The 233,604-nt window shown below is 39.1% G+C and overlaps 16 protein-coding genes and 2 long non-coding RNA genes across 22 annotated transcripts; 9 read left to right on the forward strand and 9 right to left on the reverse strand.

The window, feature by feature from the left end:
• Nucleotides 1–3,211: 3,211 nt before the first annotated feature.
• Nucleotides 3,212–11,984, reverse strand: LOC112570935. 2 transcript variants are annotated; one of them, XR_003100721.1, is made up of 6 exons: nt 11,689–11,984; nt 10,965–11,174; nt 10,343–10,535; nt 9,616–9,816; nt 5,677–5,889; nt 3,212–5,480 (listed from the first exon to the last, which is right to left on the reverse strand). It is a non-coding gene; the product is annotated as an uncharacterized LOC112570935 (long non-coding RNA). The 2 variants fall into 2 exon arrangements; XR_003100720.1 differs by having other exon boundaries at nt 10,983–11,174; nt 11,689–11,975.
• A 3,077-nt stretch (nt 11,985–15,061) lies between these two features.
• On the reverse strand, nt 15,062–22,076 carry LOC112571255. The gene is made up of 3 exons (XM_025250129.1): nt 21,694–22,076; nt 18,114–18,486; nt 15,062–16,896 (listed from the first exon to the last, which is right to left on the reverse strand). Exons 2-3 carry the CDS (start codon nt 18,478–18,480, stop codon nt 16,553–16,555), a joined length of 711 nt encoding a protein of 236 aa, XP_025105914.1. The 5' UTR covers nt 18,481–18,486; nt 21,694–22,076; the 3' UTR covers nt 15,062–16,552.
• Nucleotides 22,077–39,850: 17,774 nt separating this feature from the next.
• Nucleotides 39,851–42,345, forward strand: LOC112571078. The gene is made up of 4 exons (XM_025249888.1): nt 39,851–40,006; nt 40,672–40,878; nt 41,055–41,224; nt 41,549–42,345. The coding sequence occupies exons 2-4, from the start codon at nt 40,763–40,765 to the stop codon at nt 41,917–41,919; spliced, it is 657 nt and encodes a 218-aa protein (XP_025105673.1). The 5' UTR covers nt 39,851–40,006; nt 40,672–40,762; the 3' UTR covers nt 41,920–42,345.
• A 4,291-nt stretch (nt 42,346–46,636) lies between these two features.
• LOC112570809 lies at nt 46,637–55,136 on the reverse strand. 2 transcript variants are annotated; one of them, XM_025249439.1, is made up of 12 exons: nt 55,085–55,136; nt 54,257–54,366; nt 53,601–53,924; nt 53,113–53,181; nt 52,767–52,858; nt 51,918–52,068; nt 51,250–51,398; nt 50,787–50,888; nt 50,101–50,148; nt 49,817–49,983; nt 49,535–49,637; nt 46,637–48,284 (listed from the first exon to the last, which is right to left on the reverse strand). In XM_025249439.1, exons 3-12 carry the CDS (start codon nt 53,848–53,850, stop codon nt 48,183–48,185), a joined length of 1,233 nt encoding a protein of 410 aa, XP_025105224.1. In that variant the 5' UTR covers nt 53,851–53,924; nt 54,257–54,366; nt 55,085–55,136; the 3' UTR covers nt 46,637–48,182. The 2 variants fall into 2 exon arrangements, with proteins under 2 accessions (XP_025105224.1, XP_025105225.1); XM_025249440.1 differs by lacking the exon at nt 55,085–55,136 and adding an exon at nt 54,701–55,040.
• A 153-nt stretch (nt 55,137–55,289) lies between these two features.
• Nucleotides 55,290–74,408, forward strand: LOC112569848. Of its 3 annotated transcripts, none has more exons than XM_025247875.1 (17): nt 55,290–55,510; nt 56,183–57,974; nt 58,569–58,625; nt 59,142–59,242; nt 62,926–62,953; nt 63,519–64,188; nt 64,517–64,700; nt 65,493–66,569; nt 66,997–67,478; nt 67,863–67,914; nt 68,836–68,922; nt 69,204–69,415; nt 70,017–70,170; nt 70,599–70,706; nt 72,018–72,124; nt 72,335–72,452; nt 72,668–74,408. In XM_025247875.1, exons 2-17 carry the CDS (start codon nt 57,758–57,760, stop codon nt 73,010–73,012), a joined length of 3,999 nt encoding a protein of 1,332 aa, XP_025103660.1. In that variant the 5' UTR covers nt 55,290–55,510; nt 56,183–57,757; the 3' UTR covers nt 73,013–74,408. The 3 variants fall into 3 exon arrangements, with proteins under 3 accessions (XP_025103660.1, XP_025103662.1, XP_025103663.1); XM_025247877.1 differs by having other exon boundaries at nt 55,290–55,409; XM_025247878.1 differs by lacking the exons at nt 55,290–55,510; nt 56,183–57,974; nt 58,569–58,625; nt 62,926–62,953 and having other exon boundaries at nt 59,160–59,242.
• A 520-nt stretch (nt 74,409–74,928) lies between these two features.
• LOC112569850 (isoaspartyl peptidase/L-asparaginase-like) lies at nt 74,929–80,384 on the reverse strand. Its single transcript, XM_025247880.1, is given in 7 exon segments — nt 74,929–75,305; nt 76,042–76,152; nt 76,559–76,689; nt 77,478–77,638; nt 77,995–78,055; nt 78,057–78,135; nt 78,386–80,384. Coding segments are annotated over 7 exon segments (945 nt in total). The 5' UTR covers nt 78,585–80,384; the 3' UTR covers nt 74,929–75,102.
• Nucleotides 80,385–84,048: 3,664 nt separating this feature from the next.
• LOC112569852 lies at nt 84,049–85,563 on the forward strand. Its single transcript, XR_003100539.1, has 2 exons — nt 84,049–84,347; nt 85,390–85,563. It is a non-coding gene; the product is annotated as an uncharacterized LOC112569852 (long non-coding RNA).
• Nucleotides 85,564–86,050: 487 nt separating this feature from the next.
• On the forward strand, nt 86,051–90,151 carry LOC112569851 (probable protein S-acyltransferase 13). The gene is made up of 2 exons (XM_025247881.1): nt 86,051–86,836; nt 87,089–90,151. Exons 1-2 carry the CDS (start codon nt 86,470–86,472, stop codon nt 87,667–87,669), a joined length of 948 nt encoding a protein of 315 aa, XP_025103666.1. The 5' UTR covers nt 86,051–86,469; the 3' UTR covers nt 87,670–90,151.
• A 162-nt stretch (nt 90,152–90,313) lies between these two features.
• On the reverse strand, nt 90,314–101,653 carry LOC112569849 (UBX domain-containing protein 1-B-like). The gene is made up of 10 exons (XM_025247879.1): nt 101,498–101,653; nt 100,298–100,351; nt 99,959–100,032; nt 99,652–99,754; nt 95,522–95,653; nt 95,027–95,146; nt 94,098–94,221; nt 92,877–92,999; nt 92,244–92,424; nt 90,314–91,528 (listed from the first exon to the last, which is right to left on the reverse strand). The coding sequence occupies exons 1-10, from the start codon at nt 101,560–101,562 to the stop codon at nt 91,485–91,487; spliced, it is 1,020 nt and encodes a 339-aa protein (XP_025103664.1). The 5' UTR covers nt 101,563–101,653; the 3' UTR covers nt 90,314–91,484.
• A 1,532-nt stretch (nt 101,654–103,185) lies between these two features.
• Nucleotides 103,186–140,058, forward strand: LOC112570974 (calcium-independent protein kinase C-like). The gene is made up of 16 exons (XM_025249735.1): nt 103,186–103,722; nt 104,035–104,098; nt 110,554–110,589; nt 116,168–116,321; nt 118,884–118,915; nt 121,449–121,531; nt 123,047–123,176; nt 123,554–123,693; nt 123,819–123,900; nt 124,825–125,030; nt 125,464–125,637; nt 126,620–126,771; nt 126,947–127,088; nt 127,884–128,072; nt 128,623–128,772; nt 129,775–140,058. Exons 1-16 carry the CDS (start codon nt 103,384–103,386, stop codon nt 129,946–129,948), a joined length of 2,247 nt encoding a protein of 748 aa, XP_025105520.1. The 5' UTR covers nt 103,186–103,383; the 3' UTR covers nt 129,949–140,058.
• A 1,239-nt stretch (nt 140,059–141,297) lies between these two features.
• Nucleotides 141,298–154,903, forward strand: LOC112570976 (epoxide hydrolase 4-like). The gene is made up of 7 exons (XM_025249737.1): nt 141,298–141,342; nt 147,481–147,837; nt 149,341–149,465; nt 150,353–150,465; nt 152,423–152,591; nt 152,800–152,957; nt 153,631–154,903. The coding sequence occupies exons 2-7, from the start codon at nt 147,679–147,681 to the stop codon at nt 153,918–153,920; spliced, it is 1,014 nt and encodes a 337-aa protein (XP_025105522.1). The 5' UTR covers nt 141,298–141,342; nt 147,481–147,678; the 3' UTR covers nt 153,921–154,903.
• A 2,103-nt stretch (nt 154,904–157,006) lies between these two features.
• LOC112570977 (epoxide hydrolase 4-like) lies at nt 157,007–167,334 on the forward strand. The gene is made up of 6 exons (XM_025249738.1): nt 157,007–157,303; nt 162,832–162,956; nt 164,060–164,172; nt 164,760–164,928; nt 165,135–165,292; nt 166,189–167,334. The coding sequence occupies exons 1-6, from the start codon at nt 157,100–157,102 to the stop codon at nt 166,380–166,382; spliced, it is 963 nt and encodes a 320-aa protein (XP_025105523.1). The 5' UTR covers nt 157,007–157,099; the 3' UTR covers nt 166,383–167,334.
• LOC112570978 lies at nt 167,333–173,327 on the reverse strand. Its single transcript, XM_025249739.1, has 4 exons — nt 170,983–173,327; nt 170,226–170,262; nt 169,205–169,585; nt 167,333–168,322 (listed from the first exon to the last, which is right to left on the reverse strand). Exons 1-4 carry the CDS (start codon nt 171,082–171,084, stop codon nt 168,000–168,002), a joined length of 843 nt encoding a protein of 280 aa, XP_025105524.1. The 5' UTR covers nt 171,085–173,327; the 3' UTR covers nt 167,333–167,999.
• Nucleotides 173,328–173,483: 156 nt separating this feature from the next.
• On the reverse strand, nt 173,484–182,009 carry LOC112570975 (BRISC and BRCA1-A complex member 2-like). Its single transcript, XM_025249736.1, has 11 exons — nt 181,851–182,009; nt 181,413–181,489; nt 180,553–180,650; nt 179,769–179,960; nt 179,312–179,386; nt 176,154–176,254; nt 175,584–175,683; nt 175,169–175,239; nt 174,653–174,735; nt 174,314–174,464; nt 173,484–174,119 (listed from the first exon to the last, which is right to left on the reverse strand). Exons 1-11 carry the CDS (start codon nt 181,976–181,978, stop codon nt 174,056–174,058), a joined length of 1,140 nt encoding a protein of 379 aa, XP_025105521.1. The 5' UTR covers nt 181,979–182,009; the 3' UTR covers nt 173,484–174,055.
• Nucleotides 182,010–182,036: 27 nt separating this feature from the next.
• On the forward strand, nt 182,037–199,882 carry LOC112571129 (exportin-5-like). The gene is given in 33 exon segments (XM_025249942.1): nt 182,037–182,214; nt 183,696–183,817; nt 184,067–184,139; nt 184,384–184,521; nt 184,795–184,977; nt 185,441–185,546; nt 185,549–185,628; nt 185,850–185,926; nt 186,224–186,323; nt 186,535–186,618; nt 186,844–186,969; nt 187,285–187,375; nt 187,945–188,058; nt 188,347–188,513; nt 189,000–189,095; nt 189,837–189,968; nt 190,542–190,648; nt 191,101–191,193; nt 191,477–191,576; nt 191,691–191,756; nt 192,202–192,317; nt 192,860–192,960; nt 193,409–193,505; nt 193,899–194,035; nt 194,829–194,926; nt 195,353–195,399; nt 195,937–196,028; nt 196,662–196,801; nt 196,954–197,058; nt 197,241–197,381; nt 197,724–197,792; nt 198,171–198,272; nt 198,802–199,882. Coding segments are annotated over 33 exon segments (3,588 nt in total). The 5' UTR covers nt 182,037–182,073; the 3' UTR covers nt 198,949–199,882.
• Nucleotides 199,883–200,033: 151 nt separating this feature from the next.
• Nucleotides 200,034–213,534, reverse strand: LOC112571130 (integrator complex subunit 7-like). Its single transcript, XM_025249943.1, has 18 exons — nt 213,310–213,534; nt 212,783–212,912; nt 212,261–212,407; nt 211,797–211,934; nt 211,101–211,230; nt 210,547–210,786; nt 208,689–208,785; nt 208,027–208,125; nt 206,967–207,106; nt 206,465–206,650; nt 206,071–206,226; nt 204,959–205,153; nt 204,449–204,552; nt 203,609–203,674; nt 202,494–202,650; nt 201,630–201,728; nt 200,853–201,053; nt 200,034–200,431 (listed from the first exon to the last, which is right to left on the reverse strand). Exons 1-18 carry the CDS (start codon nt 213,401–213,403, stop codon nt 200,144–200,146), a joined length of 2,667 nt encoding a protein of 888 aa, XP_025105728.1. The 5' UTR covers nt 213,404–213,534; the 3' UTR covers nt 200,034–200,143.
• Nucleotides 213,535–213,566: 32 nt separating this feature from the next.
• Nucleotides 213,567–215,346, forward strand: LOC112570979 (COMM domain-containing protein 1-like). Its single transcript, XM_025249741.1, has 3 exons — nt 213,567–213,768; nt 213,975–214,268; nt 214,882–215,346. Exons 1-3 carry the CDS (start codon nt 213,601–213,603, stop codon nt 214,984–214,986), a joined length of 567 nt encoding a protein of 188 aa, XP_025105526.1. The 5' UTR covers nt 213,567–213,600; the 3' UTR covers nt 214,987–215,346.
• A 7,875-nt stretch (nt 215,347–223,221) lies between these two features.
• On the reverse strand, nt 223,222–229,574 carry LOC112570452. Its single transcript, XM_025248871.1, has 2 exons — nt 229,413–229,574; nt 223,222–226,522 (listed from the first exon to the last, which is right to left on the reverse strand). Exon 2 carries the CDS (start codon nt 226,349–226,351, stop codon nt 224,639–224,641), a length of 1,713 nt encoding a protein of 570 aa, XP_025104656.1. The 5' UTR covers nt 226,352–226,522; nt 229,413–229,574; the 3' UTR covers nt 223,222–224,638.
• Between the last annotated feature and the right edge of the window lie 4,030 nt (nt 229,575–233,604).

Here is a 233,604-nt window from a genome sequence, read left to right on the forward strand (position 1 = left end):
GCCCCTCCGTTTCAGTCAGTTTCTGGTGCTCTTTTGAACCTGGCGATGGGGAGTGCATGCCAGATCCCACCCTGCCTTTCAGTCAGTATGGCTGCTCTGGACCTGGCGATGGGGGAAGGCCATCCAAGAAATCCCAGCCCTGCCTCAGTCAGGTTGGTGCTCTGACTGTCGATGGGGGAGGTGCATTCAGAATCCCAGCCCTGCCTTTACTCAGGTTGGTGCTGGCCTGGCGATGGAGGGATGCAGAATCCCCACCCTGCCTTTCAGTCAGGTTGGTCTTCGACCTGCGATGGGAGGGCATGCCAGAATCCCCTCCCTGCCTTGCAGTCAGGTGTCGGTGCCTTGACCTGGCGGATGGAGGAGGTGCATGCCAAATCCAGCCGCCTTTCAGTCATAAAGTGGTGGTGTCTGGATGGCGATGGGGAGGTTGCCATGCAGAATACCCACCTGCCTTTCAGTCAGGTATGGTGCTCCGTGGACTTCGGGTGGTGGGAGGTCGGTCTTGCCATCGCAGAAATCCCCAGCCTGCCTTTCAGTCAGGTGTGTCTGGACCTGGTTGAGACGTCCTTCACAGGACGAACCAGTTATTCCTTTGGCGGTTGTTAAGACTACCTTAGTGATGCCTGGGTATGAATACCACTCTATACTTTCAATTTTGCAATAGCATGATGTAATTCAATTTTTGCGAATTGTGCTGGAATATCGAGCAATCTCATACCAAGTTTAAATTCACTTTTGCGAATCTGGTGGAATTCCATCTCTAAGTTTGAAATGATGTTTGGACTAACAAATTTATGAGTAAATTATGATTGAAGCAACATCATCAATAGCAACTTTGAGTAGAAAAAGAGCTAAAGATGAAAGGTGGGCGTTGTGATAGTTGTGTATAGCAGGAACATTTTAATTACTTTATTCAGTTTACTCTGTGTATTTTAGTTCTTCAAATATACTGTGCATTTATTACATATTTCATTATTGTGTATAATGCAGCTACATGGCCTCTGAAGGTTCTGAGTAAACTTTTTTTTGTTTTTGGACTTTGATTCTACATGTTTCAATATGGTTTTAAGCATGTCTGACAAAATAATCTGCGACGACAACTGCGACTGCTTGGCGCTCACTCTCACCGCTTATATACAATGTCCAAAAGTTATCTTTAAACATCCAGCATCTACGCATGCACTCTCTCGCATCGAACATTCCAGACACCAAGGCTTGTGTCAGTCACACCTGTACGAAAGGTCTCGGCGGCTGTAGTCAAAGTCGGGTGGCCTTACCGGCGGGTCACGCGGGGTCAGATAGCCGAGCTGCCGGAGCCAGGTGATACCTCGCACAAAACCGCTACCACCTTTAATTCATAACAGCCACCGATACAGCAGCCAGCAACACTTTTCTCAGTGACCCACCCGCCATTCACCCCACCTTTGTTCCTCTGTTTCCGCTCTGGGTGACTGCCTTCATGAGAGCACCCGTCCTGCATGGTTTAGCCTTAAAATTAGAAACCATGACGAAACGGAAATCAAAGCAGTAACAACGGTCACTGTGTCTGTCTGTGATGCGTACCCGATGAGGAAGAGTTACACAGTTACAATTGACATAAACTCTCAATTTTGTGTATTGAAACATATTTTAAATGAATGTTCAAACATGGACTGCTGGCAGACGATTTTTTTCCAGTTTACTGCTAAAACGAGGCAGGAGACGACAAAGCTTCCGGCTTATTCACATTCTTTGTTTAGGCTCGCCGAGACTGACAGCGGATCACTTCGCAAGAGGCTAAACGTTGATCTTGGCAAACAAACAGACAGCAGTCCAGTTCGTGGTTGAATGACATCTCAGGTTTGCTTTTATTCTCACTATCAGTACTTTGAATTGCTTTTTGCCTGAAGTCAAACTGAAGTGTAATTATATGTTGGATAAAGATAAAGTGTCAGTGATAAGGCCTGGCATTTCTTAAATCTGCTATACAACTGAACTCAGCAACTTTGTATTTCTTTTCAGACGAAAGATTTGGTGTCTATGACTCAGGTGTTTATCCTTCGGTTGGTATACCTGGTTTCGCATTGCATGAATGATCTACCACTCTACTCTCCTCCCTTCCCCACCTGCTATATAGCACGATGTGACAAAATATCTCAGGCGCGTGCTACTACCCACATATTGTCCCCTCCCACCTCTCTGTTTTCCTTCTCATATTTGTTCTCCCTCCCCTCACCTCTTTGTCCCTTTTCCAGTCTATCTATCCATTGTCAAATGCTGTTTGTAGTTGTCGGATGTCCTCCAGCCCTTCACCTTGTCATGACCGACTTTCGACTGAGACGAGGCAGTCATGAAAACAACTGAGTTGCACGAGACGCCCTGTACCGAGGACCCCAAGTATCTGGGTCACGAGCTGTGAATGAAGGCCGGCGGCGCGTGGGAGGAGATAAACATATCATCGCTAAAGTTAGACGGCGGGATCGTGACACGGATACTTCCTGCATGGCACGCAAAACTCAAATACAGATACAGCGCCATCTTTTCCTCCCACCTCACTTCCACTCACAGATGCCGCCACACAGCGCGCATGCCCAAGCGTGCAAGCGCGCGCACGCACGTACAGACACAAATCTAGCATACACAGACATTATCTCATTCATCATGAAGATGGTCTTATGCTAACCCGCGCAAAACAGGCACTCACACACGAACGAGCGCTTGATATATATATTATCACGTAGATATATATGCACGTGGGTTGCCAGATGACGTCGATCGGTGCGTCGGTACGTTCGTGGGAACAAGTTTTGCGGTCTGCGCTGAGGAAGGAGGTCGTCTGCTGTTTTTGTTTTCTGTGAATGGTTTTCCCTTCCAGTCCAAATATTGACTCGGTACTCACCTCCAAGGAATCTAACACCTGTACAAGGCTGTACCTGTGGTTTGAGGTCAGGTCACAGACTGTCGCTGGTAATTTGAGATCCACGCACTAATTCCGGCCTTCTCTCCCCACTCTGCTATGTGCAGGCACACACACTCACACAAACACAGGCACACACACACAACACAGGCACACACACACACAAACACAGGCACACACACACAACACAGGCACACACACACAACACAGGCACACACACACAACACAGACACACACACACACAACACAGGCACACATACACACGCACGTGCGCCCGCCCCCACAAACACTGGGGCAGAAGAAGTATTTGAGGTGTTTGACCTTGTATGCCTTTAATATGGAACAGAAAATTACAACAACAACACTTAAATATTTTCACATAGCAAGAAGAGCTTTTCTCCGCTTACGAAAATAAAAAAGACAAATAAACAATTTGTTCCTAAAGACGATGGTCCCAAGATCCAAAAGGAAACCGGATGTCTGAAAATACTTTGATATCGTCGTGCACAAACACGCGGATGGAGTGCAAACGATAAAAATATCTTAAATTCAACATTCGTATCCTTTACTTCTTTTCACAAACATTGTTGTCTTTTATTTGAAAGTCGCTATATCATAAGGATGAAGTAGCCATATGCTCTGATAATTCCTGTCCTGCTGGACTCAGTCTCTGCAAAAACGCAAATGTGGTTTCTCACGGAATTCAAATTAACTGCAATGCCAGTCGGGAATATTACCCGGATGTATATTTTCACTCCTGGTTGAACTCAATCCATCATTGCCCCCACAACAGTAGCCTATATGTACATTAGTATACTGTATACCACCTTACTTTATATTATAGCTAGGTGTGACAACAGCGGCTAAGCAAGCATAGGTAAAGAAATCAGTACAGAGAGTAGTAGACATAAATATTAAATCATACACTAAGTAAATATTAAAATATACAAGTAAATGTGCTAATTGTTTAACAGTATAAACAGCAGTTTACACTGATACTGCACACATTTGTCAGGAAAGATATACATGTATACTTAGTGGTTTTCTTAAAAAAGGATACTTACAAAAATATTCGCAGGAACAACGGAGTGTAGCAACATGTTCATAACAACATTTTGACGCTTTTTTGATATTTAAAATGGATATACCGACATGCATTATTTTTAATTCTAAACATGCTGAAATATGTACAGCTTGGGTCTACTGGCAGTTTGAGGCAGGCTGTCTATAAAACCTCATTTTCATTTTCAAAAGGTGAAAAGAAGCCATCAAATGGTGTGATCTTGTGTGGTGTGGGAGGGTGGACTCTACAGACGTGGTTGGCACCGAGCTCTGGTGTGATGCTGCTCTCTACAGGAGGAACAGAGCATCTACCTGTGATTGTGCTGAGTTGCCGCATGGTATATGCAAGATATATGAATGATGTGTAGAACAAAGAGTAGTCACGTGACGGGCCTTGACGTAAACTTGACGTGACAGAGGGCAGTCACGTAAGAAAACGCTGTGAAAGCCAGGAGCAGTGACGTACAAATGGTGTGTGAGACAAGGGGCAGTGACGTACAAATGGTGTGTGAGACAAGGGGCAGTGACGTAACAATGGTGCGTGAGACAAGGGGCAGTGACGTAACAATGGTGTGTGAGACAAGGGGCAGTGACGTAACAATGGTGCGTGAGACAAGGGGCAGTGACGTAACAATGGTGTGTGAGACAAGGGGCAGTGACGTAACAATGGTGTGTGAGACAAGGAGCAGTCACACAGAAGTCGACCACCTGGGCGGATTTTTCCCGAGACTACCCCATGAGGAAGTTCTACAACGTAATGTGCATAAAACAAGTTTTGTCTCTGTAAATAACAGACACGTCACAGTCATCTCACACCAGTCAAGCTTCGAGAGAGGAAAGAATAAATAAACAAATGATGTCACCTCTTATCCAATTATCCACAATGCATGTAACAACAACAGACTTAGGGAAACCCGTTTGCCCTTCTTTTCTCGCCCCTCTACCAAACGTGTCATGGAGTGAGCTCGGCTTAAAATAAGATTTATCTGCGGTGCTCGAGCTTTTCTAGATATATTGAAAGGTATTTTGAATTCGTCAGTATCGTGCATATCTTTCTCTCATTCGTTCTCTCACTCTTCCTCTCCCACTTGCTTTTCACTCTCCTCTCTCACCTCCCTTCCCTCCTCATACATATTCATGCTTCATCTACCCTCAGAATGTCTGCCTGGGTCCCTAAGTCACCGCTTTGAGTAGAAAACGCGCTGAGACACCATCATCCAATAATGTTCACTTTCGAATGGGATTTGGAACCCACTCCTCTTGGGCCTGCAGTGTTTCAACGACTGGAAGTCCGTCCAGATGTCAAGGGTCTTGTCGTACAAGTACTCTTGTATCTCATCCAGGGGCTGGCACCACCGTTTAGGGTGTAGCATCACCCTGACTTGCAAACGGCCGCGATCTTCACGGAAGCAGGGAGAATGTTTTGTGGCAGTGTTGAATCGGAAGGGTACAAGGTCTATGATCAAGTAGTTGGCGCCGATGTCCACGCGAACCTTCTCCACTCGGCCTTCAATGTGAATTTCTGTTTAAAAGAAACAAAAGAAAAAAGAATGAGGTCTGTCGTGAAATGTATGTGAAAGAGAATGTGTAGTTTATCATATGTTTTGACAAATACAATATAAAACAGCATTCGACATTCAACGGATTTTTCCAGATGTAGAGTGCATTAGTGTCAACATCCGGGGCAACACAGGTAAGCCCGCTCGTCAGTCTTTTACCTTTGTTGCTAAGTGCCGGAGCAGGTGCGCTGTCCAGAGCGCGAGGAAGCTTCTTTCTGCACAATTTCAAACTGGCAAATTTGGCGTGGGACTTTAGAGTGACTTCCCCTGATGATAAGTCACATGACATGACGTCAGGCATGTACGCCGTGTTATTCCGGCAACACTGGTAGCCAGACCGTCGATTCTTGGTAGAAGAAAGTCCGAGGCAAGCTGTGTAAGGAAGGAGATGAAATTAAAGTTAAAAAGTAAAACAAACAAACTGATCTCTCTTGTTTCTAACGACTCTCAAGCTTTGGCTTTATGAAGTGGAGGAACGGGAATTTTTAACGATAACAATTTTCATGTTGACAGGCGAATGACTTCCTCCTGCACAAAGACTAAGTACATAAAGCGAACACTCCTGCCATCCCAATACATCATCATGTGTATATTTATGTATCTATATATCCTTAAACTAATACAGGTCTGTATGTTTAAAAAAAATCCACGTTTCGTAACCTTTTGGTGGATGGAAGCGAGGTGTTAGAGGCCAGACTTATTACGGGATTAAAGGATGTGTTCTCCCCTCCCACTGCGCTACTTGGGTACAAGGTTCGGATCCCAGTGTTCCACCCACTTGACTGTTCGCACTTCCCGCGATTCTTATTTTGCTTGACTGGTCTAGTGCATGATGGGATGTGAGTTCTGCGCGACTTTGTAGACAGCTTTGATTCCAGGTATTCCCACCCGTCGCTGTTGTGAGATTCGCCTCGCTGGGCGCGCGTGCGTCATCCGTCAGTTGAGACGGAAATAAGTTTATCTCGTCTTTGTCGAGCCGATCATCCAGTTCCCACAGAATATTTTAAGACTTAGATAGTCGCTCAAACAACGGAAAATACTTTCGGTTTCGTAATGCCTCGCTTTTCGTGAGACTTTGTGTGAAGTCTACTTGCAGTGACGACTTGCTGTAGTTTGCGGATGTAATGTTATCTAATATCAAGGGTTTGAATCACGTGAACAGTGCTAACCATTATCTTTTACCCAACCGGGTATCTTTGACAACGTGATCCATGTAATTAGTGAAATAGTTTATTTGTACAGTCACTGTACCCTTTAGATTGCCTAACTAGTGAATCAGTTGGTCGCAACTTGGATCATCACATGAGCCATTTAGTTTTTAGTCCTAACTCCTTCATTATCAAACTAAAATAACCTAAATTAAAGGTAACATAGCTAAGACTATAGAAACAGATGATAAATGCAGAAAAAAAGCAATGTGCCCGAGACGGGATCTGAACCAAGGACATTCAGTTCTCACTATACTGGTGACAGGCGCTAACCGTATCGCCACATGGAGGAAATAAATAGATTGCGGAAGGTGTTCCTTGATTAAGGCGATGATGTGAAGACTTCCACTAGAGAGGACTATGAAAGGTGTTGATGAAAACATTCTCAATTTTTAAATCTCGGCTTGTGTTCGCCTCCCGCGAGGCCATTGTCCTGCCTGCGACTTGCGGAGTAATTAGCTCTGAGCTGCGTGGAGGGTTTTCCCACATGGCATTTGTTAACTTGCATTTCATGAGTGCTCCTGGTCTATCTCTGATGTACAGCACAGTACGCGAGGACGGACAAAAAAAAAAGGACAAGTCAAACAACAACTGAGACTTATGAGATATTTCGCCCTCCGGGTAGATAAGAAGATCGTTTACAGGTACATAAGCATGTAAGTTTGCCTGTGGGATTTTTGTGCTCATTCGAGGATGTGGAGTGCGTTGGTGTGTGTGTGCGTGCTTGCGTTGGAGATAAAGATATAGACTCTGTGTGTGTGTGTGTGTGTGTGTGTGTGTGTGTGTGTGTGTGTGTGTGTGTGTGTGTGTGTGTGTGTGTGTGTGTGTGTGTGTGTGTGTGTGTGAGACAGAGAAAGTTGGGGAACAGAGACAAAAGCTTCAATATGAAAGGATGTGTGAGGAAGCGCACGTGAGACAGCGAACATCCAGCGCCGGAGTTTGTGCGCCAAGGGTTTTTCTTTGCTGAAGTGTTTTTCCCCTCACCGCCTCCCCCTCTACCTCCCACAAAAAAACCCATCAGCCAAAAATAAAGAAATTTTTCAAGTTTGTTTAGACGGAAACTAGGCACGAAGTCCATCATCAACTCTCTTTACTTCATCAGATGTACTTCACCGATATTTCTGACCGACAGAATTACCCGGGTATGAAGTCGTGACCCCCCACCACCATCCCCACATTTAGCCACATTCACTGCGTACACACCCGGCGATGGGTTTCTCAGTATCTCGTATATATGGGGAAGCTGAGTGCTTAGAGCGCTGAGGTCTGAACTGAGAACACGCTGGTTCAATACCCACTTAGCGCAGAAAATTTCCCCCACTCGACCCAGCTGGCGGGAACGGGTACCTGACTCCAAAGAGGGTTGGGGGGAGGTAAAGCAGTGGATGTAAAGTAAACAGAAGATGTGCCCCGAGAAAAGTGTGGTCTCTAACAATCACTTATCCCTCCAACGACCTGAAAAAGTTAGGGGATGATCTTCACCTTACCCACACATAAAATAACGGTTAAGTACCCTTATAACGTGAAAATAATGGAAAGGGGTGTACAGGATTCTGTTTATGTTTATGCTTGTTAGCGGGTAGGTCACAACCCGTGTGCATGTCTAACAACTGTAACAGGATAGTCTGAGCTGTGACACCATCGAGACTGATATCAGTGTCCGCCTACACCCTGCCGCCTCTTCCACCACAACCTATTAGCAGATAATCAGCATTTACCTGTTAAAACACAAGGCGGTTACCGCAGTCTTATCACAGCGCATCCACGCACTGGGTTTTGTTTTTGTTATTTTCCCCCTTCTTCAGACAAGAATATTCCACCCAACGTGACATCTCTCCTTTTATCAAATGTTGTTTCAAAGGGAGTGACTACTTTTAATCATCACCTGCACATCACGAGCCGACAACTCCCATCTTCCCAACTTCCGGGTCAAGCGAAGTTTTGAAACATGGGAAAAAAAAAATGCTGAAGTTGTGTGTGTCCGTGTCCGTGTCCTCAAATATCCCTCTATCTGTATCTGACATGCGCTGTATTCACCCACCCTTTTAAGATTTATGTATTTCTTTTCAGATTTTTTCACTAATTCTTGTTATAGTCGTTAGTTCGCTTCTAGTACATTATGGACGAGAGTGACTGACCTAACAGTAGGACCAGTTACCACAAAACACTTCAGCCCGTATTTTTGTCGGATGAAACTTTTTACCGGCCGGAGATAAGTCAGAATGTTTATTTTTATTCTGTCAAGCTGCTCTGTCTTTTATCTTGCGAGCTGCCCTCGTTGGTAGCCAATAAACTGCTCAGCCCCAGTTTCCCCAACAAGCGGACATCCGTGGTTCCCGACGACCGTCTCACGAGGGCGAGCTTGCTGACATCTCGACCTGCAGTCGGAACCCAATCTCGACCCTGTGTGAGCCAAAGGGTGGATCGTGGAACGGAGCCAAAAGGGCGCGGGACGATTTGGACTACCGTGGTGCTTTATTTAGTCACCCTCGAGCGCGAGAAGGTCGAACAATGATATAATTTACCGCCTATGACATATGCGAAACCTTTGTATTCACAACATGGAGTAAAATGTCTGTGAGAACAGTTTTAGCGGGGTTGGGGCGGGGGGGCTGAGAGCTGGAGGATACATAATGTTGCCAAGAATTCGTAATTCTGGGGAGTTCCGATCCCAGTTTTAAAAAAAAATTACTTATGACGACTGGAAAATACAGTGTGCTTGCGTACTTGCCCTTTGCTCGGTGGACTACAGTGTATTTTTTTTTTAAACTCTGCAGTGAGTTGGCAAGCGCGTATGCGCGTGCGTTTGCTCAGAAACCCGACTTTCTCACCGAACGAGACAAAAACAAAATGAGTACAAAAATATTCACAAAATATACCAAATACTCACTTGTGCCCAAGGGTTCAAAGGCTGACCCAGGGGTCTAATTTCCTCAGTTTTGGAGTCACAATAGTGTGTGGTAGAAGATAAGTCGGCATTCTCCGAGCTCGTACAGCAACACCTGTCGTGTGAACGATGCATTTTTGTTGTAGGTATATCAATGTCCAAAGGAGCAGTTGATACTTAGGTCGCTGTTTGTAGTTACTTTCTCTGCAAATCAGATTAGCTCTACATCAGTTTGACACCATAATTTTGACTTTTTAAAAATTCCTTATTTTATATTATTGATAGGAAAGTATAGCCCCGTGTGTAAGGACTGTAAAGTTAGAAAAAATGTTCATGGCATTTGGTTCAGAACAAATGATGGCATAGGGGAAGATAAAGATGTTAAGAAAACTATGGATTTAACATAAAAGAGAGACAGCAGTTGAAAAATGTTATAGGCAAAGGGATGTATGTCCACCACCCGGACACACACACGAGGGTCACGATTTAGCGCGAGACACTGATATCTTGTTAGTCTTGGGTGTGCCTTGGTGATGGAAAGATAGGTCAGATATCTTCTTAACTTTACCAGTACTGTCAATACAGGGATAGACAATATCCGCGAATTACACCAAAATAATCACCTGGCGATGGTGCAAAGTCGGTGTCTGATTCAGCAGCATGACTTTTCACCGAAAGTCAGGTAAATAAAGTAAATAGAAAATACCCACGAAATCAGCAAAAAACTCACTTCTGATGGAAGGGAGTGGTCTAAGTTCGCCAGTGCTGTGGTTACAGTTGTGTGTGGTAGAAAGATAATGTCGTGCATTCTCCTGAGTTCGTACAGCAACACCTGTCGTGTGAAGGATCACTTTTTGTTGTAGGTTTATCATTTGTCCCAAAGGAGCAGTTGATACTCAGGTCGCTGTTTGTAGTTATGTTCCCTGCAAATCAGATCAGCTTTGCACTAAATGACACCATGATTTTAATTTTTTTAAACCTAACGTAAACCGTTCGTATTTTATATTATTTGTCTTGATAGGAAGGTAGAGCCCCGAGTGTAAGGATTGTACGTTAGAAAAAAATGGCCATGGCATTTGGCTCACAACAAATGATGGCACAGGGGAAGATAAAAAATGTTAAGAAAACTTAGGATTTAAAATAAAAGAGAGACGGTTAAAAAAAAAATGTAGGCAAAGGCATGTATGACCACAACCCCGACACACATGGTCACGATTTAGTGTGAGATACTGTCTGACATCCTGCTTGCCTTGGGTGTGAATAGGCCGATGCTAAGAAAGGACAAATATTTTCTTAACTTCACCCATTCTGTAAGTAAAAGGAAATATCCGTGAAATATACAAAATACTTACTTGAGGCAAAGAATTTACCTTGGTGATGGAAGGGTCGAATGTCGCCAGTGCTGGGGTCACATTTATGTGTGGCGAAAAGATATGTCGTGCACGTTCCTGAGTTCGTACAGCAACATGTGTCATGCGAGGAATCCTTTTTTAGTGTAGGTATATCATTTGTAGGAAAAGAGCAGTTGATATATTGGGATCTGTCTGGGATCGCTGTCGAGTCTGGAAATCAGATGTGTGTGAAAATGATTCGGTTTACAGCATCCAGCACGAGTGTCACACGCTATGTGTGAGATAACTAAATAATTCATCAGAAATAATTAGACACATGGATTGGCCATTAGGGCCTCATAAGCAACTTTCGTTATCTCTCACGGTTTCCCATCATTATAAAAGATAACAATTATAATAAAATGTGGATATGGTAGATGACAAAAAGAGAACGAAAAAGACCAGAAGACAGGCTTTGAAAAGGCTAAACCTAAGGTAGTGTATCGAGTGAGACAAAACAATAATGTAAAACATTGAAAAATCTTCCAACTGTTGTAAAATGTTTGAGACACTGCAGTCAAAAGGAAAAGGTAACGAATAAATATAAGGACTAGGAGGAGCAAAAAGAGTAACATAAAGAAAGAAACAAACAAAAGCGCACTGATAGACATGACCTACCAAATATACAACTTAGCAAAACAAGTCACAAACACATGAGAACACACACACATACACAACTACTCACCACTCAACCCTCCGAATGTTAAGGCGAAGACAAGAGGGATGAAGTTTACGAAGAGATCCATCGTGACAGAGGTCCACTGTCTCCTGGATGCTGCTCTGGTCGACTGGGTCCCTGAGCCCCGAACTCGCAGCTTTTATCACAGCCTGCCCCTCCCCCTCCTCTCAACTCCTTCCCGTCTTTTGTCTAAGTTGGACGAGAGTAATTACACACAGTGTTCACACCACCACCAGCGCACACACACACACAGAATTGCGTTTTTTCAACTGTCGACACGCCAGGTGACCAACCGTTACTCGACGCACTTACACGTAATCCCACGTGTTCACATTTATCAACGTTTCGACGTTTACTAGATCGACAGTTCGGAAATCCCTACCCCTCCCCCCTCACCTCTTTTATCTATGTAGATAGCTCTCTCTCATTTTTCTATCTCGTTCTCTCTCTCTCCCTCCTTCCCTCCCTCGCTCTCTCTTGCTTTCCTTTGCACGACTCTGTCTGATACTCTCATCCGGGTCGTTGCCCTGGACCTTCTGAACAGAAGCAGAGTACGTCATTGAAAACCCAGTGCGTGGCTGAAGTGCCGAGGCTCTTGTCGGACTGGGACAAAGCGAAAGTAGGAACGATGTGAGGATCGCTTCTTGTTGTGGTCATACGTATGTACTTACATGTTACCTACCTCCATACACGACTTTACAAGAGAATCAGGAAAGCATACACATATACACAGACAAATACAGTCATGCGAGGAAACAAGTCAAGAAAATAGATATAATAAAAGCCACAAAAAAAACAGGAATATATATATATAGAGCGAGAGTCATAAACAAACACATGCACGCACGTGCGCACACACGCATCTACACACAAACACTGAACATCTGTATACATGTAGACCTTTACTATCAACATTGCAATAATATCCTTTGGCTGGTGTCAAGAGGAGACTAGGACCGGAAAAAACAATTTGCTGAATCTGTAAACAAGTACCGGAAATGGCTATGTGATGACGTCATCATGACGTCACGGGAAGTCTTTCTGTGGATGTGCACATCGTCTCGTGCTTCGATTTAAGACTAACATAACGTCTTCAAAATGTCGCCTGTAGTCGCAAAACAAGAAGACATGTTTTGTGTCGAATCTGACGTCCGCAGAACAAAAACATGGGAACAGAGCTATGGTTGCTGGATGTTGAGGGAAACCCATGCAGCTACCCGGCCTCTAGCTTAAATTCTTCCACGGGTACCTGGGGTGTCGTGGGGACGTCAAGCCGGCTCGGTGGGGGGGAAGGGTTCACGGACAGGGTCTTTGCCGCACCCTTCATCCAGCGTCAGCTCGCCCTGTGGACGGAGGATCGTGTGAGTGTCGGCTCCTAGTGCTGGGCCCCTGTCTGTTACTTTTATCTCCGCGCATCAGGAAAGCGTTTAGTTGATACTGGAGTAAACAGATTAAATATTTAGCTTGACAGAGCCTGTTAGCGGGTGTAAGTTTGCCTCTAATTATTGGGTAGCAGGAGGAGTGCATGGAGGGGGAACCACGAGCTAGAGACAATGTCTGACAAACTTCTGATTGACAAACTGCTATTTTAGTCGATGACTCGCACCCACCTCAGGAATTTGACATTCAAGACGCATACAGGTAGGCTTCAAGTACCTACATATACAACTACACTTTATCTGCATTCATTTAATCCCGGCTGCGATCCAGATATACAATCAACTCATCAAATCATACACTAAATACAGATTTTCATACCGCTGGCTCTTATTCTGGTTCGTCCTTCATGCATATATTTTTTTAATGTAGCTTTGCTTTCCGTTTTAATTCCGACAATTTGAATATATACAGAGTTTTAATACTTGTGAGAGTGACTTTAAGTTCCAGCGTAAATGATTACGAATAGAGAGCTAGAATGAGATGGAGACAAAGTTTGTATATATACAAAGTGGAAGCGGATAGCCCAGTGATTAGAATGCTGGCGTCCAGGAGAGCGCTGGTTCAATACCCGACTAGCGCAGCGAACTTGCTCCACTCGACCCAGCTGAAGAACGGGTATCTGAGTCTATAAAGGTTTTAATGAAGGTAAAGCAAGGAGGGAGAGGAGATGGGCACCGCCCTCACATTTACAGTGTGAAATATTTTTAAAAGTCGACTTCTCTAGCTATTTCGTTGAAAAGAGTTCTACAGGATGCAAGTATGTCGGTCTCGCTCGAAATCTCGGCCTCGTTTTCGTCCTCGTAAAGCAGACACGGATGTTCGATTTCTATATTTATTTGTGTGTCAAGTCGGTCATATGGGGTCATATGGGGTCATTACCTCCCATTCCCTGATCTCCATTCCAGACAAAGATCTATGACCGCTTGCTCCTACCCCGAGCGTAGTGATCCACTTCGCAAAGGTTTCTGTGAATTCTTACCCGCAGTGATCAAGGTCGGGTAAACAACTGGGTAGCTGGTCCTGTGCGCTGTCTGCCACTCCCGGAGTCGACTGAAAAACATGGCGGGGATGTAAGCACGCCCAATCATGAGTGGACACATATTTTCTTCACCGACTTTTCTGAGGCAGACAGAAAAACAAGTTTTTAAACTCACCTGCTTTGTCGACTAATCACAGTTTATTCACACTGCTCGCTGTCTCTACGCAAGCACTTGCTTCTTTAGTTTCACTTATTTATTTATTTATTTATTTATTTATTTTAGTTTGTGGCAGATTTAATTTCATCCTACTTTTACAACCTGCCTTCCTAGGACCGTTGTCGAGGGAAACAACTGCGTGTAATGTCTTTTAATCTTTAACTGAAATAAGAAACTTGCTAAAGAAATCGCAGATGACATTTGACCTCGTGACTTAAGGTGTGCTAATTAAGTGCTCATTTAGCTTTCAGAAGCCCTTGCCGATCATGAAACACTATTCAAACAGTTTGTTTGTTTGTTACAGTTTTAACTCTGTTCTTTAGCTTTTGTTCCTTTGGGGTTTTTTGTTTGTTTGTCGACCTCAGTGACCTGTGCGTCACACAGGTAAATAAATACCACCGACAGGTTTCACCATCAGTGTCTACTGTAATGTGCGGTCGTCAGAAGAGATCACTCTAGCGTGAAATTCTTGACACCGAGATGAATGGAAACACCGGCTCTCACCCCCACAGGAGTGAGCAAAGCAGACACGAGGTCTTAAAAAAACCCGAACCAATAAAAAAGACAAATATTTTACAGGTGGAAACTGTGACAGTCAATGCACACAAGGACTGTGTTAAATTAACGGACATAAAGCCCGTGAACTTTTGGTGGTTGAGAGTGAATGTTTACTTAACTTTCAATTCACACTTCTGACTCGCTACAAACATACTTCCTCTCCCAGACAAAGGTAAACAAGAAGGTTTGTATTTAAACACTTTACTACAGCTGCAATAAATTACAGTCTAAACAGCATGAGGCAGTTGACATAAAACAAGATGCTGTCAACTCTGGCCTCCAATAACATTTACAAACCAATGTAAACAAACAAGAAAAAAAATTCTCGTTAAGAAATGCGTACCAATGGCAATTAGTGGTTTAACGACTTAAAGATCTGGCGGCGAAATTTGTCTAATGACTGGGTAAATTCGGACTAGTATTTGGGTGAATAGCCCCTTAGATTATTGAGATATAAACCTATCAATTTGTATTCATAATTCACTTGAATATGGAAAAATATTTTTCAATAATCATTAGAAGAAAATTTGCACCTTAGTAGGTCTTTAAACCAGAGTCGTGCGCTGCTCCATCCAATGTTTGTCGTCCCCGACCTCTTACCTTTGACCCGTGCACAGCACCACGGCGCTGCTAGAAATATAGTTCCTCTTACATTTGCCCTGACTTCCTCAAACCTTGTCGAAAAATACTGCGACTGATTTTTCTTATCCGTTGGTTGTTCATGTTACTGATATTATGACATAAATGGACTGCGCTCCGTGGTGTGTGAAATATGAAGATGAGCTCATGTCTATAAAACACAATAAATTACTATTTGGACACAAGTGAGCAATTTGTACACATTATTCTGACAGATGTGTATCCTGAGAATATTCACACATGCCTAATTACCATTTAATAATAATGATAATTAGTAATCATGTCTTTGAGAACATTTTTACATTCCAATCTTGTTCATTTCGGTATCATTTAAAGATAACAAATTTTTGATGGACTATCTTGCAGGTGTAAAAGTTGAGAGAATAGGAAGTCACCAATGGTCGATAGGCAGGATGACAAAAAGCATTAATAAAGTAATACATAATTCCTTAAAATTTTGCAGGTGAAGCCCATCATTGTTGTCGCCGTCGTCGTCTTCGTATTCTATTTTTTCTTCTTGATTTATAAAGCGCAGAATCTATGTTGGGAAGTGACTGGTGAAGGATTAGATATGGCAATAATACAGCAATTAATGCGGGACCATAGAAACCAGTTTTAAAGATATGTAAATTGTGCAAAAATATACAAAAATATCTGCCCATAATCGTCATGGCTTTGCATCAAAATAATGAATTTATCAGGGTGCTTGAAAAGACAAATGTTTATATTAAAGCTTAGTAAAACGGGGGATGGGTGGCTGCCAGGAACAAGACAGTTCATATAAATGCACGTTTTGGTGTTAAAATGAGCAAAATAAATATTCATCCAGACAAACGACATTCATCTCATATCTCTAAAAGACTATTTTTAGAAAGTATATTTACAATTCGTCCTGGTCATAGTACACATATGAAATAATATTTAGGAAAAGTACATTAACAAGCTGTAACACAACTGGTCATGATAACAGACAGAAAAATAGAATATGTAGTGGTTCATGGTCATGGTCATGGTCATGTAAAGGTGGTGATGATGTGTTACTGAAATGCACGCTGGGAAATCATCATCCAGTGATGAGAGCTTTCCTCTGGAATCGTCAAGATCCAATGCTTTTTTGCTTTGAAGAAACGGGCATGTGGGGTGCTTACCCAGATGTCCAGAGTCTTGTCCTGCATGTAATTCTTCACATCATGTAAAGTCATACAGTCTCCAGCAGCGGGAAGATGCACCTTGACCTGCAAACCCATCTGGCCTGTGAGTTGAGAGGATGGAGGTAGCCCTCCCGTCAGGTTCGTGATGCTGAAAGGCAGCAGGTCGATGAAGAGAAATGTAGCCGACATGTCCACCCGCATCAAGTTCACCCGGCCTTGAATGTGCACCTCTGCCAGGAAGGAAAAAAACGGGTTTTCACATTTATTTGTGACGATTTCTGCCAATAAAACGCCAAGCTTTGCGGTACTATCACTACCCAGTTTCCCTCAAACTTAACATTTTTTTTTAAACTGTCGTTTGACCTGATTGGTTCTTTAGTAATGATAGTATCTTTTGGTTCAATTGTAATTACTAGTAATTCAGTAATTACTGCTAGATGAGTACTACTACTGGCCGGACTGATGCGCATGCAGACTGAGACCAAGATAATTATGGCTGCGCCCAATCTGGATAAGGGTTTATTTTATTTCTATTTCGCCAACTGCGATAGCTAGATACAAAAAGAAATTGCCTTATATATGTCCATAACACTGTTAAATAAACTGGGCTGTGCATGTGTATGAGGCTAGAGGGGGGATGCACACGCAACATTTCAAATGTTTGTGAGAGAGACTGAGCAAAGATTTACGTGGATTCTGGGGTTACTGTAAGAAAATGCTTATCGTGGACAAATCTTGGCAATTGTTGGGTGGACGGTGTCCCAAACCTACTGCATATTTGTTGTTGTTGAATGAGAACGGAAGTTGTGGGTGGATGGCGGATGGTGGGTGGCGAATGGCGGTTGGTGTGCGTTGGAGTGCGTGGGTGTGTGCGTGGGCGTGAGCGGGGTGCCTGCATCTCGTGATCTAACGGGCGTCAATGAGATACTCCAATCGTACAAATGTTAAAAATAAGAATGATAAAATAAGCGAATTTTTTTAGGGGTAAGGGTAGGCTGCTTGCTGCGTGTTCTTGACTGGGATGGGGGAATATAACCTGACCGTTATCTCCAGTTCAGTTTTTTAAGTCCTGACCAGACTTAAGGTTGTGAAGTCTTAACCCGACTGATAAATTGTGGACATTATTCACATGAAACCTTTTGAATGTTTTTTCTTTCAGTTTTCTTGTATTCTGTTATCTTTCTGTCGTGGCTGGTGCACCGGATCTAACAGAATTTCAAGAGGGGCGGCAACTGAGGAAAGACTGTGTTACTAGAGTGCTTATTAATTTAAATCGTTCCAATTGTAATTTTATCTCATTTCTTTGGTAAATCATGCTAGCTGCCTTTAGATTTCTTCTACTGACTTTTATTGAGGGTTCACGGCATTTCAAAAGCTGCACACACTTCACGTGCTTGTGGTTAACAAATAGCTAAGCTCTCCTATTTCGCTCTTACTGTAGCCTCACCTTTGTTGTGAAGTCTGATGGCAGGACCTGTGTCAGGACCTCTTGGCAACTGGTTCTTACACAGCTTTTGGCTTCGAAATTCTGGGTCCTTAAACAGAACGACCTCCCCTGTCGACGAGTTGCAGAACATGTAATTCCGCAGGAAGGTTCGGCTTCCACAAACCCCAAAGCGATTTTCCTCCTGCTTTCTGTTTTTCTTTGTATTCAGGGCTTTGATGTTCCCGAACATACAGACGTGAGTGCTTTTTCTATACGATTTGCATGATGTGTCGTCGTCTTGGCAACAGCAGTCGTCGTCTGAAGGGTCCTCTTTCTTTACATGTACTCTCCGTAATGGTTCGATTACATGTGATGTAACCATCAACATCAGCGACTGTAAGGAAAAAAGTAATGTTATGATATTGAAAACATAACACTTGTCTCTGTTTTCACCAACAATTAACCTAACAGACCGATCACAAAGATGAGGGGATGAGTGGGCGATGTTTCCTGCATCGTCGGACCTCGACCGGAATGAGAGGATGTGTTTGTGCGCCGGCATGTCAGTCTGCTTTTCCTTTGTTAGTTCTCTCTCACTCCACAGATTATATACTTCCCGTAACTCCTCCTTGATAGTTCACAGTTTTTTTTAAAAGAAGCTTTGCACACTAGATCACAAGTGAGACATTGTAAGAGACCTTGCCCTCGTCGCCATGACGGACAGAAACTGATGAGTGTCATTATTAATGCCTCCACTTCCCTCCCCAGTTGAGGTGGAGGAGTTTACTGACTGTCGTTGTTAACAATTGTCATCATCTTCTCCTTTCACAAGCTTACTTTTCCTTTGTTTGTTCTTCAGCTGGACTGGACGAACATCAGTTTCTGTCCGTCCTCGCGGCGAGGACAACCGGCGCTGGAGCATCACATCACAAAAAAGTGACAGAGACAGATCTCCCTCTTGTTTATTGTCCTCGCCGTTTTTAAAAAGCCTTCATATAAATCTTTCCCTTAGTGTAGTGGCGCGCAAACACACAAGTGAAAATCAAAAGTTGAATAACAAAAAAATAAATGTATCCGAGACAAGAATCGAATCTGCAATCTTCGTATTCAAAGCCTTGCCTACTTCATCATAGCAGCTTCACAGTTACCAGTTAATCTTTCGAAATACGACATTTTGACAAAAAACGACAAACTCGTGTCTACAAAGAAATTCTTTTCGCAACATTCTTTATCTGTTATCACTAGAGGAAGACAAGAGAGAACGAAGGAGGTGTGGAAGAGACCGAGTGAGCCAGGTGGCAGGTGTGCTGTCAGGCTGTCAAATTAGGGAAGAAACATCGATAGTTCAAAATAATATTTCACTGATTCAGGACACTGTCGTCACGCATAAATAAGTTTGACTTGAGTGACTCAAAGATTCACAAAATCACAGCTGGAAAAAGTTCATACCAGGTGGCTGGGTTAGTAGAGAAATAAATGGGAAATATGGCAAATTGTAAGTGGAAATCATAAACAGCCTGTTTGTATATTTGTACAAGATGATAACTTATAAAGAAAAGAAAGAAAATCATGGTCAGCATAGGTACATGATGCTTACTGTGTGGGGCGGCCCTGCTCCCCTTGAAGTCCAGACAAACGACAAAACAAAGAAACAACAACGTGGATCTCATTGTTGCTGGCTCTCAGTCAACAAACATGATGGCGAGTTCGAATCTCTACTCCTCCTTTTATTGCTACTGCCCTTCCTTGACACGTGACTAGCATATGAGCTGATGTCTACTTAAAAAAAAAAGGATTCAAAGACTTTCTTTGCATCAATATATTCTTAAGTGTCTTGTAATTTTGGAGGTAATCGGAAAGACCTGTCTGATTAACTCAGAACTAATGAAAGTGAAGATCATTCAGTCAACTGAGGGCCATCTCGCGAACTGAATAATTTCGACACGTCAGCGCTTGTAGGATGCTCATGACAACCGTTGTGAGTAGAAGTCAAGAAATGGTCGAGTAAGCGTGGACAGGTAAATGAGGTGTTAACACGTTTTTCCGATCACACGATAGAATCATTGCTCGACCGTTACCTGGGTAAACGGAATGACACGTCATCGGTACGTGCAGGGCCCTCTGACACCAGGATGGTCAGTCTCAAGACACGTCATGGGTACGTGCAGGACCAGGGTGGTCCAGTCAACAGCGCACTTCGCGGCCCATCCCTCGCTCGACTGGTTGAGTAGACGCAGCAACCATCGTCTCTCCTACTTTCGTTCTTAACTAGAAAGAACTCATTGCAAACCCCATAAGTCGAGAAGGGAGGAAAAAAAGTTGGCATCACGTGCGGTTCCCACCACCTGCCATTTGCAAGTCGATTGTATCTCATTGAGCTCTCTCTTCCGAAGAGAGAAAAAAAGTAGAAGCAGTTCTTGAAGAGAGTGCAAAAAGGGACAAAAATGTTGCTTAGTACGTAAACAAAATAATGAAATGCGTCAAAATAATAAATATTTCACACACGTGTAGACTAAGATATAAATAATGATACGAAATAAATGAACAGAACAAAATTTATTTTTTTTTGAAAAAAAAACCTACTGTGCCAGGCCATAAATGAACATATTGCAAAGCCCCATGCTCGTGTTTACAACGGAATTTCCCTTTTCACAACATTCCTTTATCTGTTATCACCAAAGCAACAAAAAAGCAGTTGTCTTCAGCATCAGCTGTGTGCAGCTGTCACTCACAGAGTCGCTTACTCAGCTCTTGGGTTCAGAGAGTGCACGGTGAGAGAATGGGATTTGAAAGCGAGCGGTTTTGATGAAACAGAACAAGAAATCTTGAGTAGAATGGAAAATTTCCTCTGCGAATGAGAGAGAAAGTGATGAGAGAGAAGGAGGTCTGTACAAATAGTAGTGAATATGAGAGTCATCTGCGTCGGTGTGTGTTCTGGAATGTATGACTTCGTTATGACAATGACCAGCTTTGGGAATCCCCGCGAGAAATTAAACTCTGGAAGTGTGTTTCCGATACAAAAATAAATAAAACAAGTGATAGTTGCAAGATAAAGATGAGAATAAATAAGGACAAGGTTGTGCATAATAGAAAATGTCTGTTACTTTATGACTGCATACCACAACTGCATTGTTTGCACCTTCTCTTATCTCTTCAGCATGTACACCCGTCAAAACTACTGGGGTGGCCACACCTGACACTGGTGTGCCGGGGTTTCGAACCCTTTTGAACCCCTTCACAATCCTCAGGTTCATCCATTTAAAGTTTAATACCTTCAAGGCTAGAGAACAGCGTTTCACACAAGTCTTCGCTACTAAAGCAAGATAAATGAAGATCATCTGATGAACCTGATGTATTTCCCACCTTCTGGCCATCATGTCCTTACCGAGACAGTGTGGACCCCACCGGATGTGATGTCACACGTCCATTCGCGCGCGGGAGCGATATTTTGCAGGACTTGCTGACTATAGGTGCAAATAGTCAACATTAAAATTAAACAATAAGATGGCGATGCTTTGGGGAAACATCAAAGCGGGAAAGAAAAAAAAACTGATCTTTAGTCATTATCGGCGATCGACAGAAGAACAAGTTTGATGCTTACCAGACGGCGCAGAGTGACTTCCCCTCGTGGCCAAGACAGCCAAGAGTGCGCAACAGGAAAACACTGTGAACATGTTCATTTGTGGTCAGAGTTGATCCCCCTGCGATGAGTGGTCTGCAACACCTGACTGCAGGCCATCTGGACTGCTTGCTATTTATGTGCCAAGCAGCTCACCGGAGGGAAGGGCAGGTGGGAAAGGGGAGGAGAGAGAATTCCTGGAAGACTCGGGAGGAGACAATGATGTCATCACATTCTGTCATGTTGTCGTCGTATTAGCCAATGAAAAGCAAGCTTACATCTTGCTGCACTGCCCCCTCACCATGTTGGAAATATACCGCTTAACACCCTCCAACCTACCATGTGTCCCCCTCCCAATAAAAATAAACCCAACAAACAAACACGAAACGGTTTTAACCTGTCTTTGTACATCCATACATCTACCATAAATTGAATTTCTACACTCTCTCTCTCTCTCTCTCTCTCTCTCTCTCTCTTCTACTTTTTTTCCTCTCTCTCTCTCACACACACACTTCTCTTCCCCCACTTCCCCCCACCCAACACATTTCATTCCAATGACATTCCTGGTTGTAGTGCTGGTCATCTAGTACACTGGAAGAAAAGCTAACCTAAAAGGCGTCATGTAAGCAAAACCGTTCTCAACGACTTGGTATATTATACTGCCGAACTAGGTCCAGGGTTTTTCCTAAATTCGGGTACAAAATATTATCATCTCAGAACGGAGGGCGGCGACTGTTTAACGTCACCCAAAACATCTTTGGCTTTTTAGAAAAATTCTTTACTGAACACAATATGCTTTGGTACAGTGGATTCCTGTTTTGTATTTTTGCAGAATAAGCAGGTATTTGAGGGATAGTGATGATAGGAAGTTGTGGGGTAGAGTTACCTCTGAATTAAAACGCCTGTGGTGTGCCTGTGCATTCATGTGAAAACAAACCGTGAATCGCTGTCAAGATGGGGGAGTCAGGTGTCGACTGTTGACGCTATCAACCTTTATTGTAAGAAACACGACACCTGATGTTGATGAAAGTGTTGCTTATGCTGTACGAGGAAACATTTTATGGCGCACGCGCCTTCAAGAACTCATGCGCACGCGCACTCGGGTATCAAACCACGTGACACAAATATGTCCGCCATGAAGCTGTAAAAAACCCGACTCTGTTCGCGGGCTCTTTCTGGATTTTTTAATTTTTTTTTTCTTGCCTTTGACAGAAGCCCTTATATTTGCATAAATGTTATGTTTGTTGTTTGTTATCGTGAAGCACTTGAAAAAAAAATTACTTTTGGCGTTTTCTGATAATTCGCTTCACTGTCGTTTTTGTAGAAGACCATGGCAATATCAGACAATGAGATGTGTGACGAGAGGCGGTGTAGAATGAAATCCAGGTCACATGTACAGAAAGCCTGTTCGTCAGCGGATGTGAAGGGAAGAATAAAGATAAAAAGTTACTGTAAAGTAGAGTATCAAGTTTTTACTCTAGAGTTACAGACAACTCTGAATATCTTGCGGCATAAACTGCGATGACTCATTAAAAACTGTATGTCGCAATGATTTCTTTCCGAACTGATAAGGGTTTTTTTACCCCTTCCTTTATCATCATTCTCTCTGTTAATCTCTATTTACCCTTTCCTTTATCCTCACCCTCTCTATTAATCTCTATTTACCCTTTCCTTTATCCTCACCCTCTCTATTAATCTCTATTTACCCTTTCCTTTATCCTCACCCTCTCTATTAATCTCTATTTACCCTTTCCTTTATCCTCACCCTCTCTATTAATCTCTATTTACCCTTTCCTTTATCCTCACCCTCTCTATTAATCTCTATTTACCCTTTCCTTTATCCTCACCCTCTCTATTAATCTCTATTTACCCTTTCCTTTATCCTCACCCTCTCTATTAATCTCTATTTACCCTTTCCTTTATCCTCACCCTCTCTATTAATCTCTATTTACCCTTTCCTTTATCCTCACCCTCTCTATTAATCTCTATTTACCCTTTCCTTTATCCTCACCCTCTCTATTAATCTCTATTTACCCTTTCCTTTATCCTCACCCTCTCTATTAATCTCTATTTACCCTTTCCTTTATCCTCACCCTCTCTATTAATCTCTATTTACCCTTTCCTTTATCCTCACCCTCTCTATTAATCTCTATTTATCCTTTCCTTTATCCTCACCCTTTCTATTAATCTCTATTTATCCTTTCCTTTATCCTCACCCTCTCTATTAATCTCTATTTATCCTTTCCTTTATCCTCACCCTCTCTATTACTCTACTGTTCCCTAATCTGCATTGTCCAATGTTTTCAAACATGCTTTCCATGTAAGAACGCAGCAGTCCGGAAGTTGATTATTTGTGGCAAACGGCTTCTCTTTGTTACTATTTAGATTCGCGATCGTTAATATTAAAGACACCACAGGAAGTAGGCAGCTAATTTTTTTTTCAATAATTATTTTACTTTAATTCTTATTGTACTTGATTTCCTAAAAGGAGAGGATGCGTGACCCACAAAACAAGACACCTTCACTTCCGGACCTCCATTCTTCCGTCACTCGCTCTTATCAGTTGTTCGCGGAAAGCACTGAAACACTCGGAGGTGAGGCTTTCGGCAGGAAACCACGCATCATTTAGTCTCGAATTAACTACAATTTTTTTTTATCAGCTGCATGCTGTGCTTCTACAAAAACTTTACTTTTTTGTAATGATATTTCAGCGAAACGCACAGAAGGATCCTTCGCGGTTTGGCATCGCATCCAGAATCTTCCACAACTCAGTTCGCTTGTTTGTCTATCATTTTCTGGTGGGATTGGCACCTTAACCTTGAGCTATGTTGCGTCACAGAGGGTCGCCGAGTTTGGGTTGTAGCCAGCCTGAATGTATCAGTGGAAAATACGCTCTGCCCACAAGAAATAATAATAAAAAAAAAAAGGCGACGGAATGAGAGGGTTGTTCTTTGCCCTGCGCATGAATGTCTATCTTCCCATATACCAGCTTCTTGCCAACCTCCGAGGAACGACTCAGAACAACGAATTAACGAGTGCCAACCATAACAGTTCCACAACAAAGTCTTGAAAAAAAATACATAGAGCGTTGCTTGAAAATCCACAGCACGTGCGTCTGTGAGTAGGGCAAAAAGGCAAAAAGGCAAAAAGGCAAAAGGCAAAAGGCAAAAGGCAAAAAGATAAAAAGGCAAAAAGATAAAAAGGCAAAAAGGCAAGGTGTTTAGCGCAGGCAATCAGTAGTTGCGAGAGAAGGGTTCCCAGTACTTAATCCCCAGAACACTTCATCCCCGACACTTCATCCCCTAGACTTTTAATCCCCAGACACTTCATCCAGACACTTAATCCCTAAACTAAATCCTTAACTATAAAAATTATGAAGTCAGCGAAAAATTTAATTGAAATTCAAATAATTCAAATTCAAATCATGCTTTTAACTTCAACGTCATTTGAAACATCTATAACATTAGTTAAAGGTTCTTCAACGTTCTTGAGTGTCCTGGGATGAAGTGTCGGGATGAAGTGTCTTGGAAGGGCAATGCCGACAAGGTGTTCACCGTGTCATCCTAAGTCAGAACCTCCTTCCACTGCCTTTACCTCCCGTGATAAGTCAGGTACCCATTCCTTCTGTGCAGGTACTGAATGGGGAAGGAGGGGAGAGAAAATTCGAGTTTCCAACCGCAGACCGAAGCAGGCATCGAACTACCAACCTTTCCGCTTCACATGCAGTCAAGCGCACTGTCCACAATCCTCTCCCAGGATGTAGTGCAACACGCATGCGCACACTACCTGTACAATGATCTCTGTTTACGTTTTCAAGAACCTTGGTTTGCTTTTTTCCCAGGGTTTGGGGTAGTAGGTGAGTTGAGATAACATGAACATAAAAGTTTCTATTGAGAGTTAGCAGACCGAGGCGCTCTATCGCAGTTTCTAGAACAATGAGACTCTCAAGGACTAGACCAGCCGTTCTCAACCTGTGGGACGTGCTTACAAGGGGGGCGCGAAGGTGGTCATTTTTTAAAAGTTTCTTATACCGGTATTAGTGAAATTAGCTTACATTGCTGGCTAAGGGGGGCGCGTGGACCTACCTTTGTTCGTCAGGGGGGCGTCACAAGTAAAAGGTTGAGAACCGCTGGACTAGACTAAGGTTAGACTTTTTTATACAGCAGTCGTTTGGGGTTCAGTTCGTTTTCTAAAAGCCCATCCTCCAAAGCAAAAAAAAAAACTCAACTTTTTCTGAGATCTAAATTTGATATTTATAAGCAATGTATTATTTATTTATTATTTATAATGAGATGTCAGCTGCTGCGTTTATCCTTCTGTTCCACCATTTCAAAGACCAGCTGTAACGGACAAGCATAACCGTTCGTCTGTTGATAACAGTCAAGAGATGCATGTATGCATTGATGTATTTACTATATATGTATTGTGTAATATGTATATGTATGTCTTGGTGTATGTACTGTATGTATATATGTGTGTGTGTAATGTGTGTATTGATATATTACTTATGTACGTTGTGTAATGTATGTATTGATGTATGTATTGTATGTGTAATGTGTTTATTGATATATGTAACATACGTGTATTATGTAATGCGTGTATTATTGCATTGTACTGTGTAATGTGCAATTTGTGTACATATGTATGTATGATGACCTCCTTTCTATAATAACTATTTTTTCTCGCTTTGCAGTGAACTTAGCACCAGATGGCGGGAGACACTCCCTGCTCTCCTAGTTCCCTACCTCAACCAGCACGTCCTTGACACATCATGTTAGTCAGCGCCCAAACTTTCGAAATATTCGATTAGTGAGTGTGAAAAAAATATCAGGTTCCTTTCATTATTCTTATCTCTTTTCCTCCATCTTGAAGGTCATTTAAGTGCGTCTGAACAAGGAAGGGAACAGATGAGGCTCTGTGAACACCTTTAAAAAATCCTGTAGCACGCGGTGAAATTGTTGTCTTTATGGTACAATCAGTCAATCATTCATTCAATCTCTCGATTTGTCTCTTGCGCCAGCAGCAATGGTTTTGAAGCTCTAGAATGCTAGTTAAACACTTATACAGCAAAACTATCAAGGTGTCGACAAAATGTAGTTCCCAGGCCTTTTTACACAGAAAACTCAGTGCATGTATCAAAGTTATTTGTTGCTTTATCTTTTCTCTCTCACACACACCCACCCACATCCACCCACACACACACCCATACACCCACACACACACCCACATCCACCCACATCCACCCACACACACACATACCTACACACACCTACCTGCCCCACACTAGTCCCGCCCCACACCGGACATCCCACATCATCCCAAGGCTGCTGCAGCCTCCCAACAAGATAACATTCAGGACCGTGCATGAGGCCGCCCATGTCAACACTATCACATGCAATCCCGGCCACAGAGGCTCCTGGAAGGCTGAATGCCATCACATTTACGAAATTGTTTGTCCTAAAGTCTAGATAATAAAAGGAAAATATGATTTAAATGAGTTTTCCAGTTATGGTTCTCACCCTTTCCTAGTATTGGTGTTACAACGTCGGCGGCAAACTTCCTGTAAAATATTTTCTTCAATGTCTTTTTTTCTTCCCCTCCTCCTCCTCCTACCCATCCTCATCCTTGCATCTTCAATTCTCAGAATATACGAGAACGGAAAAAACCCAAGAATTTTTCAGTCGTTTCCTTCAGCTTAAATGTACAATAAAATGGTGGTTTCTTGATTTGTAGAAAGGTTAGGTGTGTTAAACCTGTTTTTCAAACTTTTTAAATTCTGGAATATTCCTCCATAGTGCGTTTTTCATCTTAATTTGCATTTGATATTTTCCTGTTATCAAAGTAAGTGTCCTGCGACTTGTTTCTCTGGTCCATGTTGAGTTTTGTTAACTCTTCCTAGGTCTGACTTCTCCCTGTCCAAGCAATTTTTGGACAATGTATATTCCAGTGAACTGCAAATAGTACTTGTCTTACTTACACAAGTGCTAAAAACAAGCAGTTTACCGACTGCTTTTCTTTTCTTCTCTTCTGGCTTTGTTTTTGTTTTTGTTTTCTTTTTTAGGGGAGAGGTGTTTCTCTGAGTTAGGTTTTGCGGGAAGTGGGGATTGACTTTAAACAAATACTGACTTAAATGTTCTTTATATTTCTGAAATTATAATAGTAAGGTGACAAGCTGAGTTCACTTTTTCACACACTCATTCACTCATACTTTCTCAGCTCCCCTCCCTCAGGCTGACTTCTTCTTCCTCCCCTTCGTCGCCGCCGCCGTCGTCGTCGTTGTCATCGTCAGCTGGTTGTCTATGCTCTTAGTGATGTTTATGTTATGCAATAGAAAGTAAATTGAGGCAGTACCGCAAAAAGGCGGACACAGGACTGTTTGGTTTGTTTTCTGTTGTCTTGAAAAAAATCATTGCCAGTCTACCTATTTTTCTGTTCTGTCTTCTCAATGTTAAAGTCAGTCTGACTTTTTCTGCTTTGTCTTGTCTATACGAGGTCCAATCTGTCTATTTGCTCTTCTCTCTGCCTCTTTTTTTCGCTCTTTTTGACTCTGTCTTTCCCCATTTTTTTTTCCCTGACCGAACCACGATCTTTCCCCATTTTGTGTTCCGTCCTCCAATCATTATCATTCATCATAAGTTGTCTGCTAGATTCGACAAGCAAGCTTGACTCTCCCCTCCCGTACTTTCCATCTACTTGGACTCAACCTGTTCTGGCCATCTTTGCATGGTCATCGCCCCGACCTTCACCCAAGCCGCCAAACCCGCTTTTTTTTTTTCTTCTTTCTGTTTCTGAGCAATCCCCCTAGTGACGTCATCGTGGCAGGTGGTGTGTGTCGGCGGCGATGAAGCACAACGACGGTTTGTTTACACCTGAATGTCATCTCTAGAGTTTTTTCGTGAGAAAAGTGTCAGGTTATCGCTGGCTATCATATCTTTTATAAACTTCCACGTTCGTAATATTAAAGCGTTATTTTGTTTGTGTGTGAAGTACAGGGATGTCTCTGTGCGCTCCGTGGTGAGGATTGGAAACAGTAATTACAGTAACAACATGTGTGAATGCATGCTAGTGCGTATGTGTGCGTGCGTGTGGAGATTGGGGGAGGTCTGCGGGTTTTGTGTTCGTGGATGTGTCTGAGTGTTTGTCCTTCCAGCAACGTGCTTGATGTCGGACTGTACAACACCCAAGTCAATTTTTAAAGTAAAATTTCCCACTCACTTCAGGCCCAGAGGCCAGGGAACCTTATTCTCACATCACCAACAACAGTGATGTCATCACTAAGAGATTTCAGTACACACTTGTTTGGTCTTACCTACATTTAAGTAAACCTGTCAGTTGTAAACAAAGAGAAATCTGTTGTCACTTTGTTTTTACTTGTATTTGCCATTGGCTGAAAATAAAAGTTTTAAAAAAGCAATATAATGCATTATATAAATTATTGTTTTTATGATGTATAAAGTGCTGTGGACTGTTTTATAACATGTGTTGATGTACGTGTACATGCGAGCGCCCGTTCGTGCGTGTTTGTGTATTAAAGGAATTGTAAAGGCAAAATAAAGCTGCTTAGAATCTTGTAAAGAGTAGAATCAGTTTGAATCTCGTCCATTTGCGTTTCTGTTCATGTGAAAAAAATTCGAATGTTTTATATCATTGGATTTTATAGGGATATTATTTTCTCTTACGGGGAGATCGTAGACTATATTTGTTTGGAACGTGTTGCTCCACAGCATTTACTTATTTTACTTATTATCCTGGTTCTATTATGTTTCCTGTAGCTACAACTGAAGAAAATACTATACAAAGCGAAAGATTCTTACACAAGGTGGTAATAGGTGAAGGTTCTCTATGCAAAGACTTGAAGGCGCTGTAGTTATGAAGGAGTGTAAAATATTGTCCCAGGACATGGGAAAATCAAGGGCAAACAACTCGTCTCGGTAATTATAAAGCAGAACTTGTTTTTCCCCTGGGTAGTAGTTATAAAGAAGAGGCAAAGATACCCTGGAGTACCGGGGTAACGTAATCAAAGCAGTATCTTCTTCCTAACTACTGAAACCAGAGAAAGGAGGACAAGGGATGGTCGGTCTAGTCAAATGTTGTGATGAAGTGGTCGTGGTGGTGGCTACGGCAACTGCGGTTTAATTCAGACTCGTGTCAGAGGTCACGGATGTGCCACGCTGTTGTTGCGTCAGTTCTTCACAGGTGACACAAAACCGTCAGTTCAAAGGTCAGGCCAGTGCGGGGGAACTAAGGGGAATCTCCAGCCTCTCTCCTCCTCCTCCTCCTACTCGAGTTCGTGACGTCTTCCGGTGGGTGACCATGTTCGGGACCAGCATCCGTCTGTAGGTACTGTCACTTGTGTAGCGCCTCTCTTCTAACAACAAAGCAGACAAAGCGCTTTACATACATTTACATACACACAACAAACACACCATTCTCTTCTCCGATCTGTGACCGCAATGTTGTGTGATGCACCCCGAGAAAACCATGAACTGTTTCAAACGTGTGTCATCTCAGTTGAAAAAAAATCCTCTGAGCTAAGGCGATGACCTATAATCCTAAAGTAAACGTACGAGCACGAACCTAGAAACAGATCCTTGAGCCATAAATCCCGAGACCGCGAAACTTGTTTCCACAAGTAACGAAACCCTCTTATCACTGACTCTTGGCTTAGAGCCGTCTGTGGAGGTCAAAACGACACTCTGCAAAGTGAATTAAGTATTTACCTCCTGTTTGTGGGGCAGAAAAAATACATTTATGAGTCAACAATGTTCTTGCCGGCGGTGTTCACTGGATGACTCCAGCAACCCTGCGCACGTTCATGCACGCACACAAAAATTCCAGTCCAAGATTTTCTCGACTCCATGAACCGACATCGTCCCCTCTCCCGGTGATATGAGAGGTCGGGTGTCGGGGGGCACTGAGTGTAGGTAACAGAGTGCACCTCTGATGTACTCCCCTAAGTTTATAACACTAGCTGGCTAAGACATCTTTGTATGCGGGTTGTTTGAGTTCCTAAACTAAAAAATATATTGGACCCCTTCTCCATTCCAAAATGCATGACGGAAATATTGAGATCATCTCTGGACGCCCGTTGACCAGTTGCTCTCATTCCCCATCCAATGACTCTACATGATGAATGGGAGGAGTCTTTAGTCGCTAAAGGGGACTCCCTACCTGGTGATTCTTCACATGGCCACCACCATTTCTGTCGATTGTGTCTCTAAGTGTCAGCGGCTGTTGTGGTTAATAAGAGTGTGTCATGTGGCCCAACACCTCCGTCTTCAACACTCCGGATGTACATCCTGCCTTGTGAACACGGAGACGGGGGATTGTTTGTTGGAATTTGACCCCAGGACAGAGCTCATAACATGGTTCTTTATATAGTGGTGAACCTGTCACTGGACACAAGGGTTACCACTGTGGGCAACAATCCCACCTCTTGCTGCCCTGAAATAAGAACTAGTATATGTCTGACAGTCTTAAATACTGCAAGAATGTGACATCTGAAATAAGTTTAAAAATGTGTGTAACGTGCTTGAAATATTTTAACAGCTTAAAGTTACAAATACAGTGCCAGAGCTAATGTCCAGAGGTATTCGGAAGACTTTACAATATGATGACGGGACGTGAAGCCAGTTTCTGTTGTCAAGTAGTCAAACCCCAATAATGAGTGAGTGTGAGAGGGAAGCTGTAAACAGAAGTCAACAAGGAAGCAAAAGCTGCAGGATGCTGTATTTAGAGCTGACTACGATGGGAGGATGCCGTGAGCTTTAGTCTTGCAACTGTTTTGCAATCAGTTGTGCGAACGTTTCTTGGCTTTCTTCGGCTTCTCCTCTTTGACCTTTGACCTTTTCGTCATCTCATTTCTGTCTTCGGCTATATTTCCATAATTTGAATAAGAACTCTGTCTGTTCCTATCCATTCATGTATATAAATATATGTGTGCTACGTTATCTAGGTATTAATGTTACGTCATATGTGATTTCTTGTTGCGTCTTTTTTATTTTTGTCTTATTAGTCACCAGTCCTGCTGCTTCTTCTTCCGTATTTTCGCATGCTGTTCAGCGTTCGTGTCTTGTTCTTGTCTCCAGTGCAGATCATGCGCTATAAAAAGTCAGGAGTTGACGACGACGACGACGACGACGACGATAATGATGACGACGACGATGATGATCTGGTTATCACGCCACACAAATGTTGGGCGAGTGATCAAAACTAAAGGCAACACCAGAAGGAGAATGTGTTCTATCACAAAGAGAGACATGAGGCGAGATAGTGAGATACGACTGTATATCATGGTAACTGTCGTCACAGATCTTCTCTTGATGTTTGTTGATGCGACCTTGCTCTGGTTACTGCCGTTGTACAGCGATAATTTAAAGGGATTTATTTTTCAAGGAATGCTAAATTATTTTCCGCAACATTAACTGCGAACAAAAAAATCTTAGCCAAGTGTACTATACTTTTTCAGGGTTCAATGAACAGGCTGTGTCCCCTTGTCGTCCTTGAAAAATAATTCCGCAGACTATGACAAAATACCCAGGGTAGGCAAAAGCGTGGGCGGCTTATGTTTTAGTGTCGCGTGACGATATTCATTTCAAGGTCGTGGCGGTTATTTTCTAGGTTGTTTATCTGTTGCACCGTAAGGCGGTTTGTCTTTGTGCGGTTTGTAAGTCCTTATTTCTTTTTATTTTCGTGCAGAATTTCAATGAGACACCTGCTGACGTCGACACTAGCATTTCTTAACTGTTTTATTCCAACTACTTGCAGGCCCATCTTCCTGCGAATCTATTCTCATTTTATCTTTCCGAATTTTAATTGAATGTCGCTTCGGAACAGTTAACAGTTAACAGTGGTACAGTTAAATTCACTGATCTAACTGAAAGGTGAGAAAACGCTTTAAAAAAATAATATGATGATAAAGAAGTAACATTTTTTTCTCCAGGGACTGTAGTTATGAAGAGAGGGGCAAGTCATTACCCTGGCCCAACAGGGGGGACGCAAGGAAAAGCGTCTTGTTTCCAAAGTTATAAAGCGGTGTCCAGACTCCGCAGATGTTTTGCCCTTAGGACCGTTTTTATAAAGAGGTGGCAAAGATGTCCTGGTGTAAACAAACATGAAGTAGTTTCTGGGCATGTGAGGGTCTGGGCGTCGCATTGTAACTGCGGAAACTAGACACTTTTCCTTCAGTTCCCCATCTGCATCCGGGGAAGAGACTTACTACGGCCTCTGGTCTTTTAATTAATTTTTGTGCACTTGTAACGAGCAGCATTACACCCGAGGTAAGTCGCACTCTCTGTGGTGGCAGTCATTGTAAGCTGAGCAACCTGGAGATACCTGATGTCAGTCATGTCAGACTTGCCTGTACTGCACGAAAAGCTTGCTGTGACAGCTCGACATCAACACTTTCTGAAGCACTGCCATGTGTAGATCTAAAATCTAAGTAATGGCAAGATGGCGCAGATGTGACAGTAGAAATAAAGTGGACCAGGAAAATACGAAGCAACTATCGTAACAAATGACACAAAACTTCACGCAAATCAACGGGCAAATATGAAAGTGAGGGAGAGAAGTCATCTTGTAGCCTGTTGGGAAGGGACATCACTCTCCCCTTTGTCCCTTTATTGCAGGCGAATCGAATAGCAATGTGCTTGATGTGAATTTGGCTTTAGATTCTGACTTCCCAAGCCTTCTCACTTTCTCTCCACCATCCACTGCCACCCGCCCCAGGTAACCAGAGCCAACTATCGCCCTTGACACCTGAAAGACGTCGGGACCACTCCTACTGTCGAATCCTGTTTTCATCAATGTTGCTATACGTACTGGTGTGAGAAACTGGATGTTTACCAAACATGTTCCTTCGGCTGGGACTTTGATGTTGATAACGCCAGTGACACTTGAAACTGGTGCAGCATCCTTGTGTGCAGCTGTCAGAAGCAACTTCTCGTGAGCACCAGGCTGCTGACTTGTTCTGATGGAAAGCGGATCTTCAGTCCTTTGTTTTCATGAAGCAACAGGACATTTTCCACCAAAAGTACAGTCAGCCCTCTAACCCCTTTATGAAGACCAATCCCGTTGAATGATAGTTCCCGCACCACCTCTTGCGACGGAAATCGAGTGGTAGGTTGGATCAACGACCGGGACAACCACGACTTTCATACAGTCTATGAGGTGTCTCTAAGTATTGCAGCACGTGACCTGGCCTGATGGCGAGCCCTCGTGCTGCGTCCTTAGGTCACCATGACGACAGGTACTAGCTGGGTTGGTTGGCTTGCTCTGTGTCCGGCTACTGCCAGTTAAGGGAATGATGATTGATTGATGATTATTATTTAAGGAGTCTATGACGTGTTGCTATGTAGGTTTAAAAATGTTCGCTGCTCCGATCCAGGACGTAGGATTAATCATGAATGTACGCACACGCTCTCTAAAGTTACTCATGCTTTACAATTTTGCTGAGTTTTTTTTTTTAATTAAACACTTGTTTACCTTTCTTATTGATTTGTACAGTTAATTTGATCCTTTTCCTCTCTCCAACACTGACAAGCTCAACTGCACCCATACCAGCAATAATAATGTTATAGCACTGTATCCCACCCAAATGAAGGCACGCCACGCCTTACAAAATGTATACCTATACAAACCATCTAAAAAAATGTTCCATGACCCCCTCCTTTCCACCACTCTACCCTCACCCTCCACACACAGGTTGCTGTCACGATTACAAACACGCAGTCGAAGCGACAAACTCTTGCTGCTACCTCCCTCTGCTGTGGCCGTGTGCATGGCAGGACACGTAGCAATCATGCTGACGTCATATTTTCCAGTTGATCACGTGATATGCAAAGCTACCATTATGAGTTTATAGCTTGCAGGGTTGCATATTACGTGGCGCCGAGGTCCGTCTTCGTCGTTTGCTGAATAATTAGTCATGGATCTCGAAAGAGACAAGAATAAAAATTGACCTCTCCTCCATTGACATTTTCTTAACGAACCCTCCTTATTGCGTCACAAGCATTTCAGTAAGAGGTGGCACATTCTAATTTGCTTCCTTGCTCTGTTTGCTTTGATGCTTATTTCATCCTTGTTTGCCTCTGCTCTAATTTAGTCGTTTCACACATCCGTTACTCAGGTCCGAGCTCCCTGTGTTACTAACGGTGGTCACTTCAATATGGCGTCACCGGTCAGTTGGTGTGTCAAGTGTCGTCGGCACAATGCAGTCCAATATCTATGCATATAAGTGTGGAGAGGTCATAATTTAAGATTTTCCCGTTTGCTGGTCATCGTGAATTACGAATGTATTTTAAATATTCGTTTGCTCTGGGCGTGTACTTTTATTGTGTTTTGATGTCTTGACTATAAATACATCTTAGTCTCACCGATAGATCACCAGTTCCAAAGTAACCCATCTGGCTTTTTTTTGTAGCTGATGCAGCTCGGGAGATATAGTATGTGGCTATCAAAATCGTCGACTTTAAGTTTTATATGAGCTTGCAATGATGTGTACATTGACCGAACCAGAGATCTGTTGACATGCGCACTTGCTGGTGTTAATGGAATAATAAGAACGAGAATATCCACACTCAAGGCAATGATGTATTATTAGTAGTAGCATAATATGAGGATGTAGGTGTTTTTGTAACTGTGGATAGATATGTGTGCGGGGGTGGGGTTGGGGGGGGGTTGTTCCTTGATAGGTGTTTGTGCGGATGTGTGTCTGTTTGTTGGTGTGTGTGTGTGTAGGTAGGTGTGCACATGAATGTGCATTCCTTGTGCTTTGTGTCTCCGTATGTGTGTGTGTACGCGCGCCTGTTGGGTGTTTGAGAGTCGTAGGAGTGTGTGGGTGGAGTGGTAAATGAGTACGTCAGTGTGGGCAGGTATACATATGATTTTGTATGGTTTGGGATCGGAGTGAGACTGTGGGACGTTGTCTTGATGACTTTGTAAATGCCATGCGGTGCGACCACGACTCTACACTCTTGCACGAACTCTCTGGATGTGATTTTTTTTAAGTCAAACAAAACAAAAAAAAATTCCTCCCTCCCCTCGTGAACCGTGAACCATCGTCTGTTTCTTCTCTTCAGTTTTTCCACATTTCCTGAAATGTCGCCGGCTGAAAAACCGCGAGCTCTATAATTAATTCCTTCGACGTTCCTGCCCACGTACCTGCCAACAATCTTATTGTCTCTCTTCTTATGCCCTTGAATACATCTCACAACGAGCACCCTACATGCAGCACTTGAAGGACTAAAGCTGGGTCTTTTTTTTTTTCATTTGTTTTGAGAAGACTTGAAAAGACGCATTACCAAATACCCGCCAGCGCGTGGGTAGGTGATGATGCCATGTCTTCTGGATGCCTGTCATGCCGATCTACTGAACGAACCTCTTGTGTCCGGACGCCTTTGACACACAAAAGACAGTTAATGACGGTAAGATAATACTTCAGAGATATCGCTGATTAAGAAGACCCGTATAACATGACGGCGACAATATCAGACTTAAAAAGCAAAATTAGTCTTTGAAGTTTGAAAGGTACGATACGACAAGGGCGATTGTGCCATATAGACAGATTTAAAAACCTAAACACTGATTAATTTTTTCGTTAATGACGGTAAGACAACACTTAAGAGATATCGCTGATTAAGAAGACCTGTATAACATGACTCAGCTAACATTATCTGATTTCAACAAACAAAATTAGTCTTTGATGTTTGAAAGGTACGATACGACAAGGGCGATTGTGTCATTTAGACAGATTTAAAAGCCTAAACACTGATTAATTTTTTGCGTTCATTCAGTGAGCCTCAGCTTTTCTTTGCTATCTCGTTGGTATCATCTCTTTGATATTCGGTTCTACAGAGGTGGCGAGTATGTGAACAATGTGTCTGATAAATAAATCAAATGTCTAACGAAATCCGGGCTCCCTTCACACCCGCGAACCCGGGTACACCTCCCACCCCACCTATCCCACCCTGTCTACCCGCCTCGTCAGGTCTGCGAGTAAGGGTAAGGGGTCCCTCTCATCTCTAAGCCCTCTACAACCCCTCCCGGCCACGTCTCACCCTTACTCCCACCGACCCTCTTCAAAGTGAATTCCAAAATCTGTGTCTCATCTACACCAAGGATAAACTTCCTGTTGTAAGTGATTAGTGGTATATGTCCTCGTTGTTTATTTATTGGTTTCGGTTTTGGAACAATTATCAATCCACCCACATGTGAGGGGAAGCCACCGCAAAGTATTTTTATAATTTTTTTATTGTTTATCCCTTCTCGCGAAAAGGTTCCAGGTCTTCGGTTTCAAATGTTCACTCTCGTGTCATTTATTATACATACTCCTGTGATTAAAGCCAGCCATGTGGAACCGCGGTCATGCTTGAGTACGCAGCGGCAGAATCTAGAGCATCGCTCATTCATGTTTGTACTTGCTGTTTGCATGACTAGTCACTCATGAATGGACAGAAAAAATCCTTGTTATTTACTATGTGTGGCTGGACAGCGAAGCTCGTTTTTAAAGTTTTAGCAGCACCACCTCTAATAAGCAAACAGAAAAAACGACTGCATAGAAGTCTAAAACACATCAAACTTTGAATCACTTTAATTGTCTTTTATCTGTCATTCTTTATTTCATTTATTCATGTGTGTGTGCGTGTGCGCGCTCGTGAGTGCGTGGTTCTGCCTTTCCTTCTCTCTTTTTTTCTCTGCTTCTTTCCTCTTTCTTCCTCTCTTTTTCTATATCCCCCTCTCCTTCTCACACCTTTATCTCTTCAATGAATAAAAAAAAAGAATGACAGATAAAGACACGGACCCAGTCGTGGAATCAGGTTCACAAAAAAGTCGCTGAGTGTTAAGTGGGTGGATGGGAAGTTGAACTCGAAGCTAATCATTAAACTGTAAAAACGTTTGTCGTGCAGAGCACCTGACTGCAGGTAAACCTGCTTCACGAAGGCTTTTGTGGTTGATAACAGATATCAATGACGAAGGCTATAACCTGATGAGCTCGCACAAACAAGTAAAATGCGTGCGGGGGTGGGTGACATACCCGAACCGTGAATAACGGGCCGCTTGGTGACAAGAGTGTACGCAGCTCGTTAAAGTAAGCGCGAGTTGGAATGCAAGTGTAAAGGTCACTGGAAAATCCCGCTTGGAGTTTCGGTCCGCAAATAGAGTGAGGCTGGGGTATACTCAGTTATAATGTACATACCACCACCTGCCGGACATAGACCCTATCCATCCTCCATCACCTCCTTCCTTCCTCTAGTTCTGCTATCCAAAATATTCTTCCACCCACACTTCTTAATCTTAAAATATCTCCTAAAATAGGGGCTGTAAAAACACAAGCATTAACGTTCGTGTTATTGTAAGTAAATTCCCTCCAAAATGTTAATCAGTAGATGCAGGTTTTCCGAAAGAATGTGAGGAGGTGGGTATAGTCTTGTGTCTACGAACGTTTGCGGTCTTCTGAGAGAATTGTCCATTCTTTGCGTTGTATGACATCGAGATTAAAAATAAAATATGGCTAATACTGACAGTGTTTTCCCGATTTTCTTTCGTGCCTATAAAACCGAGCTTCGGACTTCATCAATCGCCATTCGCTGAACCTGCACATCTGTTGCTACCCGAGTGTTGCAGCCCGCAAGGTTCGGTAGTCCAGCAGATAATAGAGGGAAATAACAACATAATATCAGCCTCTACTTAACGGTGGTCTCTACGGCCTGAAACCAGTAAATCTGCGAGCCACCTTCTTTGTTAATACTGTCTGCTGAGCATCGCTTTCTGCAGCATACAATCAACAAGTGCGAGGTGGAAAAGAATTTTTTTAAAAAGAGTTTCAGTCGCACTTTTACTCGTTTATTCTTTGTTTTCGCGTTTAATTTTCTTGAAGTGTAAACGAGTGTAGAATCAAGTTTCGCAAGTTCCACGAATCACTCCGACTCTCGTTCGACCTCCGTTCTTCGAGGATGTTTGCATCTGCAGCTGCTCTTTGCCTGCTTCTGGCTCTGGCTGCCTACGTTACAGCGCATGCGCGCCAACCGGTAAGTATTTGTATTTCCCTTTAATGTTACCGCTGCTTTTTTTTTTTTTTAAACAAGCTTTTGGACATAAGCGTGAAGTGTATGTGCAAGAAAGAAATTAGTATTGAAGGGCATGCGTTTGGAAAGAAAAATATGATTATGGAGAAGAAAGGGGAATTAACGTGGATAAAGCTTTATGTAGGGGACTTAAATGAGAATGCTACTTACTACTGCATCGAGAGGGTGGGCATCACATTAATTTTTTTATGGAGGGAGTTGTTTGAGAAAAGGATATTAAAGCGGTTAAATAAGATCCGTAAATTTCTAGGTGGCATAAACAAGAGAAAAAGGAAAGTGTGGACGTTTGCGGCAGAACATGTTGATGTCAGTCATGCATCGTCTCTGTACTCCATGTTGTTTTAGTAATGAGTGGGTGGAAAGTTGTTTATTTTACACTTTTGATGTCAGATACCAGAATACTTATTACACTACGCATTGAACTCCTTTATATACAATGCACTGGAAATAAGGAAAAGCTATAGCAACATTACTTGAAGTCTTTTTATCGCGGGATGCATTATATTCAATATAAAAATGCTGGTTATTATAAGTTGATTACAAGTTGTGTGGAGACTAATGATTTGATAAATATAAGTATTTGTGCCTCTGCATATACATGATTATATGGTGTCTAATAGCTTGATGCCTATGTGTTAGCACTTGCTTGTATACATAGTCGCATGAGTGAAAGACTAGCAGTGAGCGTGCTAAATATGCATTATATATAGTATGTATTATTATGGTGCATCCTCTGTGAAACTTGGTCAGGGGCCTACATCATCAAAGAATGTCGTATCGTATCGCATCTCTCCCCTATTTCTCTCTAAGTCTCTCCCTCATTCGTCCCTGTGTCTCCTCTTTCCTGTCTCTCACCCAGAATCAAGTAAGTATTGTTTGAGTTTAACACCTTCACAGTCTTGTGATCATCACCCTACCTCTTTTACAGGTAACCCAGAAAACGTGCGGTGGCGTTGTCTTGAGCGAAAACCAGATCTGCTGTCAGAAAAGGTTTTGAACATCCCAGACGGAAACTACAGATGCTGCGTTTTGAATAAACGGCAACGAAATCACCGTCTACAATCGCAAACAGCAGTACTGCAGCCCTGATGGGAAATTAAAAACTTGCCTTCCAGAATTTATTTACCCACAAAGGAAGTCAAGGAACAGCCAAGGAATGCGATTGTCTGCCGAGGCATTATTTATCACAATGTGTCCACAAGTGACTTCGAGTAAGTGGTTGTTTTACATCAAAACAGTTTCACAGTCCAAGGCTTTATGTTTAACCTCTTTACTACAAAATATTTTTTGCTTGTAGTATTTTTCATTAGCTGTTAAAACACCTTTACTTCATTTGAAGCAGGGTGACATGACCTTCTGAAAGTGCGTAATGTTAGGAGGAGGAGGAGGAGAGGAGGAGGAGGAGGAGGATCAATGAATAGTTTTGAAAAAGCGTTTCCCCCGTTTGAAGCACAGTGTAAGAAGAACTAGACATTTCACCTAAAATAAATATTTTTCATTGAAGCACAAGCTATCACTTCTAAAACTGTGTTTTTGATTTTTTCTTTCAATTAGCGCAAATCGTTTCAGGGGTTAGCTGTTTGACATGCTCTCAATCACGGAGCTAATTAACTGTCAAAACACTCTTTTGCTTACCTACAAATTTTCACCATTTTAGATCAGTCTGTAGAAGTCATATTCTTTCTCTGTTTTCTATCTGCTAAAAAGGCGAGGTTTTGCTCGGAAAAGAAATAGGCGCGCTCTCTTAGACTGGATATGGTATTGAAGTGGTTCCTTTGTTGTCCCCTAACCGACAGCTCAACTATCAACAGAGTGGCCCACTGTTCTTTCACTTGTCCACAGCAGTAAGATAGCAGTTTTTTCTCCTTCTTTTCAGATGTTGTGGTGAATTACTTTTCCACAAAAACGACGAGAACAATCATTGTAAAGGGTTCTGTGGTAACAAGACCTACAACACTGACAATCAGATGTGCTGTGAAGATAAGATTTCCGACAGCCCTGATCCAGACATGAAATGCTGCAAGGATGTCCTCATTAACACAGATACACATGACTGCTGCAACAGCAGTGTACCAGTCCACAAGTAAGCATCTTCTTGTTTGTGAAGATCACCTGTCGTGTACACCTTAAATTAAATAAGCTTGCTTCTGAAAAGGTAGGCCGAACGCTCTAAATTTTGTTGGGAAAATGTAATACCTGAGATTGATTATGGGCCATTAAAACTTGCATAATGTAACAACTGTGTTCATTTTCTGTCAGGAAGGATGGCTTTTTCTGCTGCGCAGAAGTCAATGTCTACCACAATGCCACTATGACCTGCGACGAGATCTCAGGAAAGGTCCATCTCAGGCCGTCGTTTTTCAACATGTTTTTCAACCCCGCTGACTTATGCACGCTGGAAGCAGGATGGCGACCACTCACTTTTAATGGTGAGCATGTCCTTAAAGACTTAGTAGGGTGCATTTATTTTTCTAATGCCAGTGCGGATACTGTTTCGCAAAGTCTCGGTAAATACAATCCTTCTGTTCGCGAGATACAAACATCCATCTAGACCTTTAACATGGCTTCTGAGGAGTTTAATATGCTCAGCAGTTTTCTTTTATAACATTGAGTATGTTTGTTATCTGTCATTTCATTAAAAAGAAAAATCTTGTTTGTGACTCTTTCTGGTTTTGTTTAGGGTTTTTTTAATTAAGGTTTTTATTTACAGTTACATTTATTGCTGTCACTGCAGCCGTCTTTGATCGTTTCAGATTTTCTTGGCATCACCATCACAGGTATGGTAGATTCGTGTAACATCAAGAGCAGGAGAAGGGAACTTATCATACCCCTGTCGCCGTTCTCAGTCACTTCAAATGGCCTGCCGGTGAACCTGGAAGGTGACGAGAACGTTTTTAAGGTTCGTGTGCGCTTTAACAAAAAATGCCACGATCGTATATCCGCTCTCATGAGCTCCCTGAAGAAAAAAGCCCTCGTCGTCCATACAACAAACACATCGTTTCTATCAAAGAGAAAACCTGAACTACTCATCCAGCGAGGGGAAAAAAGCTTTGTATCTCTGCGCGAAGCAAAGCTGGACATCGTTCAGGCACAGTCAATCTTGTTATCTATGAAGAGGAGCTAATTTAGAGACAGTTTAAAGGAATGGTTGTTTATTTATTTCTAAAAGATCACTTACTATCAGTGTCAATGGGCCTCTTCACTTTACTCGGCACACGGATTAGCTTTGTATCAAGCATGCAAGTTAATTTATTTTAAAAATTTAACAACGCTTCAACGGAAATGTTCGCCGAGACACTTGTTTTATAATCAAAGGAAGTGCATGCACTTGTTTTTTTTTACCTGCCAAAGTCGTGCATGTTGATTATATTTCTAGAAAGATCTATTTTCCTCCTCCAACTTCCTCACTTATTTTTCTTACTTTCTTTCCTTTTTGAATTTGTTTGCTGTAAGTATAAACAGCGTGGACCTGTGGAAATAACTTACAGCTCGACCAGGTCACAGGCGAGTGTGTAAAATACACACATCCGGGTAACACACGTTGTTCATCACGAACCTGTCACGTAAACTGTTAATCACAAACACTTTATCATACCTATTGCTCACAAACACTATAGATGTTACAAGAATGTTTGAACACCACAGTATTACACATATCAAAACAGCCAGATGATCACGTGGTACAAATCACAAGCTGCACGGATCACAGGAATGCAGCAATTATTTCTCCACATCATGTGCTGAGCTTTGTTGTACAAAGACTTTTTGTGAACAACACGTTTGTAGCAGCAAAACTGGTAGCAAGCGGATCACGTACTGCGAGTCACGTAAGCTGCGCCAAGGACGTAAACTTTTCAGGACGTAGGAGACTACGTCTCTTTTCACATTTTGATGATTTTGTGATGTGAAATGTTGCTAATGTTTAATTACTTATTTCTTTGTGTTGTTTTAACTATTTTTATTGTTTATTGGTTTGAAATGCTCCTTACATTTCGATTACTTTGTCGCGGATTGGTTTGATTATTGTTTGCTGAAACATAACTGCATCAGACACACTGAAGAAACTTTCTTTCACTCACAAAACTGCGTGTTAAGAAAACTACCCCCCATGTCCCTCGGAGAAGGGTTTCCACTGAACTGTACTCATGGACAGACCCTGCCTGGCTTTACTTGGAAACTCCTAAGATGATGCTGTCTCCGTATTTGTGCTGCCATTGTAATTTCGTACTTTCGTAATCCCTTAATTCACTGTAATTTCGTAAAGTGTCATCGTTTCATGATTGATTTATTTCAACCGCTTTAAGTCTCTCAAAGCCAAGGACGTAGGTGTCAGTATGTTCATGTTATTTGCTCATTTCTATGTCATAATGGAGAGGTAAGATGGCTGCATGGTAGCTTCAGCAAATTCTCTGTCAAACAATTTGAGAGCAGTGTTTCTCTAGGCTCTGACACATCACACTCTGAGCACTTTTCACGTTCGGGATTGCTATTTTCATCCAAATGCAGGTTTCATCTGTTTGTTTATCTGTAACATGCAGTATATACGTGCGATCCTCTCAGGAAATATTTCGACTGCAACGCAGATGTGCCTTGTTGTTAATTTTCTGTGTAGTGGAGTGAAATGCTTATGTACTTCGTTCACTGGGTTATTGTTACTCACACCACATACCGCGCTTGACCATTGCCATGGCTGAAGATGAGAGTGAAGCAGGAAGTGGCAACACGGAAGATGACAGCCAGGCTGTAGGGCTAAGGTTAGATCTTCATTGCATCATCCTAATGCTATCTCTCGAGAGCCCCTGTAGAGGGCAGGACTGTCCTGACCTGGTTTCTATGGAAGAGTGTCATTGGTGGATGCTTTGTTGTTTCCTGAGGCCCGCATTCCTTCCTACATGATGTTCCATTGTTGTCATGACTGTTTGGCTGTGTGTGTCCGTACTTATCGTTCGTTATAATTGTTATATGCGCCTCTACGTCCGTGAGTATATGTGTGAGTGATTCAGCGAGCCAGTCCCTGAGTTTGTACGGGATGCTCGTAAAGCCGACGAACTAAAAAGGAGACTGGATGGGGGAGCAGACTGTTTGCCTTCCTTTGTGGATTTAAAAAAAAAAAAAACAATTAGCAAGTCTTTCGGTTTTACTTCCATGACATTTCGACTGGATAAACCCCTCATTCATTTTTATATTTCAATGACGAGGAGAATACCCAGGCACCCCGCCATGCTTGTTTCGGGTGTGCAGGTGGGGAGGTAACTCGAACACGAAACTGATCTCTCCAAAGAGATTGGCTCCGACATATTTCCATCCCCCTTTCTGCTGACGTGTCCTGTGATGTTTCCTTGATGTCATGTCACTGATGAGACTAGCTTCTCGATTTCGGGCTGATCTTTACATTATATAATTAATCCTAGATTTTGATGACTTGTGGTATCTACCCTGATGACCCTAACTGGCTTGTGGTTACACGTCGTCTTGTTGCATGACACACCGGTGCGGGGTTTATGGAATTAAATGTCTTTTGAGATGCATTTCTCTGGTGACAGTAGTATGCAAGTATCTATTACTTGTGTGAAACTCTGTAAATAGCAAATTGTACAGTCGTATGGATGGAATGCTTGGCGATTTAAAAACGCTGTGTACGTGAGGTTCCATTTACACGAAATGCGGAATGAAAGCAATTAGCCATTATAAATGAAGATTTTGTTGCAACAACAACAACGGTCCGCTATATTTTTGCTTTTTTCATCCGATACTGTAAAAAATATACTCACCCTCACCTACACATCGCAAATATGGGATCAGAAAGAATGTATCCTTTTAAGTTTCCACAGTAAACTTTCTACACTCATTCTTCCACTAGAGACCTTGCAAGCAAAGTCTTTTGTGAATAGAAATATGAAATTGTATTTATTTTAATATAAAATCTTTAAATCATGTTCTGAAAGTGTCTGTTCGTCTGGTACTACACGCAGAATTTCATATCACTCTGAATTATGATCATGTTCATCCTGAAATAAATGTCACCACTAAAGGTCTTACTGTTATTTATTACAGTCATTACCAATTCTACCCGGATTGATGTCTCTTGCAAACGCTTCTGTGATTTAATCCTCATCTTTCGATGTATCTCTTCCATGATGTGATTCACATGCGCTTCATCAGTGCAGCCACCATGAGACTCGCTTGCTTAATTGCTTCTGATTTTGTCCTCTTCCCATTTCTGTCTCTCTCTCTCGCTCGCTCGCAAATTAAATTCTCTAAATCAGGTTACATAATGGAAAATAAACGTTAAAACGTAAGAATAAACATACTCTGGAGCAACAATCAACCACAGTCTGCGACCTTCCTGTAGACTACAGGATATATATTCCTGCCGAATCCGGTGAGAATCGGACCAAGAACCTGTATCATACACGTCAGTGATCGGACAAACGGTGGAGTTTTGTATCGTTTTTCAAACCACTCGTCGCGGGACTCTAAAATACCATCGGGGCTGGTAAACAGCCAAAGGCACATATCAATGACAATGATCAACTTGTATTGGTCCCAGTGGGCAATTTAAACATGGGAAGGTGCTCTAGTTACAGTAGGTTAAAATAAAAGTAGAACATTTTCACTGCAAGGTGCAGCGTTAAGATATACAGAGAAAGAAAGGCAAATATTATATATATACCATAAAACAAACAACAACTTGCATCAAGAATAATCATGTGCGCATCTACAACAACACACACACCGCTGACACTTCATCTGAGGTTGAGCAGCTGGACCGCCGATGGCACAAACGATTTCAGGTGCCTATGACTTTTGCATAAGGCATGGAATAGAGTTTACCTGAGTTTAGTATTAAAAAATTCTCTCGTTAGTACATGTTCAAGTATAGACAAAATGCCTGAAGCTTTCCTGGTTGTTGATCACAAAACGAAGCTAAATCCCCCTGTCCGACACCAATTATCTTAGAACAGATGTGGACAATACTGTTCAGACTGTTCCTATCATGGATAGAGAGATTGCGAAACCAGCATACAAATGAAAAGGATAAAAGACTCAATAAACGACTAGTAGAAACGGCCTAAGATTGCTTGACTATCAGTTATCATAGCCCCTTTTTGATATATCCTGTCAGCTATAAATATTCAAGAGTTTTTTTCTGTCTTTTGTAAAAGCATTATTCCATCTAAAACTTGGGTATAAATGACTTTCACATATTAATCTGGTCAGATAAATATTTTCACAGAAACCCTTTTTCTCAGTAGTGTCAATCTGATCTTCCGCGCATCGTGCGATATTTTACATGGATCTATTATTATTTATTTGGCGATGTTGTATGCTCGAATCCTGCCACAACTGTATTATCACGGACTTGTAGAGGTGGACTGATGTCTGCCGAGACCAATGCTTAGCCTCCTGCAAAGTTTTTCGCTGCTAGTCTCGACGAACCTAAACAATGAATGTGAATAAACAAGTTTGTGGTATCATTTAGCAATAGTTCTAAATATCGTCATAACTTTCCACCACCAAAACATCCTCTTCCAGCTCTAGTTTAATGACTATCCATCAGAAATTCGAACTAGTGTAAATCATCATTTGAATCATCTAAACGTTTCTACTAAGCCATCATCAAGGAAGAATAAAAACACAAGGCGAAGCAGACAAATGGAAACTGTTTTCACTGCATCCTTCACCTTCACCTCGCTCAATATTTATCGTGGTCATTTTATCCTTCCACCAAAACGTAGATGTGCACCGTTTATAGCTCGATCATCATTCACGTGGAGATCATTCAGGGATTATGCCTACATTTCTTTGTTATCGTTCAAGCTAGAAAAGACTTCAACTTACACATTAGCAAGTACTTTATTTGTTACATCACACCTGACAGCTTTTACAACCACCGGTCAATCTGCAGAAGTGAAAATAAATCCTTTCGTATCACGTAGTCCTCTCTCTTATTAGAGTCTCTTTTAATTTCGGAGACTTCTTTTAAGCTCTCAACCGCACATATTACCGATATCGTTTTGCTGTTGCCTTTGGGCAATACAATTTCTCAAATTTTAGTTGTCTTAGAATATTCCAGCAAGTTATGGCCGTGCCTTTCATGGATATATAAATCCCATTCTATCAATCTGCCATATTGCATGTGCCATTCAGTCTTGCTGGAATACCATTATGGATGAGTACTCAAGGGATCCCATTGTTTTTATACCCGTCACAAATATATTGTATGGTTCTATTTTCACAGTCACTATGCGCACTGTAAATCATGCTGTCAAATACCTTCAGATCCACCCTTCATTTGTGTTCAATTACAAGCATTTTATCACATGGTGTGCTTATGTTGCTATGAAAAACGTGACCTACAAGTTTGGCAAATGTGAAAAACTTACCTAACAGTACAACATATTTATTGTGGAGTAATAGGATTATGACCTGCCGCAGTAGATGACCATTTAAATCACACTATCTTTATGTGCAGCTATGGTGTGAGCACTCTTATCACACGTTTGGATTCTTCTGATCTTGACAGTACAAAGATGACCAAATTCGTTACTGGGATTTTTCATTGACTTCTTTTGAGGAGGAGTTGGGGAGGGCCAACGATTCAAATGGGGAAAATCCATTACGAATGAGCCTTGCTTGTGGGTATGTATGCGCTGTGAACTGCATGCTTCTAACGAGTCAAACCACTTTTTATGGCAAAATGTATATGTGCATGATCACACACAAACACCTAGGTCTTATAATCATATCCATATTGAGTACTATTATGTATACTTTTCATCTAGTTTGCGTACATCTTCAGTCTCTAATTCTCAGTTGTTTTTGACTTAACTCAGTTTATAACAAGGGTTTGTACATGTTTCCCACACTTCTAACAAAACAAATTAAGCATGCATTCACACAGGAAATTTCCAAATGACATCCGTTTTTGTGAAAAGGAATGCATTTCTTTTTTTAACGCATTAGACTTAGTAATGGACAGTTCTGCCAAAGTCTTTGTGTGAAACCACAAGGCAGACATTAATAGTTCAAGAAACAAAAATCATTTTGGTGAGATAATAGTTATCTCCCTCTTCTAGTTTCCTGCTACTGACTGAAAATTGAAAGCCATTTTCAGTGGTATGGTCAGTTCTGTTTTTAAATTACGATCAAACAGTAAACCATGGTGCAATACAGATATTTCAAGAATGGGGGTCATTGAGCCTAGATGCCAAGCTGCACCACCTAATATGTGCCTTGTTTATCCAAGCTTTCAGTTTTAAGACAAAACTTATGATAATCTTACCTAATCACTGCATTTACTTAAATATTTAATATTTACAGCAGTTTACTTTGAGTCCAAATAACCAAGCTCATATGCAGTCATGGCACAGCTGTGAATCACATCTAAGATTTTAGATCTGGGTCATCATCAAATAGGTGGCCAGCACTGTCGAACAAGTGGTGCTTCATTGGAGATCCATCATATTCTGGCCAAGTCTTCATTTCCTGTTCGGCAAAAATTAAAAAAATCTTAACTGAAATGCAAACAGATATTTACATAAAGTCTTAAAGTGTGACAAGCTAGAAATCAACCAATGTAAAGTATGAAAGATGAGCTACCTTCTGAAAGACTGTACTACAACAAAATGAAAATATTCTGACAACACATAAAAAAATGATTCTGTGAAATTCAATACCTAAGAACTGAATAAGTGCAGATCAAGAAAGGAGGAAGAAGCAGGATATATTTGACAACAAAAATAAATGCTATAATTTTCTTGTTTGCTTAGTCTTAGTTGAAAAAATACATCATGAGGCATCATAGGTTCATCGTAAATACTATCTACAAAGAGGCTGTGCATGTTCAGCTTCAGAGGTCATATTGGTTTATTGGTACATCAGCTTGTCCAACTTCTAGGAGAGAACATCCTGGAAACAGACCGCTTTACGTATCTGGAAAGCATTGTCAACAAGGACAGTGGAGCGGATGATGACATCAAAAGCCGTATCAACAAGGCCAAGCATACTTTTAACAGTCTATGCCTCATCTGGAACTCCTGGGCATTGTCTTTCTGCAGTAAGACCCACATCTTTAACACCAATGTGAAGGCAGTCCTACTGTATGGTTCTGAAACCTGGAAAGTGACAAACACCATCAATAACAAGCTCCAGACCTTTACCAACCAATGGCTAGGCCATATTCTGGGAACAAGATGGCCTGAAAAGATCTCCAACAACAGCCTGTGGAAAAGAAATAACCAGAATGCCACTAGCCAAGACATCAAAATGTGCAAATGAGGCTGGATAGGACACACCCTGCCTAAACCAGCTGACACCATTGCCAGGCAGGCACTTGATTGGAACCCTCAAGGAAAGAGAGGAGTTGGGAGACTAAACCAGACTTGGAAAAGAACAGTAAAAAGCCAGGAAAGACGTCGGAATCACATGGGCCCAACTGATAGGGGCTACCCAAAACCGGGCTTGGCAAGGTGTTGTTGCGGCCCTATGTTCTTGAGGAGTAACAAGGAATAAACAACACAGCTTGAAATCCTGTCAATTCAGGCATGGTGATAAAATCAAGCTTCTCACCCACACCAGCTGTTTCCTTCGCAAATGATCTTTCCTGCACAACTGATGACAAAGCCTGCATTGGCTGTATTCTTCAAGTTTAGCTGTAGGTCACTGCAGGTATGTATCATCCATACAAAGCAGAAGTAAACATGCATTTCCCATTCTAGTTACAATCTTGGACAAACCTTGAAAATCTGCAGAAAATTATAAGGACTCAGATCTCCTGTCTGTTCGATCATTGTGTGACCTGCTGCAATGAGGCGAATTCCACAGTTTGGCACAAGCTCTCTGTTGATACAAAAATTAATTTCTATTAAATGGAATGAGAAGTGACAAGAAATTTTGCACAAAAAAGTATCCAGGTTAATTGCTCTTTGATATGCAAGTCACAGATATATAAACACAAACAGCTCACATCCATAACAAAAATCTATTATGTTATTTTCTGGTCACAGTGGAATACCTACTCCATTCTGATTATCAAGCGTTGCGTCCTCTTGGACATCATCTGCCGTAAGAAATTGAGAAAAGTTTCCACCTCAGATAGCGCAATAATATCGTATACGTTGCTGTGTGGAGTCAGCCGTATGAGGTATCTCATGTCAGAGGATACACCTGCTACCAAATTTTCATCCTGCCATAATAAACAGTAAAATGATGAAACCTGAAAAATACCAACTACAGAAAAGAGTTTAACAAAACTGGCTTCGTAAAAAAAAAGATGTACATCAAAAAAAATTTTGATTCTTACTTTGAATTTCTTCGTTTTAAAGTTTGGTGTAAATTTCCAACCAGGCAACTGAAAAAGAAATCAAAAGGCAACAGGTCCTTTTCTTTCAAGATGTCTTCCTCTCTAAAAAGGAAATTAAAAAAAATTTAAAAACTTTCTTCCATTCCTTTTCTCTTCAACTTTAAACTGATAATAATAATAATAAATGCAAAGTTGGTAAAGTGCATACTCACACTCCTAAGGAGGATGCCTTTAGTGTCTAAGAACGAGCCATGGACAGTATACGAGGGACAGAAAAACAAACGAATAATCTATAAAACAACAAACAGTACTACAAACACAGAAAACGCAGAGGAACCAAATAACAAGAACTGAGAGTATCAGGTAGTGCAAAAGGAAGACAAACAGGGAAGGGTGTGAAAAAGTACTAGCATTGTGGGAAAGGGTGTCAGGAGTAATGTTTATGGAAGAGGTGCATGTTTAAAGATTCAATAGTGGGTAGGTGGCAGATATGGAAGGAAGAGAGTTCAACTGTTTTGCTGCACAATAACTACAAATCCTGTGGCCATATGTTTTGACGACAAAAAGAGTAAAGAGACAATCATCAGACAATAAATACATAATAAATAAGAATTATACATTGTTCCTTCCTTAGTGCATTTTTTTTTTTTTGCAAAAAGGATAAAAGCATGCCATAAAATCAATACCTCAGAACAAAGATGAATGTCAAAAAGCACTTCCAAACACATTGCAAAAGGTGAATAATGAGCTAAAGGGCGATCTTTCTCCATTTTGCACAGTAGGAGTTTCTGTAAGGAAAACAAAACTTACTGATTAAAGGTCCTTCTAGTCTAACAATTCCAAATAATGAATATTTGTACAATGCTTTTGATCTTATTGACGTTGGTGAACTGTAGTAAATAATCCTCCTTTTATTTATTCATAAATTTTCTTTCTACCATCAAAAGGAAACAACACAATTTCATAAATTTATGATTAAAAAGTCATGCAGCAATCCACTTGAAATACTAAGCTTTATATTATCTGCTACATTTTGTAGCGCAAATAACTTGCTATTTAAAAAAATGAAAACAAATTGAGTGCAGAGATGTCTATAAATGAAACCAATAAAGAATAACAATAAGCAGGAGTATGGCTAGGTCTAAATACCCTGTACAAAGTAGGAGAGATAACTAAGAACCATTCCGGATGACCTAAGGTAAAAAATCCGCTTTGTCCTGAGAAGGACATAATAAGATAAAGCAGGAACATCGCCTCCTTATTTTCAGGTAAAACTGTGAACACAGTTAACGGAGGACCTGCAGACAAAAACAAACAATACAGTTCACATATTATAGCCTGATTTTCAGCATGCAATGTATCATTACTTCTCTCCCTGCTACAAACTTCATTCTATTAAGCTGAATTAAAGCTTAAAAAAGAAAAACGAAGTCCCCTAACCCTGAGTAAGGTATTAGAGACATCACTTGTCTTCTTGTCTTATGGGTGGCTTTTTTCATCTACTCGTCCTCACTGCATTACCTTCCCTAACCCCCCAACTATGGAGTGGGCTGTATTTACTGGAGCAAGGTCACAGCACCCTAAGGGTATCAAACTGGTGCACCCTTGGTGGTTCGAATGCTATTGCTCTAACCGCTCAGCTATCCATTTTACAAATTGAGGCTTTTATAATATGAAACAGAGTCATGTACAAGTTATCAGCATGCATGTGGACACACACACACAGGCAAAGACTGAAATCATTAACGACTAAAGACATTAAGCTCCATCTCATACATGTTGCAAACTAACAGGTGATGTTAGCATTTTTAAATTACCATCACTACTTTTTTTGGGAGGAATATAAGCAATCACAGCGTCTTCATGTTGCTGGTATATGGAGTTGGCCTCTACAACACGTAACCAGACCAAAGTATAATCCCAGTGAAACACGGTAAGTACTTTATGATCTAGCTCTCCTTGCAGCTTCTGGAAATAAGAAATACAAATTTGGGAGTGAATATGTACGTGTGCACCAATATGCATATGCAAACAGAGATAAGATAGTGGTCATGGGACAATGTGGGTATACCAGTCTATGCAAGTGACTGCTCACTCATATGCTAAATGCTTTACAACTCTTGACATTACATCAGTTCTTTGCAAATTGAAAAAGTTCAACCCGTGTCCACCTCTCCCTGACAAAAAGGTAATGTCTTTCTTAGCTAACACAGGTGCTAACGTGCTTAGATGAAGGGGAAAAAATCCCCTACTTTTAACCTCTAGCAACTAAATCTTATTAAAAACTAAATTCTGTTCTTTATCATCTCTCTGCATCATTCTCACAAAAATGTCTTCTGGTTTTGTTTTTCCAAGGATAGGCATCCTTAGCACTTGATAATGGCATCCTTTTACAGTCAAACAAATCTAAATAAGAAGAATTAAATTACCTATGCCTCAGCATCTTAAAGATATCACCCTTGCTTTTCAAGGATTCTAAACTATGTGCAGAATTGGTACAATAACTGTCACAAATATTGTTACATATGATATGAACAAAAATTTCTATTTGAAAATAACATGCGATATTCTTTTTTTCCATCATTCTTAATTTCTCTGTTTTTGTTTAGAAGGACCAGTTTCAAATATGCTAATGTTTGGTGCACTGTCTCAAAATAGATTGTTACCAGCATAGAAGGAAGAAACTCTTCAATAGCTTCAACAGCAAGAACACGCTTAACTCCTGCTTGCACTAATTTACGAGTGACCAGACCAATTCCTATGACAGAACAAAGTGTTGGCACATGAAAAGCAAAAATAATAATAAAATACAGAAAATATTACAAAGAATAGCAAAAAAACTTGTAAGATGCAACCATTCCATCCAATTAACATGTGATATTGCCTTGCAACATAAAAAAAGTATCAATGTATCCCACATTTTCTTCTAATGGGAAATCATGCAGCACAAGTTTTGTTGTTGTTTTTTTTAACCCAATTTACAATGCTGGTAAGCTACCTCTGAAAGTTTACCTGGATTAGATTCTAGCACAGGAACATTTGGGTCTGCCTGGTTTTTACGTAGAGCTGTGACAATCTGGTCTGTCCAAAAATGAGAAAGTTGATAATTAACCTGTTTTAACCTTCACCTTGTTTCTTTAGCTGATGTGTGCATATGTATGTATGTGCAAGAGAGAGAGGGGAGAGAAAGAGCCTGTGTGAATCCTGTATGGAAGTACACAGATAAGAATATAACTGCATGCACTTTTAAGAGCTCAAAGTTGTAGTTTCTTTTATTAATTTTTCTAAACTATATTGAATAGTGAAAGGCCCATGGCTTGTAGAATCTCAATCATAGCTTCATACTAAAACATTTCCCTGACAATACACCTTTACAATACATTTATAAACACCTTCAGATTTCATGTTTTCTCCATGCACATGCATATATCTACCATTTAAATAAGAAATAATAATAAATAAGAAAGTAAACATTCAACAAATACAGTTTATTAACCCACCAGCTAGTTCACTATCTAGCACATATGAAGAGTTCTGTGGAATTTGAACTGAAAACGGCGAATTACTTTTGAAATTGACATTATTTTCTGCTGCTGACTCTGCAGCAAAATGTCTCTTTATAATGCAATTTTTAAAGAACAGTGAGTGTCGGCCCCAAAATTTCTCTGTCCTGCATGAAGTTTTCCAATACAGCACACTCACGAATCCTTGAAAATGCCTATAATGTGTCAATGATATTTTTGGCAGCATGGCTGGCGATATGTCCTTGCTGGAATCAGCTTGTTCAGTATTAGTTATGAAGTTAGTCTTCTGTAAGATGATACCTGCAATGACATTTATTCTTCTGTGTATTTATTCATCTGTGTATTTCACATTTTGTGGCTACATAGGCAAGTATTTTTTTTTACTAATAAAGTAAGCACATTAAACAAACATTTAGATTCTATTTTCTATTTCAAGGATGCCCAATCTACAACCCACGAAGCTGCTTCATCCAGCTTGCTCATTTTAACTTGACACAACACAGTTTCATTTTTAATGTCATGATTCTGGCAAAACTGCCATGGTTGATTGGTTTATTTTGTTCGAAAGTTCTTCAACCATGCGCCGATTTTGCCCTATGAGGGGAGAGGGAGGGGGAAAGAAAATGGAATACCCGGAGAAAACCTCCACCATGTTCTGGCCCATGAGATTTTATATCATGTCCATTTCAGCCCTCAGGGGAGAAAAGGTTGGGCACCACCATTCTTTTTGGACTGATGAAATCTGAAAACAAGACCATCAAAATCAGAGTGGAAAAGAGTGTGCAAGTATATATGTAAATGTCTCTGTGAACTACTACTATCAGTTGTGATGGCCAAGAATATATATTGTGTAATAATGTACTGAACACTGCTTAATTTTATGTTTTCTGCACCTAACCAAAGAAAACCTAAATCGTTTCTCACAGAAATGAGAAATGAAATGGGACTCTGACATGAAGCTCCAAAAGCAATCCGTGTACCATCGACAAAAATAACAATAAAACCAGGCTTGAACTGTGGAATCAATGCATCACATATAAAACAGTTTGTCTTGAATATGTTCTGCTCGAAATTACCTCCCTGTGAAGAACACAAATACTTTGTGTTTAAACAAGAACTTTTGCAACATTTTTCACATTTTCACGACGTTCACATTTCCAACTGGATACAGCTACATCGACAGAAGATGAAATGTATCTGAGCAGTATGTTATGTGTGCCCATCAGACCTCTCAAGAGGAAATGAGACTTGCTGATCGAAAACTTGCAAAGTATTACAATAACATAATGACATGGCCCGTCAGTGACCTATCTTATAAATTGTGATTTTGTGTTTGATAGTTGGTGAACAAATTATATCCATCTTCCTTTCAGGGGTTTTACGCTATTCGACAGTTACGTCTGTAGCCACCAAAACAGGAACACGCTTTGCGTGTATGTTGTATGTTTATTGTTATTTACCTCTAGATACATGTGCTTTTCTCCATATCGTTTTCATCTCGTTCGCGCAAGAAGTGACATATGTAGAAAATGTTTTCAAAATAATATATAGCAATGATTAATGGATTAAAATCTATGAATAATTATCTCTTTATTTATGACAGAAATAGATTTTTACGAGTTATCAGTATTTTTATTTACATGGACGAGACTTTCCGGTCTACGCTGAACTTTGGAAAAAGTGAAAATGAGCGCTGCAGCTGCAGGCCCGTTTATTTTACAGATGATGGGACTATCATTGGTGATGCAAAAACCAAAATTTCTCGAATTGAATTCCACATTTGCAGTAAATCTGATGGACCTTCGGGTCTGCTTTCCAGTCGTGATGAATGCCCTTTTCTAAAGCTAGTGACGAAGCGCAGAGACGTTAAGCAAAAACATCTTTTGGTTAGACTTTTTCATCTTATTTGTCAATATAAACGTTGAGGGTTATCTTAGAGTGTTAGAAAGGCGGTTTCCTTAATGTTAAATAATATTGATGATAAAACCTTTATAAGAAGTTACATATGATAGTCGATAACACGCATATATACACCCAAGCATGTATGTATGTGGTACAAAATGTCTTTAAAAGATGCGTCTGAGAGAGAGAATATGTTCACAATACTAATAGACAAGCTACCATCGAACTTTGGTTTCTAGTAGCCTTCCCGATGCCATCATGTCTATATCAGTCCTTTACTAAATGTTTTATAATGTGATGTAAATCCTTAACCATTGTTGTTCTATATTTATATACATTTGTGCTCTTATAAACTTATTTTGAAAAAGAATCACCATTATTATTTGCTAGAAGAATTATAAACAGTCCTTGAGAAAAATGTTTATAATATTTACAGTATCTTCGTTGCTCTGTTTAATGACTGTGTTACCAAAGTTAAAAATGGAAAAAAGTTCTCTAATCAGCGAAGAGAACTTTTTTCCCAGATAAAGATCTGTAAGCTTTGGCTTGATCTGCATATCTTGAAATTTTCCATTGGTAGTGGTGTTATTCTTTTTTCAGTAACATACATAGTTTTTACCCCAAATCTTGAAATTTAGTTAATGTCTGCTTTTCAGATATTTAACAAGATATGGATGAGTTGGCATTTAGAATTGACCACATGTATGCTGCACCCTGCAGCATGACTGCTGCGTCACTCCAGACCTGTTCAGTGGTGTCAGCAACTACACAGCAACAGAACCTTTCTGGCATTTGTGCAAGAAGTGAAACCGAGAATCCAAAGCAAGAAAACATTCAGATGAGCAAAGACCTCAAGAATGCTGAGAGCAGCAGAAAGAACAGTCTATGCTCGGGGACAGAGCAAAGGTCTGGCAAGTTATGTCCTGAAAAAAAGGGCAAAGGGCAGATAAGTGAACCTGCACCAGAGCTGAAACAGATTTCTCATGGAAGAGCAAAAGCTTTGGAAGATGTAGCTGACAGAGATGGTGAAAGTGAGGAATCTGTGAAAACATTTTCAGTGCGGAACCTGGATCATCAGTACCACAGTTTGTCAGACACAGTGGGTAGGACTCATTTCCAGCTGGCTGGAAATCTGTCACCAGTAGTACTCGATAATCAGGAAAAGTGCACTGATCTCAACATGCATTTATCTAGTGGAGAAAGAGTTTCATTGACAATAAGGAATAAAGCAATTTTTGCAGAAAATGGAGGAGGCTGTGATAATGACAAGGAGGACAGTGTACTAAACAATGAATCTAATGAAACTGGTAATGAGAGTGATTTGAATGTCAGTGACCGTGAATGTGAGGTGACTGATAAAGAACAAATCAATAAGGCTAAAAAAATGCATTCTAGCACGCTAATGGAGTGTCATGTGACATGTTACAGGCATGTAGCTGAAGGTGATAATAGTGAACTGTGTGAACCAGTGCGTGAAATACAACAGTCAAAGAATGCACCAGATAAAGCAATAGAGATCAGCTCATTAGCAGATTTCCAAGACAAACCTTCAAAAGATTCCAGTGAAAGAAAAGAATTAGATAAAGATGTAGTAAGTGAGAAAGAGACTCAAGGTTCCACAGAAACGCAAAAGAAAAAGTCTTTAGGAAGAAAAGGAAATGTCAGAACCTCTGCCAAAACATTTAATACAGAATCATCTTCAGATCCAAAACAGGATATACATTCAAAAATGAAAGAGCAGTTGTGAATCCATCAAAAGAAAAAGTGGGGGAGGATCCTACAGAGTCAGATGACTTGACTAAAAATGAAACTGTTACAGGTTTCAGAGGTTCAGAAGATATTATCGACGCTTTGGAAGCAAGACAGACCACGGACTCGGCAAAGCCAGAAGAATTCATAGAGTCTTTAAATATAGTGAAGGATAAGGATTCTTTACAGTCCCAAAGAAATGCTAAAGAATTTTCCACACCACAAAAGGCCATGCACTTATCAGAAGTTTTAATTGATCTGTCCTATACAGGAGAGGATATGGAACTTTCAAAAGCAGAAAAGAGCTATAAGTCCCTCAAAAAAGGCAAAAGGCAGAAAACTTCAGATGACATGGACCTCATCAAAGACAGCACTATTGAAAGTGAGGGCAAAAAAAATACGAAAATGATCCTGCTGGCTTCACCAACAAAACAAGAAAACAGATAATAGACTGTGACAGTGTAATTGAGTCCAGTGAATCAATGGATGTTTCAAAAGAAAGTGGCAGTTCTGGGAAAGTCATAAACAGCCAGGTAATTTCCTCTCAGCAGGAAAGCTTGCAGAAAACAAACCAAAAACGCAGCTATGAGGAGGCAGGGCTGAGCATTCCAGTATTGGATGCTATTGATGAGGTCAGCAAGGTTCCTAAAACTGATCACACTCAAAGCCTCAAGAAGTCTCCTTCGGTAACCAACAGAGGTGAACATTTGTAACTTGAGAGAGTGTATGTGTGTGTGTTATGATACTGTCATTAGTTAACAATAAATTTTTTTAATTTTTATCAAGAGCAGATAAAATAGTCAGCACACAAGGATGTAAAGATAAGCCAAACTCAAGAACACTACAATGCTATATGGCCTTCACTGCCAGAGCAGTTTGCAGAATTCTCAGCTACGCTTTTGCTGAGTGGTTATCAAGAGTATATTTCACTTATTTTTTAGGTGTACTTACCGAAGTGTGTGTATTAGTGTCTGCGAGTGTGTTGGTGATTGGTATTTGTCGAGTAAGTGGTGGCCATTTAAGACACATATTCCTCATGCAGTATCACTTGGCAGATAAATGAATTCTTCTTCTCCTCTTCCTCTTTTGCTGACCCTGTTCTTTTACTTTTTTAAACACTTTTTCCCATTCTTACATTTTGTGTGTGTGTTTGTATTCACTATACTTTTTCTTGTTGACCTATGCTGAATATACCCAGTGCACCATTTGGATTTATTATTTCTCTCAAATCAGTTGGATAGCCCATGCTCATGCTGAAAAATATTGCATAATATTTTTTTAATTCAACTGCAGGTGCTTCAGATACAACTCTTAATAAAGCACAGTACATGATACCCATGAAAGAACATGGTGAGTTTACTTCATCACCATTGCACAATAAAAATAATGTAGTAATATGGTGTTCTGTCTAGAACAGAACATCATTGCACTCTTATGGGAACACACTCACTTTATAGTACAGCTCAATAAAAAGCAGTATTAAAAGTAGAAGTAATCATAGGTCAGGAATTTGGAAAATTAAGCAAATAAAATAAATGACAGAGGACAACGTATAATAATGGACAAGAAAGTTGTCAGACAGTCCTGACGTTACATTTTTACAGCTACCAACACTAAACATTCTCTAGCACCATTGTAATTTGACCTGATTTTCACAGTTGGGATAAAATGGATTTACAACAATTTTCTGTTTAAATATTAATTTGCGTAATTAATTAATCATTTCTAGCTTCTCTATGTAAGATTTTTGACTATGGCAACTTCTTTCTCATTTTCTGAAAACTGTACTAAAACTGTATAATTTCTAGACCAACATTTTAAGAATATTAACATGGGAAAATGCATGATCTTTCTGTATTTTCATAGGCTGGCTTAGAGAGGTAGTATTTAGAGGTATCTTCACTGAGACTTCTTCTGGCCAAAAGCCTGCTGATATCTACTATTTTACACCAGAGAAGAAGAAACTTGTAAGCATTGTCATTTTGCACTAACAGTGTAAATCTTTTCAAACGTGACCAGTCTAATAAGCTAGTCTTTATTATTGTACATGTAAATATACCATTTGCTGGCTTTTATTCATGAGTTAACTACTACGCCTAAGTTGAAATTCACCAACTTCATCATATTAAATCCAAGACAAGGCCTAGACTTAATGTTTTCACCTCAAAACCACAAGGTTTTTTGTTTGTAATTTTTTGTTTGTTTTTTTAAGATGATCATGCTTTTCTTCAGCAGAAGAAAAAGTACAACACTCGTCAAAATTCATCATTAAAACAAAAGAACTAGAATGGTGCTTTGGTAAGGCTAGAAACAACTATAATAACTATAAGAAGCTCATTAAAAAAAATTTGTCTTAAAGCAAATACTGTCTTTTGAAATAATAATAAATGCAAAATTTATAAATGCACACTCCTAAGGAGCATGCTCAGCACTTAAGAACAAGAATGAGACATAGGCGACATATGAGGAACAGAAGAACAAGCAAACAACACATGAACAACAGAACAACAATACTGCTGATGAGTAAAAGACAAATATAAAAATGTAAAAAGGATTCAAGTAGCAAGGTCTGAGAGTATCATGATTTTGCAAAAAGAAGGTGAACATAGCAATAAATGGAATAGGGGGGAAGGGTGTGGGAAAGGACTAGTATTGTGTGGACTGTTTGTAGGAGTAATGCTTAAGGAAGAGTGCATTTTAATTCACATTTAAAGGATTCAATAATGGGTAGGTGGCGGATATGGAAAGGGAGAGAGTTCCATTGTTTCGCTGCACAGTAACTTAACATCCTATGACCATATGTTGTTGTTCTGGCGACAAGAATAGTTAGGTGATGGTCCTCAGACAAAGAGTGTAGTTGTCTGGCTGGGACATAAGGGAAGAGAAGTTCATAGAAATAATCATGGCAGGAGCCAGCAAAGAAATTAAAACAGCTCAAACAGTTTTACTGAGTGTGACAGCAGATGGGTAGCCCGTGTAGAAAATGAAGGAGTGACATGGTCCTGTTTCCTTGTGGTATGCAAAGGAATTCTGCAGTTTGTGAAGAAGGTATGCAGGACAGCCAACAAGTAAGGAGCTGCAGAGAGCTGGCACTAGGGGTATGCGCGGCGTTGGGCAAATAGAATTGCGGGGCCTTTGGAAGACTGCTTAACATACATAGAAGGGCAATAAAAAAATTACATACTGTCTCGTCCCAGTGGTGCACTTGTTAGCCCAGAGCCCCCATCAGACTTGGGGCCTTGGGCGGTCGCCCCTGCTCGCCACCTCACCTAGCGCCGGCTCTGAGTTGCAGTAATAAAACCAAGAAAGTACAAACGCACAAACAAGTGTTCTTAGCACACGTAGAGAGAATGTGATTTATGGCGCTGATTTTATGTAGCTCATAATAGGCAGACTGACAGCTGTAATTTGTTCATCAAAAGTCATGTCTGCAGTGACAATGAATCCCAAATTTCTGACAGATGACACAAAGGTAATGTTGGTTTTGTCCACCTTGATGTGATTTGGCGGACAAATGAGTGAAGATTTCTTTTTCTTGAACATAGGAAGGCTTCTGTTTTATCATCATTGAGTTTAAGTTTGTTTGTTACCACCCATTACTTGATATTGCTGATATAGGCTTCTATGGCTAGTAAGTAATGAAACTCCGCCTGGAAACCCCCTGTGTAACCTGCCAGTTCCAAGCCCGGATGAAGGAGGAGGAGGGTTGGGCGTGGGGCTAGCAACCTCACCCTGTAAAACAACCCTGTAACAACAACAGAAACTGCAAATGCAACACAAGCACAACTAGAGCCTGGACAGGAAGATCCCTCTTCAGAAGGGCCTGTGGCGCATGTTGGCAAAAGCCTTCGGGAAGTCAGCTCACCAACCCATCTTCTCTCGGCCAAGGCAAAAAACCAGGATAGGGACCTGGAAGATGAGAACCCTATGCAAGAGAGGAAATCAACTCAGATAGCACAGGAAATGAAGAACTTTGGCATCAAGCTCTTCAGCATGTGTGAGACCAGGTGGAATGGCATACAGAAAACCAGATTGACCACATCATCATTAATCGCCAGTTTAGAAGGAGTCTGCTGGATGTCAGGGTAAGGTGTGGTGCAGATGCAGCCACAGACAACCACCTACTTGTGGCTACCATGAAGATAAAGCTGAGGTCCTTCCGTGACTTATCAGGACATCAAGGAGATTAGTCCACAGCGAGGCGGAGGCAGCTGGCATGGCATGGACCCAACTGGAAAAAGACACCCAGAACCAGATCCCATGGCGTGGTGTAGTTGTGGCCTTATGCTCCACTGGGTGGTGAAAAGGAATAAGGAGTAACTAATGAAACTCAATTTTGGTGAAGCAGTACAGTACAGCTGTATGTTATCAGCGTATGATTGGTGAGAAATCTTGTGAGACTGGATGTGAGATAAAAGTGGTTTCGTATGCAGAATGAACAGATCTGGCTGACTACTGAGCCTTGGGGGGACACCACAAGAAAGTGGAGCAGGGCGAGGTGTTTGACCATCAACGAATGCAGTCTGCATCCTATCAGTGAGATAGAATTTGAACCATGCATGCAGGTCCAGAAATTCCATAGAGGGTGTGGAGTCTTTGAAGGAGCAGAGAGTGGATGATAGTGTTGAATTCAACAGACAGGTCCACTAGAGTTAAGGCAAACATCACCACCGTCAAGGGCAGATAATATTTCGGTGGTCACTTTAATTCAAGTAGTTTTGGTACTGTGAAAAGGTCTATATGCTGACTGAGCATGGAGAAAGAGCTGATGCTCTTTGTAAATAGGCCCAGAACTGTAGCAAAACTATTTTCTCTATGATCTTTGAGAGAAAAGACGTTGGAAACTGGGCAGTAGTTATTCAGCAAATTGATGTCATGCTTGGATTTCTTAAGGAGTGGCCTCAGCAGGACATTTTTAAACAAAGAAAAACACCTGATAATGAGCTGACTTAAAATGTTTGTGATGGCAGCAAGTAAAATATCTAAGTACTCAAGAAGAAGGCATTATGTCTAACTGGCTTGGCTTTCATCAAAATTTGATCAGAGAAGAACAACGCAAGAGATGCTTTCAGGCACCAACATCAAGGTCAAGGATGATCGAATATCTGATATCTTTTTAGTGAAATAATCAGAATACTTGTGGCAGCTGTAAAGCAGAATGAGTGATGGGCAGTGGCATTGTCTTGTTAATTCTAGTCATTTGAAAGGTACTAAACTCAAGGAAAGAAGCATGTACCCAAAAAGACAATTTTTTTTTTTATTTTTATATATCATCAATTGATCTAATTGTAGAGGCACAACTTGTATGTCATCCTTGCCACCATTACTTGCACTTGTAATATTTTATAATCTGTATTAGTATTAGTATTTAAAGGTGGTGAGGTGTATGTTTTAAGAATATCAGCCTATTATGTTTTGGGAATAACCTATAGATTTGTATCCAAAATATGTTGTTCCTGCATATTTACAAGTACTGAATGGCCCACAAAACAAACAAAAAACCCTAAATAGTATTAATGCTGCATTTTGCCCACTTTTCTGCAAATAATGTAAGTCAAGAGTTACACACAACTTTATTCACCCCTTTTTTATGAAATAAATGTAAAATAGTGATTTTTGTTTAGATTTGTTTGTTTTTTTCCCACCACAGAGGTCAAAGGTCGAAGTTGCCCAATATTGTAAGTATTTAGCTATATACCTGGCAACGTCCCATGGGATGGGATGGACAGCACACACTTGTATTTCATGGTAGTCGATACTTGATATTGCAAAATTTACTGTTATTTCATTCATCAAGGATTTAAATCTTTCCTCTGAATCATCATTATAGAACAAAAGCTGAAAAGTGGTTTTCAGTGTTGTCCATAGGATTGTTAATCCCATGGGAAACGTCCCGTGGGATGGGACGGGATGGGACAGGCATAAATTGCCATGGGACGGGATAGAAAAATATGTCCCATGGACAACCCTGTGTATTCGGTTTTTCCTAATTAAGTCTATCGTTATGCATGTATATAATTTGCATATGTGTGTGTATTGGAGCATAGATTGTTGACTTACTATCATTTTTTTCCTTTTGGTGAGATTACACAATTTCAATTTTGTGTTATCAACAGATTTTTATTATGCATAAATTTATAATTATAATGCATCATCATTATTTTTATTATTATTTTACAGAGCGCAGTTGCTTCATTCTTTAGGCTTAATCCATAATACAACGATTCAAATGTTGGGTTCCAGTGAGAGATCACCCTTCAGTCCCACTGACGGAGGAAAACTTTACCTTTCTGCGTATACCACTATTTGAGGAGCCCTGGGAATCCGTTCGAAATGCAGGGACACCAAGACGTGTGCAGCGTGTTTCAAGATCTCATAAAGGCAAAACGCCTGCTCGAACAACTTCAAAGAATGATGGTTCCCGCAAACAACAACTGAAACCCTCAGATCACTTTTTAGATTTATCCATGGCCTCATCACCATCAGACATTAAGGGTGAGGATGAAAACAGTAAAGAATGGAGCCTCATTAGTGGGCCTAGCATTGACTCAAAGAAGGCAAAAGTTGTTACAAGGAGCAGAGGTCGAGGCAGGGGTTGGCTGAGAGGAAGCTGGGAGGTGAGAGAGGAGCCCCATGAGACGGAGGTCTTAATCCAGGACCTGCCTCCACCAGAAATCATTATTGATCGAGCAGATGATGAGGAAGATTTAAGTCTAGGTGAGGAGTCCCAGAAAGGTTCACAGACTGAAATGAGGATGCAGGGAAGTCGTGAAGAAAATCTCAGCGAACCTCCATTTGAGCCAGTACACTTCGATCATGCTCCCACCCACTTGCAGCACTCACCTTCTCGCATCGTGAAGGCAACTGCAAGAAAAAGCACCACCCCACATATTAAGTTCAAAATTCCATCCAGGTACTGTAGGATGCAAACAAACTGCAACATGTAAACAATTATTCTAGATTTATTTATGTATATAGTGACAAAAATTCTATTATGACTTCACATACATAAAAACTCTTTGTAATTTATCATTATTGTAATATTGTCCTCTAGGATGATTAATAAAATAGATAATAAAATAAAACAAAAGAATGAAATAACATTTTTGTATCAGTTATCACTAGTGTGGAATGATCTGTGATTAAATTTTGTGAAGTACATTATGCACCCTTTCAACAGGGCAACATGCCTACTTATCATAGTGCTGGTAATACATTTCTCGGTCTGTTTTCACTTGCAGCAAATCTCATTCTACAAAAAAGCGCAACTTGTCTGTTGGACAGTTGTGCAGCAACAGTTGTCCTGGGCTTAATGGGCAGCCTCCAAAACTACAGTGCTGTGTCTGTATGTGTCTCTTTCATCACCAGTGTGTGAACACAGAAAAGTCTTCTTCCCAAGGAGCAGCAGATCAGTTCAAATGTTTGGTAAGCTTGATAATTTTTTTGTAATTTTTGATGCTGGAGGATCTGTTTTACCTTTATGTGTAAACTACATTAAGCAGCAAAAACTTTTCAGAAAATGTTTCAAATTCGTATCAGTATTTTTAAAGGTCTGTTTCACTTTTTTTGAAGAAAAAACTCTGCACTGGCTCCCTTGTTTTCCCTTGCAGATGAATAGTGTTGCATGAGATAGAAGTCCCCAAAATTCGAATGAACAACATCCCTTCCCTCTCAGCTCTCGAGATATAAACCTGTGAACATCATCTCTTTCTGTAGAGGAAAGCCTATCATTTGAGGGTGCATTTGCAGTGACCAAATTCAAGATTGCCATGCTTTGCTATCATGTTGTTCATTTCCTTGCCCCCAATCTATCTGTTGCCATACCAGCCTTTCAGGTCAGTTCGCTTACCTCATGCCAGATTTCTCTCTGTTCCATTCATCAGACTGGAGACATTCTGCCATCGCTTGTTCTAGCCTCTGTCTCTCCACACAGCGGAGATGGTATAAGTCAAGCCTTTTGATCTAGAATTGAGCATATCTCTTTTGGAAAAACCTACTATATGAATATACAGAAGTGAATTCCACATTTTCGGGATAGTGTTTCAGCTTAGGAAGAGACCCATTCACCAAAACATTTAGCATGTGTATCTTTTGCTCATTGTAAACCTTATCAGGTCTTTGTGTGTACACTGTGTTACATTTTTTTTTAAATATGAAATATTGTTATTTGTTCCTGTTGTATTTATTTTTCATATGTTTATATTATTTATATTTCAGCGCTGCATTAACATGCCCACTCCTCCACCCTCTGTCATCCCACCATCCAAATCTGCAGGACCATCAGCATCAAGACATGAACAAGCACCAGCTCCACCCATTCCCACCCCACCATCCCCTGCAGTGTTGAGCATGTCAGCACCGCAGCTCACCATCATACACCAACCTTCAGGTGTCATACCCCTCTTCCTGCCTCTTATGCCTGGACAAATAGCTTGCCAGCAGTTGCCAGTGCAAAGTGGAAGCACGAAACATTCAGGACAACTGCCTCAGCCTGCAGAGGGCAGCAACTCTGATGCTATCCAGGTGCTACGTGGCATGGTAGGAAAGCATGACCAACCAGTCACCACGTCACAGCCACTTCCCAGCATGCCAGACCCACCCCGTCTGTTGATGAGAGGGGCTGTACCTCCTCCACTCACTCTATCCAGTAAAGTCAATCCTACCCAAAGCATTGCCACAGCTTTTCGACCTCCACCACGTCTGGTGGCCGCTCCCGGGTTAGTGGCATCCACAGCAACACCAGCAGTAACTGTTAGTGGCAGCCTTATTGAAGAAGCTGCTTCATCCTCTACTGTAACAGCACCCCTGTCAAGAAGTATGTCAACTGTTTCTTTATCTGCTGAGAAGAATTCAATACCACCATCTGGGAGTACTTTGATGGTTACTTCACTAGCAGAAGAAACTTTAAAAGCACCAGTAAATCCTCCCCCATCCCCTTCACAAAAACATGTGAGTCTGCTGAGTCCTGCCCTATCTGCAAGTACTTTGGCATTTGCTACACATCAAGACAAAGATCCTTTAGTTCTGCCAAGTCTTGCCCCTTCCGAGAGTACACCTGCAAGGGAAAACTTGTTACCTCTGCCAGCTCCAACTCTGTCAATGAGTACAACAGCAGCAACTTCTTTACCTTTTGGAAAAAATTCCTTATCTCAGCCAAGTCCGGCCCAGCTGCTAACCTTACCAGCATCCATATTGAAGCGTGTGAATGTAAACCAGCCATTAGCACTAAAAATCAACAACAGACACATTGTTGTGCCACCATACTGCCTTCTCAAATCCAAAGAGGCTGTCAAGGTGAGAATGCAATTATCAGTATCAGATCTGCGTCATAAAAATTAAAAGGTTAGAGGTAGGAAAAGAGTGAAGGATATTTTGGTGCTGTTGGCCCTAGATGGCTCAGGAGTGAAGTGAAAGCTGAGATGCAGTGCATGATACTTCTAACAAAAAAGACTGTCTCTGTCCACACACATATATATATAAATAAAAGCAAATCTTATGAAAATAATGATGTAAGAAAATTTGTTAGTTTTTACAATTAAGAAAACGTTTTTTTCATGAAAAGTTCCTGAAGCTTATCTCTAGTAGTGCTTAGGAGTTTTCTTATTGGAAATTAGGAAATTGTTTCTGCTTGCCCATCTTCTATTAGTAATTGTGTCTGTTACTAAAATTTTGCAGTGTTTTGAGTCTTAGTAAGTTTCATAATAGTGGGTCATGTCTACAGGTAGTGCTTCCTCCAGGCACATTTTCCATGCCACCCAACTCTGAAACAACATTCCCATTGACTGTATCTAACAACACTCTTACTACATCTTCACCTGTAACTATGACAACTGTCAACCCTGCAGCCGCAGCTGAACAAGGCACACAACTTGAAGCCAAGGCCAGTGATGAACCTTCCACATCATATGCACAAGCTAGACTAGATTTACCTTCTACATCAGATGTCCCTTTTATATCAGTTCTTGCATCTGATATTCCTTCAACATCAGATGCATATGCTTCATTAGATGTACCTTCTTCATCAGATGACAGTTCACTCAACAAAAGCAAAAGCTCTAAGTATGTGTCATCAGGGAAGTGCCATCTTAGAGTAAAGTCACAGTCACAAATCAATCCCTCCCAGTGCATGATGCACAGGTTGTTTGGAGGATTTGATGCCATGCTGCAAATCTTCCAGTTTCTTCAGATTCCAGATCTTCTGCAGTAAGTATTTTTGACTCTGATATTTCAGGCTATCTGTCTAGATGCAACTAGTTCAGAGTACTATAGTTGCATAAAAGGGATTGGTTTTATACTAGTTTCAGGAATAAAAATTCCCAAACTGTCTCCCCAAACATTGACCAGAATTTGCTGTAAAATGATTTTCTGGGATGGTTTGCTGCTGTCTGTATTATTTTTATCTCTTTACAATTAATTGACACAAATTGTGATCACTTCATAGGTAATTTTGAGTCCTGTAAGTCAATGTACCATGATGCTTAGGATTTCATCAGGCTAAGCTTGTGACCCATTTTCATGAGGCTATCCTTGGTTTTTTGTTTTTTTTTTTTTGCTTAATTCAATGTGAGCTATTCACTGTTGTTGCAGTGCCAGCCAAGTCTGCTCCACCTGGCTACAGATTGCCCGACAGCGAACCTTGGTAAAGAAAAAAATTCAGATTCTCTTCTTTGTGGTGGCAGAATTAAACAAATTTGAAATGCTTTCATATTAAAAGAGATTTTTTTTTTTTAATTTGTCATTTTCTTCACTATGTAAAAATGTAAATAGAGGGTTCCTTTATTCTCCTTGACCTGAAATAAACATAGGTGAACTGTTTGCAGAATTTAGTTTTCTTCGTGTGTTTCATGCTATTTCTTCATAAACTCCAGAAAGTACAGAACTCAACTGCACGTCTGATGCTTAGAGTTAGTAAGCGGGACCATGTCACCCCTCTTCATTATTTTCTGCATTGGCTACCCATCTGCTCTTGCATTCAGTACATACTGTTAATGCTGTGTTTTAATTTCTTTGCTGGCTCCTGCCCTGATTATTTCTCTGAACTGCTCTTCCCTTACGTCCCAGCTAGACAACTCCGCTCCTTGTCTGACAACCGTCTCTGAACTATTCCTGTCACCAGAACAAAAACATATGACCACCGTGCAGCAAAACGGTGGAACTCTCTTCCTTTCCATATCCGCCATCTGCCCACCATGGAATCCTTAAAATGTGCATTGAAAACATATCTTTTCCTTAAGCATTACTACTAACAACAGTCGACACAATGCTAGTCCTTTGTCACTCCCTCTCCCCTTTTTCACGTATCGCTACTTCCTTACTCATCTTCCTTTACAAAATCATGATACTCTCAGTCCTTGTTACTTGGCTCCTCTTTACGTTTTCTGTATTTGTCTTTTATTCATCATCAGTACTGTTATTTATCCTTCTGTCGTTCATATGTTATTTGTTCTTTTGTCCCTCGTATGTTGTCCATGTCTTGTTCTTAAGCACCAGAAGCATGCTTCTTACATGTGTGAGTTTGCACTATACAAATCTTTTGTTTATTATTATTTTCTTGTTACAGTGGCAGTCTGTTAATCTCAAAGACCTTTTAGTGGCTGATTGGGAAAAGGCTTTAAAGTTTATGAGGAGTTGTGGAACCCAAAAGCTGGTGAGCTGCCCTTTCAAACACAAGTACACTAACACTGTAACAGTATGTCTTCTTTCAGTTATCTTCCTCTCCCATTTCTTCTCCTCACTTCTACCGGACTTAGTAACCATTATTATGGCAGAAGTTTGCGGAAGGCTAGTGTCACATGATGGAGGATTACTTTTCCTTTTCGTCACCATATAAGTTTCTGTTATGTCTGTGGTACCATGTTTCATATTATTTGCATTAGAGATCACAATGTGTCTGTGGCTTCTAACTCTGTTGCCTTTTCTGCCTTGCAGCTCTTAAAGGGTGTGAAACACAAGGGTAGCCAGAGTCAGGCCTGGCAAATTCTGATGGAGAACTTGGACTTGCTAATGGGCTTGCGGCACATAGAATTTGGCCTGGTCCCAGCTGCTGTTGTACATGCTGTTGTGGAGAAGCTTACTCGGCTAGAAGTCTTCAAAGCAGAGCATATCACTCTTTTTACGGATATCTACAGTGAACAGATGTGGTTAGTGCATCTACACACAATGTTTACTTAGGGCTATATTTGATTAAAAATTTAAAAGTATTATTTGGATTATGTGAATTTTTATTGTAGTTAATTTAGAGGATTTCTTCAGCACAATTAACAGCATTTTTTTTTCAATTAAAAAATTTTTTTGTTAAATAGACATGCATAAACTTTACACCAAAATTCATGCCACCCACAACTATCACATGTGTTGTCACTTGTTTTGTTTATTTTTGTATCTGAGTAGACCTCCTGAGCATAATTGCCAACTGGGATCAGTACAGTTGATCATTGTTATTGTCATGCAACATGATATTTTAAAAGTATTACAAAACATATTTGAGGAATCTTCCATTTCACTTGTTTTTTGTCCTCCTGGAAAACAAAAGCTGGAGAAATGCATCAAGCAGGGATCACTAAAAGAGTCTTCAAAAACTTTACGCAGTCCAGATTTTTTACAAGTGTTATTTCATCTGCAGGAATTAGCAAGTAACACTCGACCTTTTATCAAAGCTGCTCACTATCCTACTTATGCTAGAAACCTTTAGCATTTATTTTCTGATTTTTATTTAAGCACCTAATTAAAATATGTGCTCAGGACAACACCCACCAAGCTGGATGTGGGCAAGTTTGGTAGTCTGGTTCACCTACGGGAGCTGCGGCTGCGTGGAGTGTTGGGGTTGGTGTTGCCCACATTTACCTTCAATGGAAGTTTATCAGAACTAGCACATCTGAAACATCTTCACTCCTTGGTAAGATCATTGTTGATGTTGTTATCAGGGAGGGGGCAAGGGTATACATGAATAAATATTCATTCACATTTGTTTGTGTGTTTATTAAGGGTAGATGGATAGTTGAATTGTTAGAGCACTAGGTTCTGAAGCTGTTCACTTGCCATTTTTAAACCTTTGTTGGCCTAAGTTAGTGAATCATTACCTCATTCCCTTAGAGAGTTGAGAAGGAAAAGGCAGCATGGGAGAGAAACATAGGCACCACCAAAGCTAGTGCCAAAATAAGTGCTGTCTTTTTCTATTTCACTCTACAGCAGCTGAACAGTTACAGGACTACTCTTCTTGTATATTATAATAAAAAAAAACTATTTTGTGTTTTATCATAAAGTCAACTCTTCTTATGTCTTATTATCATAAAGTTAACTCATCTTATGTCGTATCTTCTGTAGTCTCTGACATCCTTGCATGCCATGCGGGACAGCGACTTTAATTTCTTAGCTGACATGAAGCATTTGAGGGAGCTTGAATTGGGCAACTGTCTCAACTGGACCTCTCAGGTTGGTGCATCTAGAAAATCTCAATAATAGTAATAAAAGCCATTAAAGCCAAGGAAACAAAAATTCACCTTTAATTTTCACTTTTGTTTTGTCTGCAACCTTCATAAACATGCCAAAGAGAGATTAAAGATTTCCCCTGGGATTATAGCTTTTCTCCAGAAGGATCACAGGCTAGTCATCCTAAAGATAAATAGCTCTGAAGGTTACCTGCTGGCAACCAGAATGAGATCTTTCCACAGAACAGTAGATGACGTCAGAGTGATGCCCCATTTGACTAACTTGCAAGAGTTTTGACTATTTTTGTTGCAGCTACATTGTTTTTTGACATCCATTGTTGGATTGCTGGATCTGTATTTTGTGGTGTTATCTGTGTGGTCTGTTATCATCACTTATCGACACTTTTTGTTTGCACCTTCTAGACTTCAGTGGGACCTTTTTCACGTTGCAGTTGTTTGCTTGCCATTGGAGTCCACTGTTGTGCCAGCTGCTGTGTTCATCTGTGGCTTGGGTATTTGCAATGATTCCTTTTCTTGGATTGCTGTGCTGTGGTCCTGTTAGATCTGCACCTTTAAGTTGGTTGCCGCATTATCAGTGTTGGGCATTTGGAGTATGGTACACTACTGTGAGACAGACTTCAGCAGGCAAAGAAGTCAGAGGCATCAGGGCAAAGATCATGGAAACTGGTCTTGCTTAAAAGTTAGTCAACTTGAAGTGCCCAGAACTACAATTCTTAACTCTGCTAAACATGTTTCTCATCGTACAGTGTCATACTGGTTGTAAATCCTTGAGAAAATTATTTAGTATCTGCAGCAGCCAGTGTCATTCCGTTCAGGACACCCTCACTCCTTCACAATTTGTTTCTTTTTTTGTTAACCTGTTTTTGCTTGTTTGCCCCCATGGGCACAACTTTTCATTTCAGGGTATTCTTTTCCAGCAAACTCTTCCCTATCCCACCCTCTCAAAAAATGACACCTCTTCATCTTCACACCATCATTCATGGCAACAAAACATTGTCTTCATTTGGGTCACTGTCATGACGGTGCATTTGATATGTACCCTTAAAAGGTAGTGCCTGTGTATGTAAAGCACTTTGAGCCCAGCTTTGGTGCTGGGGAAAGGTACTACGTCAGTACAATGATGATGAGAAGGAGAAAAGAAATAATTCATCCAAAATCCATGTAAAGACAAAGGTATCTTGTGTGAAATTTGGGGTAGGGGAGAGAGAACATTTAAACTTGGGGATGTACATTATTGTTGCTTCATTAGGTGTTATATGGTCTTGTACAACAGCCTGTTTTCTCTTCTCTTTAGACGTACTTGCTTTTAGGGGAATTACGAGAGCTGCGGCACCTTCGACTAGAATGTGGTGGAGAGATACCTGACATAGGTCTGGGCGATGCTTTATTATATCTCACGAAGTAAGTTACTCATTGCAAATAGCCTCATCTTTTCAGCCATATCATATTCTGCTAAAAGCTGAATCACCTTTGTACCACACTTTATTTAAACAAAAAATGAGAAGAATTAACTCTGTGAGTTAAACATTCTCAGGATATTTTTTTAAGAGTGGGGTTTTCTGAGGTTTTCTTCCATGCCTTTCTTATGGGACAAGCTTTTTGCCTGTGCAGACTTGAGCGCTTGGAGCTGATTCTGTTTGTGATCCCAGCCTCTCTCAACAAAGCTTTGTCAGAACTCACCTGTTTACACACATTGGTCCTGTGGCCTGACACCGGCTGTGGCATCTTGGTAAGCAACAATGTTAAGGAGAACTTGAGCTTAAGCACTCAAAATGTGTGCACAAGCATGAAATAACTGCAAGTGGGACAGCAAGTGTAAGAATGTATATGCACACACTAGTTTTCTGATGCATAAGACTGGATAAAATACGTTGTCTATTTGTGTAGAAATGACTGATCAGCAATTTTCATAGATCTTTGCATTGTGCATGTTACATTTTGCAGCCAGCAACAGTCAACTCTAACGCCGTAGCTGCTGTCCTCAATGTCAAGCATCTGCAAGTCTTGGAATGGGGTTTAATGGTCAAGGACTCTTCTGCACACTCCAAGTCACTGCTGCAGCAGACTGAGGACAGCAGTACCATACCAGTGCTGTGCAATGGCTGCTCCTTGGATCCAGACTTTCAGCACAGCAATGACGCCATCATGAACTTGACTGTAAAGGAGTTTACCGAGCGCTTGTGCGGTGCTCTCCCTTTGTGTACCAACATCCGCGTCTTTAACACTCAGTTGTTGGTAAAAGGCAAACTTTGTGCATGTGAGTTCACAGAAGACTGCTGCCTGAGGTGAAAAATACAATTAATTTTTTAGTTTGATGGTGTGCTGGACAAGAGGTGGTTCCCCTGTGGCAACACTGCAACAGGATTTAGACTTTCTAGCATGAAGTGTACAGCTGAGAAGTTTTTACTGGTTTTCTTATATGGGCAGGAAAGAGACCTGACATTTTATTGAATGTGGCTAGACTCAGGCTTTCTGTGAATGAGGATGATATGGCATGCTGGTTATAAGATATGCTGATGAAAAAAAAAAAAAATTTGGAATATTATCAATTTCTTGGAGGACAAGATTCCCAGAACAAGGAAAAATTCTTTATTCGTGTGCTTTGTTCTTATATGTTCTTATATAATATATTTTAAATGGAGGGTCACTTCATTGGAATGATGTCTGAACAATCTTTTTGACTTAAAAAGGCAGCTGAAAAAGCATTTATTGAGTAGGGTAGTGATGGCACTTGCGACAGTGCAAGTGCATACTTATCAGTAAATTTGAATATATTATTAATACAGTAAAAGTAAAAGTGACTGTCAATGTGTTCTCCATTAGTGCTGAGTTCAACTCAGTTTTGTGAAAGGTTGAAGCCCTGCTCAGCTTCCCTGTGTAAACAGCAGGCATACACAGTCTTTGTCTGTGCATACCTACTTGTGTTGGCTGTACTTTGTATGGGGTAGTTGACTAAAATTTAATCAAACATAATTTCTTTTGACCTTTTGACCATTGGTCATGTTTCTTATACTTCAGACTTATCTTGGACAACCAGTGAAAGGACTGTTAAGTTTTAGTGAATCATTAGAAATGATAATTCAAATATCATAAAAAGATGTTTAAGATCTGTGCTTAAGATGCATGCTTGCATTCCATTTAACCAGCAGAGCTTCCATTAGTAATACAGTAAGAATTTTGGACAGAGAGGAGTTCACATGCCTAAAAGGCAATAATGTAATTATGAATAATTTTTAATAACTTCTTTTGATAATTGATTTTATTAATTTTTAGTGAGATGCATAAAAATGCAGCCATGCTGCATAAGCAGTTATTATCATTAATCTTGCAGTTACACCCAGATTGCCAAGACACCTTTTCTAAATCTTTAAAGCTTTTTGTAACTTTTCAAATGAAAAATTTCTCAGTTCAGATGTACATTCTACATAGAAACTATTACTAGCAGCAGAGGAAAGTAAGTAATTTGATTTCTGAGAATTTCTGTACTTCAGGAGTGGGCAAAGTATGGCCCGTGAGCTGGATCTAGCCCGTGGAGTCTTTTTGGCCAAAATGCATAGTGAACTTCTTTTAATAACTTTCCTTTTTTATTTAACTTATGTTCATTTGATTGAAGGTTAATTTATCAAATATGACTTAGCCTGAGGAATCTTCAGTCCATAACATTCTAACAGAAAAAGTACAAAAACAATGTGTCTGACAAGTTTTATGGAACTGTGAGAGAGTATTGGTGAAAGCTGCCTTCAGAGGAAAGACAGTTTAACTTTTTATTGTGAGCGAATTTAAACAGCTTTATTTTTCACATTAAATTCAGTTAGTGGACATCATTATGTATGCATTACCATCCCATTTTCACTAGATTCGTTGTGTAGTTGCAACAAGAGTTTTTGGTATGTTGCTGACCATGCTGCATAGTTTAGAATTTTGAGACCAGCCCACAAAAAAAAAAAACCTTTGCCCACCCCTGTTCTGCTTCCAGCATTTCTGCTTCTTAAAGCAGGAATAGCTGCTAATTATGTTTCCTGCGCAAACTTGTATTGGTATCATTTCACTTAAGTTCAAAGGAAGAGTTTTTTGGAAACATACGTTTTGACAACAACTAAAATTCCATTGATGATTTATATCATCATATGCAAAATATTTATATCCAATTTTTCTTTTTATCTTCAAATTTTTATCAGATTAAAATTATCATACATTGGAAAATCTTTCAAAGGTAGTCACTTTAATGTTGTACAAGCTTTTTCTACAAGAAGTTTTAAATGGGTGTTAGTAAAACCAGCGTTTCCCTCAAAATACTAGAAAAACAAGAAAAACTTTGTAAGATATACATGCATTACAAGGCAGGAGTTGTAGTTCTGCAGTTTATAGCTAAATCACTTTCATAACTTTTCTTCCATGTGTTGGTCTGGATCAAGTCCATAGTGCAAGAATCCATCTTTGATCCATGCCCAGGCCATGCGCTCTGTGGTGAACTTTGCAGCTACCTCCCCTCCTTCCCTGATAACCACTACTCCTCCTGAACCTTGAACTCTCTTGGTCATGTGATCCAGTGCCATTTGGGATGCTTCCTCTGCGTGCATTCCTGTCACCAGTCACAAACATGGTCAAGTCATTTAGATAGCCTAATAGAACAATGGCATCTGAAACCAAAGCCACACACACACGCGCGCACTAGTCAGCTTATATAACCTGTAAATGTAAAGTGATGCAGCATATTTTCCTGAGTCAACCCAGCTGTGGAATAGATACCTGACTACGAGTGTTTTGGTATGAGCAAGGAAGAGGAGACTGTACCATCCATACAAAAGTTGGCCCCAAGAAGAGTGAGGTCTGCATCACTTCACTCCCCTATGACCATATGGTCAAAGGACTGCCCTTATATTTTAAATAGCAGGAAAGATAGGATAACCAAAACAAGGATAGTTTGATAGCTTTAGTTCAGAAATGTAGTTACTGAAGAGCACATATTCTGTGTCCAATGTCCACGTCCTCTAATTCTTGTTACTTGAAGAGCAGTGCAGGAGCATGTGTTTGTGAGAGATTTTTATAATGTTTAACCTTCTGTTAAATCTGGATGTCTCAAAATGTCTACATGGTAGGACTTTGTATTGAATAAGAGTTACATAATTGCTGAAAAGCAGCCACCTGAAGTACAACAGTTTCTTGAGAGTGGATCACATATGCATTTCACATAAACAGAAACTACAATGACTTTTTACATACTAGCCTGCAGCCAAACCCTTAAAGCTTGTACCTGTACTACGGTTAAGCTATGATAGTATATTGAGTATACTATTGCCCATAATCTTGATGCTTGCCTGCATTCATGAGACTAATGATGTGGTGAGCTAAACATGTTCGGATGATGGCTTCTCCATGACCTGTGCTGGACACAGCACCCACCTGGCTGTCTGCATAACCACCTGCTCCTGTTGACCATATAATACATAGCAAAAAACAATATCAAACTTTTCCACAGCTTTGTAAGAAAAATGTAATCTAGGCTTTTCCTTCTAAGCTATTGTCCAAGTTCTGAAGAATACACCAAAACAAGAAAAAATAATATTGATGCCTGATGTGATTGACAATTAGCTCTTATTAGCCTTACATCAGTTTAGATATTGAATATTCTATAAAAGGGGACATAAGGTGTAAAATCTATGAGAATTTCAGCCAAGCTTGCATCATTGGGTAGCCAAAGATCAGGGTTAGGGGACATAACCCATGGGTCAAGGTCTATCAGGACATACATGTACTAGAACTCAAATGGCGTGCCATTTTTCTTCTTTGTTCTATCATAACATATTTTGCATGATTTGCAAAGCAACACGTTACCTATTATGGGTGAATCGCCCACTCTGCCTGGTCGTTTGGCAGTGATACCACCTGTTGAGGTAGCAAAGGCTGTATTGCCTGCACTGTCCAGGGCTACGGCACCAACTGTGTCGCAGCCACTGTTTATATCTCTGAATCACACAAGTGTACAAATACATTTGCATTCACATGAAAAATATAATTTGTAAATGATAACTGGCTTCATGCTGCTCATCTACTGAAAAATTATGCTTTTACATCAACATGGAGTGACAGATGACAGTCATCGCATGTGGGGGCCAGGTGTGTTAAGCACTGCTTTAATATATGGATATGAATTGTAATGAAATCTTGGGTTTTCTGTCCCAGCTGATTTACTCCACAATTTATTGAATATCTTTTGCTTCCTCTTTTATTGGGACTTTTGAAACCTTTACTATTCACTAATTGGCCTCCTAGCGGCCGGTGGCGCAACGGTTAGTGCTGTTAGCGCCTGTCACCAATACAGTGAAGGTTGGCTGCCCTGGGTTCATTTCTCGTCTCGGGCACGCTGTTCTTTCTCTGCACGTGGCATCTGTTTACAGGGCTGGCTGCTCTCCGCCAAGGACGGTCCCAAGCCGGCCGAAAAGGAGGAGGGTTGGGCGTGGGGCCAGCACACCGTAAAAAAAAACAAATCCTTGCTACTAAAACATCGACAAACAGTAAACTGTCGTCGATGGCCTATGCACCTGGAGGTGCGAAGGGCAAAAAAAAAAAAAAAAAATTGGCCTCCTCATACACAGTGATATAGCCTTAGCTGTTGGCTTGGCCTAAAACACCAATTCCTATCACCATCACCACCTCCCTATAACAGAAAGTACTGTTTTTAAAAATAAACACCTATTCAAACTTTTTTTCCTTTTTTGTGCATATAACACTACTAAAGATACTGAATAAATACCTATTAGAAAAGAGGTCCATGATTGTGTCATGATACTGCATGTACCGCTCCCACTCTTTTCTGGCTGTCTTTGTCACCAGCACGTCAGTAGCAACAGTGGGTATGCCCTGTTCAGCTGCAAACTGATTGGCACCCTTACCAACCAATAACACATGCTCTGTCTGGGGGAAAAAAAATGACAAAATTTGCTGATTGGTTTTACTGTATGTCAATTTAAACATTATAGTTTTTGTGAGAATGAAAGGTCTTTATTGGGGCATCAAATTGTCATGGACATCACTAGGAATTTCTCCCATGTTCATTTCCCCATCCCCAGTGCTAGAGCTCATTACGGATGTAATATTATTATATTACTGATTATATAAGATGTCTGCACTTAATATGCATTTTGGGTACAGTCAGACACCACCCAACAACTCTGCTCGATCTGTAACATGGTCTGTGATAGTTAAATTTAACCTCAACTGCTTCAGAAAATTGTTGAAATTATCTTTGCTTTAGATAAAGAGCCACTGGCCTTCTCCATGACCCGAAGAGCCAACTGCACAGGGTGTTGAATGTTCTGGACACATGCCACCCCCTGCCTTGAGTGTCTGTCCATCCATTACCACAGCATCCATCTCCACCTCTCCCGCAGAGTTCAGCACAGACCCTATGCCTATATTATGTAACAGCAAGCAAAGCTACAATTTTCTTGATCAAAAAGTCTGTGCAAGTACATTTATGGTTAGACTAACAGGTGGCATGACAAATATGAAATACAAGATCCTTTAAATTGAGAATGGAACAAATAATTATTTGAGTAATGTTTGTAACTGTACTTCTGAAGACAGCCAGCTCTGAATTACTATAAACTATGATTATACTTGTGAAGCTGCATGTGCAAAAACAGAATAATGCCTTCTTACCTGCATCAAAAACTGGATTATCCTCCATAAGAGACACTGCAGCAACAACAGCATCAACAGCTGTTCCTCCTTGCTGTAAAATTCTGAAGCCTTCTTTCACCGCCAGTTTGACTCCAGTCACACTGGCTTCAGCCACAGTGTCAGGAATGGCCCAAGCACCCCCATGCACTGCTATCACTGGATGTTGAGTGCTGTTCATACTAGGTTTTTTTTGCACCTTCCAGTACTAGTGATTCCAACTCTTACAGCTTCTGCACGGCCCACTGTAGCTACTCCTCTTTCTATCAACCAGTCTTTTCTCCAATTGTTAGTTGACAAATCCTTTTGTTAACTGCTGTATACATTAGTCAGTTTAAACACTGAAAGACAAAGCTTAAAATGGTCAAAAACAAAGTCTTCAGTACAAGATAATATATCCACGTTGTTCTCAGTGACTGTCATGGCCATGCTTGTAATAAAATCTGCTTTTTCTATGCATCTTATGCTAGATTTCCTTGCTTACCAAAAAATCTAGAATACTAAGAAATCCATTTGATTCAGTGTAGCACTGTTGGATGTGTTGTCAAAATTAAACGTGAAATATTTCATTCTTCTTTTAAAAGTTTTGTATTTTCTCAGGAAGTTGGAAAGTGATTTGCTAGGCATTGAAATGTTGGAGTGTTTACTTCTGCACCCCAGAAATGAATGTTAATTCCACCAACCCTTGGTTAACTATTTTGAAAAATATGACTTGACACCTTGACCCCGGCCATGGAAATTCATTTTTTTTTTTAAATTCAAAAATTTATATCAGGTTATTCGGCGGTTCTTTGCCGATGAATGCCACCAAACTAGATTCATTGCTTCTTATGCATACAGAAGAAAGAATCAGCATTGTTTACTAATATAGACGTAGCATTGACATGCAGGTCAGGGCATTTACATCTCTACAGACCTTCCCTACAGTTCATAAAAATATCAGCATTTCTGCCATTCACAAAATTCAATTTCAGTTCCTTAAGCTAGTTTGACCATGTCATTATCTACTGATATCTATCAAGTTTGCAGTATTACAGATTTTTTACCAAAAGTTAATATATCCTTACTTGAGAGTGGCATTGAATGGAGAAAATTTTCAACAGGTACAGTAAACGAAAGTGTCATTCCTCCTGATGGTATGCATGCACTTTTATATCTTAGTGCGGACTTTGCTCTTTAAAGTGCATGGTCATACTTTAACACTACTGTCCACATTAATATTAATCTGCCCTACTATCAATGAAAGCAGCCTGTGACTATGATTGTTACAAGCACATTTATCTCAAAGAGTTCATGAGGACTGGTCCAGTGACACCATTCCCTAAACTTCTTGTTCCTAATCCCCAGTGGACTGGCAGGTTACATAGGGAATCTGCAGGCAGAGTTATTCACTACACTGCTGAAGATATATTAGACACTCAAGCCCACATGGTAGCTGTGCTTAAGACTCTTTTCTGAGTTATGTGGGCCTAGACTATTAATTTATTAGTAATTTACTAAAAACTTTGGCAAACTTAGCGTATGTGATGAGATGTCTCTTGATATCACTTTTTTGAGTAATATGCATGGACAACCAAAATGATAAAGTTTGCAATTCATTAAATGCCTAGTTCTTACAGATTAAGAAAAGGTTAGAGTTTCGACTCTGCAAGCCATCAGTAGTTTTGTAAGTTATTAACTGCAATAGTGTTCTGCAAGCTAAGACAGTTTGTAACTCACCACTTGATATCTTAAAAGCCAAACTCTCTGTAACATCAGTGTCACAGACGCCTGCTCTCACCAGAGCAACACACACATGACGTCTATACGCATTCTTTCAACACACTAAACAATGATTGCCTGAGGCTGTCCAAATCATGTTATTAAGTTGCTCAGGACTACAGAATAGAACCACAGATAAGTATATTCACACAAAAATGTCTCAACCCACTGTTCCTTAGGGAAGATAGTGAAAACCATCTCAGATAAGTAAACGTACATGTAATGCATAATGCGATAGCTCGGTACTCTCTTAAGTTGCCTGTAACCATACTCACATAGGGCTGTCGCCCTTCGCCTCAGAATACAGTTTGAATACATAGCAAGAGATTTTTCACAGTATGGCTCCAAGATACAGTGAGTGCTTCAGATTTACTTGAAGAGGTTGGTCATGCACTCGTGTCTGGTTTATTTCAAAATATACAAGACCTCTGAACTTACATTTTCTAATTCCTGACACTATGTGCTATGATGCTTATTTGATTTTATCGAGACATCCAACATTATGGATTACACAAAACAATTATAAATTTTGTATCTAATGGTAAAGATGGAGGCTGTGATTTTTCTATTTCATCAATATAAAGTCTGAAAGCCAGCTTCAATAAACCAATGATGGCAAAACTAACATAAATCTTAACAAGCTCTTGGCCACAAGATAAAAGTTTCAGTCAAGTTCATTCAGTACACTGCCAAAAGAAAGTGTACTATATGTTAATTAAAAAAAGTAAAAGAAAGGTAAGTCTTGCAAGTTAGGAACAATCAGTACAAAGCCCACCATTTCTCATTAAGTGCACAGCTTAGAAAAGTAGGTACTAAATAAATCCTTACAATATAAACAATGAAATATTTATTTCATATAAAATCTAAATGTAAGGTCGTAAACTGCATAAGCCATTCATACATGGACTGTTCTGTTGTATGCTTTGTGTATTGAGTACACCTTTTAATAGTGTTCGCTTAAAGTCTTCTTTTCCTACATTGTTCATTTTGGGATTATTCAGCATCATGAACAAGTATCTTGCCATACCCTCTCTTTATTCTCATAGCTCCATATTTAGCGTAAGCGCTCAATAAAAATATGGAATATTCAAACTCAGAATTTTTTTGTTTGGTTAAGATGACCAGAAAATGGACCTGCTCATATGTCCCGCTTTCTGGCTTTCTGGCCATCAATGTTCCTTCGGAAAACGTGATTCGGCGTCTTTGACGGTTAGAATACGTGTCCGCTTTTTTTGTTTGGTCCTTTCAAGCACCAGATTGCAACAACTGTATGGACCGAAATTTTATAGAATAAACTTGAAAGAAGTAATTACTTGGCTTGGGGAACAGGATACAACAAGGACGATTTGGCTCAATGTCATTTGTCGTTTCACACACACTGACACAAGTAGTTAGAGGAGCAGTACCAAAGTCTTCGTGAAGTAGTCCACACTCTCACGTTGTCGACGCCAGTTCCAACTGCTTTTTTGCTTCTTCCAACCGATATTTCAATCTGTCCTTTTTCCTCTGTAGGTACTTTACTCTCCAAGACTTGATTTTATAGCCTACGTAAACGCCGGCTGCAAATGTCATGACACATAAAACCATCGTCTGCCTCCCTGTAAATTCAGCCATGTTGACTTTCTGGGTAGGGGTAGTCACTCCTGATGCGTGTAACTGGGTTATCTATTCATTGTCACTGGCGGCCCGGTGGCGCCGGTTAGTGCCTGTCACCAATACAGTGAAATAAAATTACGGTGAAATATTTTAGTATGTGTTACATAAGAAGCAGTGAAGCCCAATCCCTTTTGCCAACCTCGGCCTGCGGCCATATCCATTTCGGACAGCCGTGTCTGCACTTCACAGTAAAGGAAATCGCAAAAAATAAAAAAAGGAAAAAAAAAATAGGGAGCAGATATTTTTATCCTAGAAACGTTGTACTTTACCATTAATTCTTATGTAGTAATTAGTCCACAGGGGATATCTTTTGAGTTGTTTACCCGTTAAACCAGACTTCTGAATACAGTCCGGCTCATCGTTCTAGAGAACACCGAAAGTCAGCGTTTGAATTTTGCACTGTGAATCGAAATGTTCGTCCATCGAAAAAAAGATTGGGAAACGCCCCTACGTGGGGATAAATGGTATACTTCTTCTTCCCTTTTTTTTTTTTTTTTTTATTACTAACATGCCGATTTCCTGCACTGTGGGCAGAAGTTTCGCGGGCCGGATGGCACCGCGTCGCGGGCCGGATATGGCCCACGGGCCGTAGGTTGTGCATCCCTGTGTTACAGACAATTGTAACCGAGATCGGTTGATGCTGATGGCATTTTAGAAATGGAATTTTTCATATCGTACCTAATTGTCTTGCTTGTTTTTGAATCAACATATACATGATTTACTTCATCTTTTTGTCAAAGAATTCCACGGAGGGGAGGGTAAGTGACCACTCGGCATCCGAGTGTGTGGGGCAGAGAACTTCTCCTAGTCGACCCACCAGTCGTGAATGGATACCTGACACCATGGAGGGTTGGGGGAAGGCAAAGCAGAGAAAGAGATGGACACCACCCTCTTAAACTCAGTTTGGGGTCTTTAACACCTCACCCCACAACCCCTACAATGAACTTAAAAAAAAAAAAAAAAAAGAGGAAGTTGGGAGGGGGAACTATACCTTTACCTCTTACTTTTTTCTACTCATTATAAAAAGAAGGCTGATAAAACAACTGGAAAAGAGTCCATCATGGACTCTTAAACCCAGAGTGGGGTCTCTAACACCTCGCCCCACAGCCCCTACAACGACCTATAAAAAAGTTGATGGGAGAGGGAACCATCTTTACGTCTTACCTTTTTTCTACTCATGAATCATGATGAAGAGAAGGCTGATAAGACAAAGAGGAAAGACTCCATCCTGGACCCAGTGTTGATGCAACAGTAGAAAGAATCATAAAGGTAAAAATATACTAAAGCTGCAATAATGTTGCCATCAGAAGCTAGTTATTGTGGCCAAAAACCCGTCATTTGTAAGAGTATTTATGGATCCGTTGATGACAATTATAATTATTATGTGTATGCATCGTTGATTTGCAACAGCAGTTTCATATTCAAGAAAAACCTGTGAGAAAAGCGTCTTGTCTTTCTATGCTGCTTATGATACCCGACGCTCTCTTAAGGTACATGTATCAAATACTTATATAGTAGCCTACGTGCATTTCATCAAGATACATAAAACTATCTCTCGAACGATCCTTATCCTTGGGAAAAAAGATAACCGCTTTGCCATCTGTATCACAATTCCTCGTTTCACAGCCAAGGACAAATTCAACGGTACGAGCAAGAAAACCATGGCGCTTGCCATGCTAGAAGAAAAGTACCTACATCTCTATCTATTGCACATCTCCACTCAATTTTTGGTTGGCTAGTTTGAGAGTGAAAAAGCTGCTACGTCACTTTTGAGACAAGGGTCGGAAAAAACAGTAAGCCTTGTAAGTTGTAACAGCCAAGAAACAGCAACGATCGACCCACTATCTTCAGCATCTTATGTGACAATAAAACGCGTATCACCACTGCGTGGCAGGAAGAGAGTCGACCCCTCAGCAACCCATCAAGATGGGTGCGAAGGTAGACTCATGGGTTGTGAAGTTTGTCTGGGCTCGCCATCAACAAAGGTCACACAGCCCGTGTGATCAACGTGCGACTTTGACACCGCCCTTGAGGAACGGTCGACATCGATAACACTTTGCGATAGGATGAACTGAAGATGCTGACTAACACTGACTGCGGCGATAATATGAAGGAGATTTATCATCAACATATCTTCCCTCTTCTCCATTATCTCCAACCGTTATCAGTCTTTTCAGCGAGAGCTAGAAAGATGTACGTGGTTCGTGACCGACTCATCGATGTCACTGCACGTGTACATGGTACCACGTGGTCTGCACTCAGTCACTTGACTCCTACCTACCCTGTCTGCATTCTTTCTTTGCGCTGATACTCCTCGACCTGTTCTTGACTCAAGCTCCTCCCAGAGATCCAGGACTGCTGAGAACCACGTGCATCTATGGCTGTTACAGGCGGTAATTACACCACAACCACAGTCGTGGTTGTTGGAGTTGCGGCAGCTTTGGTGGGCTTCCTCATCGGCTACAAGGTGCGAGACAGATCGGGATCCAAGGGGGCCAGGTCCAGCTAATATTTACACCTGTTCCAGGTTCGTACCGAGTACAGATGGTGTGGTCACTTTTGTAGATGTTGTCGATAATTTTAACGTGTCCACCAAAGTAATGTTAAAGGTCTAGAATTTTGTGCAATTTGGAAGTCTTGATAAGATACAAGTAATCTGTAAGTTTACATCTATTCTACCGTCTTTTTTACATGTTGGCTGTCGTTTCTGTCGCATTAAAGCAGTTCAATCATTTCTGTATCTTGCTGTCAGAATGCTGGCTATAACCACTGAAATGCTCAAAAGAGATAACATACACTGCGGATTACTGAAAGCATAAATCTGTCGATTATTGATGTTTGTAATGTGTGCATGATGCTTTAAAATAATAGTCTGGGGTGGGGGTGGGCAAAAGTTTAATCATCACAAAACTGTACTAATTAACAATAGTGTTGTGGCAAGCAGAAAAGGTAATGTAACAGATTTATAAGCAGAATGTCGCTCCGGCAAGAGAGTGGAAAAACTGTCCATCTGATTTATCGGTAAAAGTAAAAGTGGTGAGAGGCTATATAGACTCCGCCATGTCTTAGACACGGGTAGCCTTGATCGGGGCGCCCCGTAGTTTTGTAAAACAATGCTCGTTTGTCTGTAAAGAATCCTAAGATCTGGGTTCATATCGGGTCACACTCTCCATATAGGTGTCATACCTAATTGCTGTTTGTAGAGCTGATCGACCGGAACGGAAAGGATTTTCTTCGGTTTACCGTTTACGCCATCTACAGACAAGCAGTTTATACATAACTTTCCTCTGGAAGTCACAACTGATGGCATTTTTGTTAGGTGCGGAAACGTTCTCGTGGATTTTGGAGAGTGAGGGGAAGGGAGGGAAGAAAGGATCATGTGATAGTCGACCATCATATATCATCTTTCATTGTCATGAATGAGGCGATCGAGGGATTACAAGGGAAACAAATGTCAACCACATCTTATTCAATTGTATAGTAATACACTGTGTGTGTGTGTGTATAGAACTCTTGATTTTACACACCTTCTCACCATCACTATTATTATTATTTTTTTTTTACCACAGCAGAACACGCTTAATACTGGATTTGCTATAAGACCACAAGCAAGTATGGATTGCCAGATATACTATGACGGCAGGATGCAACATCACCACTGAAATGCCTGTCACCCAACAGACGATCGCATTCCCATATGGGAGTTCTATAGTTTTATTTTTACATTAAAATATTCACTTTGATACAAGTATTTTTAATTTGTGTATGTGTGTGTGTGTGAACGTCTACAACAGAATAAGGTGCCATAGAATGGGCATCAAAAGCTGCAATGCTCTTCTTTAAATGGTAAACGGATAGGATTTAAAATAAACCTTTACCCACACCGTGGGTCTCTGAGAACAAAGGTGCAAGTTTCTTTCCACTCGCTTTTAAAGGCGTTTAGATCACAGTTTTATATATGCTATCCTCACACTGTAATTTTCTTCAATAAAACACCGCTCGAATTCTCCTACCTCTCCTCTCCGTGTCCCATCCCGTGGAAATCCTCAAGGCAATAAAGTCGCGGTAACTTTACACCGCGGGAAAACAAGTATGTGTTGTCTCCCTTCAAGGGGCCATTCCTTTATTTCATCTGTAAAGCTTTGGTATAGCCTTCTCAGGGCAAAAAAAATTTTTTTTAATCGAATTAAGCTTAATATTATTGCTTAATCTTAATTATGTTTGAAAATTTTAAACAGTAAGTTTTAAATTTATAAATTTAATCAGACTGATAGCTCCCTCGATGACTTCGGTTCCATGACGACGCAAGACGCTTTTCCTGACTAGCGTGGTAGGCATGAACGCGTTTGCATGGGTTCTTCTATAGGTTTTATAAAACTTTACAGTGAAAGCTAAACTGTAAATCTAAATCCATCCATAAAATTGAGCTTTTTAATTTTCGTCTCTGTAATTACCAGAGTAAGAATTAAAAGGCGATCACTATATATACAGTTCTTGTTCAGACACATATATACGACTCGTTGCAGTATTTGCAACATTTCAACTAAAGTGACCGTAGTCTGTTCCCAAAGATCAGTTAACACAACTTTCAACGTTACACAAGGTCGTGCCGACTGTACGTTTATGTGAAAAGGGTACCTGAATCAAAAATGAATTTGAAGGAACAGGAGACGTCACTGAAAGAAAAACTGTCACAGCACTACAAGAATCGCAACTTTACCCCACAGCCAAAGGCCATTGTAAGAGCAGGACTTTTCTGGCCAGGATTCATGATATGTTCCCTTTTCTTTGAGGCTGTAGCTGTCCTTCTTCCCGGGGTGTACAAGTTGCATGGAACAGGAAATCTAGAGGGCCATGGATGGTTTGGGGAAACCTACTGGCTGATGCTTGGAGTGGTATTGACAACGTTTGTGGAGTCACTGATTAACTGGTGGAGAGTGTACATGGATGTGGCCAATTACGTTCGAAAGGAGACAAAAATGGCTCACTTTCCACAGTGTCTTGAAACACCTCCAGGTATATCTTTAAAAGCAATACAAGAATTAATTATAGTGAGATCTGATTTTTAACTCTGAAAAATTCTTAAAAGATACATTTTTCTTCTAATATGCATTGATATTTTTGGTAATTGTATGTAGCTTTGCTAAACAGCTATGTTAAAAATTTTGTCTCTATGAAATGTATAGTAATAGTCTTGAAGCACAGAAAATTGTAAGAGAATTTGTTTTTGTCCCAACTTACTATAGCTTTTTTCTTTCTTTTTGGAAGGTTGGAGGCACTGCCCTACCTGCCAAGTGGATGCACCTCCACGCTCATTTCATTGTAATATGTGTGGTCGGTGTATCCTCAAACGTGACCACCATTGCTTCTTCACAGGTTCTTGTATTGGCTATTACAACCAGAGGCATTTTGTCATTTTCTGCATTTATGTGATATGGGGCAGCTTACTTGCTCTCTACTTGCAACTATCTTACCTCAGCAAATACATGTTTCCTTTTTTTGAAAATGTGTATGCTTACATCCTCCCATTTACAGTCATGAAGCTCTTTTCTGGTAATTTAACTATCCAATCATTTTTGTTGCTTTTACATACTTATGCTACTGGATTTTGTCTTTTCCTGGGACTTTGGTTCCTACTGTGGCAATTAATCATCATCTTACGTGGCCAGACATCCTATGAGGCATGGAAGAACATTCGAGTTTATCATGGCGGCTTGTACAACAATTTTACATCTGTGTTTGGCTCACCACTACAGGCCTGGCTTTTATTTTTTGTACCACTCATGTTGCCTTTGCAAGGAGATGCTTGTGCATGGAAGATTAGGCCTAAGTCTGAAAAAGGTCATTGAAATAAATAGGGTTTAGTAATATGTGAGAAGTTTTTCTCAAGTACAGGACAGACATTATGGAGTAGACAAGTAAATTATAGCCAGGGACAAAACATACTGTCTTATGTAATGAATAGTTTAAAATAGTTAACAAAAGCTTGATGAATGCAACACAAAGCAACTACCAATTATCAGACTCAAAATGATCTATATATGGAATAAATGTTCTACATATAGAAAGAATAATAGACAGATCTTTCTTTTCCCATTAGTGCGGAAAAGTCCATTACTATCATATTTTATTTAAGTATACGACATGGGTGAGCATAAATGTACACTAGTAGAATAAGCTCCTAAATTTTTCAGATGTTAACCACTTTAGTTCGAAAGGCCTTTGTCAGACTTTCAGCAAAGCAGAAGAATGCACAGATGAGGTATATGCAATAATTTTTGTTGAAGCCAGTTAACAGAAACTACATGTAACATGCTGTCTTGTGATGTTTTGTGTCATCCTGCATCTTGCTCTGTCTGTTTTTCTGGTCTGTTGTCGTGTTCACTTCATCAGTGCCAGGATTGTGCTGTTTTCAAGTATGTTGCCCTAAAACATTTCACTTAGCTGAATTTGTAGTCACAAGAAAGGCTGGTGCTGATGGGAAGATACGTCACTGTTCGCCAAATGTCTCTACTGACTTTATCTCACCTGTCTTAACTGTCAGCGACCTCATGCCTTTCACCAGCTACATGCTGCCATGGGTCCCTTGGTACTGTGGCTATAACCATGGCAACGAAAACAACTCTTTTGTTCTTTAAACAACAGCCCCAGAGGATATCCCATGAGACCCTTTATTAACCATTTAGCTCAGACTGTTGCTGCAGGAATCACCGCTGGTTTTGTGCAAGCACTGCAGCAACCTGTAAACTCCTGTCATTTTACAGCCTTTTCTTAAATGGATTGTAAAGCGCCTTGAGTCTGCCAAATGCTGGAGAAACATGCTATATAAATGTCTTCATTATTATTATTAATAGTTTTAGTTAATGTTATCTATATGCTCTCAACAGTTTAATTTGTAAAACCAAAAGAGCATCTCTGCTTTCATGTGATTTTACTTATTTTTCTGTTAAAATATTGTGAATAAGAAGTACTGTATAGATTAAATGCAACAGGTTCTGTAAAAAGCGAGCTCAGTGTAAGAGGTATGGTGTACCATGAGATCAGTGCAAGAAGTACACAAAGTTAGAAAAAATATCATGTGACAAAACATAAGGCATTGAATCTACCGCTCATGCTGAATCACCTATGGCCATTTTTTTTAATGTATCAGAATTATATTAACGTTTTGTACAAGTAGTATCTACAAAAATATTACTTTTACAACTTAACACAGAGACTGTCTTAAAATGTCTTAGCATCTTTAAGCCATAAGAACTTCAGAGATAAATATTTCTGAAAAAAGTTCATTTACTTTTGTTCAAGATTTAAATGCCTATGCAATGCTTTCCTGACTTTTGATGAGGTTGTGCTGTTTGAAAGCATGTATAATGTATATGACTTCATGTAATAGCTGTTTGTGCCATGGATTTGAATTCTGCATAATAAGTGCTTGTTTATTGCAAATGTTGTAACACATTTTTCCAAAAAAATCTTACTTTAATGAACTTTTAATAGTGTCTTACTGGTTTGTATTGTCAATCAAATTGACCAATGGAAAAAAGCACAATATGGAGGTGTGATGCAGCATTTCATGAGTACTATTTTTTCTATATGTAATATCTTTTGATAGACTGTTACACTGCCATGTTTTATCAATTACAATCATGTTTGAATTTATATTATTCAATAAAGATCTGTGTCTTGTTTCATAAAATGTATTTGATATTTATCTTTATTTTGTTTTAACTTTGGAGATTTAATATTAGCTAATGATGATTATTCAAGCAAAAATATTATGTGAGAACACTGCTGATAAATATTAGTTACTTCTTATGGCTCCAGAGTCACAACTGAATGCAGAGCAATGATCCGCATCTTGGCATACAACTCATGATTCAACAGAAGATGGTCAGAGCTTCAAATGATGAGCCCTTAAAAAAAAGACATGCTTTAAATCAGGCAATTATTCAACTTGTTCAGTTGCCCCACACTGCGTTCTTTCTGGTGCACATTAGTACTTAAGGATCAAGTATGAGACTATTTAAGGTTTGCAACTACTTGTTAGGGTACATACATGTACTTCAGCTTCCGAAAGTCTTTCAGCCTGCTACACTGCTCAAGGTCTTCAGCAAGTATTCGCAGAATTGTTGACATCTGTGCCAAACTTGATAACTTGCCTGTGCATCCCCCAAGTTCTTACTAGCCATGCAACACACAAGGTGCAGAGAGAATGAAAAATGTAGATGGAAAGCTCAGTTAGGTAAACAGATGCCAAACCTTTAACTGTTCAGAAACAGTTAGTAGGAAGTCAACGAAACTGTTTTAATATTCTTACAAATTTTTATCCAAGTTTAATTTAAACTTCATCACAAGGCACCACTTTACAGACTGTTGCTTCAAGTTTGTTACTTGGAAGTCTCTGATGCTGCATGTGTGTGTATGTGCATGCATACATCTTCCCCCCTTCCAACCATACACACAGTCTCTCTCTCCTTATAACCAACTGCATTTAAGTTATGCATGTCATGATAAAATATTAGCATATCGTCTTTTTCCAATCCTACATAAGCTTCCTTAAAGAACTTAAACACCTGTGACTGGTTTAGCAAAGACAGTGGTACAAACAAATAGCAATAATAAAAACAGCAAATTCTTATTCATGGCAACATATTGAAAAAAGTGTCACATTGCTCACCTTTTCAGTGTCTATTATCAGGACCACATGAGCATCACTTTTTAAAAAAAACATCAAACCAAAAAATACATTCATTCAGTTTTCGGCCTCAATTTTTTTTATTAAATCACATTTTAACAGGGAAAGCAGTCAATGTATCCTTTTGGAGGACCAGACTATCTTGTACATGCATGCTTGCACACATAATTATGTACATAATGAACACACTCACACACAAAATGTCCCAGCAATTAATGAAAACACTGTAACAGGCGTATGAAGAACAAACACTCGTCAATCAGTATAACAAGAACAACCCAAGCTCTATCATGATAGAAATGTTGTCTTCTTTCAATGACTGGGAACAAAAATGTTTCAACAATCAAACTATTATTTAATTTACATGCAGTATGCTTTCTTGAAACAGTATCGGATATTTGCAACATGTTTACGTAAGTATATATGATTGGCCAGACTTTACTAATATTTTATGCATTACTTTATGGAGCAGGATGAACTTAAGATATGAAACACTAACCTGCTTCAGTGCTCTTGTCCTTTCAGCATGTTCTCTATACACAGTCATTGTTAAAACTGCTTCCTTCTTAAAATTATTAAAATGTCTCTATGTGCTTCTTGGAGCACACATTTTGATATTTACGAAAAATACCCACTGTCGAGAGTCATCTTTAGTTGCCCTAATGAAACACTGCTTTCCACATCAAAATGGGTGGTAAATTATTCTTTATTGTAAAGACCTAAGCTCATGAGTGTTTGTAACCCAAGTGAAATTTGTCCTTCACTCTTAAAATCTGAAATAGTAAAACAAAGGTTACTGACACTGAACAAAGACTTTATTTGCGTAGTTTGCCCACAGATTTTCTTTCTTCAGTAATGAAGGTAAACTGTCAAATTTAATGTATGAAGAGATCACTAAAATTTATATGCTATGATTAGTCCATAAGTAAACCATATATAAACTCATCACATTCTCATATAAACAGATAAGCATCACTGAGACTTAGTAACTGTGATCACTGCTGACGGTACAAGTCCTGCAACAGAATAGACCACAACACTTTAACATATCTGCCTACCGGATGTCAATGTATTTATGTACCAGAAAATAAAAGAGAACTTAAAAAAAAAACTGTTTCTTTCCTGCTCCAATCCCAACTTTATTCTTTAATGAAGGTTATTTTCATATTTCTTCATTTTCATGCACATGCTAAAATTAAGATTTTTATGGTTTAATTCTTATTCCATAAGTAAACATGAAGTTACCCTGACTTGTAAAAAATGAAGAAACTGTGATGGTGTTAGCCACAGAGGATTAAAGGTGATATAAAGTTGATATAAATAAAAGCTACAGGTAAGTAAACAGTCAAGATAGGTGACAATGATGTCAGAAAAAAGTGTAGATCAGTATAAAAGGCACTACAAACACAACAAATCCAAGAAGAAAACAAAAGCGCTGAGAGCTGCCCCCTTGAAGCCTGTTAGGTGAAGGGACACGAATGTTTTGAGGAATGTTTTGTGGGGACATAGTTTGCATGCATGTTTGAACAAAGCAGAGATCTGTATACATAAAATTTTTCTCATTTTAATGCTGTGTTGTTGCATCTGTATAGTTGTTTCTTGATGTTTCAGTCTAAGTCTATGCATTCTGTATATACTTCCCCCTGCTCCTGTACAGCACATTGAGCCTACTTTAAAAGTGGAAAGATGCACAACAAATATCCTTCTACTATTATTGTCAACATCACTTACCTAGCTGGTTTAATGGCTTTTCCATATCTTCACTGGTGAATATTTTACGTGGAAAAGTAGTCATAAGTGAGAAAGGACCTGTCCCATCAGAACGATTGATTTCCACATACAGTCGCACTGCTGCCAAGGACTCTTTCACATTGAAAGTTTGTGTCAATGACTGGCCATTAGGAAGTCGAATCTGTTAAAAATAAAAGACATTTGTAAGAGGTTTTTTGCAAGAAAAAAAGGCACGTCTAAATGCAGAGATGACAAGCCATTGCCACAAGCTTGACCTGTAAACCTCATGACTCCAAGGAAACATACTATTAATGCAATTTCTGTTAGGCAGGACCACAGAAGCAGGTATTTTATAGTGGCATTATCATAAGAAGTCGTTCCAGTAAATAAAAGCATGAAAGACATATTTTTTTAACACGACCCCAGAAATATTTTTGTAATGATAATGGATATGGCAGCAAATAATGGACATTTATATACCATCTGCAGTCCTCACAACTACACTAAACAAGTAAGACATTTTTCTGTTTCAAAAACATTATAGTGTGCAAGAAATAGACAGTTGTGGATGGTGTGTACAAGCCCAACAGAGTAAGAAAAAAAGCTCTGGACAGTTTGAGAGACTTTACTAACCTGCAGCCGGGTCTGATCATATTCTTTTTTCTCAGCAGCCAGTGCAGCAGGAGAGGCAGCAGCAGCAGCCGGGGAAGCAGTCTGGGCAGGTACTGCTGTGGTCTGTGGCCCTCCCTTTCCAAACTGTTTACAATAAGATGACATGATCTTTATTAACAAAGGAATACTTATCTTAGAAAGAACACACTTCTATCTGCAATGGGTGGGGGGAAATGGTTTTTATGCAGAGCCAGCTACTAAGGCTATATCACGGCAAGGCACCCAGCCCTGTGAACAGATGCCCCAGGCAGAGAAAGAACACCGTGTCCAAAATGAAAACTGAACACAGGACAGCCAACCTTTGCTGCATTGGTGACAGGCACTAAACGCTGCGCCACTTGACCGCCCCTATATGTAAGGCAGCTGGCATCACTGAGCATGTGCTAAAATGTAAGCTCCCTTTTGTAGTCTGGAACTAAATACATGATTCCAGTATATTAAACAAATTGTCACCAAAACTTATTCATTCCAAGTGACTAAATTTGCCGTCCATGATGATGTTAACCTAAATTATTTCCCAAACCAAAGAGAATAACCACTTTCTATTTTCAAGATAGTCAATCCAGACCATGTTAAAAGGCTATCCACATGACTGGAATGCAAAAAGACCACACAAAAACAGTGATGGTATGTAAGAGGATGAATTGACACCTCTGAATGCCTTCATCTGAAGTCTGCACCCGACCAGTAGGCAGTCTACTCAAATGTTTTAGTGCTGAAGTTATTTGTTGTATTTTGGAGACAGGATTATTTTCATCTATTTTCATCAGCCTTAGGTAAGTCATGTAACCATACAACACAACCCACTGTACATTGAATCATATCACTAAAGCCTACTAAAGGTCAAGAGTCTGATGTTACTACTAAACACAGCATCACTGTAGCAATGTGAAAGTTTAAAAAAGAATAGTCACAAAGATCCATGTTGTGTAAAAGCAGACATGGAAATCTTTGACGCTGAAGTTTAATGATGGCGGCAAAAAACAGGATTATATCTACTGTGTGCTGTTTGAGTCAGCTACCACTGAGTAGAAGGGGTAAGGCCAAGGCATCAACCAACCTGAAATACCTGGCTGGTAAGTTGTTCACCTTCACAGGTTTGTGAACAGAATAAACAAATTTACTGGCACCCTTAAACTGAACTAAAGAAATGAAATAGTTTTACGAAAGCCAAAGTCAGACCTTGGCTGCTCTTTCCACTCTGTCTTTTTCAATCTGGTCCTTCACCCTCTGTCTGGCCATCTTCTCTTCCATCTTCTCCCTTTTTCGTTCCTCTGCAATTTTACGCAGCTCAACTTCTTCCATCCTGCAAGACAAATCACATTGGCTTAGAAGAGATTCTGAAATTCTTCTGCAGTAAAGGATGCTAGGTGGGAAAAACGTTGCCATAAAAGATCAAGAAGCAATGAGGTCTTTTGGGGACTGAAAATGAATTACTGCCTTGAAAAGGGATAAAGGAACACAAACACCACACTAAGGTGAAACCAGCTGGAGATGGAATGGTAGCTATACAGAAATCTTGGAGATTCAGCTGTGGATGTAAGGATCTAAAGCTGAAAAAACTTTGTCTTGGTATAGAATTGATCATCAATTGCAGTGAAAAGAATGTGTATTTCTGATATTTATCCACCTATGATATATAAATATGATGTGCAGGGCAACATATCCATCAACAATGTATAAAACATCAGAAAGGCATCCCATATCATTTCTATTTGTGATCATTCGCTGCGAGTTCTCATGTCTATGGTCTGGCCACAATACCCATTTGTAAAACAGCCATCTCAATTTATTTATTCCATGTGCCATCCCCCTGATCAACTCCACTGGCCACGATGATCACCAGGTAAGGTGACCTAATGCAGTTTACCAACTGCTGCGGTATACTTTTAAAATTTCTTATGTGATTCAGCTGTATGATGGTAGTATGTTTTTATAACTGCCTCAGCAGATGAATAATGGTTTAAAGCACATTCCAAACCTTATGCATGCAAGCATCTATGCACACATGAACACACCAGAATGAGAAAAGATTTTTGGATGGTTTTTTTTTATAGATGTGTGTGTGTTGGGATGGGGTGGGAGGATATCAAAATAAGCTTTCTACTCACCTCTGTTTGACTGAAGTAAGGTCACGGCCCTGTGAACGCCTTAATTTTTCTCTTTGAATTTCATCTTGTTTTTCTTTTTCTTCTCTTTCAACTCTTCTCTGTTTTAATTTTTCTATCAATCTGTTGTCAAAGAAAAAAAGTGTAATAGTAATAAGAGAGTTGGGAGAGAGAAGGAATTTATAGGTTTTTCTCTTGCATCTAAAGAAGAATTAACTTGCAGTCACCAACACAAACACAAAATATTTATGCCTTTTACAAGAATGATAAGGAATTTGTGTTATTTATAAATTTTAAATGTATAAATTCAAACACGTTACCATTAATGGGACTAGATTTTGTGTGTAATAGTAGATCCAAACAAACACCAAGTAAAAGTAATGTTTGCAATGTGCCAAATATCAATAGTCATTTTGCCACTGGTTACAATCTAATCCTAGTTTTCCTGACATACAACTTCTTTAAAGCAGTTTTTTAAAAGTCCTGAAACAATCTCACTTTTCCTTCTGCTGTGTTTTTTCCTCTTCTGTTAAAGGCTTGATCTCATCTGTGGTCTCAGAAAACATCTCATGCTGGGTGCGTGCAGCATGAGCCTGAACCTCTGCCTCATTCTTTAGCATTTTCCCACATCTGAAGAATTAATTTTTTTAAAGAAAAGAATGCATAAAAAAGGATCTGTAGTTAAACAGCCCCTATAAAATATTTTCATGACAGCCATGCAGACTGATACTACTTAAGGGTAGGTTTTTTTTTTTTAATGAAAAGAATGCATAAAAAAAGGATCTATAGTTAAACAGCCCCTATAAAATATTTTCATGACAGCCATGCAGACTGATACTACTTAAGGGTAGTTTTTAAGAAAGAACAAATGGTCCTGAGATAAAATGGTGCTAAATAAAAAGGCAGCAAAATTATTCTTCTATGATAGTATTGCTTTAATGATGTGTTTTCTTTACAGAGACTTAATGAATTATTTTCTTTTAGATGTGAATGTACAGCTGCAACTTTTTTCCCCAAAAGACTGAGTATAGTTTTTTATAACAACAAAGACACCAAATCTAATAACATTATGCCTTTCTATCAGTAACTTTGTCCCTGTGGGACCCCGGGGTATGCTTGCCTAGCAAGCATTGTAAGAATAGGGTCCCTGCCATCCAGCCAGGCATGTCGTAAGAGGCGACTAAGGTGGACACCTCACCTAGAGGTAAAATAGGTTGTGGTAGGGCTAACAACCCCACCATGTAAAAAAAAATCATGTTACAGAAACTAAAACCAGAGAACTCGTCACAGATGGCGGAGGTAATGAAGCACACCAGGAGACTGGACTAATGACGGACGACAGCCAAACCCGAAAGGGAGCTGGCGCCCCGACAGCGGATTTACTTAAGCCGAGGCAAAAGTTGAGGGTGGGGTGCTGGAACGTCCAGACCTTGTACCAGACTGGCAGGATGCTCCAATTAGTCAAGGAGTTTGACAACTACAACTTGGACATCCTGGGAGTCAGTGAGGTCAGATGGACCGGCACGGGAAAGAGGAGACTAGCGTCAGGACATACCATCTTGTTCTCAGGAAGATCAGACGCTCAGCACTCTGAAGGAGTAGCTCTACTCCTCAACAAGAAAACAGAAAAGGCACTGCTGGAATGGAAGCCTTATGGACCCAGGCTTTTGAGAGCAAGATTCCATTCAAAGTACACCAAGCTGACAGTGCTAGCTTGCTATGCACCAACAAATGACTCTGAGGCAGAAGACAAGGATGCTTTTTACGATCAGCTCCAGGCAGCCTCAGAAAGCGTTCCAGCCCACGACATGTTGCTCATCATCGGCGATCTCAATGCCAAGGTGGGAAGTGACAACACCTGCAGGGAGCATGTCATGGGCAAACATGGAATCGGAACCATCAACGACAACGGAGAGAGACTGGCAGACTTTTGTGAAGAAAACAACCTACTGATTGGAGGCACACTCTTCCCACACAAAGACATCCACAAGGCAACATGGACATCACCAGATGGGATCACAAAGAACCAGATAGACCATGTCATCATCAACCGAAAATGGAGGAGCTCACTTCAAGATGTTAGAGCCTACAGAGGAGCAGACATTGCCAGTGACCACACTCTTGTGATAGCCACAGTTTCTCTGAAGCTGCGTCGATCACGAGGAAAACAGGCACATCAGCAGAGAGTGGACTCCGGCAAACTGAAAAATCCAGCCACCGAAAGGGCCTTTGCTATGGAAGTAAAGAACAGGTTCCAGGCACTAGGAGAGCAACAAGAGATGACCTTAGACGACTTCAATCGAGTCTTACAGGAATCAGGAGAGAAAATACTGGGTTTCCAACGGAAAAAGAAAGAACAGTGGATCAGAGAAGAGACATGGAAGAAGATAGAAGAGAGAAAGTCAGCCAAGCAAAGAATCAACAGCACCAGATCTGAACGCCTGAAGGAACAACACAGACAAAGATACGCAAAACTGAACAAAGAGGTGAAGAGGATGACAAGAACCGACAAAAGATACCACATAGAGAAACTGGCAGATGAAGCAGAAAATGCAGCAAGTAAAAATGACCTGAAGACACTGTACAAGATAAACAAACAGCTAAACAACGGGTTTAAGAACAGTGATGTGCCAGTGAAAGACGTGAACGGTAATGTCGTCGAGGGAGAGGCAGGAAAACTACAGCGCTGGAGGGAACATTTTGAGTCAGTTCTGAACAGACCAGATCCCCTCAGCTTGCAGACATCCAGCCAGCAGCTATAGACCTTGACATCTGCACAGACCACCAAGCCTGGAAGAAGTGACAGCAGCAGTCAAGACAATGAAGAGCGGCAAAGCACCAGGGGCAGATGGAATAACAGCAGAGATGTTGAAAGCAGACGTGAATGTGACAGCTCCCAAGCTGACTGAAATCTTCAGGCAAATTTGGGAATCAGGGCAGGTCCCTGTTGCGTGGGAAGACAGGGCTCATCTTCAAGTTACCCAAGAAAGGAGATCTTGGAGACTGCAATAATTGGAGGGGCATAACACTTCTTTCCCTCACCAGCAAGGTCTTCAGCAAGATTGTTTTGTCAAGACTGACGACAACTCTTGAGAAAGACCTCCGACCACAGCAAGCAGGATTTCGCCCTGGGCGATCCTGCTCCAAACACATCTTCATTCTGCGACAGATTCTGGAGCAGTGCAACGAGTGGAACACACCGCTGTACATCAATTTCATCGACCTGGAGAAGGCTTTTGACAGCATCCACCGCGAGTCCTTATGGAAGATCCTGAGGCATTACGGAGTCCCTGCAAAACTTGTTCAGGTCATTGCAATGCTGTACAGCGACTTCAAATCCCAGGTTGTCTGTGACACGGAGCTCACAGACCCCTTCAACGTCAGTACCGGGGTGAAGCAGGGCTGCATTCTGTCGCCGTTCCTCTTCATCCTGGCCATGGACTGGATCATGAAGACTTCCACCGACAGCGAGAGGAGAGGGCTCAGATGGACCATGACTATGACAGCAACAACAGCGCTGGAAGACTTAGACTTTGCTGATGACATTGCCCTGTTGTCACACCGCCACCAAGACATGCAGGAAAAAACAAAGGCCTTCTCAGAAACAGCTGGAAACCTTGGCTTGAAGGTCAGCACAAAAAAGACTAACAGTATGAGAGTGAACGCCAGAGTCCAAGACAGCATCAAACTAAATGGAGAAGAGATTGAGGAAGTTGACAGTTTCACCTATCTTGGGTCCAAAATGTCAAACACTGGGGATGCGGAGGTAGAGATTCGAGCCCGACTGGCGAAAGCCAGCCACGCCTTCGCCTCACTCAGGAGCACATGGAAGACAAAAAACATCAGCCAGAAGATCAAGCTGAGAATCTTCAAGTCAAATGTGATCAGCACCCTCCTTTACGGATCAGAATCTTGGAAGATGACCAAAACCATCAGTAACAAGCTTGACGTCTTCCAAAACAGATGCCTCAGGCGCATACTTAACATCTTTTGGCCAAACACCATCACCAACGAAGAACTCCACCGAAGAACTGAAACCAAGTCCATCACCACGCAGGTTCAACGAAGGCGTTGGCGATGGATTGGACATGTGCTCCGCCAGCAGACAGCAGACCTTTCCAGAGTCGCCCTACGATGGACTCCAGACGGCCAAAGAAAACGAGGCCGCCCAAAGGAAACTTGGAGAAGAACAGTGGAAAGGGAGATGAAAGGAAAGGGCTGGACATGGGGTCACCTAGAGCGGGTTTCAGCCGATCGACATCGGTGGCGGACTCTGGTTGAGGCCTTATGTGCAACCTGATGCACGAAGAGGAATAGATAGATCAGTAACTTTGAGACTGTTTGTTCAGCTTGGTTTTTGTTTCTTTACTTTTTTCATGGGATAGCTTTAAATACTGTTTATGAGAGAGGCTCTTAAATCTATGATGTCTGGAGAGGTGCAAGTATTTAATTTTACAAAATATGACAGCCATCATAAAAGCTTGTTGTCGATTAGAAAACTTTAAAGACTTTTTCAGCATTAAAACCAATTATTAATCCTAAATGGCATAAGCAAAATTAATGTTGAGATAAAAAGTTCCACTTTTTTCTCTAAGAAACATGAAGTTATCCTGATGGTTCACACCTACTCATCACATTTTAAAGATTTAGCTTGTTGCTGAGATTGTGTGCTGTCCCCGCTTGCAGCACCTGCCTCAGCATCTATAACACTGTCATTGGCAGTGTTCTCTCCTGGAAACAGAAGAAGAAATTCATCAATTATACCACAGATCATAAGGTAATATATATTGCGAGTTATATTAATACAACAGTAGTGTTAGTAATTTTTCCGGTCTGAGTGATTAAAATATTTATTTCATTAACCTTCCTTTTTAAGTTTATAAAAAAGTTTATATTAACATAGTGAAATAAAAGTGTCATTCACAAATACCATACCTATAACATGACCCTCTTGATTTGGAATCTCCAATGGTATATCAACATCTGGGTCATCTTCATGTGCCATAATCCTAGAAATATAGTAAAATATGAGTACTTCATAAATAATCTGCTTGGAATGAAATACAATAGCAATTTTTTTCCTGCAATTTAAAAATAAATAAAAATTCTCACATCATGACCACTGGAAAGTAGAGAGCCAATAAAACAATAAAAGATAAACACTTAGAGCCCATTAACAATAACATGTAATTTTTTTAAATATTCATTAATCTGAGGTATATATTATGATAAGTAAAATTAACATCTGCATCATACCAAAAATAAAACACATACCAGTCCATTGCAAGCTGCACACCCTTGTAGCCAGTCACTGCCAAAGCTTTCTCCCTGTATCACACAAACCCTACATATACATGTCTTCAGCAGATTTGACAGAATACCAAAAAAAATTGATATTTCGTCTTACAGTCGAATTTCAATAAGTCGAAGTTTCAAGGGATCGATGAAAAAAAATCAAGTTAAAGAAGGTTTAAGATGAGGAAGTTCGTTGAAAAAAGAACATTTTTGTCACTGTGGATGTTTAATTTTAACCAAATGTTTGTTTCATGTCATTCTTTTAAAGACACTCAGGCACCCTGCAGAGATGGAGATGGAGTCACCCTTATTGCACACATGTTTCCCACCATGCAGCCATATTAGCATATAACAGACATGATCACTCCTACAACAGACGCTACACATACACAGAGTAAATACAGACACGTCAGGGTCAGGACAGGGTCACAGGGAAGTCGTTCTGAAAAGATGTGTCTTAAGTTTGAACTTAAGTGGTAAGAAAATCAGAGTGATGAAGGCTGATGGGTAATCTGTTTCAAGGATGGGGCTAAGTAAAAGAAAGAAAAAAAAAAAAGACACTTTCCATTACGCCTTTGTTTTAGTAGTCACTTTCCATCCTAAATATCGGTATACAGGCTTTTTCACGCTGCATTTTCAAAATTTTTATATTTTATTAAATACAATGAATCAGAATAAACCAAATGTGAAACAAATGCATGCTCATAATGAGAACAAAAAAAATTTTTCATTCAAAATCTTTAAAATGCTGAATGTGGCCACATTTGTGCATTTTCTTTAGCTATCCTCTTCAATATATAAAGTTATTATGTCAAGTCTTTTTTACAATAAATGGGAACCAAGCTCAAGCCTTAGCTTGTTTTGTTACTTAATTTTTGCGTTTTACTCCAAATAACAATATTATCACAATAAGCACCATCTGGTTTAGGTCTTTTATCATTTATGAATCGAAATCGGCAATCTGCTGCATTACCAGCAACACGCAATAAGCATTATTTCTCCAATATTTTACTTTTATTTTATACTGCGTGAATATAACAGACTGAAATATTACATGACATTAAAATATTAGATCCAAGAAAGGAATGAAATACCTTTACTTTCAAATTTCCTCAGAGAATTTTTACAGAAGAAAAAAAAAACAAGAGGGCATAATCTTTGTGGTAATTGCAAACTTACGCTCTATTTTTTGGAAAACCCATCTCAAGTAACGTAGCGAGATCTGATGACACAGTTGATGACATTTTGTAAGATACTCTACGGCTGTCGTTAGGTTTTGCCCTCGCGAGTTCCTCACACTTACCCTCCTTGGTTCTACGCTAGTAGAGAGCTACTCAAGGGACTGAACCCTTCTACAAGTCTAGCCATCCTCCGTCGCAGTTACAGGCACTTGATTGTAATGCGCTTATATTATTATGCTGTCGCTTTGGACAAAAATTTTCTTTCTGACTTAATTCTAATTAACACAACTTAAAATATTCTACTGACCAAAAATACATGTTATTGTTCAAGAATTAAATGTGGATTTTCTAATCCGCAATTCTACTCTTTTTTTTTTTTTTTTGTGCTACATGGTCGAGCTGTTTGTCAACAACGAATTATAACTGCAATAATTATGCAATACTGATTGCTTAATTATTAATAGTATTTCATGATGCAGTAGAGAAGCAATATTTAATGAGATGATATTAACGTAATTCGTTTAACACTTCACATAATGCTTTAATTAGTGCATTTCTGTTACGGAATTTATATTGTATTAATTTTAACGAAAACGGTCAAAGTTCATTTTGTAGTTGCAGTTCCTTTGGTGGTACCTAATTCATATATTAGTTGGATACTTTGTAAAAAGGAATTCTTCATGTCTTGACTATTTCAAACATAATACATATACATTCATATGCATGAAGTACTCGATCGTGTGTGTGTAAATACTCGATCCGTTAATACTTTTTATTGATTACAAGCGTGAGCGATCTTTCTTTCTCACAAACACGCACAAAGTACATATTCTGACGCAGAAACGACTCACTTTCAATTTATTTTAATCATATATATGATATTAATTAATTCTCGTACAGTTTATCACCATATAGCTATGATCGATCGATCTGTTTAATGTACAGAGAAAATAGTTATTTTATTTCACAATCCAAGGAATTTAATTAGCCAAATGTATGACGTTTCCGTTAATCTGGGGAATATAGACCTACTTCACTGGGGGAAATCTCTGGAATGGAAAATCTTCCAAAACTTTATTCATACAAGGGCGTATAATTGGTAAAATAAAAAGAATAATGTGATCATTTTGTAGTATCCAAAAATTGCTTCTGATTTAGATAATTTCATTATAATGTATAGCTTTATAGTTTCTGTGGAAGTGCTTAGAAATTTTTTCGGAGAAAGCACGCACTTTCGTCAAAAATATTTAGTACATCCTAAATGACCTTATGTTGTAATATCTTTGGTTCCCGTGAAAATCTGCACAGGTTTCGTCTCCAGCAAATCGATGCATTCCCCCGCTTCTACTATTGCCACTGTTTACAACGGAATCCCTGGCGATGTACGGACTGCAGGCTATGCTTGCACTGCTCTAGTCTAACCCAAAAGCAATCGATAGACTCTTGCGCGCAATCGCATCGGCAGAACACACTTAAATCGAACTGTCGCCATTTGCAGTAAAACTTCACTGGCCACGCTAACGACATAACATTGTTTCATAGTTATCTATGTATAGTAGTTATGTACCGTGTAATTTATTATTTTATTCAGTACTATTCCTTACTGTCGAGCATTATCGAGGGGTCGAAAAAGAAAAGGGGGGAGGGGGATTGGTAAGAAACAAATTACTGCGCATGCGCAGAGCGTCTGCATTTTCCTGACGGGTTTGCAGAATATTCACATTACAACTTCCGTGATATTTTTTTATCGTTGTGTGTTCTCCTGGATTCTGTGGCCGTTTTGCGGATGGTTGAAGATCTAGATGCCTTCCAAACGTACGGATTCGGATAGACTGGACCCTTAACTGTTCGTCTGTGTCATTCGCGGAGCGACTCGAGGCGAAAATGGTGTATTTTAACGGTTCTATGAAGCTCAAAATATGCGAGGCAGTTGATCTAAAGCCTACCAACTTCTCGACTCGCTTTGTGCAGATGGGTCCCAACAAAGCACCACCCATTCTCGACCCATACATCAACATCGACATCGACGAAGTGTTTGTGGCCCGGTCTTCTACAAAACCTAAAACGACAAAACCCGTATGGAATGAAGATTTCACGTCGGAGGTGCACAACGGACAAAATGTTAATTTGACTGTTTTCCACGACTCCACGATTCCGCCGGACGAGTTTGTTGCCATCTGCACAATCGCGTTTGAAGATGTGAAGGATAAGGGAGATTTTTGGGTATGTATTTTAGTTTGTCAGCCTCCTATGCCAGCTGTAATCACCTAATATTGCTTTGACTCGGTGATGGTTGCGATCCTTAGTGGCCTATTTGACGATGCCATTCCAACATCTCGCCATTTCTCGAGCGTATATTTCTGGACATTTTCAGGACCCATTCCAGCTATTATTGAGAACAGTTATTTTATTTTCAGCATTGCAATTCTTTAGAAACAAGATTGGTATGAAAGAAGTGTTTTTCAGCTTGCCGGAGAATAGTAAATGGTGTCTGTGAGAGGATAACTAGTAACCATGTTTTTGGTTTTGTTGCAGATCGACTTGGAACCGAGTGGCAAGGTGCATGTTGTGATTGAGCTCAATGGATCGGCCTCGGAGGGTGAGTGAGAGATTTATGCGGTTTATCATTAGCATACACTTTCTTCTTCATTGTCGAACTATGTTCCTCCGCCATGTAGCTCCTACAGGAAACCCAACATTGTAGTGAGTTTGTCGGATCGTAGACGGCGCTAGAAAGCTAGCGAAGGCTGTGTTGCGGGGATAATGAAGAGAAATCCATAGTTGCGACGCGCACTCTCCCAGCCCGCCTGGCTGTCGCTTCCACTACTACTCGCCGCCTCCCGCTCACTGCTTATGTTAATGAGCGGCTGCCTGGGTGATACTGGTGCCGTAGCTTGGTGCCATGCGCTGCGGATACTGGCGCTGCCCCATGGCTTGAGGCGACATCAGGAATGGCAGTTGTCAGCACTGGTGTCATATTATGTTAAAAAGTGCAACAATGTTTTCTTTGAAAAAATCTGTATCACTATCTGTATGTTTTACTAGCTAAGTTAAGATTTTTATCACTTTTTTTTGTCTTTTATGTCTCCGTTCATCAGCCAATTAGAGTTTTATCACATCACTTTCTTGAGATATCACCCATGAGTGCATGTGCATGCACGTGATATGACACACACTTGCACGAACATCTTCCTACATTCTTAATTCTTAACACCCCCCCCCTTTAAAAAAATCATTCAGCACCAAGCAGTGCACTAAAAAGACTTGAAAAGTTTGCATATTTTTCATGCAATTTTAAGGAAATGGGTAAAATCTCATCACATCGATGCTTCATTATTGTTTGAACATTACAATGGTCCACGAACCTTTGCAAACATTATAGTATCTCTTACATTCAGCAGTCCTTAATCTATATTTTTTTGAAGATAAAAATCATAATTTAGTCATTATACCATATTTTAGTGGCTAAAATTATCTGTAATATTTAATCCTTTTGTATTAGATGTCAGGGTAACATGTCCAAGCTTAAAGTCATGGGTATTAACAGTTGTACGTCAAGGTGTCTGTGTTAAAAGTTGTTTTGAGTTATGGAATTTATTGTTTATTGATTATTTATTAGCCAAGAAGACTTAAGATCAGAAGAATATATATTTATTAAAGTCTGAAGGAGTACAGTTATATGTGAAAATGTGACAGTAAAATACCTGTGGATTCGGGAACTCATTCCCCTTCAGCTGTATACACTAGTATGAACAAGGTATCTGATGCAGGCAAGGATATATTTCCAATTGTTTGAATGTACCAGTCACACCCAGTACATGGCAGCATAATATATAAAAGTAAGGAATTGATGACACAGTGATGTTAAGACAGTTGTACTAAAACTAGCTTTTTGTTTTTGTATGACAATAGGTGCTTTTTTAGAATTAAATATGACCTTTGCAGAAGCACTGTGATACATGTTATCCTATGAGTAGAAATTGTTGCAACCTAAAAATTTGTGGGCCAGAAGGCATTGTTTAGGGCATAATCACTTCGCAAGTTTTATAGCCAGTTCTGAGATGGTTTTTGAGTGGATTAGACTGTCTGCATGTGAACATTTTTTTCAAAAAACATCATTTCTTATTATGATGATGAAAATTATCATCTGATACCCTCATTTCGAATGCATTTAACATATTACACCTCAGTTCATAAGGATTTGTGCTCACGTGCACTTTGATGCAACATCTTTCTGCTCATCTTTGTTCCAAGCATTGGAATAAATAAATTTAAAAAATGAATTCTGCTATAGAATTATGCAGATTTATTCATGGACACTACAGAGCTGTTGGTGTAAGCACACACAACACAAGGGTTGGAATGCATGCATAAATGTGTGGGGTTTTTTGGTACACACAGCAAACAAACCAGATGTGGCAGATGGACATTTCTTTAGATACACTCTCGTGTTAAAACATATGCATACACACACAGGGTGCACATTCATAATCATGCACAATCCTGTATATGTAAATTTTGAAATTGTTTAGAAGCTGACAATCTGGAGAGGAAAAAAATTTTTTTACTAATGACTATTGGCACAGAACTTAACAAATAAAAGCATCTATAATACCTTTCAGAGATATTATTTTTAAAACTTAATACATAAACTGCTTTATAATTTTTGACATATTACACATTTTTTTTCTACTGCACAATTGTCTAACAAAAACCAGTGTGAAAAAATGAAGGATTTATTTTAATGATGAAGGAAATGTTACTCTGAAACAAAGCTTTTACAGCTGTAATAATAAAGGACTATTAAACTTTTCAGTGTATGCCAGTCTATAAAACTTTCAAGTAAATGTAGATAACAGAATCATTAAACTTTTTTCCATTAGTTTTGTAATAAACAGTTGAGGATTTTAAAAAAACTGCGGGGGGGGGGGGGGGGGGGCGTGTAGGGATTAGATGCAACATCTGTTGTCTGAAATCAGTCATCTGAATGTCACTGCCCCCCCCCCCCCAAAAAAAAAAAGTTTTGAGTAAAATCATGCTTATGACCATGAGCTATATATCTGAGTTTATCAAAGACAGCCTTGCACTTAAGTTCTTAAGATGCATGCTAGCCAAATGTTGCAGCTAGTAAATTCATTAATTTCTGTTATAGAGAGAAAAAGAAGTGGATAGGATGTCCTTCATGTTCAGTGTAAAAGACTGGTTGTAGAGTAGGATCCGTCATGGAGCACCTTGATATGGGAAAGGCGGGAGGGCTGGGGGGAAGAGAGAGAGAGGGCAGTGTTAAATTATTTTTGTGCTGATTGCACTGATAGAGGAAGCTGAGGGAAGGACTGTTCTTTGAGATCAAGTATCAGTAGCTACTGACTGTGCTTTGCCTGTAAAGCAAGCATTGTATTGCTTATCAGGAAGTAGTAGAGAAACTAGGTAAGATGTGTGAAGATCATGCAGATGGGACATTGCAGGCAAACTTCTACAGCGGCTGGGGAGCATGGAATAGCTAAAACATGCCCTTGAATAAGAGGGAAAAAAAAGAGAGGGGTGGGGTACTCATCTATACTAGTTGCACTAGTTATCAAAGACCAGGAGTTGTGTCATTTTTACAACACTGACAATAGAGACCAAATAATTTCCTGAATATTTTAAAGACAGTATTAAAACAATGTTGAGGAGTATGCTTTTGTGGTGAAAATAAAAAGCATTTAATTTAAAATTAACATTTTGAGCTGTGACAGGTTTTTGTCCATGTTTATAGGGAGAGGATGAAGTATTATTTCTGTTAAACAAGTAGAAAATGCATCTGTTGTCTGTCACATTGTCCACGTTAAACTACAAGATTACAAAAAAAATCTTCAGAAGTTGGATTTTGTGTGCGCAAAGTTTTAGTCTGATTTGAAAAGATACGTCTTTCTACATTTTTACTGAACCCCACTTTGAAAAGAGAACTGAACATGAAATCCTCACTCTGACTTATAATGTCTCCATTATGCTGCTCCAGAAACTATACCAAGGAGTTAATTGTTCATGAAGAGCTAAAGTGCAGTCTTTGCCCTGCCACAGACTGTTGAGTTGGACTAGTGTTCACTTTGTCAGCACATTGAAAAGGACACTGGAAAGTCTTTGGATTATTGGATAAGCTTCTTTGTTTAAAAGAAAAATCACTTTATATCTGTGTGACACATTCATCAACACATGCATGCATGCTTATTCACACACACACCCCTTCTTTCCCCCGCACCTTCCAAGACAGATGGTCAAGAAAGTTCATTAAGAAGCAGGCTTGCTACTCGTCGGTCACCCTGGATCGACATAGTTTCAGTTTGAGTTATCATTTCCATCTATTTCTTTCTCTAAAATTTTTTGAGGATACATCAACAGAATAGAGCAGAGGAGGTGCCACTAAAAGCATTGACCCCACAAGAATAATTTTCTATGTAAGCAGGTACATAACAAGTACATCAAGATAGTAATAAGAAACAAATCACAGTAGCACAGTATCAAAAGGCAGATAGGAAGCAGGAAGGGTTAGGAGTTAGAGAACATAATGAAATCAGAACCTAAACGAAAAGTTAGTGATACCTTAACAAAAAGGCTAAACAGAATACATGAAACATGCACTGTGTGTGTATTTATATAATCACTTAAAGAGTTTAGTCTGTCTAATTAAGTTATTAACTGCTAAAAATAAAATTGGAGCTGTTTATATGCTTTAGTGGGGAAAGATACACAAACTAGAACATAAACATGGTCATACCTACACATATGCCTGTAATTTGTATAATCAATTATCCAAAGTTATAAAGACTAAACTATGCAACATTACACATATTAAGGCTAGAGATTAAGGTATGTCAACATTTTTTTAAAACTCCAAGGCTATTGCAATCACATGGACAAGCTTTAATTTGAATTTTGGAGTCAAAGGGGAGAGAAAGTCTGTTCTGATGAGCATAGGATAGGAGACTCATTACAGGTGTCACCAAAGAAAAATAAGCTTGCTTAATGTCAGTAGTGTAGAAATCTAGGTCACAAGCTGTTGGTTTGTGCACTGCTAATTGTTTTTGCATCTGAAATATACCTTTTTCTCTAGACTTGTCTCTCTGGAAATAGATACGTGGAGGATTAGAGTGTTTATTCTCTAAACAGGTGCAAGGCAAAGATCAGGGAGAAAAAGCAGAAGACTTTAGGTGAAGAAATCATGCAGACTTAATTAGTTTAATCCCTCAGGTCTCAAGTCTGAAAAGCATTTTGTACCATCTACCCTTGAAAGTCAAAGAAGTAGAAAGTGTCCTACTTAGTTAAATTGTGTGAACACGAGAACACAATATAACGAAAGAATTTCAGCTGAGAAAGTTGACAGCTGTAGTTGACAGCAGTTTTGCAAAAGTTGACAGCAGTATTTCTTGTTGGCATTGATCATTCTGATGGGTTACAAGTGTGTGGTTATCTAGCTGATGTTATACTCTACATGTATAAAATTTTGAACTGGCTTATAAATGTGCAAGCTGGTTAATACTCCTTTGGGACAAAATAAATTTGTATAGCTCCATAGCTGGAATCCAAAATCACTTTAAGACAGTCCAGTTATTCCTCTGTTTTGAAAGAGATGACTTAAAATTGAATATCAAGTATTTTAATTGGCACAGTTATTTGAACACATTTCATACTGAAATTGAATATTGGAAAGCTGATATCAGAAGATGCATTCTTCATTTTTTAGTAGTAGAGAAAGGATCATTTAAAAATAGTGGCTAAGTGTTTTGTTTCATATTTGTTTGCGCTACTATCTGGTGTTATGGATAGTATGAGCAACTTTGCACATTTTAATTATCACTATATTTATTTACTGTGGGATTGATGAAACTAAAATCATAATTCAGAGTGTATTTCATTTTGGCATTGTTCCATTTTACCAAGTAGGTCTGTCGGATATGACTGGTTGTAATTGGTTAAAAATGTAGAATATTTTAAGAACTAAATAATGTGTTGTATTTGCACAATAAATACAGGTATTGAGACTAAAACCAGCATGCTTGGTTTCGCATAAACTGGAAGAAGCATGGTTTCTTCTGATAAGCAACAGAAAGGATCTAAGAGGAGTTTTAACATGTTGTGCAGAACAAACATGGAGTATAATCAGCCAGTTGACCATGTCACCTTAATTTTTTAGTTCAGATAATGTGGTTATTGGTTGTCTTAATTCCTTTATGATGGTAACATTAAAATACATTTATGCATCTTATTTTATCGAGTTAATACTAAAATATTCAAATATGCAATATCTGTAATAAATATAAGTGCAACATGAAAAGTGAAAATGTATTTACTCTCATCAGACTACCTCATTCCAAACTACCCAATGTGAAGAAATTGAGCACTTTGTTTATGGATTTATATGTTTTACTAAAGACTAATATTAAAATATGCAACATCTATTGTAAAAATACATTTAACATTATAAAAAGTGAAAATATATTTAATCTCAGCAAAGTACCTCATGCCACTTTTAAATTTACAGACATTTGAGAGCTCTGGTTTGTGTTTTATATGTTTGTTTAACCTTATACAACTAAGTCATTCTGTGGTTAGATGTTGCAATTTTTTTTAATATAGTGATAGAAAAATAGCAGTAACAATAAACACTTCTTTTCCTAGAGTATTCTTTTCTGTTTTGCAAAACAATCTAATTAATCTAATTCCTTTTATTGCAGATTTGCTTTGAATAAATGTACATAAATCAGGTACAAAGACAGAGATTGTGGGGGGTTGGGTAAGATCAATAAAAGCACAAAATCTATAATTTTAAAACTAATTGACTTATTTAAAAGAAGATTGATCAGAGCAGTAAAGAGGAAATAGAACAATATTATACAAGTTTTATTGAAAAGGAAGCAGTTAATACATGGGAATAATTTTGTAGCAGGGTCCAAAATTTGAATACACACACACAAAATTAGAGAGTATAGGCCATTTTATGTGTTAAAGTTGTTTATTGATTATAGATTGAGTATAAATTGTCTTGAATTCCTCCTGATTTGTTTTCTTTTGTTACAGAAGCGCTGGACACTTCTGGTGCTGTCATGCCACAAGGTATGCTTTCTTTGTAGTGATTTCACCTTAACAGTAAAAGCATCATTGAGATGATATATATATATCAAGCAAACAACAACAGACAGTGTAGATGTGACTATGTGTGTGCATGTCTTGAAGGGTGGCAACCTGTTTGCTGTTTTCTGATAAGGAGACTGTGTTGAAAGAAAACTCTGACCTCAAGTAATAGGCACTTTTGTGGTACCTGTCTGTTTGATTTTGCATACCAGCTTGTAAATTGATCTGTAGTAAAATAGCTAAACTTAATGATTTCAAGAAGTGAACTGAGATTAGCAGGTAGATTACTTTGAAAGTGATCATTATTGTTAAGAAGACATCTGCTTCACTGTAAATAGTTTCCAAATAAGTATAAAAAATTAGGAATGAATATTAAATTAAACTTATTTTTGTATCACACCTACCCATCAGTCCTATTAATTTAAGAGAAAATCATTCACTGAAAAATGTGCATTATCTTAAATTAGGGTTGAATTCTCCTGCAATATTTCCATGGTCCAGGAACAGTGCAGCATTATGTTCCTCAAGGAGTAACAAGGAATAAACATCCAGGAATTGTACCACAATAAACCAATATTTTTTTTCAATCATCAAGCACAAGTCAATCAAAAGTTGCCATAGTAATTTTTAAAAAAAAACAATTAGTGCAACAGCAAAAAATTCCAGACACCACATCCATTCCCATTCTCACAAAATTAAGCATTACAAGCTTTTAAACATAAGAAGGGCCTTAGTTATAACTCCCTTGCCCATAGTAAAGGTCTTGAAAAATTTGAAATATAAGATACTTGGCTAGGAATTCAGGAGAGTACAAAAATATAACAGCTATTAAAATTTATTTATGCTACACATAAAGCAGTTGCTAGTCTATCTACAAAGTTGGGTTGTGACTTGCTAAAACAAAACAGTGTGAATTGTGTGGTTATTTCTGTCATAAAGAATGTTTCTCAGCCAACAGCTGAGAAAGTGCCAAGCAGGGAATGTAGGCAAGCTAGCAAGGAAAATGGGCTGAAGGGCAAAAATATGAGAGCTAAAAATAGTGCCCTACTATGCACATTAAAATCAATGGAGAGGTAAATATTTGAACAATAGAAGAAATTGGAAATAAAGAGCTATGGCACAGATAAGCAGACAAAATTGCTTACATGTCTCAACAGTTGTATGTAAACATTGGTTTTGCATCCCCTCCTCCCCCCCAAAAAAAAACTTTAAAGTATAAGATGTTTTCTATTAATGTATGTGTTGCATATTAGCTAGAAGAGGAGTCAACGTAAAAGATGGCAGACATTAGATAAATAAACTAAAGTATGCACATGCGCATGCATTCATTAGCACATGCTGTTTCTACATGCACACATATTTGTTTTCATTATAACCTATTGGTTAACCCCTGACTAAATGGTTACCGGTTTTGAAGGCTACTGGAGCATGTAGCTAGTAAACTCCCTTTGCTCACCTAACAGGTGTCCAGTAAAAATGTGTATCTGATATATCAGAGAAGGTAAGAATGGTGGAAGGAGAGGGCTATGCTCCCCCTGCCCTTCCCTGCCTTTCAGATGCCCTTCCCTACAGAGCTGTGAGATTCTTTACCTTTCACCTTTTTACTTTTAACCTGGTGTCCCCCTTCCTCCAGTTTATGAGAAGAAATATGTAGAAATATAAAAAGCCCACAGATTAATGCTCTTAATGAATCTCTATAGTCACTGTCAATTCACATTTGCCATGCATCTGTTTAGAATCATGGATTATGTAATAGCAACTTTTTATTTTAACTGTTCCCGTTGGCAGACACCATTGATCACCAGTGAAAGATAATTTAATCTAGCTTTTTGGAGTTGGTGCAAGAATAATTGAAAACGAGAAAAAGTGCTGATGATTTTATCTTGGACCATATCCCTAAGCTTATTATCATAGGATTAAAGTATTGTTTTCAGCAGTTTTAAGATTGATTGTTGTTATTTTGAATATTTTTGGGTTAGTGCAGGATCAGTTTTAGTGCCTTAAAAGATTTTACAGGGTTGAATGTATGGGCAATGGGTATGCAAGCTGTTCCCAGCATCTTAGAAAATCATGTTCACTTATTAGGATTATCATCACTTTTTTTCATAGATCTTGGTGAGTTTTACTAGTGCTTGGCAACCCAGACAGGATTATCAACAAAGTTACTTTTATTGTCATATACTCAGTAGATCAATTTAAGCATTTCACTGCCTTGCAAGATTAACATCACTGCTTTCCAAAAACTTTAGCATTTTCGTAACCCTTTTCCAAAATCTGCTTACCATTACTGCTGTCTCCAAGATGTAAAATTACCATCATTACTCTTCATTATTGGAAGATTATCTGTAATGTTTCCATCACTGTTTTCCAAGATATGTTTGCTTGCCATTGTGATTTTCCAAGATCTTTAAGATTACCATCAATACTATCAAATCCATCAATTTCTTAGTTGTTTTGAAGCACCAAATGTATTTACCAAATGTTTATTGGATAATCTACGCAAGTGGCATCATTATTTATAGCATCATTAGAATTTCTTTTTTGCTTTAAAATTCTACAGGATTAATATCACTTCCTTATTTAAAAGAATTGTTAACTGTAGCCATAAGCATTAAGGTTTTTTTTTGTTGTTGGTTAATGCATCCTTTCGGTCTTTAGGGTCTTATGGGTCAAGTGTGCTGGATGTTACATCATAGGTGATAATCACTTGGATATATTGAGATCAGAAATAATCAGATGCTATGCACAACAGTGGGCGTTAAAAATCATCTCTGATAAAATAGTGGATGTGGTTTGAATAGGGGAGTTTTGGTGCCTGTGTAGATATTCAGTCTTTGTACAGCAGTCCTTGCTATCAGTTGATCTGCTTATGTCAGTGTTTTTTGAGAAGATAATTTAATTTGTGCATTTGTAATGCACAGCATTATGGCTGAAATAGGCCATTGTTTGCAATAAAAGTAAGGAGACTTGCCGAAATATGTTTTTTCCTTAGTATTGTCATGTGTTGCATTTCAAGAAATTAAAATATATATAAAAAAATCCATCAACCAGACAAAACTTTAAGTTTACAGTGAACTTATATGTGATATTAACAATTTTTTTCTCCTAAAAACCAAAAACTCATCTATAACATGTAATGTTTTTTTAATTTAAAGGCTTTTAAGGCTTTATTCTGTCCATCATTTTAGTACAGCAGAACTTTCTATGAGAAGATAGCCATTCTTGTCTTTGATCACTAAAGTTTTGTGCTGATCTGTCTTGACAAGGACCTTCATAGTTGATAGGTCTTGTCTTCTGTCACTCCATGTCATTCCTTCATTTATGTTACGTCACTCCTAGATCCAGTTTCCTTAGCTGCCTTCATGATGTGGCTGTTCAGTTTTTTTGTAGGGCTGCTTTTCCTCTCTTTCTTCAGGGCCCTCCTTTGGTCACAGAGACCTAGAACATCATTTGGAATCCAGGGTCACTTATGGTCACTTCCTATGTCCATGCCTGCATGTGACCCTGTTTTGGCCTTGTTGATGCTGAATTTGAAACACCTTTGCAGCAAGGTGAAGTCAGATTGGCTATGGACCAAATCATCTGGAGAGTGCTAGGTTACCATCCTTGAATCTTTGTGAAGACAGAGAGTATTGGCTAGGGTGAGTCAGTGGCTTTGTGCAAACTCTAGGAGCCTTAGACCCATGTTTCTCCTAACACCAAATTTATGTACCATTCCTGTCCATTGTTGGTATGTGTCTGGCTGCTCATGGGACACCAGGAAGCCCTTCCCACAACAGTAAGCCAGCACAAGCTGGTTTGGTTTGGCCATGTTGCCATCATGACATTCTAAAACTGTCCTTCAGGGCATCTCCGAGATGGACAGATGAAAAACTGGATGGCAAACATGAAGCTTAGTGGACTAGTCATTGTATGCAGGACTTGCTCAATACCTCTCAAGACCAACATAACTGGTGAGCCTTGTCAGCTGCTATGTCTAGCCACCAACTGGTACTGATTGGCCGATTTAACTGGTCAAGGAATAAAGATGTTGTCAGGACTTGCGAGTTCTACTGAGACCATAGTGTTGGTAAAACAATGAGAGGACGTGAACACAGTTAGTGTGGCCAAGTGGCCCAGGCAGCTGAATCGGTGTAAAGTGGAGGCAGGGTAAGTTGGCTTTCAGAAAGTAGGCAAGAAAGTAGTCTCCATCCCTCCTCCAAATCATATAAAAGGTAGATGGAGACAGGAAATATATTCAGATTTAAGATTTCTTTAACATGCCTTCATTGTCTATTGACATAGATCCCTGTTTAACAATAATGATTTTGGTAACTTTTTTCATCAGAATTCAAGCTGCAGAGCACCCTTGCCTAGCTGTTCCAGCCTTTTTTTCCTATTGACAATACTCTGTATAGATAATGCCTTCTAAAGTTTAGTTTAGTTTATTCCTTGTTGCTCCTCTGAAGAGCATAGGGCCGCAACAACACCTCACCAGCAGGCCGATTTTGGGCAGGTCCCTTCAGTTGGGCCCAGGTGGTTCTGATGTCTTTGCCTCGCTCTCTACTGTTATTTTACAAGTCTGCTTTGGTCTCCCAACTCTCCTCTTCCTCTGAGGGTTCCAGTCAAGTGCTTGCTTGGCAGTGGTGTCAGCTGGTTTGCGCAGGATGTGTCCTATCCAGCCCCATTAGTGCTTTTTGATGTCTTGGCTAGTGACATTCTGGTTGTTTTTTTTTTTTTTTGCTTGAGCTGACTTGCCACTTTCATAGAGGGTTCTGATGTTCCAGGTCCCTATCCTGATTCTTGTCTTGGTCGTCAGAAGATGAGTTGGTAAGCTGGCTTCCCTAAGGCTTTCACCAGCATGCGTCATAAGCTCTTCTAGAGAGGAATCTTCCCGACCTGGCCCTTGCTGTGATATCGTTGCAGTTTCTGTAACAGCTTTTGTTTTTACACGGGTGGGTTGTTAGCCCAAAGCAAAACCCCCAACCTGGAGGGCCTCTTCCCTGGCAGACCTGTTTGGCTTGGTTAGACCTGCCAGAAGCACAAGGCTCCCGCCAACATAGCTCTGTGGATCGACAAGGCGTCTTCTAAAGTAGTTTGGTGAAACTATCGGGCAGGCTTTCTGAGTGCTGATGTTTGTACACTTCTTATACTTGCATCATTTGTAACATGAAATTGACTGCTGGGCTAATTGTTATAACTGGAGGCATGCCCTTGACCTTGTAGAATGAGCTCTGTAGTTGGGAATAGTGGAAGGGATTGTTTGAAAAATGTAAGCAGTAAGCTTTAATTAGGCAGAAAGAAATATACACCATACAGAAGAAGCCCAGAGAAAACAAGATGATAATTTAAATATGGCAAATGCTGTGAGGATGGAAAGCTTTACATGTGCTCAACACTTCAGCAATCTGATCAAAGTTGTCCTCCTCTACCACAAAAGTGTATATTTTTCTGTAGCAACTGAACATTGAATCTTTTAAAATATGAATTTAAATATTTTTTCATTACATATTTTGTTTTCTCTGTTAAAGAGAGTGAACTTTGATGAGAATAAGAAATTAATTTCTCTTTCTGTCCACAGAGAAGAAAGAAAGAGTATTTAGAGAGAAAGAAGGAATGCTGAATCGTCGCAGAGGGGCTATGAGGCGCAGAGTACATCAAGTCAATGGACATAAATTTATGGCAATGTTTTTCCCTCAGCCAACATTTTGCTCACTATGTAGGGATTTTCTATGGTGAGTCTCTCATCTGAATGTCTACTCTCATTTTCTTTCTTAAAATCATGAACTGAATTTCTCATCAATAATCATAGATCATAGTTGCATGTGTTGCAAGATTATTCTTATGCTATATTTCCCCTCCCATTCAAACATCACAGACATATATATAGCTGGCTGTCGGCTCGGTAAATGTCAAGCACATTTTTTTATGAATAAATCAGAATATTTTGTTAACTTTTGTCCAAAGTGTTTCTTCCAATCATCAGGACATTTTCTCCAAACTGAAAAGACATGTTAGCATTAGTTATCTTTTGAGTCAGACTTTGGATATTGATACGTCAGCATGTAAATCATGTAAAAACTGATTAACATTATATTATATATCATACTACTCCCAAACACTCTGGTAGACACATTGAAGCTGGTTCTTAAATTAGAACTGCAGTATGTAACTGTAACACAACTACTCTCTGTATTCTCATAACTGTTAGACTGGATTATGCAGGGATAACAAAATTTTTTTCCATGAGTCTCACTGACCCCATACACCTTTGTTCTCATTCTTGTTCTTAAGTGATAAGAGCATGTTCCTTGTTAGTGTGAGTATGAGCTATAAAAATTTTGCATTTATTAATATTATACTGCAGGGAGTCCAATTCTGATAAAACAATCTCTGATGTGAGGCAGCTTTTTTTTTTTTTGCACAAACATAATGTCACCTGCAATTCAGGCAAATCAGTGGTTGCTTTCACAACTTTCAGTCCTTTGGGTAGGCCTGAGTTAGGGTAAAACTCAGAAGTTCTTCCCCACTTTGTCCCCTTTCACAACTTCTTTCAATGTCTCTGTTTTCCCAGATGGGATACACAGCAATAAGTTCTCCTGCACCTGTATGGGTTTTAATTGAACAGCGCCTTGACACAATTCCTTCTGCTGTTTGAACCAACAAATGCAGTCACTGGTCACTCCTTTCCAGTGACTGATTATCATTTAAAGTCTTGGACTTCATTGTCTCCCCTGCATGAAACCAGGCTTTGCGGCACTCCTGTACTGCCTCATAAAATGTCCATACCTCCCACAGTTATAACAGGGTCCTCTCCCCTGATGATTCACTGGAGGTGATTGTCGCCTTGAACAGGTCTGACATCCCTGTAGTAGCATGTGGTGTTACCCTAACACCTGGTGGAATCGTTGTGGTACCCTGGGGTGGAAGGGGTGGAACCACATTTGCCTGGGGCAAAGACGAAACATGGTGTTGCCACAGAATGTTAATATGGCATGTTGGCTAACAATGTTTGAGCTTCCATTGTTGTTATCTGTTCATTGTCATAGTCACTACTATGAAATTGATGATTTGCCTTTGGAGTGCTTTGAGGGATGGTCGTGTCTTCCCCATCTTTTACATACTATAAGACTTCTGATAGGTCAGGTTCTGCTTTACCTGGAGTCCCAAACTTGTACAAAGTTCAAAAGTTAGCATTGGCCAAGTGTCCTTAAGGTGTGACAAAAAAGCATGATACATTTACTGCAAATGTCCCTCTCTGAAAATTGTCCCACAGACATAGCAAAAATTCAAAAGTCATCTCTCCTTTTTAAGGCTTCATGACAAACTCAACATACACGTCTTCAGCACATTTATGACTGTCATAAATTTTCCTCTATGTTGAAACAATGTCTCACTTGTAGTACAATGCTTTGCCTGCTCTAAAGCTACATTTCTTAGATTAGCACACACCTGTTTAACTTCTATATCTTCTTCATCAGTACTCTCAGCAAGATAGGCAGTTACCGGTTCTTTCCATTCTTTAAATCTGACCTCTTGGCCTCCTGTAGGCTGAAGTCCCATGAACACACCCAACCAAGGTGATGGTGAACTGAGATTGACACTTCAGGCTGATTTAATGCGGCCTCTGCTCACACCAGATCTCTCTGCAGCCTCAAGAGTTCCCCTTTTCCCACATGCACAAACCATGAACACCAGTCTCAGAGGCTTTGCTCATCTCCCATAGTCTGGGAAGCTAGTTCAAAAATATTCCCCATTGGAGGAAAATACCAAAAATATCTTCTCATATTGTTGGTAATACACATTTAAAACAGAGAAATTGCATTGCAAAAACCATGGCACTTTATATACAAGTAATGTGAGAGTAACAAGATTTGAAACTCAGAAACTGAGATTCTGAAAAATATCATAATTTGATCACTCAGTTAAGTGCAACACACTGGTACTTTCAATTACAGTCATTGTGGCATTACTCACTGCCATCTATTAGCATTGGTGTTGATCAGAAGTAAATAGCCTCTGTTCAGTGTATAATGCTTATTTCTTTCACTGAAACACCACTAAAGCATGATAGGCAGATTGATACTTCTCAGAGGGAAGAATTAGTCGCCACAAAAGCCTAGCCTACTAACTACATAAATATCTTTTCCTTTTTTACTGTTTCCCTCATGTCATCATCATTGTCTCATTTGTCATCATTCAAGGCATCATTGAGATTGCTGCTATGATCTAGTTAAAATAACAAAATATTTGATGTGAAAGATTGTAAAGTCCACTTGTTATATTTTTTATTTCAGGGGTCTGGGTAAACAAGGATATCAGTGTCAGGGTATGTATCACTGGTTTGTCTCTGATGTTTGTGACATAATATCTAAGAAATACAGGCAGTTGCCTCTGACAGTGGCCTAAGGAAACGTGTGGATGCTGTTCTAAAATAATGAGTGTTGCTACAGGAAAAAATTGCCTTATGAAGTTGCATTAGCTTTTGTCATGCTGTAGAGACAAAATCTTGTGTCAAAATCAGTAAATATATATAGTGCCCTAAATGGGTTATCAATAATGTGCTAAATGAGACATCAAATATGTAATTAAGAGAAAAAAACATGTAATAACCTTTGTTGAATTTAAAACAATACAGCACAACATTATTTGTTGCTCATGCCTGTTATTTTTCTAATGCTTGAAAGTCTTTTCTTAGATTTAAAAATAACTGGAGACAAATATAAAGTGAAATGTACAGACTTTTACATTAATTTATTGCTGTCTTAATAATTGAAAGATTTCTTGTACATTAATTCATGTCTCACCCAATGATGTCATATGGCTTACGTCAAAAACTTCTTCATGCTCCTTCATAACAAAAACTGAGATTATTTTTCTATTTCTTGTCTTTTTTTAATTGTACATCACTAAGATAATCTTTGATACTGAAGATAGACAGAGTAGTCAATCTGTTTTCTTTGATGACTGTGATGATGCAAAACTGCCATGTAGCAGAGGTTGTTGGGAGTTGAGGTCTGTGACCCCAGTTCTGTAAGCTCATTACCCAGGAGCTCAATATGCAAGGCTACCAAATGGTGCTTTTACTGACAGGCTTTGGCTTAAAATGAGTGTGTCATGATCTACCAGCTCCATCTAATTGAGAGCTGTCTGTGAAAAAGAAGGTGCAGCCTAGAGTTCTTGCAAAAATGGTAAGGGAAGAGAGTTGTGGTTGTCCTTGTGGTGTTTATCACAAGGTCCTAATTCTCTGTACACTGTGCAATATTGTTGATTATTTCCTGCATTCTGTAGGTTACTGTGCTGATGTGTTCAGAAGAAGTCGTCTATTCTCTGTAGAGAGTTCTCCATATCTTAAATTGGGAGGGCATGCTGTTCTTTTGTGCTCTAAACATCCCGGGTTGGCATTAGGATATTGTTTGTAGGAAAAGAGATAGGTGTTCAACCATTCCTTCTAGGAGTTTTCTCAAGCAGTTAAGAAGACTTAAGGGTCTGTAGCAGCATGAGTTCTTTTTGCTTTTCTTAAGAATAGGAATGATTTCTGCTTCTTCCCAGATGGGCTCACTGCACCTGCCCTCCATCTGATGCTGAAGATGAGAAGCTGGAGTAGAGGCTCATAGTATGATTCAGCACATTGCCAATGACAGTCTGGACTAGCTTTCTTGGGGTTCACTTTGCTTATAGGATGTCTCATTTCAGGGAAGAAAAGTTTGGTTAGGCAACTGTTTACCAACTGTATGCATCTGTCTTGAGGAATATGTTTCATTTTGGTGTAGGCCTGCAAAGGCGTTGGATGCAGCTTTCTTTGTTTTTAGTTGGCTATCCTAAGATTGTTTTACTTTTTCCAAACTATTATGCTTAGATTCTTTGTCAGCTGTAATAGGCGTTTTGTTTGTTTTCATGTTGTCATGAAAGAGCCTGTATATATGTATCATGTGGCTTTTCCTTGCTGTTTGCAGGTTTTCCTCAATGAAAAGAGCCTTTATTGTGTGCCTTTGCATTTTTGTCTGTAGGTGAACTTTCTGTTTCATCCTTAGCCATAGTTAGGTTCTTGCATAGGATGTTATCTTTGAACACCAGTTGGAAAGGTAGTCATGGCATCTGATTTTGGAAATTGTTGACTTTGCTGCCTCAAAGACACAGGCTGAAGTTTCTGACATTTCTGTAGTCTAAGTGTTTCAGTGCTGTGGTTTGTTGGCATTAAGTCTGAAAAGGTCCCTTTTGTTTTGTATATGTGTTTGTGTGTGTAATTTCAGGTGGTTGGGAATCAAATATCGTTGGCCGGGAGCTGTTTGTTAATATAGATGATTGCAGGCCTATGGTATACCTTTAAGTGGACTGGATACTTCCTTTGTTGCAATGCTGTTAATATCATCAGTGGTGGCAGCTAGGCCTGGAGTTTTACTGGTTCTCCATGGTCTCAAGTGGAAGAAGGGTGGATTTTTATATTCAGCATATTTGTGTGGTTATGGGCATCATACTAGACATTTTATTCCTTGATAAACTGGATGGTTGGGCTAGTTCATTTCTGTTCCCTTGAAGCGGTCAGCTGCATTGGTCATATGGAGGATCTCTCAGGTTCATAAAGGGGAAATTCTTGGAGGTGAATGATCTGGCTTAACTAAAATAAGCTAATCATCCAGTCGTCTACTTGTGTGTTCAGTTATTGAGCAAAGAAATAAGTGCGTGTGGAAACATTCAGCTCTCTTTTTACTTTCTGTTTTTGCCTTACCCACAAGTCAGTAGGTGAGTTTTGACTACTCTAGCATCATCAGGTTGAAGGTCATTATAACTTTTTAAGCATTTTATGGGTTAAAGGAGAGAGACAGAAAGAACAAAAATGCAATTATTTTTGTCTTTTGCAGTGTGCACCTGTGTTGTGCACAAACGATGCCATCAGCACATAGTCACAAAGTGTCCAGGTTCTCGAGAAATACCTAATGATGAGGTATGTTTTCCAAATTACTTTTGAACCTGACTTATTAGCTTAAAGTTCATCTTGCTTACAAAAAAACAGAAGTGTTTTCTTTTGCCAGTTGCCGTCTCCTAAAATTCCGAAAACTGTGCAGACATCAAATATAGCTGATGGTGGGTCCCTCAAAGTCACCTGGTCCATGTTTTACTATAAATGCCATTTTGGTAATATAGATATTAGCTATTTTTTCTAATATAGATACAGACTAGATGTTTTTTGTTTATTTACATAGTATATAAGTTTTGTAACTGTAGAATACATAAAATAATCTTCCTTTTATGATTAGTGGGACATATAATAACTTAAATCCCAACTTGCAAACTGGTTTTCAGAAAGGAGTTACCATATTTTTTATCTTTGACTGTCCTCTTCTCAGTATTAGGGTTCAGTAAAACTTCACTGTTAATACATGCTAAAATCCACCAAAATCAGATCATAACTGAGATGGATCTTAGTCGGAAAAGCAACCAGTTTGCTTTCATTCCACAAACCATGACTTCAAACATCTATAAATTCAAGTTCATTTATTTAAATGTTGAAAATAACACTTTTAAATCCATATCATAGGGATTTTCTTTGTTGTTTTTGTTTTCACTTGGTCATGCATGCTTCAAATTTTGCTATTGCTTGGTAGAAGATTTATAGGGGAACTTACTTTCCAGATAAGAGCAGTCTATCAATACCTGTGTATTATGGTAGACAAAGATACTCTTTTAAAATGTATTGCATATATCCTTTTTAAACTTGATTTCTGCAAAAGTTGTAATAGAGCATAAAAGAGTCACAAGAATCTTATTTTTTATAAACCTATGACTTCTGCAAAATTTGTAATGAAGCACAATCAATTAACGTAAACAAAGAGATTTCAGAACAGTCTCTTTCAAAATATACTTATAATTTGTTATTTTTACAGAAAGTGATTGGCCACACAGTTGTTCAGAAGCAAGCTATTTTAAAATGAACTTGATTTTTTTTTTTTTTTCGATGCATGACATCTGCAAAAAAATCAACATCTAGAGCACAGAGTGTCAGTTGTAAGTGGGTTGGGGACAATGACAATGACAATTCTGTATTTATGAGAGGTAAAATAACAAAGAAAATGCTTTTTTCCATTTAGTCCTCGCCCTTTACAGGGAAGAAAATTAACTACGTAAATGAAGTAGTTAAGAATTATGGAATAAGCTGTAGTGAACATAAAGGAAGGTGGATGTGTACAAAAGTGGTGGTTAAGAAAGAAAATATATATATGTATATAATAACAAGGTTTCCTGGAGTTGGGACATATCTCTGGAGGCCTCATCTATTTGTCTTGAAAGTATTTAGATAAATGGCGTTGAAAGCAGTTCAGGGGAGGCATCATAATAAAGATGATCTTTATGTAGCAAAATATGTCCATGAAAATTTAGTGAAATATGTCCATGAAAATTTATGTTAGGTCTAAGAGGGGATCATGACGTGCTCATTTTATTTCTTACTATTCATTTGCAGGTGAGTGGTACACGGTTCAACATCAATGTTCCACACCGTTTTAATGTTCACAATTACAAGCGCCCTACCTTTTGTGACCATTGTGGGTCTTTGTTGTATGGCCTTCTAAAACAGGGCCTGCAATGTGAAGGTAAGTACAGTTACCTTCCACTGTTTCTAATATCATTTCACTCCTTCTCCCTTAAATGGTGTTATTCGTCAGCACTCTAGGCATAAATACAGTGCACATTGCAACAGGAGAGAGTTCCCATGAAACCAATAAAATAGCATGATAAAATAATCAGTCTGACACAGTGGCAAAATTAAACATTAGAATTTTGTAGGTAAATTATTTCTGCATGTTACTTAAGCCTGGTGATTTTTTTGCCTAAGTTTTCTTTGTTTCTTCCGCATGGAGAAATGTATTATATAAATCCTATTATTATTACTACCACTATCTGCTTTGTTTTCATCTGATAGTATACTGTGTTAGGAAGTATAAATAAAAATTTTCAATTATTTTTGCAGTGTGCAAAATGAACATCCATAAACGGTGCCAGAGAAATGTGGCCAATAACTGTGGCACTAACACACGTGGTATGGCACAAATACTTCAGGAAATGGGAATCTCCTGGGAAAAACTTGGCCAGACGAAGCGAAACAAGAAGGTAAGAAAACTGAAGAACAATTTGAGATGACATGGTGTAAACTATAGTGTTAGACATTTTCTGCATAAGGCATGTAACACGCATAGGTTCTTCCCAAAGTAATTGTAATTTTCTTTTAATTGCAGCCATCTATTAGTGAGTCTCCCAACAAGACATCGGCTGTAGCTCATGGTCGCTCCTTTTCTTCACCCATACCAGTTACACAAGGTAGATGATCATTTTATTTTTCATTTTCAAAACTGTAAAATCTGGTGTGAAAAATGGCTGGTAGGTGAAATACTGGATGGAGATTATTACTCTTTTCTTTAATATTTACAAAATATCTTTCACACACACATATACAAACACAAGAAGTTGTACTAAAAGAGAGCAGTTTTAAGAATTTTAAAAAGTTTAAATATCTGTTTATTCAGAGTTACTCTAGAAGTTTTTTTTTTAAAGGGAATGAAAAAAAAAATAAAACATAAAGACAGTGCCTGTTGCTTCAGTATAAAGGGACTGATAGGGAAGCAGTAGATCTTCAATGAGGCATTGATTTATGCTATAACTCAGGTGTCAAGTGCTCAAAGACAACATGGTGTCATGCTGTGAACATTGATCATGTACATGAACAATATGAGTGGTAGAAACTGTACAACAAATGGTTCCAAAGTTATACCACAACTACTCTCAAACTATTTTCATTGATTCCTGTTCCTCCCAGCATTTTCCAGTCTTCTCTGGCATTCTTGAAGGTTCTGTCCTGGGCCTTGACCTTTACATTGTCTTCATACAGCCCTTGGTATTGGTCCTCAAGCACCATGATCTTTGCTATCTTGCCTTCACAAATGGCATGCAACTATATGTCAGCTTTCCACTGATGCAAAATTGATAATCTTCTCTCCTTCATCAGTCACTGCTGATCTAATATCCAGAAGTTGCTAACTGAAAAACTAGCTGAACCCTGATAAAACTGAAGCATTGTTCATTGGCTCTATTGGCCAAGAAGCTGTAAAATGGTTTCAAGTGGCACCTTGAGAAACTCTGACACTTCGAGGAACTTCTCAGCACCTGTATGTGTTTCCTAAATGCAACTATACTTTTTTTATGTGCAATAGTCACATTCAATGTAAATGATGTGTATTTACTCAGACCAAGAAGAGCTAGAGGTCGGCCACACGGAGTACAATTTGCCAAGTGGGGAGAAGGAGTTGATGAACACTGAAGGTTTGCATGCCGCAAATGATCATGGAGGTTCACGCCCTCGCTCACCATCAGCTGACCGGGTTAATCTCCACCGGTTTGATCTCAAGGACTTCAATTTCATAAAAGTCCTAGGGAAGGGCAGCTTTGGCAAGGTTAGTTGTGAGATCTTAGGAACACTATATTTGTAGACATTTTGTAACAGAATTATAGCATTACAAGGGCGGGAGATATGCAGAATGTTCCAGACAGCCTGGGAATATTTGTAACCGATAAAACATTTTGTGGGCTTATGTAACCTCTTGACTATAAGCAATGAATTGGGGACACAGCTTTAAGAATTGAAGACTGTAATAAAGTAGCTATTGGCTGAAGGGAGTTAATCGAGTAACTTGTGTGAAACATACTTTGTGAGCAGATATGTAAATGACAAGACAATCTGTGATTGTTTAAATTTTTGAACACTTGGTGTGATCAAGGGGAAGTTGCATGGACCAGAACAAAACTTGTTCTTGAAATCAGTTAGATGGTATGTAGATATACGGATGCAAAATATATGGATAAACAGAAGGAAACTGCCATGTGCAGGTAATGCTAGCTGAACGAAAAGGTACAGAAGATGTGTATGCTGTCAAGGTGTTGAAGAAGGATGTAATCATTCAGGATGATGATGTTGAGTGCACCATGACAGAAAAACGCATCCTTGCACTTTCTGCAAAACATCCTTTCCTTACAGCGCTGTACTGTTCTTTTCAAACTAAGGTATGACAATAATTGCATGTTTATATTGAAACATTACAACTTTCACTTTTAAAAAGTCGTCAGTATAGGAGAAGATGTCAGTAAGTTTTCTTTTTTTTTTTTGAGAGCCTGATTGATTGTTTCCTGTTTGATGTGTTGAAAGCTGAAATATGTTGATAAAATGATGTTTGCACCCCTATAGGAAAAATGGAAGACCCAAAATTCTGGTGTGAATGTTGGCAAAGGCATCTTTTTGTTTGGAGGAGAAAAGAAGCATCATGCTCTACCACTATTGTTATGATTTGAAAGCACAGCAGCTTCTGCATGGGAAAAGATCATAAAAGCAGTTAATGACAAGATAGAAAATCTGATAAAGCCTGATCTTAATCATTGTTTCGAAAGGCATATTATCATATGAAAAAACACATTGAAATCGGTCAAAACATCAAGAAGGGCTAAATCAGTGGTTCTTAACCTTTTTTGAGGTACTGAACCCACAAGTTTCATATGCACATTCACCAAACCCTTCTTTAGTTTCATATGCATGTTCACCGAACCCTTCTTTAGTGTCATCACTAATTGCGGGTGTTTCTTGACCTCCGTGGCGGAGGCTCCGCCGAACCCCTGAGACCGACTCACTGAACCCCTAGGGTTTGATCGAACCCAGGTTAAGAACCACTGGGCTAAATAAATGTACTTTTGAAAGATGCCCTGAAGGAAATGGTGGCCATTTTAAGATCAAAATTCTGTGAACTTTCCAACCTCCCCCTATAATGCTGCTCACAGTTTGGTATAAGATCGTAAGTTGCTGTGTTCTTGTGTTCAAAGTTATGGTCATTTTGAGCTCAGTTTCATCTCTACATTCTGTTCTAATGCATGACAATAACTAAAAAAAAAAAAAATAATAAAACTTGCTGCTGGATAAGCAATCTCATGTGTTAGTCATACGATCTTGCATCTCTTCCTTCAGCAGTAATATCTTTTTGTCTTCTGTATGCTACAGGAGCGTCTGTTCTTTGTGATGGAGTATGTCAATGGTGGAGATCTCATGTTCCAAATACAGCGTGCTCGTAAGTTCGATGAACCACGTGCACGTTTCTACGCAGCAGAGGTCACGCTAGCTCTCATGTTTCTACATCGACATGGAATCATATAGGTGCAAATTTTTGGTTAACTCTGTATTGTGTGTGCATGCTTGAGATCATGAGCTTGACTAGTTTCTTGCACTTGCTGACAACGGATGCATGAGTGACACTAGGACTTAGAGATGGCTCACCAAGAACACCAAGAAAATTATTCACTTCAGAATTGTCCTTTTTTTTTTTTTTTGCAGGGATCTGAAGCTAGACAATATTTTACTAGATGCAGAGGGACATTGCAAGATTGCAGACTTTGGCATGTGTAAAGAGGGCATGTTTGAGGGCAAGCTCACTCAGACATTTTGTGGCACACCTGATTACATCGCTCCAGAGGTAAGAAAATTGATTTTCCTTCCTTATTTTACTTGATTAAGTTTGCAACTTTTTCTGAAAACATTTTTGTTCTTTAGCTGATACAGCTTTGAACCTTGCTGTTGCACACAGCATAATAGCATGTTGTGTTAAACACCTACATATCTACACCTAAAAGTCTAAAATAAAGATAGACTTATACAATTAAAACATACTCATCACTTACGATTTCAGTTATTTGGATGATGATGTTTTAGATCTTGTAAGAATAGAGCATGAAAACTGATGCCTTTTTCCAACAGTACTTAATTGACTTTTATTTTTCAAATTTTAAAGATGGTTGGATGTTAAATGTCAAAGAATACTCATGTGAAAAAAAATTACTCCCTTAATTGACTGTTCTTGTCTCTTGCTGGTTGTCTTGTAAATTCCATGATTATGACCACACTCTTGTATAGTATATGCTGCATATTACTTTGTTGACTGGTGTGCATTGTTCTCGTACTAACAAATTTAATATGCCTAATGTAAATACAAAAGACCGCTCATACACTGTAAAGGAGCTTATAGTGGAAGCAGTTATGAGTTAAGAGAATATCCAACACTGTGTGGTTTTGTTTGTTTGTTGAAGTTTAATATAGTGTCATGGCTAACCAGAGAGCAAGCTGTTCCTATTCTGCAGTTTGTAGCAGGGCATCAAATTTCTCAGTGCTACATTTATCTTTAAAGTTTTGCACCATTGTCAGCAACTGCATTATTACTATTTGCCACACAGAAAATGTGGTTTTGTGGATGAAAAGAATCTTCCTTTGACAGATTCTTCAAGAACTGGAGTATGACGCCTCTGTGGACTGGTGGGCACTGGGTGTCTTGATGTATGAGATGATGGCTGGGCAGCCACCTTTTGAAGCAGACAATGAAGATGACCTGTTTGAGTCAATACTTCATGATGATGTCCTTTACCCAGTTTGGCTAAGCAAAGAAGCTGTGTCTATACTCAAAGGGGTAAATGCTATTGGCTTATAGCACAATGACCCAAAACAACAGATCTGATATTATTCATTCACAAATATGTATGATGTGATATGTCAGCTCATATGAAAGAGATAACCATATATCTGTTCACAAACTATAGGAATTCCTTGTAAAAATAACGAAAAAAACAAAGAAAATGATAACTAAGAAATATAATGTGAACATAGCTTATGACCAACACATTTAAAGGGAAAATGATAAATATCTAGTAGTTGTGTAAATACTTTCCTTGCCAGTCATGTTGATAAATAGCATAAGATCATTTTTGTAGCGTGGGTAGTAATATTAGCAGTTGAATAGTTCTTATATTCTTACAATTCATTTATAAAAATCACAAATCATAGGCAATGAGAAATGTTAAGTCTTTCAGATGTATAGTTTAGCATATTTTTATGTCACTGTGATCAAATTGGTTATGTATAAGACATAAATGAACATATATATATAATGTTTGTTTGTTTGTTTGTATTTTTTTGCACTAATTTATTGATTTCTTTCCCCATTAACTCTCTGCGAACAGTTCATGACCAAAAACCCAGCCAAGCGGTTAGGCTGTGTTAAGTCCCAAGGTGCAGAAAAAGCCATATTTGTCCACACCTTTTTTTATCAAAAGATAGATTGGGAGGCCCTGGAGCAGCGTAAAGTGAAGCCACCTTTTAAGCCAAAAATAGTAAGTCCTTTTCCTTAAGTTGTGAAGGTTTCAGTTATGTATACTGTTACTGGATTTTGAAAATATTAGATATCAATCCAGCCAAATTAACTCAAACTCTGTGAAGACACACTTTCTGTTCAGCAGAGTCACTTAGTCCTTACGAATGCATGAAAAGGTATTTTAAGGTCTTTTAGGTCCTTTCCCTGATCCCTGGGAACCCTGTGGAACCTTGGTTAACGACCACAATCTCCAATATAAATGGAGTTAAATAAACATAAAAACTTTAATGAAAGCATTTAAACATAAGAAAACTTGCCGTTTTGACAGCGTGTGTGGATGGAGGTGTGGGGAGGAAGGGGAGGAATTACTGCTTGGATTCCCCCTCCATGAGCACATGTGGCATTGTAAAATCGGGGGTTTACTTCCCTTTTCTGTTGCTTTGAGGTTGAAGGGAAAAAACTTGTCCAGTGTCTGTTGCTTCTGCCTTTTTTGTAACAATTTTGGGTAATACGACATCACATTATCATTGAACATGTTTAGGCTCCTTTTGCTATTGCACTGTTAGAGAAAGACTTTTCTACAAACAATTGCAATTCCCCCTGCTTCGCACACATTTCTTTAATCACAAAAATCACTACATTAGAAAGATAATGAACAACTGATTGTAATTGTGTCTCGAGCGTGAATGATGCTTAGTCTGACATGCTGGTCGGTCGTGTGTGGGTGACGTGGCTGTTCGTTATCCGAAATTTTGTTCATTATCCGGTGCAAATTTTTAACGACATTTTTGTTCATTGTCCGAAAAATATTCGCCATTGGAGGCATTCACTAACCGAGGTTCCACTGTATAAGAGACAAATGGAAAGAGCAGATGATTTTTATGAATGTATAAAATATTTATAAATGCAACTGTTATTCAGATTATAGGCGTCATTCCACCTTTCCTTAAGTCATTGAATAATGACAAGTGTTTCTGTTTTCCTATCACTTGATTGACAGGCTGTAAATCATTATTTGCAGAAATCCAAGGTAGACGCTAACAACTTTGACCGTGACTTCACATCAGAAGAGCCAGTGCTTACACCGATAGATCCTGCAGTGGTGAAAGCAATCAACCAGGAGGAATTCAGAGGATTTTCCTTTATCAACCCTGACTATGGCAAACTGCAGCTGGATTGTGCTGGGCCTCACTAAAGTCAATCAGTTGTGTCTGTACCATAATCCTCATCAGCACTGCCTCCCCAGGCCCCCGATATCCTTCCCTCCCATACACGCTACCATTCTTTCCATAGCTGTGTTTTCCACCATTGTAAATCTCACATCATTGACCACACTTGCATATTTGTGCATGCATGTGTTCACCCCCACCCAACACACATACACACTTTCATTTTCTCTCTCAGTACTTGTTCTTTTCTAGTACTCACAGTGCTGATCTTTTCTATCTATTCTTTCAGTCTCTGAACTTAAAGAGGGCATCATTTAACCTGATCTGATTATATGAGTGTGTTATGTCGGCTACTGGGGAAATGTGTGCCATCAAGTCTTCTATGCCATGCCCTTTAAAAAAATCAAAACCTATAGATGTAAGAGGATGAAAATGTATGCACATTAACGCACATGCATCACACAGGCATATGTGTAGCTAGAAAACTGTTTCAGCAGCAGGCGTGACATCCATTTTAAATAGAATCTTACAGGAAGAAGACTCAGATTTCATGTTTTTCTCTAGGAGTCATTCATGGATGCTAGTTCTTTTACTGCTTTGCAGCATGGTTCTGATTCCTATTGTTATGACTTTTATCAGCTAGAGATGTTTGTTTTGTGTGAAATAGTGGAGTTCAGAGGAATTAGCTTCCAACTTCTCTTTGTCCGACCTTTAATGATCATGATGTATAAATATCTTATATAAACCTTTATAGAAATGCAAGTTTTTAAGCACAAAGTTGTTGAATCTTTTGTGCCATACAACCATTTGTATGTTCAAATCACTGCACATTATTTTTAAGTGAAGTAATAAACGTGTTTGACTTTGCATTTTGAAAGTTGTTAAAAAGGGTCTGTCTCACTTTTCCTTTAATTATGTCAGATAAGAGTAAGACTAAATGCTGATTGCTGTGCTTGGGCTTTGGGAAGGTAGCATGCACATTTTTGATTTTTGTTACACTAGTTTTAAAGGAAATGTGCTGCCAAAGGGTTTTGCTAAGTGAAGACCTTTTTCTCATGATGTTTTTAAAGTTTTTTACGTATGGACTTGTGACACACAGTCCTGTTGGCTTATCTGTTGGCCTGCCACTTAAAAACTTGCTAAAGACTTTAGGTGCAAACAGCCAACAACGCTTAGTCATACCTACTCAGAATCCAGGATTACTGAGGTGTTTTTTTTTTTAGCTTTAAAAAAATATGCTGTAAACATGAGCAGTTCAGCTTAATTTTTTTAAAGACTTATGAGCTTCTACATATGTCAATTTTTGCTCTTTTTATTTTTTTTAATAGAATGAGATTAAAATGTAGTCACTGTCTCTTTTCTTTTCACATGTATGCACATGTGCATGCATACACAGATGCACTTTACAAACTGCAAAGTCAAATTGCATGCAGTGCCAAGGCTTATTTCTCTGAACTGACTCTATGTTCTGATAGGTCAGTTGTTCCAACTCCACTGCTATAGGTTTGATCACCATGATTTGTTCAGATACCACCATTTAGTGTGGTTGGCCTTCTTAACTGCACAGCAGTGGTCAACTGTAAAGAAAAAGTAATTGCCAGCCTGTTAATCTTAAAGAATCCTGTTTCTTAACAGAATAGTGACTTTATGTCATGCAGAGATGGGGGGAATGGATGGAGAAGACTGACAGGCAGATGAATTTCACACATCTTTGTTCATTCCATTTTAGGTCAGCAGATACCTAGTTTGCCAATGTTGATTGTTAACAATGTGGAGTCTAGTAAATCCACAAAGAATGGGACAGGAATGATTTTATTCTGCCTTCTGACAAATGATGACAACCTGACATGATATGAAATTGAGCAGCATATTTTAAATATGAAAAATTTAATGCATGAGGGCAAGACAGGCTTCACAAGAAACGTCATTTCATACAGAGGCAATAAGTAAAAATTACAAGAAAAAACTTGCAGTTTGAGTCCTGTAAAATGCTGAGCAGTAAGTGGGAGCAGTGTTACCACAGGGAATGTAGCCATTGATGTGAACATAATGACAGGTGTTATAAATATAACCACAGTGAGCCTCAGGCTCAGATCTTTGTCTAAGACCATTTTGTAACAATAATAGATTTGGGAATAGTTTATTGATGTCTTTATAGCAAGGCTTATGTAAAATTTTTGCATCATTTGCCCTTTTGATTGACCTATTTCCCTGTGTTGTAACAATGCAAGGATGCAGCATCATGACCTGTGCTTGAGAATACTTTTTTTTTATTGATGGCAATTTTAACATTAGAGTTGTCAAGTACGTTAAAGGTTGGCCCTCAGCAATGAAGTTGTTGACAAATTAATGGCAGAAAAATCAATACTAAGCTTTATTATCATTCTTACAATAAAATCTTTTCTTTTAAACTTATGTTTTTTCACCTTTCAGTGTGAATTTTAAGTGAGATCTCATTTGACACAAATTCAAATTCTCCACTTCATTATACGTTTTGGGCAATGCTAAAGCAGTATATATATTTAAAATCCATGTGCAATGAAGTATGAGAAATTTTCTCAGTTTAGAAAAGATTCAACATGCTGGTTAGCATCATTTTCATCATTGTTCTTAGCTTGACATAAAGTGGAGGAAGTGTAATAGTTCTTTTGGACACATTTTCTCATTTCATGATTTTCTTTAGCTCACACTGCCTCCTACTCTAATTTGTCCACAACCTCTACATTTCTAATTAGGTTTTTAAAAATATATGTGTGGTCATGCATTCTTTCTGAGATCGACTGAGACAACCTTTTGTCCAGTTGGGCGGTGGTAACATGAAGAAACTCTTTACCATACTACTTATTTGAGCCATGTCATGTCACACCATGGCATAATGTCATTGAACTTAATAGGATTGGATGGCCTAGATAGATGTTAATGTGTGGTACATTTCCATAACAGCATCTGCTTTGTGAAAGTCAGCAATTTGGAAAAGGATGAAGGAAGAAACTCTACTGTTGGCATATCTGATACAGGAGGCTGTTAATTGTTCATGTATGTTGCTGTGCATTGTCTAAGAAAGGTCAAACTGCACCTTTTCATCAATGTGATACCCATTTCTCAATTTCATACTCTAGTTCAGATAAGTGATTTATTGTCATAATATGCTGATCTTTGTGTGTTTCCCACCTTTGTTGTCAGCTCCCGACAAATATTAACATGAAAAGAGGAAGATCAGTTGCCAGTAGCCACCTTTGTGGTGAGTTACCAATTGAATGCTTTTGAAAAGGTGAATCACGAACAATGAACTGGATCATTGTGCAGATGACTATCTGTTGAATTATTGAATTAAGAGTTATATCTAAGTACTTTTATAATAGAAAGAAAGGCTGGGTGCAATAGCCATCATCTTCCTTGATGTTTATACTGATGTTTTGTCTTACCCCTCACTTCCCACTGTGAGGGGCTGTTCTCTTCTCTTAATGTTCAACCCACTCCCACATTGTCGTTATCATCGTTAATGTTGGAAATGTGATAATTTATGTTTCTACTTCTGATTTGAAACTGGTTAGGAGAAAATCGTGATCAAACAGAACCCTGAGAAAAATGTTATAGTGATCATCATCTTTCTCAGAAGTTGTCTTTTCTGTAATTGTACCTGTGCAGAAATGCATGTTGTCTGCAGTCAACTGGGCCATCGGGCACCATTTTCTATGTTTGTTCATGTGTTGGTATTATTTATAAATCATAACAGAGTGCCATTATTGGCAAAAGGCTCTTTCTATATCTTTGCACAATATGTCTGTGTTTTAATCTCACCTTCATTCATCCTTGTACTCCTTTTTTAATCCCTCTTCCCCCAGTTCTCTCTCATATCAACTGAAAAAAGCTGTTTGTGATAGAAAAAGCATGATAGAAATAATGTGGCTGGGTTATTTTATTGTCTATATGTAAATGTAATATATATATATGTATTCTAGGTTTGAATGATGCCCCAGAAGTGTAGAGTATGTCTGGTTAGTAGTTTTTGTTTTGGGGGTTGTTTTTTGTTTTTGTTTTTTTTTGTTTGTTTTTTTTGGCTGGGAGGAAGGAGAAAGGTTGTCTACATTTACACATGTGAGGGTGTGTGCAGAAATTTTCATGGTTGTGTGTGTGTGTGTGCATGTATGCATACATAAATGCTTGCACATGCATTCTTCTCAGTGCATGTGTTGCCGCCATTTCAACCATCAGACTTTTTCCTCTACAGATCTAGCACCATCAATCAGAGCTCTGACTGTACATTGCTTTCTTTGCCTTATCCCCCTCCCTCCACCTTGTTCTTGATAACTCTTCATCTTTTTTCTATTTCCTTTTTCTTTTAATAAAAAAAAACAACCTTATTCCTTTCACTCACCAGGAAGATGTAATGGATGAGTCCTCATGTGCTTTGTGTAGCGATGTTTGTAGTCATTACGGGTATTCAAGTGTAGGAAAAGTCTGATTTGCTAGACGTGTCTGCTTGGCATTTTGTATTTTTTAAAAAAGTACAAACTGAAGAGAAACATGTCCTTTACCTGTCAGGGGAAATGGTGATACTTGACCATTTTCTCTCTGTATTGGCCCCTGATTGATTACAGCAAACTTTTGTTTTAGTTTGTGAGATTGTGTGTGGAGGGTAGGGCAGGTGATTGGATTAGACATTTTTGGTGCCAGGAAAGTGCATTGATATTAACACGCAGTACACAATTATCCTAAACACTACAGTTGGGTAGCTTAATATGTGGATTTGTTTTAGGGAAGGCCAGCATTTGACCAGACTTTTGCCTTGGTATTGGAATGTTGGAACTAATGAGTTATATAGAATACCATATTTCTTTCTTTTTTACTGTATTTTTAAAGGTAGTCCTAAGATTCTTTGTTGGGACATTCATGAAATTCAAGCCCTTCTGTTTGGGTGTGATATTTTCCTTGATATTTCATCTTTTAAAAAAAATATAATGTCGAATGTTTAGTACTGTATTTTTTTTTTTTTTTTGTCAGAAGCTCCAGTGATTTACTGTGACTGACTGTGGAAAGTGCAATGACTAGATATCTTGTCAGTCACGCATTTATGTGCTTAAACTAGACTGATACATATATTCTAGACAGACTGCTATTTTTTGCTGTTCAGCTTAGCAGATTCTGAGAAAGCCTGACATTGGTACTTGAACATAAGTTCTGGTAATAATAATAGTGCACTTACAGTGCCTGTTAGAGTTTTGCCTGCTCCTCTTTTTTTTTTGTTTTTAATTTCATGAAACTGTAATATTCCAAAAAGTAACATAGGTGCTTCAAAAGTGTACAGGAACTGTTCAGAGAAAAACTGTCATATCAAGGCCATTGCATGGAATAAAGTTGTAGTTATTAGAATCCACCGTTGTGGAGCTGGAGCCAACATGATTTCCATGTGAGGTTTTTTTTGGTCAGTTTATGTATGGGTTGTAAACCCACATTTTGGCAATGATAGACTTCTAACGATGTCATTTACATAGCAGTGTGCCATGAGAAAGATTCTTTTTGACACTGAGTTGTGAGGTCTAGTCCTGGCACCATCATCTAGTCATTCACAAACATTTCGTTCGGCATCTCTTGATTTTCAAACCAAAGAGTATACTTGCTGGACCTTGTTTGTACTTCAAATTTTCAAAGTAAGATCTTGTTTTCAAGGGAGAACAAAACACGAAAAAAGCTTCCTCAGTCCTGTAGGTCACTTTTGACCTGATTAAAAGCAGAAACCTAAAATGGAGATTTTTAGATAATGTAGTAAGAAACAGAAATTCGTGGGCAGTGCTAAAGTAAACCAGAAGCCAATCTAGTCTCTAAAACTAGTGGATGCTAGTATGCTTATCATCATGCGTAATTCAAACTGTCAGACGGCAAAGAATGAAAGCTTAAGAGCTGCATGCAAGAGTCACCTTGAACCTGTAGAAAGAGACCTTTTGGGAGATAAAATGAAGACCATTCTCACAGTACTCTGTTAGTAATCTGGATGGTTATCTGCTAAGCAGGACTAAAATACTTTGTGTGTTTGTGTGCACATCTATTTACAAGAGTACAAGAGAAAGCTTTTGTATATCAGAAGGCGTTATTGCATGAAGTGTGCAGCAACTTTGGCTATGTTCTGTACAACTATTCTCTTTTCCCGTTGGACTGTGAAGGACATTTAGTTATACTTTAGTCAGAGAGCTTCACACTGTGTAGATGTCTCAGTCTGTACTATTTTTAAACAGAAAGGGGCAACCATTTTATTCATTACGGGACAAGTGCATCTCAAAGATATAATTTAAAATTTAAAAAAAAATTTAAAGGTACTATAAATTTGTCTGAATTGGGGTGAATAAAATAAGGAAGGCAAAGTGCTTCAGCCAGCATGTTGAAGATTTATCTATTAGCAATTTGCTATGAACACATAGCAGAAGCATAGAGGAATAAGGAAATATGTCACAATGAAGATGTCAGCAGTAATCTGTTTCTAGCTCTCTGCAGTTAGGCTGTCTTTTTGGAAAAAATTCTGTTAGCACAAATTCTCATTTTCACCTTGTTAAGAGAGTAGGAGAGCAGTCCGTAAAACTATCATTAATTAACAAATCTGTCGGTAATCTTGAAAACAGGCTGTTCACACTTTGGGTTGTGACCAACATTTGCTTTAGCTTTTTTATTTATTCTTTTTTTTTTTTTTTTTTTTAAACAATAATCCATATGGTAATTTGCCTTGTAGATTGTGGAAAGGTATGTGCACTGTACAGTTTAAAACAGATGAATGCTTTTAGTATAACACCATTGACGGCAACATCTATAAATTATTATGGAAGTAGTGTGCAACTAATGGATTGCTTTCTTCCAATACAGAGCTGTTAGCTTGTGGTCACACTGATGATACTGCCATCATATTTGAAAATTATCCTGAAACAAGTAATATTTACAAGGCTTTAAAAAAAAAACAGGACTGCCAATAAATTTGTAGTCTTAAACTAAATAAGCTGTGAAATATGGTTTTGTCATGTATGGCATGATCTGTTCTTATCAGAGAGAGAAGTTTCTGGTCATTGTAATTTTTATATTTCATGGATGCAAACTGTACAGTGCAACTATCATTTGGCCAGACAAATTCTCATCTTGATTATTGTTTGCATCTCTACTTGAGCTATTAAAATTTCCTGAAAAACGTAACCACCTACATTTTTGTATGATGAACTCGCTGGCAAGTATCAGCTGGAACTTACAGGGAAAGTGAAAGTCAGAAGTTATTGGTTAGAGATCATTGTTTCATTTTTTTTTTACCCCCCATAAGAAATGCCAGCAAAATTTTACGTTTTTTTTTTGGAATCTATCGCTAAGTAACTGATGTAGATGGAGCATAATAGCTATAAGTAAAGGATCTTGGCTGATCATTACAAAACTTTTTGTTGCTCGTTTCATGTATATTTGGTAAGCATAAATCTAGGCTTTCTTCTTTGCCTCCTCATCCATAAATTAGGACTAGGCTGAAGTATCTCTTTGTAACTAGTAGTTTTCCATTGTTTTAAACGTAATTTGTATAGCTTAATTTCAATTACTACCTGAGAGGATTTCAATATTATTGGCCAATGCCAGTATCTGAGCCAATACAGTCTGTTTTGACTAAAGGTAAGGATCCGAGAGAGAAAGTATGTGTGAGAGAAAGAGAGATGTCAGTGAAAAAAAGAAAAACCTTGCAAATCATAAATATGCACAGGGAGAAACTCTGGTTTGTCAGTGTGAGTCTTTAGGGCTTGTTGTATTAGTCAATGTTATCTGGGCTTGATATATGTTAACGTGGGTTTGCATGGCAAATTCAAAAAATTTGTGAAGGCTAAATGTCTTAATTTGAAAGTCTTTAGAAAAGGTTTTCATTAACTCTGGCTGTTTTGCTCTGTCATGTTTGATTTTTTTCTGTAGGTATTCATTTGCATCAAACTTGGCTTTATACAGGACAAAAAAATGTAGGACTCAAAATTAGTAGCAAGACTGGATCTTTAATAAACTATTATACCATATGTCCTGTTAAAACAAACAAAAAAAGTTTGGTTCTCACCCCTCCCCTCTTTTTGTTTTTTTTTGTTTGTTTTGGTCTTTTGTTGTTGTTGGGTTTGTTGTTTTTTTTTGGGGGGTGGGTGTCAGCATCTGAAGAACAAATCTGTCTTGCTGATCATGTGTGACTTGTATTCAAACATAATTTTTTCTAAATAACAGCCAAACATTCTTGTGCATGGCAGGATGTTCTTGTGGTAAGATTCTGCGTGTGGTTTGGTTTTCTTCCCCCCTTCATGCAGGGTAGTGGTGTGTTGAGGACTTTATGAAGTGATTGTATTTTGTTACATAATGCTGCCAAGTAATTCCCTTCTGGAGTTAAGTTCAGAATAATCTAGTCCTTTTCAGCATTTCACCATCATTAGATGGTCACCAGGTGATGACCATAGCTATCAAGGTTGTAACCATTTTCCAAATCCACAGTAATCACATTATTTGTCAGTGTTTTCCCAAAGTCATTATGCAACATTTCATTTTGTCTCCCCATGGTGTGACACTAGATAGAATGCTGGTTTTAATTTATTATGCCGATCAGATTTTGTTTTTGATTTTAGAAGACATGATTAGTATTGTGTGCATTTGGTTCTAGAGTATTGTGAATGAACTAGCAGTTTTGATGAACAGTGATATGGTACGTGATTTTAACATTTGTAAAATTAAACGAAGATTGGGTTGGGTGAGAGAAATTTCTTCATGAGGGTAAATTGGCATGCCACTTCATGTCCAAAGTTGCAGCAAATAATCAAAATTGAGAGATTTTTAATGCATGGTATTTTTTATAAGCTATGATACAAGTGCACTATCCATAGTCAAGGTATGCTCACTTACCAAAGGCAGGGCTATGGTTGGCTTGAGGGACAGCAAAGAAGCTATGGCTACCTCCATCAGTTCCTTTACTGTTGTAGAACTGATAGGGGGAAAAGAAAAAAAGTGTCATGATTCAAAAGAGGAACTTGACAATGAGGGTATTTCACTAATTACAAGCATCTAGCAGTCAGTGTGAAGTATAACTAATATGGTATGTGTGATGCTTACACTTTCCCATCAAAAGATTGTCTTTTGTCAGAAGCTCCTAGAAGAAGGCCCCTATACCTTCTCAGAGAGGAGAGTCGGTCTAAATAAACCAGAATGTGCTAGCATTTAGCAGGAAAGCGCCAAATGTAGAATTACTTGAAAGACCTTTATGTTCATCACTTTTGTATCATGTTCAGGCAACCATTTGATCATTTGCTCCTCATGTATTATTCCCTACTCACCTGGTCAGTAAGATGTTTCAATGATAAGCTTTCATCATCATCTATTTAAGTCGCACTAGCATCTCCCAAGATGAGCATTTACATCAAGTCATTGTACATGTTTTTATTGCCATGTGAACATGCCAGGTTTTGAAGGTTGAGAGGGAGAATTGTGTGTGTGTGTGAGAGAGTCTCTCTGTCTCTCATTTTTGCCAGTCTATATATTCATGCTTTTCTTTTGTCAGATACTGAATATTTAGGAGGATTTTTACCCATTTTTAAAAGGCAATGAAAATGCTGGCTTTAAATCATTACAGAACAGTTATTGTATACAAGGCATTTTCTGGTACCCAAATATGTTTTGGTGTTACCAGCTTTTAGTTAAAACCTAATATTAAAGAGAAAACGGAGGGTTTCAGTTTATTGTTATTAGAAGTGCATGACACATTAGTTTTTTTTTAAGGGGTGGGTTAAGTAAACAAGAAAAAGGTGAAAGAAAGATAATACCTGTAAATTTCCAGTCCGAACAAGTCAGTAGATAGTTACACCGAAAGTAATCCTTTGGGGAGGTGTGAATAAATCCATTGAAATTACTATAATTATTTTTACTTTATTATTGATGACTAAATGTGATATGTACTGGCTTGTGTGTCATTTGACAAGAAAATGAGTAACACATCTACAGCTCTGTTGCTTTTAGTTTTTTTTTTTTGTTTGTTTGGTTTTTTTTGGTATTGATACGTGACTGTACATGCTCATTTGGCTGTATATTTCATACTTTATGTTTTAGTTATAGAAAAAATACACAACTTGGCTGTTGAAGAAAAAAATAAATCTCCTGAAAAAAAGTATCTGTCTCCAAGATAAGAACTTGTGTACATGTGATGAAAGGGCCAACCAGAGAAAAACTCTTTTGAAAACTGTTGGTTTATGGCTCCGGTCATGATCAAGCCATGTTTATTTAGCAGGTTTCCCTATCTTTGGGCGGCCTGTCTATTCTTTCACGTACGTTTGTCAGCCTCTTCGTTTGTTTACGTAGACATCACCCTCTTTCCACGTATCTTTGGAGGATCGTCATCGGTGTGGGTATCATGTCAAGCAACATGGGGAGCTAATGCTTCTACTGTCCCATGTTCTGTTCACGCTAGCTATTGCTGTTGTCGCAATCACAGAACAACGCAAATTTAAGTCTGTGGTTGCAGTTGTGATTCTGATATAAATGTCTGTCCCGCAGCTGCCATCCATGGAAAGCGTATATAGGTACACCTCCTCGAGCTGCATTCCGTTCACAAAGATCTTTGCCATGTAATACATCTGCACACAACACAAAGGCTACTGAATCTCATGCATAAAGGCTGTTATATCATCTTTGTCAAAGCAGAGATAACAGATCGATCTGCAATAATGAAATCAAATTGCTTTGATGTCTCCGCAGTCACGGAACAATAAAAGACTGTAGATAATCGCCCTTGAGGTCTTGTGGACTGGAGTTAGATTTCGAAGGCAAGTCTGTACTTTGTCTGCTCTGTCTTCTTCACACGCTGTGGCATAACGCGGCGTTTCTTCGTTGACCTCTCGAACAGTTCATTAGGCACACAAATGGACCTTCTGCCGGTCCCCAGTCCAAACCACTCGTTGATCCCGCGCACGGGTATGCAGCTCCTCACACTGGCGATGAAGGAGGACAGGGCGACGAAGACGTAGGATATGGAATGAACGTAGGGTTATCAGCATTTTCCGAATAAGAAAATTAGCACTCACCCACACGGTTTGTGCTTGTGCTAATGTCCGGCGGTCACCCGCTCGCCAAAACAGCACCAGAAGCCCACCCGGTCAAACACCCCGTCTGTTATGATCACCTCCGGTCACTGTGTCCAGCGACAGCACCAGCCACCCGGTCCCACATCAGCTGTGCTAACGGCACCTGCCTAAAACATTCACACCGCCTTAGCTCGACTGACTCTAGTCTCAAGAAAAATGTCCTGATGGACGCTAGGCGCTGGGGTTTGCTATTTTGTCTCTGAGGGGCAAGCATCATCTGAGAGCCTTCGAGCAGACGACGCGTGACGTAGAACGGGAATGACGTCAAGTGAAAAGTTCACAGAGTTGACCCTTCACCGTCAGTCTGTTCGGGTAGGCGATGGTGATGTTCCTTTTGTTACTTCAACACATAGCTTACATATTGTCTGCTGATATGTCTCTTGATAAGCATGTTTCTGACATCTGTCGTTTTGCGTATTATGAGCTCTGGAAGATAAGCTCCATTCGCCATACTCTGTCCATCTCAACCACCAAAATTCTCATCTGCTCATTTGTTGTGTCTAAACTATATTAGTGCAACTCTCTTTTTGTTGGCTGTCTACAGTATCTCATTGATAAGCTTCAGAAAGTTCAGAACTCAGCTGCCCGTCTCGTTTTCCGGACTCGCAGATATGAACATGTCACACCACTTCTTCACTTTTTTCATTTGCTACCAGTTAAATCTAGAATAGACTACAAACTCACAACTCTGTGCTATATCAGAATCAGAATCAGTTTATTGAATAGGCCATCGGCCCTTTACAAGGGGGAGCATAACCATCAAAGATATATCAATAGTAATATAATTTTAGGTAAGAACAACATGCCCAGGTGTAAGTAAAGATATGCATTGCAATTTAACCATACACTATACAGTTATATAAATATACAAGTACAAATTAATACAGTGGAACCTCGGTTAACGAACTTAATCCGTTCTGAAAAGCTGTTCGTTATCCGAAATATCGTTAGTATCCGAAACAGACTTTTTTAACTCCATAAGAAATAAAGGAAATAGATTTAATGGTTCCCCAGCCCCTGTTGATGGCGCTATTTGAAAGTTACAGGCTATATATATATAGTAGGTTTTGTTTTAATGAGAAACAGTTATAATGCAATATAAATGGAGTTAAACATAAAAAACATTAACGAAAGCAATTTAAACATCAGAAAACTTGCCGTTTTGAACGGCGTGGTGGAAGCAGTGTGTGGAGGAAGGGTGGAATTACTGCTTTGATTCCCCCTCCATAAGCACACGTGACATTTATAAAATCGGGGGACTTCCCTTTTCGTAGCTTTTTGATTTTAAAGGAAAAAAAACTTGTCCAGCGTCTGCTCCTTCTGCCTTTTTTGAAACTCTTCGGTAAATACGACATCCACATATCGCGAACAAGACGCAATGCCACCTGTCATACTTTGAAATCATTTCCTTTTTCAATTCATTTGTTGGCCGCTTCCTTGTCATTGCCTCACTGCTATTAATTGCTCTTAATCTTCTTTAATGCCATGATTGAGGATTGTCTTATTAAAATAAAGCACAAAAATCACTAAATAAGAAGGATGCGCATAGATAAGGAACAACTGATCGTAACTGTGTCTCGAGCGCGAATGACGACATGCTGGTCGGTCACGTGTGGTTCACGTGGCTGTTCGTTATCCGAAAATTTTGTTCGCTATCCTAGACAAACTTTTAACGAAATTTTGTTCTTTATCCGGAAATATTTCGCTAATCCGAGGCGTTCGCTAACCGAGGGTTCCACTGTACTCATCAATTAATTTTAGTCACAAGACAACATATAAACCAACTAACATTCACAATCTTTGTCTAAGTCACAGTTTTCTATGTCAGGTTGCATTTTAAACAAAAGAGGCAAGACGTAGTGTAGTTCGCATTTTATTATATGACAGTTCAAGAGTGGTGAAATGAAAAGGGAAAGGTGGCTTTAGAATATTTTTTAGGGATGGAAAGTTTACGTAAGGTCCATATATTTAGGGCATGTAAGGAGAAAGTGCTGTTCAGTTTCAACAATGTCAGGGCAAAAGGGCAGTTCAAAGATTCTGATTGAGTTAAAAAATAACGCTGCTGATGAATTTAAGTACAGCTACACATACGATGTCCTCCAACGGACGTCCTCCCTCTATGCTGCTAAACAATGGAACTGTTCTTCATCACATTCGCCAATCGGACTACAAGGCTACATTCACACGCTCTCTGAAAACATATCTGTTAACACATCCTTAACTCTGGCAATACTGTCTGTCATGCTAACCATCATATAACGCTTGCTCCATCAGATACCCTGCCATCTCATCAAGCCTACGTCAGCACGTTTCCCCTGACCTCTCGGCATTTCGTCCTCCCGCGTGTTTTCCGCTGCGCGGCATTTTATTCCCTTCCAGTAATCGTTTTCTTTGAGTACGGATCAGAAACTAAACTAATGTCGGGGACGATACGAACATCGCCAGTGAAAAGACAGTTAAAGGTGGAAACATTGAAAGGACTTTTGTGAGGTGCAACTTTGACAGCGAAAATTCAGGAAATTCTTGTGGAAAAATTGATGACACTATATCAGAGAGCTTAGATGTAGAGAGGGTTCACTCGTGACCGCGGGAAAACTCGTCGGTTAGAGTTATCTTTCTAATTGGATGCTACGAAACAACACCGCACAAGGCGATCGTCTTGAGGCAAGGTGGGCAATTTTGTTCTGCGATTTAACTGTCAGAACGCCAGATTTAAAATCAACCTCAAAAGAAAAACGTTCCACAGTTTCCCAAAGGAGGAAGAGAGGTAAGCCTACAAATTTATCTCAAATTACGATCCAATAAGTGTACTGTAGTTGAGAGCAGTCTACTACAAACGCGTTTGCTCGATTTCTATGATTATTAAAACGACTTTACTGATTATACTGTGAAAACTGTGTGATGAATTCTCACTTATCTGATTACAAACCTATTTAAATTTGTTATAGTATTTTCATTTAAGGCATTCGCCACTGGGGTGAGATGTTATAAAAAGATTTGTTATTAATATATTTTGAAAAAATCATTACAACAGGTGCAAATATGGATGAACTTTACGAGAAGGAAAGATTTTGACCATCTTACACCATCTGATATCTATGGAAAAGGATACTGTCTTTGCTCGGATCATTTCGAGGAAAGTCAGTACACAACTGTCAAACCCCCAAAAAAGTCTTGTCTGGAATTGCAGTACCCACAATTTTCGCCATTCCAAATCCACCATTCAAGGTTGATAACTTATGATTATTTAGATAATGGAATATTATTCCAATATAATATTACTAAAGCCACATTTACCATCATAGGGCCTTTCTTCTGTCAATATTTTATTTTTTAATTAACATTTATCATGAGAGATCACTCTAACTGGCACATAAGGCTAATGATGATCATAGCTTGCATCTGGCATAAAGAGTTTCTCTGTGACACTTTGCAATGGTGACACTGTTGAAACACCCTCATCCAATGCACTACCTTTCTGACAGGGTGGAAGATGACTGTGCAGGCTCTGCTTGAGCTTTTGATGAGCTTCAGCAAATCATGAAAATTCATTACTTCTTACAGAAAAACTGAATCAAGACTGCTTAGAAGACTTTTTTTTCTTGCTTTCAGGGAAAAGGGGAGCATCTACATAATCCCACCGCAGAACAGTTTAGATTATTCTTCCGTCAGATCATGATTGAGGAACTGTTTCATCACAGTAGTAGAACTAATTGCAGAAGGACAATGACGAAGCTCTTTATGACTCTGACATCTGTGACCACTGACAAACAACAGGACATAATGATATAGTGAAATGTAGATATTGACGAGAATGACTATGACCATGACATCGATTGTTTAAAATGACAAAGACAGTTATTGATAAAGTAAATATCACTTTCAATAAATTTTGATGATAACTGTAGTGCCCTCTAAACTATTTTCTCCATACAACCACCACCAAAAAACAAAATTCTGAGTGAGACAGTCAAGATATTAGAGTGTACAGTTGTAAAAAATATGGGGACCAGTTACTTCCTGGGAAAAAAGTTAAATTCCAGTTGATTCGACTTCTTGTGGGAAGAGCTAAAAAGCGATATTGACCTCTGTTGTCCACTTGGTGCATGTGATCTGAAAGGATAGTGTGATTAATTATTTATCAATGTTCGCCTTCATTTTTCTTTGAAAGATAGCTTTGTCCTTTTTGAAAAAGGAGCAAAAAGAAATCAAAAAATGTTGAAGTTACATCATTTGTAAGCTTTTTAAGCTAATAAAGTAATTTAAAATTATTATAGAAAGTGTGAAAGAAAATGTTATAAATCTTCATTTAAAGTACATGTGAGAATGATCCCTTATTGAGTAATCTGCTTGCTGTATATTTCATCTTAGTAAGCATAAGCTGTTATCTTTCAATTGTCAACCAATTTATTACATCCACAAGGATATGAATGTATAAAATATATACATTATTATTAATAGTAGTATTATGATTTGTTATTAATTATGATTATTATGATTTGTGTGAGAATTTATTGCTATGCTTGTATGTAAACAGAAATATATATGTCTCAGTAGATGTGAGCAAGTCTTCTGAATGTGGGCTTGTTTATATTCATGGTAATTCTGTTTTTAACTGCTTTTCTCATATTAAATAAATTCTCATAAATTAGATTTTTATGGATTTTAAATTAAATGCAAATTTGTGCTCATTGATGTGCTGTTTGAATTATAAAAAGTTATCCTTTTTAAATATAGTCAGCTGTCATACATGTATTAAAACTCTCCCAAACTACCCTCATCTAAGCAATTCCCATGAATAAAAGACACAATCTGTTCTTAGATAAAGGTCATTTGATATCGCAAACACCTAGACATTTACTCAAAGATAAACACAGCTAGCCGACTTTGTTAGCTAGTGGTTGATTTAGTAGCAACTGCGGCGTAGCATCTTTTTTCGAAGGGACGCAACTCGTCACTACTTTTCTTAACAAGTAAGGATAAAGAAGGAGTGCACCCTCTCTACATCTAAGCTCTCTGGTACGGTTTCGGAACAACAGCCCTGCAAGATGACGAAGGTGCCGGACAATTATTGGCACGATAATTTATACAGCGCCTCACCTGCACGTCCGCAAAGTTGGCTGAGCGGTAGATAAGGTAGGAATATTATTATATTTAAATTTTGAATACCGGTTTTCTATTTAAAATGGAATACTGTAGTGGCGTGAAGAGATCTGCCGTTGAAAGCATCACTACTCGGCAAACTCAGAGGAAAGTCCCCCCCCCCCCCTATTTATCGGCGTTCTTTGTCGGCGACGACATCATCATCGGCACGCGTCCCGCTTTTGCCCCGAAACGTCTGGTCACCTTTCCCGAGGTCATCTTTATGACTTATTGCTAGCTGTGGTAAACAAGTTGTGACAAAAAAATTGACGTTCACAAAACATTTCTAATTATTGAGCCCATGTCTTCACGTTAAGCCCGACAATAATAACAAAAAGCTTATGAAGTTATCGTCACCATATTATTTCGCTTTAAGAAAAAACCGCTACAGTCGCAAACGGTGGGAAAAATTTATGAACAATTAAAACACTAAATTCGTGCGTTATTTCGCGAAATCGATGCAAGCCTATCTAAATGTCTATAAAACAGTGCTTCCGGCATCGTATCAATAGGGATATTGATACACGTACTCCATTACCCCGGCCCCGCTTGGATGGTCGACCCCAGGCCCCGCGTGTTCCTAACGCCGCCTCTGAGTGTGTCTGTACGTACCTCACTGTCCTCTGTTATCTTTACACAGTTTATAGTATCTACATCCCTTCATACCTTTGAAGCAGGGTAAGAATTGGGCTCTTCCCACAATCCTTCCACACCAACACAAAAGACAACGCTCTCGTGGGTTCTTAGTTTGTATTTCTGATGCCAGTCGATGCTGCTGGCTCTGGCGAACCTTGATTCCACATACTTTCTCTCTCACACCAACTACCCTGTCTCCTTATATACCTCTCGGGTGGGTCACTTTTCGCGGTTTTATGCATCAGCACTATCTTCATGCATCAGCACTTTTTCCCGCATGCATCAGCAAAACTATTTTCGCCCTCTTATGCATCAGCACTTTTCCCGCCTAACAAGCGCTGGACTACCGGCCCTCTATCGGCGACCACCCACCATCGCCGCCCCCTCGTCTACACACTACCATACCTTCATCCACTGCTTTACGTTCTACTCTTCTACCTCATCTTTATGTTGTTCAGTGTGCCTATACTTACCTCACTGTCCACTGGCTGTTATCTTGTACCTCATCTTATGTTGTTCAATGTTCATGCAGTGTGTCTATTCATACCTCACTGTCCACTGGCTTTCAGTTTATCTTTCATTTATCATTCTTGGTCATGATGCTAAGCGTTATATGTTCCCATTATTATTAATACCCAACTTCTTGTTGTTCATACATTGTTGGGTGAGCAGATTTGAACAAGTCCACCTCGTGCATGGGGATGTAACTGCTTGCAGTGCGGGGGCATCACAAGAGCGAGTTACTCCGCTTGTTTGGGTCTTAGTTCGAAGTCCACTGCGTCCAGTCCGCTGAGATTTTGCACAAGTATCCACAAACCAGCGCAAAATGGGGGGCCTGGCTGAAAGGGTCATTCAAGAATCGTCGTGCTCATGCTTGGCAGTTTCATCGGTTTACTGGCACTGTGTAAAATTGTCATCGACTGTGTGAAAGTTGGTCCCAGCAAGGTGTTTAGCCAGCAGAAGAGAAACAAGCCACCTGCATGTTTAGAAGATTCCAGCCTTGGAACTCACGGTTACGCCCATTTAGAAGTGAGGAATTTTGTTTCTCGAATTAAGGCTTCTTTTGTTATTACTCAGGTATAATTAAGATTTGTCCTAGTTAAAATAAAACAATTAACTGATGCCAGTCTTTCTGGCTGATTCAACCTTTTATCGACTCGTCTTCAACCCTGAGTCAATTCGACCACCAAGAACAGAAGTTCTTATTATTCAGTGTAATCAAAAATAGTTATATTTACTATCTTGATGTAAAGACACATTCGCACCGCCGGCTTTATGGGGTGGCGAGCAGGAGCGATCGCCCAAGGCCCGCATATATACATATATATATAGCACCTGCATGGGGGGTTGGTACATCGGGAGATGGGGATAATCCGTAGTTTTCACGATGCATTCACTAGAATTGCATATCTTTTCTGTTGTCCGATTTTTAAAAATTATTATTCGGAAGCAGTTCCACTATATTTACAGAACTACAACACTATAGGTCATTTATTACCGCGCTATGTTATGCCTGTTTGAAAAGGCCCCCCCATTACGAACTAATATCCCTGGACTATGCACATCGATCTTCCCCCTATCCTATAGTGTCGGCGCTGACATTCGTCGTTTACTGTGTGTAAAGAAAAACAAAACTATACAAACACAATGCAGATTAGTAATGTGATATACATAATAGGAAAGTTGCCATGGATACCTGTATATATAGAAGCGAGAAGAAAACAACATTGCTTGCTTACAAATAGCAGAGCAATTGGTATGGCACTAGCGGAGGGTTCATGGCCACTAAACAGGCCTGTTTAGTACAACATGATGTAAGCAAGCATAACCACACTTCAGGAAAGCATGGGTATCATTTGATACAATATTATTTCTATTATAATGTAAACAATTAAAATATCCCTGTCAGTTCATTAAAGACCATTAAGGGCACACAACTCCCCTCTACTTAGTTTCCCTCCCCTATTTTCTTTGGGATACTTTGAAGTCAGCAGCTACAGTATACAATCTGTAAATATACCTCTCGACCTCTGGTGTGAACAAGAAGTCACACATGCTTCAGACAATACATTTTTTGTACCAAATTTCATAGTAAAGCATAAACAGACCAGTTATTGAGATTAGCATCTATGTTTTATGGTGCAAAAATGACCAGTTGATTTGTTTCTTAATTATTTATATCAGTCATTACACATCCTCACATTTATTCATTGCTAACAGGCATTTCTTACTCTATAGTGACTATAACTGAGTTTTGTCATAAACTAATGGAAATGTATGAATTTTTAAAATACATTTCTGTGCTGATCTCATGGATATCTTGGCATTTTCCTTTTTCTCAATGACTTACAAAGTTGCTCAAGCAAATCAGATTCATTATATTTGTTTTAAAATAAATCACTGAAACTTTATTTTCTCTTTTTATAAAAAAATTTATTGTGTTTATAAGTCCCATCTCATTTTTGCAGCTTAATCAATGCGTGTTTTTGGCACCCACTTTTGCTCAACACATTTTCACATTATGTTTTGTAGGATATCCGTATGCATTATGTGAGCAATGGAAGTGAAGATAAACCACTAATGCTGCTGGTTCATGGCTTCCCAGAGTTCTGGTACTCTTGGCGCTATCAGCTGAAAGAGTTCAAGGACCGTTACAGGTTAACTTTGACTTAAAGTTGTTTTATATATATATAATTGTTTGCTGCCAAGGAACATAGATGTCTGGGAGTAACCGCACCCTAAACATTCATGAGACCAGATCCAAAAGAATCTTTCAAAGCAAGGAATGAAAGACAGCTTTATCACATGAATGGTAGTTTGTTTATTTTACTTGAATGTATTTTTATATGGCTATAAGTTCTTTAGGAGGAACTGATCCCTAAAATGCAAGCACTCTTTTCTTCTTTTGTGTTGGGGAGATAAGATGCTTTGAACATGAGCACTCTCACTTATGCAAAGGTAACCTCATTGCAACGTCACAAATTAGGTTGACTGTTATGAAAACAGCTTATTTACATGTTCTCGAAGCCCCAACACTAGCTGTGGCCTTCACTGCTGACATCAGGTGTTAGAAGTTAGCTCAATGCATGTGGGGATTTCATACAAACAATTTTTGATTAATGAGAGGGATTCTTTACATGAAGCTGTGAGCAGATTTGAGCTACATTTGACATTTAATTTCGGCAACTTTTAAAGGATAGATATAATTTGGTAAGGTGATTTTGAAATAAAAGTCTGTCATAAAATTTTAAAAATATATATTTTTACTTGAAACTTAAAGGCTGAATAATTGTCTGGAGAGAAGGAATTATTATATAGCAGAGGCAGTTGAGGGTTCTCGTTGGATCAGGTGGAAGCAACTAGCAAAGAATGATCACTCAGATAGCTAGCACTGTGTGCTCCTCCCTTCCCTCCCTTGGGTTGAACCATTGTTTCCCACCATAGGGAAAAACTAAAAGGGCATGGAATTGCTAGCTAGGTCAAATGGCTGTCTTTAAGTTAAGAACAATAACACTAATTAAACGGATTGCTTGTGCTTATTCAGGGTTGTTGCAGTTGACCTAAGGGGCTACAATGAAACTGATAAACCATCAGGAATATCCAGCTATAAAACAGCAAAGCTTGCTACAGACCTAAAACAGCTGATAACTGCTTTAGGTGAGACTGCAAGGAAGAGCTTCCTTTTCTGCCAATGTGTGTTGCATATTGAATGTTGCAATGAAATCTGTTCTGATTGTTTAAAAGAATATTTTTTAACTTGATTTAGAGGCTACATGTGAATATGTATACACTGTTAAAGGAGGTTGCTGTAGCCTTTGTAGAACATGTATCACTTTACATTTAGTGATTACATGTTATATCGATTATTCTTGTAATATAGGGTTAATAATAATAATAAGAAGTTGATTTGTACGGGTCTTTTCTCCACCGTTAAAGGTGAGCTCAAAGCACTTGACTAAAAAGAAAAACACACAGACATAATAGTTGTCTCAAAAACAGTTGTAGAATCACTGAAAAATAGCCGAACTCTTTAGTAAGATCATCAGGTTAGTTTTACAATCACTGAAAAATAGCTAGATTCTGTTCAAGAATTTCTAGACCGAAATACTGGACGCAATCATCATGTTTGGGTAGTCATAGACTGTTCACAAGCGCTGGCCTTCTGACTGTGGAGAGAAAGTTGCGGAGGCCAGTTGATATTAAAACTTGGCTAACCTTCACACACCAACATCAAAGAATGGACCGAACGCGAGATGCCGGACCTGCTCTCATCTGCTCAAGACAGGACCGGGTGGAAAATTCTGTCTGTTGCTGCTGCCTTATGGGACGGTCCCCCCTACGCCCGGACCGGGCATGGGACTGACCTGACCTGACCTGAACCTTCACACTCCTATGGATGACACCTTTTCTATGCAAGTATTCCAGAGCATGCAGTTCCCGCAAGATATATGTGACCGCTAGCTCCAGCAGATCGCTGTGAAAACGGGCATGCAGCAGGTGATAGCAAGAATGATAGTCCATAACAGGCATGACTGTCCACGGTAATGTAGGAGAACAGCCTCATGTTGTAGCTGCTTGGTTAATACAACTTTCTGTACACAAGAGAACTCGCAGTCTAAGTTTTCTAGACCAATCCGTTTAATAGCTACCTGCAGTGGTGTTGGCCAGTGCTGAGCTAGATGCACTGTGGTTGTATCTTTGTGACCTTTGTCTATTCCTGTATATAGCTTATAGACACAGGCCACACTGTCAAACTGCACTTGTACTACTTCTGATGATGGCTTACTGATGCTGAGAGTGATTTCACCTTGTTTTCCACGAGTGTTGGGGAGGTGATGTCCTAAGGCTGACTTGCTGGTGGACAATCAGACAGCTGAGATTTTGAACAAGCACATGCTACTGATTTGTCTGACATAACTTTTGTCTGTCTTTAGCCTCTTTAGCCTCTTGTCATAATTGAATCTATGAACTTTACCAGCTACTTGTAATAGCAATTCGTCTGCTCCAGGCCCTGTGCTGGCTCTCAACGGCCGGAGTTCAGATCTTAGAAAAGATATTGTCTCACGAACTTGTATTATTACATTGTATCATCTTTCGGAAGGCAGAATAATATATCAACGGAGACTCAGGTCGACAGAGCTGAAATCGCTAGAAGACTGCTGGTAGCAATGAAATCATAAAGCAGAGAAAAACTGCATGAAAATGTTTAAAGCAAAGGACTGACTGTGATCTTCAAGATCTTCAGAAGAAACAGAAAAGTCTGGAAGTCGAAGGAAAATCCGAAAATCACAGAAGAAAACAAAAGTCAAACAGTCCTGCACAACAATGACGCAACCAAAAAAAAACAACAACAAACAAACACCGGCCTACACAAAGAGCACCAAAAACACAGCAAACTAATAAAAATACCAAAATAAATTACGGAGATCCACCTTAATCGAAGGAAAGCCACTCAAATTGTGTTACATGGCTTTTGGGTCGTCTTTAGTTTCTTACTACAATATCAGATAGGGTAGCAGTATAGGTCTAGGTCATATGAAGAATGCTGGGCAACTTCAATAGTGTCAGCTTTTACAAAACATAAACATGCATTAGATTGCTTCACTTTGTGCAGGTTACAGTGACTGTGTCCTCGTTGGACATGACTGGGGAGGAGCTGTCTGTTGGGCATTTGCTGAAAAATTTCCAGACCTTGTGAACCACCTCATCATTCTCAACTGTCCTAATATAAAAGCTTTCCGGAAGCACGTTCGGTCAAGCCTGAAACAGGTTAAAATGTCCTGGTAGGTGCTCGGGCACTTTGTCACATTAAAGCGAATTAGATATTGTAAAGACTGTTTGCTTGCAGTAAGGTTTACAAGTACACTATCAGTCATATCATGTTCATGCTTGAAGTTTTGGAGAAAATGCCTAGAGGAGATCAGTAAACAATAAGTCCATCATTTCCTCAATCTGTAGGCATGAGACTAACTGACTAACTTCGTTTTTCAGGTACATGTATTTCTTCCAGCTTCCCTTTTTGCCAGAACTCATGTTTAAGCTTCAAGATTATGCCATTCTTGATCAACTTTTTCGTAGCAAGCACAGCGGGGTTCGTTCTGACAGAATGTCAGATGAAGATATTGAAGCATACAAGTACACCTTCAGTCGTAAGTCATGTTCATATTTTCGTATTCAACCATACTAAAACAACCACTGCACTTATCGATCATCTATGGTAGAACAGTAGTTAAGCAATGTAAATGATAATATATACTGCAGCCCTGTTCATAGACTTTGCAAACGCCTTTGCTCATTAAAAAAATGAGAATGAGAATGTCAACGGGAAGAGGGTTAACCACGATCAAGTATTTCGTGAACACTGTTCAGCACTAGAATTTTCGACGAGAACGAGGTTAGAAAAGTACTCAGCCACGGAATGTGAAGGAAGAAGACTTGCCCGAGTCACGACATGTAAATTTCCCGAGTTGAGATTACACAGTGGAGCAGGGTAGTGGGCATCGACGCTGGATGCGGCACGATACTTACCCTTGATGGAGTAACCCCTCCTAGACGAGGGTTTTTTTTATTCCTGCATGGGCTAATCAGTTGGAGACCTTCTGAAGGAGGAAGAATCACCTCCCCAAACCATTCCTCGATCGTCACCTTTGTTGCTTTTGATGACGATAATCACAGATACCCAGTTGAAAGCGATCATTTCATTCTGTGGGCATCCACATAGACTACTGAAAAATTACTGCGTGCTTGTTGGTCATGATTGCTATACAAGTACTCGTCTTCCTCCGAAAGCTTTTGTTGTTTGTTTGTTTGTTTTTAACATAGGCAGTGGTCTGACCGGGCCGATCAACTTTTATCGTGCTGCATTTGAGGTAGAGAGAAGACCACCCGACCAGTCTGGATCACGATCTAAAGGGATCAGCGTGCCTACCCTGGTGCTATGGGGCACAGAGGATGCAGCGTTGGATAACAGACTTGCAGAAATGTCCTGTGAAGTGTGCACAGGCAAGGTGGTGTTAAGGTACATCGAGGGTGCCAGCCACTGGGTACAGATGGACAGACCCGATCTTGTCAACAAATACATGCGAGAGTTTCTGACTGAGTCGGAAAAATAAAAAAATACAGATCATTTATGCTTTTTGAGGGGATGTCTTACCCATGTTTTATTTTTTGCATATATCTTATTCTGGGTTACGGATTGGGTTCACAGAAGTTGTACTGTCAACTTATGATGTGAATCCATGACATTGTGGAAGGTCTAGTTTCAGACTAGAAACTTTAAGATCATGAAATTCGAAGGAATGAGACTGACACCAATTTTTTTCTTTTCCAGCACCTCTTTTGTTTTGCTTTTGTTGTTTTTTGAAATTTTTCAATATTTAAACATTTTGTAATAGTCATTGTCAATTGGGGAGATGAATGGAGTCTTCAGATCTTACCTTGTGCTGCAAAGCATTGTCACTAGTGGGGTTATTGCTACCTCACTTGGTCTTTGTAGTGAAAGAACAGTTGTGATGGCGTGATCTCTTGTTGAAGAGAGTAAGAGTGGTAAAAAAGATTTTCAAATATTTGGGAAAAAAAACCAACAAAAAGGAAACCAAATCAACAGGTAGTGTCAAGAGACAAAAGAAATGTTCAGGGAAATTTCAAGTGGTATCCTCCCCATTGTGTTACTCTGCCTGGTTTTATGACTGTTGTTGCACTAATATAATATATCAAATGTCTGCTTTTATTTGTCCTGGCTAGGTTATTGCAACTCTGTGTTCCTAACTGCCTATTGGACAAGTTTCAAAGGACTAATAATAATGCTGCTCCTAATGTTTTCCGTGAACTACACTCTTCCGTGAGCTTAATTTCTCTGGCACAGTATTTTTTTTCTCTGTATGTAGCATCTGTTTACAGAGCTGGCTGCCTTGCCATGATATAGCTTTAGTTGCTGGCTCAACGTGAAGCACCAGTTCGTATAATGCCTTGCCATCAGAGACTGTGATATAACTCATACCTTTTTCATTCTGTTTGAGAAAACTGATAACAATTTGAAAAATATCGACATGCGTGAGTTTTTATTTTTTTAATAAACTTTGAGAATAGCACACGATTTCATTGTATATTAGCGTCATTTGATGAGAAACAATTTTTCTGAATACCTTCAGTCTTTAAACTTCCACTTCTGTTAGACTATTTTTAGTTTCTGTGAAGTAATCAGTATGTTCGGTACGATTTTCAAGACAATATTTTCTGCCTGTTGCAAGAAAAAAAAATGTAATTTAACAAGCCCCCATTAACATCTCAAAAACTTTATGAAGATGATTTTAAATAATGTTTTCCCCACTTTAAGAAGAAAAGGGTGGAGAGGGGAGGGAGTTGTTGAACATTCCATGTTTATTTAACTGTTTGTGAGAAGAAGATAAAAGACATCCTGAAAACAGAAGACTCGAGACGAAAATCAGCCTGCAGCAGGCTGCCTGGCTAGACCGCAGACCACAGATAACTATGGAATGAAGAAAGATACCCACCATGCAGAAACCAGTAGCCAGCAAGTTTAATGCAGACATGCTTTTAACAACCTCCTTCCCCCTCCTGCAACATTCTCCCATGAAAGACGCGTGCAGGAAGATGCGGGATTTAGCAAGCGACAAATAAGTATGTCTGGCGACATCACAAAGCAAGCTCCACAACAGATCGAGCGTACTCCCAATCTAGTTCATCCAGGGTGCAAATAGCAGCAACCGATCGTTGTCGGCGTCAGCTTCCTCGCGTGCATCTTCGTCGAAGTCGTCGTCGTTGTCGAAGTCCGGAACGTCGTGCTGGTAGTAATCAGGGTCGGCGACAGAAGGAAACCTCTCATCGTACAGGTTCTCGTTGTAGTCGTAGAATTCATCGTCTTCGTAGTAGTATTCTTCTCCGAATAGATCTCTGTACATCGTGCCCTCCATCAGGGTCAGGAGGTCGTCTTGCATGTCTTCCAAGAGAACCAGCAGCTCTTCAAAGGTTACAGAGGCTGAAATGACCACAAGATGTACATGCAAAATGGCTCAGAATAATCTAAGGACGTATGGGCGCACGCGCACGAGGCTAACACACACATCTACCTCTCTCTCTCTCACACACACACATGCACGCTCTCTCATTAACACATTTTTTTTTACTGTCAATTGAATGGGAAACCGAAAACCTGGTCAGATGTGGAGTAATCTGCTTATGTGCGAGCTCTCATGACGGCCTCTTTTGTTTTAATGTTATAGTGGCAGGGAACACGGCACGCATAAGCAAACACACAGGACAGGTACAGGCTTGGCGGTGGGGAATAGTTACTGGCCAGGTACTAACGCCGTGACCGAATTAAGGAGAGCGGGAAGGGGTCGACTAGTGACAGGATGGAAGTGCGGGGATGTTGTGGAGAGAAGTCGAGAAGTGGGCAGGACAGAACGTGAGGAGACAGAGCAGAGGTGGGAGCTACGATTCATCGAGAGCGCGAGTGTGTGGTGTGGAGGTTTCACCTTAGCCAGAACCATCGACTGGCTTTAAAGTAAAAGGGCTTGGAACCCACTTCTTTACTGAAATCATGTCTGCCCACACTCCTGCCCAAACCTTGGTTCCTCACCACACTCCCGCATTTAATCCTCCCTCCCACAAAGACAGACACATACGGACAACGGACGTTCTCCCTCTGTATTGCTAAACAGAGGAACTCTCTTCCACATCGCATTCACCACTCGGACTACAAGGCTACATTCACACGCTCACTGAAAACATATTTGTACACAAAGTACTATCCCTGAATTACTATTCTTAACTCTGGCAATACTGTCATGCTAACCATCATGTAACGACTCCATCTTACACTGTTTATAGTATCTACATCCCTTCATACCTTCATCCATTGCTTGTACCACATCTTTATATTGTTCAGCGTGTCTATACGTACCTCACTGTCTACTGGCTGTTATCTTGTACCTCATCTTATGTTGTTCATGCAGTGTCTATTCATACCTCACTGTCTACTGGGTGTTATCTTTCATTTATCATTATTGGTCTGAGCACAGAGTGCGATCTATCTTGGTCGTGATGCTGCGCGTTAAACCTTCCCATTATTATTAATATCCAACTTCTTGTTCGTGCATTTGTTGGGTGAGCAGAACGCAGCAAGCCCACCTCGTGCATGGGGATGTAACTGCGTGCAGTGCGGGGGCATCACAAGAGCGAGTTACTCCGCATGTTCGGGGGCTCAGATCAAAGTCCACTGCATCCAGTCCGCTGAGATTTTGCACAAGGATCCACAAACCAGCGCAAAATGGGGGGCCTGGCTGAAAGGGTCATTCAAAGAATCGTCGTGCTCATGCTTGGCAGTTTCATCGGTTTACTGGCGCTGTGTAAAATTGTCATCGACTGTGTGAAAGTTGGTCCCAGCAAAGTGTTTAGCCAGCAGAAGAGAAACAAGCCACCTGCATGTTTAGAGGATTCCAGCCTTGGAACTCACGGTTACGCCCATTTAGAAGTGAGGAATTTTGTTTCTCTTTTGTTATTACTGAATGATAATTAATATTTGTCCTAGTTAAAATTTAAATAACTGATGCCAGTCTTTCTGGCTGATTCGACCATTTATCGAGTCGTAACATTTACAATCTTGATGTAATTTCGCAAAGCCAGCTCCATGGGGTGGCGAGCAGGAGAGATTGACTAGCCCGTGACTATAGCGCCAGCATATGGTGGGATGATACCTCGGGAGATGGAGATAATCCGTAGTTTTCACGGTGCATTCGCTAGAATTGCATATCTTTTCTGTTATTATTATTATAAATATTATTCGGAAGCTGTTGCGCTATTTACAGTACTACAACACTACGTCATTTATTACCGCGCTGTGTTATGTCTGTAAAGGCCCGCATTCTATAGTGTCGTCGCTGACATTCGTTGTTTTATGTAAAGAAAAACTAAACTTTACAAACACAATACAGATTAGTCACGTGATATACATAATAGCACAATTGCCATAATACCTAATAGGACAGTTGCCTGTGTATTAGTGAGATAAAAAAAACTACATTGCTTGGTTACAAATAGCAGAGCAATTGGTATGGCACTGGCGGAGGGCTCATGGCAACAAAACGGGCCTGTTTAGTACACCACAATGTAACAGGGTTCCCAGGTCCTTGCAAGGTCCTTTTAAGTCCTTTTATATTGAATTTTCGCCAAAAGGCCTTTTAAGTCCTTTTATTTGCCATGCGGTCCTTTCAAATTCTCACACAGGTCCTTACATTTTCTCTGTGACCCTTTTAAGTCCTTTTATCGATAAAATATTACAACAAATTTATTTCCGGAGTAGACTTTGGCGCAAAATACCGACGATTTTTCGCTGCATTGCTATTTTAATCACATGACTACCCAGTCTCGCTCGCGGCGGGAACGTCCGTTTCGCCTTTCGCGAGTTCACTCTCGTCGTGTCGACCACATTTCTTTGTCTGCTTAACAATTGAAAGATGCCGGGAAGTGCTCTCTTTCAGGAGAAGTGGCTAAAGGAAGACAAGTATAAAGATTGGTTAATAAAAGACTCGAGCAATAAACATTTGGCACGATGTGCTGCCTGCAAAATAATCTCTGAATCTTTCATCAATGGGCGAAAGTGTTCTGAAACAGCACATGGTTACCGAAAAGACACCAAAGGCAAATAAAAGTATTTTCTGAAGATGCGCGCTTTTGGTAACTGATTACTTTCGTCATCGAGAACATCCACAGCCCGCTCAAAATCAGACGGCACCGACCAGCTCTGCAAGTTGTCCAGTAAGTTGACAATTATTTATCTTTAGCGATTCATTATTAACGATGTGGGTACTTAGAAAAACACATTAAATTAAAGCGTGCATAACATTTTGCGGTTTTTTTCCACTCTTTATTAAGCCTATCGTCTAATTTACGGTGAAGCCAATAGCTTAAAGATCAGTTAAATAGCAAAGAATTATTTAAATTAAAAAGTTGAGATTTTCATTTTCTCATGATTCGAACTACAAATAGAGTTTTATACAATCACGAATCTTACTACAGCTTTGCTGCAGAAAATTGATCTGAATTTTTGGCATCTGATCAGGAAAGATTAAAAGAAAGTATAATTAATAATGTATGCTTATTATCCTATTTTACCAGCAAATACATTATTTTTTGGATTTTTAAAATCAAACATTTAACATTAAAGCTAAATCAGTTAGCTGAAATAACTTTCATTTTCAACTATGCTGCCATCTTTATACTTTAACTTAGTTTAGTATTATTTATATTATCATGTCATTAATTTATTGCTTTTTGAAACCTGTCTTTTATTCAGACAGAACATAATGTTTACAGACATAATGGTAACTTAAATGTTTTCTTGAATAGGTTTCGTGATGAGCAATGAACGATTGAAGGCAGAGATCCTGTGGACTCTCAAGATTGTGGAATCACACTACAGTTTCAGATCTGCTGAAAAGTCTGCTGAACTGTTTCGACTTATGTTCCCAGACAGCCAAGTAGCTGCAGAATTTAAGTGCGGTCAAACAAAAGCCAGTTATCTAACTTCATTTGGCTTGCTCCTCACTTTTCGAAATTGCTTCTGACTGTGTAAATTCGTCGCCTGAGTATGTTCTTTTGTTTGATGAATCTTCTAACCATAAGACTCAAACTAAAAGCTGGATTTCCATGTTCGTTACTGAGTGACAATGCTGTAAGACTCATTACCTGACCTCGGAATTTTTGGTCATTCCGCGGCCATAGACCTTCAACAAAAGTTCAGTAAGGTAATTAGCGAATCAAACTTCAAGCAAGCTAATTTACTTCAAATTTCTATGGATGGACCTTCTGTAAAACCTAAACCTTCTTGAGAAAAATTAATAACGACAATGATTAAATCACAATGTTGGTTTGTTAAATGTGGCAGCTGTGGACTCCATGTTATGCACAATGCATTTAGGCGTGGGTGCGAGGCTTCTCAATGGGAGCTTGAGTCATTTCTTACATTCTGCTTATATCTTGTTCAGAGACAGCCCAGCCAGAAGAGAAGATTATATAAAAGTAACTGGTTCCACATCTTTTCCAGCCAAGTTCTGTGCTCACCGATGGCTTGAAAACAATTCTGTTGCTGAAAAAGCAATTGTTATGCTTCCATACTTGGAAAATTTGTCAAAGCTGCAATGGAGAAAAAATAACATTGCCAAAGAACAAATCTTTGATATTGTAAAAGCTGGAGTCTTATCTACCCCTTTGCTTTCATGTCGTCTGGCTTTCTTTAGTTTAATTGCCAGTATACTTGAACCTTTTTGAGAAAATACCAAGCTGATCAGCCTCTTCTTCCTTTCCTTTGTTTAGACTTACATGACATTATGAAAAATCTGATGCACAAATTTATCAAGTCAAATGTACTTAATAAATGTGAAACTGCCCCTCCAACTTGTGCAGGTTGATATATGCAACAGTTCTAACCATGTCAATCTGAGCATGATCGAACTTGGCTTCAGGGTTGATAGACTACTGGCTGCTAGCAAGAAACAGTCATCAGTAAACGATGAACTCTCATGGCCTTCAGAGCTGAATGCAGAGATTTTTTGAAAAGCAGTTGTTCTAAAATTGCAGGATAAATCTCCACTGAAGTACACCCTAGTGAGAAACATAACTTTCTTAACCAAAGACCATGGGGAAAAAGACAAATCATACAAAAAATGAAAAAGGTTTTGTTGTATTGCCAAGGTGTGAAAAGGTTTGATGATGTGACTTGTGACAAGGTATTGTCAGAGTTCCGTAATTTTCTTGACAGTTCTGCAGGTGAGTGTGGTAGTAAGCTTTTGACCCTATGACACAAAGACTGGATAGTTGGTTTTATGATGCCCTTGCTGGAAAGCAGAGTTTCAGGTGTTGTGGTCTGTTGTCAGACAGTTACTCCTACTCTCTCATGGTCAAGCTACAGTGGAAAGAGGATTTTCTTCAACAAAGAAACAGTAGCTGACAATCTTAGTCAGACTGCACTAAAAGCACGCAGAGTAATTCTTGATCATATTCACAGTGTGGAGGGGTGGAAAATGTTGAGATCTCCAAACCACTGATGATATCCCTTCTAGTCCTATGGCAGGTATGAACGTTTACCTCTCTGAGCAGAAGCAGCAGAAGGAAACAGAGAGAAAAGCAGGTCCACAGAAAGAGATTAGGAGATGAGCTGGTAATACTCACAAAAAGGCTAAAGACCACCAGTGCCGAAGAACGACACCTGCTGGAACTGGCTGACAGACATAGTTTTCCAGGCTGAAGAGCAAAAAAGTTTTTCACTTATTGAAAGATCTAACAACATGCGTTTGTTAGCCAAAGACAAGAAGAAGGGAGATAACAAAGATTCAGTCAGACATTGATAGATTACAGAGAAATTAAAAGGTGTTGAATTGTGACATTCAGAATTAATGTTTATTTCAGTTTAAATAGCCTGCACAATTCTGTAACATGTATGCTATGGAACATGTTAAAAAACCAGAACTATTTAAGGAAATTAGGTTGTGTAAGAAATTGTATTGTTTAGTATTGGTAAAGCTGTAGGGTGACAAAGAATTGAATTTCATCAATGAAACTTTTGCTTATAGTAGATGGATTCTTTGTCATTTTGTAATCTTAATCTTATGTGTATTTATATCATCTGCTGTTTATGTATATGTTTGCATGTGTTACATGTATGTGTAATAAGAATGCTTAAATAATATCTCAAGGTTAAAATAAATGGGCTTGTAATGCTTGACAGTTTTCAACTCATTCCCATCTTTGGTTTAGCATTAGGATCACACTCTTTTCATTCCTCATCTGATCCTCCATCCTTGGCATTCCTCTGTATCACAAAGAAAATGTTTGGTCTACACATCTGTACAACACTAGTTGCCCTTCCGTATTCGCAAAAAAACGCTCTTTTTTTCAAAAAAGTCTTTAGAAACTTACTCTTTCTTGAACTTTGATCTTCTAGTACTACTGTTGCATAGCTCTATTTCTCTCTCTCTCCCATTAGAGTGTGTGTGCGAGAGAGAGACACGTGAACTGACTTTTGTTACACCAAAAGAATGGCTTTCAGGTTTTGCAATTATTATTACTTTAGTTTCTAGAAAACTTGGAACATTAATGGTGTATGTTATCAGCGCGCTAAGGACACTTTTTAAGTTATCTAATCTAAATATGGCAGACAGGCATCAAAATTAACTCTTTGATTATTTATTACTAGAAATACATGTATTTGAGAACATAGAGAAGACCACAGATTCATAAATAATACATCTTTCCACCACACAAGAGAAAAACTTAAGCATTGATGACTGTCCACTTAGGTCCTTTCGAATGCATGAAAGTCCTTTTAAGGTCCTTTTTTGCACCATCCCATGTATTGATATTTTGTATCCCTGGGAACCTGTGTAAGCAAAGCACAACCACACTTTAGGAAGGAATGGGTATCATTTAATACAATATTATTTCTATTATAATACAAACAACTAAAATATCCCTGTCAGTTCATTAAAGACCATTAAGGGCACACAACTCCCCTCTACTTAGTTTCCCTCCCCTATTTTCTTTGGGGTACTTTTAAGTCAGCAGCTACAGTATACAATCTGTAAATATACCTCTCGACCTCTGGTGTGAACAAGAAGTCACACATGCTTCAGACAATACATTTTTTGTATAGTAAAGCATAAACAGACCAGTTATTGAGATTAGCATCTATGTTTTATGGTGCAAAAATGACCAGTTGATTTGTTCCTTAATTGTTTATCTCAGTCATTACACTTCCTCACAATTATTCATTGCTAACATGCATTTTCTACTCTATAGGACTATAACTGAGGTTTGTCATAAACTAATGGAAATGTATGAATTTTTAAAATACATTTCTGTGCTGATCATTACTGAAACTTTATTTTCTCTTTTTTTAAAAACAGTTTATTGTGTTTATTTGTCCCCTCTCATTTTTGCAGCTTAATCAATGCATGTTTTTGGCACCCACGTTTGCTCAACACATTTTCGCATTATGTTTTGTAGGATATCCGTATGCATTATGTGAGCAATGGAAGTGAAGATAAACCACTAATGCTGCTGGTTCATGGCTTCCCAGAGTTCTGGTACTCTTGGCGCTATCAGCTGAAAGAGTTCAAGGACCGTTACAGGTTAACTTTGACTTAAAATTGTTTTATATATATATACATTGTTTTGCTGCCAAGGAACATAGATGTCTGGGAGTACTCACCCTAAACATTCATGAGACCAGATCCAAGAGAATCTCTTGCAAAGCAAGGAATGAAAGACGGCTTTTTCACATGAATGGTTGTTTGTTATTTTACTTGAATGTATTTTGATATGGCTATAAGTTCTTTAGGAGGAACTGATCCCTAAAATGCAAGCACTCTTTTCTTCTTTTGTGTTGGGGAGATAAGATGCTTTGAACATGAGCACTGTCACTTAAGCAAAGGTAACCTCATTGCAATGTCACAAATTAAGTTTACTATTGTGAAAACAGCTTATTTACATGTTCTTGAAGCTCAAGCACTAGCTGTGGCCTTTATTGACATCAAGAGTTAGAAGTTAGGTCAATGCATGTGGACTTTTCACACAATTTTAAAAGCCACAAATTATTTTTGTTACAGGTTAATGATAGGGATACCTTACTGAAACTGTGTGCAGATTAGAACTACATTTCATATTTAACTTCGCCAACGTTTATAGGAGAGATATAATTTGGTAAGGTGATTTGGAAAGAGAAGTCTGCCATAAAATTTTAAAAATAGATAATTTTACTTTAAACTTAAAGGCTGAATGACTGTCCAGAGGGAAAGAATGGATTCAATATGGCAGAGGCAGTTGAGGGTACTTGTTGGGCCAGGTGGAAGCAACTACCAAAGAATGATCACTCGGATAGCTAGCACTGTGTGCTTCTCCCTTCCCTCCCTTGGGTTGAACCATTCTTTCCCATCTTAGTTTGGGCTTTAAGTGTGATTTAGACTGAGAATAATTTTTAATGATTGTGTGCATGTGTGTGAGAGGGCGGGAGAATCTGTGAATACTTTTTGCATGCAGGTTTGCATTTACACGTGCATGCATTAGTCAGAACAACTTTAAGATTTACTTCGCCCATCTACATTCTTCAGAACATTGTATTGCAACCAATAAATAATGGGACTAAACTAAAAGGCCATGGAATTGCTAGCTAGGTCAAATGGCTGTCTTTAAGATAAAAACAATAACACTAATTAAACAGATTGTGCTCATTCAGGGTTGTTGCAGTTGACCTAAGGGGCTACAATGAAACTGATAAACCAGCAGGAAAATCCAACTATAAAACAGCAAAGCTTGTTGCAGACATAAAACAGCTGATAACTGCTTTAGGTGAGACTGCAAGGAAGAGCTTCCTTTTCTGCCAATGTTTGTTACATATTGAGTGCTGTAATGAAATCTGAAGTGTTCTCATCATTTAAAAGAATTTGTTTTAAACTTTATTTAGAGGCTACATGTAAATATGTATACACTGTAGCCTTTGTGGAACATGTATCAATTTACATTTAGTGATTACATGTTATATTGATCATTCTCGTGTAATATATAGGGTTAATAAAAATATGTCGATTTGTGTGGTGTTTTTCTCCACCGTTAAAAGTGTGCTCAAAGCACTTTACTAAAGCGAAAAAAAAATGGAGGCTGGTCTCAAAAACAGTTGTAGAATATCTGAAAAATAGCCGAATTCTTGAAGTAAGATCATCAGGTTACTTTTACAATTACTGAGAAATAGCCAGATTCTGTTCAAGAATTTTTAGTTGAAAGCCACTCAAATTGTGTTACATGACTTATCGAGGTCCGACTGTATCAGATATGGTAGCAGTATATAGGTATAAGTCATGTGAAGAATGCTGGGCAACTTCAATAGTGTCAGCTTTTACAAAACATAAACATGCGTTAGATTGCTTCACTTTGTGCAGGTTACAGTGATTGTGTCCTCGTTGGACATGACTGGGGAGGAGTTGTCTGTTGGATGTTCGCTGAAACCTTTCCAGACCTTGTGAACCACCTCATCATTCTCAACTGTCCCAATTTCAAAGTTTTCCAGAAGCACCTTCGGTCAAGCCTGAAACAGGCTAAAATGTCCTGGTAGGTGCTGAAGCACTTTGTAACATTTAAGTGAATTAGATATTATAAAGACTGTTTTGCACGAATTATCTACAAGTACACTGTCAGTCATAAATCATGTTTATGTTTGAAGGTTTGGAGAAAATGCCTAGAGGAGATCAGTAAACAATAAGTCCATCATTTCCTCAATCTGTAGGCATGAATCTAACTGGAGGTTTGTTTTTCAGGTACATCTATTTCTTCCAGCTTCCCTTTTTGCCAGAACTCATGTTTAGGCTTCAAGATTATGCCATTCTTGATCAACTTTTTCGTGGCAAGCACAGCGGGGTTCGTTCTGACAGAATGTCAGATGAAGATATTGAAGCATACAAGTACACCTTCAGTCGTAAGTCATGTTCATATTTTCATATTCAGCCCTACTAAAACAACCACTGCACTGATCGATCATCTATGCTAGAACAGTACTTCAGAAATATAAATGATAATATACTGCAGCCCTGTTCATAGACTTTGCAAACGACTTTGTTCATTAAAAAAAATACAATTTTACAAGCTTCATAGTTGATCTATCCAACTTCTCAAATTCTTTCTGTAGAACCGAACACAAAGAGTCATAATTAAAGACAAAATGTTGAATCTCATTGAAGTGAAATTTGCTGTTCCACAAGGCTAATTCTGCAGTCGGTTCCTCCATGTTTTTAGGTTTGTTTAACCCCTTCGCTACTTATGATCGAACTGCAAAAGTAGATATAGCATGTAAGCGACAATAAATGAGAATGTCAGCGGGAAAAGGGTTAACCGTGACACGGAGTACTTAGTGAACACTGTTCAGTCATAGAATATTCGACGGGAACGAAGTTAGAAAAGTACTCAACCACGGAATGTGAAAGAAGAAGACTTGCCCGAGTCACGACATTCAAATCTCCCCGAGTTGAGATTACAAAGTAGAGCAGGGTAGGGGCCATCGACGCTGGATTAAACACGCTACTTACTCTTGATGGAGTAACCCCTCCTAGACGAGGGTTTTTTCCCTGCATGGGCTAATCAGTTGGAGACCTTCTGAAGGAGGAAAATTCACCTCCCCAAACCATTCCTCAATCGCCTCTGTAATTGTTGCTTCTGATGACGATAATCACAAATACCCTGTTGAAAGCGATCATTTCATTCTGTGGGCATCCACATTGACTACTGAAAAATTACTGCATTCTTGTTGGTCATGATTGACATACAAGTACTCGTCTTCCTCCGAAAGCTTTTGTTGTTTGTTTGTTTTTAACATAGGCAGTGGTCTGACCGGGCCGATTAACTTTTATCGTGCTGGCTTTGGAGGAGAGAGAAGACCACCCGACCAGTCCGGATCACGATCTAAAGGGATCAGCGTGCCTACCCTGCTGCTATGGGTACAGAGGATGCAGCGTTGGATAACAGACTTGCAGAAATGTCCCGTGAATGCTGCACAGGCAAGGTGGTGTTAAAGTACATCGAGGATGCCAGCCACTGGCTGCAGATGGACAGACCAGATCTTGTCAACAAATACATGCGAGAGTTTCTGGCTGAGTCGGAGAAATAAAAGACTGCCAGATTTTTTAATTTTTTTTTTTAGTATCCTACCCATGTTTTCTTTTTTGCATATATCTTATTCTGAGTTATGGATTGAGACTGACACCAAATGTATTCATTTCCAGCACCTCTTTTGATTTGCCTTTCTAGGTCTTTGAAATTTTTCACTATTTTAAAATTTTGTAATAGTCATTGTCAATTGGGGAGATGAATGGCGTCTTCAGATCTTACCTTGTGATGCACAGCATTGTCACTAGTGGGGTTTAATTATTGCTACCTCACTTGGTGTTTGTAGTGAAAGAACAGTTGTGATGGCGTGATCTCTTGTGGAAAAGAGTTTGAGTGGTAAAAAAGATTTTCAAACATTTGGAAACAAAAAAAAAAACAACAAAAAACCAAAAAAAAAAAAACAACAAACAAAAAGGAAACCAGATCAACAGGTGGTGTCAAGAGACAAAAGAAATGTCCAGGGAAATTTCAAGTGGTATCCTCCCCATTGTGTTTACTCTGCCTGGTTTTACGACTGTTGTTGCACTAATATAAAATATCAAATGTCTGCTTTTGTATTGTCCTGGCTAGATTATTGCAACTCTTGTGTTCCTAACTGCCTATTGGACAAGTTGCAAAGGTCTGATAATAATGCTGCTCATAATGTTTTCCGTGAACTGCACTCTTCCGTGAGCTTATTTTCTCTGGCACAGTATTTCTTTTCTCTGCATGTGGCATCTGTTTACCATGATACATTATACCTTTAGTTGCTGGTTCAACGTAAAACACTAGTTCGTATAATGCCTTGCCATCACAGACTGTGACACAAATCATACCTTTGCGTTCTGTTTCAGAAACAATTAAAAAAATATGAACATGCGTGAGGTTTTTTTTTAATAAACATTGAGAATACCACACAATTTTATTTTCATTAGCTTAATTTGAAGAGAAACAATTTTTCTGAAAACCTTCACAGTCTAGAAAGACTATTTTTAGTTTCTGTGAAGTAATCAGTACGTTCGGGAGGATTTTCAAGACAATATTTTCTGCCTGTTGCAAAAAAAAAAAAATAATTCTTGTTGTAATTTAACAAGCCCCATTAACATCTCGAAACCTTAACATTTATAAAGATGATATTAAATAATGTTCCCGACTTCAAGAAGAAAAGGGTCGAAGGGAAGGGGGTTGTCGAACATTTCATGTTTATTTAACTGTTTGTGAGGGCAACAGGAGGCAAAAGATAAAAGACATCCTGAAAACAGAGGACTGGAGACGAAAAACAGCCTGCAGCAGCCTGCCTGGCTAGACCGCAGACCACAGATAACTATAGAATGAAGAAAGATACCCACCATGTAGAAGCCAGTAGCCAGCAAGTTTCATGCCGACATGCTTTTTAACAAAACCTTTCCCTCTCCCCCTCCCCCTACCCAACATTCTCCCATGAAAGACGCTTGCAGGAAGATGCGGGATTTAGCAAGCGACAAATAAGTATGTCTGGCGACATCACAAAGCAAGCTCCACAACAGATCGAGCGTACTCCCAATCTAGTGCATCCAGGGTGCAAATAGCAGCAACCGATCGTTGTCGGCGTCAGCTTCCTCGCGTGCACCTTCGTCGAAGTCGTCGTCGTTGTCGAAGTCCGGAACGTCGTGCTGGTAGTAATCAGGGTCGGCGACAGAAGGAAAGCTCTCATCGTACAGGTTCTCGTTGTAGTCGTAGAATTCATCGTCTTCGTAGTAATATTCTTCTTCGAAGAGATCTCTGTACATCATGTCCTCCATCAGGGTCAGGAGGTCGTCTTGCATGTCTTCCAGGTCGTCCTGCATGTCGTCCAAGAGGACCAGCAGCTCTTCGAAAGTTGCAGAGGCTGAAATGACCACAAGATGTACATGCAAAATGGCTCAGAATAATGTAAGGACGCGTGGGCGCACGCGCACGAGGCTAACACACACTCACATCAACCTCTCTCTCTCACACACACACACATGCACGCTCTCTCATTAACACAAACGTTTTCTGTTTTGTTTTTAACCGTCAATTGAATGGGACACCGAAAACCTGGTCAGATGTGGAGTGATCTGTTTATGTGTGAGCTCTCATGACGGCCGCTTTTTCTTTAATGTTACAGTGGCAGGGAACACGGCACGCATAAGCAAACACACAGGACACTGGTAAAAACATGGCGGTGGGGAATAGTTACTGGCCGGGTACTAACCCCGTGACCGAATTAAGGAGAGCGGGAAGGGGTCGACTAGTGACAGGATGGAAGTGCGGGGATGTTTTGGAGAGAAGTCGTGCGAAGAGGGCAGGAGGGCTTGGAACCCATGAGAGTGTTCTGTTTGTTCTTGTGGTGAGATCGGAGAAAGTAACACACTCTTCTCCAAAACCTTTAACTCGAAAGTTTCTTAAGCGCTCTATCAGTACGGCTATTCACCTGCTCCTTTCGTTCGAACGTGCTGAGGTTAAAGTTAAAGCTAAATAGGACGGGTGCTATATGGCCTGATAGTTTAACTATTAACTAAAGCAACTGCTTTCGGAACAGTTTGAATTTTCTATGCTCGCCCGCTCTGCCTTTGACTGGAAACCCCCTCCCCACCCAGCTTTGATGACAGATGGCGGGAAAGGAGACGGTTATAATCTCTGCCTTCAACATGCCCAGACTCAATGAACCATTCTGTTAGTATACTAAGCTATAAGACCTATTCCCCGTCTAACTACAAGAAAAACATGGAATACAATAGTGACGTACGCCGGGCGGCCTCCCAGATGATGGCGATGAGACACTGGCCTCTCGGCAGCTCCGACCTGCTGGTGAAGGCCCCGTAGAACTCCTTGTCCAAAGGTTCCATCCCCCCATTCTCTCCTGTCACATTAGGATGAGCGAGGCGCCGCAACACTTCAGCCATCTTCTCCCGCAAAACGGCATCTTCATCGAAGTCTTCATCGTCGATGTCGCCGTCGCCGGCAGCGATACTTTCGTTGTCGTCGTTGTTGTATTCATTGAGGTTAGAGGATCGTACTCCCGCTGAAGATGACTGTGTAATGTTAGGAACCAGACCTACGATCTCTAGGAGAGTCTTGGGCACCAACATGGGGTCGCCAAAAGCAGTCGTTTGATTTGAATTACCGTCTGCAACAGAAACAGCCGTTGTATTGGAATGTACACAAACTGATTTTATTTTTTTTCAATGCTAAAGAAAAAAGCCATTTAATGAAAAATATGCCGCGAAAAAAAAGCCGTTTAATTTAGATTATCTACTGAAAGAAATAAAGAGAGAGAGAGAGAATCAGGGAGATGGGTAGAAGGTGTGTACAGAATATTTTCAAAAATAGTTCCATGTTACGCGATGTTGCTCAGGTGCTCATTGTGTACAGCTGTTGTTTTGATTTTGCGATTATTGACTGCCTAAAGAAAACAGATTTTTCATAATAGAAGGAGAGTTATTTTATGGCTTTCCAGTCACCTATAGGGTCAAAGATTTTGAGATTAGCTATCTCACCACGTGATTACTATTCTATGAGAGTGCACAGAAATATGTATAAACTCAAAAGCTGATGAAGTCAGTGGCCAGTAGAAGCTCAGAGGATTCTTGAATATCTTCAATGAAACAACAGACGAGGAATTTACCAGATATTTACCAAATTTAAATGAACATGTCTGGAACTTCTCAAAAGTGCAACCAAAAAGTTTGCTCCGAATTAACCAGCAAAAGTATGAAGTACAAGGCAGAAAGAGCTTTCTTCTTTAGTAATTTATTATATTTATTTACCTGGGCCATTTGTTCTGTTTTCGTTGCTCGGAGCATCCTGTGACAAGAAACAGAAACATATATATATATGAAATAACTTCTGTGGCTGAATACAAATGTCAAAATGCCTTCTCTACCTATGACATTTTATATGGCCCGCGGGCCGTAAGTTTGGGCATCCCTGATATAGATTATGCAGCCACTATTCAGATTTTAACTTTTTTGTACTCCTATGTTCCCATTCAACTGCGACTGTCGGTATCTATCTATTGAAACCTCCAGGTGCATCATCGGTTAATGACTGACGAAGTCTAGTGTCTGAAAGTGTTCGTTACAGACTTTCCTATATTTTATCATGCAGTGCTGTAAAACTGCCATTTTACCAGAGCCTACAGGAATGAGAGGTTTCACAATCCGTCCTCAAAGAAGTACCGAGGAGTTAGAGCTTTGCACCATATTACAGTTAAAAAAAAAAAGTTGGTCCTGTAAACAGGTGCTTATACGCACTGGAAAGAAGAGATTGCCAGAAACGAGATTTGAACCAAAACATCTGATTCCCACAGATGCGCCCGACCGTTCTCTTTTGTTTGCAAATAAACCAAATCGCTGATGAAACAACCGAAAAATGAACGAATGAAGTAAACTAAAACATGTTTTAACTCTTCGATCATTACTTTGATGTTATAGTCGAACCTTGGGCACAAGGTTGTCTTATAGTAGTAGTAACAGCGAGCAACAACTTTTTAGCATCAATTATTAAATAAATTAGAGCCCATACCTCAGGAAGTGTCACAAGACTCGTTTGTCCCAGGCAGCACGGCACCAACATCAACAGAGTCGCCCATGACGGGGTGCGGAGGAAGATTCTGGAGCTAGTCATGACCACAGTGCAGTCGTGCGATGTGCTTGGTGTGGTGTGATCATCTGAATGATGTCTTCAACGTATCGCCGATCAAATCACGCCGGCTGCTAACCGATGACTAAATCTCATTATTAAAATAAACTTGACCTGCTGCTGTTAGGAGATCCGTAATCAATATAAGATGTCGAACCTGTCAGGTGACGGTGTGTAGTGCAGTCTGTTACTTGGACGTACTTGATCACTTGGTCCACAGAACGAGTGAGAGAGAGAGATGGGGGGAAGGAGGGTTAATAGTGGTTAATGAAAGTCTGCAACTGAACAGGTCTAGTAGGCTACAAGGTAAGGCTGGACCGTGTTGAAGGCGCTGAAAAATAATCTAGGAACAGGACCCGAACATAGGTGCCAGAGGAGTCTAAGTGTTGCAGGACAACATCTAAAAGAGCGAGAGTGGCATCAGACACCCTCTCCCTTCCCTACGTGGCTTGCAAGCAAACTGCACAGGATCCAGACTATCAGCCACAGTGGAAGTTAACAAACTTCCCACAACCCTTTCTGAACACTTGGCCACAACAGACGTGAAAAACACAGGTCGAAAAAGTTTCAAGTCTGTAACATTCAGCTTGTTGGGCACTGGCATTGTTGATGTGCGCCATAAGCGGGGGACAAGGAGAGTCAAGAGAAAGCTGGAAAAGTCTGGTAATGACACCATCTGACTGGGTGTTCCCACTACACTACATAATGAAGTCCGAATTAATGTCATGCATATTATTTGTTAGCAGCATTGATCGAAACTGGTGCTTATCTTGATTATTGAGACATCTGGACAGATAATTAATACTGGCGTTGTTTCGTCGATAACACATGCTACTCATTTTGGTTCTTTAATTACAAGGTCGATAATAGAGCCAAAACAATAACATGGTCTACTATTTGTTTTTGACTGTCGTGTGCATTCAAGGTAAATATGGTAAGGGGTTCCATCGTCTAGCTGCTGCAAGTGGCTCATCATACCTCGGGGTACGGCACGCTGAAGGCAGAAGAAGACAGATTAAGGTGGGGATAGACAAGCAACGAACGAACAATTTTATTTATTGCTTAGGATATCGCCCCATATCGCAAGTGGGTGGTAGTTACGCCTGAAGTTATTTGCAAAGCACGTAATAAAGTATACATAATATAGCCTTAAACTTGCAGTTATTTGCTGAGAAGACGCCTTCAAAATATAAAGGGCTGACTAACGAACATAAACGGGTTTTTATAAAATTTTAAAGGTACTGTATCAGCATCTTCTTCCTGAACTCCTGCAAGAAGCACTGTACAAACGTGTTAGACATGAACCATGTTGTGAATACTGTGATGAAAATCGTAACCTTTATTAGAACAAGAGAGTTCAACCACCGATAGTTCATATCATTGGTGGAGGACGTTGAAGCCGATCACAAAGATGCTCCCTACCACACAGATGTCCAGTGGCTAAGCTTTGAAAAATCCATTTTCTTGTTGACGTCATGTTCCATTTGAACAAAATATGAACCTGCAATGTAAAAACATCCTTGTTCACAAATTATATTTTGCCATGGTCGCGTTTGAACGGAAACTTTGATTTCTTTTCAACCCAAGTGAAGGAAAGAAAATATAAATACTTTCTTACCCTGAACTTGTTGACAGTGTCTGCAAGGCAAGAAAATACAGCAAAACGTTGAGTGACCTGCAAGATGAGTTTTTTGAGGTGATTCGGGGATTTCAGAAAAATGGAAAGTTGAACATACTGTCTAATCCGTTTACCATGAAATTTGAAAGTGCACCAGATAGCCTGCAACTTGAGCTGACCGATTTACAGTGCAACACAAATGTTGAAGGATTCTTTTAATCCAGAAAACGTTGTCCAGTTCTTCAAATTGCTCAGTAACGACACGTTTCCGAACTTTAAAGAATTTGCCAAGGGAATAGTGGCGATGTTGCATCAACGTATGTGTGCGAATAAACTTTTTCGACCATGAAGCAGAGTAAGTCCGATCTGCTTTCGCGGATGAGGGACGAGCATTTGACCGCAGTTCTGCGAACTGTCACATCGGAAACGCGGCCAGATTTTGAAAGACTTCAAACAGCTTCACTTTTCAAATTAAATTCGATGTGAACACCATTATGTACGCATTTTGTAATTCCAGTTTCACTAGGTCTGTTGTGTAGTCACGATGTGGAATTTTGATAAGTTACCGATCCGCCGCATAGTTTAGAATTTTTGAGACCGGCACATAAAAAGAAAACTTTGCCCACCCCTTCTTTAAGTGAACAATGTCTTCAACATTCATCCCTGTCATTGAACTATTCTCAGTTATAACACTCAACACAATGACTTCAAAAGTCATCTCTCTCACAGAGCTGTCTTCAGTTATAACACTCAACACAACGCCGCATACTCTTCAATTATTTTTCACTCAATACAGTGCTGCGTGCAGCACACAACTCCATTATCAATCACTCAGTACACCTTAACATACTCCCCATTCATCTACAACACACTATAGCCCACTCATCATTCACATTGCTAAAATACTCTGCAATCCAAGAACACAAGCCTTCCATGAAATACAAGACATCGATATTATCTTAAAAATAAATAAAGCTGCAAACATAATGTACAGAAAGGTTTAGGGTGGCTACTACTGGCAAGTTCTAGTTTCTTATGGCCCAGCCCTCGAGACAATGCTGAGATATAACAGCCAGCACTCACTACCACATGCTCATGGCCTAAAAAGTTTTGAATTGTTAAATATGAATGACAGGTCATAGCAGATGTAACCAACGGCTGCATTATATCAGCATTCACATCTTTCCACACACAACAGGATGCCCATAAATTTCTGATGTAAAAAGCCCTGGCAGCTGTAACATGGTGAAAAAAAATTAAACGTAATGCTGGAACTAAGCTAACCTTGTGACCAAAATAAAAAAACAACTCTGTTGGTCAACTCTATTTTGTTTCCACTCATTTCTGCTTGGCTAGAACTGATGCTCGCTGGAATTTGCCAATGGTTTCCAGAATGTGGGCTCTGATTTAAAAAAAAAAAAAATAAAACACATCATAAATTTCATTACAAAAATCATTAAAGACACTGATATTACAAATGTATATAAATAGGGTCAGTCATATCTTTAAATCTCAAACTAAAATGACCATGCAAATGAGCAAATCTAAAAAGGAACTCATATATGTGCACACTAAATGTGATTTTAGTTTGCTTACTTGGCACGCACTGCCATTTCATTGGCACTCCAACGAGGGCTGTATGGAAAATCTTTATCGATTTGAAAATATGGCCTGCCCCTAGATTCGTGATACACAGACTGGAACAGGAATTGTGGCTGGTCACCAGGGAAATAAAGTGGAAGAGTTACTGAAAATATAAAAAACAAGGAAATCTAAAATTGCTTGCTTAGAGTGATTCTACACTATGAAAAAAGTCTAGCAATTATTTCAGAATCAATCTGCGGTTAGATTAAATGAACCACAGGTCACAGATCACAGGTTCTCAACACATGAAACAAAGCATCCAAAATGGGTCAGAAGAAAAAGAGTACCCACCTGTGAAGGTAAAGAAAAAGTCATTCCACTCAAAAAGGAATGACATGGTGCTGAAAGTCTCGAGATCATACTCTAGCACAGACCTGCAAAAATGACAGCCCATCTCCCTTCTTGATGATAATTATCAATATATTGTAGAGGTATAGTTCAAGACAAAAAAATGCTAATCTAATAGATGTATATGATATCTGAAATGTATACAAATAAACACATTATTAGTAAACTTTTCAAGAAATGCAGTATTCTTTAGGTTCGACCTGCTACATCAGGGAAAGGAATGTTGACAGGACTGCACACAGCCCATTCATCTTAAAGCAGAATATCTGCTGTTTTCTTTTTATTTTCTTAAAGGATGTTGGAGTTTTATAAATGTAATGCCATGTCTATTCATGTGAATCTAGAACTACTCTCTTCCCACAACTTCCACTGTCAATGCCCAAACGAAACCAGTCAGCAACTGACCACCAATTTCCAAACTTGCCATCTAACTGACCACCAATACTCCAGCTAACTGACCTGCCAAAATGACTGAGAAAGGCTGCTGTGTACTCCTTCCTTTTCTCAACACCTCTTATCACATCTGTGACCTTCAAGAAAAAGAATTTCAGACCAAGTCAGATGTGAAAAGCTACCTACAGGTTTTCTTTAGATTTTACAAAACTCAGCATGACAATGCCAGTGTCTATGTGACTACTGGTACCAAAAGCACCATTAAAAGCAAAACAGAAGAGATCAGGCAATAACTACCACACCTTAAAAAAACTTAGATAATTTTCGTGGAGGTGTGTATGCAAATATGCACATGTACTTACAGACACTTTAACACATTAGATTACTGCGTATATATAATAAATATTTTATATGAATCACTAATAATAGCTTATGTTGACTCATCTGCCCTCTGAGACAAGTAAATATCAATCCAGCTAACCTTATTTTTTAACAGCTTCTGGATGCAAATAACATAGTCTCCAATCAAAGTGCCACTTGTCAATGAGGGTATCTTTAGACAGCTGGATCCTCCAAGAGCACTGTGGCATAAAATCCGTTTTCAAGTTGTGGTGGTAATAATGTATATAGATAAAGAATGTCACAGGATACAGTTTTCTTAACATGTGCAGTACTCTTGGCAATCAACTATTCTATTGTTTTGATCACAGCTGCTAACTATTTATTCATGCTCCTCCTGTCAGGCAGGCATCAGGACTTCCCACTATCAGCACAACTTCCTTCCAGATGCAATTTGTCAATTTCTTTCATTGCACTGGATGTATTAAGAATGAATTGAAAGTGTGTGGATGTATGAGTCATGCTGTGGTACTTTCAATGCAATCATAAGCTCTGAATCTGGAATTTATAATAATGTCTTAATCTGCTTTTTCTAATTCTGAAGAACATAGCACTCTCTCTTCTGCATGCTGATACACAGGCAGCCACACAGGCAAGTACTCGTTCATGCAAAATCAATAAGTACAGGGGGAAAAAAAATGAAAGAACCTACTGCTCAATTTTGGGAGAAAGATGCAGTTCTGGACTGATCCGAGTAGAATCAGGTGAAGAGTAGGAAAAGGTAAGAATAGCTCTGTCTGGCCCAGGATTACCCTTTAAAAAAAATACCCATGTTCAAATCAGATATTCTCTGGTATACAGAACATATTTCTCATAAAATGGTAACCTTCAGAGGATAACAGCATAGCTTCTACTGATCTGGTCTTGCAGCCGTAAGAATAATTTATCATATTACAATATTATACATTTGTTCATATTACAGAGTTTCTTTCCTTTATTAAATGAAAGTACTAAAAATTTTGATAAACCACATTTAAAGTCATCAGATCTTTTTTGTGTTTTACAAAGACATATCTTCCAGTCTCTGCACAAACCTTAAGGCCAGACACCGGTCGAAAAATTGTCAAAAATTTGTCATTTTGGCCATTTTCAGATTACTTCATACTGTCAAAGTTCATATTTTGTTCTATTCACTCGCCAAGTGGTTTTTCATAGAATAATCTAGAAATATGTCTATTTTGTCAATGAAAACATCTACTTCTATCCTATTTACTTTTCCCGAGCGCAGAATTAGCGAGAATAGAGAATGTTTGAGACATAGCAACACACCTCGCCACGTGGGCAACTGTGTCACATCGTATATCGGTCGAAAGGTCATGACATGAATTTTCAAACAAAGGCTGAGTCAAAACCCTTAGAAGGCCCCAAGCTATGATACAAGCTCTTTTCTAGACGACACAAAGGGTCGGAAACTTCCTTATATGGACGCATGCGTAACATACTTTGCATATAGCCAATCAGAATTCACTAATGCCGACCTAGACGGGGTCATAGGGCACACGAACACGCTTCGGCTGTGCTCGGGTATCCCACAAGGCAACTGTCATGGCCTCCGGATGTATAAACAAATGCGACGCAACTCAAAGCTTGTTCTGGGATATTTTCTTTTCTAAGACATTAACGTTAATATTAAATGTTTATTGTGCCTGTCAGACGCTCATTTCTTCTCACAATACCACGTGCAAAAAAATAAAAACCACGTGGACATTCTTAGACCGTCGTAGCAGCTAAAAAAAGTAACTTAGTGAACCGAATTCGGCTGTCGAAATCACCATCAGTCATGTGGTAAGCGAGCTGAAAATAAAGCGAAGTTTTCATTTCTGCTGCAAATCTCGGTAGTAATCAGGACTAGATGCGAACATTTACACATTTGAGTCAACTTGCAATGCTAGTTATTTATGTACTTTGTCAGGAATGTAGGGAAACAGAGCTTACATCATTTGCACAGAAAACAAAGGTTGGGTGGGGTTGGATGGTCTTACTCCAACCAAATGTAACAAACAGAATGTGAAGACAATTATGTATAGCATTCCTAACAAACAATGAAAACTGCTATCTAGTCAAGTTTGAAGCCATTCAGTGTCTAGAGAGCACATCATTGTCAGCCCCCTAAAAGGCCAGACAGCTATAGTGCTTTTCCCAGAAATCTTTGACAGAAAATAAGATACCCCCTAGCTACAAAAATCAACCATCTTTAATCCATGTGACTACAGAGGTAATTCATAAAATAATCCTAGCATACAGAGGAACAGAACATGAGCAGCTGCTTAAATTCTGGTGCACTCAGTGATGTATCTCTAGATTTCATGAATAGGTTATTCTTATTCCTATTTGCCCCCAGTGGAGCATAGGGCTGCAAGAATTGGTGATACTCCCCTATAAGCTTTTGAAATAATTTCTTTAATTGATGTTCATCCCATCACCCTGCAACTGAAGGCTAAGAAAGATGAGAGTGTTTCCTACTAATGCTGCTACTTCAGTAGATGCTCGCAAAAATTGAAAGCAATATGCGACATCATCACTAAATGTTAGATAGCAAAAGACCAAAGATGGCAAAAAACCATGAAGCTAGTGGACACTGAACTTCTATATAACTAACTAAACCTATAACTGTGTTGCTCAATGTTTGCAAACACCATTGTTTTTATTACTGTGTACTTCTCTGAAGCCTGGTCAGCAGTTGGGTACACAACACAACCATGTTGACTTTTCTAAAAGTGAATAAAATAATTAATTTTATTAGTAATGTTAAAGTTATATGTAGTAACACATTGAAAGATGGTTATATTTTTCATTCAGCAGGTAAATTACATGAAAGGCTTAGATAAACAAAGTTACTAAGCTTGATAGTTTCTGCTCGCGCTTTTTCCGTTCATGTTTTTGTTACAGTTTGTTTACTTAAAATCCCTATAACTTTATATTGACATGTGATACAGGCCTAAAATTTGAATGAAGTTTTCCTTCATACATATGTAAACATTTCAGTGAGAGCTTTTTAAAAATATTTAGTGGTTTAGTAGTTTACTAAGCTTTCACTTTGTTTTTCCTTCGCCTTTTCAGTTTCTTGTTTAGTAAGCTTGTTTAGTTCAAAAGCTTATAACTTTATATTGGCATGTGATACAGGCCTAAAATTGGGTTGAAGTTTTCTTTATTCATATTTAAACATTTCTATGAGAGCTTTTAAAAAAATATTGAGTAGTTTAGAAGTTACTAAGCTTTAAGTTTTTCTTTCCGCGATTTCTCAGTTCCTTGTTTTGGTTAGAGACTGTTTACTTCAAAAGCTAACTCCTTCTTTTTGACAAGAGATATAGATCTGCCAATTTGGTTGAGCTTTCTTCATACATATAAAAACATTTCTATGATAGATTTTAAAAATTACTTAGTAGTTTGGTAGTTATACCGTTTCCATCAAAATTTCTTAAAATTTAACACACTTTTTTACAAAAAAATTATAAAAAAAAAAACTAAGAGGAATTCGCAAATTATTTATCATAGAAATGTAGATCTGTCTTTTAGGTAACTATTTCAAAAAGAATTTTGAGTCTACTCACAAAATTGAAGAAGGAGTTAGCTTTTAAAATTGTTTGTTTTGGCGCCATTTTGGATTGTTTCCATGGCAACCGATAGCGCGACGAGTGCAGTAAAACCATTTTTTGAAACTCCATTCAAGGGCTAAATAGCTGATACAAAAAAATCCGCGCTATCCCGTGAAACAAAAAAAAATTTTTTTCGACCGGTGTCTGGCCTTAAGACATTCCGGTAGATCATCATGTCACAAGGTATCTAAACTAAATAGAAACTAGCTATCACCTGCACAAGGAATGCTGGCAACTGTGAGAAATCTACGTTCAGGTTGGTGACGATGTGAATAATTCCAAGCCGGTTCTATACAAGTACAAACAAAAATAAATCATTGTAGCAAATACACACCGATGTGTAAGGGTATGTCTGTATGACTCACACCCTGTGTACTAAATGTGTTAAAACACATTTATCAATAAATCATCCCTTACCCCACCTCTTTCTTTTCATGACATAAAAAGTGACAATTTTTCGCCAAACTTTATTAATTTTACGCAAAAATATAAATGCAAATAAAAATATAAAGTAACCATAGGTGTGTACCATATTTTGACCGTAAAACACAAATTTGATCCACATATATTTTAGTTATCAGGCAGACTTTGAGGTCTATCCCTGTACTATTTACAGTTTGTAATCACAATACTTCTGGAATCTGCTATCAGTAAAATAGCATGCCTGTTACCTCTATTTTTGGTGCCCAGACCTCGAAGTCATCTTTCTTAAGATTCGCTTGCCACAACAAGGACATGATATCTTGCTGCAGCCTGATGTTGGTGCCAGCACATTGTATATTATGCTCCTTGTAGTACAGGAGAAGCTCCTTGATCAACAGATGAAGTGACTCACGTCTGTTGGCATCCCAGTAAAGCAAACTCTGCAGGAGAGCAAGAACATGAAGCCACTGTTTCAAATCTGACACAGTAAATTCTTTACTTAATAACGAACCCTGTATCTTTCTGAGATTTATTATAAAAACACTAACCAAATATACACAATCAATTCTCAAACTCTTGAAGGCACACACTTCTAAGTATGTAGCATGTAAAACTAGAAGATGGAAATCTTATAGCCTGGTGGCTAGTCTGCTTGATTTAAGAGAAATCGGTCGTTAGACTGAGTGCCTTCATACAGTATTTAGTTATGTACAGTCAGCAGAGAACTGTGTCAAACAGTGTCCATGAAACAATCACATGGATGTTAAACAAACAAAAAAAAAAACAAAAAAAAAAAAAGCAAAGACTCTATCTAGCTGTTTCAATAATAATCACAACTGATGAAAACGAAGAACATCATAGGGAGAATAGGGAGAATTATATAATTTGTCATTGTATACATTTTCAAGGTTTACAACTATCTGTTGACTGGGAAGGAAAATTATCATAGATTCTTTAACTTTAAAAGTAATTTATGGTGAATTTTCTCTTCTTGTGAAGGAGTGTGTTGGCAAACTTACAAATAAACCTTACTTCTATTTCATTCATTGGAGGGAGAAAGTCTTCATGTTCAGTCCCAAAAATGAAGTCTGGAGGTTCTGTAGGTCTGGTGCAGTCAAAAATGATCTCCCCTTAAAAAATGCAAAGGAAAATGGTGTAAAAATGCCTGCAAATGTCAGCAGCCATTAAACAAATGGACACATCTGCTACACTGACACTACCCCTGATTTGACAATGACAATTCTTTATTAATGAGAGGTAAAGTAAGCAAGAAAATGCTTTTTTTCCATTTAGCCCACGCCTTTTATGGAGAAAGAATAAACTAAGTAACTGAAGCAATTAAGTACTATGAGAATAATTAGTAGTAAACATAAGGTAAGGTATCAAAGGAGAGCTGAAAGTGAACATATACAAAAAAGATGGTTGAGAAAAACAGATATTTATAATGTTTCCTGGAGTTGGGAGGTATCTCTAGAGGCCTTATCTAATTTTCTTGAATGTATTTTGGTAGATGGCGTCGAAAGCAATTCAGGGAATTCAATTGCTTAAGATAGAGAGGGAGCGTATTCCACAGCACATTCCCTGAGTATTTCAGACTAAATTTAAAAAAGGTCTATTCTAGAAAAGGAAATATTAACTTTTGGAAAAGTTAAAATAAATTTGTAACCTTGACGTGATCCGAAATGGCAAATTGTCTGAATGTTCAAAGTAAAATGGTCGGGGTGGGGGAGATGAGTTTCTATCAATAGTTGCAGATGTTTAACATTGTTACAAAATCAAAGGTATTTGAAAGACAGGACAGGATATTTATGCATGCTTGAAAATCTAAATGATCCATATCTACATATTCTGTGAGCAAAATGTGTGAGAAACAAAATGACAAGAAAATATACATGCAACACTTCTTCCAGCATAGGGTATTGACATCTTGAATCTGTCAAGTCGTCCTTTATTCATTCCTGCTGGGCATCTGAAGGTAAGAATAAAGGTGGGAAAGTCTGATGTTAAAAAGGGGAAATTCTTTTCTGTTAATAACCATGGATTAACAGCTATAATCTAAGTACGAAGCAACTGACTCATCCTTTCTTCAACTATATATGCATCTAAATATCTTTCACGCAAACTTGAATGAATAGAAAAATAGAGAAAACAAAACACACTGCGTGTGAAGATTTTACTAAAATTTAGAACGTTAAGAAATCAGAGTTTGGTTTTATGAGAATTTAGCACTATTTTTTTTTCAATTCACAATGACTGAGTAATGCACAACAATTTGTGTTTACTAGAATCAAATCAGTAACAGAGACGGAACAGCAAAAACATTAACTTACCCAGAATGTGCGTCATAAATGTTAACGCTTCCAGGAAACATGCTGATTTCCCCCTTAAGCATTACATACTCTACGAAATGTCTGATCTTGGGGTCGAAGTTATCAAGCGATCGCACTTCTGCATCCATCGCAATACAAGCACGAAGTAAATATAAGTTTGTGATTCGAGCTTCTTGACGAAAGGGCGAGCTAAACGTTGAGAGTTACGTCCCCTGGGAAAGACATGGCGTCTTCCATGCAGAACCTTGTGGGTGAGCAAAGTACCGGCATCGTGATGGAGCAAGTATTTTCGACGCTGGTGGCAGCTGTGGAAAAAATCATGAATCCCTCAGCTACCCCACAGGAACGAACAGTTGCACACCAGGTTTCTTTTTATTTTTACTTTCACGAGGCGTGTTACCAACTAAACATCAAATTCAGCATCAGCGTAAAAGGCCTATCATACAGACTCACGTAATAAAGCGTTTCAGTGCAAACAGTTGTCATAAACATTATAGCAGTGATTGTCATTAATGTAGTTCCCCCCCCCCTTAATCTGCCATCTCATTCTGTCTCTGAACTGCAATCAGTCGTATAAGGGGAGACGAGGTAGCGGAGAAATGAAGGCGCGCCAGTGGGGCCTATCTTTACCTCTCGTTCAGTAGGTTTCCCATCATGTACACTCCTTGATCTTTGTAAACCTCCCTGTTTTCTGTCGACGTCCTTCCACACATTCCCGGAGGACTGTCTTGGGAGTCTGAGGTGCCGAACGACAAGCCCTGAACCAAACCAGTTTTCGCTTCTTGACAGTGGCAAGCAGAGGTTCACGGGGACCAACCGCATTGTGAACAAATTCATCTGTTTTCTGTTTACCTTTAGGAGATTTGGAGCAGTCTCCAGAAACACTTTTGTCTGGCATGACAGAATCTTCATCTCCGTTTTGGTTAACAGAGTGTATGTTTTGCAGCTTTACAGCATTAGGAGAATGACTGGAGGCTTGTATAGCTTCAATCTGGTTTCAAAACTGTCCCAGATTTTGTTCAGCCATTGCTGCCATCACTGTTTTATTCTTTGATGAATGTCTGCCACGCAACTGCCATCCTTACATAATTCTCTTGATAGATCTTGAATAGCACTGTGGATAAAGGGCAGTCAGATAATTTCTCTCCCTCCTCCCCCACCGGAAATAGGAAAATGCTTGTTAAGATAAGGTGGTGGTCAGTATCGTCACCTGGTTATGCTTTGTTGATGATCAGCTTGAAGCATCTTGGCAGCAAGATAAAGTTGATCTGGTTGTGGATTGAATTATCTGGAGAGTTCCAGAGATTTTTTTAGGGGGGCATTTTATTAGCAAGGGTCAGCCTGTTGTTTTGAGTGAACTTAAGAAGCTGCAGACCTCTGTCATTGGTATTACTGAGGCCAGAATGGCCCACCATGCCATCCCATTGCATATAGGTGTCTGGATCCACCTTTACACCGAAATCCCTAATCATAGTGAGGATAACTTTCCTGGGCAGTTTTTCATCTTTTGTTTTAGCTATTCCTAGAACAATTCCACTTCTTCATCACTATATATCTGCCATCAGAAATTTCGAGACCATATAGGAAAAGCTGAAAAAAATGTTAACACGACTTCTAGTTGGAAAACTAAAATTGTAAATGATATGGTGTGAATAAGACACATTTTTAAAAAATGATCATCATTATTACAGAATGATTACAGAAGGTTGTTGCCTTTACTGATGCTGCTGATTTCATTTACAGTAGATACATAATCCAGAAGATGACAAGATTGGCTTGACATTTTTCAGAAAAGCATACTACATAACAAACTGGTATTTCTAATATAACTACTAATATATGCAGATCTGTGAAGAGTTTCGTGAAAAGTCACCTGTCTGCCTTCAATGTGGAATGATGCTAGCTGGCAAACAGTTCTCTCCAGTTGTTAGGCATTTTGGTCTTCAGATAGTGGAACATTTTATCAAGTGAGTTGCCTTATTGTCAAATGTTAATGTTTTCAAGTCTTTCAGTTTTTTTATTTGTCAGATGTCTTAAGCTTCATCTGCTTGCAATAACATATGTCATTTGGCCACATCAGCATTTATGGTGTACACTTATCAGCATGTATATAGTCTATGTTTACATTTTTTGCATGCATTTATATATCTTAGGATGTGTGTGAGTATGCCATACAGCGTATTTATTTGTGCACTTATATTTAACTCTTAATTCAGATTCAGGTGGTCAGAAGTAACCGAGGAGCAGAGAGAACTCTTAAAGTCACAGGCACTAGAACTAATTGACAAGGTAAAGCAGTACAGGCTATCAGGTTGTCTACATGAAAGGCGATGTAGGAATAACAGAAAAGCAGTGATCCAATGGCTTTGGGCTGCAAAATAGGAATCCGTTAGTGTGAAAGCTTAACATTTTGCATGAGAAGAAAAACCCAAATTTACTGACAGTAATCCCAGGTTCATATTCTCAATGCTTTGTATGAAGCTAATTATTGTTTTCATAAGTGAGATGCCACTGATTTGTCTCATTCATTCAGGGAACTTTCCCACTTTTGGAAGAAGAACTGCATATCAAAGATGCTGTATCACGCATCCTGGTGGAACTCATTAAACGACTGTGGCCTCAACTATGGCCTGACCTCTTTCCACATCTTAGTGAAAGTTGTCACCATGGTGTAAGTGAAATATTAGAAAATTAGTTTTCTTTTCTTATCACAATAAAACAGCTGTTTTCATTAAAACATTAAGAAAAGGCATGTAGACCAAATAAAAAATCTTGCGATAGTTTGTGAAACTTTATAATGCTTTGTCAGCAGTATAGGCATATAGTTGGGTACAAGTTTTTAAAATAAATATATGAAAAGATCCCTTGTTGAAGAAGGTTGCTTCATGTTTTGTACCATAGAATTGTTTTTTCCTTGTCATGACTGGTAAGGTTTTTGTTACAGTCAACACAGACAGAGCTGGTGTTGAAAGTACTCTTGAGGCTAGTGGAAGACATTGTGGTATTCCAAAATATTCCAGCCCAACGCCGGCGAGAGATTCTTCAGGCTTTTACCAGCATCCTGTCCCAGCTATTTCAAATATTTTTGCAGCTGCTCGACAGATACCGCAATCCCTCTGGAACCACAGTAAGTTCTTAGCCTTAGGCTCCAATCATTGTTTTTCTTGTTATTTTCATGCTCAGGAAATCACTTAGTTCCCCCTTCCTAGGAGAGAATTTTATGATTTGGTTAGGCTTCTGGTGTGTCCCTTTTGCATCTTTTTAGAAGATTCACATCTTGCAAAAGGGGCAAATCCCATCTGTTTCTGCCTTTGTGGGAGAAGGCGGACATAACGGCACAGAAAGTAACAGCTTGTGGTGGTGGTGATGGGGGGCTGAGTTTGAGTTTTATGTGCTCCCTGTTCATTGGTCATCAGGCATATCAGATGCAGACAGCTGATATTGGGCTGAGGCTTTCAGATATTATAATAGAATAATTAGAAAAATGCAGGCAACATATTGTAAGTTTCTTATTATTATATAGGATAGATTTCTGTTTTTAAGTCCTTTTTCCTGACCTTTTCTGCTTTAAGGATGTTTTTTTTTTCCAGACTGACAAAGAAGCAGTGTTGGTGTGCCAGTCTGTGCTGGCAACTTTGACTGGTTTTGTTGATTGGGTCAACATCTCACACATCACTGATGAAAATGGTCGTTTACTGGGTATTTGTGCGAGATGCTTAGTGATGAAAACTTACAGCTACATGCTGCAGAATGCTTGCTGCTTATTGTCAGTCGAAAGGTATGTGTTAGAACAACTTAAGGCATTCTTGGTGAGAACAATTATTTAGAGAGGTTCTTTGTTAGCTTGGTCATCTAGAGTGTACAAGACTTATTAAAGAATTTAGTATCTGCTTTAAAACAATTTTTTGGTACAGTTTATCAGTGGGAAATTTGAGCTCAGAGGAATTTAAGATATATGCATTTTTAAATTAAATGGTGCACTTGATTTAATTTGTGCAGGGAAAAGTTGAGGATCGTCGGCCAATTCTTGTCATGTTTAATTCAGTTGCTATGAAGGCTGTTTTGGATGCTGCTGGGTTTGTTGACTATAATTTCTTTTGTTGTAGATGTTTACCATGTGTATAAATTGTGTGAGTGTGTGATCACGCATGCACACAAACATCCACATACCTAAATGTGCACATGCAGTAGTGAGGTGACATGAATGTCAGTAACATAAAAGTGTTGCCTTAGAGAATTTTTGCTGTTTCCACCTGAAGGACTCTCATAATTGGCATACTTTGGAAGAAGTGCTGTAGATTTAACTGTGCTTATTACTTTTGAAGACAAGAGATTATTTATTCTCATGTTAACAGTTTGTTTCTGTCCTTCAGGGTAGCAGCTATGAATCTCCAAGAAGAGCATCGCTACCTTTTTCTGAAGCGTTGCTGTCAGGTCCTGACAGAGATGGGGCGGCAGCTATGTGCACTTTGGGTGAGTGTTGATGTTTCAGTAGGTGGATGTGGATTTAACTGTTTGGTAAGTGTTGGTCTTTGGGCAGGGTGTTTTAATGGTTTAGCTGGGAAGGTGTTCATTTCACCTAGTTAAGTCTTGATGCTTTGATTTAGAAATTGCTGATGTCATAAGTTTACTAGGTTGTTAAGTTGCAGGGATGGTAATGGCTTCAAGGTTTTGTCTGTTTCAGGGGCAAGTGGAAGACATTGGGCAACCAGTAGAGTTTGACACCTACCTGAAAGCACTACTTGCCTTTACTCAGCATCCAAGCCTGGTAAGTGTCTTGGAGATGCTTGCTTGCTACTGTCAGCATACCTCCCTTGTGTTTTGCCAGAATTTCTTTACCTACCTCCAGTAGGATGAGGAGAAGAATTCACTCATCAGAAAAAACAAATTGTGTAAATTCCAGACGTAAATAATGAAGTAAAAATATAGAGACTGTGTGCAAAGTGAAAAAGATGATTGTCATTAGATTTACTTGAAAAATTTTAAATTTCAGATGCTGAGAAGCTGTACCTTTAGCCTGTGGACAGCATTCATCCGACACCCCGAGATAAGTAAGAACCCGGTGCTACTTTCTTTTCTACCTCAGCTTGTGGAAGTATGCACAGGAACCCTTTACAAGGTAAGTTCCAGTTTCAGTACAAGATAAATGTTTATGAGTCAAATGTAATTACATGGATTGTGTATTACAACAGAGACAGGATTGTAATACATTTTTGTCACATTATCATATATGCAGTTTTCCAGATCACTTTCTTTACAAACATTGCAATCACTTCTATCAGATTTGATGTCAGCTGTTTATATGTGTGCATTCTTTGACCATGTCGACTCCAACTTAGCATGTACATGAACTTCAAAGAGATTTAGGTGGCTTATTTTAAGAGTCAAGGTGGTACCTTTTAAAATATTAATAAAATTGTCTCGTATTTTGCAGGTTGGTCTTCCATCACTTAATAATTCTCCTAGCTGTGAATATTCACGGGTTGATTTTGACAATGATGAAGACTTTCTTGTTTTCTTTACAAGTGAGAATGTGATTTTTTTCTTACTGCCATGAATTACATGGCCTTTATATATAGCAGAAGAAAGAGAATTAAGAGATAGATTTTGCATTAAAAAATTTTTTTTTGTAAATCTCAAAAGGAAAGAGAAAAGACTATGATGCATATCAATATCATCTGCATTGTCTCTTATGTCACCTCTTGCCTTGGGCAGTCTGGTGGCGCAACGGTTAGCACCTGTCACCAATACAGTGAGGGTTGGCTTTCCTGGGTTCAGCTCTCGTCTTGGGCATGCTGTTCTTTCTCTGCATGAGGCATCTGTTTACAGGGCTGACTGCCTTGCTGTGGTTATAGCCTTAGTTGCTGGCTCAGAAACCAATTCCCCCCTACCCCTTCTTGCCTTGTCACCAGTGAGGATTGGCTGCCCTGGGCTCAAAATCTCATCTTAAGAATGCTGTTCTTTCTTTGTATGTGGCACCTGTTTACATGGTAATGACTAGGTGTAGACTTGTATGTCATATACAGTGCTTCTGTTGCTTGTAAATATAAACTATGTTTGCCTCTGGCTTGATATTTATTTTGTTTCTCAACAGGGTATCGCACAGACTCAGCTGATACCATCCGATACATGACGTTACTTGCACCTGAACTTACCTTTTTGGTTGCTTCAAAGTGGCTGCAGACAGAATTGTCGAAACCTGTCCAAGGTCTGTTTCTTTTAAAAACAAATTTTTCATAGTCAACATAAACATGATGAATAAAGGCATTTCAAGAGACAGAAGGACCAGAAATTTCTTTGGGAATTTTTTTTTATTCATCATGTTTATATTTAGGAAAAGGTAGTCATTAAAAAGTCTTTGATGTGCTCTTACTCAAGATGAGAGATGTTAAGATTGCAACCTTCAGCTCATTTCTGTAAGGGTAACCGAAAAATATACATAAGACAATGTGAAAGGTTATTCGAAATGAAAATGCATGTGTCATTTGGCTTGCAGCTGACAAAGCACCCTGCAGTCTCAGCTCACCTGAATACTTGGAGTGGGAGGCTTTGACAATTTTCACTGAGAGTGTCATGCTGCGGCTATTTCAGTCAGATAAACAACTTCCAGATATCAGCCTGGGCATTCAGCTCTTACAGCAGCTTCTGGCCTATCAAAATCAGGTAAGTGTCCAAGTTGCTGGCTCTGTGGAAAAAACCTATTTCCATCCTTGTACATACATGTTCGTAGATTGCCATGTCTCTAGTACCTACATTTGAAGTTATATATTTGACATGATCAGAGTGGAGTCAAAAACAAATTTAATTAAAAAATTTGCTTGATATTAATTCAAGTGTTTTTGACAAAACAGGATGTGCATCGTGCATGATATGAATAATGCAGCGTAAATGTTCTTAGCTTCATGACATCATGACATTGAATAATAATAAATGTGCAATTTCTGTATATTCAGAATCATGCTCATACAGGAGTATGCTCTTAGCACTTTATATCAAGTGTTTGATTTAAACCAGATTAATGTGTGGTACATAAAGGAACAGAAAGTTAGGCAGCAATATAATGCAGTCAGAACAGTTTTCTTGTAGCTTTAGTTGTGTGGTATCAGCTAACAAAAGCGGCATGCCTGATGGATTTTAAAACAAATACAGGATCCCTTGATCCAGTCCTGTGCACTGTCCTGTATGTCAGCACTATTCCCTTTTCTCCGCCACAGCCCCACGCTGCTTCCTTCAGTTTTGGAAAAGGTGAGTGCTTCCGACTCAGTCTTCATTTTATGATTTTTAAAGGTAGTTCAAATTAATATACATCACTGCCATTTTAGTGTATTTAAAGTGTTCGTGCTCTTTTTTAAAATAACCCACTAAAAGTGCAATAGGAACTGAACCCAAAAGGATGCACACTAGCTGGTTTGACTCGTGTGTGATGCAGCATATTTACTCCTTTGAAGGTAAAGAAGCAAGAGAAAGAAAATGGGTTCTGCCCTAACAAAATATCTATCTTCAAGAAAAATTGGTCTCTAACACCTTACTGCTCCATGACGGAATTGATAGTGGAAAAGAGTTGTAATTTTCATAGATGACATTAACACGAGAGAGCAAATTGTTCTTCTGGACAACTATTTGCATATTTCTTTCTATTAGTAGTATTTCCTGATTTTTTTTTTTTTGATATTTTTCACTGTTTGGTTTCAAAATACAGCAGATGTTTAACTGAATAACAAAGGAAGAAACTTATGAACAGTTATCTTCATAGTAAATGAATGATAAATAAAATATTAAATACAAATAATGTATAACAAACTAATATAATATATAACAAAGCAAGTATCATGCTAACAGGTGATTTTGAAAAAAGGCTGAATAATTTGTTGTTTATATATGCAGCATAATATTCTGAGCACATTGGTTTTGACTATACATTTGGTATTGTCAAACACCCTTTCATCTGATATTTGTATGGTCAGTATTGTTGGTTTGTCTTTTTAGATATTTGCATCTGTTGTCTTCTCCCTGCCTGGCCAAACAAAGTCTACCAGAAGTCGGGCGGTGAAGAATGTCCGACAACATGGCTGCTCATTTCTTGTCAAAATATGTAAAGAACATCCAGACATTTTGTTTGTAAGTCATCTCTAATGATTGATGTTTGTGACCTTTACATTTCTGTCTTCTCTCCTTTCTTCGTACATTTATAATGACATGTTTACTATCTATTGTTTTTTGTGTATTATTTACTGTGCATTATTTCGTAGATTGTGGTGTAGAAAAAGGGAAGTTTTCATAGACACCCTACATAGGCATAGAATGCAGCTGTTTGATTGTTGGTTGACTTAAGGATTGCCAAAATAATTCATTTATATGTTTAAGAATGATGAGCTAAACTTTTCTTCAGCAAGATGAGTTAGAATACAAGAACTCCTGATTTTCCCTTTGTGCTCTCCTTGACTGTGCAGCTGTGTGTGTATATATATATACACATGTAAGTAAGAAGAGAGATGGACTGATTAAGAATTTTGTTAGATGTTTCCAAACACCGTTGCAAATATGAATGTTAGAAATGGATTTTGTGCCATTCAGTCCTGTTTAATAATTTTACTAACAACATACTCCATTTCTTTTTGTCTTAGCTGAATTTGTACATTTGTTTGTATTGCATTCTCAGTTTGATCACCAGTTTGTATATTTGTATCTCAGCCTGAGTTTGACCATCTGTATGTATGCATCAAGAACATTGATGCTGATCCTGAGCAGCTGTCACAAATGGAGCGGTGTATACTTATTGAAGCCCTTATTATTGTCAGGTATGTAGGAATATACACAAATTGCTTGAGTAACTTGTGTGCATGTGCGTGTGACTTAGTAAATTTCAGTCATTTTCAAGACCCAGTTTAAAAAAGAATCAGTACCTGAGAGGTTTCAACATTACTGGGTGATACTGGTATCTGAGGAAATACAGGTCTTTTTTGATTAACATTAAGAATCTGTGTGTGTGTGAGAGAGAGAGAGAAAAGAGTCCATAAATAATCTTCTGTGGAAAGTGTAGTCAGATACTGTGTTAATTTTTTCCCTTATTTAATTACATATTTATATATCTCGAAGCAAAAGCACAAAGTGTACCGGGTAGTCATTTATCTGTATTAGAGTCCTTCAGTGAGTAATGTTATGGCTTTAAAACCTAGATTGGGTGCAAAAGAGAAAAAAAAGAATATATTAAATATCTTATCACCATCCATTTTATTTCACTATCTCACAGCAACCAGTTTGCAGACTTTGAGAGACAGTCAGCATTCATTGCAGAAGTTCTGAACCCAGTTAAACAGATGTGGTCTTCACCAGAGTTTACAGAGCAAGTGATTTTATTCTCTTGAGCTAATTCTGAATTTCAGTTCAGACAAGATACAAATTCTATAGGCATATAATCTGCCTAAAGATTACAGAAAGATACTTCATCCTGATAAAAAGTGCATTCTACATTTCAATTTTTAAATATTATTGAATCAGCCATTAAGAAAATATATATTGTTTGCTCATGTTTACATGAAAGCATAAATTCAGAATTTTCAAATAATTTAAAGTTTGTGCTGTCATGCAAAGTGACCAAAGTATTTTCTTTTTTTTCCTTTTTTTAGAGCTTTCAGTCATCCGTCCAAGCTAATGTCATACATTGGCCTAAATCAGAAGCCAGTTCAACCAAGTTCTGCAGACACATGTGGCATAAACAGATCTCATGTAGGTGAACTCCATATGAAATGCAAGTTGAGAAAGAAAGCCATCATTTTAATTGTTTTCATTAAGTTCTGTTTTGCATGTTTCACAAGAGATAAATTTTTTTTCCCCTTTTAGATCATGTATTGCATCACCATGATCTTGATCTTTGCAAAAAGGACCACCTGGCCAGAAGATCTCAATGTAAGTTGATTCCCCGGATTATGTTCTTTGCTTTGCCCATCAACTTGTCTCTCATAACACTTTTCAGCTGATCTCTAAGCTTGTTAGCCAATCATTAGCTATACCTGACTGTCTATAGTTATTCTTGCCATCCAATTTTCTCTTTGAAAACTTTGGCCTTTAAAAAATCTAGCACTTTTTCCTACTTCCTCATCGAACACTTGAATCTGTTGTCATTTGTCAATTCAATTTACAGCCTTGAGGAATTGTGTTGTGAAATGTTGACCTTTTCAAATTACTTGGTCTTATACCAGCATGCATGAGATACCTTAAAGAGAAAGTTATCCTTTTTAAGATGTTATCCATCAGTTAGGCCAGAGAATACTATCCAGGCTGATCAAAGCTGTCTCTGTCAAAATTGACAGTATAATGTTAGTCTCCTGGTGTGGTCTTTATGTGTCCTCAGGCAGCTGAACGAGGAGGTTTTGTTTTGTGTAAGTCAGAAGATGGAAGTGTTATTCTGCGTAACCCTGCCACAGCACACATCACCCATTTTCTAGACAACCTGTTTGCCCTAATCAGGTAATAATTAAATATTTCCATTTAATTGATAATTTGACAGCTTTTTAACTACCTAAATTCTTCAGAGTGCTGCAGTTTTTCTTCCCCACTGAGCTAACTAGGGCTTTACAAGGAAGTTTTGTAGTCAAGGGAGAGAACTTAAGCATAACATTTTTTTAAGGGATGATACCAGTTAATATCAGAGTTCAAAATTAGGAAATTAATTAGGAAAGTTAGGAAAAAGTAGTTAAAAAATTAGGAAATCACCACAAATATTTCAGAAGTAAAACTTTTGAACCTCCAAGTATAAAGTCTTTTTAGTGACTTTCAACATTAAGTTATGCTTCTTTTGTTCTCTCTGTGATATCAGCTTGACTTCTTGCTTAATTTGATTTTCTTTTAACTCGTTTGTTTTCCATTGAGAAGTGTAACATTGTTAGTGCAAGAACAAGAGAAATGGGCAGAGAAAGAAAACAGATATAAAGAATGTGAATGATGGAAAAGCACCATTTGTACTTTATTTGTTAGGTTTAGTAATCTAAAATACAACATGTATCCTGCAGAACATTCTGTTGCCTTTGGCTGCCAGAGTTCATGCAGCAGCGACACCCAGAGTTTGCAAAAGCCTATGACCTGCAGGAAAATGAAAGACTTGCAGCGCTGGGTGAGACTTTCTAGTCAATGATTTTAGCTATAGCAGGGTTAGGGCTTAGGAGGCATAGTGTTAATGAGAAACTGATGATAGAAGAGTCCTGTGTTAAAGGTCAAGAAAAGTTTTTTTAATTCTTTTAATGGAGAAATGGATGGATATCTTGTTAGGTCATGTGCATGTACTGTATTTTTATTTGCTTTGGAGTTGTATCAGATAGAGGCTGACAGCTCAGGCAGTTCATGGTTGATAAAAATCTCATGAACATGTCTTGAAACATCCAACGCATTTTCAGTCCACTAGGTGTCATCCTGCATTTTTGGTTTATTTGTGTATATCATTCGCTTTGTTATAAAGAGTTTCAATAGTGTAAATGAGGTTAGTTTATAAGTATAATTAAGCTTTGAGAACAAATATTCCATTCATTCTGGCAGACACAGATAGTGATCTTGAAATATTTCAGGCATTCAACCACCTTGCATAGACAACGCAGACTCACTGGTGAACCGACAACCCTTAGAGAGGATGCAGAATTTTATTTCTGTGGCTTTTGACAATTGGTACTTCTGTTTTTTCTCTTCTCTTACATCATATTGATGTCTAGAAAAATTTGTTGGGTGGTGAACAAGTTAACATGGTGGGTTGTTAACAGATGGGCAATTGGAATTGTTATACCTGCTCATAAGTGTTGTTTCCTCCCACACCATCTTTGTCTTGCATAGTTATCTCCCCTTCTGCTGTAGCCTTGATTAAAAAAATTCTCTTCATAACATCCTTGTATTATTAATTAGAATCTTAGAGAAGGTTTTTAATGTAATTTTTTGACTGCCTTCTTTGAAGTTTCCATTTGCAACATTTGCAGAATTGAAATAGTCATGAAAGATGATAGTGTCACATGAAAGTTTTGGGGCCCCAAAATAATATTGATACTTATGACTTCTTTCTGCCATCAGTTTCCACATTCTTGGCAATGCAGGACAGTTCTTGGGCCATGAGTTTTACAACTGGCCAGGCCTGGCACAGGTCTTGGTGGCAGCTGTCTTCCAAAACATGGAGCACCTGCCTGACTACAGGCTGAAGCCAGTCATGCGTATCCTTGGCTCTGGATTGTTTGCTGGGGATTATCTGAGGTTTAATGTAAAGACTAGCCTGTCAACATGAAAATAAAATTGCCGGAAGAATTAATATAATACAGAACTGTCATTAGTTTATTACAAAAAATATGTAGTGAATTTTTAATTGAAAATGTACTTAAATTGGAAATAAGAATGTCTCTGAAGGTTGCAACTCATGCAAGAACTTTGAGTGAATGCTTATAAAGCATTGCCCAATCAGTGAGCAAACTTTTGCGTCATTAAAAAATAACATCAAGCCCTCTTTCCTAAATCCTTGTCAGAAGTGCAATTTCATTAGTGTTACCAATCAACTTAGGAGATGATCTTAACTATTAGGAGCTTATGGGCGACAACTGCTCTTTAGCAAAACAAATTAATATTCAGTGAGGTTACTGGTCCTGGCTGCTGTGGGCTTCACTGTCCCAGGTGTACCTCCTTTGATCACTACAGAACGCTCTGTAAAAGAAGCAACTTTTAAAGTATTAAAGAGAATTTACAAGGACATTTTCATTGCATCTTGTCTGCATGATAGAATTTCCCCCAGTATTGTGGAATTTTGATTTATCTTTATTTTTAGTGATTATGTTGAATCACATAAAAATAATTTTGTGTTAAGTCTTTAATTGTGCTGTCAATGTTCAAATGAGGGAGGATTGATTATCTGGACACAGCATGTGCAAGTATTGTGTGTGTACATTTGTGCATGTCTATGTATGTAACTGAGTGTCTAACTCATATCTTGATAATTAAGCTCCTTAACGGTCTTAGGTGCATTTTTAAAGCCATTAATCAGTTATTGCCCCAGACAGTATTATGCCACAGTTGCAGTGCCTGTTCTTTGTGGGGTGTGTCCTGCCATGTTCCAGGTGAGTCATCCAGACATGCTCTCTTGCTTCCTGGCTAGTCGGTGCAAAATTTCTAGAATGTTTTGAATTTTGTGACTCACTGACTTTTTGAATTCATGAGAGGGCCCTTCTCTTCCTAGTCATCGAATCTCAGTACTGCATGTACCCAATGGTAGTGTAACCAATATGATACTGGCAGCAAAAAGAAAAAAGAAATTCTTTGGCAGCTCATTCAATATGAACAAAAATGGAAGAAGTTAAAAAGATTTATTTTAGAATCAGGATTGGTTTTGTTGTTCTTATCATTTAGCTTTCTGACTGCACTCTGTAATGCTTTTCACTTTTATAAGACAAGAATATAGCTGCTTCCTTATTTAAATTTTTTTTTTAAATGAAAAAAATCCCTCCAGACTCAATAATATTTCTGTCTAATTTTATGTTTTACAGAAGTTGTCAGCTCGATGGCTTGTTATCAACCAAAGATACGAAGATGGGTAGGTTCGGTTATCAGAAGATGTGTAATTCAAGCAGATTGTAAAGTACCTCTCTTATTATGTTCCATTTTTTCTTATATGCTGAAGACAGTGGACCCAAATCTAATGGGTGTGGTCAGAGGTTTGGTTATCTCATTGATGGGACCACATTTTCTTCAGTTTGGTGCCCTTGACCTTATTGAATGTCTTGCTGCTTGAACCAAGAAATCATAGCTGTACCCTGCTAACATTGATTCAGTTTTGAAAATTGCATTCAACTGGTCACAAACTCTATGCCTGAATTTTCTGTACCAATTATTGTGGGAAACATTCCACTTGAATTACGTTTAATGAATGAGATTAAATCTTTTTCTTTCAAAGTTCATTTGTTTTCAACTTGGAGAAAAGGTTATAATTTTGATAGACATTTTCATTTACCTTTAAGATGTGTATTGGGATGAAAAGATAGAATGAGTTGTACAATTTGCAAAATTAAAAAGAGTAATGATTGACTACATGCTTGAATAGAATCAATCACTGAATGTAATTTCTGGTCAGGGTGGATAGGGATGATGAAAGTGCTGAATCTCAGGAGGTCTTAGAAGATCAGCTCACACGACAACTTACTCGTGAATATCTGGAGCTCATCAGTGAGTATATTACCTTGCTAGTAGCAAGAATGAAATCGTGAAATTTGTGAATGTTAGTGAACACTTGCATTTGGAGAATATAAGTAGTTTAGCATTGAGTTTAGTCTCTGACAGTGTTATCTGCAATGGTACATTTGATACCAGTCTAGTATTAATTATATCCCCTAACTGACTAGCTATTGAATGGGTATCTGACCCTTTAAAGAGGGTTGGAGAATAAAATCCAGTGAGGGAGAGGAGATGGGCACCAAATGTTTGCTCTTAGAAAAATGTGGTCTCAAATACTTCACTTCCCCAATGATCATCAGGTCATGGGATACCTATACTAAATATTTCAAACAGCTATTGTCTACAAAACCAGCCATGACCATCTGTTATAGCTTTTATGTGTTTAGGTGATAATTAGGTTCTGTGGTAAGCAGGTGCTTTATGACAACTGTACAATGGATTAGAGATGTCAGGCCTTAGTAATTAGCATTTTACAATATTCCTTATTTTATGCCCTAGCATGAAAAGCTAAACACACATTGTGACAGTTTTAGTATGGTGATGAGATGCCAGTAAGGTTTGCAGTAAAATGAGATGCAACTTAAGTGTAGCAATAGGAAAGTCAGAAATAGTTGTCTGTGATAGTTACTGTGTGCACAAGTCGCCTCAGCAGTAAAGTGGAGGTGACCGAGGAGATGGCCATGGATGAAGAAGTGGTTCCACCACAGTTTAACCGGAATGAAAAGGCTCTCAGTGAACTAGGACTCCTCTGCATGAGAACAGAGGTCAGTTTTATGGTCCTAATCGACGGTTGTTTTAGTTTTTGTGTACATGTGTTTCAAGTACTTCCTCTTCACACTACTGAAGTTTCCCCTCCCCATTGCTATATTTCTCTCCTGTGCAGTTATCACCACATTGTGTTGGTTGGTTGTTATAGGCACTGTTTCCATCCTTGTTGCTGTGTGTGCTGAGTGGCATTACCTGGAGTGACACCATCTGTTGCACCAGATGCGTTAGCATCTGCTGGCTCCTTGTCAAACAGGTAGAGTGATTTTCCCTCCTACATATTCCACCATTATTGGAGTTTTGCGTAGCTGCTGCTAATGCTGTCAATTTCATGGAAGTGTGTGCTCATTTCTTCTACTGATTTTATCACAATCATTGCAAAAAAAGAAATAACGTTCCTGATGGTCATGCTTACCTACAAACTTCTCTGTCTGCCAGCTGATCACCGACAATGTCATGAGAAAAGATGGGGCGGTACACGTGTTTAGTTCAGTGCTGACTGGCCTTCAGATTCATGGCCAGCATGATGGGATGCAAGCACTGCTGGTCAGCCTGGCACTGACAGTCTATGAGGAAATGGTAAGATTGATTTCCTCATACTATTGTGCTGTGTCCATTACTTCGTTCTGCACCAGACAGGTTTTTTTTTAATACAGGCTATAGAGTGTGACCAGTTAGACCTGTGCCAGTTGTAGCAGCTCAGTAAAGTTTGCTTGATCTTTATCTAATAATCCTACACTTGATTGGTGCACCCTGTTGGGCAGATATGCTTGGCTGCTGCAGTAAAGGAGGCATAACCTTTAACTATATTTTTTTCACTTTTGTTTCAGTTTTTCACAGGTTCTACAGATTTAATAAATTCATGCATAAACAGCAGTACAGAATGTCAAAGTGAAACATTATGTCTTTTTTCTGTTGCAGCGACCACAGTATCCAGAGCTAAAGGATGTTTTGTTAAGTATACCTGGCTGTACTGAAGAAGCCGTTCAGGTATGCCAAAGCATGAGTTTTCTTCCTTGTGTTTTGAATTTGTTCACTAAACATTTTCAATAAAGCCATTTTTTTGTCACTATGCAGTTTTTACTTTTATAATGCTAATAAAAGCATGATGTAAGTCAAGTGAAAAATTGATATACTCTTTCCAAAAAAAGGCAAAGAATGTTCTGAGGGTTCCATTCAAGTAGGCTCAGTGGTGAGGATCTTATTATTTTATCAATAGTCTCAAGGGAGGGGACAGTAAGTTTTGACTGATGAATGTAGATCACACCAGAAGGGAGCTACATCAAGCATCAGTTAATCAGCAAAGGCACCACATTGAGTTACAGGGTTAGACAAATGATCTCATGCAATTTGCTTGCCTCCTTCCAGAACTTTGAGAAAACATTTCTTCAGGGAATTAGCCCTCAAAAAATGCCTCCTGAAAAGAAGAAGAAGGAAGTCTTTAAAAACCTCATCAGCAGTATTATTGGGGTGAGAATGCATTTTTTGCTTTTTTAAGGTTTACTTCTTTGTTGCCTTTTGGCTGAGGATAAGAATCTGATCCAAACTTGTGTACTGATATACATAATTTGAAGGCACTGGTATATCTACTTCAACCAGCCTCAACAATCCCCAAGTTGCATTGTGGAGAATTTTATGTTAATCTTTTCATAATCGTTGTAGGCTAATGCCTTGGTTCAGAGTGAAGTGAGACCAGTAAATAGCCCTCACATTACTCTTGTTACAGCTGGTCTCTTATGTTATACCATCTAGAAATATGATAGCAGGAAGTAGAAGATTCTTCAAATTTCAATGATCAATCCAGTTCAGGACCAGGGAGAGCTACTTCCATTGCAGTAGCTTCACATCAGTTAAATATGTAGAGGAAACTTTAGTATTAAGTGTTAAAAATAACTATTTTAAATATTTAGATGCTACGGAAATGATTACCATGATAACCTCTATGTTTAAACTTCTATAAACGTGAATTTGTTTTTTTTTTTTTTTTTTTTTGATTCAGAAAAGTATTGGTCAGCAGTTCAAACGAGAAGCGAGTTACAAAAATCTTCCACCCATGTTTGTGCGCCGCAGCAGGAAGAATGCAGTCGATGTCATAGAGACTGGGGATGACAGTCTTTGCTCACTGTTTGCTGGTGACGATGTCTGAAGAGATCTTGCCGCCTCCACTCGACACATTATCTTCTCGTAAAATGATGCCGACTTCAGCAGCTAGAATGTACTGTTTGAACCAAGCCAAAATGTCATTTGGCATGAGGCTGTTGTGTGTTGGTCAAAAGCACAATTTCTGTGATGCGTAATGTGTTTTCAAGGGCTTGTTTTCCAGACACAGATGGTGAGAGAAGGTAAAACTGGTGGAAAAAAAAACAAAAAAAAACAACTGAAGTAAACTTTGACCCGCAAGAATTAACCAAAAAAGTACTCAAAAATGAAGTAAAGACAGATGTGCAAAGTGCAGAGTAAGCATCATGACTCCTGACCCTAGTTAGATGGGCCACACCACAAAATGTATTTTGCTGCTTTTATTAGTGTGCAGGGGAAGCACCCTTTCATACCTGCTGAGTATGTGTTATTGATACCGGACTGCAACTTTTTCACTGGAAAGATGGGGATGTTGGTGTTTGAAAAATGAATGTATGGCTTTGCTGAAATACTTTTGGGGCAGCAGGTAAAAGCAACTGTTTGCTTTTTCCATATGCATTTGCTGCAAAGAATGGCAAAAAAGTAAGTACATCATGGGCTACAGGTGGTGCAAGCTAACATCTTCACGAGTCTTGTTTCCTGCCCTTTTTAGTTAGGGAAGACGGGAACTGCAACCATCTCTCACCTAAAGGCAGTGCAAAAGTACCGGATACTTTTTATGTTTATGTGAATTATACCCTCTTTTGTTTATGTAAAGCAGAACTTAGTGATGCAGAAATTTATCAGCCTTTTTTTCATGGAGTTGAAAATTACAAAACCACTTTCTAGGGATTTTCTCATCATTTAAATGTTGGTCATACACAGATGTTAGAAACTTGCACATCCTTGTTATATTAAATGTTTATGGGGCATAGAAAATGTTAATAGTTTCAGTCAGCTATTCCTTCTTAGCACATACACACATGCACTCAAAGGTTTCCTCATCAGCTAAAATTCCACTTCATTCTACACATTTTTTCTAATGCCAGTGTCAATCTTTACAACTTAGGGTTTGCTCATCCACAATAAACTTTTTTCCAAACAATAAACTTCTAAACTGTCAAGATTTAATTGCATCTCAATCCAGTTTTACTTAACATCTTTAAAAAAAATCAACATTACCTAGATGTTTGATTAAGCCCCAGAAAAGTTTTTTTCTTAATCTAGTGACTATTTGCAGCAGCGGCAGCTGCTGCAGCTACCACAGCTGCTACTACCCTTGACCCACTTCTAGGTGGTTGCTGCCGCTGAATTGAGTCATCGTATGATTTGATGTTCAGAGTTGTGCGAGGTCCTGTGTGCCAGCAAGCCCCTGTCTCATCAACAATGGCTGCATCTAGCTGCACTGAGTGAAGGCCAAGGACTGGGAAAGGCAGAACAAAGCTTGTACTGAAGTACTCATTGTGTGGCCCTACAGTTTGGGACAGCTGCACTGAAGTTTTCTCTGTGCTCTGCATTCAGATTAAAATTAACATGTAGATAAAGAAGGGAATGGATGACATGAGTTTCTGTTGACATGCATCCATTTGTGCAGTTGAAAAGTCAAACTGCTACTTATATCTTAAAAACAAAGATTTTCATCAAGAAATGGTTTACCGCTCAAGGATTCTCACCAAGTCATCAATTCTTACATAATACTACTCTGTCTATGAGCATAGATAATATTATTGGTGATCTAGGACAAATAAGACACAAAAGCTGTCATAGTAAAGTAGTCCAACCCAGGAAACAAGTCAGCTTGAGTATAAAATTAAGCATAGGTCTGAAATTAGTTAAATGAAAAAGGCAAGATCTGTTCTACTGTCAGTGGAAAGACACATCACACTCAAAATGTCCCCTTCACTCAAAGCAACTGAAAACTTGGTTCCATACCTTTTCAAGTGAGTCTGCCTGTGGTACCACTGTCCTGTTGACTAAACTGGTTGTGACTGTGATGTTCACCCCAGCCACCGAACGGAAGATTGATGGTCTTTCCCCCTTCTGGATCACCCCCTCCACTTTCAGGGTCAGGTTGGTGTCACTTCGCACCAACACTGGTTCTCCAGCATTACTAGGTTGCGGTGAAATTGCAAGCTGCAAAGAAAGTTTCAATATTTTCAATTAGCATGCAAGAGTGAGCGACTGAAGAAGAAATTCTAACCTTTTGCCAACAGCTTTAACTTAACATATTAAAGGTGATATGCCCATTTGATTAAAGACTGAGACAAAATTTGTTGCTCGAATGTATTTTCTTCTGAGTCAAAGCGAGCAAAGATTTCAACACTTGTCACTTCTATATTTATGCTACATGCTTTTTTGTGCACAAGCAAAGTGTTTCAAGAGGGAGACACCATAAAGATGCAGGTGCAAAAAAAAAATGTGTGGACATGTATCTGTATTAAGAGAAAACAATATGTGCAGATCTTAGAATTCATCTAGGGGTAACCAAAATACTTCACACCAGGTCTGTTGGATATTGTCTGTGTGCTGGATACATGTCACTTTTAAATATGTCTGTAAGGATTGTCATTATTACTGCATTAATACTGATGGTTTGTTGCAGAAATTTTCCACATATTGTGGAAAATAAAACTGCCAAATAAAACGTCCATTTTGACAAATGTAATTGCTACTTTTTACTTTTGTTTCAAAAGCACAGGTATTTCATACCTTTACATTTGTAGACTGAAGCTGCTGAAAGAAGAAACGTGGAAAACTGATGTTGGCTTGGACCAAGTTCTGTGCAGACATGCTGAGAAAATCAATCAGCTGCAAAACAAAATTTCCACTCAACATATTATGGAACAAAATGTCAAGAAAACTAAATGAAACTTGCAGACAGATTAATGGGAGTGACAAAACTAAAACTTTGTGCCTATCAATCGTCATGCTGTTTTTATACTAATATTAATATAATAAATCGCTGGAGAACAAAGCAACTCAGCCTGTCAGGCGCAGCCTTGTTTCCATCCTAGCATCCAAGCGCATCAGTAAGAGAGCAACTGATGCAGGAAAGTGAAACCACATGGTTTTGCCACATGCTACAGTTTAGCAGTTTGTCTAGTCATTTCCATAGATACATGAAGTGGACTCAGAAATGATGGCAAAGTGATCTGTTAGCCAGCTGGCATGGTACTTGCACCAAGCTATGCTGAAAATCATGCAATCAGCTCAACCAAAGTCACCTGTACAAAATGATCAGGTTAAATAATCACAGCACACCAAAATGGCTAGCGACATTTGCTTCTCTAAAGGAGTGACCCTGTGCCATGACTGCCACTTGACCAAGCTCTCAAATAACAGTGGGCTCTATTGTTGATACTCTTTGCTAGCATTTTGTTTGAGATGTGGAATTATTATGCAGCAGGATCAGAGGCATTAGAGTAGCATCTTAACATCTAAGAAATAATAGCATGAGGGTGGAAAAGGTGAAAGTTCAAAGCAAAAAATCTTGGACATCCTCATCAACACATAAAGTACCAGTGACTCTGCAGTCAATTTTCTGTATATTAGTAGTGAAGAACAATGACTTACTCTGTACAGTTTTTCAGGGCTTCCAGCACTCTCAGCCAACATAGTTTTTAGTTCTTTTAAGATGCTGACAATTGTGGATGGCAATGACTTCCCCCAAATGTTCTCGTCATACACCTCTGGATGTGCTAAGAACTGATGCTCCCCCAGGCTGCTCTGTCTGTTGAATAATTTTACCAGTGTTTGAATCAAACACCCAACACTTACGATGCAGTAACATAAACAGGATATATATGTGGATTCTTCAGGACGATAGTCAATCCAGTGAAAGCTATCCAAGGCCTTTGTTTAAAATTCCACTTTAAATGAGTTGTATTTTATGATCATTATTAAAACTAATGTACACGTACTAATAAATGTGGGATTTATATGGTGCCATGCTCATGAAGGAGCACTTAAGTAGGCAACGTGGGCAAAATACAAAGGACAGAAGGAAAAACAACTGCAGACAACTAATAAGAGACAAATATATAAGACACAAAAAGGAATTGGGAAACAAACAATAAGGATGAAGAGTGTCATAAACGTGCAAAGGCAATCAAGTAGGTTAGTTCAGTGGTTCTCAAAATATTTCAGACCGTGGAGCACTTTATAACAGTTCTGTTCCATGAATTTCAAATTTAAATTGCCACATTTGTTTCATTACAATTCAAAACTAAATGTACTTTTGTGACAGTAGTACAGCAATAAGTTTACATAAAATTACATACTTTGTAAATTACACATAAAAATTAAAAATACAGAAATGCAGTGTTACTAAGGGTGACGGATGACGCAGTTAAAAGACAAAATGCTCGTGCTGTAACATAAGACTTGGTAGCTAAATGAGTGTTTCATGCGAATGAGCAGTTGGGCATCAATAAAATTAAAATTTGTATGAAATCAATAATGAAGTAATAATGGTGATTCAAATATCACTTTGTTGACATATGACGACTGTCAGCCACGGACCAAACTGAGAACCATTTGGGCAAGTTAATGACTACAATCACAACTATTGATAGCTATGTTGATTGGTTCATCATCCATTCCTCAGGTAATTTGTGTTATATTTTCTTTAACTGCATTTACAAACAGTAGAGCCAAAGCCGTAAAACAATTGTTTATATAGTTCTTACCCTGTGTGGACCACAGAAATGATGCTGGCAATTGCTGATTTAATGCAGTTGCAGCTTTGTTGTAATCTGAGAGGATGTCAAGGGATAAAGCCATAAAGCCATAAAGTAACTGTAATTATTGCAGTCTCACTACTGTATTTAAATGGTAGGTCAGTCAGTACATGATTAATCTCATAAGCAAAATGTTCTCACAAATGGTAAACATGAAGTAACTTTATCATTTAACAGTGCAAACTAATAGTGACTTGTTTGCTGAAAGTTTTAATAGATGGTAAAATAAAGGCCTTAAATCTAATAGCTGTCAAAGCAGTAAACTGTACGTGGTACACCATGTCAAAGTCATGGCATATGAAAAGCACAGCCTGTAGTAATGCGGGTACACATTGCTACAAGATGGACAGAAGGAATTTCAAAGCCACCAGCCACAGCAAGCTTTAAACCTCCTAAGTCAAGTTGACTAACTACTATGGAGACTGCAATATACTGCAATAAAATAATACTGTTTTCTCAGGAATTCTGTCATGAACCAAATGTCATGATTACAAACGCTGCAAAACATCCAGCAATTATTTATCCAGTTATAAAAAAACAAATGATATCCCTATGATTCAACAATGATGTTAAAAATACAGTATAACAAAAAGAAAAAAAAAACAAAACAAAGAACAAGTCAATAATAAATAATGTCTTAAAAACAGTGCAAACAGCAATACAAAGAATTCCAAAATAGAAGGGAGGAGGAGTCTGAAATAAAGGAAGGCATTCTTGGAACAATTCACATTTAAACATGCTTTACAATGTCAAGTCGCCTAATGTAGGTGGGTCAACATCAAAGGATACAATGTTAAGTTGCCTAAAGTAGATGGGTCAGCATCAAAGGAAGCCCAATATAATGTTGAAATCTGCTGTGCCACGTCTCGACAATGTTTTTCGCATTTTTCTAGCTAACAGTATATCAAGACCACAGATGAATAACACACACTTAGAAAATTAAAAATGCATAAATAATAATAATTATTATATCAACGGATTTTGAACTGAATATAATCCTTTCCTCCCCTGAAAAAAAATCATGCTTTGCCAATGGCTTGTTGGGGCAGAATTATAATTGTTAACATGTCATAAAATATATTTTATCCCAGATTATGACGATATTTATGGAAATGTTTTGGAAGGCAAGCTGTTGACAAAAGAAGGCTATTAATTCTGTCTGAAAATGGCTGAAGACAAAATCTGCAAGTAAATTATCATAATTAAATTAGTAAATTATCTGATTCATATGACATATGACTCCTGAGTTCTTGAAATACTCTGAGATGTGCTCACAAAGCTCTTAGCATTTATACGAACCTGTTGCACAACTTGGACCCACCGTGCTCCTTCTTGGCCACTAGTGGAAGCCAGGGCTGTGACAATGGCAGGAGGCGGAGAAGAGCGAAAGGTGTTGCAAGTCAGCAATAACAATCTCAATGAAGACAACCACACAATACTGAGGCGAACATACTCGCACTGAAACTCCAGAGGGTGAGCTGGTGTACTGGCAGCCTGTAAGAGAAAGTACAGAACAAAAATGCTCCAGACATTTTGAGGTGTAGAATTAAAATACTACAACTGTCTGTGGCACAGTGTTTACCCAGAAATGCTGGTAGTACCACAGAAGAAAAAGAAAGAAGGGGTGAGGGAAAAGAAGAGAGAAAGAGCCTGCCTATTCTTTTTTATTAAAAAGATTTCAATGGATGCAATTTACTTCGGATGGAAATAAAATTATACCATTCAATTATACATCACCTTTAATACCACCAAAAGTGTGCTCCAGCATTCTACATTCACACACAAAAGACGGTAAATAAGCACACTTAATTAGGAAAGTCATCATAAAATGGTCTCCCTTCACCCCACAGGCTTGAGGGGATCAGATCTCTGCAGTAATGTTTTTCTGCTTTGATTTGTTGTGATTTTAATGTCACTGATTTGACCTACACTTTTTGATGGCATCCTGGGCATTATACTGGACTGTTTACTTGCCATGGCTATTTTTCTTCTTCATGTGCTGATTTCAAATTTCTTCAGTCTTCTAATGTTATGACAGATTTTTCCTTTCTACAAGTTCTTGCTGTGATGGACCTTAAACACTAAACAGTCATGTGTTTCAACATTTTAAAGCAGTTTTTCTCTGCTTGGTAGTCAAGTGGATACCAGCAATTTCTGGATGATTTTATCCACATTCTCAATTAGTAATTGATCTAATCTATTTTTGACAAATGACTGTACAATATGTAAATTTTAACTGTCACCCATCAAAATCTTGGTCTCAGAACACTCTCAATAAAGTGCTATGAGCTTGCTCTTAAGGGTAGGAAGAGTGCTATATAACTTTATTACTATCATTATTACCATTGTGGTAAAATGCGTACATGCAAGTGCTTAGTAGTGTCTATGTGCTGGCCAGCTCTTTGTCTTACCTTGAAAGCGACAAGCGCACGTTGGTAGCTCTCAAGACAGCTGGAAAGGCAGGGGACAGCACTGAAGCCATTCAACTGCATGTTGTGCAGATGCCTTCGTGCTGTGCAGACATTCTTCAGTCCCAACAGCCAGTTATAGTAGCTCTCTGAGGACACCTGATTCCAACAGACATGTCATGATGAAACAGTGATAAAGGTATTTTAAAAAACTTATGGAAGAACTGCAAAATATTTTTTTGTAACTTTGTGAAAGTTGCTATCACAAATGTCATGGATAATCTAACTATGGAGACAACACATGCTCACTCAAAGAAAGAGACAGGAGATGTACAAGTGCATATGCATGCACACCCCAACACACAAAAGTTAAAAAATATACATAATTTTGACTCACCTTGTATGCAAGGTCAGAGAAAATTAACTCTGCAAAAGAAAACTGGCCATAGCGCAAAGCTTGTCGGGCAATCCTATAGGCCTGCCAGCTCTCACATTTCTCCACAGCTAATCGCAGAGTTGCCTGCACATCTGGTGGCATTAACTGTTCTCTTGCAGCTTGGAACACTAATGTACACAGCTGAACCTGCACAGCACAAGTGGCATGAGTCACAAATCCTTCCTTTCTTGTGCTTTCAGAAACTGATAATGGTTTGTTGGGGAAGATAGTGCAATAAATTACCAAAATATGAAAGGACTTCATCCTTTTCACTGCATAATCTCCCACTTTGTAAAACTCATGCTTGCTTGTATAGCCACACATATGATCACACTAAGTTTTCTAAAAATGGATGCAACCAACCAAAGAAAGCACAAAAATGTGCGTAGACAAATGAATTAAAATGATTCCTGAAGCAAGCATATATGTGCACATTTGCACAGACTTATGTGCATGCACGCACCTGAACATGGTCACTAGGAAGCCCCTCTATCGTCCACTTCTGCAGCAGTGCCAAATAACTGGAGGCAGAACCTTGAAGACTATCTGGAAACTTGTTTCCTACTGCTGTCAGTGCTTCACACACCAGCTGGGCTGGTTTGCCTGGAGCCATATCACAAATTCCACATACATACCTGTAATCTTTAGTCATCATCGCTGCCACACAAGCAATCCTATTGACCAGCACCTTAAAATGACTTCTCTCCCTTCAATACCATGTTCTTCAGATTATATACTTCATGTCATGAACATTCAAGGATGTAATTTAATAACACACTAGTTCCAGCTATTGACTTTAGTGGCCATTACTTTTCCACTGCCTCCTGCAGCTATTGCACAGTCTTCTGTAAATGAAAATTGAGGATTTACTGAGCTATGTGCCTATGATGCTTTAAAACTGTACCCCTGAACAGCATAGGACAGTGCAATTAAGTGTACAAACTGTACCTGTTGAAAATTCCACAAGCTGACAGATTATGATTACTATTTGTACCTGATATCATGCTGATCATCTCTGTAAGAATCTCCACAAAACTGCTTGCTATTTCTGAGTCCAAACTACATAGGTCCACTGCTGCCTTTAGTACCGCCTGCAAGATAAAATGTTCTACCATTTTCTCAAATGATGCTTGTATGCAAAACCAATCGTCACCGCATCTTATTCATTCCATGTGCCATTCACTTGATAAACTCTATTGGCTGTGATCTTGTACTAGCCTGAGGTGGCCTGGGGTCACCCACTGTATCTGCTGTTGTTAGGAATATGTGTGTGTGTGGGAGAATGAATGTGCATGTGAGAGACACTATTTAAACATGTACATTTATACTATCTCTTTTATATCATATATATATATTATTGCTATTACGAGCACTATTTTAAACTGCTCCTAGGGATCAATAAAGTTGTATTGTATTCAAAAGTGTAAACACAGGCATGTTTAGTTGGGTTGCTGCTCTTGGACCTATAAAGGTCAGCTGTTGACAGCCATGCTAGATGATGTGTAGGTGCAAGAAAACAGTACCTTCAGATCCTGCTGATTCTTCCCCACATCTGTGAGAGCCTAGAAAGAAAAATGTCTGCACAGCGCTTACAACTTCACTGGGAATGTCACCAGGCATCCCTGCAACATTCAGCAATCTTACATAACATATGTTGACAGCAAAACGGATTCAAAAATTTGATTCAAAGAGGTTTCCACTCATGACCTTTTCATAGCCATACAGCAGAAATCACCAAGTATAATTCATAAATTATACACACCACTCATAATCGTGGAATACCTGCTACGTTACTCGCATATATTATGTTCAAGTTATATCACAACAAATTGGTCATTATAAACAGATGGCTGAACACTGCTCAGCAATATCACTTCTATAATAAAAGAATCAACTGAAGATGAAAATAAGATGACTTTGACATTATGCAGACCTGGAGAGAAAAACAATGTTCTTTCATTGCCCTTTCTCAATCTCCAGCCAGCAAAGAACATCAATTTATATTTAGATGCTATCTTCTAGATTTTTCCCAAAGGATCACAGGTTCTTCTACTTTCCCGAAACCTCAAACCGTTAACACAGTATGTGTAACTTTAATGTTTCTGATGTATTACTACTAGGCTACATTAATATTTTTCAAATATTTAAAAGACTATAGAAACAAACTAAATGTAAAGAGACTTACTTGAGGCTTTTGCAATATGTGTGAGAACCTGAATGCTTCGGGCAGCAAGGCTAATATTTTGGTCAAAACAGCACTTGTAGCATGCGCACTGATCTTGTCAACTGAAACAAAAGGCAATCACTGACAAGCTCTGACTTCCAAATTTCTCTTTCAAAAAACAGTTCTTAGCAAAGCAGGGCTGCCTTAGCAATTTTCTTCTTTAAAACATATTATAATCCTCACGTCTGTCTCAAGGAAAGGTATATAAATACAACATAAATATTAAAAGAGACTTACTGGTGGCTCTAGATAGAAGTTTTAAGGCCACTGATTCACAAATGGCATTCAATGCACACACAGCCATTACCCTCAGCTGTGGAGATGATGTCTCTCCAAGAAATTGATTACTTCCTGCAAAGAAAGACAACTGACAAATTTTGCCACTTTCCTTTCTTGAAATCTGCTAGTATAGATTAAAAAAAGTCAGCTATATGAAGAGAATAAATGATTCAGCAAGCAAGTCTGCTACTTTTCAAGGAATTTGTCATTACTACTCAATAATATTATTTGTCAATAAGCATTTTGAAAAAAAGGCAAAACTCTCTTATGCCTTCTAAATGGACATTAAAAGCTAGGACAAATTAAATATTAATATTTTTCTCCACTGCCAAATATACCAAAAGTTAAACATGAAATTTTCCTTGTAAATTACCTTTCTTCAGAAGTTGACAATTCTATTAGGAATTTAGGGCTACAACTGCTATTTAACCAAATAAATTATTATTCCTGGTCAGTAGGGTTAGCTATGGCTGATTGAGACCCCTCTGAACCCAGGTGAATTCACCATATAACTACAAAAAGCTCTGAAAAAGGGAGATCTGCAATGTTTTTGTCAATCTCTCCCACTCCAACCCATACAAACACAGGGAATAATGGGAGGTTTTTTTTTTTTTTTTTTTTGCCTTTATAACTTGCGGAGAGCAGCCAGCCTGTAAACAGATGCACTGCAGAGAAGAACGCATGCCAGAACGAAATTGTTTGCGTTACACTGGGTTATGGGTCATCTTTTTCTGTGAAGTTCTATTCCCAGATCATTGCCTGGACATTGTGGAATAACTAACTCACACTTTTTTTTGCATCAGCTGAGAATTGCTTTTCACCAGGCATCCTGCTTTCTTTATCCATCTTTACCTTTCTTCCCCTTCTCACAAGTTCTTGAATGTTTTGTTTAGGGGATCGCTGACATAACCATCAGTCTTTTATCTCGTGTCCTTGTCCTGCTGTGACTTCTGATCAGGTCTTTATCATATGGTATCAGGAAGTTTTTCTGCTTACCACCCCTTCCTTTGGTTTTGACCTCGATTCACTGTACCTTGTGGGCAGTTGATCACTGACAAAGATTGATTTATTGTTTAGATGGCTGGTAGCTGGTTACCCCTCAGCCCTTCTTTTGACCTTAGGATAGAAGCCTCATTTTGCTTGGTTTCTGGTGCAGTTACCGCTTTCATTCCATCTCACATTCAGGCAGGTAAAGAGGGAGCTCCACTCCTCTACCCCAAAGGGAAGAAGTTACTCCACAGAGAAGGATCAATGGCCAAGGAGTGGCAACAGGAGACATTTAGCTGTCCCCAGAGTCTTTAAAAGCCATAAACCAAACAAAGAGACTGCGGAGCTCTCTTTTGCAGAACTTTTTATAGTGGTCTAGGGCAGATGCACCTGGGTTCTGTGGGCCTCTAGCTTCCAGGACTGATAAACCCAATGACCAAGGGCAATAATTCATTTGGTTACAAACCAGTTGCAGCCCTCAAAAACTAGTCTGGTAAAGGTAATGAAGAAATAGTGAAAAGAATAACAATTGATGTTTAAAAAAAAAAGCTACCTCCACATCGCTGGTCTGCCAAAGATGTGGTCCTCTCCTTGCTAAGAGACAGAGGTTCCGCAGGCAGCAGAGGTGAATATCATGTCGTGGGTCTGACATAAGCAGTTGCAGAAGTCGTGCAACATGTGGAGCAACATTAACCAAAGACTGGACAGCTAGTCGAGTCATGGTGTCCAATGTCAGCAAGACAAATTTCTTTGCTGGGTAACCCTCCAGGAGAGACTCACACACTGCAAATGCCTGACAACAAATAAATAAAAAAAAAAGTCAATAAAAAGACTTGCCCAGAACACTAAATTTACCTTCATGTTTTAAAACAAAAGTCATTTCCCTCCTAATCTTTTGAAGTCCAGATCGAAAAAGTGAGAGAAAGAGAATGTTAAAGTACGCAAGATAGCCACTGATATTCATTAACCAATCACATACTGGAAAACCTCAGCGACTTACTTGTACACTAAATATTTTACACAGTGAGCATTAGATAAAATCAGCAGTGATGTCAGTACTACACTTTGTAATGATATCAACAAAATTTTGCACAACTATCACCTTACTTGGGCTGCTGTATCGGAATCATGATGCATATGACGCAAACTGGGGATCAACTTCACTTTGAGGTCAACTGGTGTGGCAAGTCCAGACAACATGGCAACCATTTTGCTGCATATCGTTCTTGCAAACGTTCTACAACCCAACAAATCCACCTAAGCAAATGCTCCACATAGATTATAAGTACAATCGACATCTTAACGTTCACAAAAGTTAACATTTAAGCAAACTCCTAGCATTACACATTCATGTTTCCACAGAACATAGAGAAGAGGTGGACTCACCACAGAATCTCATTTCACAAAAATGGTGGTTATTAGAGGGTACCAATCTATTAAAATACAATCACAAACTTTTGATATATCACTGATATGATCAGTGGCTCAAGAAGATCAGAAAAAAAAAATCCTTTTAATCTCACTCATATATTTTTATATCACAACAGAACATTCTATTCTCTATAACAAAAGATGTTTTTCAGACTTTAGACATTAGCGTAGGCTCAAGTGCATGACAGTCTCAAACTAGAGAAATTCCTATGAAATGTCCTGAAACAACATTAAGAATAACAAAGTCAACACTTACAAATGCTGAGATATGTTCTCACAAAAAAGGAAAAGCAGAGATAAAAAATACTTAAATACTTATAAGACAACTGTATGTCACACAGAGATTTCTGTAATGTTCTTATCAAGCCTCACTTTGACTTTTCAGAGAATTTATCTGCAGCAAATATGGATGCTTCAACTTCAACAGCATCATGTGAGTCGAGAGCAAGGATGATACTGTGATGAATTAGAGTCTTCTCGGGAACAATGCTAGCGATGCTGCCCATCATTCTGTGACCAAAATCACAAAATCTTCAGCTGTAGGCATAGGCCCATAAAATGTGTTTAACTCAGGAAGTAAAAATTTTATTCTCAAAGGTTAAATAAAAAGTGCTTCTATCATGAATGCATAAGTGAGGAATATTCTAGAATTTAATGATCATTGTCTACAACGATGAAAAACACTTCTCTTTTCATTCCCCTCCATCTCTCACCTACCCCACCTCAAAATAAAAAAGAAAAATAGAAAGAACGTTTTATTTTACTACATAGACTTTGAAAAGAAAGAAAAAGATCCTTTGGCTGATAATCCTAATAAACCTTAACTAGTGAATTACCTTAGAGTAATGGCCCTGGCAATTGGATCATTGCTGTGAATAACCCCAAAAATCCTCCGAAGAAATTCGTCCACATTTAGAATTTTATCTAGATGTTTTTCACTTTGCTGCACTACACGCAGAATGTTAAGTCTGATGAAGTTATTACTGTCAAACAAAAAACAAAACAAAACAAAAGAACATACATCATACTTCTAAAACATATAAAATGCAACTTACAAATGTTAAAAGTCAGGTTTTAATGTTATTGTGTAACTAAAAAGATAAAAATAAAGCATGCAGGAAAATATAACCAGCCCCCTAGTCTATTTACCTCCTCTTTTACTGCACACAAGATGCTGTTGATGATAGATTAAGAATAAGTCTGAGTCAATTAAACAATTACAGTGAAAGCTTTACTATAATTATACTTATAGTTATACTATAGTTATAGTTTATATTCTTTTCACTCTAAAATAGTCTGTTTTTTTCTCAAACCATAGAGTGATCTAGTTTAAAATCTGAGTTAGCTTCAGGACATACCCTCCACGGTAAACATCAGCAATTTTCAAGAGTGCAGAATTGATCAAGATTGGGAAGGGGTACTTCTCAAAAAGCCGTGGAAATTTGACGATGGCTTCACACTGTATACCTATTTTGCCGGACCGAAGACCTACAACATACAGTACAATCAGCTTGTAAATTTTTAAAAAAAGTAAATTTTAGACTTGATAGTGGAAAGACTCATATGCATAGTTATGACAGTGTTTCTACAAGCAGATGCCACTGACAGAGGAGAGCGAGAGTGAAAAGCTGAAAATAAAAGGTTTTGGGTAGTTAACTGGTGATTTGCACTTTCTCGGCTTGAAGTTAAACAGCATGAATAATGGTTTGGAAGAGCTAGTGTCGTATCCTTTCTTCATCTGACTGCTCGACAACAAACTAAACAACTAAACCTCTTCAGCACTTGGCCACTTAGATCGTTGCAGTACATGTCCAAAATAAGGACCACATATACATTTGGAGAAATTTCGTAGTTTTGGAAGAATGCACAGTCCGTCAATCAATACCTTTATCAAGTTCTGTAAGTGCCGAATTTGCATCTTGCTCTTGCTCGGCTGAAATGCCATCAGCAGTGCTTCGTGGGATGAAGGAGGCAGACATGACTGACGCGCTATGAGGAGCCTTAGAGATATTTTACCTTTTTTTTAAAAAAAAATATTGCATGAAAATAATATAGCATATGTTAAATAAATGACGCAAACTTTATAAAATATAAGGGGATTTTGTTGTTACAGTTTTGTCAAAGATATTAAATAAAAGGGAGCAACCTCGAAGTCACATGATCGCTTTGACACAAAATGGCGGACGACAGCAAAAGTTTCCTTGCGCTGTTGAACGGACTGGCTAGAAGGAACTATTACGGACAGTCAGAAATAACAGATGAATTTTTGAAGGAACAGATTTATCCAGAAACATCACAAGAAGACTTTGAACACATTCAAACTAGATGTAAAGGACTTTTAAAGGTATTCAACTCCTGTTAACTTTAAAGAGAAGTGGGTGGAATGCATTCTCATTCGTTATATGTATGAGGATGAAGAAATCACGACATATCTCTGCGTGTCTTACATGTGCAGTATTGTATGCAGCGTAATAATCATTTATAGAAGACGGTGAACGTGATACAATATAAAATACCAGCTATAAATACACAGTTTTTCTTTTTGAACAGAGCATGGTGTTGGGTGATATGGACATGACTCAGCTGGAGGCTTTTCTTACAGCCCAGTGTAAGAAGAGGGATGCTCCTCTCACAGAAGAGCAAGCTAGTGCAGTACGAAAATTCTGGAAATTAAATAAAAGCAAAATCCACGAAAGCATTGTTTCACAAACAATGTGGGGCAATAGGTTAGAGAAGATATTGTGGAGAATAGACTTGAAATCTCAGTCCCGTCATGTTAACCAGATCAATGCACCATCAGCCATAATGGAACTTCATATTGGAGACAATCTTCAGAAAGACAAGGTAAAGTGGATGAAATGTCAGATATTATGCATATTTATGAGATTACTAATTATATCAAAAGGGTTTTGAAACTTAGTATCATTCCCACATCTGCTGTTAATGGTAAGGTGTATAATTCAGGATATATATATATAGAGAGAGAAAGCACAGTTTTATTAAACTTGTTTATTATGCTTTACCATGCTAAAATGGAGGCACAGATGTCACACAGCAGCCTGCTAGGCATGTGAGCACTATTGTACATAAACTGATAACACACAATATACACACACATAGGGTGAAGGAGACCAGAGTACTGAGGGAAAAACCACTGATGGTTAGACCTGTAAACAGATGTTACATTCTGAGAGAGGTATGGTAGAGCTGACATTCAAACCCATGACACCAGATTCTCATTGTTGTGGTAACGGTCGTTTTAGCCAGTGCGTCACCAACCAAAACTATTTTATTTAGCAAAAAGTCATAGGACAAATTGATGTAGAACCACATCAACCCAGCCATTTTGACCTTGACCTGAAGACATCCTAACCAAAACCACATCAGTATGCAGCATGCATTATTAGACAATGCTGTTTGAAATCTACCTAACAATCTGTTTCCTTTTTCTGTTTAGGCAGTGGATGTGGTACGGTTTGAAATGGATGATGACCGGCTATCCAAAGTTCTAGCTAGCATGCAGGAAATTGAGGAGCAAATCAATCAGTACATTCAGAAGTGAGACTGGGAGTGTGTTAGAATGATTTAGTTTTCCATCCAGGCGGTGATGTAATATGGCTGAAGTCCTGACTGTATCTGATAAGGTAGTGTACCAAGATGTACGGGAAACATAGTAGTTATGCCACAAATGATGTATTTCATCATGTGAATGGGAGTGAAATGTAGGCTGCAGTATCAGTTGTTTACTCTGATGAATGTTGGTGATTTTGTGCATCATGGGTGTTTAGATGCATATATGCATATATGTGTATGTGCATGCACATGTTTTGGTGTGTCTGTGTATGTTTGCATATTTTCATTTGTGAATTAAATGGTGATTATAATGATGAAATCATTTTTAAAATTAAAATATCAACACGGTCTTTTTTTCTTTTACTTTTTTGTAACTTCTAGCTTGCGGCAATCCCAACATTCAGAACTATATTTTTCTTTCAAGGAGGGAGCGGGATAGAGGCTGGTTCCAACTTTAAAAAGCTGTCTGCCTAGGCAAGATCAGCGCATTTGTCACATTCTGTCTACACGTGTTACCAACACTCTTGTCTGTGCGTTTGTTTTATCCAGACTTGATTACTACAACTCCTTGCTTGCTGGCTGCCCTGAATACCTTCTTCACAAACTCCAGAAAGTACAGAAGTCTGCTGCACGTCTGGTGCTTAGAGCTCATAAATAGGACCACACCACACCTCTCCTTCGTTTTCTAATTTGGCTTCCCATCCGTTCTCGCATCCAGTACAAACTGTCCATGCTGAGTTTTAATTTGTTTGCTCGCACGTGCCCTGATTATTTCTCCGAACTGCTTTTACCTTACATCCCTGCTAGACAACTCCGCTCCTCGTCTGATGATCATCACCATATTCTTCCTGTCACCAAAATAACAACAAATGGCCACAGGATTTTTGGTTACTGTGCAGCGTAACAATGGAACTCTCTTCCTTTCCATATCCACTCCTACCCAACATTAAATCCTTTAAACGTGCACTGAAAACACACCTCTTCTGTAAACATTACTCCTAACAACCTTTCCCATAATGCTAGCCCTTTTTCACACCCTGCCTTTTGCAATATCATGTTACTCTCAGCCCTTGTTCTTATTTGGTTCCTCTTTGTGTTTTCTGTATTTTATTTTATTCTGCGTTTAGTAGGGTTGTTTATTCTTTTATAGCTCAAATGTTATTTGTTTTCCTGTCCCTCGTATGCTGTCCATATTTCATTTTTGTGTTAAACGCTAAGAGCATACTCCTTATGAGAGTGAGAATGCGCTTTACAAATTTTGCATTTATTATTATTCTTAAAAAAATTACTGTTTATCCTCCAGTAAACAGTAATTTTAGCTGTGGATGAAGATGATTCTATTTATGATAGTATATTAAAGCACGTTACTTTAACAACTATTCAGGATTGGGTGACATACTTTACTGCTATTGCTAATTCAAGGTGATATGTATGTGAATAATGTACACACATTCACACATGTACAAACGTAATGCATTTTGAAATTGTGACAGTGGTTTATTTGACAACAAAGATAAGTGCTGACAGATAATAAACAGCATCCCTTTTTATATTCCCTGGATAAATGAGCTATGGATTAAAAAAAATTGCAGTTACGACAACTAGGAATCTGCGACAAAACTGGCTGCTTAAAACAGCAGCAATGCTGAAGATGGCAACCCGTTAAAGCACATTCTTAACTCTAGCTTTTTGCATGGATACCAAACACATTAAATGCCAAGCTTGCAGTACAAACCTTGCACTTTAATCATCCACTCAAGATTTCTAGTCAATCTGTCACGAAACAAATTCAGCTTCTTTACTGTAACTCTTTGCTTCATAGTTCAAATATAGTTAATGTGAGTTGACATTCCAGTACAATTCTAAACAATGTAACTTAAATACAACATTGTGAAAGTAGGAGATCACCAAAAATTGACATATATCAATACAACAAAACCTAAATAATTGATTCACACATCAAAATATATACTTGTTTGGACATGCACACTTTCTATTTCAAATGGGATTGTTGTATTGTTCAGTCAGTAACAATGGGGTTTTGAGGTCACATCATAAAAAAAACAACTTCTGTAAGGTGGAAATAATAAAAGTCAGTTTTTACTATATGTGCAATCAACTTCACAGTGTTATACATTTTAATAATGATGACAAAGCAAAATCTATGCCTTTACCAGATAATGTCATTCGTTGCACTTTTTTGGTATTTTACGAAAATGTTTAAAAGCCACACCCATTAATGCTCCTTTGAAAAAATTCACACTTAATCTGACATCAAGCGCTGAAAAAATTAACTGAATTTAATACCTACACAGCATCATCAGAACTAGTTGATAAAGAGCTGTTAAAGTTGAGAAAGACAGTAAACAAAGGAGAGGGTTCAAAATAGCCTCAAACTAATATTGAACATTATTCACACTACTACTTGACCATCCTATGACATAATAAAATACCCCCCAAAATGAAACCTATTCACATGCAATTTCTTTTAAAGAATTGGACAGGTGTGCAAAAGAAAATATATACACATTTTTCTTGGGTAAAAGGAGTACAAAAATAAACTCCTATCCTGACACGGATCCATCAAAATTCAATCCCTCAACAACAAATGCTCAACATGATTATATCAAGATCTAGACCATAACTGATTTGTAGCTGGGTTGTTAAAATTGGACTGGTATCGTGTCGGAAACAAAATTATTTACAATACGTTTGGAGAGGAGTAAATGCACATCTCAGGTTATCTCCTTAAATGAATGAAACAGAATTTTCTCAATTCAGCATATTAAATGATACACATCACTTTATGAAAATTATTATTTATTGAAACATTATGCAGAACGTATTAATGGTTTACCAATATTTACAGAAAACCCCCCACTAGTTTGGATAACAAGTTTAAGAATTGCTCAGAAATTGTATTTCTTGGCACGATTAAATAATTTACTTGTAAACAATGCAGAATAAGCAATGCTTTAAGGGGTATTATAAACATCATTCATATAAATATAATAATCCTAGCATGGAGATCCTAAGAGAATCATTCTGTGTTGCAAATGTTGTTATATAAGTGACATTTTGAGAGGCAAAACCTGAGGCACCAGAGTTGGGTTGCGTGAGTGTTGGTATCTCATTCCAATTTATAAATGTAACTACAAAGTGGCAAGAGCAAAACAGTAATTCTTTTCAGTTTTATTATTTCTAATAGACAGGAGATATAAACACTTTGTTAAAGAGTTAGGTTGCATGCATGAAAATACTTTTTCATGGACAAACATACCTGCAAATTTACTAGTTAAGTGAGCCATCTATGCATTTTTATGTGTTTATCTGTTTATGTGTGACTATGTTTTGAGTATGTCTTTGTGCTCATGCAGTTCAGTAAGGGTTTTGCTTTTACTGTTATAGTAAGAACATGTTTGCTGTAAAGTCTTATAAAAAAACTCCATGAGATATTTTAGAGAAATTTTTAGTTTTTTTTTAACACAGATATCTTGCATGACATCTATATAAATGTATGTTTGCATGTAAACTAAACCCCTCTCTCTTACATACACATACACACACATAGAGTGAAAGAGAATACTTGTATGTGTAAGTTTGTACATTATCTTGATCCAGGTGTTATCATTTTAAGTGAAAAAATTGCTTCAATAACTGGTACATAATATATCTAAACAGCAAGTTCTTCTGACCTGCCTACAATTTTTAAAAGCACAACTATGGATGAAACGATTTAAATGAAAACATTCTAGGTGGGTCTGTGTTTGACAAAAATGATATGCTTCATTTGACTGCACCTGGTACTATTTTCCAAACAAAGATTGATGAAGAAACTGTTTGTGGAATACTTTAAATGTTTTCAAATGCTATTTGCATCTGGGCTGTTTTTGATAATGGGATCACCTTATTTTTTAATTAAGCAAGGCAAGGTATTCTTGTGAGATCAGACAACCTGTTTGAATGTATGCTACTACCATTAAACAATGTCTGGATCTCACAATAAAAGGGATAAACAGACATGTAGTTCAACCATAGGTAGACAAAGTTCGAAAGATCATGCTCAAAACTAAACCTAATATCGAGTGACTTTTGATGTGAAAACCGCTAGTAACAGTTTCCATGCCACACATTGTTATTATCTGTTATGTTCTAGACAATGACTTTTTCCCCTTAAAAATTACTTTTTGCTGAGGATTGAAAGCCATTCAGATACCACATTTAGGCATAAATATATAATGTAAGCTAATTGGTCTGTGCCTGCATTTATGAAGTTAAAGACGAAGCTAATGTTTTGAAATAAAAAAAGTAGCTAACTGGGTAACAGAACAGAGCTGAAGAAAATGATTTATGAGTAAATGTAATCTGGCATACATTATAATGTGAGTTACATAAGGGTATACATTCCAATTTGTGAATTACAGAATAGCATACAGTCTAATTTTTATCAGTGAGGGGCTGACGTGTTATTATGCACGTCAATAAAATACTTGGAGAGGAGATGGGCGCCACCAAGTTCGCCAAAGCCCACTGAAAGGACTTATGGTAGCGAAACAGAATAGAAGCAACATGCCGGATCGTCGAGGCCCGGATCACCAACGACCGCGCACCCCTCTGGTGTCTCCAGGAGGGGCGACAAGTGTGATACTGGAACCAAGTCTACACCCAAGTCTACAATCAAGCTGCCTACACAAGGAACTACTATCGGAACATGAATGTTCGCACACTCTTTCAATGCGGCAAAGTGAAAGAACTCACACACGAGTTACAGCGTTACCGCTGGGACATAGTGGGACTTGCGGAAGTCCGATGGACTGGTTTCGGGGAGTCAACTACAGATGAAGGCCACAAGCTCTGGTTCAGCGGAGACGCAATCAAGCATGAACGTGGTGTCGCTTTCATTATCAGGAAGGAGGTGGCTGGAACTGTCATCAGCTGCACCCCAGTCTCTAGCAGACTTATCTCCATCCGAATCTCTGCTCGACCGCACAACATCACCATTATACAAGTGTACGCCCCAACATCAGAACACGAAGATGAAGAGATTGAGGAATTCTACGAGGAGCTGGACAACATCATCAAGAAAACTCCGAAGAAAGACATCTTGCTTGTCCTTGGCGACTGGAATGCTACGATCGGCCCTGACGCTTACCAACAATGGGCAGGAACAGTCGGCAAGTTTGGCCTAGGCAACACCAACGCAAGAGGCCTACGGCTACTAGAATTCGCTCAGAGTCACCGTCTCACCATTGCCAATACCCTCCACCCGCACAAGAAGTCAAGAACTGTAACGTGGCATTCGCCGGGAGGTCTGGTCCATAACCAGATTGACTTCATCTTGCTGCCTCAACGTTTCAAATCAAGCATCAACAAAGCACAAACGAGGTCCTTTCCTGGCGCTGACATAGGCAGCGACCACAACCTCGTCCTCACTAGCCTCAAGTTGAAACTGAAGTTGAGACGTGACAACAATAAGAGCCCTCGCATCCGATTCAACCTTGAGAAGCTCAAAGATCCGGACACAGAGAGGATCTTCCAGGCCCAGGTGGGGGGCGAATTTGCAGCCCTGGCTACTATAGACTGCGACATAGACGCCCTTGCTGGAAGTATCAAAGAGGTGCTACTCTCTACTGCAGACGAAGTGCTGGGGAAGCAGAGGAAGCGCAAACAACCCTGGTGACTGACGACATCCTTGATCTTTGCGACGAAAGGAGAGCCTTGAAGAAAGGAGAGGTCGAGACCCGACGTCAGCAGACAAGTACAGACTTGTCAACCAGCAGATCAGAACAAGGATGAAGGAGGCAAAAGAAGATTGGATCGAAGACCAGTGTTGCAGCGTGGAAATAGGCATGGCTAGCGGAGACAGCAAGAAGGCATATGAAATACTGAAGGCCCTCACCAAGACTCAGCAGCGACCAGCCACAGTCATCGAAGACAGCGCCGGACAGCTCCTTACGGAAAACGCTGCTGTACTAAGTCGTTGGACTGAATATTGCCAAGACTTGTACAACTACAAGATCGAGCCAGACACCAGCATTCTCCAGCATCACCAGACTGGACAAGAGAGGCTGAAGACCTGCCAGTCCTCACTGATGAGGTGAGAGAAGCTATGCACAGTCTGAAGGGAGGAAAGTCACCTGGTGTGGACAACGTACCTGCTGAGCTGCTGAAGCATGAGGAGACGCAACAACCAAGGCCTTCACCACACTGTGTCAAAAGATATGGGAAGAAAAGAAATGGCCAAAAGAATGGGCTCAGTCTATCGTCATCCCACTCCCTAAGAAAGGGAACCTGAGCAGTGCCAGAACTACAGAACCATCAGTCTGATAAGTCACCCAAGCAAAGTAATGCTCAGAATCATCCTCAACCGCTTAAAACCTATTGCAGAGGAACTGCTGGCAGAAGAACAGGCTGGCTTCAGGGCTGGAAGAAGCACGTAGAACAGATCTTTAACTGCCGTGTTATGATAGAAAAACACCTGGAGCATCAACGTCAACTATACCATAACTTCATCGATTTCAAAAAAAAGCTTTTGATCGTGTCTGGCACGATGGACTCTGGCAGGTCATGAGATCATTCAACATAGAGGAGGGACTGATCCAGATGGTAGCAGCACTCTACAAGAAACGCCTCCAGCGCGTGCTACTCAACAACCAACTAGGCGAGTTCTTCGCAATGACGATCGGGGTCCGTCAAGGGTGCCTACTCTCTCCCATCCTTTTTAACATCTTCCTTGAAAAAATCATGCAGGACACCCTCCACAACCACCTTACCTCAATCTCCATTGGTGCAGACCCCTGTGCAACCTCCGCTTTGCAGATGACATTGACCTCATGGCAGGCAGTAACAACGAACTTCAGGATTTGACGGACAGACTCTCCAGGCGAGCGGGGGGCCTATGGCATGGAAATAAGCTCAGAAAAAAGCAAAGTAATGATTATTTCCACCACCGACAGCAGCAGCAACATCGTCATGAACGGCCAGAAACTGGAGGAGGTTAACAGCTTCAAGTATTTGGGTGCCACCCTGACTAGAGATGGTTGCTGTACAGCAGAGATCCGTATCAGGATTTGTATGGCAACATCCGCAATGTCCAGGCTGGATAGGATCTGGCGAAGCAACTCAATCAGCTTCAGTACCAAGCACAGGCTGTACAAGTCCCTCGTAGTGTCAATCCTACTCTACGGCTGCGAGACTTGGACGCTGCTTGCCGCAACGGAAAAAGAAGCTCCAGGCCTTTGAGAACAAGTGCTTGAGAAAGCTGCTCCGCATCTCGTACCGCGAACACAAGACCAACGCATACGTACGGAGCACCGTAACCTCCCTCGTGGGCCCACATGAGCCCCTTCTGGCAACAGTGAAGCGGCGCAAGCTCGCCTGGTTCGGTCACGTCACCCGCCACAACACCTTGTCCAAGACGATCCTACAAGGAACCCTCGAAGGGAGCCGTCGTCGTGGTCGTCCGAGGAAAAGCTGGGTCACCAACATTAAAGAATGGACCGAACGCGAGATGCCAGACCTGCTCTCATCTGCTCAAGACAGGACCGGGTGGAAAATTCTGTCTGTTGCTGCTGCCGGACGGTCCCCCCTACGCCCGGACCGGGCATGGGACTGACCTGACCTGACCTGATACAGTCTAATTTATGAGTTACAGAAAGGCACAGCAAATGAGTATGCCTTAAAATGAGCCTACTTTTAAAAAGTGACTGTTGAGCTGACACCAAGCCTGGATCCATGGATGCTTGTAAACATAAACAGTCACTGATGTACGCAGGCAAAGATTCTAGAAACATTCATTTCCTTTATATTGATGGGCATCGATTTACTTCAAACAGAAAGAATTAAATCAATGTCATTGTAATACACTGTTACATAAGTGAGCTAATAACATGGATATTTGGGCAGGGAAGCAGTTACTCATGCAGACTTTGAACTCATGCCTGCTAAGGTTAAATTCTCAGTCTGTTGTACATGGATCCAGGAGTAAAAATTTACACTGTTTCCAGTTTTAAATTGCTTTCCAAAATATAAAAGATCATTTACTTATATAGTGTATGTGTTTTAAGAGGAGAATGGGGAAATTTGTCATCGATATATCTTGACACATGAGGATTTAAAAGTTCATATCAAAATCGACATTTGCACACAACAGATCTTTTGAAAAACCCTAAATATTACCTTAATACACATACACATCATACATTATTTAAAACATAATTTAATCTTCCACATCCATCTTTTATTCTTAAACATTTGCCAATGCATAAATCATAATGGACATATAAACAATCACAATCAACATTTCAAGGTATTTGATCATTACTAGTTGTTCTAAGCCAACAACATTCCAGGAAAATTGAGCTCCTTTCTTAAAAAAAAAAAAAATCGACTCCTTGTAACGCTGTTTCCTGACAAGACTCATTGTAACGCTGTTTCCTGACAAGATGGGCACATCCAAATAAACAAATTTGAAAAAATCCACCCCTCCCCCCCACAAAAAAAAAAAGATAGAAGCTCAGAATTGACAGCACTTCATGAACTTCAGTTTTGGTCTATATACATTAAGCAAATGAAATGAATTAAAGACCTAATTTCTACCTTATGGCAAGAAAGAATGGTTTGACCCTGGGGTGATGAGCACACGCAGTTCCTGCTAAGTAGTCATGCTTCTCTGGCATGAGGAACCAGATCTTTATCTTTCAGGATGAACCATTCTTCCCTGGTATAGGGCAGAAGTTTGGCCTTTGAGAATTTTTTTTTCTCAGGGGTAAATCAGGAAGAGGAGGCTGGGTACTTTATGGAGGCAGTTAATGATCAAAGTATGAGACATAAGAGAACATGTTGCATGAAAACTGCTTTTATCAATCTATTAAAGTTCCAAACATGATCAGTCTTCAAGTTCTTTATTGTCTCCATTGACCATATACTAAATAACACTAAATGATAAATGCATTTTCTACAGTTCAGCAAATGTGCTCCCCCCTTCCCCAGAACATCACTATGTCAATGTAAAAATTGCAAACCAGAAATTACATGGCAAATTCTGATCACTCAACTATAAATGAATTATTAAATATATGCAAATCAAAACTGAACTTTTCTGCTGATAAAGGCATTGTAAAGAATATTAAAATAGTAAAGCTGTTCAAAGAGACACAACAACTGATGTTACCACACATGAACTGTTATTGGCTTGTACCCTTTTATCTAAGCCCTAAATCTATTGTGATCACATACAACATTTTCCTCACTAATGCTAATAAAACTCAATATGAACCTCAGTTTGGAATCTTTCATAACCAGAAAATTCTGTTACGATAACTTATTTAACACTTGTAAAGTAATATCACAGTTAAAAGTTCTGGTGATCAAAGATTCTGAGCTAGACAAAAACTCCATGTTTTTTGTACCAACAGATAATATATTACAAGTGCTGTAAATATCTTTAAGTTTCAATAAATCTGCAGTCTAATCTTTTCAAAGTGTATGTTGAATTGAATAAATAAGCTAGTTTGATTTCTGGACAGGTGACAATTTTCTTGTCGAACATAATGAACAGGTAGATAACAGATTTCAGGTACAAAGAACATGTTAACAGCATAAATAGCTTTCAAAAAATTACAAAGAAAGAAATCCATGTACTAACGAGATTTTCGATTCCTCAAACTTCTTCTGAGATTAGAAGAAGAGTCCGAGTCACCAGCTGCTGCAGCTGATCCTGCAGCACCTACTGCAATGGCTGATGCCTCACGAGCACAGTTTAACCTTCCTCTTCGAGTTAAAGGTCGGGTCTCAGATTCAGCATTTGTACATGATGCTTCTGATTTGCTGGTGTCACTGTCTCTGCTACCTATGCCTCTTCTACCAGGCTCTCTCAGCTCAGTCTTTAATGTTTTCTTGTTTAAGGCTTCCTTATAACTAATGGAGCCTTTACAAGGACTTGTCTCCTTCTTATCAACTAATGATTTACCTGGTTGTTTGCTGCAGTCACTGTCGGAATTCTTGTCATTATTTTTCACTTTCTTTCCTTGCATCTCACTGGATACTGAGCGCTGCATCTGTAGCAGAGCTTTACGCTTCCTTGATTCTGGAGGGGTGCTGTCCACACAGGAACCAGACTTGGTTTCAGGATTAGATTTAGGCTGGAAAGTTACATGTTCACTCGGATCTTCAGGGTTAAGTTCGTAAGATCCTGTTGCAGCTCCACTTGTGTCTAAAGAATCTATAGCTCTCTTCTCAGTCCTGCTCTTCTTAATGCTGCGGGCAGTTGGCTGGGATGCACAGGAGTCCACAGAGGATAAAGAGGCTCGGCTTGTTCGGTCAGTCATGTTGCTTTGACTGCTAGCTGCTTCTGCCACTGCTTTGTCATATTCACGAGAATGTTTCCGTTTGGTGCTAGCATCTCTGGCTGAGCCTTTTCCTTTTTCTTCTATAACAAGTTTTTTCAGGTTGAGAACTGAAGGATCTTCCTTTTCATGAGCCACAAGAATGTGGGTTTTGAGAGACATGTTGCTAGAGAAGTAACGAGAGCAGTATTGGCAAGGAAGTTCCATGGTTATGCTGTCTTCATCGTCATCTGACACATCAGAATCAGGTGTGAGCAAGGAGACTTCAACGATGCAGTCAAAAAGGTTTTTCATGCCCATGGGGCCTCCCATCATCCCCACAGGTCCTCCTTTGCCTTGCATCTTGCTCATCATGTCTTTCATGTTGGGCATCCCACCTTTCATCATCATGGACATCATGTCTGGCATCCCAGGCATGGCTGGAGAGCTGCCCTTGGACATCATGGCTAGCATCTTAGACATCATTTCCATGCCAGGAGCACCAGTGGCTCCACTTGAATGAATCACACTCGCAGAACTTGCTCCTGCAGTAGAAGAGGGTGCCTCCTCAGCTTGTAGACCCTTCTCATTTGCAGATGACTGAGATAGTTGTGGATTTTTCTTTGAGCTAGGCTGGTTGGGTGCTGCCAGGACTTTATCTGTGGTGACGTTCGTGCTTAATTTCAGTGAATCAACCAAACTTTCCTTTACTTCCACATGAGAACCTGAATCAATCTCCTGTGAAGAACATGAGGCAACCGCAATGGAACTGTCCAGAGGTAAATTGCTTTGGGAACAAGTTTCATTTACCTGTTCACCAGCTTGAGTCATTTCTGCATCTATATGCCTGTTTTCATGTTCAGGGCTGGGGTCACCTAATTTCTGAGGCAAAGATGCAGAATCACTTTGACACTGTTCCTTGGTTTTCTCCATGTATGTTGATCTCTTTGGCCAGAATCTTTGTATAAAATTACTGACTTTATGTTTCGCAGTTTCAACCACAGAATCGCAAATTTCCGTTAAATTCATGCAACAGATTGTGAAAATACTGTGGAATCAGTTGAATATTATCCTGCAATTCCAACAACAGAATTCCACTGCTGCTCTAGTGTTCTTTTTTTATTTCCCAATGACTGAGTTATGAAGAAGGAACAGCTGATGAGTAAAATGTACTAGAAAATATCATCCACTTCTCTGGACCTAGTGACCAAAAAAAAAAAATAAATAAATAAATAAATTACAGCATATAAGTTGAAAGCAAGAAGGCAAAATACAACTTTTTGGAGTTAAATGTAGATAAAACAAAAGAAATGAACACAGATTTTAGGAGAATCAAAGATGGTACTGTTGCTCCCAGTATGACACATTGTAAACTTGTTGAAACTGTTAACCCCTTCAGGTACCTAGCAACTGTTTTTGAGTGCCAGCTCAAATGAAATATAAACACCCAACATAATTATTGTTAAATGTAGCGAGCAAAGAATGTACCTTCTGCATAAGCTAAATAATTTGTTCAGTCAGCAAAGCAGTCTTGATTCGCTTCTATCAGTCACTTGTTAAGAGTCTTCTTTTTCATTCGTATGCTGGTTCTGCGGTCGGTCTGTTCATGACAGGGGATAGTTTGAACAGTATTGTCCATATCTGTTCTAAGATAAATGGTATCAAGTAGAGGGATTTAGCTTCTTTTTTGTGATCAACAAATAGCCAGGAAAACTTCCATCATTTTTGTCAATACCTGAACATGTACTAAAGAGAGAATTTATGCTATTAAGTTCAGGTAAACATGCTATACTATACCATGTGAAGTGTCTGGAAAATTCTGTCTGCTAGTGTAATGTATCATCTCAATGAAGTTCCACAGAAATAGTGTGACAAACAGATCTTATCATCAAATTGTGTTATGTTTTTTCCTTGATTCTGGAAGCAACAAAATTTTCCCATGTTTCTCTGTTGATGTGCAGTACTTGTGGTTCATGGACTTTACCTGCGCTTTCTCCATGATGCAAAAAAAAAAAAAACCCCAAACAAAACAAACAAAAAACACACACCATAAAAAAAAAAAAAAACTCAATAACAATTTTCCCTCATCTCTATGTCTTGAATGCTTGAGGTGTAGGTATAGTTTTAGATCTCAGTTAAAGGGAGTGATTGTCATTTTAATTCTTTATCAATAAACGTTAAGTAAGTGTAGGTTTAGATTTAGATTCCACCAACAGGGAACAATAGTAATTTTGAAAGTTTATAGTGAATGTACCTGCTGATTGAGATAGTAATTAAAGATAATGAGCACTGCTTACTCAACCAATGGACTAAATATTGCAAAGACCTGTAAAACTTCCAGCATGACGACATATATTAACATCCTTTAAATAGGACTTGCTCATTACTGCCCAAGGCAGGAGAGGCAGGTTTTGTCAGCTGAAATGTCTATCCATGTGCCCCCCCTTCACCCATGAGTGTTACTAGTTAAGGGACAAATGACTTTCTTATGCAAATGAATGAGATTTTGTGTAGATGTGTTAAGTATGAATGTGTATGCCAAACATATCTAAATGAAAGAAATCTTTAAAGTATTATTTTTTTACAATTAATTTTCTCTTTCATTGCTGCATCAGTTTTCTCACCCTTCATTCACACACTTATATCCCCTTCTTTCAAGTTTATTTTTTATGAAAGCACAACATTTCCAGCCAAAGAAATTAATATCCCCTTTTGAGAACAAAATTTTATTATTTCTTGAAGACACAAGTCTTGACGTTGAAACATGTCATTCATTTGAACATTATACCTCTTACTGAAAATATGAAGATGATGAAGTAAATTTTTAAGCCCTGCTTATTAGTGTCACCAGCATATAGAAGACAATAAACTGAAAGCTAGGATATCAAATGACTGACTTAAGAATGGTAATACCCATAAAATACAACACTTGAAGTTTCAAGATTCTGGTTGTGCAAAGTACTTACAAATTATATATGTGACTGCAATAAAATTATGTTAGTTTACAAGTTTTGCAAGAATGACTTCTTAACTATGCAACTGTGCTGACATTTTGTGTTTGTAACATATGTGACTGGAATGCTGATGTTTAATGTGCATTTTATCATAATTACTTAACAGACCAAAACCATTCATATTTTATGTGTGAATACTTCAATTTATGGGCATGGTCAAATAAACTGGGAAAGTGGATTTTGTACTCTGGGTTAAAATGTTATGTGACATATACAAAATCACAGACCTGAATGCGAACATACACACACAAAAACCGACATTTTATCAGCTGAACTGCTGAGGGTTCAAATGATTTTAAACACTTCTGCATACAGATATTGCATAATGCTTACTGAACTAAATAAAACAAATGTTTCCTGACAACTCATGTTCAGGTACAGACAAAATGTTGAAAGCTTTTCTGGTTATTTGATGACAGGTTGGGTTTTTTTTTTCTCTTAATAAAGTACAAAGTCCTGAACAAGCCACTAGAACTGTTCATAAACGTCCTCTAGAACTGATGTCACAATTTTTATTTTCCTTACTTCTATGATAGAATGATGTAAGTGTGAATTATACATTTTTAAATGTTATACACTGAACTATAAAGTTAAGGATTGTTATTGATTGTTAGCTAATGGAAGGTCTGCGGTCAGCACGCACACTGGCGTACACACACACTGGATGCTGCGAGGCTGCGAGCCGCAGGCACAGTGCTGCTGCCCGTGGACTACCTTGATCATGTGACCAGCATAGCATTTCGCAAACTCGAACGGCCTTGAGACCGCCTCGTAAGTGGGGCAGTTACCTATTTTTAAACTCTATCCCTTACTTAACACCAAGCCCCAAACTCAAACAACATACTTTTCGATCCAATTATAACACAATGATACCATTTTGCAAAGTTTGCAAACGCTCTAAAGATGAGTTTCAACCGAAAATGCACAGCGCTTGCAGACGACATTTGTTGCTGGCTGACCGACTTCTTCAAAATGCGATCAAACATAGTTTTCTTTAAAATTTCAAGGAAATAGTAAAAAAAGATGTAAAAGTGTTGAACTTTTGAACAATGACAACGGGTGAAATATTTACTTACATAAGCAACGGCGGTAAGAGTTAAAACGTGAGCCTTGTTGCCAGCCTCTTGACTGTGAGCGCAGCCTTAGTGAAGTTTACCGCGTCGCCTGCAACACTGAAAATAGGTTTCTTCCGAGTTACTTCCCTTCCACAATGGGCGTGATGGTGAGTGAGGCTGATAGAGGATGTACCTGGATACATTGCTAGAGAGGTTTTTTTTTAAATTTTTTTTTTAAATAAAGGAGGTGTATTTGTTAATCGACCTTAACGTAATGAAATAAAAACTCCATTTTAGGTTGTGTCAAGCTGCAAGGGTATTTCATTGGTTGACAGTGTATGTATCCCGTCCCCCCGCCTTAAAAAAAAAAAGCGGTGTCTCAGGTCATCAGAATCTAATCCAATGCGGATGTATCCCGACAACCAAGCCCATTCAAAGAAGCGATAGCGAGGCCTGCTAATTATGAGTTTACCAGCAACATTTGCCGATTGAGACTTGTTTCGGCCCAGGCCATGTTCCAGCAGCCCTGATGTCTCCGGATTTTTGTTTACTAAGAAAAGTCGGTCTTCATTCGGTGAGTTGTTTCTCCGTCGCCTTGCTTTGTCGTCCTGCACAACTCTCTAAGATTATATTTCAGGGATGCCCTGAGGAAGGCCATCGTCGGATTGACAGAGAAAGAATAAAAACTTTTTTCTGAACTTTTTCAAATGTCTTCGCCTTTGGCACGTACGTGCCTAAAGTCAATGTTCACAACTGTGATTGTCTTGTGGATGCTGTAATGTCTGCAGCGAAATGAGCTTGCCTGTTGGCTGGGATATTATGTTAAATAATGGAATTATTTAGAGTGACTGGCAAACATCAGGCAGTTGACAAAACGGACGTACTGCTCATCAACGCTCAGTAAAGGCCTCTGTGGAATGCTTCGCTGGTTGCTCCAGTCCCCACGACGACCAGCACGGGTCAGCCAACACAGGTCAGCCAGTACAGGTCAAGGAACTGAATCGACTTCTTGTCAGTATCGATAGACTTTCAATAAGCTAAGTCTCTAGTTATTTACAAGCCTACGAGTGGGTGTTCTTGTCCTCTATTCCTTCTGCTGTCATCGTGTACAGACAGTGTACACCAGGCTAAAGTGAGCCACAAACAGCTCGCTTACATTAGAGGAGAAAAGTATGATCTGTCCTCATAAAATTTTGATAAACTTCGATTGAAAATTTTACCCTATAGCGGCGTGAAATCTTTAGACCGAACCTTTATATCATTTTCAATGCAGGTATAGTCCCACCACCCGTTTCATCCGACAGGTGAACTATAGGTCGAACTGTATAAAGCAGTCTGAAACAGACTCGTGTCCGTCGTCGTACATCCAGGCCGTTATTCCAAGTAGGGCTGGAACTTATGTCTAGTCCATTGTAACCATCTTTTGTGCGCGCAATCGAATTCCATGTCGTCCACAAACCAACAAAGGGGAGGAGGAGTAACAAAAGAATCGCATTTCTGTATAGATCGGATGAAGCGCTGGAGACCAGTTCTTCCTTTGGGTGCTCCAGAGGGTCAGCAGAGGGCTGTCAGAGAAACATTTTTCTGAACTTCACGTGGAGTTCGATCCTCCAGGCGCCGTGATGGGGTGGGGGAAGAGGCTATAACACAATATAAACCGCACCTTGCCTATGTCATCAGTGTAAATTTTCATTACCCGTGACGTCAGCGGTGGTTCAGTTCGAATGAAACCAAGCAACAATAACAACAATAATAACAGTGGCAGCTTACTGATGGCTTTGCGGATCTTCGTCACCTTTGTTTTCGGAGTACCCATGTACTCGGTCGTAGCTGAAAGGCGAACGCGACTGCATCCTTATTTCTAAGAAAGTGAGTTGAGGTCACTGCAGGCGGATAACATTTTGCGCTGCAAGCCTGTGAAAACATCGCATTTATCATCGTCCGAGGCCAAGACCTCGTTTCTCGCAATGTCAAGAAAACAGCATCAATAAAAAGTTGGCTTGCTGCATATATGTTTATGACACATGATTACCACGTACTGGATGCTCGACTGCACGTTACAATTGTCAGTGACGTCACGAGTTCAATCCCGCGACGAGGACAAATAAATAAAATTACAAATGATAATACGCTATTTGATCATCTGAATGCACTCATAGCTGTCTATAAAGGAGACGTCAGCGTTGTTCAGAACTGTGAACTGCAGTTCAGACCTGGATTTCATGTCGATCCTGATTTTACGACAACTTCTACTATTTTTGTTTGTTGTTGCCGGTTGAGGATGGAGCAAAGAATAAGCTCGCATAAAATATTTGAATAAGGCGGTCTTGAAGGTGGGGCAACTTTGAGGTACGTTGGTTTGATTGGTTGATTTAGTAGGTAAGTGTCTTGAGGTGATTTCGCACAGTCGGGGAGATGGAGGGAGGAGGAAACTGGAGTACCTGGTGAAAACTTCTGACACGCAGACCTGTGAATAGGTGTCACATACAGAGCGTGTCCTCAGACGAGACCTGAACCCAGAACCTCTCATTGTAGTGAAACAAGTGTTTTAACTACTGCACTACTGGGAACCCCAAGTTTTACACAAGCATGTAAACTCTTACTTATATATAATATTATATATATATATCTATTATGAGCGCGCTCGCACACACACACGCACACGAGACCAGTATAAACAAGTTTTATCTTTTCAAGGAACCAGCTTACAGCTATCCACATTGTCTCCAAATGGAGAGTAGATTTTTCACTGTTGCCAGCATTTCTTGTAGAGGCTATAGAGTTTTTATTTAATTTTGATATCTCGTGCAGTGATGATGTATTAGTAAGCCTTGTGGCTTGTGCAGATCCCGTAGGAACGAGTGTGGAATTATCTGCCCCTTTCTCTTAGAACACACCGTCAAGTCCGGCTTCAAAACCCATCTTGCATAATCAAACCTACTTTTCTTCTCCCTCATTAGTTTTTCATTTTTGCCCATGTAGTAAGTTCATACCTGCTATGGTATCATCTGTTGTTGTTGTTGTTATTATTATTATTAGCATCAAACTACTTTCAACGTAGGTTTAACAAAAGCTTGACTCTGTCTCCCCCTTTCTCTCTCTCTCACAGCCACACTCGCATTTATACACACGCGCTCACACACACACACACACACACGAACAAAGGTCATAGTTTTTCTTATCAAATTACACACAATGTAAAATATTTATAACTGTATACAAGGCCTTGAACGTTTTTCTAATCGGGTTACATAAAGAGATATCTCACACTCACAATGTTTATTCAGCGGCCGTTTGCAACGGGACAGATCTTCTTTACGGACTCGGCCACGATAACCCACATTTGTTCGTGACAATTATCGAGCAAGAAAACACCAGTTTACAGACGACAAGACAATGGAAACATTGGCTCCAACTTGCGAGGGCTTAATATTACATGAGTCTCGTGTAAGAGATTCTGCTTTTCTGCGGGTCGATTGCAGAAGTAGCTAAGTCTCTGGTGTTCACATAGGAATCTGCAGACAGGCGTCACCAGCTTCCATCCCTCACAGAAGCATCCTCCCAGCGAGGGGTGGCCCAGCACTCGTCCTTGAAAGACCAGTTCCAGTACAGACTGTCTCACTTTGAAGCTTGTGTCGAGAGCCGAGAGTGAAATGAAGGTTCATCCCTTCTGTAAAACTTATCTGAAGCAAAGCAATGTGCAATCATTATATTGTTTATGTCCAGACAATTGTTGCTCTCTTGACCAAAGAGCAGGTTTCAGTTAAAAACCGTTTTCTGTCCTTGGTTGTGTCCATGAAGCTGACAGTTCGTATGGGTAGAGCCCAGTACACCATACATAGTCCGCAAATGTGAGTATAAATTGACAAAAGGTGATAGGGAATGCATACATCAACGTATACATTCAGACAAATGTACATTCACACATAATGAGAGCGCACATACAAACACACGCGCGCGCTCGCGGTCACAGATGAACTGGGAACATCAATAGCAAATATTCGAATGCCAATCACACAATATTTCATAACACAGTATTTGGCTCGAGTCGACTGCAACATCTGGTTTCATAATAAAGGCAGTTCGAGCTGGTGAACTTTGTTCTTCTCACTTACCCTGAACTGCAGAGTCTTCGCCAACCAGGAGGAATGAAATTTTTAAGTTCTAAATAGCGCCAGCAAACTCCATGACTGCCCAACGCATGCATGCACGC

Source organism: Pomacea canaliculata, linkage group LG8 (genome assembly GCF_003073045.1).
Source record: "Pomacea canaliculata isolate SZHN2017 linkage group LG8, ASM307304v1, whole genome shotgun sequence".
Classification (NCBI taxonomy): Eukaryota; Metazoa; Mollusca; class Gastropoda; order Architaenioglossa; family Ampullariidae; genus Pomacea; species Pomacea canaliculata.

Bases quoted from the DNA above. Each gene is read 5' to 3' on its own strand.
- LOC112571255 (XM_025250129.1), bottom strand. From the start codon at position 18,480: ATGTTGATGGTTACATCACATGTAATCGAACCATTACGGAGAGTACAT. The intron at 16,897-18,113 runs GTGAGGCTACAG...CCTTCCTGGCAG, and splicing joins CATCAGACTTCACAACAAAG to AGGTGCACATTCAAGGCCGG.
- LOC112571078 (XM_025249888.1), top strand. From the start codon at position 40,763: ATGTGCTGTGAAGATAAGATTTCCGACAGCCCTGATCCAGACATGAAA. The intron at 40,879-41,054 runs GTAAGCATCTTC...ATTTTCTGTCAG, and splicing joins AGCAGTGTACCAGTCCACAA to GAAGGATGGCTTTTTCTGCT. The intron at 41,225-41,548 runs GTGAGCATGTCC...TGATCGTTTCAG, and splicing joins GCGACCACTCACTTTTAATG to ATTTTCTTGGCATCACCATC.
- LOC112570809 (XM_025249439.1), bottom strand. From the start codon at position 53,850: ATGCTGCCAAAAATATCATTGACACATTATAGGCATTTTCAAGGATTC. The intron at 51,399-51,917 runs GTAATTTAAAAA...TTTTGTCTGCAG, and splicing joins TCCCAAAAAAAGTAGTGATG to GTCCTCCGTTAACTGTGTTC. The intron at 49,984-50,100 runs GTAAGAATCAAA...TTATTATGGCAG, and splicing joins TTAAAACGAAGAAATTCAAA to GATGAAAATTTGGTAGCAGG.
- LOC112569848 (XM_025247875.1), top strand. From the start codon at position 57,758: ATGGATGTTTCAAAAGAAAGTGGCAGTTCTGGGAAAGTCATAAACAGC. The intron at 57,975-58,568 runs GTGAACATTTGT...ATTCAACTGCAG, and splicing joins TCCTTCGGTAACCAACAGAG to GTGCTTCAGATACAACTCTT. The intron at 68,923-69,203 runs GTGAGCTGCCCT...TCTGCCTTGCAG, and splicing joins GTTGTGGAACCCAAAAGCTG to CTCTTAAAGGGTGTGAAACA.
- LOC112569851 (XM_025247881.1), top strand. From the start codon at position 86,470: ATGAATTTGAAGGAACAGGAGACGTCACTGAAAGAAAAACTGTCACAG. The intron at 86,837-87,088 runs GTATATCTTTAA...TCTTTTTGGAAG, and splicing joins GTGTCTTGAAACACCTCCAG to GTTGGAGGCACTGCCCTACC.
- LOC112569849 (XM_025247879.1), bottom strand. From the start codon at position 101,562: ATGTCATCAACTGTGTCATCAGATCTCGCTACGTTACTTGAGATGGGT. The intron at 95,147-95,521 runs GTGAGATTGTTT...CTTTGACAACAG, and splicing joins AAAACACAGCAGAAGGAAAA to ATTGATAGAAAAATTAAAAC. The intron at 92,425-92,876 runs GTTAGTAAAGTC...TATTTTTAACAG, and splicing joins ATGATCAGACCCGGCTGCAG to ATTCGACTTCCTAATGGCCA.
- LOC112570974 (XM_025249735.1), top strand. From the start codon at position 103,384: ATGGTGTATTTTAACGGTTCTATGAAGCTCAAAATATGCGAGGCAGTT. The intron at 123,177-123,553 runs GTAAGTACAGTT...TTATTTTTGCAG, and splicing joins ACAGGGCCTGCAATGTGAAG to TGTGCAAAATGAACATCCAT. The intron at 126,772-126,946 runs GGTGCAAATTTT...TTTTTTTTTTTG, and splicing joins CATCGACATGGAATCATATA to CAGGGATCTGAAGCTAGACA.
- LOC112570976 (XM_025249737.1), top strand. From the start codon at position 147,679: ATGCTTGGCAGTTTCATCGGTTTACTGGCACTGTGTAAAATTGTCATC. The intron at 147,838-149,340 runs GTGAGGAATTTT...TATGTTTTGTAG, and splicing joins ACGGTTACGCCCATTTAGAA to GATATCCGTATGCATTATGT. The intron at 149,466-150,352 runs GTTAACTTTGAC...GTGCTTATTCAG, and splicing joins GAGTTCAAGGACCGTTACAG to GGTTGTTGCAGTTGACCTAA.
- LOC112570977 (XM_025249738.1), top strand. From the start codon at position 157,100: ATGGGGGGCCTGGCTGAAAGGGTCATTCAAAGAATCGTCGTGCTCATG. The intron at 164,929-165,134 runs GTAGGTGCTGAA...TTTGTTTTTCAG, and splicing joins AAACAGGCTAAAATGTCCTG to GTACATCTATTTCTTCCAGC. The intron at 165,293-166,188 runs GTAAGTCATGTT...TTTTTAACATAG, and splicing joins ATACAAGTACACCTTCAGTC to GCAGTGGTCTGACCGGGCCG.
- LOC112570978 (XM_025249739.1), bottom strand. From the start codon at position 171,084: ATGACTAGCTCCAGAATCTTCCTCCGCACCCCGTCATGGGCGACTCTG. The intron at 169,586-170,225 runs GTAAATAAATAT...TTTCTGTTGCAG, and splicing joins AAACAGAACAAATGGCCCAG to ACGGTAATTCAAATCAAACG. The intron at 168,323-169,204 runs GTACGTCACTAT...TGGTCATTTCAG, and splicing joins CATCTGGGAGGCCGCCCGGC to CCTCTGCAACTTTCGAAGAG.
- LOC112570975 (XM_025249736.1), bottom strand. From the start codon at position 181,978: ATGGATGCAGAAGTGCGATCGCTTGATAACTTCGACCCCAAGATCAGA. The intron at 181,490-181,850 runs GTAAGTTAATGT...TCTTACCTTCAG, and splicing joins ATTTATGACGCACATTCTGG to ATGCCCAGCAGGAATGAATA. The intron at 176,255-179,311 runs GTGATAGCTAGT...TTTTTTTTAAAG, and splicing joins TGCCAGCATTCCTTGTGCAG to GGTAATCCTGGGCCAGACAG.
- LOC112571130 (XM_025249943.1), bottom strand. From the start codon at position 213,403: ATGTCTGCCTCCTTCATCCCACGAAGCACTGCTGATGGCATTTCAGCC. The intron at 208,786-210,546 runs GTAGCTTTTTTT...TGTTTCAGTTGA, and splicing joins GGCAGACCAGCGATGTGGAG to CAAGATCAGTGCGCATGCTA. The intron at 206,227-206,464 runs GTGAGTCAAAAT...TGTTGGAATCAG, and splicing joins TCTCTGACCTTGCATACAAG to GTGTCCTCAGAGAGCTACTA.
- LOC112570979 (XM_025249741.1), top strand. From the start codon at position 213,601: ATGGCGGACGACAGCAAAAGTTTCCTTGCGCTGTTGAACGGACTGGCT. The intron at 213,769-213,974 runs GTATTCAACTCC...CTTTTTGAACAG, and splicing joins GATGTAAAGGACTTTTAAAG to AGCATGGTGTTGGGTGATAT. The intron at 214,269-214,881 runs GTAAAGTGGATG...TTTTCTGTTTAG, and splicing joins ACAATCTTCAGAAAGACAAG to GCAGTGGATGTGGTACGGTT.
- LOC112570452 (XM_025248871.1), bottom strand. From the start codon at position 226,351: ATGAATTTAACGGAAATTTGCGATTCTGTGGTTGAAACTGCGAAACAT.